General features: G+C 42.7%; 5 protein-coding genes and 1 pseudogene across 7 annotated transcripts; 1 reads left to right on the plus strand and 5 right to left on the minus strand.

Annotated features, from left to right (window-relative positions):
* Window positions 1-864: 864 nt before the first annotated feature.
* Window positions 865-30,762, minus strand: LOC132898815 (uncharacterized). The gene is made up of 5 exons (XM_060940480.1): window positions 30,692-30,762; window positions 22,430-22,777; window positions 19,402-19,545; window positions 3,358-3,395; window positions 865-3,222 (listed from the first exon to the last, which is right to left on the minus strand). The coding sequence occupies exons 1-5, from the start codon at window positions 30,753-30,755 to the stop codon at window positions 2,902-2,904; spliced, it is 915 nt and encodes a 304-aa protein (XP_060796463.1). The 5' UTR covers window positions 30,756-30,762; the 3' UTR covers window positions 865-2,901.
* Window positions 30,763-33,046: 2,284 nt separating this feature from the next.
* On the plus strand, window positions 33,047-103,366 carry dynlt2b (dynein light chain Tctex-type 2B). Of its 3 annotated transcripts, none has more exons than XM_060941141.1 (5): window positions 33,047-33,128; window positions 59,901-60,034; window positions 60,353-60,422; window positions 97,176-97,239; window positions 103,327-103,366. In XM_060941141.1, exons 1-5 carry the CDS (start codon window positions 33,070-33,072, stop codon window positions 103,327-103,329), a joined length of 330 nt encoding a protein of 109 aa, XP_060797124.1. In that variant the 5' UTR covers window positions 33,047-33,069; the 3' UTR covers window positions 103,330-103,366. The 3 variants fall into 3 exon arrangements, with proteins under 3 accessions (XP_060797124.1, XP_060797123.1, XP_060797122.1); XM_060941140.1 differs by lacking the exon at window positions 103,327-103,366 and adding an exon at window positions 97,325-98,166; XM_060941139.1 differs by lacking the exon at window positions 103,327-103,366 and having other exon boundaries at window positions 97,176-98,167.
* Window positions 101,215-102,134, minus strand: nmur1a (neuromedin U receptor 1a). The gene is given in 2 exon segments (XM_060941891.1): window positions 101,215-101,342; window positions 101,345-102,134. Coding segments are annotated over 2 exon segments (918 nt in total).
* A 45,702-nt stretch (window positions 103,367-149,068) lies between the features above and the next one.
* LOC132898996 (hydroxylysine kinase-like) lies at window positions 149,069-153,951 on the minus strand. The gene is made up of 4 exons (XM_060940655.1): window positions 153,648-153,951; window positions 150,222-150,364; window positions 149,733-149,913; window positions 149,069-149,532 (listed from the first exon to the last, which is right to left on the minus strand). The coding sequence occupies exons 1-4, from the start codon at window positions 153,949-153,951 to the stop codon at window positions 149,069-149,071; spliced, it is 1,092 nt and encodes a 363-aa protein (XP_060796638.1).
* Window positions 153,952-179,737: 25,786 nt separating this feature from the next.
* Window positions 179,738-184,888, minus strand: LOC132898997 (hydroxylysine kinase-like). Its single transcript, XM_060940656.1, has 4 exons — window positions 184,585-184,888; window positions 180,889-181,031; window positions 180,403-180,583; window positions 179,738-180,201 (listed from the first exon to the last, which is right to left on the minus strand). The coding sequence occupies exons 1-4, from the start codon at window positions 184,886-184,888 to the stop codon at window positions 179,738-179,740; spliced, it is 1,092 nt and encodes a 363-aa protein (XP_060796639.1).
* Window positions 184,889-210,033: 25,145 nt separating this feature from the next.
* On the minus strand, window positions 210,034-213,474 carry LOC132898998 (hydroxylysine kinase-like; annotated as a pseudogene).
* Between the last annotated feature and the right edge of the window lie 53,867 nt (window positions 213,475-267,341).

The following is a 267,341-nucleotide window of genomic DNA, read 5'->3' on the forward strand; positions in this document are numbered from 1 at the left end:
TATAGAGTAGTTACAGTTCATTGCAAAATGTCAGTAAAACAGGTTAGTTCCTGTTTTCACTTATCATGGATATAGTCGTTCTCTCACTAGCCTCTATTTTTCTCTTTCTCTTAAAGTTAACAAAAACAAACAAATAAAAAACGCAGCTTGTCATACTGTAGAAAAACTGCAAACCATAAACTCTTCTGTCCTGAAGATCTTAACATTACACAGCTTTACCTCTGACTGTTACAAAATGCTGCAGAGTTCTTCAATTAATGTTAAATAAATCTATGCTTACAGAAAACTCCACCATAGCAACATTTCAATAATAATAATAATAATAATCTCATTCATTCATTCATCTCATTATCTCTAGCCGCTTTATCCTTCTACAGGGTCGCAGGCAAGCTGGAGCCTATCCCAGCTGACTATGGGCGAAAGGCGGGGTACACCCTGGACAAGTCGCCAGGTCATCACAGGGCTGACACATAGACACAGACAACCATTCACACTCACATTTACACAATAATAATAATAATAATAATCAATTTATGTGAAAAGTCCAAAGTACAAGTCCCTGTGAATGAGCTGTTACTATAGAAATGAGACCATGTTAGAATGAACTCAATGTAAACCTTCTCTCACACTGAACAGGGCTGGGTTTCCCAAAAGTCTCTTAATGCTAAGAGCATCTTAACTAGGAGAGAGAGTGTTCATTGTGCTGCTTGCTCTATCATTTAACGATGATCTTTGTGCTGCGGTGCTTTTGGGAAACTCAGGCCAGATCAATAACACTGGGTGTGTGATAAAACACAACATTACACTGATGGTATAGAAAATATTTCACTATAGTGTTTATTATATGTTTTATATATCGAGAGGATATTACACAGCCTTGTAAAGATATGAATATAAAACCAGATTTAACATGTAACACAAAGTCAGAATGTAGAGAAACTTTCTCATTGTTTTGAGGTTTATTTTGAGAAAGATTTAATGATTACAGATTTAATCTCCCTCTACACTGACAGATCATCACAATCTGTCGCAGATATATAACAATTTATTTACTGCGATGTCATTATACTAGTGTATCACAATACTAACAATATCACTCATACACTCACCGGACCCTTGATTAGGAACACCCATACACCTGCTGTTTTACGCAGTGATCTAATCAGCCGATCCCTTGACAGCAGCACAGTGCATAAAATCATGCAGATACAAATCAAGAGCTTCAGTTAATGTTCACTTCAAACATCAGAATGGGAAAAATTGTGATCTCAAAGTGTGACTTTCACTGCGGCATGGGTGTTGGTGCCAGATGGACTGGTTTGAGTATTTCAGAAACTGCTGATCTCCTGGGGTTTTCACACACAAAAGTCTCTAGAGTTTACACAGAATGGTGTGAAAAACTAAACAAAAAACATTTTTGAGCGACAGTTCTGTGGGTGGAAACAAACGCCTTGTTGATAAGGGAGGTCAGAGGAAAACGGCCAGATTGGTTTGAGCTGCCAGGAAGGATACTCATAGCAACTCATAGTAACTCTTTACAACTGTGGTGAGCAGAAAAGCATCTCAGCAAGCAACAGCAGAAGACTACATTGAATTCTACTCCTGCCAGCCAAGAACAGGAATCTTAGTATCAAGAACAGGTTCCTATTAAAGTGGCTGCTGAGCGTATATCATAATTTTATGTCATTATATGTACAGGTACAGAAGAACACTGATGATATAAAGATTTTAGATTACTGTTGCATTTCATCACACTGATTATATACATAAAATGATATCTTTTATATGTATAGTACAGGGTGTCTGAAAAGTCAGGAACCAATGAAAGTAAAACGATGTATACTTAAATTTGTATTTTTTATTTACAATAAATTCTGTACATGTTTACTTTTACACTCGACTCTTTTTCCCAGCTGCTGTTCATGTTTTTATGGATTTTGCTGAACGTATTTGGATCAACATATTTGCTCAACGTATTCCCATTGGTTGCTGACTTTTCGGACACCTTGTAGATTTACTACATTTGAAAAATGTATTACAGTAGCAATGTCCTTGTGTGTGTGTGTTTTGGAGATTTTACACCATGGTGTATGTGGTTGTCACCAAAGTAACATCAGCATATTGCACTGCAACACACACACACACACACACACACACACACACACACACACACACACACACACACACACACACACACACACACACACAGAGTTGTCTCTTTTGCAAGATTGTTGCATATGCTGTATTTAAACAGTCACGTTTCTCCCAATTGCACACAAACTTCCTCTGTGCATTTTCACACCAAACATCTCTTTGTGTTTCAGTACTATTTATAACGTGCCCTTGTCTACTTCCCTTAACAACTCAAAAGTGTATAACATCTCCATCCCTCAAGTGCAGCAAAGTATTCTGGCTTATACATCACTGCAATAAGACTCTGTGTTTTATGTCTAATAAAGGGTATTCAAAAAGTTAGGAGCCAATGAGAGTTAAACTACAAATACTTAATTTTACATTTATTATTTACAATGTATGCCCTACATGTTCACCCTTACGCTCTATACATTTTCTCAGCTGCTGTATCATGTTTTTGCAGATTTTGAATGGAAGTGGATGAGGGGAAGTAGATGAGAGCACATCACCACTACAGAAATAAGGGCGTGATTGTTTTCCCTTGCAGGATGATATGTAATGAAACTGTAATAACTGAAGAGTTAAATACAGAGCACCTTGTAGAACCATTTTTGTTGTGAAAGTCAGTATGAGGCATGAGCATTAAGTGTGCTGCATTTCAGAGTCCTGAAATATCCTTTGCATAAAATTTGTACATTTTCTGCAAACTAATAACAAAAAAGTAAATGCATAGAATGGATTTAACAGCCAAAAATATGTTTGCATGAATCACACTTGGGCCTTTTGCACTTGACAAGCTGTGATTAGGTGTGGGTTTTTTTTTTCAGGACATTTCTGATGTTTAGGTTTTGGTGTTTGTGGCTTCTCAGGCACTTTGTCAGTTTCTCTGTTCTCATGTTGCAGTGTTATAGTTTTTACATTGTTTTGTTGGGCCGTTGATTTACTCTCATTGTCTTGTGCTGATGTTTTTTTTGGCGGAAACATGATGGGGGAATACTCCACTCGCTCCTCTGTGCCCCTCACTTTCTCTCCGGCTCGGTTTGGAAAGTCCAGAACACAGTAATCAACACAGGTAATATCAGGTATCACCTGTACACACACACACACACACACACACACACACACACACACACACACACACACACACACACAGTAAATGAGTGCTGTACAATGATTAATGTGAGTATGATGAGTATGATGAGTGGTGGATCTTTGCTCTTTTACCTGTGGTCCTGATGTGGAGTTCACAGTTGGAGTTTTGTCTGTAAGTAAATTTCATATTTCAATATTTTAACTCTCACACTTTCATAAATTTAGACTTATTTCTACAAAGCAAAATGCTGTCTCATTTACACCATCTCTGTTTCCTGTGTGTGTGAATGCAACCACAACCATGTTACCACGGCAACAAGTTTCAGTAAGCGTGGTATAGTTTCCTCTCATCATTTATTCATCTTTTTTCTGTTATTAGTGTCCTCACACATTCTACAGTATTCCATAACACATTTCACACCATGTTCAACTGTATTTACTATATTAATTCATAGCACATCCTACACGATGTTCTATAGCACACGTTTCGATATATTCTATAACGTGTTTGAGATTATATTCCATAGCACATTGTACACTAAATTTTACAACATGCTTGGCACTTTATTCCATAATACATCCTACACTATATTCCATAACACATTCTACATGAAATTTTAGAACATGCTTGACACGTTATTCCATGACACATCCTACACAATGTTCTGTAGTACACTCTTCAATATATTCTATAACATGTTTGACACTGTATTCCATAACACGTTCTATACTACAGTGGTGCTTGAAAGTTTGTGAACGCTTTAGAATTTTCTACATTTCTGCATAAATATGACCTAAAACATCATCAGATTTTCACACAAGTCCTAAAAGTAGATAAAGAGAACCCAGTTAAACAAATGAGACAAAAATATTATACTTGGTCATTTATTTATTGAGGAAAATGATCCAATATTACATATCTGTGAGTGGCAAAAGTATGTGAACCTTTGCTTTCAGTATCTGGTATGACCCCCTTGTGCAGCAATAACTGCAACTAAACGTTTCCGGTAAATGTTGATCAGTCTTGCACACCAGCTTGGAGGAATTTTAACCCATTCCTCCATACAGAACAGCTTCAACTCTGGGATGTTCGTGGGTTTCCTCACATGAGCTGCTCGCTTCAGGTCCTTCCACAACATTTCGATTGGATTAAGGTCAGGACTTTGACTTGGCCATTCCAAAACATTAACTTTATTCTTCTTTAACCATTCTTTGGTAGAATGACTTGTGTGCTTAGGGTCGTTGTCTTGCTGCATGACCCACCTTCTCTTGAGATTCAGTTCATGGACAGATGTCCTGACATTTTCCTTTAGAATTTGCTGGTATAATTCAGAATTCATTGTTCCATCAATGATGGCAAGCCGTCCTGGCCCAGATGCAGCAAAACAGGCCCAAACCATGATACTACCACCACCATGTTTCACAGATGGGATAAGGTTCTAATGCTGGAATGCAGTGTTTTCCTTTCTCCAAAAAATAACACTTCTCATTTAAACCAAAAAGTTCTATTTTGGTCTCATCCGTCCACAAAACATTTTTCCAATAGCCTTCTGGCTTGTCCACGTGATCTTTAGCAAACTGCAGACGAGCAGCAATGTTCTTTTTGGAGAGCAGTGGCTTTCTCCTTGTAATCCTGCCATGCACACCGTTGCTGTTCAGTGTTCTCCTGATGGTGGACTCATGAACATTAACATTAGCCAATGTGAGAGAGGCCTTCAGTTGCTTAGAAGTTACCCTGGGGTCCTTTGTGACCTCAACGACTATTACACGCCTTGCTCTTGGAGTGATCTTTGTTGGTTGACCACTCCTGGAGAGGGTAACAATGGTCTTGAATTTCCTCCATTTGTACACAATCTGTCTGACTGTGGATTGGTGGAGTCCAAACTCTTTCGAGATGGTTTTGTAACCTTTTCCAGCCTGATGAGCATCAACAACGCTTTTTCTGAGGTCCTCAGAAATCTCGTTTGTTCGTGCCATGATACACTTCCACAAGCATGTGTTGTGAAGATCAGACTTTGATAGATCCCTGTTCTTTAAATAAAACAGGGTGCCCACTCACACCTGATTGTCATCCCATTGATTGAAAACACCTGACTCTAATTTCACCTTCAAATTAACTGTTAATCCTTTTAGGACTTGTGTGAAAATCTGATGATGTTTTAGGTCATATTTATGCAGAAATATAGAAAATTCTAAAGGGTTCACAAACTTTCAAGTACCACTGTAAATTCTACAACGCACTCTTCGCTATATTCTGTAACAGGTTCTACGCTACATTCCATAGAACATTCTCCACGCCAAATTCATTTCTAAAATTTGGATGGAGGGCTTTGGGCCAAAAATAAATGCTGATGTTCTGTGAAATTACAATGCATTAAAATCTATTATATTTTATAGAAAATTAACATTCGAAATGTAAAATAAAATTTCAAAATAATAAAAGCAGTACTCTTTAATCCACTTAACAGTAATTGTATTAATTTGTAGAGATGATTGTCAAAAAATTGAACACCCATATGCTTCTTTTTGGGACCATAAACATATTTTAAAAGAAAGGACACCTTTCTGACAGAAAGTGCATACAACTCAAGATGCTTTAGAAAATTAAGCTGAAAACAGCTGTACTGTCCACGTTTGTAATCAAGAGTGGAAATTTGATTTCAGCTTAAAAAACTGACAAAAATTTAAAGTTAGATATCATAGTGACAACACTGAATTTAAAAAAAAAATCAATATTGGATATTATATTTAGGGCTGCAACAAAGCGTACTGCTGAGAGTTAAGTGTAACTAGCGGTTAATTGCCTTCTCATTTCCATCCTTGCAGCTATACTGAGAATGTTTCATTTTGTCGTGATGACAGATTTTATATTTGTTCAAAATGACACTGTCTGCAAATGAGACAAACTGCTGTTGAATTTATTTTTGAAAAACAAATAGTTGTCTTGCCAATTTTCATTTAATTTTGCCTGGCTGACTCAGCAAGTGACATAATATACATGCACAGCACATGGGTGTTTCTTTAAAAAGAATAATATTAAAATACCCTCTATACTTTAGATGAGCAATACTTTATGATTATCACTCCCTTCTGTTGTTGTGTAAAAATGTATTGAAACAAAATATTGAAAATGTAAAATGGAAGAGAGAGAGAGAGAGAGAGAGAGAGAGAGAGAATACCGTAATGCTTCATAGAAAAGATGTATGTGATTTAATATGGAAGCTTTTCAGGACTGTGCTGTACATTGCTATAAAACTGATTATATACTTTTTAGCTACACAAAAATTGATGTTTTATAGTCAGTACAGTTAGGAATTTCCAACACTTTCAAAATAAAAGGAGAATATGCATGAAATTGTTAAATACCATGGCAGGCCAATTTGGCCTGCGGGCCCCAAATTGGTTGGTCCTGTTCAACACTATATTCCATACACATTCTACACAATGCTGTATAACACACTGTACCCTATAATCTGTATCACATTCTACATTATATTCTGTTATGTTAAATTCTACATTGTGTATTTAGATTATGTCAGAATGCAGGCACTCACGGATGTACGGTAAGTGCAGGGGAGAGCGGGGATGCAAACAGGAAGCATAGTCAAATCAGTAAGCAAACTCGTAGTCAGAAAGCATGCAGGGGTCGGTCGATCGGCAAACAGAATAGTAGAGAGCAGACTAAAGAGTTAAACGGTTAAACATAGCAAAGGTTCAGGAAACTAGATGCAGACAGACAGACAGGAAAGGCTCAGTATGACTGGGTAAACACAGAACAATACTTCGCACTGAAGGTATGTGAGGGAGAGGTTTAAGTAGCACTGCTGATTAACAGTTAACGACAGTCAGCTGAACTTAATAAGAGGGAGACAGGGGTGCTGTGAACTTTGGATGTTATAGTCTTGGGAAGCCATGTTTGTAGTTTGGTTAGAGTTTCAACTCACAACAACAATACTGACAGTATTTAGCTGCAGTGTATATTTGTATAGTTCTCTTGTTCTAACAAGAAAAAATTATAATATGACATGGGTGGCTGTTGACAAAAGTTTATACTATTTCAACAGCCACACACACCTTACATCAATAACTGTAGTAACTATCCATCCATCCATTATCTGTAGCTGCTTATCCTGTACAGGGTCACAGGCAAGCTGAAGCCTATCCCAGCTGACTATTGGTGACTATTGGTGCAAGAATCAACTGCAAGGATTATCAGCCTTCCAAACACAGCAAAGTCTGCTCCAATCATTTTATAAGTGGTAAGTTGTTTAAATAAACAATCAATTGTGTTTAAGTTTGTTTTTGGAAACCAAAACATCGTGTAAACAATCTCTGGAGAATGCCTAACTGGAACCACTGAGTGTAAGTTTACATTGTAATGTACACTTAATATCGCTCATTTGTCACGTTTCTATTTGACACTTGTCACTTCACTCATGCAAGGGTCTCATCTCATCTCATTATCTCTAGCCGCTTTATCCTTCTACAGGGTCGCAGGCAAGCTGGAGCCTATCCCAGCTGACTACGGGTGAGAGGCGGGGTATACCCTGGACAAGTCGCCAGGTCATCGCAGGGCTGACACAGAGGCGACCATTCGCACCTACGGTCAATTTAGAGCCACCAATTAGCCTAACCTGCATGTCTTTGGACTGTGGGGGAAACCGGAGTACCCGGAGGAAACCGATGCAGACATGGGGAGAACATGAAAACTCCACACAGAAAGGCCATCGCCAGCCGCTGGGCTCGAACCCAGGACCTTCTTGCTGTGAGGCGACAGTGCTAACCACTACACCACCGTGCCACCCTGTAGTAACTATTGTTTGCAAATTCTTTTTCTATTATATATAATTGTGCTAAGCCTTTTAGTACATTTTCTTTCTCATATTATATACTGTGTGTGAATAAAGTTGAACTGAATTGGAATTGGATTCTGGAACACATTCTACACCATCTTCTGTAACACATTCTACAGTATGTTCTATAATACACTCTACATTATATTCTGTAACACATCCTCCAAAATGTTCTACAGTATAATACATTCTACACTCTTCTGTAACACATTCCACAGTATGTTTTATAGTACACCCTACACTATATTACATGACACATTCTACACTATATTCTTTAACACATTTAATACAATGTTCTATAACACACTTTACACTATATTCTGTACACATTCTACACTATTTTCTACAACACACTATTACATTCCATGACATATCCTACACTATGTTCTAAAACACGCTCTACACTATATTCTGTAACACATTGTGCGATATATTCCACACATTATATAGGTCAACCAAGAAAAACAACAGAGCTGTGAAGAAAACCCCCAAAACAACCATGACATCAACAACAATCTCTAGGGATGAAGGTGTCACAGTCCACCATTTGAAGATAAATTGCAGAGCAGAAATAAAGAGGCCAGACTGCAAAACAAACTACTCATAAGCAGTAAGAATCTCAAACCCAGATTGGTATTTACAGAAAGAAATGATGAAAAAAGAGGAGATGAGCCACAAAATTTCTGGGACCAATATTAACCCTGGCCAAAGTGATGGAAAGGCCAAAGTATCAAGAAAGAAAGGATAGGCTCCTGATCCAAAACATACAAGCTCATTGGTAAAGTATGGTGGCGGTCGTGTCATGGTTTGGGCTTGCATGGCTGCTTCTGGAACAGGCTCACTAGGCTTTATTACCTCACCCGGGATGGAGTCCACCGGGGTGAGGTATTGTTTTCAGTCGGGTTTCTTTGTTTTTTTGTTAATGATATTACGGAAAAACAGCTGGATCAATCTTCATGAAACTTTCAGGATAGATGGGCATTGGTCTCAAATAGAACCTCAAACATTTTGGGGGTCATCCAGTCAAGGTCACCAAAAAGGTCAAACTCGTTTTTGTTGTGTCTGCTGCCTCATATAGAGGCGCTAGCCACTATGTCATCGTGATGCTAGAATGTACGAGCGTAACAATCACACACTGCGCATGCGCATACATGCGTTCCAATTAAAATGGCCGGTGAGTGTATACAATTCAGTTCACCATTCAAAATAAATGGACTAGACTAAAGAAATCGCTTTCAGACATGTTTATGCTTATTACAGAGGGAAAGTGTGTTCCACTGAGCTTTAGCGCTGGGCCTTTTCCGGGAATTAAGAATTTCGGTCCTGGTGACAGCGTGTGTATGTCAGCCTCGGTTTGGAGGTTTCAGTTTCGGAAACTAAGAGGTAAGAGTAGAATAATATAAATTATTTTTTTTCGCGGTCCGGTTTCCATCAAATCGCGCGCTCTGATTGGCTCACAAGCGGTCCGAAATCCTACGATCCGGACCCTGGTTATGGATCTTTGGCAACTCGCTTGTTCACAACAACAACAAACGTAGTAGCAATTTTTTGTCAACATTTTTGTCGCCTAGATCAGGGAAGTGATCTAGATCAAGTTTTCTTTTTGGAAAATTCTGAGCTAACGTAGCTTGTCAAACAGGTTTTTGATGAGCTTGTAGCAGGTTTGTTCTAAATATGGTTTCCCTTTCAGGCGCTCTCATTTTCTGTTAGAATTTGGTAAAGAAAAAATTAAATATATTATTTACCAGCTTCAGGTCGGTCTGTATCGTAAAATACCGTGACCTCGGCCCAGAGGCCTCAGTCAGTATTTTCAAGACCTCGGTCATGGTATTTCACGATATGGACCTCCCAGCTGGTAAATAATATATGTACAGACACTTGGTATATTTTACTTCTTTGATTTTAAAAAATTGTTCATTTTTGGATTACGCTTCATTTTTGTGGCTACTGCCTCATAGAGTAAACACACACACACACACACACACACACACACACACACACACACACGTGCGTATATATGCTATATTTACTGTATGGACATAATAAGCAGTAGCTACATGTACCCATAGGGTACCTATTTTTTGTGTGATATCTTCCTTCATATTCATCATAAGTCATACTTGCCAACTTTTCAAAATTCTCATGGGGGAGAAAAGTGCGTGAATGACATTTTCAATTGGACGAGGGTATGATGCGCGGTTGAATTGATAAAAACAGTGGATCCCAATTAATTGCAAACCATTTGAAATTTATACAATTAAAGAGTTTTTGAATTGTTGATATTGTTCTATCAATTACTATAGGTTATGGGATTTATGTATCAGGCATGAGAGAGCTCAGAGTGAAAAATCTGAAATAATACTCGTCTTGAATTTTAATATAATAACAATGAAAGGGAAGTCTGCTTAAATCAGATTTTTAGCTGAAAAATCTCATGCCTGAATATTGTATACATACAGAGACCCACAGAAAATAACACAAAGGTCATTCCGTGTGAAATCATCAGATTTTCCAAAATCTTCCCGGGTCACCGACTCGGATTCTCATGATTTTTTTTTTTTACAAGTACCCACATATGTCTGATGAACACATGCTAAATATTTCTGCTTAATTCCAAGTAGTTTTTTTAGATATAATTTTTTAATAAGGGTACCCACAATCCTATTTTACACTCGCGAATGCATTTTGAGCTTTTTTTTTTTCATTTTTAAAAGGCATTATCTCAGCTAAAAATGCAGATATAAAGCTCAAATTTGGAATACACCCTATTTGGGCACCCCAGATACAGCAGTAAATTTCAAAAATGGGATACAGAGCTAATTTTTCAGTCTGTAGCCTCACAAAAATGGCAGTTTGTCCATTCTCGCAAAAAATTACAAAATTTCAAAGAGCTGTACTAAAGAAGGGATTCAATGGATAATCTTCATATTGTAGAATACACATATCTGAGGTACTAGTTATACTGTATGTGTGTAAAACATTGTGGTCATAACTTGAAGGGTTTTGAATTATTGACTTGAAAATCGAACATGATTGTAGAATGTCAAAAATAGGCCTCCAGTCTCTTTATGATTTGACCATGTGGGCAAGTGCTCAGCCACTTCATAATTTTTTTGTGGAGAGCATATTGATATACCAACTTTATGTCAAAATTTTTTTATCTAGCTCAAATGCCTTCATAGTGAAAAAAATTTGCAATGTAGGGTACCGTAACATGGCGCGAACCAATTTTGAACCTGTATTTGCATATTCAGAAAGCAATATATCAGCTCTGAATGGAAGCATAAAGCTCAAATTTGGTATTTACAATATTTGGCACCTCAAAATAATGGATCAACTTTGAAAGACAGATTACTGAGCTTATTTTTTCTTTCATGGCATCATAAATTTAGCAATTCAGTCATCATCGCAATATTCAATTGATATTATAGAAACAATATGCCTGGTAAAAAGGGTTTTTATTCTACAATTAGTATAAAATAAACATTAATAACCATCATCAGATTTACTTTGTATAATTACAAAAAACAGCAGAAATACAAAGTTTTTAACAGTACTTGACAATACTTAAAATTCTTCAGCTTCAAATCCATATCCAAAGCACTGATCAATATATATATAGTTCTATACCTATAGATAGTTTTCACATGACGTCACAGAGTCGGGGATTCCCTAGTGGCAGCCATCTTGCGGGTCAAGCTTACTGTATGGGTCACTGAGCACACATTGTAACGCATGAGTACAAAGTCTTCAAAATAACCCAAGCAGGCTATTTAAAGCTAGCAATGGTGCACACCTGTTGTATTCACGGCTGTCATAATAGGTCAGATGATGACGTCAAGCGGAGCTTTTATGGAATTCCCACTGTACGGGAGCACGAAGGCGAGCAAACAAAGAAACTCAGCATACAAAGGAGAAATCTATGGCTTGCAAGAATCAACTGCAAGGATTATCAGCCTTCCAAACACAGCAAAGTCTGCTCCAATCATTTTATAAGTGGTAAGTTGTTTAAATAAACAATCAATTGTGTTTAAGTTTGTTTTTGGAAACCAAAACATTGTGTAAACAATCTCTGGAGAATGCCTAACTGGAACCACTGAGTGTAAGTTTACATTGTAATGTACACTTAATATCGCTCGTTTGTCACGTTTCTATTTGACACTTGTCACTTCACTCATGCAAGGGTCTCATCTCATCTCATTATCTCTAGCCGCTTTATCCTTCTACAGGGTCGCAGGCAAGCTGGAGCCTATCCCAGCTGACTACGGGTGAAAGGCGGGGTACACCCTGGACAAGTCGCCAGGTCATCACAGGGCTGACACATAGACACAGACAATCATTCACACTCACACCTACGGTCAATTTAGAGTCACCAGTTAACCTAACCTGCATGTCTTTGGACCGGAGCACCCGGAGGAAACCCACGCGGACACGGGGAGAACGTGCAAACTCCACACAGAAAGGCCCTCGCCGGCCCCGGGGCTCGAACACAGGACCTTCTTGCTGTGAGGCGACAGGGCTAACCACTACACCACCGTGCCGCCCTCATGCAAGGGTCATTTTTGAAAAACATTTTAGGTCTATTCTGTATGCAGGGATGCAAACAGCATGCCTTTTGGCGGATGCCACCTTTTTCACGGCTGAATCGCGCAGATCCGATTTTTTTTTTTTAGGGGGGGCGTTGGAGTGTCTGATTATAATTTCAAAGTAAATTCTGTATTAAAATGACTAAATAAGCAAATCCGTTACAATCCATGAAACATAGGAAGTATAAGGATGAGAAAAAAAACAGTGAATCGGAAAGCTGCGCACATTTGCGCAGCTTCGCGCAAATGTGCGCAGCTTTCCGATGCAAAGTAATATTGCACAGTATTCATAATAGTAGTAAGACAGTTTCAGTAAATAAAATACATGAGTGTGCCAAGTGATTGATAATTAAAAAATAGGTTCAGATCAGAAAATTCCAGTGTTTACATACCTTGGCTGTAATTAGGACACGACTGTCACTTGTTTTTATATGGTGGACTTCACGGACCCAGCCACAGACAAAATAATTGTATGATTCCAGCGACTTGTATGCTTTGAGGTCGTCAAGTGTGTAAGCACTTTTACTATTCACGAAATAGTTCACAATATCAGGGTACGATATGGATGGCAGCCCTGCACAGTCACTTGAAAATGCATCTTTGTCCACTTCGTAGGGGTCAATTCCCCCAATCAAGGCCAGTTTGGCTGCATACCGTTGTCGTGAGATGTCGTCCAATGTATCCATATACTTCCATTTGCTTGATTTTGCCGACATTGATCTTTATTTTAGAAAACTGACCATATAACTTTATAAATTCGTCCGAGATAACGTAGCCGGTAATGGCGATGGTCCTTTGTTTGCCCCACAATATGGCGGCTGGAGGGCGTTCCCCGGAATGCCGTGACGTCAGTGAAAACTATCTATATATGTATTATATATACATGTACATGTACTGTATATCATGTGTCTAATGGGAAGATTTTTCCAAGAATTTCACAGTAGTTTTCAACTTTTGAATTTCAGGAAAATATATTTAACTTTTTTTAAGTCTGTTTCAGCAAGCTTGTATCGCCTGCCACTAGCGTCAGCTACGGGGCACATAATATGCTGGAATGGCACCCAGCACTCGTCCTTTTGGTTTTCTGGAGGCCAAGAAAATTTGTTTCCTCTGTGTTCTTTCATAAAGTTAACATAAACATCCTGTTCATCATCATTCCTTTGCATGATGTTTCCTATATACCGACTATTATCATAAATACAAGCAATGTATCTTCCAGGTTGGTAAAGATTAACATCAACAGGCAGAGTGGCAGGCTGATCTTGTGTCTGCTGGCTGGTTGACTGTTCAATTTCTGACCCTATGTAAACTGAAGTGTACATATCATCTCCAGATACTCTCCTCATTTCCATTTTATTAGCAGATTGGGGTATGAAGGAGTGATGTGATCGAGTACCTGCCACCTTCTTTGTCAAGCTGAAGCACTCATCAAGTGAAAAAGATGAAGCATTGTACTGAATATTCTGAGTTGTGACAAAGAAAAAAATGTGTTTTGTCCACATTGCTGGCTGCCCAGTTGTACATTCCCTCAGCTGTAAGAATTCCAGCATATTATGTGCCCCGTAGAAGCACCACTGATAGCTGACGCTAGTGGCAGGCGATACAAGCTTGCTGAAACAGACTTAAAAAAAGTTAAAGATATTTTCCTGAAATTCAAAAGTTGAAAACTACTGTGAAATTCTTGGAAAAATCTTCCCATTAGACACATGATATACATGTATATATAATACATATATAGGTATAGAACTATATATATATTGATCAGTGCTTTGGATATGGATTTGAAGCTGAAGAATTTTAAGTACTGTCAAATACTGTTAAAAACTTTGCATTTCTGCTGTTTTTTGTAATTATACAAAGTAAATCTGATGATGGTTATTAATGTTTATTTTATGCTAATTGTAGAATAAAAACCCTTTCTTTTTACCAGGCATATTGTTTCTATAATATCAATTGAATATTGCGATGATGACTGAATTGCTAAATTTATGATGCCATGAAAGAAAAAATAAGCTCAGTAATCTGTCTTTCAAAGTTGATCCATTATTTTGGGGTGCCAAATATTGTAAATACCAAATTTGAGCTTTATGCTTCCATTCAGAGCTGATATATTATTTTCTGAATATGCAAATACAGGTTCAAAATTGGTGCGCGCCATGTTATGGTACCCTACTTTGCAAATTTTTTTCACTATGAAGGCATTTGGGCTAGATAAAAAAGTCTTGACATAAAGTTGGTATATCAATATGCTCTCCACAAAAAAATTATGAAGTGGCTGAGCACTTGCCCACATGGTCAAATCATAAAGAGACTGGAGGCCTATTTTTGACATTCTACGATCATGGTCGATTTTCAAGAGTCAATAATTCAAAAACCCTTCAAGTTATGACCACAATGTTTTACACACATATAACTAGTACCCCAGATATGTGTATTCTACAATATGAAGATTATCCATTGAATCCCTTCTTTAGTACAGCTCTTTGAAATTTTGTAATTTTTTGTGAGAATGGACAAACTGCCATTTTTGTGATGCTACAGAATGAAAAATTAGCTCTGTATCCCATTTTTTAAATTTACTGCTGTATCTGGGGTGCCCAAATAGGGTGTATTCCAAATTTGAGCTTTATATCTGCATTTTTAGCTGAGATAATGCCTTTTAAAAATGAAAAATAAAAAAGCTCAAAATGCGTTCGTGAGTGAAAAATAGGATTGTGGGTACCCTTATTAAAAAATTTATATCTAAAAAACTACTTGGAATTAAGCAGAAATATTCTGCATGTGTTCATCAGACATATGTAGGTACTTGCAAAAAAAAACATGAGAATCCGAGTCGGTAACCTGGGAGGCACCTGATGATTTCACACGGAATGACCCACAAGTGATGCTTTAGAAGAATGTTTATCATTTCTTAAAATAGTCACAGTGAATGAAAGTTTTATTGGATTGCATCAAATGTGTTTTCCTTCTGTAAGCTCATGTAAAAATACAGAGAGCTTAATAAGATTTGACCAAAGTAGTAACAACTCAATTAAATAAATACTGCACTGTCTTAGTACTACTAAAATGCATCTCTCTCACTAAACACTTTCCAACAGAATTTTTAAAAGGCACTAGAAATACTATCAAAATCCTATCGGAATGCATCAAAGGAATTTGCTCATTTGCAAATTCAAACAAAATTGAAAAATGGCACTATAAATACTACCATACTATCAAAATATACTCCACAAAGAAATTCACTCGAATGCAAAATTTTAGTCCTACCAAAATACACTCACTAATAATCTTTCACTTAAAACCTCAAAACTCTATCAAAATCAATCACTTTCCAGATAATTCACTTGTAAACTTTCACTTAAAACTTTCAAACATAAATTTAAAATAGCACTAAGATGCTACCACACTATTCAAATACACTCACCAAACAAATTCTGTGTCATGCAAAATTTCACTAAACACTTTAGAAGTTGTACAGTTTGTTTCTGAAATAGAATGGAAGACTAGTTTAATTTCACACTCAAATGTCCATTATATTCTGATTTAAGGTATCTTTATCTTAAAATGTGTAACTGGCTGACCAAACATTTGCTTATCCATGGAAATTCATTCTCCCATGCAACCTGGTATTTGCATTCATATTTTTGCCGTTTGGTATTGGGTTTAATGGCCATGATGAATGACTGCTTGTAAACAATGTCGGACAGCCTGGGTGAATCCATAGGGGTGAATCCTACATTACGGAAGTGACTGTCGTTCTGTTCGTTGATTGGTTAAAAACGTCAGTTGACGTCAGCAGTTTCTCATACGATTCTGATTGGACAGAATATGTTAAGGGTGGCGAGATGTGGTGAGTTAGGATCCAATAGCAGAACACAAATCAGAAAATCCAAAGAATTAAAAAAAAAAGATTTAATTAAAGTCTAAAAAAAAATAATCAACAAACAAAAATAATCCAAACAACAATGAGGTAGACAAAGTGCTAATATGAAAAAAAACCATGAAAAATAGTTCAGACAACAACCATAGTGCAAAAAACAAGAAAAAAATATAACAAAACGTGAGTACAAAAAACTGTGGCTAAGACCAGGCAAACCAGAGAGCAAAAATCAGGAAGCAAAAAATGGCACAGAGACGACATGAGAAGCAGACAAGACATTCTGGCAAAGTCCCCTTCTGAGAATCATAGACATATAAACATAGACGCCGCCTTCTGCGTAGAATCATACGTCATCCTCGCCGCCATATTGGATGTGGCAAAGTGGAGATTCTTCAACCGTCTCTGGCATAGACATATAAACATAGACGCCGCATTCTGCGTAGAATCATACGTCATCCTCGCCGCCATATTGGATGTGGCAAAGTGGAGATTCTTCAACCGTCTCTGGTATAGCGTCTAGACAGTAGCCGAGAATAAAGATGCCTCATTCATGTGCTGCGTTTAACTGTACCAACAGGTTTACCGTCCAAACGAGATCACATGGGATTACTGTACCTTTCACAGGTGAGACTGGAAAAATACTTTTCATTGTATTTGGTCATTATAACGTAATTTTACGAACAGATTTTTCTGACTTTGTGGCTAATATGAAGTCTCGCGCATAATAGCCGCTCGGTAAAACCTGTCTCCAAACAACAAAGTATTTCCTTCGTAACTACGCTGATTGTTGTTAGTTGCTTAGCTAACTTTTCACATACAATGTAGGTTTCCCAAAAATAAAGACATGAAAAAGCAGTGGGAGACAGCTGTCCGACGGGAAGGGTTTTCTGCTACTCCGTCATCCATGCTCTACAGTGAACACTTCAGAACGGAGGATTTTGACAGAACAGGTCAGACAGTCAGGATCAGAGAGGGAGCTGTTCCTTCAGTCTTTAGTTTCCCAGCTCATCTCCACCGGGTAGGTGTATAGTTATAAGCAGTGAGAATTAGATAATACAGTGCCACATTATGATGAACGTTTTTGAACGTATGATGAATGTTTTTAACCTTTCTGAATGTGAAGCAATCACATGGAGCAATCCCATTGTAATATGGTTTAATTGAATTTTTTCCATATAGCACTGTATATTGCAAAAATTGTTTTTGGAGACATTTTATAGCCTATCTGCACGGCATTTAATGAAAGTGATGCGGAGACAGCACGGCATGGCTTCAGCAGCATAAGCACAGCACATTATTCTACACGATCCCCGCTGAGCTCCAAAACATGCCTTGATGTGTAGATATCGTTAGTAGCCTACGATAGTAGCAGCGGAATAAAAAAACAAAAAAACAACAACAAAAAAACAAGTTTCCGATAGCTTGATTCCGGTAGGCCTGCTGCATGTTGAGGAAATTTAGATCACACCTCCCACGGAATATTGACGGGTATTTCGCACACTATTTATAACCATCACGTTAAAAGTTATATATGTTGTTTTGATGCCTGTTTGTTTCCCAAATATATACGTGTGTGTCTTAATGGGTGAATAAAAGGCATCGAGTTAAATATTATTGTAGAAAGGGGCTTTATGAAGTTCAGTCCATTTACTTGCATTGGTTTACGGGGAAGATTTGCCACATCCAATATGGCGGACACTCTGACGTATCCCAGCAACGGGGCCACCAGCTCAATGCCACGTCTATGTTTATATGCTGAGAACGGCCTGTGACCAGGAAGTGAATGCCGGCAAGATGGAAGTCCTGTCCCGGATCAGGATTGCACTGAACTGGGAGATAGTAAATCTCCGGAGTGGAAGTCCGGGGCGGATCATGACAAAATCGGGAGTATTTTTTAACTTGGCGGTAGGGATTTCCCCAAAACCGGGAGATTATCCAGTTTGAGACAGAGGCTAAAATCGGGAGGGTTGGCAAGTATGCATAAGTGCTACCAGGGCGAGGTTTGTTTTGCCTGGCAACACTTGTTGATGATGTAACTTATGATGGTAGCAGCAAAATGAACGCAGAAGTCTGCAAAAACACTCTGCCAATTTACAGAGAAATGCCTTCAACCTACTTTGGAGGAACTTCATCATGTAACACCATAATGACCCAAAATACACTTCCAACACAACAAAGGACTTCATGAGGGGGAAAAAGCATAAGGTTTTAACTCATCTATATGTAAATATCTAGAAATGAAAGCAGAAATTCTGATCAACTGTCAGAAATTTGATCTCAAACCCAAATGTCTTCAGGGTATAGTAAAAACAAACAAACAAAAAATTGGCCTTGCTGTTTCAATACTTTTAGAGGGGACTGTATATTCCATGATGTACACTACATTCTGCAACACATGCTACACTGTATTTTATAACACACTCTACCCTATGCTGGTTAAAGTAGTAAATGACTAAGTACTGGCCTCAGGGGTGTGAGTTCTTACTTGTGTGGCTTGATCTCAATGTGGCTTTTGGTATAGGAGTTAACACAAAGGCTCTTTCCTGGCTCAGATGTTATTTGACTGATCATTATCAGATCATTATCAGACTTCTCTACGAATCCAAATGTAAAGTTTGTGTTCCACGAGGTTCTAGTCCAAATGTTCTTTTCTCTATATATGGTACCTATATTAAAATTATTTGTAAAAATTTAACTATCAGTGCTATGCTGATTATACACAGCAATGTTTCAGCAAAGTTCATGACATAAAGATCAAGTTAATTCCATTTCAGTTCCAGGCTAGAACACACACACACACACACACACACAAAAAAAATGTGGGTGAATACTTATTCACCGTGATGCAGTTCTGTACCTGTTTTCCTCCTGTAGTTCCAGTAAAATGAGCCAAGCAGAACAATCATCATCAGCGCAATAACAACCAGCACTGAAACAAGCAGCAGTATGCTGGGCTTTTGTTTTGGTTGAACCGGGACAGATGTCTGATTGAGTGAGGCAACTGTAACAGAAAATAAACACTATCAACAGCATATTCAGCTTCATATCTGTCTGACTGTCTGTCTCTGTGTGTCCCCGTCTGTGTATGTGTGTGTATATATATATATATATATATATATATATATATATATATATATATTAGTGCTGTCAAGCGATTAAAATATTTAATCGCGATTAATGTAGCGACTGTCATAGTTAACTCGCGATTAATCGCAATTTAATTGCACATTTTTGTCACATGAAAAACCATTGTAATTCTCTTATCAGCATAAAAAAGTGAATGGGCTTGCTCACCGTTCGAACTACGGGGGTACTCGGGGGATCCGAGATCCCCTGAAACAGACATGAGATCCCTTGAAAACATGATTTGGGAAATGGTGGGGGGTCTCTAAAATATTGGCAAAATGATGTTTATTGACATAGCAATCATGTGTAACGGGAAGCATTTGCATATCCGAAGTGTTGTGTTTACATCAAAGATAAAATAAACCGATATGACAACGACTGCTGCTGCCAGGTTGGGGGCACAAACTAGTAGAAAGGAAGTGTGCCAACAGTGGAGATCCGCGCGATGGAGATCCGCGGTGGAGCGCGCGCTTGTCTCAGAGCGCGCGATGGAGATCCGCGCTCTGAGACAAGCGCAAGTACACACACACACACACACACACCCAAGGGAAAAAAAGGGACCCCCCGAAAATATTGGCATAGTTCAAACACTGGTTGTACCAATGTTTTTTTTTTTTTTATTGCAGAGCATAACACGTCTTGTCACAGCCACTGCAAAGTTGGGCTGGAGCCACCGTTGGGAAAACGAAACCTAAGCCGAGCACAGCGCCCTGCCCGCGCTGGTTCTTTGGGGGGAGGGCAGAGGACTCTGGCTGTGCGGGGCGTGGCATTACAGTCTAGCTGCTATCGTTTTTCTAAGCAAAGTCTCTGTTCCAAGTTCCTGGCAGTTTCAAAAGCTTATGAAAAACCTACATCATGTCACAGAGCGTTAATCTCGCAATAAAAAAATTATCGCCATTAAAATTGAGTCAAGTTAACGCGATAATAAGGCGACATTTTTGACAGCACTAATATATATATATATATATATATATATATATATATATATATATACATACATACACACACACATAATTATGTGTGTATTATATATAAATAACAGTTATTCCACGAAATTGAGTCATACATGAGCTGAAGCCATGTACGACAAGATTGAGTGGAATAACTGTTTTATTCTATCCACATTCACTGGATTTTGAGAAACAGAGCATTTTTATTCTTTGCAAATTTGATAAATAAAAATTTTACACAAAATGTCTGACAAAATCATTTCCGCTTAGAATGTAAATAAACCAGTGAAATGACAGGAGCAATCTGTGAAAAATGCTACAATAATAATTCTTGAAAAATAAAAAAAAGACATGTTCTAACCATCAAATACTTTTATTCCATATTTTGTTGCTTTTTTTAAAATATATTTTTGGGGGTTTTCTTCTTCTTTAAGGTTTTTTGGCGGGTGGCAAACCAACTTAAAGGTGCATTACTGCCACCAACTGGGCTGGAGTGTGGAACAGGAGCTATTAGGGAAAAAACAAACAAAAAACAATATTCTTTGAGCTATTTCTGTTTCTTTTAAATACTTAATAATTTTTGGGGTTTTGTTTTGAGAAGAATTTTTATTTCATCCTCCACTGGTTCAGTAACATGCTCCGCCATTTTGTTTTTCCCTAGTCACGGTATATGAACTGATATCCTCGTAGTAGAGTAGCCAATCAGAGCATGCGATTGCTCATATCCAGTGAATGTGGATAGAATATATTTATCAGTTATTCCATGAAATCGAGTCGTACATGCACCTCATTGGCTATAAACCAAGCACGAGAAGATTGAGTGGAATAACTGTTTTGTTCTATCCACATTCACTGGATTTTGAGAAACAGAGCATTTTTATTTTTTGTAAATGCTGTAAATAAAAATTGTATACAAAACGTCAGATAAAATCATTTCCGCTGAGAATGTAAACAAACCGACGAAATGACAGCAGCAATTTGTGAAAAATGCTATAATAATAATTCTTGAAAAATAAAAAAGATATGTTCTTACCATCAAATAATTTCATTCCATATTTTGTTGCTCTTTTGTTTTTTTTCTTCTTCTACTTTAGGGCTTTTTGGCGGTTGGCAAACCAACTTAAAGGTGCATTACCACCACTGACTTGGCTGGAATATGGAACAGGAGATTTGGTGGTGGTGGTGGGGGGACTATATTCTTTGAGCTATTTCTGTTTCTTTTAAATACTTGATGACAATATTTGGGGTTTTGTTTTTGAGTAGAGTTTTTATTTCGTCCTCGGTTGGTTCAGCAACATGTTCTGCCATTTTGTTTTTCTCTACTCATGGTATATGAGCTGATATCCTCGTAGTATAGTAGCCAATTAGAGCACGTGATTGCTCATATCCAGTGAATGTGGATAGAATATATATATATATATATATATATATATTAGATTAGATTAGATAAAACTTTATTGATCCCTTTGGGAGGGTTCCCTCAGGGAAATATATATTTATCACACAGACAGAAAGACACATACATATCGTGGTAAGCTTTCTGACATTGTAACTCTGGATAACCTTTGTTTCCTCATGTGCATCAGTGGAAGACCTTGGTGTGATTATTGACTCTGGTCTCTCATTTGAAGCTTATGTAAATAAATAAAATTACAAGGGTAGACTTTCTTTTATCTCAAAACATGATGCAGAAAAACTAGTTCATGCTTTTGTGTTGGTGACAGAGTGCTGGTAAACTTGGTTAGTGAGTGCTTGGATGTTATTGCTTTCTGCCAGCTTTCTGTCTCTGGACAAGTACTGTGTGTGTACCTGTGGTGTATGCTGTTGTGTACACAGCAGCGTGGACAGTCAAGTTCACTGTGTTGGTTTCGTCAATCCTGTCTTTATTAAGCACAGCAAGGTAATACTTTCCACTGTGTACGAGAGGTGTGAAGGTCAGAGTGATACTCTTTTGGGACACGTTGTCGATGCAGACAGTAGACAGTGTGGAGTTTTCTGATGAAATGCATCTGTTGGATATGTTGAGAGTGCGAATCTTGTGTCCGTCTCGGTACATGTTCAACGGCTTGTTTTTTTCAATTGGGTTCTTCAGCATGAATGTTACTGTGACATTCTGTCCTGCTATTCCATTCACATAGTGAACATCATCACAGCCAACTACAAACAAACAAATCAACAGATTTAATAACCACAGCTATGAGCATATGAAAGCACATTTACATCCAAACGTTAAATTGTGCATTAATTTAATAAAAAATACAAGTATCTATCAAAGCAGTTATGATATTTTATTGTTTCACTAACTTGGTCTCATGATGGCCAGTTATAAATTGTGCAAGCCATCTTTGAGTGTAAACTCTCACTCATGGCTATCATCACACTTGCTATACGCTCACGAAACAACACACTCATAATCACAGACTCACTATAATCTCTCTCTCTCTCTCTCTCTCTCTCTCTCACACACTCACACACACACACACACTATAATCATAAAGTAATAATTAGTCCAAGCCATCGCTGAGGCTGAAATCTCACTTGTGATTACAGCGGGTGTTACACTACAGTTTTCTTCCCGATTTTTTTTTTTGGTCACAAAAATCACACAAATCACACATCAAATTTGGATATGTGTTGAGATCAGATCACAGAACACGTCTCACAATATAATCACACATATTAAAATTACACAATCACTATAATCACACTATTTAATGATATATATATATATATATATATATATATATATATATATATATCAGAGTATATGTATATATCAATAAATAATTCCTCTTTGGCTTGCCACATGTGCACACACACACACACACACATATATACATACCAGTGGCGGCTGGTAGTCTTTCAAACAGGGGAGGCTGGTTGGTTATGATATTTCCAGATTTTAAAAGAAAAAACAAATTTTGCTCATACTCTTGCCTCTGAGCTGGCTGATTGTTGGCAGGGTCACAAACTGTGAAATAACAGGTTCTTTTGGCCCATTAGCCTACTGTCCAATATACATGATGGTGGTGTTGGGGGGAGGGGTATATTTTAACATTTTATATTTTAAAATTGTGGCATGTTGTTTAAAAATTGATCATTATTGAAAGCAGCTCTTTGTCAGGAACCTCAGCAGTAGAGCTGGGTGCCACACATTTCATTCAATGACACTTTCCCTATATTTTACTTATTTTGACTGAGAAATGTTTTATTGACAATTTTGATAACCCTTCACTTTTAATCCAGGTCTGTAGTGTGAAATGTTCTCGGCTGTGTTTTTGTTTAAAAATGTTTTCCAAATTGTAGCTGTGTTTAATTCATATCCAGAAAAATATATATTCCAATATAATATACTCAGCATAAACATTTTAAATAGATTCTATATTTTTGGTCCATCCATGACTTATTACTAAAGTAGCCTATTTACTGTTGTTGATGTGGGTCACTTGCTGTTAGCCAATTCACTTTCTTGTACCAGGAGAGCTGAAAGGAACGAGTATTATTCCCTACCTTTTTCACCAAGTCAATTTGAGGCGTTGCTCTACCCTGCTCTTTAATTTTAATTTTTTCCTCGAAAGGAAGACTGGCAAATGGCTTCGCCAAAATTAAATCAGCAATGCTTGGCATCCGTGCGCAGCTTTCTTGCTAGCTGACTAGCCCCCTCAAGTTCAAGTTCAGTCACTCAAATAAACGAAATTTCTGGAACTAAGATAGCAAACTTGACAACACTATATTTACACTTTATTTACAATGAAAATATATACAAACTAAAAAAGCTGGTAGAAACCGTATGTAATGAATGAAATCGAAATGTAAGCTGATCTCTTACAATACACCACACCACTAGCGAATCCGCATGGGACTGAACTGAAATTCACCGCTGCCTGTTTAGAGTTGAAACGAGCTGTCAATCAAAGAAAATATCCAGCCGCTTTCACCAATCACCAGTCTCCTCGCGGAAACTGCCATGTCCCTCCCATGGAGGCTCGGAGTCCGTGGGCGAGCATTTTCGCAGTATTTGTCCAATAACCGACTTGCATTTTGATATTGAAAAGCGCAGAGCTCCCAAATGCCATTGAAGTCCACTGAGGCTGGGAGTCCGTGAGACTCCGTGGGCGGGCATTTTCACAGTATTTGTCCAATAACCGTCTTGCATTTTGAGATTGAAAAGCGCAGAGCTCCCAAATGCCATTGAAGTCCACTGAGGCTGCGCTGCATCGCGCTGTCACGAGGGGGAAAAACTCACGCACACATTAAAGTTATAAGGGAATGATTTCGCACTGTAGTTGGGTTGAGCACATATATTTATATGATTCTGGATCTGAAATAGCAATGTTATAAGGTCGGCTATAACATAAGCCTAGCGCAATTCATCCTACACAATGTTCGTCATTTTTAGAGGAGGCTGAACCTCCCTCGTTGTCTTAGAGCAATCACCCGTGATACATACTAGTGCATCTCAAAAAATTAGAATATTGTGAAAAAGTTCAATATTTTCCATCAGTTATTTAAGAAAGTGAAAATGTTATATATAGACTCATTACACATAAACTAAAATGTTTCAAGCATTTTTCTATTTTAATTTTAATCAGTATGGCATACAGTACAAAAACATTAAAAAAACCCATCTCAAAATATTAGAATATTTCATTTCGAGTTTGAGTAAAACAGTATGAACACAGTGTATCTCTCGGTCTAGTTCAGTACACACAATCACAATCATGGGGAAGACTGCTGACTTGACTGTTGTCCAGAAGATGATCACTGATGGCCTCCACAAGGAGGATAAGCCACAAAAGGTCATTGCTGAAAAGGGTGGCTGGAAAAAGCACACAAGCAACAGGGATGGCCGCAGTCTTGAGAGGATTGTCAAGAAAAGTTGATTCAAGAACTTGGGAGAGCTTCACAAGGAGTGGACTGAGGCTGGTGTCAGTGTATCAAGACCCATCACGAACAGACATCTTCAAGAAAGGGGATACAACTTTCGCATTCCTAATATCAAGCTACTCCTGAGCCAGAGACAATGTCAGAAGTGTCTTTTCTGGGCTAAGGAGAGAAAGAAATGGACTGTTGCTCAGTGGTCCAAAGTCCTCTTTTCAGATGAAAGTACATTTTGCATTTCATTTGGAAATCACGGTTCTAGAGTCTGGAGGAAGAGTGGAGAGGCACAGAATCCAAGGTGTTTGAAGCCCAGTGCGAAGTTTCCACAGTCTGTGATGATTTGGGGTGCCATGTCATCTGCTGGTGTTGGTCCACTGTATTTCATCAAGTCCAAAGTCAACACAGCCATCTACCAGGAGATTTTAGAGCACTTCATGCTTCCATCTGCTGACGAGATTTTTGGAGATGCTGATTTCCTTTTCCAGCAGGACTTAGCACCTACCCACAGTGCCAAAACTACTACCAAATGGTTTGCTGACCATGATATTACTGTGTTTGATTGGCCAGCCAACTTGCCTGACCTGAACCCCATAGAGAATTTATGGGGTATTGTCAAGAGGAAGATGAGAAACACCCGACCCAAAAATACAGATACGCTGAAGGCCACTATCAAAGCAATCTGGGCTTCAATAACACCTCAGCAGTGCCACAGACTGATCACCTCCATGCCACACCGCACTGATACAGTAATTCATGGTAAAGGAGCCCCAACCAAGTATTGAGTGTATAAATGAATATACTTTTCAGAAGTTGGACATTTCTGTATTGTAAATCCTTTTTTTGGTTGATCTTAGGGAATATTCTAATAATTTGAGATACTGGATTTCTGATTTTCATGAGCTATAAGCCATAATCATCAAAATTAAAACAAAAAAGGCTTTAAATATTTCACTTTACATGTAATGAATATAGAATATATGAAAGTTTACCTTTTTGAATTAAATTATGAAAAAAAGTAACTTTTTCATGGTATTCTAATTTTTTGAGATGCACTAGTATATACAGTGGTGCTTGAAAGTTTGTGAACCCTCTAGAATTTTCTATATTTCTGCATAAATATGACCTAAACATTCAGCAGATTGTCACACAAGTCCTAAAAGTAGATAAAGAGAACCCAGTTAAACAAATGAGACAAAAATATTATACTCGTTCAATTATTTATTGAGGAAAATGATCCAATATTACATATCTGTGAGTGACAAAAGTATGTGAACCTCTAGGATTTGCAGTTAATTTGAAGGTGAAATTAGAGTCAGGTGTTTTCAATCAATGGGATGACAATCAGGTGTGAGTGGGCACCCTGTTTTATTTAAAGAACAGGGATCTATCAAAGTCTGATCTTCACAACACATGTTTGTGGAAGTGTATCGTGGCACGAACAAAGGAGATTTCTGAGGACCTCAGAAAACGCGTTGTTGATGCTCATCAGGCTGGAAAAAGTTACAAAACCATCTCTAAAGAGTTTGGACTCCACCAATCAACAGTCAGACAGATTGTGTACAAATGGAGGAAATTCAAGACCATTGTTACCCTCCCTAGGAGTGGTTGACCAACAAAGATCACTCCAAGAGCAAGGCGTGTAATAGTCAGTGAGGTCACAAAGGACCCCAGGGTAACTTCTAAGCAACTGAAGGCCTCTCTCACATTGGCTAATGTTAATGTTCATGAGTCCACCATCAGGAGAACACTGAACAACAATGGTGTGCATGGCAGGGTTTCAAGGAGAAAGCCACTGCTCTCCAAAAAGAACATTGCTGCTCGTCTGCAGTCTGCTAAAGATCACGTGGACAAGCCAGAAGGCTATTGGAAAAATGTTTTGTGGACGGATGAGACCAAAATAGAACTTTTTGGTTTAAATGAGAAGCGTTCTGTTTGGAGAAAGGAAAACACTGCATTCCAGCATAAGAACCTTATCCCATCTGTGAAACATGGTGGTCAGAGTATCATGGTTTGGGCCTGTTTTGCTGCATCTGGGCCAGGACGGCTTGCCATCATTGATGGAACAATGAATTCTGAATTATACCAGCAAATTCTAAAGGAAAATGTCAGGACATCTGGCCATGAACTGAATCTCAAGAGAAGGTGGGTCATGCAGCAAGACAACGACCCTAAGCACACAAGTCATTCTACCAAAGAATGGTTAAAGAAGAATAAAGTTAATGTTCTGGAATGGCCAAGTCAAAGTCCTGACCTTAATCCAATCGAAATGTTGTGGAAGGACCTGAAGCAAGCAGTTCATGTGAAGAAACCCACCAACATCCCAGAGTTGAAGCTGTTCTGTACGGAGGAATGGGCTAACATTCCTCCAAGCCGGTGTGCAGGACTGATCAACAGTTACAGGAAACGTTTAGTTGCAGTTATTCCTGCACAAGGGGGTCATACCAGATACTGAAAGCGAAGGTTCACATATTTTTGCCACTCACAGATATGCAATATTGGATCATTTTCCTCAATAAATAAATGACCGAGTATAATATTTTTGTCTCATTTGTTTAACTGGGTTCTCTTTATCTACTTTTAGGACTTGTGTGAAAATCTGATGATGTTTTAGATCATATTTATGCAGAAATATAGAAAATTCTAAAGGGTTCACAAACTTTCAAGCACCACTGTATATTTCAAAATCCAATTACACAATCCAATTGTTTAAGCTTAAAATAACTTTAACCTTACACAATAACATTAAGGGGATGAAATCACTTTAAGCTTACACAATTGGATTGTGTGGGACCGATGTACGCATTAAAATTAAGTAAATTCAATGACTTTTTTTTTTCAGTGCATGCTTCTGTATTGGAAATCACAAAATGGGCTCAGGAATATTTCCAGAGAACATTATCTGTGAACACAATTCACCGTGCCATCCGCCATTGCCAGCTAAAACTCTATAGTTCAAAGAAGAAGCCGTATCTAAACATGATCCAGAAGCGCAGACGTCTTCTCTGGGCCAAGGCTCATTTAAAATGGACTGTGGCAAAGTGGAAAACTGTTCTGTGGTCAGACAAATCAAAATTTGAAGTTCTTTATGGAAATCAGGGACGCCGTGTCATTCGGACTAAAGAGGAGAAGGACGACCCAAGTTGTTATCAGCGCTCAGTTCAGAAGCCTGCGTCTCTGATGGTATGGGGTTGCATTAGTGCGTGTGGCATGGGCAGCTTACACATCTGGAAAGACACCATCAATGCTGAAAGGTATATCCAGGTTATAGAGCAACATATGCTCCCATCCAGATGACGTCTCTTTCAGGGAAGACCTTGCATTTTCCAACATGACAATGCCAAACCCACGGTGGTGTAGTGGTTAGCGCTGTCGCCTCACAGCAAGAAGGTCCGGGTTCGAGCCCCGTGGCCGACGAGGGCCTTTCTGTGCGGAGTTTGCATGTTCTCCCCGTGTCCGCGTGGGTTTCCTCCGGGTGCTCCGGTTTCCCCCACAGTCCAAAGACATGCAGGTTAGGTTAACTGGTGACTCTAAATTGACCGTAGGTGTGAATGTGAGTGTGAATGGTTGTCTGTGTCTATGTGTCAGCCCTGTGATGACCTGGCGACTTGTCCAGGGTGTACCCCGCCTTTCGCCCGTAGTCAGCTGGGATAGGCTCCAGCTTGCCTGCGACCCTGTAGAACAGGATAAAGCGGCTAGAGATAATGAGATGAGATGAGATGAGATGAGATGAGATGAGATGAGATGTGATGAGACAATGCCAAACCACATACTGCATCAGTTACAGCATCATGGCTGCGTAGAAGAAGGGTCCGGGTACTGAACTGGCCAGCCTGCAGTCCAGATCTTTCACCCATAGAAAACATTTGGCGCATCATAAAACGGAAGACACGACAAAAAAGACCTAAGACAGTTGAGCAACTAGAATCCTACGTTAGACAAGAATGGGTTAACATTCCTATCCCTAAACTTGAGCAACTTGTCTCCTCAGTTCCCAGACGTTTACAGACTGTTGTAAAGAGAAAAGGGGATGTCTCACAGTGGTAAACATGGCCTTGTCCCAACTTTTTTGAGATGTGTTGTTGTCATGAAATTTAAAATCACCTAATTTTTCTCTTTAAATGATACATTTTCTCAGTTTAAACATTTGATATGTCATCTATGTTCTATTCTGAATAAAATATGGAATTTTGAAACTTCCACATCATTGCATTCCGTTTTTATTTACAATTTGTACTTTGTCCCAACTTTTTTGGAATCGGGGTTGTACAAAGTGTTATTAAAATGAAAGGTGATGTAATACAATGGTAATAATGCCTCTGTCCCAACTTTTTTTGGGTGTCTTGCAGGCATCAAATTCTAACTTAGAATATCCTAAATGCTAGTATATATTAGTATATCTCTGTTTGTACCTCCTTCCTGTCCCTATTCACTTTATCACTGTTTAAAATGTTTATAGTGTTGACAATATTTGTACTGCACTGCCATTTGAATTCCCCTCAAGCCTACTGTTTACAGCCCACTGTACTACCACATCACACTCTTAGGCTGTATTCCTTTTGTATATTTACAATATTTTTGATAGATTTATTCTTATTTTATTTCATTTATAATGTTGAATTACTTTTAATGTACTTTCTAACTGTCTGTGCTGCTGTAAAATGTGAATTTCCCTCTAGGATAAATAAGATGATCTATCTATCTATCTATCTATCTATCTATCTATCTATCTATCTATCTATCTATCTATCTATCTATCTATCTATCTATCTATCTATCTATCTATCATCAACTGTAGTTTAGAATTCTAATAATGTGTGTGTGTGTGTGTGTGTGTGTGTGTGTGTGTGTGTGTGTGTGTGTGAGAGAGAGAGAGAGAGAGAGGTATGATACAGTATAGAGAGATAAAATGAAGTTATATCACATGAATAAAAAGCTAAATGTTGTGTTAGTGACGATACAGCACACTATGGCACTTTCATAAGTTTCCATGATCAAAAGGAAAGTACAACACACACACACACACACACACACACACACACACACACACACACACACACACACACACACAAAACTACAACTACACAATATTCAAGTTCACAGTTGGGTGTTTAATTGTACTAAAGCAGTCAGAGTGAATCCACACACAAAGTTAAACAGGTGATAATGAGTGAATGACAGAAACACACTCACCTTGTTGAACACAGTAGAGGTAGAAAAGCAAGAAAACTAGACACTTCTTCAGCAGCTGGAACATGGTGCTGAGACGAGACACGGAATGAGAGAGGCGGCGTACGTCTGCTGCCTTTTCCTGTGTGCTGTTTACATGCTCTCTCTCTCTCTCTCTCTCTCTCTCTCTCACACACACACACACACACACACACAGTTATTTGAAGTGCTCTTTTTCTGCACTTTTTCTACATGAAACATTTTCATCACAAACTAAACCTTCTGAAAGTTTCACTGCTTTATAGAGAGCTTTTGTTCATTTTCAAATGATAATGTTTAAGATATTGTTATGTTACAGAGTTTAATGTGGCTCTGTCTTTATATCTAACTGTGATCTCTGAGCTATGATATTTTTTGTGTGAAAGCCATGATTCTGATCTGATTTTAGCAAGTACCAAGTTATTTGTGCGCTTGAAATGTTTAAAGAAATCTGCCGAAGACACTTGGATTGTAGCACAGTAATTGGGTTTTTCAGCACATTTACACTGAAATATACAATATTTTGGCATAGGCTCCAGCTTGCCCACGATCCTGCACAGGATAAGTGGTTACAGATAATGGATGGATGGATGGATGGATGGATGGATGGATGGATGGATGGATGGCTATACAATATGTCATTTTTCTACATTTGTAAATCTGCGAAAACATTCAGAGACAAAAACTCACAAAGAAATATTTAGATTTTAGGAACTTCTTACAACGCAAGTAGATTCTGCTTCACCCAATTGACAAAAAACAAACATATAACCCCCCCCCCCCCCAAACATAATTGAATAGAATATGTGTAAGAACATGAACCAGTGTGCTATTTATTAATGCAATTCGACAATAGAATCTAATGACATTAAACCTAGTTTTAAAAGTGTGATAAATTTCCACATCACAGAACATAATTAAACTGAAACTTTTTCATATGGCCTAAGTACGTCTGATTATTGAGTGACTCATAGAGAAAAGGTGTTTTGCCACTTATTTCATTCCTGAAACACACACACTCACTCACACATACACACGCAAGCACACGCACACACAGAGAGAGAAAGAGAGAGAGAGAGAGAGAGAGAGAGAGAGAGAGAGATTTTTCCACTGGTGTTTATTCTCTTAATGATCTTTATTCTCTTAATAATCTCTTATTCTCTCACATTAGTGGCCTTCAACTTTCTAAAATAGCAAGATAGAAAATTTCTCTTTTACAATTCTGTGTGTGTGTGTGTGTGTGTGTGAGAGAGAGAGCACGCAGGGGTTCTTGTGGTTTTACTGTAATGTAGGGGGCTCCTGTTTCTATTGTGCTCACCACAAGACCACCAGAATCTCTCTTTCTCACACACACACAGATTATTTTCCACTGGTGTTTATTTTCTTAATTATCTTAAATCTCTTAATAATCTCTTATTCTCTCACATTAGTGGCCTTCAACTTTCTAAAATAGCAAGATCATTTTTCTATCTTTTACAATTCTCTCTCTCTCTCTCTCTCTCTCTCTCTCTCTGTGTGTGTGTGTGTGTGTGTGTCTGAGTGAGTGGGAGAGAGAGAGCAGGTGTTCTTGTGATTTCACTGTAATGTGTGTGTGTGTGTGTGTGGGGGGGGGGGGGGGGGGGGGGGGGGGGCTCCTGTTTCTATTGTGCTCACCACAAGACCACCAGTCTCTCTCTGTGTGTGTGTGTGTGTGTGAGAGAGATTCTGGTGGTCTTGTGGTAAGCACAATAGAAACAGCAGCTCCCTACATTACAGTAAAACCACAAGAACCCCTGCTGTGTGTGTGTGAGGAGAATTTTCCTTTTTAACTGCTTCAAGAATTCTCTTACATCAGCAGGCAGAGAGTTATACAGTTTATATAAAATTAATTTCACACGTCTCAATAAATCTAACCTAAATCACTGTCACTTTTGCGTTATTAATTATTTTAATTAATTCGGTACAATTCTAAATTAAGCATTCTGTCATAACGACTCCATTTTAATATCTGACAGTACTTTTGCCCTAATAATTCACAGAGACACTGTCTACATAAATCAATAATTGGATAAATGAAAAATACACAAATAAATAAATACACCCACTAACAAATAAACGCATAGTCTACAATAGCACATGCAAAATACATACAGTATAAAATAATACTAAGATTGATTACTTAATGACTGCATAATTTAGAAATATAAAAGATCAATTATATTGTATTTTATAAAATCTCGATAACTCGAATAACTTTTAAAGTGATAAATATAACTGTAATGAACGAAGGTAAGGAATTCACTTCCGCTTCGGCCAGGACCCCGGAAGTGAAAGTCTTGCAGTTGCTATAGTAACGGCAGTGTGTACGTGTTCCAGATGTAAAAATGATGGACGTCGAGCAGGGTACCAACACTTTTCTCATCAGACCGAGTTATGAACACAGGTAAGACACAGACATTATTATTGTTATTTATTTCTAGCTGCATTTAATGAAGAAATTCTTCAGCTCTGAAGAGAACACGGAACTGTTACTGTATATTTCACCGTCTTCTTCGTGGAGTCTTTAATTAGCATTTGATAACTACTTTTAGCTTAGAGGCTAAACTGGAATAATCTAATGCTAACGGTAATAAGTGCGATCGGGGCGGGGGCGCAGAGCACATTTATTTATTGATTGATTTTATTAAATCATTGTGTTTAATTATTTTGTGACGTAAGTTGCAGAAGCACAAGCACGTGACGTCACAAAATAATTCAAGAGAATGATTTTATGAAGCACTTGACGTCCTTGACGACGGTTGTCAAGGAGGGTAAAACGGGTCTATTTCGGAACCGGTATTGCCAGATACTGCTGACGTTTTCCAGCCGAAAATATGTTCAAAACCCGCCAAAATGCACTTAAAACAGCCCAAAATGTAAAATGTACTTGATCCCTATCTTGTAAAGTAAAAAGATGCAACTAAAGAGCAGTATACTATTTGTAAATCGAACAACAATGCAAACAACTTCTAAATGGCAACATGAGACCGTCAGTGCTGGAGGTGAAAAATCTGCTGTCTGGTACTCGGCTCCATGTGGTTGAATCAGATTATAACTTTGCAATCATCTTCCGTGTTCTGAATCCTACATGCACCAGTAGGTGACGCACACGCATAATATATGTAGGCTATGTTAGTCTACGATGCATATCTAACATCTGCATTGCTGAGGTTATTTATTTTTTATTTGTCTTTTATTTATCTTTTTATTTATCCTGTTTGTTTTATTAATTTTATATGCCTAGTTATTCTGCTTAATTTATTTTTGTCTACATCCATGTATTTTCTTCATCTGTTATCCTGATTTTTGTGGATTTATTAGATTGTACCTGTTTTATATACTTCAATTAAAAAAAAAGTTAGGCTATGATGCATGGCTGAATGTAACATGAGAAGAGAAAATGGAGAATGGATTGGGTCATTCTTATTTACTTATTTAGTTTGAGTTCAGTTTCTGCACTACATTACACACATTCATATTAGTCTTACAGTTACATCGACATTTTTTTGTTTAAATAATACTTAATGAGATTAATGTTTATTGTTAATGATTAATTTAGGCCAATGCTCGATTTTGGTTGTTTAAAATACCTAAGGGGTACTGGGTAAACTAGGTCTATGACTTGCCTCAGTTGACCAAAGATAGCTGTTTTTCCTGATTTCCTTCGCATATTCAAGAACATCATTCGACTTAGTTTAATATGGATTAGTTTGGATGTAGACTAGTGGATGTAGATAGTACATTGAATGTGCTGCATCAAAGTCCTTCTAAGGCTATATAAGTGTCTCTGGCTGCATTCTTACACAGAACATTGGTGCAAAATATTTATAAACATCTGATAAAAACCTGCCGAACTAACGTCAAACCTGCCCAATTTTTGTCAACCAGCCCAAGCCATTTTTTGCCTGCAAAGCAGAATTCAAAACTGCTCAATTGGGCAGGAAACCGCCCAATCTGGCAACACTGTTCGGGAAAACAACTCCTACTCGTTCATGAGATGAGATAAGATAAACTTTATTCATCCTTCGGTGGGGAAATGTACATGTTCCAGCAGCTCACAGATAGAAAAGAGTCAGAGATAGACAGTAACAAAAATAGAGTGCAATAAACGTATATAAAAAAACAATAGGAAAAAAAATGTATATACTATCTATGTAAAAAGAAAAAAGTAAAAACAGGGGCCATGTATATAATGTACACAACAAAACAGGGCTCAACATTAAACACTGCCCGATTGCCCAGGGCAAGTGAAACATGCATTCGGGCAAGTGGGATATGTCCCTGACATGCCCAACCAGGCAAGTTGGAATGAGCATATATTACAAACTAGCACCACAAAAATTAGGCTTTTTCATCTTTTATTTCAGTTCCTAAAAGTGTCCCTTACTACGTATCTGTCATTCTGTCTTGGCTGTTTTCTTAGTCTTGGTTTCATTTACTGCTTTGCAAGTTATTTTATATACCTCCACTGTTGTAGTATGGTATGCGTACTGTTTATAGACCCCTTGTGCATGACGTCACGCATCACGTGATAATTACAGCTAGGGTCAGACAGACACCGTCTTTCATGCAAGCAAGGCTTAATCTGTCTTCAATATGGTTAATTTATGCGCTGTTTTTGCTTGTTCAAACAGAGAAATAGATAAAAGGCATTACCGTCTCCCTGCTATCAAGAAAAATGTTAACAAATAGAAGCAAATGCTTCAAGAACAACGAGGAAATGAGTGGTTAAAGAATATGAAAAGAGGAGCTCAGCCTGAAAACTCCAGAGAAATTCATGATTGTATTTAAAATGTATTTTACAAAAACAGAAATTCGGAAGTGAGGATGGAAGAGTTTGCTTAAGAATCTCGTTTTATTTTTTTTCTGCTCGCATTCGAGTTAGCGCCTTCATGAAAGTGTTTGATTGTTTTAAAGGTGAAGCCGCTTCCTTATTTGACACAGAAAACCCAGATTAGTTTCAAACAACTCGGGCATAAAAAACTCAACAAGGAGTGACATGCGTGATAAATCCTGAAAGAACAGAACAGATTAAGAGCAGAGAGAGCTGGAGCTCTGTTTCTGTTATCAGAGGAACACCGTCCTTTGCAAAATATTTACATATATATCTTTTTTTTTTGTTATATCATCCACCTCTAGGTTTATTTAAAAAACAAACAAAAAAAAGTGCTGTGTCTAGACTAACTGCACTCATTCAGTTACAGGTTGCCAGGTCTGTATAAAACACCCACAACCAACATACTAAACAATAATTTTAAATTCAACTATTATTCTGTCTGTCATGATGCAGCACAATTTTTTTTAAAACCTAGAGGTGAATGATATAATAAAAAAAACGATGGGGGTGTCGTGGCTCAGGTGGATAAGGCGTCACACCATAAATCCGGGGACCTGGGTTTGATTCCGACCCGAGGTCATTTCCCGATCCCTCCCTGTCCCTCTCCTGCTCATTTCCTGTCTCTACACTGTCCTATCCAATAAAGGTGAAAAAAGCCCAAAAAATATCTTAAAAAAACCCCCGATATATAAATATTCTCAAACACAGTACTGTTCAAAAGTCTTGGCACCCTATTGTTTTCTTCATACAAACTTTGTTATAGATTTCTATTTTATGAGTTCTGCATTATCGAGTAATGAACCTACAGCTGCATGCATGTGAAATGGAAATAAATCGACTAAGGCAGGAAAAACTATTTTGGATAAAATTGTTATTGTCCATTACAAGTAAACAGTAACCAATAACCAAACTTAATAATAAACTTAATTGATAACCAAACTTCAACTCAGTGTGTGATCTTCATTTTATGTTGCAATTCACAACTATTCTATGGTTTCCCTTAAAAAAAAAGTACTTGCAAAATAGGGGGCAAGTGGAAATTTACCCCCACTTGTCCTCCAGGGCAATTGGGTTTAAAAGTTAATGTCAAGCCCTGTAAAATAAGAATGGAACTTAAGTAAGAGTAGTACTTCACCTAAAGTAGCAATATTGCACTAATAAAATACTGGCAACTGAAATAGAAATATTGCACCAGGGAGTGAATGTTATTGCAGAGCATAACATAAATAATGAGGATGGAATGTGTGTATAAAGTAACCAGTAAAATGACCAACCCCCCCCCCCCCCCCCCCCCCCCCCACAGGCTATGAACATAATTGTACACAACAATTATGAGAGTGAGACATGAATAAGAAAATACTTGCAAATGAAAAGGATATTGTACCAAATAGTAATACTGTTGCACAGCACAAGTAGGTGATGGCAATGAGATGTAAATAAAGTGACAAAGTGACAAAAAGGTGATGGTGACATAGAGAAACAGTGCTACATTATATGAGACTGTCACTGAAAAGTCTGGCCACAGTTGGGATGAAAGACCTGCAGTAGCATTCCTTCTTGCACCGTGGGTGCAGCAGTCTGCTACTGAAGGAGCTGCTCAGAGCGCCTACAGTCTTGTGTAGGGGTGAGAGGTGTTGTCCATGATTGACATTAGCTTATCTAACATACTCCTCTCACATGCAGTTATCTAATCAGCCAATCATGTGGCAGCATAAAATTATGCAGGTACAGCCAGCATTTTTCAGTAATGTTCACATCAACCATCAGAATGGGGGAAAATATGATCTCAGTGATTTTGATCATGGCATGGTTACTGGTACCAGACAGACTGGTTTGAGTATTTCTATAACTACTGATCTCCTTGGATTTTCACACACAACAGTCTCTAGAATTTACTCTCAAAAATGGTGCAATAAAGAAAAAACAAAAACATCCAGTGAAGGGCAGTTCTCTGGATAGAAACACCTTGTGAATTTAGAGATGTGATGGGAGAATGGCTAGATTGATTTGAAGTGACAGAAAGGTTACAGTAACTCAGATAACCACTCTGTATAATTGTGGTGAGCAGAAAAGCATCTCAGAATGCACAATATGATGAATTTCGAGGCTTAATGTGCTACAACAGCAGAAGACCCCATTGGCGTCCATTTCTGTCAGCCAAGAACAGAAAGCTGAGGCTGCGGTGGGAACAGGCTCACCAAAACTAGACTGTTGAAGACTGGAAAAACATAGCCTGGTCTGATGAATCTTGATTTCTGCTGAAGCACACGGATGGTAGGGTCAGAATTTGGTGCCAACAACATGAATCCATGGACCTAACCTGCCCAGTCCAGGCTGGTGGAGGTAGTGTAATGATGTGGGGAAGGTTTTCTTGGCATACTTTGGGACCATTAATATGTTAAGATTATGTGAAGAAGAAGCCTTTATTTGTCACATGTACACTTACGCACAGTGAAATTACTCCTTTGCATTTAACACATGCATGCACACACAAGTGAGTAGTGAGTACACACACACATACCCAGAGCTGCAGTGGGCAGCTATGCTACAGCACCCAGGGAGCAGTTGAGGGTTAGGTGCCTTGCTCAAGGCAAAAGGGTGGGGAAAGTGCTGTTCATTCACTCAACTCCCCTCACGTTTTTCCTGCCGGTCCCGGGAATCAAACCAGTGACCCTTTGGCCCAAAGACTGCTTCTCCTTCAGGCCGTGGATGCCCCCATTAACACCAATGAATACCACTCAATGTTAGCTAGAATACCACAGCCTATTTGAGTATTGTTGTTGAACATGTGCATCTCTTCGTGGCTACAATTTAACAATTTATCTTTTAATAGCTACTTCAAGTGTGAAAATGCACCATCATAGTCATCGTTCGTTTAACCTCTTGTCAAACGGGGATGCTCTTGAGCCATTTGGCTGTATCGGTGTCAAGTTTTATTAGGCTTTCCAGGCCGTTTGGGGGTCGCAAGGTTGGGCAGGCATGGATTAGGTGCTGCAATGTCTGTGGCAAAGCACATTCGCAGGTATCGTTATCGCATGCACCAATGGATTAAAGAAATGCACGAGTCCTGCAACAGCCAGTGCATATACGATTCAGTTGCGCCCAGGCCTTACGATCCAGCTGATGGCCACTGGGCTTGGCGGTGGGAGTCTTGATGAACATGTGGAGTCTTGTGTCGAGAGTACTCCACTCCTCTTGCCACCTGTTCTCCACCCAGGATGCCAACAGTGGTAGATGTTCTTGAAGCTTTGCAGCTCTAGTAGCAAAGTGTTGTCTCTGGATGCATTGCGGGGCTGCTGTAGGGTCAGGTAGGGGTACCAGGCTGCCCCCCTCTTTAGCCTTCTCGGCCAGTTTAAGCACCTGGTAGTCGCGTCGAATGGAGGGAGGAGGGATGTCAGACACCACAGGTAGCATGACCGTGGGGGTGGACTTTAGCATTCCTGAAATCAGCCTCATTGCACCATTAAGGACTGTATTAACAGCCTTGGTGTGCATACTGTGCGACCAGACAGCGGCAGCATATTCTGCTATAGAATAAACCAGGGCCAGGGTTGAAGTGCATAGGGTAGTGAACTTGGCACCCCACTCGGCTCCGACAAGCTTTCTGATGATGTTGACCCATTTTGAAGCCTTCTCCACTGTACTCTTCAGGTGAGGGCTGAAGGTCAGACTGCGATCCAGGGAGACTCCAAGGTAAACCAGCACAGGGTCAAACCTAAGCTTCTTACCATCCAGCTTTATCTTTAGCTCCATCTTTGCCAATTGATTGGCCAAATGGTATATATGGAGCATACCGTTTTTGTGTCACTTAATTTGAGGTGCCAGAGAGCAAGGTCTCTACAAAGTGAAGTAAGCTCAGCTTCCAGGGTAGATTGTATCTCTTCATAGGTTTGGGCCGAGTAGCCAATAGTGCTGTCATCTGCGTACAGGTACTTGCTTGATATAGTAGATGGATAATCTGCTATATAGATGTTGAAGAGTTTAGGGACCAGGACAGACCCCTGAGGTAGGCCATTGCGGAGCTTCCGTTTCCTACTACATTTGCCGCTTGAGGTTATGTAGAAGGTGTGGTTTTGAAGCATAATCATGATGAATCTCATAAGCTTCATGTCGGGAATGAGTTGGAGCAGCTTCAAGTACAAGCCGCTCCGGGGGTCTTCTGCAGGCTTCCTGGATTTCAGGATGGCAACCACTTTGGACTGACGCCAGAGAGCTGGGATAGTTGGAGTCTTCAGATAGTTGGTAAGGAATCGGTATAGCCAACCGAGAGCATACATTCCCAAATGAAAGAGGAACTCAGTGTGTACTAGGTCAACACCAGGGGCTTTTCCGCTCCTCAGGCATAGCATAGCATCCATTAGTTGTTCCAATGTAATGGGGCCTGAGAGCGCACTTGAGGCAGGGAGGTGGAAAGTGGAATCTTTAATTTGTGCATTAACCTTATGAGTGTGGGCCTTAGTTTCTTCGCTTTTAGACTTCCATTTGCTGTTATCAACAAGAACTGATGCGATGGAATTGGCAGTAACCAGACAAAATTTTGGTTTACTGCTATGGCCAGAGAGGCGGTTTATTAAAGTCCAAGCTTAGCGGGTTGAGTGGGTGAAGTCAATAGAGCTCACAGTTTCCTCCCATCTGGCGCGTCTCTTCTCGCCAAGAATCTGCATTAGAAGGTCACATTTTACAGGTTTCTCATCGGGGCTGGCCGCGTTGTACTCTTTCGGTGCTGACTCACATTCTTCATCCCAGTAGGGGATATACTGCTTCCGGTGACCTCTAGGAATGGAGGCCTTAGCGGCTGACGAGAGCATGTTGGTAAAGGCACTGTAGGTCTCGTAGGATTTCCCTGTAGGGTCTGGGAGGTCTTTCATCAGTGAGTCGGTGAGGTCCGTGAATTTTGACCAGTTAGCTTTGCAGAAGTTCCACCGTTTTTTGTTTTTTTTTTGTGATCAATTTTTTATTGACATCAATTATGGCATTCAGCACATACATATCTTTGTAGTGCATTTGCATTTACAAGATCCTCAAGGACAGGTAGAGTATTGATGTCTTTTTGTATTATCTTTCTCCTTAATCACATACATATAAAACAGGATATGAACAAAACAAGGTTTCCCCACTCCCCTCCCCACCACCCTCCCCCCACCCCGCGGTCTGCTGGAAAAAAAACCCCACACATATAAGATAAACCTAAACCCAAATAAAACAAAATAAAGTAAACCACACCTTGTCTAATCATCCTCTACAGAAGTATTATCTGGTTCCTTTTCAATAGAGTTCATCATATTAGAGATCTTTTCAGCCGCATCTTTCCATAGGTTAATAGTTCTCCGTTTTGCCTTGTTTATCCTTGCTGTAGAAAGTTCAAGTAGGACAATATCCAAGAAATAAGCCATCCATTTCTGCATGGACAGTGAATGTGAAGGCAACCATCTCTGCACTATCATTTTCTTGGCCGCTGTTGACCCAGCGAGCCAAATTTTCTCTGTTTTTCAAACAGTTGAAGTTTAGAATCATCATTCAATAACCAGACAATGGGGTCAACAGGGATTGGGCAGTCTATTAAGTCACCAATAGTTGCTGCTATTTTGTGCCAAAATTCCTGTACTTCTTCACATTCCCAAACCATGTGTATGAAGGTCCCAGTTTGCTCTGGTTTACAGAAAGTGCAGTAAGGATTTGGAATGGCCTTTGTAATGTATCTTTTCTGAGGAGTCCAGTATGTCCTATGACAAATGTTAAAGTGAATATGTTGGTGATTTGGGTTTTTAGAGCAATGAAAAATGTTATCCCACACTGCTTCCCAGTCAACCATATCGTTTGCGATATTCAAATCTCGTTCCCATATTTGAATTATTGGAAGTTTCCCTGTAGTTGCCTCCATCAATTTTTTATAAACCATAGACGCCACTCTCCTCACAGGGAAGTCAAAAAAACATTTCCGAATGGGATGTATATCAAGTGTGGTTCCCCACGATATATCCTGACTTTTCAGAGCTGATCGTAGGCATAAGTACATGTAAAAGGATGTTTTAGGAATATCAAAGTTGGTTTTGAGTTCTTCAAAGCTTAATAAACCTTTTTCATTGAAAATATGGTTCAATGTGTACACACCCCTCTCACTCCATTGTTTGCATGTAAAGGGTTTATTGCCGGACAGTAAGTGTGAATTGTGCCACAAAGGGGTATGCTTATGCCATTTATTTGTATAGCCTAAAAGCCCCTCTGCATGTCTAAGATTGGATATTGTGTTTGTGATGATAGGGCCATAGCTTAAGGAACATTTTCTCAGGCTGACACCTGCAAAGTGTCCTCTATTCGTACAGGGTAAATAAGTTGTTGTTCTATATCTTTCCATGGGGTAGTAGCTAAGGGGTCCATCCAAATTTTAAGTGCATGTAGCTGAAAGGCCCGATAATATATTTTAAAATTGGGAAGTGCTAATCCTCCATTATTTGTGGTGTGTTGCAAAGTTAGAAATTTTAGTCTGGGTTGTTTATTGTTCCAGATGTATCGTCTGATTAGTGAGTCAAGTCTCTTCCAATATTTTACCGGTGGTGCTAGAGGGATCATTGCACTCAAAAAATTTACCCGGGGCAGAATATTCATTTTAACCACCGCTACCCTGGATCTGAATGATGCTGGTAGTTCAGCCCAATTTTTCAGATCTCTCTGCACATTGGTTAACACAGTCTCATAGTTGTCTTGGACAATTTGCTTCATCGATGTATGTATAGTGACACCCAGGTAAGTGATTTTGCTTTGAATTGGTATTTGATGACTAACTGGCCTACTAACTGGTTTATTGTTTAGTTTCAACATATTAGATTTCTCCCAATTGATTTTGTAACCAGAGATTGACCCAAACATACTAAAAATATGAAGAATTTTGGGTATGGAATCTTCGAGGTCGGATATATACAGAAGGATGTCGTCAGCAAATAAGGATATTGAGTTGTCACATGATTTGAGTGGATAATTACAGATTTTGTTTTGCCTTATAGTTTGGGCCAGTGGTTCCAGAGAAAGTGCAAATAGGAGGGGTGAGAGTGGGCATCCCTGTCGGGAGCCACGTTCGATAGGGAAAGGCAGTGAGTGTAGACCATTGGTTGAAACAATAGCCGCTGGGTTTGCGTATAAGGTGTGCACCATGTCAATGAATTTTGATCCCAGACCAAGTTTCTCCAATACTTGCCACAAATAGTTCCACGACAAACGGTCGAATGCTTTCTCCGCATCTAGCGATAAAATTGCTGAAGGAGTTGTGAGGTTTTTGGCTTCATGGATTATGTGTACCAGTCTGCGTATATTGTCTGCTGCATGGTGTTTGGGTATAAAGCCAGTTTGGTCGGGATGAACTAACTTTTCAATGACACGTTCCAAGCGCAGTGCCAACACCTTGGAAAACAGCTTAATATCAGTCCCCAGTAGGCTTATAGGTCTGTAATTGACACAATGTTTCGGATCTTTGCCTTTTTTGGGTATGACAGATATTAGTGCAGTATTTGTTTGCTGGAGAAAAGTGCCTCTCTCCATAGCTGATGTTAAAGCTTGTAGAATTGTAGGTCCGATTATATCAAAGTACTGCAATAATAGTTCTGATGGGATTCCATCTAAACCTGGGGTTTTGCCCTTTTTAACACCCTTCAAGGCAGTTTTAAGTTTCTCTAGTGAGATTGGTTGGCCCAGTTCTTCTGCCTCATCTGGACTTAGACAAGGAAGCTCCAAATTTTTAAGAAATTCTTGGCATTGTGCTGTGTTGGGATTGGTTGGGCACCTGTACAATTCTGAATAGAAGGACTTGAAGGTGGTGTTAATATCCTGATAATTTGTTGAAATGCCATTCTCTGTGAATATGCTATTAATTGTGGCTCTGGACTCATTTTGTTTTAGCTTAAGAGCAAGTAGTTTACTTGGTTTACAGCCATTGGAATAATAGTTTTGTCTCACCCTATGCATTAAAAACTCAGCTCTTCTTCTCAGTAAATCATTTAATTCTGCTCGGTTTGTTACAAGAAGATTATGCATTGTTCTAGAGAATTTGTTTTTGAGTTTGTGCTCCAATGATTGACACTGTTCCTCCAATTCTTTAATCCTCTCCTGTCTTTTCTTCTTTAAATGAGCTGCAAAGGAGGATGTAAAATCCCTAATAAACCCCTTTGTGGCTTGCCATACATATGCTGGGTCAGTAGTTGAATCTGTATTAATTGCTACAAATTCTGTCATTTTGGCTCTAAATTCTGTGTCAAATTCTGAATTCTGAAGAAGGGACGTGTTAAATTGCCATCTTCTAGATTTTCCCCCTGAAGTCTCACAGTGAAATGTTGATATTATTGGATTGTGATCAGATAAAATGGCTGGTTCCATAACTATAGACGGAAACATTGGTCTCAGTTCACTAGAGCACAGCATGTAATCAATGCGGGAATGAGTTAGGTGACGAGTGGAGAAGAACGTGTAGTCTCTGCTAGTTGGGTTATGGAGTCTCCAGATGTCTGTTAAGTGCAGACTTTCCAATGTTGTTTTAAACATCTCTGACACCTGTTGTTGAGCTTTTGTGTAGCTAACACCTGATCTGTCTTGTTTTAAGTCCAGCACTGCATTCATATCTCCCCCAACAATTAAAGAATATTCACTAACTGAGAGCACAAGCAATTCATTAGTTAACCTTGGAAAAAAAGTTTCATCAAACATGGCTGGTGCATACACAGAGACAAAAAGCTATTTTCCTATCCCCTATGGTGGTGCAGATATAGGATATTCTTCCAGTCGTATCTTTATTGCACTTATCTATGGTGAGACCGCATTTCCGTGATATCAGTATAATGGAGCCCTTGGTTTTAGTATTGTCGCTAGATGAAGCCACCACTTTGTAATGTTTATTTTGTAGGCGATTCACATCTTTCTGGCGCAGATGTGTTTCTTGTATAAGCGCTATGTCTATGCGCTTTCTTTTTAGAAAATCCAAAAATTTGTGTCGTTTGATTGGGCCATTGAGACCTCTAATATTAACCGATATAACAGAAAGTTCAGCCATTTTCCAAATGTTGCTGTAGATTGAAATGTTCTCTACCTGACTTATCTACTAAAAAGATTCTCTTGCCAGACTGTATAACTGTAAAAATAAGCAAGGTGTGATAAAAACATAAAATACAAAATCCCCCTTTCCCCCCGAGACCGCAAAACCCCTCACACAAGTATAAGATACATGGCCACATCAAACGCAGTTTGCGCCAATCCCAGCCCGCCCCTCCCTCCACCATGTAACAGGGAAAAAAAAAAATACAGGTCTTGTGGTTTCCAAATGTTAAACAAGCAGTTAGGTAACAATCTCGGCTATTTACATTTCAAAAGCAGACCTACTACTAATAATAGTGACAGTCACTACGTTTACATGCACATAGAGAGAATCGAATTTCTGCTGTTGCTCGACTGAAATCGAAGTTCAAAATGCCATGTATACACCTTAATTCGGCTGAAATTGAACCGAACTTGATTTCTCGGAATCGAGCTACACGACCTAGTTTATGCGATTTCTGCCGAGCTACTTTGTGCATGTATACCCTATCGAGCTAGTTGTCGAGCTACTTCCGGAAGTGACGAGTGACGAGACCACAAGCGGGAAACACAACAGCCTCGGTCGGCATGACAACGAATCATGACAACAGCATGAATCTTTTCTTTTTGTGGCATTGTTTGCACTGTTAAAATTTAGCTCACTTACTGTATCACCAAATACATCTGTACAGCTGTTGCATAGCTGTGAATTGTGTACATAAACAAGTCATTGTATTTGTGTGTGTGTGTATATATATGTCCAACATCTGAAGAATGTCAATAAAAACAAAACAATTGAACTTTTTGTGTGTTTATTAAGACATAAGTTAAATTGTAAGCAAAAAAATATTTTTTTTTTGTAAGCAAAAAATGGACTTTAGAAAAATATTATTGTGCAAAATAAGTTGTCTTACAAAACAGTGGTCTGCGCCGGACAGTTTGTAGCCATAGTCCGTTAGAGCAAGCCGAACAGCTTGAACACGGAACCTAGTGTTGCCAGATTGGGGGTTTTAAGTGCATTTTAGCGGATTTGAACATGTTTTGGGCTGGAAAACGTCAGCAGTATCTGGCAACACTATAGCTCTTCTTCATGACGACAACCGGAAGTGTACCAACACGATGGGGCATGTAGCGCCACCTGTGGCTCGGGTGCACAATGCACCTTGCACAATAGCCCGATTTCACTTGTGCATGTAGGATTGGATTTCTCTGGCACCCCTGCTGGGACCCTTTGCTCGATTACCAACAGCAGCTCGATTTGGACGTGCATGTAAACTTAGTGAGTGTTAAACCCTCTATGAGGAGTAACTGAAGTGAAAAAAAAAAGGCTGGTGGCAGAACATAGCCTATTGAGGTATTTCACCTGACGTCACAGGGTCACGTGACGCCCCGGTGTCCGCCATTTTGGACGGCAAGCTAGCTAATGTCAACAACAGTAGCTGGTATGTTACTGTAGCAAATGTTTACATTCAGTCATTTGGATGACTGTTAAAACCTTTCAGTCTCAAGTTTTTCCTTTACTGGATTTACTAGTTTACTGAGCCAGCCGGCCCCGGAGTGCCAGCCAGCCGGCCCCGGAGCGCCAGCCAGCCGGCCCCGGAGCGCCAGCCAGCCGGCCCCGGAGCGCCAGCCAGCCGGCCCCGGAGCGCTAGCCAGCCGGCCCCGGAGCGCTAGCTAGCCAGCCAGCCGGCTCCAGAGCGCTAGCTAGCCAGCCAGCCGGCCCCGGAGCGCTAGCCAGCCGGCTCCGGAGCGCTAGCCAGCCGGACCCGGAGCGCTAGCTAGCCAGCCAGCCAGCCCGCCCCGGAGCGCTAGCCGGCCCCGGAGCGCTAGCCAGCCAGCCGGCTCCGGAGCGCTAGCTAGCCAGCCAGCCAGCCCCGGAGCGCTAGCCAGCTGGCCCCGGAGCGCTAGCTAGCCCCGGAGCGCTAGCTAGCCAGCCAGCCAGCCCGCCCCGGAGCGCTAGCCAGCCAGCCAGCCCGCCCCGAAGCGCGCTCAGTAAATTAGTAAATACAGTAAAGGAAAAACTTATAACGGGCCATGTCTCAACAGACTAAGAAGTTATTTCAATGACATTTAATAACATTTTGTTTATCCTGAGGACCGAAAGTAAATGAAAATGTGAACAAATCTTAGCTGTCAGTGAACAATCCTGGTGGAAGCAGGTAAACGTCGTTCTCCAAGCCTGCTAACCTCAATTTTTGCAAATACCTCTCCCTCTGCTCGCCCTGTAAATGCCCTACGTCGCTGGATAGTGAAGGTGTTTTCTGCATCTCGCTCCTTTTTCTTTTATGTTTTTCGTTTGTCGCCTTCCTCGCATTCAAACTGATTCGAGCCGTGCCGTCCAAAATGGCAGCGTCACATGACTTGGTCACGTGAGTGAAATACCTCAATTGATCGCCATTTGCTTGCGATTGTGTCCATTCAGCTCGGAATGTTATTACTGCGTCTGTACTTACATAATCCTCTCGAGTCACTTCAGAGCAATTCCAGCGTTATGGACGTGACACTTGAACTCAAAATGGCAACAAATGACCCAGTGCATGTTTTATTGTCTCCCAGTATTTAAACAGGTGTTGCATATTTTAAGGCTGTACCATACTGGAGAAGTGATAGAACAAGAACAATTCCCATAGTACATCTAGGGCATGCCAGAAAACGCCAATAAAAGATGCGTTATGGACGTGACAGAAAAAGTATCACTTTTCTTGGGTGACTGTACATTTTTATCAAACTCTGTGAAATTGTAAACCTAATGTCGAAATGGAGATATCCATTTGATAGAGGGGTCCAAGGTGAATATTAAAAAATCTTTGTTTAAAATATTTTGTATTTCATGCAGAGTTTCGGAAGGAAAAGTCAGCGTTATGGATGTGACAAAATTCCGTTATGGATGTGACGCGTCTGAAATAGACATGGCATATGTTTAGAAAATCAGCAATTTAACCACCATAACCCTTTGAAAAACTCTCTAAATATCAGCTAAAACTATCAAAGTTCTTAAATAATATTTAGGATGGCTATTGTTTTGCTGTTTTGTGGATTTTAGTATACATTTCTGTGGCTTGTGGCAATAATATAGGATTGTTCATGATCAAAGTTGATTTTAGCTTGGGGTTTACATTATAAGAAAGAAAGACTGACAGTGACACATTAGGTTGGTTACAAATTGGTTCAACTTATTCACATCTGTAAAATACAGGCCTAGGTGATATCTCTGGGAGTGGTTTTGATGTATTACATGTTGCTTTATTTTTGCATGGTGAGGTTGACATTTACATGGAATTGCCCTTCACCAAAAAAGTTCAGTTCTCATTCCACACTCGGTGAGCCTGGTCGAGATGGTTCTGAACCCGACTCTTGTTGCAGTATCTCTGATGCGGTCAATTCTTCCTCTGGGTGTCCACTCACACTACTCAGTTGATGATCCGGGCGAAGTTGTTCCTGTGTGTCTGTGTCGCTTACGTTGTTAACCTCCTCGCCCAAGTCTTCACAGAAGTCATCAGCTTCTTTGGCCATGTCGAATAATAGCTGTTTTCCTCTGTGGGTCACTTTTAATGTAGCAGGATAGATGAGGAAGTTTGAGATCCCTTTCACATGCAGCTTATTTTGTGCCTCTACAAACTGTTGGCGTCTCTGCATGGTGTACGCACTGTAGTCTGCTTTAAAGCGAAGCGTTGCTGTTGTAGTGTCCTTAATTGGCCCGGTTTTCTGTGTCTGTCTTGCCCCATTGAGGATTGCTTGGCGATCTTGGTATCTCAGGTATTTGAAAATCATGGTGCGAGACCCCGAACTTTTCCCTTTCCCTTTCGCATAAATTCGGTGTGCCCTCTCCAGTTCGATGACGGGTCTGTTCTGTAGAGTGGGTATCCACACGGGTAGCTGTCGTTGCAGGAATCCGATGGGATCATTTGCCTCGCGACCCTCCCGGAGCCCAGTGATGCGAGTATTGTTGCGGCGAGACCGGTCTTCCAGCTCAGCTAGCTTCTGTTCGAGTTCTTTCTGGTCGCTAACACAGGTTTTGACCGTTTTGATAATCTCCCGACTTTTCCTCATGGTATCATCCACTTGTTGCTTAAGATCCTGCACGGAGGAGCCCTGTCTCTCGAGTTCAGTTCTGATATGTTGCAGGGAGGTATTAATTTCTTGTAATGTTCCCTTCACTGCGTTTTGGACAACAGATTCAAGCATACTCTGCTGTTGCTGCAGGACTTGAGCAATGATGTCCTCCATGTTTAGCTCCGCATTGTCGTTAGCTGTGTTAGCTGATCTTTGTTTCTCTGCTGCTAGCTTAGAGGATAAAGATGCCGCTTTTTTCGCTGACCGCTGCATTTTACTGGTTGTGTTGGTAGTTAAAAACAATTTCACCCGCTGATATAACAAAAAGACCTGATAATTAAGCAAATAAGTGGAGGTTTGTGAGGAGCTCTAGTCTTCAGCGTCCATCGTGGTTGCTGGTCACGTGACCCCCTCACCGTTTTTTTTTTGAGGCTATTAATCTTTAGGCCGACCTTGGAGCTGATAATAATAGGGCAATGACCAGATCGCGGGAACTTATTGAGAACAGACAGGTCTGGGTTAGTCCAGGTCCTGTGTTGTCCTGAAAAGAATGACTTGTTGTCTTTGGTATTATATAGTAGGTGGAGATCCCAACAATCAGCCCATTGCTCAATTGTTTCATCATTCTGGTTGGTATCAGGGTAGCCCCACATGGTGCTCCTACTGTTAAAATCACCGCAAGCGATGGTAGTTGAACCTCCAAGGGGTAAGCATTGGAGGGTTATTGTGCATGGTGGGGGTTTGTAGATGTTTATTATAGATACGTCACCTAGGATGGTGACAATCCATTCAGTTTCACTGCCCTCTGGTGACTGCTGAATGGAATTAACTTGGATGCCTTCACAGACATATGTGGCAATACCATGTTGTTTACTGGGCACAAATGCTGCGGTGTTGTAACCTTTGATAAAAAGCTTGTCCTCGTTGTCGGCATGAGTCTCTTGTAGGAGGAGCACATTTGCATTGTTTTCATCCATGAGGTGGCAGATGAGATCTCTTTTGACTCTTGTAAGACCTTCCACATTGAGCTGGAAGATACAGGTCTCAGAACTTAACATCTCGTTTACTTCATCTTGACAGAGATTGGTTTGCTGAGATTGGCCGCACTAAGGCTACGTTTACATTACGTCGAATCAGCGGATCATCAGATTAACGTTCTTAAAACGATTCGCGTTTACACTAAAACCGTTAGCCGTGCACACAGCAACACCAATACGCGGATACGCTCGGCTCCGCAGGCATCCTGCGCTCCAAATCACTCCGCCCTGAACAGCGAGTGCCCTCTGGAGGGTGTGCACTCCGGCCCTGCGCAGCTCACAGAGCGCGCGAGTGAAGTGAACAAGCCACGATTCGGGACTGAGCCGCTGTGTGTGAGATCCCAGCGCATATCACTTATTACTTGCAAGTGGAAGGATGGCAAGCCTAAAGACAATCATAACTACACAATGGGCAGTATTTGCATCAGTATTTGCAGTATTTTCATACTTTTATACTCTTTAATGAAAGGTGATACAAGGCGGAAGTCTGCGCCGTTTTTCAGCAGTCGCGTCACATGACCAACGCCAGCGAATCAGGAAGGTGGATGTCACAGTGACGTTGTCCAATGAGACGCCAGCTAGAGCTCAGCACAGCGTATTCGCGTATTCTCAATGTTTACACAGCACCGGAGCTGATACGATCTAGATTGAATACGTGGACGCTGGCGGATTCCCGTTTCCCCGCTTTTTCAGGGGGGTTAATGTAAACGGACAGTGCATCCGCGAAGAAAACGAGACAGATACGGTCTAGTGTAAACGTAGCCTAAGTGCGTTACTGGGGATCACCACGTAGAGGTTCTCAGCTTGATCCCCTTGCTTGATCAGCTTGAATGTGGAAGTGGAGGAGTTTTACTATGAGCTGAGTTGCTTCAGGTCAGGTAATAGGACTGTTGGAGAAACTAGGGTTTGCGTAAACTGGAAAATAATTTTCGGATTCTGCATTTGGTGGAGGAGAGAAAAGTTTTGAATTCTCGACAAGTTGGGAAATGAGTTCCGTTTTGTAGATTTGCATGTGATGTGAGCTGCACTTCTCTCAAGCTGACACATTACACAAACATCACTGGCTCATAGTCAAGGAAGGGTGTGGAGTATGTGGGCCAGTTGTTGTAACTGGCTCTGTCTGTACTCCTCAGCTGTGGAGGAAAGCAGCAGTCTCAGAGCGAGTCACATGCCTCTATCATGACCAGAAGGATCTGCAAAACCTGGATTCTACAGCGACAGCCACCGTGGAAGAAAACCTTTGTAAGATCTGTATGGACTCGCCAATCAACTGTGTGCTTCTGGAATGTGGATGCATGGTCACATGCACAAAGTGCAGAAAGCGCATGAGCGAATGCCCCATCTGCAGACAGTATGTGGTCCAAGCAGTGCATGTTTTCTGATCCTGAACCAGCACATCTTTGGTTGGAGGATTAAAAACTCTTCCTCGTCTTTATTCCCATCTGTATATTAATACTTCGCCCATGAAAGAGCCATCATCACCCTGCTGCTTCCTCTGACTTACCAGCAGCTGTTGAACTATGAATAAAGGAAAAAAATGATACACTAGCAATAATTTTTTCCCTCCTTGTGTTTAGTTATCAAGCGGGTTTGTGTTCAAGTTCTACAGTGCGTGGCTTGAAACTACTGCACTTATTCCAGTGCTGCAATTCTTAGATTTGGGATGTAGTGTTGCAAATAATTTAACGCACCATGTCGCAAAGCAAAAGTAATCTCAAACTGGTTTCATGAACAAGACAATGATTTCACTGTTCTTCAGTGGCCTTCCCAGTCACCAGATAATCAAAAACAATACCTTTGTGATGTGGTAGAACGGGAGAGTCACAGCAGCAAAGTGCACCTGAAAAATCTGCAGGAACTGTGTGATGAAATCATGTCAACATGGAGCAGAAACTCAAAGGAATGTTTCCAAAATCTTGTGGAATCCATGCTATGAAGAATTGGGACTTTTTTGAGAGCAAAGAGAGGTCCAACCCAGTATTAGTATAGTCTTCCTAATAAATTGTTCTTTTGTCTTATTAACTTAAAGAGAAACAGTCAACAACATTTAATGCAACTATAAACAGATAAAAATGAAGACATCATTCCTTAATAAATCAAAATTGGAGCTGTTGGCAAATTGCTATGGAAGAGGAATAAAACATTTGGGAATGTGTTGTTAGAGGAATATAATCAAATTCAGGGTGGTAACACTCACTCCGGGTGGCACGCTGGTGTAGTGGTTAGCACTGTCACCTCACAGCAAGAAGGTTCTGGGTTTGAACCCAGCGGCCAATGAGGGCTTTTCTGTGTGGAGTTTGTATGTTGTCTGTGTGGGTTTGCTCTGGTTTCCCCCACAGTCCAAAGACATGCAGGTTAGGTTAATTGGTGGCTGTAATTAAAATCAGTCTAAAGTGAGTGTGAATGTTTGTGTATCTATGTGTGTGTCAGCCCTGCGATGAGCTGGTGACTTCTCCAGGGTGTACCCTGCCTCTTGCCCATGGTCAGCTGGGATAGGCTCCAGCTTGCCCAGTGACCCCGCATGGGATAAGCGGTTACAGATAAAACAATCACTCCATTTCATCATATTATTCTCCTGTAACAGCATGCCCCTTAGCGTTTTACAGTATTCTTTACATAACATTAATTCTCAATATTTTATAACAAACTCAAAATGTAAAAAATGTACTGGTTTTTGTACACACTATAGTTTTGTTTGTTTTTTCCTCCTTTTCAGAATTAAATAATTACTTTTGTCGAGTTTAATTAAAACTGATTGGTGATTGGGTTGCGCATGCACATTCTGTGCACTTCCTGGTTCCCAAGTTGTTTGCGACAAGTCTTTTTTCCGCGAGTGTTGGCGTTAATCACTAATCTTTTTTTATTTTTTCTACAAACAATTTTCCAGTATCCTCTTCATTTTTTTAATTGTACTTTCACTTTCCTTTTTGTACTTTCCACTTTCGCGTTCCTTTTTCTGTTTTTTTTCTCTCTTTTTTTCGGAAGAACACCAAGACTGGAAGCTTTCTTTTTTTCTCCTCCTACGTAAAGACCATAAGCAGAGGCCATCCACATCGGATCTGCTTTAATATCAACAGATCTTCGATTAAGGTACGTGAATCCTTTCATCATGGCACACCTTCAGCCTGTTCAGTGTGCACGTTTAGTCATTCTTCCTCCGTCACTAGCAATAGCTTTACTTGTGATAAGTGCAGATTAGTTAGCTCTCTGACAGAGAAGATTACAGTGTTAGAAGCACATATCCAGGCTTTAGAGAAGGCCAGTGAGAATGAGAACAGTGTAGTTTCTGTAGGGGAAAGTCTGGATGCCCTAGGTGGAGTTAGTAATCCCCCAACTCCGGCATTAGAGCCCTTACAGTGGGGCGAATGGGTGATTACTCGGCGGCATAAGTGTAGAGCCAAAGCTACCGTTGAGGCTCGCCCACAGGAGCACCACTCCTCTCCGCTTCATGTGTCGAGCAGGTTTGCTCTCCTTAGTGATGCACCTGCTGAGAAACCTGAAAGAGCTCTGGTTATAGGGGACTCTATCATATGGCATGTGAAATTAGCTCAGCCTTTAGGGGCACCGGCAGCTTTAGTCAGGTGTATACTGGGAGCCAGAGTGCCGGACATAGCGGGTAATCTTAGGTTCTTAGGCAAGCGCAGGTTCTCAAAGATAGTTATCCTTGCAGGAGCTAATGATATACGCCTTCGTCAGTCTGAGGTTACTAAGAGTAACTTTGTAGAGGTGTTTAAATTAGCGAAGGCGATGTCCGATGCTGTAGTATGCTCTGGCCCCATCCCAATGCAGCGTGGCGAGGTAGCTTACAGCAGGTTATGGTCGCTGAACTGCTGGTTGTCCAGGTGGTGCTCTGAAAACAGTGTCGGCTTTATAGATAATTTGGCTAATTTTGAGGGCACTCCTGGCCTGTTAGGGCGGGACGGTATTCATCCCACTCGGGAAGGCGCTGCTCTCATTTCCTGCAGCATAGGTCATAGTCTCAGAACAAGCCTAGTTAATTTCTGATAATCCAGAGCCAAGGCCAGGGAGCAGACGAACAGGCTAAACCGACTGTCTGCTAGCTGCACAGAGTCGTCACTCAGGATCCATTACATCGAGACTGTGTCTGTTCCCCGAGCTAAACAAAAAAGTAGAAATACTCAGAGAGTTTGTTCCGGTAACCTAATCAATATAAAATTAGGTCATACTGACTGTACAGCTGCTGCCAGCACCTTTGATCTAAAGGTGGGGCTATTAAATATTAGATATCTTACATCTAAAGCGCTAATGGTTAATGAACTTATTACTGATCAGGAGTTTAATGTACTTTTGTTTAACTGAAACATGGATTAAGCCAAATGAATATACAGCATTAAATGAAGCTAGTCCTCCTGGATAGTTATATACACCAGCCTTGTCTAACTGGCAGAGGAGGAGGCGTCGCGGTTATTTATAATGATTATCTAGGTGTATCACAAAAACCTGGTAAAATTTAATACATTTGAAGTTCTTCGTTCTCATATAATGTATGTAGCCTTGAAAAATAGGTCTACCCAGTTAATTCCGTTACTTATTATTTACAGGCCCCTGGGGCCATATTCTGAGTTTCTTTCTGAATTTGCAGATTTTATCTCAGATCTGGTTATTTCCTTAGACAAAGCTTTAGTTGTCGGAGATTTTAATATTCATTTCGATAACCCAGAAGACCCTTTGAAAATAGCGTTTGTGTCCGTTTTAGATTCAGTAGGGATTAATCAGAGTGTCATAGGACTGACCCATGATGGTGGTCACACCCTCGATCTAATACTAACATTCGGGTTAAATGTAGAAAATATAGTCATACTTCTACAGTCTGAAGTTATGTCAGATCATTATCTCATCTCATTCAAAATATGTCTGAGTAATAATATATGCACCTCACCATTAGGGCTGGGCGATAAAATGATAACGATACGTATCGCGATAGACACATACTTGATATCAATAGAAAATGCGTTCGATAGAACGTTTCGATAGAATGTTGTTTTTTTTTTTTTTCAAGAAACAAGCGTTAGCCAGAGCCCTCTCTGGTTTAGGTCCGCTTTCAATCAACTGTTGTTGCGAAGCAAGCTTGGTTGCATGAGCAAAGGCACTCGTCCTCTGGTGCCTAGCAATGCATAGGGAGTGACACGCTGATAGCCAATCATGTAACAGTATCGCGTTTGGTTGCGCCATCTCGTTGTCTCGTGGTCGTGTTTATTTTTTTTTCCAGAAACAGCGTGGCCAAGAAAAGAAAGATGAGTGCCGGAACGAGCGAGGAAATTGTGGATAAAGTCAGTAAGGTCAGATGTTACAGATGTAAAGTCTTAAGTCTACCTCAGTTTTACTTTAATTTCTTCTATGTTTACAAAACACTTTTTATTTTATTAAACCTTCAATGAAAATATACTTGAATAGTTTAAGAATAGTCTAAGTCTACCTAAGTTTCACTCAATTTCTTTTATGTTTATAAAGCACTGCATATTTTTTTTAAATGTTTTTAAATGTTATTCACCAGAGGGTGAACTTTTTTTGCACTAAACTTGCAGTAAAAAATTAAAAATATGACAGTCCTTCTCACATAGCAGGTTTTGCTATGTTTACATTTAACACTTTGCTCATGTTTTTATAACACTTGAGTTTTTTAAGCACTTTATTATTGATAATTGCTCAGTTTTTGTTGTGATCGTAACATTGAACATGCGTGTTGACATTCCTTGCTTATTGGCTGTCAGAGGAAGTTTAAGTTTAAAATAAATGTTTGAATTTAGTATTGTTCCCTCCTGGTCCTTATTTTAAATAGGTCATAAAATGTTTCAATAATTATCGATATCGACCAATATGAAACACGTATATCGTGATACAGATTTCAGCCATATCGCCCAGCCCTACTCACCATGCTACTGTATTAAACGTACATTCATGTTAACTACTGCACAGAGCTTTATAAATGATCTCCCAGAGTTATCAACTTTGATTGGGTCACTGTCAGCCCCTGCAGAACTTGATCAGGCAACTGAATGCTTAGAGTCAATGTTCTGCCATACTTTAGATAATGTAGCTCCTCTTAAAAGGAAAATGGTCAGAGACAAAAAATTAGCACCCTGGTATAATGATGACACTCGCACTTTAAAACAGACCACTCGAAAATTGGAACATAAATGGCATCAAACAAAATTGGTAGCGTTCAAATTAGCGTGGAAGGAGAGCTTCCTGAAGTATAGAAAAGCTCTTAGTGCTGCTAGATCAACATATCTCTCCTCCCTAATAGAAGATCTCATCTCATCTCATTATCTCTAGCCGCTTTATCCTTCTACAGGGTCGCAGGCAAGCTGGAGCCTATCCCAGCTGACTATGGGCGAAAGGCGGGGTACACCCTGGACAAGTCGCCAGGTCATCACAGGGCTGACACATAGACACACAACCATTCACACTCACATTCACACCTACGGTCAATTTAGAGTCACCAGTTAACCTAACCTGCATGTCTTTGGACTGTGGGGGAAACCGGAGCACCCGGAGGAAACCCACACGGACACGGGGAGAACATGCAAACTCCACACAGAAAGGCCCTCGCCGGCCCCGGGGCTCGAACCCAGGACCTTCTTGCTGTGAGGCGACAGCGCTAACCACTACACCACCGTGCCGCCCCTAATAGAAGATAACAAAAATAATCCTAGATTCCTATTTAGTACTGTCACAAAATTAGCCAGGAATAAGTCCACTATAGACACATGCACACCTGTAGTGTGTAGTAGCAATGACTTCACAAATTTTTTTAATGATAAAATTGAGAATATCCGACAAAAAATTCAAACTATTAATTCAAGGTCAGACAATGTAAGTGACCCTTGTAGTTAACTATATAACTGTATCAGATCAGCAATTAGAATGTTTTACTCCCCTTAGAGAAATTGAATTACTTTCATTAATCTCCGCATCAAAAGCCTCAACTTGTGTACTAGATCCCTTACCTACACGTCTATTCAAACAGATAATACCTGAAGTAATTGAACCGCTTCTAAAAATTAATAAGTTCTTCTCTTAGGATTGGCTATGTACCCAAATCCTTTAAACTAGCAGTTATCAAACCCCTGATTAAAAAACCTGACCTCGACCCCTGTCAGCTGTCCAATTATCGGCCAATATCAAACCTCCCCTTTATCTCCAAGATCCTTGAAAAAGCTGTGGCACAGCAATTATACTCATATTTACATAGGATAAAATCTATGAAATGTATCAGTCAGGATTTAGACCTCATCATAGCACAGAGACAGCTCTGGTTAAAGTAGTAAACAACCTACTGTTGGTGTCTGATCAGGGCTGTGTTTTGCTGCTTGTGTTGCTTGACCTTAGTGCAGCATTTGATACCATTGATCATTCCATTCTTCTGGATAGACTAGAAAATGTTGTGTGAGTTAAGGGAACGGCCCTCTCCTGGCTCAGGTCTTATTTAACTGATCGCTATCAGTATATTGATGTAAATGGTGATTTTTCTAGACATACTGAGGTAAAGTTTGGTGTTCCACAAGGTTCTGTCTTGGGTCCGCTGCTTTTTTCTTTATATGTTACCTCTGGGTGATATTATTCGTAAACATTGTATTAGTTTCCACTGTTATGCTGATGACACACAGTTGTATGTTTCTGCAAAACCTGATGAGAGACACCAACTTAATAGAATTGAGGAATGTGTGAAGGACATTAGACACTGGATACTTATTAACTTCCTTCTACTTAACTCTGACAAGACTGAAGTACTTGTACTAGGACCACATGCAGCTAGAAGTAAGTTTTCTGATTACACAGTAACTCTTGATGGCCTTTCTGTTTCTTCACATGCAGCAGTAAAAGACCTCGGAGTGATTATTGACCCCAGTCTTTCATTCGAAACTCACATTGATAACATTAATATTGCTAAGATAAGAAATTTAATGTCACCACATGACGCGGAAAAACTAGTTCATGCTTTTGTTACCTCCAGGTTGGATTACTGTAATGCCTTACTGTCTGGATGTTCCAGTAAGTGCATAAACAAGCTCCAGTTAGTTTAAAATGCAGCAGCAAGAGTCCTAGAACTAGAAAATATGACCACATCACCCCTGTCTTATCCACACTGCATTGGCTCCCAATCAAATTCGTATTGATTATAAAATACAGGTAGTCGTTGACTTATGACTGCGTTTGGTTATGACTGACCGGTCGTAAACCGATCTGGTCGTAAGTCGGCCTGTGTTAAATGAATGTAAGTATATTGTGATGTGTAATGATATTGTAATCATCTTAAATTCTTATTTTATCAACATTTTCTTATTTCATTACCTTGGCTCATTATTTGGTTAAAAGTCAAACGCTGCATACTACACTGCATACAGTACAATTCGTTTAATATGTGCAAAACAAAAAATATGAAATACAGGTGTGAAAAATAGAAAACATTTTAGTTTGAAACATACCAAAATACAAATGTAAAACATAGCAAAATACAAAACTTAGTGACCGCTGGCATCACTGGTGTTTTGCTGTGGGTTGTCTACATCATCATCAGCTGTTGCAGCGCTCGGGCTGGCGGGAGCATTTGTTCATTCCATAAACCAGGAGCTGGGGCGGAAACTGTATGACGGAATGCGCGAGGGAGTGCGAGAGAGACTGCGCATGTGCCTGGAGCTGGGGCGGAAACTATATGACTGAGTGCGTGAGGGAGCGTGAGAGAGAGACTGTGCATGTGCCTGGAGCTGGGGTGGAAACTGTTGTACGTGGCGAGAGGCGCTGCCGGGAGCTGGGGCGGAAACTGTCGTACGCTCAGCTGGGAAACACTTGCCAGTCATAACCAGACGGTCGTAAAGTCGATCGGTCGTAAGTCGCATAGGTCATAAGTCGACGACTACCTGTACTACTATTGACCTTTAAAGCACTGAATGGTTTCACACCACAGTACCTGAGTGAACTTCTGCTCCTCTATGACCCACCACACCTACTTAGATCAAAAGGTGCAGGCTATCTGCTGGTACCTCATATAGTGAAGGCTACATCAGGGAGCAGAGCCTTTTCTTACAAAGCCCCACAGTTATGGAACAGCCTTCCAAGTAATGTTCGGGAATCAGACACAGTCTCAGCATTTAAGTCTAGGCTGAAAACATATCTGTTTAGTCAAGCTTTTTGTTAATGGTGTTTATGAGGTAAAGGTGTAGATCTTGAGGGTCTTCAAACATAGAGTATTTTGGTAAACTGGGATGTATGGATGCTGTCAGTCCCCCACTTGCTTGCTCACTCGAGTTTGTTGACGGTGTAGTGGCTGGCTGCTTTATGTCCTGGGGCTCCCTCACGCCTGTGTTACCTTCTGGCTCTCCCCTTTTAGTTATGCTGTCATAGTTTTGCCGGAGTCCCTGCTTGTACTCAGTGCAATATGTATACTGTTCCTACTTATTCAGGTGACATTGGGCATACCTAACAACCTGTGTTTCTCTCTCTTCTCCCCTCCCAATCTGTCCCTCTGAGTTACATGTCGGTCCTGGGATCAAGATGCTGACCTCTTCGGCTCCTCGGACCTGCCTGATCCATCATGGTGCCCTGTGTCTGGTTGGAGTCTCATCGCATCGCTCCTGTGGAGAATGGCCCCATGTGGACAGCTGAAAGTCACACTTGGAAGACACTCTGGACACTTACAGTAATGCTTTTATGGCTGAGGACTACAGTTGACTTACTAACTTTAGGACTGCAGTTGTCATGAACTCAAGTTTCCATCAATGAAGAGTTTATAACATCAACGAAACTGACTTCATTTTAAAACTGTTAATGTTATAGTCATGTTGTCTGTTGTTGCCCAAATGAGGATGGGTTCCCTTTTGAGTCTGGTTCCTCTCGAGGTTTCTTCCTCGTTGTCTGAGGGAGTTTTTCCTTGCCACTGTCGCCACAGGCTTGCTCATTGGGGATAGATTAGGGATAAAATTAGCTCATATTTTAAGTCATTCAAATTCTGTAAAGCTGCTTTGCGACAATGTTTATTGTTAAAAGCGCTATACAAATAAACTTGACTATAATTGAATCGATCAAGGCTGAGGTTAAGTTTGTTATTGTGGCACAGATCACCGAAAGTATCATGATGTGACATTTCAATCACAGTGTTGTGTAATGTAATGTGTGTGTGTGTGTGTGTGTGTGTGTGTGTTTTTGTTTGTTTGTTTGTTTGTTTGTTTTGCAGGTTCAGGGTACCAGTGGTGAAGGAGTGTATTAAAGAGATCCTCAAAGAGCAATTATCAGGAGCCAAGTATGATCCCGAGGAAACTCCGTCACTCACACGAACACTCGCTGAAGCCATTAAAAACCGTGTTAAAGGTCAGAACACTAAAATTATCACTAACACCATGACTCTCCACAGTTCTCACTTTAACACTCACAGCAACCTACATGCCTAAATTTATAAGTAATAATTTTGAAATAATTAAAAATTATAATTTATAAGTTCTTCTTTGACCAGGTTTCACTTTATACACACACCATTACAAATAATAGGCTGATGTTTTAAGTAATTAATTTTTCTTATGTTATTTTTAAACATGCATTAAAGCATTTAATTACACTGAACAGAAATGCTGGCATCACACAGTTACATTTTTACGCATTTTATTTGTGTGTGTGTGTGTGTGTATACAGGCCTGGATTTGGAGAGATACAAATTGGTGGTGCAGGTGTTGATTGCAGAACAGAGGGGACAGGGAGTGAAGTAAAAACAATAAGCGCGCACACACACACACACACACACACAGACATGCACACTGCATTAAAGGTCTGTTAGGTAAAGTTTGTCAAAATTTTTCAAGATTAGTTCTGTCAGGGTAAATAAGTGGAGTTGAATTAAGCAATATCCTACTCACAATCGTGTGGTTATGCAAAGATCACACACATCCGGTTGATCCGTGAGAACCGTGGCTGGGGCTATTGTGGCCAGGGCTACTGTGGCCATTCCGGCAGATTTTGGAGGTGAGCTGTTGCATAAATTTGGGTGGAGCAAATATGTAAATGAAGCCATAGTAGCCATGATGGTAGTGATGGAAGACACGGTAAAACCAATGGCAGCAGTGACGTATGGCCTTACGGCAATGACGACAGCGTGTATGGTTTTCACAGCTGCAGTATGGCACAGCTACGGCAAGACAAAATAAGCCATGCCCCTTTGGCAAACTTCCCACTTTCTGCAGAACGTTGTTCCGTGAACAACTTGAGCTCAATGGTTGCAATGGAATGCTACAGTAACCCTCGGTAGCCCACGTAAGCCTCACTTACACCTCAAAGTGTTAAGTTGGGTGGAGGTATGTTGAAGTTAGAATCCACAAGCAGAACACAGACAGTAATCCAATAAATTATATGATTTAATTCAGGGAAGAAAGGGTGTGGCAAAAAGGTAAACAAACAGGACAAAAAACAAATGGCAAAAATAGTCCGGACAAAATGAGACAAACAACTTGACAAAAACGAGACAGGCAAAGACAAAAACACTGGTGCAAAAGCAACATGAACAAGAAAAGACCCTTAGTGCAAGAAACACCATGAACCAGAAGAATGCTAGTGCAAAAACCATGAACCAGAAGAATGCTAGTGCAAAAACCATGAACAAGAAAAAGTCACTAGAGAGAATAACCATGAACAGCAAGAGAGGCACAGAAAAGAAGCAAACAAGACGTTCTGGTAAAGTCTGAGTCTGAGAACAGCTTATTTATACACAGCAGTGAAAACCAGGAAGTGAATATGGGTGAAAAGGGATTCCCCTCCCGGATCCGGATTGGTGCTGGCATGAGAGATCCATAATCTCTGGAGTGGATGTCCGGGGTGGAGCATGCCCCCCCCAATGAGCGCCTCCAGGCGCTTGGGGTGTTGCCAGTGGAAGTCAGAGATGAGGGTTGGATCCAAGATGAACCTGGCAGGGACCCAACTTTTCTCCTCGGGACCGTAACCTTCCCAGCAAAGAACTAGAGACCAGATGTTTAAGCAGTGGAACGTGGGGTGGATGTGTCGCATGGTGAGTGGTAGTGCCAGTCTGATGGAACATGGGTTGATTACCTTTTTGATGAGGAAGGGTCCTAGGTACCTGGGAGCCAGCTTGCGGGAGACGGTTCTGAGTGGCAGATGACGTGTGGAGAGCATGACTCGTTGCCCCACCCGGTAAGTGGGCACCTTAGAGCGGCGTTTGTCGGCCTGCCTCTTGGATGCTAGGGCGGAGCGAATGAGTTTTCTCCAGGCCAATGCCCATGTCCTCCTGCAGCGGCGTATGAAGATCTGGGCAGAGGGTATGCAGGCCTCCTCCTCTTGGTTGGGGAAGAGTGGTGGTTGGTAACCTAGGGAGCACTGGAAGGGTGAGAGACCTGTGGCAGATGAAGGAAGAGTGTTATGAACATACTCGATCCAGGGTAGGTACTTAGTCCAAGAACTGGCATGCCTGGATGCCATGCACCTGAGTGCAACCTCCAAAGCCTGGTTCACCCGTTCTGCCTGGCCGTTGGTCTGTGCGTGGAAGCCTGAGGAGAGACTACAGGTGGCCCCAATGAATTTGCAGAAAACCCTCCAGAATTGCGCAGTGAACTGAAGACCCCGGTCAGAAACGATGTCAGTGGGCAGTCCATATAGACGGAAAATGTGCTGGATGAGTAGTTCAGCGGTTTCTTTGGCTGAGGGGAACTTGGGCAGAGGGATGAAATGAACGGTCTTGGAGAAATGGTCAATGACAGTGAGAATGCATGTGTTGCCACCTGAGTTGGGGAGTCCTGTGACAAAGTCCAGGGTGACGTGAGACCAAGGTCGATGTGGAGTCGGGAGGGGTCTTAGCAAGCCGGCAGGGGGTCGATTGGCTGTCTTGTTCTGGGAGCATGTGTCGCAGACTGCCACAAACTCCTGGACGTCCTCCTTGATGGATAGCCACCAAAAGCGCTGCTGGATGAGGGCCAGGGTTCGGGTGGCTCCCGGATGACAGGCCAGCTTGGAGCCATGACCCCACTGCAGCACCTGAGTATGCACAGGACCGGGAACAAACAAATGGTTAGGAGGAATGTTTGTTGGGGTTACCTTCACTGGGGTCCTGCTCCAGGGCCTTCTGCATGAGTGTTTCAACCTCTAGAATGGTGGCTCCCACCAGGCAGCGTGGAGGAAGGATGGTCTCGGGCAGCTTGGACTCCTCTTGATGGGAGGAGAACATCCTGGACGGGGCGTTGGGTTTGCCGTTCTTGGAGCCTGGGCGGTAGGAAAGCGTGAAGTTGAACTGGGAGAAGAAGAGAGACCAATGGGCTTGACGGGAATTAAGGCGTTTGGCAGACTTGAGGTACTCCAGATTCTTATAGTCGGTCCAGACTAGGAAGGGGAACTCCGACCCCTCAAGCCAGTGCCTCCACTACTCCAGGGCTAGTTTAACAGCCAGTAGTTCTCAGTCGCCAATGTTGTAATTCCATTCGGCTGGGGATAGCCGGCGGGAGAAGGAGCACGGGTGGACCTTGTCGTCACTGGCCCTCTGGGAAAGTATAGCTCCGGCCCCTGACTCGGAAGCGTTGACCTCGACAATAAACTGCTTGGTTGGATTGGGTATGGTGAGAATGGGTGCTGTGGTAAACCTGTGCTTGAGCGTGGAAAAGGTTTTCTCTGCTTCCTCCCCCCACTTGAATTGGGTCTTGGTTGAGGTCAGGGCTGAGAGAGGTCCGGCCACCGTGCTGAAGTTGCGAATGAAGCGCCTGTAGAAGTTGGCGAATCCTAGGAAGCGCTGGAGCTCTCGTCTCGAAGATGGGGTGGGCCAATCGGCAACTGCCTTGAGCTTGAGGCGGTCCATCTGGATCCTTGCCAGGGAAATGATGAATCCCAGAAATGAGACAGAGCTCTAGTGAAATTCACTCTTTTCTGCCTTGACCAACAACTTGTTCTCTAGCAGGCACTGGAGGACCTGCCGGATGTGACCCTGATGTTCCTCCAGGGAGCAGGGGAAGATCAGGATGTCATCCAGGTACACGAAAACGAAGATGTTTAGGAAGTCCCTTAAGACATTGTTAACAAGTTCCTGGAAGACTGCAGGTGCGTTGGTCAGGCCGAAAGGGACCACAAGGTACTCGTAGTGACCAATGGTGGCATTAAAGGCTGTCTTCCACTTGTCCCCCTCCCTGATCCTGATGAGATGGTATGCATTGCGTAGATCTAGCTTGGTGAATACCTTGACTCCCTGGAGTAATTCAAAGGCCGTGGTCATGAGTGGTAGTGGGTAGTGGTTCTTGACCGTGATGGCATTGAGACCCCGATAGTCAATGCAGGGGTGGAGTGACTTGTCCTTCTTTTCGACAAAGAAGAACCCCGCCCCTGCTGGGGAGGAGGAAGGTCAGATGATCCCAGCTGCTAGCGACTCAGTGATGTACTTTTCCATGGCTTGTCTTTTGGTGGGAGAAAGAGAGTAGAGGCGTCCCTTGGGTGGTGCTGTCCCGGGCAGGAGGCCAATACCACAGTCGTAGTGAGGAGGGAGGGACACTGCTCGGGTCTTACTGAAAACTAGCTTAAGGTCCAGATATTCCGGAGACACAAGAGAGGTCGGGAAACTCGCTGGCTGAGGGCTGTGGTGGTTTGGTGGGAGGCAGAGCAGAGTTCAGACAGGAGGCCAGGCAGGAAGGACTCCAGCCTAGGATGGTGTTATTAGTCCAGTTAAGGTGGGGATTGTGCTGCATTAACCATGGTAATCCTAGGACGATGGGTACATGGGGGTTGTTCATGACGTGAAGCTGGATGGTTTCTGAGTGGTTACCGGAAATCCTTAGGATGAGCGGGGCAGTAAGGTGGGTGATGCTGGTCAAGCCGGTGCCATTGAGTGTCAGGACAGTGAGAGGGACGTCAAGAGCAAGTAGCGGGATTCCCAGACTCTTGGCAGTGGCAGAGCAGATCAGGTTCCTGTCCGCCCCGAGTCGACGAGGGCCTGGAGGTGGTGATGCTGGTTGTCACAGATAATGATGACAGGAAGTAACGGGTGATTAGCGGGGGACTGGTTCCGAGCGTTGCCCACCAAGGCCCCTTGATTCACTGGTGGGCTCGTCCTTTTAGCGGGCAGGCTCGGCAGATGTGTCCCAGATGAATGCAGTAGAAGCAGGCCCCCGTGCTCCGTCTGCGATGTTGTTCCTCCGCTGACACCCGCACCTGGTCTACCTGCATGGGTTCGTCGGACGTGGCAGGAGGTGGAGAGGAGGTGAGTCTGGGGCAGTTCTTCTCTTTTCTCCGTTGCTGGATCCGAGCATCGATGCGTTTGGCGAGGTCCATGAAGCTGGAGAGGTCTGACGGCAGTTCCCGCGATACCAATTCGTCCTTGATGGTGTCGGACAAGCCGTGCAAGAATGCCCAGATCAACACATTCTCGTTCCAACCGCACGAAGCTGCCAACGTCCAGAACTCGATGGCATAACCCGAGGTAGACTGGGACCCTTGCCGCAGCTCTATGAGCTCTCTGGCCGCCTCCCGGCCGGACAGAGAACGGTCAAAAATTTGCCTCATCTCCTCGGAGAAATCCTTGAAACTGGAACAAAAGGGTGCATTGGCATCCCAGACTGCTGTTCCCCACTCTCTGGCCTTGCCAGTGAGGAGCGCTATTGTATATGCTACCCGGGAGCGTTCTGTGGGGAAGGTCAGAGGTTGCAGCTCTAGGATCAACGAACATTGAGACAAAAACAATCTGCAAATACCTGGTTCTCCACCGTAGGACTGAGGCGCTGGAAGTCTCGGTTCGTGGAGAAAGGCGGTGGCAGGAGCTGAAGTAGGAGACAGCTGAGCAGGGGTAGGCACGGCTTGACAGTGCTGCATCTGCGTGGTGAGAAGGTTGAGTGCGTTGGACAGGGTGGTGAGGTTCTGGGTAATTTGTTGTAGGTCTTGTTGGTGGGTCCCGAGGAGAGTCCCTTGCTGCTGGATGGCCGTTCTCAGATGGGCGAGTTCCGCTGGATCCATGTTGGCCAGAACGTACTATTAAGTTGGGTGGTGGTATGGTGAAGTTAAGATCCACAAGCAGAACACAGACAGTAATCCAATAAATAATGTGATTTAATTCAGGGAAAAAAGGGTGTGGCAAAAAGGTAAACAAACAGGACAAAAAACAAATGGCAAAAATAGTCCGGACAAAATGAGACAAACAACTCGACAAAAACATGAGACAGGCAAAGACAAAAACGCTGGTGCAAAAAAAAAACATGAACAAGAAAAGACCCTTAGTGCAAGAAACCATGAATCAGAAATAACCCTTAGTGCAGTAAACACCATGAACCAGAAGAATGCTAGTGCAAAAACCATGAACAAGAAAAAGTCACTTGAGAGAATAACCATGAACAGCAAGAGAGGCACAGAAACAGCTAAAGAAGCAAACGAGACATTCTGGCAAAGTCTGAGTCTGAGAACAACTTATTTATACACAGCAGTGAAAACCAGGAAGTGAATACGGGTGAAAAGGGATTCCTGTCCCAGAGCCGGATCGGTACTGGCATGAGAGATCCGTAATCTCCGGAGTGGATGTCCGGGGTGGAGCATGACACAAAGATGCTCACAAATGCCTTCACGGTTGTGATGGATGAAGTCATCCTTCTTTTTAGCTCTAGCAGCAGGGGTGGAGCTAAAGGGGGTGGGCGGGGCCATTGCCCCTGGGCCTTGGGCCCTCCCCCTAGCCGTACAGGGCCCCACCCTTTGACATGTGCCTTACACAATTTCATTGCACCCGCCGCCTGCTGCACCTGCTGCCTGCTGCTGCCTGCTGCTGCTTTCCACCAGCACTGGGCTGGCATCTGTTGCAGCCTGCTCCTGCATTTGGGCTGACGTCTGCTACAGCTTCCTTCTGCTGTAGCCTCCACCTGTCGCAGTCTTCCATCTGCTGTGCCCTCCACCTGTGCTGGGATGGCGGCTGCTGTGGCCTAGTCCTGCATTGGACTGACACTTGCAGCATCATTCCATCAATCACTGGGCTGAAGTCTGCTGCAGCCTCTACCAATACTGGCCTCAGCTGCCTCCAACTTCACTGGGAAAATCAGTTTGCCCTGTGTTTAAAAAAAAAATATTTTTTTTTTCTTACTTGTCCTCTCCATCTTTATGATCCTCAATGGTGAGGATGTCCAAATACAAGTAAGAGATTATGCTACCTGTTTACATCTCCCTCTTGTATACCTAAGGTATTGGGATCTTCTCCCAGTTGATTTCAACTTACAGGGAACAAGGTATGCATTCTCATTTGTATACAAGGCTAGTAGCCTACTTCACCTTCACTGTCTGTTGGGGTTCACCCAGAAAGAGACCCTGGATTCCTTCGTGAATGCCTTTCCCTCGGGCCCGAGGTGGACGAATCAACAGCTCAAACAGACAAGGGAACACGTGAGAGTTGTTCACATGCCAGTTTATTCGCTCAGTCACTTCGTCCAAATGAAAACATTTTTGGAAGCATCTTATAGTGTTTCTGTGTTTATGTTTTGTCTTCATGTGTGTGTGTGTGTGTGTAATGGGTGTGTGTCTATGTGTAAGTGTGTAATGATCTTGAATCAATCATAATATAAGAACATATTTGCTGACAGTAAGGTACAGATAGATATCAGAGTTTTGGCTTATAATCCATATTATGTCTGATTTTTCGTGGAATAGTTTGGAATGTTAAACATAGATAATGTCTTGCCTACGAAGAAGGTCAAAAAACACTAGTTTGCACAGAAAGGATCTTACTAATTGACAGGAATAATTCTTAACACATGAATGTGTGTTAAGTCAGTAAATCACATCTTGATTCCATCATCATAAGTAAAATAACAAATAACAGTATGTCTTTCATAATGCTAAAACAAGGAATGTTATAAGAGAATAAACATAAAAAAATAAGAACAACTTAACCACAAGAACAATGAGAATATGTCTGAAAGAGAGAGAACAATTAAACAACTAACAGGATTAAACTCATAACTAAATTAGGTTAATGCTTTTAAACTAAAAATCCTTAGAATCATAAGATCTTAATTATAATTATAATGTCATTATGGAACTAATCTAGAACTATAAAACTAACATTAATCACAGAATGCATTCGTTAATTACGGGACCTATAAAACTAACATTAATCACTACCATAGTATATTTCAATATATTTCAGTATATTTCATAGCTTTTATGAAGCTATGACCTAAGGTTCAACTGAATGAATTAACATGATCATGAACTTTAATTCTACCATTTCAGAGTGTGTATGGGTCGATCTGACACTAAAACAGACCTTCAGACACTTCTCTGTTCAAAATACGCATTCATAAACAAAATGTTCCCAAACAATGTCCAGCCGGACCTAAGGTCATTTCAAACTAAATTTTGACACAGAATAAGCTAAGAATTACTATTTCACTAAACTTACATATACCTACATATATCCTGATTTAACCTACTGATTCTGATTCATATTCTGATCATAATCTACATATAATAAAATTTGACCCAACAATCCCCCCCTTTAATACTAATCACAGTATTAACTTTAGATTTTAATTAGATTTTAATTAGATTAGTGTTACACCCTAGCAGGACGATAATATACATTATTCTCTCTATGCAGAGGTTTGCGGGTAAGACTGTTTATCATCTTATGCATTCTGTCCATCAAGCATCTCAAAATGCAAGGTCCCAGGAAAATAAACAAAAGAAAAATCACCACTACAGGGATGCACATAGAAAAAATAGCAGACCAACTAGACCAATTACCAAACAGCCCAGAAAACCACACCCACCCTGCCGTATCCCCATGTTCATCATGTTCTAGTTGTTGAGCAGTCTGTCTCATTTGATGTATGGCTGCACCTATTTCACCATCCGGGTTATCATTAGTAGGAATAAAAGTGCAGCAGCTGTCGCCGATCATAGCACAAACACCCCCCTTTTCTGCTAACAAAATATCAAGGGCCATACGATTTTGAGTAGTCATTAGACGCAGGGCGGTTAATTCAGTCCTAATACCATCGACAGCTTTAATGGTTTCATTAACAAAGCTGGCTAAGCGATAATGTGTTAATTCTACATTCTTCCATAGATCAGCTACACCAAAATGAGGAAACATTGATGTCCAAAACCTGTGCCACCTAGTAGTAAGATGATGTTCCAGGGGTGGAAAATTATGAATGACATCTCGTTTTGGGCGATGAGCAGAGAAAGGATGGATAGCAGTGATAGCGTTTTTGAGTTGTATGGGAGCGCAAATGCCTGACCACTTGGTGGGAAACGAAACAAGGAGATTACTATTACCGCAGTACCAGTACCAGTTTAATGCCAATTTAACACCAGGATAATTATTAGGGTGTGGTGGAACACAATCAGGATGAGCCCTACATGTATTCTTGATATATCCGATACTGTTGAGTGTACAATCAGTTAGCGGAGGGTTACATCGACATGAATTCGGGATCCAGCGAGGACATGGAGAGGTGACGGAGTTCTGATCATATATCTGCTTACATTGAGACTTAGGAATGTGTCCTAAATAAATGTTACTTTTTTGAGAGTAATTCATTCTGAAACAATGAGGGAAAGTGAAATTAGAAGGCATATCTACTTTTAGAGTAGTGAGAATAGAATCTTGTAATATAATGTCGGGGGTATTTGTGCCATGTACTGAAGAAGTCTGGTTTAACTTTGCTACCACAGAAGGGTGAGGAGAGTAATTACAGAAAGGGCCCCAAAATTTAGAAGGTTGGCCTTTTGGCCCCCAAGCATAATATAAAGCTACAGAGCATAACGGCAAAGGTGAGCGTGTAATAATAGTAGAGGATGGCATCAAATGACATACATAACAACTTTCATTTGTGTGAGCCCGTGCAGTCCAGTTAGCGAATTGCCAGAAGATGTTGTCTCGAGGTCCAGCTCCAGCGGGTAACCCTGCTCCGAGCAATAGGAGAATAGTCACGAAGGCTCGGGCGGGTAACCCTGCCCCGAGCAGAGATGAAGCAGCCACGAAGGCTCGGGCGGGTAACCCTGCCCCGAGCAAGGAAGTGATCCTGAAGGCTCGGGCGGGTAGCCCTGCCCCGAGCAGTGATGTCACGATACCCGCGATGTGGACCATCATGGTGGTAGTGAGGTGGTTCAGTTCCACGGTTCCAAACGGTTCACGGTTCAGATTCCAGACTGGGCGCGAGATCTCTTCCCCCTTTTTGTTCACAACGTCTCACAGGCAGTAACGGATTCTCAGTCAGCCGGGCTGCACAACTCAGTCAGCGTTTGCACACAGGTCAATTCTATAGCACAGAGAAAGGGAGAAAGAGAGAGAGAGAGAGAGAGAGAGAGAGACTGGATAGGGACACAAAAAGCGTTAATAGCAACTGATTATTGTAACACAACTTTGTTATGGAGCCTTCTTCAGTCGGGTGGCATGGATCCACTGTGGAAAAAGGTCAGTTAAGACAGCAGTACGAGTAATGGCGACTATTTCTGCAGGCTCACTATATCTAGGTTTTCCCAATTGTCCAAATCGTTTAAAAAATTGCACCAGCACCTTGTCTCCCACTTGGAAGGGGTGTGTGTTTGCTGATGGTGGAAATGATATTGTACTATTGACCTTAGTACAAATTTCATGCAATTTATCGATAAGGGCTGCAGAATACTCATCCATATGTGTTTTCAAATCAGAGGTACCCAGAGCCGGAGTCCCTTTTCTCCAGGGGACAGGGAACGGTCGCCCAAAAATGATCTCGTAGGGGGAATAGCCGCCGAGACTAGGCTTCGATGTCATGCGAATTTCAGCCAGTGTGGCTGGCAATAGGTCTACCCAATTTTTGGAACCTGTGGTCTGCATAGCCTTAGTTAGTTTGTCTTTCAATGTTCGATTAGTATGCTCTACGATACCAGAAGATTGAGGATGGTATGGAATGTGAAAGCGCCAGTTTAGTGAAAGATACTTACACAGATCTTGTGTGACCTTTGAGGCGAAAGGGGTACCTTTGTCTGAGTCTATGGCATCTGGAACCCCATAACGAGGTATTATTTCTTTTGCCAGCGTACGAGTCACTACCTTTGCATTCTCTCTAGAACACGGAAAGGCTTCTACCCATTTAGAGAATTTGTCCACAATCACCAGGAGATATTTAAACGGCCCACAGGGAGGCATGTGTGTGAAGTCGATTTGCCATTCTAGGAATGGAGATGTCGGTATGGGTAAACACTCGTGTTTCACGACTGCTTTGGAGTGATTGTTCTGTGCGCAGATGAGGCATCTCTCGAGAATTGAATCCACCAAACTGTTTAGATTGGCTATACAGAAAAGTTTGTTCATGTCCCCCGTTACCCCCCTTCGTGCACGGTGTGTCACGCCATGAAATTCACGCACGAGGAAGGGAAGGCAATGTGATGGAAGACAAAGGCGGCCATCTTGGCTGTACCATAGGCCATCAGAGGCGACATAAGCATCTTGTAGCTGCCAAAAGGCAGAATCATTTGGAGAAGCTGAAGCCTGTAAAGAGATAAGGTCTAAATCTGGGATCAGACTACTAGCAAGACAAGATGTATTACATGATGAAGGGTCTAGACCAGGAGACATGACACCAGAAGCAGCAGCAAGTTTTGCCGTTCGATCAGCAAGAGAATTACCCATTTGTTCAGGGGTGTTTCCTGAGGCATGCGCTTTAGTCTTAACTATGGCGAGTGACCTAGGGAGATGACAAGAATCAATAAGGTTTTGTACTAAGGTTGAGTGTGAAATGGGCTTCCCGTCTGCGGCGTGGAAGCCCCGAGACTGCCAAATCTTCCCAAAATCATGAGCCACCCCAAAGGCATAACGAGAGTCTGTGTAGATTGTGACGTCCTTGCCCTGAGACAAAATACAAGCACGCATTAGTGCATACAATTCGGCTGCCTGAGCGGAAGAGAACGGGAGAGCATAGGCCTCGTGTACAATGTCAGGCAGGGAACACACAGAATAGCCACAGAGGAAAACACCATCTGAAGGTTTAGAACAAGAGCCATCAACAAAGATTACTTCCCCCGTCTCCAGAGAGCTGGAGGAAAGATCAGGCCTGATACTGGTAGTATGCAAGATTTCAGATAGACAATCATGATCGGTGTCCTCTAAGGTGTCGCCCTGAGAGTTAAGAAGGCGTGCGAGAGCGTGACCTACAGTATTAGAGGATGTGGCACGAATTTCGAGATTATCAGTAAAAAAGAGAATGGTTTCATATCTGGAGCGTCACTGCGCAGTCATATGCTGAGTCTGTAAATTTTGCAATACCTGTTTAACTTGATGTGACGAGTGCAAGATCAGTGGGTGAGACAAAACCAATTTCTCTGCATCTGAAACCATCATAGCACAGGCGGCGACAGCTCTTAGACACGCAGACAAGCCTTGAGCAACAGTGTCTAATGTTTTAGATAAGAACGCACACGGACGAATCCCCCCTCCATGCTCCTGAGCCAAAACACCAGACGCCATACCTTGCTGTTCACAGGCGTAGAGATGAAAGGGCTTTGAGTAGTCAGGTAAACCTAGAGCTGGAGCGGAGCAGAGAGCGCTTTTGAGGGAGTGATAAGCGTTAATCATAGTTTCAGTCCAGGTCAAAGGATGTCGCTGTGGGTCTTGATGAGAGATTGCAGAACGGAGAATCTTGTCATATGAGGAGCAGTCAGGGATCCATTGTCTACAATAATTGATAAGACCCAGAAAAGACATGAGGGCATGCTTAGTGGCAGGGCGTTTCGTGTCTAGAATCGCCTGCACCCGATCAGCTGACAGCTTACGACAACCTTGTGAAAGTTCAAAGCCCAGATACTTAACAGTGTCCATGCAGAACTGGAGCTTGGTTCTGGAAACCTTGAAACCCTTTTTCGCCAGATGTTGGAGCAGGCGCAATGATGCGTCTTGGCAGATTTCCGGTGACTCAGCGGATATCAGAAGATCATCGGCGTAGGTCAGGATCACAGAGCCCTGGGGGAGGGAGAGGTCACAAAGTGCGTTACGAATTACAGCTGAAAACACAGCTGGAGAATCAATAAAACCTTGTGGTAGGCGTGTCCAAGTATACTGCTTCCGTCTGTGCGTGAACGCAAACAAAGGCTGTGTGTTTTCTCCAACTGGAACGCTGAAAAAAGCAGAGCAGAGATCAATGACGGAGAAACAGCAATGATCAGCAGGGACTTGTGATATTACAGAGGAAACGTCAGGTACAATGGGTGCTACAGGAACAATCAGTTCATTAATCTTACGCAAGTCCTGCGTAAAACGCCAGGTACCGTCCGGCTTGGGCACGGGGTTGACAGGTGTATTGTACGGGCTAGTACACTCTCTCACCACGCCTTGTTCAAGGAGAGACTGTAAGATGACATCAATCCCTTTGACTTTATCCTCAGAGAGAGGATACTGGTTAACATAAACAGGGAGCAGATGTTTCAGCTTAGCTTCATAAGGAACACAATGAACTAGGCCTACCTCATCCTTCTGTTCAGCCCAAAGAGAGGAGGGAATTTCAGCCAAAACCGTAGAAGGGTCAGCAGAGGGAATAACAGGGTTTACAGAAGTCATGCAAACAGCAGAGATATTTGGTACAGTCACATGTGAAGAAAGATAAGATAAAGCAGGAGGCAGCGAGTCAGGAGTGCAAATAGTCATCTTGGATCCCTGAAACGAAATGGATAAATGTAACAGGCTCATTAGATCCCGTCCCATTAAGTTAAAAGGACACTGTGACATCAACACAAAAGAGTGATGTTTACGAAGTGCTGGGTCAGCGGGACAGGTTACCAGTAACGGAGGAGTGCAAGGGGAAGAAAAAGGGACCCCATCAATTCCCACAGAGCGAACGGTTTTGTTAGACATCGGACCCTCGTATGACTTTCCCACCGAGGACATTGTAGCACCAGTGTCAATTAAGAAAGGGAGCACCTTTCCATTCACAGCTAATTCTACAACAGGCAAATCACTAGCTAGATAAGAGTCGAAAGAACAATGTATCATCATGGGGTCACAGCTCTGTAGGCAGCTCTATGCTCGATATGGGCCTACGCTTGCCGTAGGCGAAGCAAGAGGAGGAGGGGGAGGAGAAGGAAGAGACACACCACGCTGAAGATTAGAAGAAGAAGAAGCAGCTCTTTGCCGTGCCCTGTCTTCATCTGCTCGTTTCTTTCTACACTCGCGCTTCCAATGTCCTTCTTTACCACAATAATAGCACAATCTATCACCAGGGAATCCCTTATTCCCCGCCCTGCCTTGTGGATCACCCCAATTCTGTTGTGAGTAACCACTAGCAACGGAAAGACAGGCCACCTGCTTAGTATCCAAAAGATCATCTCCCTCCAAAACTCTAATCTTCTCCCCTAGAGCTCTCACTATCATATTACTCCGGTCACTCAAATGATGTTTCAAAACCTTCTGTACATCAGGACGACAATTATTCAGAAATGTCGAAATAAAGAGAGGATTGCTTTGCTGCTGGTTCAGTGGCATATTTCCCAAACAAGTCCACGTCTCGCTAAAGCGTGTCAAAAACTTGGAAGTGAGTTCAGCCTTCTCCTGTTTACAATTAGTAACCTGTGAAAGATCACGGCTAGCCTGTCTTCGTGAGAGCAGATAACGCGTCAATTGGTCCTTTAATTCTGTCATAGCTCTATCAGTCTCTTTCCAGTAAAACTTCATTACTTGTTTGGTCGTGGTCTGACCGTTTTCTTCCACCTTCATCTCAGTTACTTCATATTCATCATTCTCGGGCTTTAAGCAAGGTACGGCGGCTAGCAATCATGCATGAAAATCCCTCACCTTTCGGCGAAATTCGCCGTTTTGAAACCAAAACGGGTGACCTACGTGAATCGTGTAGATCCGATGAGAAAAAAAAATGGGGGGGGGGTTGATATTGACCCAAAGGGCAAGGAGGTCGCTTCGCACTCATAGACAGTTCGTGGCGGTTTGCGCCTCTCCTCCTGCTTTGATATTGACGCCATAGCAACGAGTACATCTCGCTGCGAAGGGCAAGCGGCAACATTTCGCGCCTCTTCTCCTGCTGGCCAGAGCGTGCACACATCAGTCAGAGTGCAGACCAGACCGCTGGAAGCTGGATTGAGTCATCGGACTGAATTTCCTACTTTTTTCCAAACTTTCCTGATTTGCCATCAAAACAAACAAAACTTCCGGCTTGATCACGTCAGCATTCGAAAGAGGGCGCGCGCGTCTTTTGACAATCCCTGTGTCCGAAATTGCTCGCTACTCACTATAGACCCCTTTCACTGACGTCACCTGAAACCGGAAGTAAACAGACCCTGCGCCATTTTGGAAGACCAACAAACTCGTGATTAGGGGGAAATAACGGCAGTGATATGTGAACCCACAAGAATAAAGTGGAGTGGCAAACGACTTAAACAAACAAATCTGAGCTGTTTTATTTATGATTTATTGGCCCAACAGTAGACTTGAAAGAAACCTCTGTGAGACTTGGCAAAAAACTGTGGATATAATGGATAAGTCTGTGCATGATCTGCGGACACTTTGAGGTAAGCAAACGCAAGAAATTCAGATTTAAAACATGCTAAATTGGCCCCAAGTTGATAACTGTATGAGGAGGAAGCCTCCCAGACTTCTACAATTTAATAATAATAATAATAATAATAATAATAATAATAATAATAATAATTTAGGATGGTTTGGGGCTTGCTCTCCCTCCTATTATATAAATAAAGCATAGTTGTTGTGTAGGCATATATCATAAATACATATGTATAATTTGGATAAATTAACCTAAATTATGGATACCTTAATAGTAACAAAAAGTATTAATTTTTCAACTGAAAATATATATTATTAAAAGATAAATAATCAACAAGATTACCTTGGCCATAACTATGTGTAGGTTATTCTTAAAAACAGCTGTAATATCACGAAACAAGCCACTAACAACATAATTGTAAGCCTGTAGCCCTTTGTAGGCTTTCAAGTCATCAGCAGTGTAGGCACTGGGTGTAAACAACTAATAGTTTACAATGTCTGGGTAGCAAACAGATGGCAGAATTGGTGTCAGGTCCTCCTTATGTTTCCATTCTCCCTTGCCACGAGTCTTAAGGCCAATTTATGCTGACAGCCCAGTCCTCGCAGACGGTGTCGCAGATAGCGTCTGCGTAGCCCCCCCACCTTCGCAGACGCTCTGCGCGCACCTCCCAAAAATTGTGACCACCGCAGAAGCCTTGCAGACAGCGTCGCAGACAAGAGGGCTCTGATTGGTCCACTCTACATCCGCTGTACATGCACTTCCGCTTCCCTACTTTCCCGGTTTGTTTTGTTTTCACAACCGGCATTTTTAAAAACACGAGCGAAGATGGAGCAGCACGAAGAGCGGTTGATTGAGGAAGTACGTACATCTATATGACTCCAGTTCTAGTCATTATAAAAAAAAAAAGTTCTAGTCATTATAAGTAACCGGAGGATAAACACTCCACTAACCACACCCACCAACTACTCCTAGCGACTTCGCGCCCCCTTGCGTTGTGCCGGTGAATAACATCGCGCACGCCTATTACTCCCCGCTCAACAATAAATTACAACTGTCTGCGAAAAGCTATCTGCGAAAGCCTTGTCGCAAGAGCATGCAGAGGCCTTTATCATATGGGTCAAACCCATCAATCACAGCCAGTTTCTCCACATACTGTGCCCTTTCTGCAGCTGGTAATGTACTCACATAACCAGAATTATCATCCATCGTGTCACTTTACTCTCGCTCGTACTTTGTTTTATATTGTGAGTGCATGTACTTGGTCTTCCAATATGGCGCCTAACAAAATCTCGCGGCGCGGTGACGTCATGCGGTAGCCCTCTATAGAGGGATTTCACTGTCGTCACCCGAAACCGGAAGTAAACAGACCCTGCGCCATTTTGGAAGACCAACAAACTCGTGATTAGGGGGAAATAACGGCAGCGGTATGTGAACCCACGAGAATAAAGTGGAGTGGCAAACGACTTAAACAAATCTGAGCTGTTTTATTTATGATTTATTGGCCCAACAGTAGACTTGAAAGAAACCTCTGTGACACTTGGCAAAAAACTGTGGATATAATGGATAAGTCTGTGCACGATCTGCGGACACTTTGAGGTAAGCAAACGCAAGAATTCAGATTTAAAACATGCTAAATTGGCCCCAAGTTGATAACTGTATGAGGAGCAAGCCTCCCAGACTTCTACAATTTAATAATAATAATAATAATAATAATTTAGGATGGTTTGGGGCTTGCTCTCCCTCCTATTATATAAATAAAGCATAGTTGTTGTGTAGGCATATATCATAAATACATATGTATAATTTGGATAAATTAATCTAAATTATGGATACCTTAATAGTAACAAAAAGTATTATTTTTTCAATTGAAAAGATATATTATTAAAAGATAAATATCAACAAGATTACCTTGGCCATAACTATGTGTAGGTTATTCTTAATAACAGCTGTAATATCACGAACCAAGCCACTAACAACATAATTGTAAGCCTGTAGCCCTTTGTAGGCTTTCAAGTCATCAGCAGTGTAGGCACTGGGTGTAAACAACTAATAGTTTACAATGTCTGGGTAGCAAACAGATGGCAGAATTGGTGTCAGGTCCTCCTTATGTTTCCATTCTCCCTTGCCGCGGGTCTTATCATATGGGTCAAACCCATCAATCACAGCCAGTTTCTCCACATACCGTGCCCTTTCTGCAGCTGGTAATGTACTCACATAACCAGAATTATCATCCATCGTGTCACTTTACTCTCGCTTGTACTTTGTTTTATATTGTGAGTGCATGTACTTGGTCTTCCAATATGGCGCCTAACAAAATCTCGCAGCGCGGTGACGTCATGCGGTAGCCCTCTATAGGGCACTGTATAGTGGAGACGCCATTTTGTAGTGCTGTCCGTGCTGAAATAAATCAAATTAAAAGTCTCAAATTTGATTTAATAAAAGACAACAGCAAAGAAGAAAGTATTCAGCCTTGATTTAAAAAGAACTGAAAGCTGCAGGTACTGCCATATCTTGGCAGGCTGAGTGGTATGCTGGGGCACCTCTTGCCAGCAGACCAGGATATCCAGAGGGAACTTGTGCGGTTCAGTGTTGACCTGACCATCCCCAGCTTCAAGGAGGGAGAGTGCATCGTGGAGTGGTGGGGTCATGTCTTCGACAAACCAGACAAGTACCCCTCCCTGGGTGCACTGGTTAAGTGTTGCCTCTCCATCTTTCATGGACCTAGAGTCGAGTCCTCATTTAGTCTGATGAATGATGTAATTGATCAAAGGAGTGGCAACATGAATGTGGAAACATTTTAATGCAATACAGACGGTCAAGTACACGCTGATGTCCAGGGGGAAGACAGCTATGCAGCTCTTTAGAAGGGAGGACGTGAAGTTTGGGGAAGTGGACAGAACATTGTGCAAGAACATTAACTCTGCAGCAGCCACATACAAACACCAGCAGAGGGTGAACAAGGAGGAAAAGCAGCAGAGCAAGTATGGCTCTCAAGCAACTTGCAGTGCTCAGCAGGCCAAGAAACCGACTGCTGAAGGAGAGAAGCATTTAATGCATGTGGCAACTCGGCGAAAGCGGGCCATGGAGACACTGGTGGTCCAGGCAAATACCGGTAAAAGGAAAAAATGATCACTATTCCTTGTGTGTTCCACTTTCTTCGTTCTATTATTCGCATTTTTTTCCAGGGCATAATTTCACTATAACTACATGTATTTGTACTGTATGTCCTTGTGCAAATGTCAATACAGTATACTTAGTAAGGAGGCTATAATATTTATTCTGGGGGAGGACCCCCCAAACAAAATAAAACAACACCAGAGGCCACGTCACCACTCGCGCACCCTTCTCACCTTTTTCACCCCTGACCCGTTTTCATGCCTGAGCAATGCATTTTCATCATATCTATCACTGAGAACAGCATGCATGATAAAACGATAATCTGCACCAACCATTTGTTTGTGCCTGCACATTCTTACGAGCATGTCTACAAAGTTGATTGGGTTGTTTATCGAAGGCAACAACTTGATAATATCTTTTAATTCTGATGCCGAAGGCAGATTGATCTTAAATCCTCTTCCTCTTCGCGCCCACACACAAGCTGTGTTTATTTCATCGTCAGAATCCGTATTAGATTCGTTCGTCTCGTTTCTTCTGCTCATTACAGTTTTTCTTCTAGCGCCTGTGTTATGAAATACGCTAGGAACGTTATCAGCGGGACATGAAGGGTTCGCCGGTGTATCTACAGGAATGTTTCTTACTTCCTCGGATATCAGTGGGGGAGCAGAGGCTATGGATCTAAATAAAGCAGGTTTCACCTCTGCATTGCGCTTAGGATGTGGTATTGAATTCTTCTGTTCTTTCGTCTCTTTAATTCCATGAAAATTATCCCAAATTGGCTTCATTTTAATCCACTCTAAATAACCTTTGGTCATGTAATCATAATCCCATTCTGGGTTGCCAAATCCTTCATATATCTGTTTATATGCCGAAACGAGATACTCTGGTCTAAAAGTCCCTGCACGAGGATAAATTAACCGAGACTGAAATTGTTTCCCGGACCAATCGGCTAAAAGGTCCAACCAAGGAGCAGTATCGAGTCCCAAATCACATCGATTCATCCAATCCCGTGGAGTGTCTTCAGAATCGGGTCTGAGTACCTCTTTACTACAACTACACCCCATGGCTGCACGAAGGAATCAAAGATTAAAAGCGCGCTCTTCTCGTGACAGCTCTCCCCCGTGGAGTGTCTTCACGAGGCTCACCGTCCCGTAAACAAATTACGAGGTTTACCAGTCCAATCCCGTGGCTCTACCAGCCCCGTCTCGTCCCGTAAACAAGAGTCTAAAAGGTCTAATCTAATCTCTACGAGGTTCCTTACGTCCCGTGCCTCTACATGAGGTTTACCAACCTGAATTATGGGTCTCTTTTTTTTTTAAATTACTACCAACCAGGCGGTCAACCAATCAATAACCAATCAAATTATAAATTAAAATTAAAATAATTTACTCACCTGGTTGGCAGTATCCCACTTCTGACACCAAATTGTTGGGGTTCACCCAGAAAGAGACCCTGGATTCCTTCGTGAATGCCTTTCCCTCGGGCCCGAGGTGGACGAATCAACAGCTCAAACAGACAAGGGAACACGTGAGAGTTGTTCACATGCCAGTTTATTCGCTCAGTCACTTCGTCCAAATGAAAACATTTTTGGAAGCGTCTTATAGTGTTTCTGTGTTTATGTTTTGTCTTCATGTGTGTGTGTGTGTGTGTGTGTAATGGGTGTGTGTCTATGTGTAAGTGTGTAATGATCTTGAATCAATCATAATATAAAAACATATTTGCTGACAGTAAGGTACAGATAGATATCAGAGTTTTGGCTTATAATCCATATTATGTCTGATTTTTCGTGGAATAGTTTGGAATGTTAAACATAGATAATGTCTTGCCTACGAAGAAGGTCAAAAAACACTAGTTTGCACAGAAAGGATCTTACTAATTGACAGGAATAATTCTTAACACATGAATGTGTGTTAAGTCAGTAAATCACATCTTGATTCCATCATCATAAGTAAAATAACAAATAACAGTATGTCTTTCATAATGCTAAAACAAGGAATGTTATAAGAGAATAAACATAAAAAAATAAGAACAACTTAACCACAAGAACAATGAGAATATGTCTGAAAGAGAGAGAACAATTAAACAACTAACAGGATTAAACTCAACTAAATTAGGTTAATGCTTTTAAACTAAAAATCCTTAGAATCATAAGATCTTAATTATAATTATAATGTCATTATGGAACTAATCTAGAACTATAAAACTAACATTAATCACAGAATGCATTCGTTAATTACGGGACCTATAAAACTAACATTAATCACTACCATAGTATATTTCAATATATTTCAGTATATTTCATAGCTTTTATGAAGCTATGACCTAAGGTTCAACTGAATGAATTAACATGATCATGAACTTTAATTCTACCATTTCAGAGTGTGTATGGGTCGATCTGACACTAAAACAGACCTTCAGACACTTCTCTGTTCAAAATACACATTCATAAACAAAATGTTCCCAAGCAATGTCCAGCCGGACCTAAGGTCATTTCAAACTAAATTTTGACACAGAATAAGCTAAGAATTACTATTTCACTAAACTTACATATACCTACATATATCCTGATTTAACCTACTGATTCTGATTCATATTCTGATCATAATCTACATATAATAAAATTTGACCCAACACTGTCTGTCCATTTTAAATGACTGGTTTGTTGTGTCTGGGAACTCCTCTGCATTTTCAGTGTCATCCTTTTCTAAATCTGACAGGCTACACTCCAAGTCAGGTAAATCCAGACTCTTAATCATTATTTTGTTACTTGTATCTGGTAATGTCAAGCCCAATCCAGGCCCTGATGCTTATAAGCTATGTCATACACCTGAAGAGTTTAAGTCTAGAGCTGGTCTTGGTATTATTCATCTTAACGTGCGGAGTTTAATGTCCAAACTGGATATGGTTAAAGTATGGGTCAAGTCTACTGATGCTGACATTGTTGTTTTATCTGAGACTTGGTTGACAAACTCAACTCTTGATAAAGATATTGGTATTGAAGGGTATCATGTGTATCGCTCCGATCGCCCCAAAAAGGGTGGAGGTGTTGCTATTTATATTAAATGCAAGTTTAATACTAGCATAGTGCTCTCAAAGTCTGTGAGTAAACAATTTGAGTTTCTGGCGCTGAACTTGGAATTGTCCAAAAATCACTATATCAGAGTGATTGGATATTATAGACCTTCTGCAACAAGTGAAGCTACAGCTACATTATCCAATTTACTAGGCCAAGTTATCTGCAATGAGACTGTTATTGTTGGTGATTTGAACTGGGACTGGTTGACGCTTGCATCAGATACTTTTAAAGAGCAGTGTGTTACACTAAATCTAACACAATTAATTAACACTCCTATGAGGCCAAATCCTAAATATCCTGAGAAATCATCACTCATTGATATAATCTTGACCAATGCCCCTTGTTAATACTCTACAATAGGTGTTTTTGCAAATGATGTGAGTGATCACTGTGTGATTGCTGCTGTTAGGGATGCTAAGGTACCTAAGTTGAAACCTCGTTTTGTTGAGAGGCGAAATATAAAAATGTTTGTTGAACAGGGTTTTTTGCATGATCTATTCTTTGTTGATTGGAATAGAGTTGCCTTGATAGATGATGTAGAAGTAGCCTTGTCCTTTTTTCAGAACAATTTTCTGAGCATTCTTAATAGACACGCACCTATTCATAAATTTAGAATTAAAGGGCGGGATAATCCTTGGTTTACCTCAGAGATCTCTAACTTACTTCATGAGAGAAATGTGGCGTGGGCTAAAGCTAGGAAATTTAAATGCTAAAGAAGACTGGCTTCATTTTAGACAGCTGAGAAATAGATTTACCTCACAATTTAGAAAAGCAAAAGCTGAATTTTATCTTTCTGAGACAGCTAGGAATCTAAATGACCCCAAGAAATTTTGGCAAACCATTAAGTCACTATCTACATCTACTAAACCAACAGGTCTTCCTTTGTCCTTGGTCATGAATGGTGTGACTAGTTCTGACAAATTAGAAATGTTAAACTGTTTTAATGAACACTTTATATCCTCTGGATTCTTGTTTGATTCTGTTACCCCTGTAACCCTCGTGGGGTTGGAGACTGAAACAGATATTTTTACTACCGTTGACAATAGTTTCTGTTTTAGCCCCTTTTCTATTTCTAGTGTTCACAAAGCCCTGAGAGAATTAAATCCTCGAAAACCTGCTGGTCCAGATCATTTGGAACCTTTCTTCTTGAAATTAGCAGCGGATATTATAGCTGAACCTGTTACACATATTTTTAATCTTTCACTGGTCACTAACATAATTCCCAAGGTATGGAAATCTGCCTATGTCTTACCACTTTTAAAAGGAGGTGACCCAGCCATGCCCAATAACTATAGACCCATATCTAAACTTTCAGCCTTGGCTAAAGTATATGAATCATTAATCAGTGAGCAAGTGAAAGAGTACCTAGTCACTCAGTCAGTATTATCTAGGCATCAGTCTGGTTTTAGGAAAAATCATAGCACTACAACTGCAGATATTAAAGTGGTAAATGATATAGTCAAAGCACTTGATGATAAGAAACATTGTGTGTCTCTTTTCATTGATCTCTCTAAGGCATTTGATACAGTCGACCATAACATGCTAGTTAAGAGGCTTGTTAGTATACGAATGTCTCAGCATTCTGTGGGCTGGTTTGTGAACTACCTGACTGATAGAACTCAGGCTACCCAAGCTGAAGGCTTGACGTCACAATTTTTATCAGTCTGCAAACACAGGGTTCAGTGCTAGGACCACTGCTATTTACTATATATATAAATTGTGTGGGGGAAAATGTTCAGAATGCAACTTTTCATTTTTATGCAGATGATAGTCATCTACTGTTGTGCGGCTACTGTGAGGAAGGCCTTTGAGTATCTGCAAACTGCTTTTGATAGAGTGCAAGCACAGTTACATCAACTAAAGCTGGTTCTTAATGCTGATAAGACCAAATTAATGGTTTTCTCAAACTCAAGAAGGAAAGAGTCCGACCTTATTATTTCTACTACTCAGGGTCACTTAATTGAAGCAGTTACATCATACAAATATCTTGGATTTTTAATTGATGAATACCTTTCTTTTAAGTCTCACATACAGAACCTAGTTAAGAAGCTAAAACTAAAACTAGGGCTTTATTATAGGAATAAGTCCTGTTTTACTGCATGTGCCAGAAGAAGGCTAGTTGATACAACGTTTTTACCCATCATCGATTATGGTGATCTGCTCTATATGAATGCCCCAACTCAGTCTCTCCATATGTTAGATGTGGTGTATCATGGTGCCTTAAGATTCATTACAAACTCCAGACCTCTCACTCATCGCTGCACACTTTATTCCAGTGTAAACTTGCCCTCACTGTCAACTCGCAGGCTCTCTCACCTTTATATCTTTTTGTACAAGGCCTTAATTGGCAGACTCCCGTGTTACATTTCTGAGCTTCTTTCTTTTAAACAGAGCTCACGTTGTTTGAGGTCTCATGATTTTATTTTATTGAATGTACCTCAAGCCCGGACAGAGTTGTTCAAAAAAGCATTTATATTTGCTGCACCCACCGCTTGGAATGATCTGCAAAAAGATCTGAAATTACAGCGTTTCATTCCCTTGCATGATTTCATAGGTTATGTAAAAGCCTTAGAGCACAAGTCCACTCATAATTGCACATGTTTTAATTAGATGTTTTAGGTGATGCCTTTTAATGTTTGTAATGTTCTTTATTTGTTTTATGTCTTTTGTGTTTTTTTTTTTAGGGTTTGATTGTTTTATGTTTTTATGTTTTTTTATGAAACTATTTGTACTGCCATCTTGGCCAGGTCTCTCTTGGAAAAGAGATTTATATCTCAAGAGATTAACCTGGTAAAATAAAGGTTAAATAAATAAATAAAAAATAAATAAAATTGGAAATTCCTTGAAACCTTCAAGTTTTCACATGATTACAGACTAGTTGACCTATATATCTCTCATTTTTGCTACACATTCTTATCATAGTTAAAAAAATAAAATAAAATAAACCCCTGAGAAATCAGGATAGTTGAGGCTTTTCTTGGATTTGAGATAACTGTGAACGCATCCGCTTCTGAACTGGAGGGCCAAATTATTAGCTGCATTGAAGGGAATAGCTTAGATCTCTCCAGATGCCGTGGACAGGGTTATGACCGCGCAGCGAACATGAGCGAAATTTATTCTGGTGTTCAAGCGAGAATAGCGGAGCGGGAGCCCCTTGCTTTGTACGTGCACTGTGCGGCTCATTGTCTGAATTTGGTACTGAATGATTCTGTCAAAACTATCCCAGAGATTAGACAGTTTTATGATGTGGTTGCCACCAGTGTTAAGAGATGGGCATTACTTGGCGACTTATTGAGCCCAGAGAGTAGGGACATAACCTTGAAACGCCTCTGCCCAACCTTGAAACGCCTCTGCCCAACCCACTGGTCCTCCCGCTACGATGCGCTTGTTGCGTTAAAGTACAGATATGGAGACGTCATTAAAGCTCTCACTTACAAGCGAGAAAACGAATGAACGAGATGAGGCAGATGCACTTAAAAAAGCCATTACTAAATTTCAGGTCATATTTTTAATCAGCCTTCAGACAAAGATTTTGGAGTGCACTAATGCCATCTCAAAGTTACTGCAGGAGAAGACCATTGATCTCCTCAAAGCGTCTGCATTATTGCAGAATGCTGTGCGAACTCTACAGGAGTACAGGGAGCAGTTTGATGAGGTAAAGGCTTCCACTCTGGCATTGGCTGTGAAATGGGGCAGTCAAAAGCAATTTGTAGCCACCAGGTTGAAAAAAGTGAAGCGCCACTTTGATCGCCTTAGCGAAGACAGTCGGCTTTCCGATGCAGAACATTATTTTCGGGTGAATGTGTTCTATGCATGCCTTGATGTAATCATTCAGCAGCTGTCACAAAGGTTTGTCAGTTTAAATCGGACTGCTCATTTGTTTGAGGCTATTCATCCAAATACGCTCCAGCATGCCAAGGACCTATACGAAGTGGCCCGTCGACTGTGTGATCACTATAGTCGGGATATTGACTCCATCTTTCCTGGTCAACTAGTGTCATTTAGGGCTTGTTTCAAGGAGCAGATAGCGAGACACACATCTGTGCTTAGCCTGGCCAGGTTGCTGGTAGTAGATCATCTAGCAGTAACTTCTACATTTAGTGAGGTGTGCACGGCCTTCTTGCTTTTTCTCACTCTCCCCGTCTCAGTTGCGACAGCAGAGTGCTCTTTCTCCAAATTAAAAGTGATAAAAACTAGTGCTGTCAAAAATGTCGCATTATTAACGCGTTAACTTGACTCAATTTTAACGCCGATAATTTTTTTATCGCGAGATTAACGCTCTGTGACATGATGTAGGTTTTTCATAAGCTTTTGAAACTGCCAGGAACTTGGAACAGAGACTTTGCTTAGAAAAACGATAGCAGCTAGACTGTAATGCCACGCCCCGCACAGCCAGAGTCCTCTGCCCTCCCCCGAAGAGCCACGGTGCTCGGCTTAGGTTTCGTTTTCCCATCGGCGGCTCCAGCCCGACTTTGCAGTGGCTGTGACAAGACGTGTTATGCTCTGCAATTAAAAAAAAAAACATTGGTACAACCAGTGTTCGAACTATGCTGATATTTTCGGGGGGTCCCTTTTTTCCCTTGGGGGGGGGGTGCTTGCGCTTGTCTCAGAGCGCGGATCTCCATCACACGCTCACTTCGGATATGCAAATGCTTCCCGTTACCAGTAATGGGAATAACGGCGTTAGAAATAAACGGCGTTACTAACGGCGTTACTTTTTTTAGTAACGAGTAATCTAACTAATTACTTTTTACATCGTTATAACGCTGTTCCCGTTACTTATAATAAAATACTATGCGTTACTTTATTAAAGCTGTTCTCATCTGGCACGCTGCTCGTTCAGCCTTTCTTTACTCTGCTTTCGTGTGGGGCGGGGAGACACGAGACAACGGCACAGTAAGCCAATCAGAGTAGATTTGGACAACATACGTAGGTAGGCCACGCCTACTGCACTACTGCGCGCTCTTTCAATCGGAAGACACAGCGATGGCGAGCGGTCAGCCCAACACTGCGCTTTCACATTGGAAATACAGCCATTACTTTTCATTACTTGAAATAAAAGGCAAGAGTGTTTACGTGCAATGCACATTATGTCGAGGAACAAAGCGTTTGTCCTCGTCAGTGGCCAGTACACGGAGTGCAGAATTATTAGGCAAGTTGTATTTTTGAGGATTAGTTTTATTATTGAACAACAACTATGTTCTCAATCAAACAAAAAGACTCATAAATATCAAAGCTGAATATGTATGGAAGTTAGAGTGGGGTGTTTTTAGTTTTGGCCATTTTAGGAGAATATGTATGTGTTCAGGTAACTTTCACTGTGCAGAATTATTAGGCAACTTAATAAAAACCAAATATGTAGCCATTTCACTTATTTATTTTCACCAGGTACACTGATATGACAACTCCAGATTTGCAAATAAACATATCTGACATTCAAACACAAAACAAAAACAAATCAGTGACCAATATAGCCACCCTTCTTCATGAGGACACTCAAAAGCCTTCCATCCATAGATTCTGTCAATTTCTTTATCTGTTCACGACCAACATTGTGTGCAGCAGCAACCACGGCCTCCCAGACACTGTTCAGAGAGGTGTACTGTTTTCCCTCTTTGTAGACCTCACGTTTTATAATGGACCACAGGTTCTCTATGGGGTTTAGGTCAGGTGAACAAGGGGGCCATGTCATTATTTTTTTCACCTTTCAGACCTTTACTGGCTAGCCACGCAGTGGAGTATTTGGACGCATGAGATGGAGCGTTATCCTGCATGAAAATCATGTTCTTCTTGAAAGATGCTGACTTTTTCCTATACCACTGCTTGAAGGTTTCTTCCAGGAACTGGCAGTAGGTCTGGGAGTTGAGTTTGAGTCCATCCTCAACTCGAAAAGGTCCAACAAGCTCGTCTTTGATGATACCAGCCCATAGCAGTACTCCACCTCCACCTTGCTGGCGTCCGAGTCGGAGTGGAGCTCTGTGCCCATTACTGATCCAGCCACAGGCCCATCCATCTGGCCCATCAAGAGTCACTCTCATCTCATCAGACCACAGCACCTTAGAAAAATCAGTCTTAAGATATTTCTTGGCCCAGTCTTGACGTTTTATCTTGTGTGCCTTACTCAGTGGTGGTTGTTTTTCAGCCTTCCTTACCTTGGCCATGTCCCTCAGTATTGCACACCTTGTACTCTTTGACACTCCAGGAATGTTGCAACTCTGGAATATGGCAGAACTGGATGCTAATGGCTGCTTGTTAGCTTCACGCTTGATTTTCCGCAGATCATGTGCAGTTATTTTGCGCCTTTTTTTCCCCACATGCTTCTTTCGACCCTGTTGACTATTTGCAATGAAACGCTTGATTGTTCGGTGATCACGTTTCAACATCTTCGCAATTTCAAGAGTGCTGCATCCGTCTGCAAGACATCTCACAATTTTATACTTTTCAAAGTCTGTCAGATCTCTCTTCTGACCCATTTTGCCAGAGGAAAAGAGGTTGCCTAATAATTATGCACACCTGATATAGGGTGTTGATGTCATTAGACCACACCCCCTCTCATTACACAGATGCACAGCACCTGATATACTTAATTGGTAGTAGGCTTTCAAGCCTAAACAGCTTGGAGTGGGACAACATGCATTAAAAGGATGTTGTGGTCAAAATACTCACTTGCCTAATAATTCTGCACTCAGTGTATTTAATTAGTAACATAATTTTAATAACTACAAAAATATATTACATTTGATAGATGTCTTATCTCACATTGTCCCACAAAAATATTAATATAGTGTAGATAACATTACTAATTGGTTCTGTTAAGTGTCCATTTCAGTCATTAAACACATTTAACATTCACTTTTATTATGATTACACTAATTGAATTTGATTTTTTTGAGGGGGAACAAAATGTAACGGAATAATTACTTTCCCTGGTAATTAGTTACTTTTATGACAAAGTAACTCCGTTACTAACTCAGTTACTTTTTGGGAAAAGTAACTAGTAACTATAACTAATTACTTTTTGAAAGTAACGTGCCCAACACTGCCCGTTACACACGATTGCTATGTCAATAAACATCATTTTGCCAATATTTTAAAGACCCCCCCAACATTTCCCAAATCATATTTTCAAGGGATCTCATGTCTGTTTCAGGGGATCTAACTAAGTTCGAACAGTGAGCAAGCCCATTCACTTTTTTATGCTGATAAGAGAATTACAATGGTTTTTCATGTGACAAAAATGTGCGATTAAATTGTGATTAATCGCGAGTTAACTATGACAGTCGCGACATTAATCACGATTAAATATTTTAATCACTTGACAGCACTAATAAAAACATTATCTCAGGAGTGCAATGGGTCAAGAGAGACTCTGTGGATTGGCCATTTTATCAATTGAGAATGAGTGAGCAAGAGCGCTTAACATCCCTCAAATAGTCGACGAATACCTTTTTAATGACGAACGCAGGTTTCCGTGTCGGCTTTGTAGTTGAAGACGTGCTTACACAATGAGGGTGTATCATTCATGATTGCTGGATTTTTTTGTTGTTGTTTAATGTCTATTTGGAACATAATAAAAAATGAATGGAAAATACAGGCTATGTAGGCCTATAAAAATAAATAAAATAATAATAATTAAAAAAAACTTTGAGCAAGTTCTGTTCTAATATAGCCTGATTATATGCCGCAGGCCTTCTGTTTGTTTGCAATTTCACCATGGCTAGGTCCAAAGGCTACGTTCATAAAAACTGCTTTTTATTAGCTATAGCTTGAGTAGGCCTATATGTCGCAAGCCTTCTAATTTGTTTGTTTGCAATTTCGACATGTGGAGGGGAGGGGGGTGGGGTGGCCCTGATTTGTGTTTTGCCCCAGGGCCTTGTGTGCAGTTGTTCTGCCACTGTTTAGCAGTACATAAGAACTAAAGTTGTGAGGTGGGGGAATGAGAAAATATTGTGCCATGTGCACCATATGATTAGTCCAAGGAATCATTCGAGGCAGTCATTTGGATTTGTCACTTTACCGGGTCATATCTAATTTCCATAAAGTTGAGAAAGTCTCATCAGAAATTGCAGCTCCATGTCGCACATGTACCGTACAAGAACGGTCCCCTGTTGCTTAATAGTGAGAACTTACTTTTATAGAGATATGTGTCCAGGAGTGACCTTGCAAATTATTCATTCTCATCATCTGTTAACAATTACTCCATGTTGGAAAAGCACTGTAAATGTTTATTCTGGTTCTGCTATCTTCCTTGTTAATGTTTTTCCAAGCACAGTGATCTTTTTTGCAAACAGGAGGGATAACTGGTTGTGCTGTGTGCTTGCTAATTTCAAACTGAGACAGGGCAGAGTGATCGGGTGTTGGAGCATGTCTGTAAATGACTGTGTGTTTAGATGGGCCTCCTGCCCATCTAAACACACAAAAAAGCTGCCCAGACCCTAAGGCAGTTTTCCCAACACATTTAACCACTTAATAAACACACTTGTCCTGAGGCACTGGCTTGAACAATTATTAATATGCCTCCGCCACCTTAAGGTGCAGGAGGCATTATGTTTTCGGGTTGCCCGTCTGTCCGTGTGTCCGTCCGTCCCGAAACCTTGTGAACACGATATCTCAAAGGCTAATGAAAGGAATTTCACCAAACTTTCACCATTTGTGCATTTGGGGACAAAGATAAACTGATTAGATTTTGAGATCAAAAGGTCTAAGGTCAAGGTCACTGTGAGTTCAAATGTCTGTCCGAAAACCTTGTGAACACTATCTCCAAGGCAAATGAAAAGAATTTCACCAAACTTTCACCATTTGCGCGCTTTGGGACAAACATGAACTGATTAGATTTTGAGGTTAAAAGGTCACAGGTCAAGATTACTGTGAGGTCAAATGTCCATCCCCAAATCACAACTTAATAAGGCGTGTAGTCTACCAGGCGGACGCATCCCCATCGACGCCATTGGCGTCGAGTTCTATCTAGTTTTTATCATGTTCTACATATTTATGTTACTTGGACAAGTTAGATTTTTTTTTAATTGACTATTGCATCTTTAATACACACAGTCTTGTAGTACCCTGTGGTGGCTGCAGTCTTTGGTGTAGTTAAGTAAATCTTTGTCACCACAAACAATGTTGTCATACAGAATTCAGGACGAGATCAGATGAGAAGAGAAAATATAATCCTTTTATTAATCCCATTATGTGTGTGTAGTGAGAATAGCGTGTGGGTGGAGCACAGAGGACGGCAGGACAGAGATCAAGGTTCTCAGAAGGCTTTATTGCCAAACTTTTCAGTCGAACAATATTTAAACCAACAGGCAGAGACACACACACACACTGTCGGCTCTGCCGGGGAAGAAGCTCCCTTCCGCTCTCCCTTTCCCTCCTTAAGTAGGGCGGTTTACTGGGGAGAACACACACAAAACACAGGTTAATTACACTCAGGTGAAGCGATTCTGCCACTTACCTTCCCCAACTCCGCCCTCCTGTCACAGACCGGCGCTTGACCACGCCCCGCTGCCACATACCCCCACCGCCCGACTCAGGCCGGGCGCCCGTCCGGCCCGCAGCCGACTCCCCCCCCCCCCCCCCCCTCGACGGGAGAGGAAGTCCGCCACGACCATCTGCGCCCCCGGCCTGTGGACCACCTTGAAGTTGAAAGGTTGGAGCGCCAGATACCAACAGGTGATCCGCGCGTTGGCATCCTTCATGCGGTGGAGCCACTGGAGGGGCGCGTGGTCCGAACAGAGGGTGAAAGAGCGCCCCAGCAGGTAGTAACGGAGGGCGAGGACCGCCCACTTGATGGCCAGGCACTCTTTCTCGATAGTGCTGTAGCGCCCCTCACGCACTGACAGCTTCCGGCTGATGTATAACACTGGGCGGTCCTCTCTCCCCACCTGCTGGGACAAAACGGCCCCCAGCCCTCTGTCCGACGCATCCGTCTGTAACAAAAAAGGGAGAGAGAATTCAGGGGAGTGCAAAAGTGGCCCCCCACACAGTGCAGCCTTTACCTCAGAGAAAGCCCGCTGGCACTGCTCCGTCCACTGGACCGGATCTGGCGCCCCCTTTTTAGTGAGGTCAGTCAGCGGGCTGTGACGTCCGAATAATTAGGTATAAACCTACGATAATAGCCAGCCAGCCCCAGGAACTGTCTCACCCCCTTTTTGGTCTTGGGCCTCGGGCAGGCCGCAATCGCTGCTGTCTTATTAATTTGGGGACGCACCTGCCCGTTACCCAAGTGGAAGCCCAGATACCGTACTTCCACCCGCCCAATCGCACACTTCTTTGGGTTGGCAGTGAGCCCCGCCCGCCTCAGTGACCTAAGGACGGCCCTCAGGTGTTGCAGGTGCCGCTGCCAGTCATTACTATAAATAATGATGTCGTCTAGGTAAGCGGCCGCGTAGGTGGCGTGGGGCCGGAGGACCCGGTCCATCAGCCGCTGAAACGTAGCGGGCACCCCAAACAGCCCAAACGGAAGTGTGACGAACTGGTGTAAGCCGAACGGTGTGGAAAAGGCCGTTTTCTCCCGGGATAATGGAGTCAAGGGGATCTGCCAATATCCCTTCGTCAAATCCAGTGTCGAGTAAAAGCGAGCCGTGCCTAGTCGATCGAGCAGCTCATCAATACGAGGCATTGGGTACGCGTCGAATTTAGACACCGCGTTGACTTTTCTATAGTCCACACAGAACCGGACCGAGCCGTCGGCCTTAGGAACTAAGACCACCGGGCTGCTCCAGTCACTGTGGGACTCCTCGACGATGCCCATTTCGAGCATGGCCTGAAGTTCTTCCCGAACTACCTTTTTTTGTGTTCGGGTAATCTATAAGGACGGCTGCGCACTACCACCCCCGGGGGCGTCTCTATGTGGTGTTCTATGAGGTTAGTGCGACCAGGCAGGGGTGAGAATACATCCGAAAACTCGGCCTGCAACTGGGCGACCTCCGTGAGTTGGGTCGGGGAGAGGTGGTCTCCACAGGGGACCAGAGAGGTACGAGATGCCAATGTCCCTTTTTGGACCTCCGGCCCCAGCTCCGCCTTCTCCGGAACTACCGACACCAACGCCACGGGGACCTCCTCTTTCCAGAGTTTTAACAGATTGAGGTGGTAGATCTGTAGCGCCCCCTCCCTGTCCGTTTGCCTAACCTCATAGTCGACGTCCCCGACTCGCCGTGTGACCTCAAAGGGTCTTTGCCACTTGGCGATTAATTTGGAGCCCGACGTGGGCAACAAGACGAGTACCTTATCTCCCGGAGTGAACTCTCTAAGGCGCGTGCCCTTGTTGTACAGGCGGGTTTGCCGTTCCTGGGCCTGCCGCAAATTCTCCTGAGTTAGGTGGGTGAGCGTGTGGAGTTTTGCGCGCAGATCCATAACGTACTGAATTTCGTTTTTGCTCTGTGAAGGTCCCTCCTCCCAATTTTCCCGCAGTACATCTAAGATGCCGCGCGGCTTACGCCCATATAATAATTCAAATGGGGAGAACCCCGTGGAGGCTTGGGGGACCTCTCGCACTGCAAACAGCAAGGGTTCGAGCCACTTATCCCAGTTACGTGCATCCTCACTTACGAATTTTTTGATAATATTCTTGAGGGTGCGATTGAACCGTTCAACTAAACCGTCCGTCTGTGGGTGATAAACGCTGGTGCGGATCGGCTTAATACCCAGTAGCCCATACAGTTCGCTCAGTGTTCGTGACATAAACGAGGTGCCCTGGTCAGTCAGAATCTCTTTCGGGATTCCAACCTGGGAGATGACGTGGAAGAGGGCCTCTGCAATACTGCGTGCTGAGATATTGCGAAGAGGCACCGCTTCCGGGTATCGCGTTGCATAGTCCACCAGAACCAATATAAAGCGGTACCCACGTGTTGACCGGTCTAATGGCCTGACGAGATCCATCCCAATTCTTTCGAACGGGGTCTCAATTAATGGTAGGGGGCGCAAGGGCGCTTTTGGAATGGCCGCTGGATTTACTAACTGGCATTCGCGGCACGCCGTACACCACTTACGGACGTCGCCGCGAATCCCCGGCCAATAGAATCGGGCCATTATCCGGGCGAGTGTCTTATCCTGCCCGAGGTGTCCAGCCATGGGATTAAAGTGAGCCGCCTGGAATACCAATTCCCGGCGGCTCTTTGGAATTAACAACTGGGTGACCCGCTCTTTCGTCTGAGTGTCCTGCGTCACTCGGTATAACCTATCCTTCAAAATAGAAAAATAGGGGAAGGGCGGGGTGGCGTTCAGCTGGAGCGTTTGACCATCGATTACTCTCACTTGGTCAAACGCGTGTCGCAGAGTCTCGTCTCGCGATTGTTCCAGTGGGAAATCCGCGAGGGATTCCCCAATAGAAAGAGGAGGGGCCGGGGGCTCCTCACTCTGTCGCGGAGATGACGTAGACGGCTCTGCGACCGCCGCTCCAGCCAAAGCAACACCGGGACCCTCCCCCATCAACCGGCAGGACCCACTCTTTACTAGGCGTGCCATCAAACCCCGAAATCCCGGCCAATCAGTCCCCAAGATCAAAGAGTGGGTAAGGCGAGGATTAACCGCCGCCTTCTCTATTGATTTTTCCCCTCGGAAATATATGTGGACCGACACCAACGGGTAGCTGTGAATATCCCCGTGCACACACAACACCTTCACCCCTTGTGCTCCCCCCAATGCCTCGTCTTGCACCAGGCTTTGGCGGATCGAGGTCTGATTGCAGCCTGAATCCACCAACGCCTGATATGTAGCCCCTTGTACACTTACCGGTATGCGATACGCTCCGGCCCGATCGAGGGCAGCCTCTGGCGCGTCAGGGATCCGCACCACTGCCCCCACCTCCATCGCTGCACACTGTTGCTGCAGGTGGCCCGGTTCCCCGCAGCGCCAGCAAACCGGCCCAGGCCTTCCCTCTGCAGCTGTGTTCTGAGGCTCACTCACCTGAGGGGGGGGAGAGACAGACACAGAAGGGAGAAACGGGAGGGCACCACGGGTGCGGCGGGCCGGCTGGGGTGGAGCCGGCCCCCGCCTCCGTGGTGGGGGAATGGGGCGAGGACGGGACACGGGAGGAGGGGGGAGAGAAAGAGAGAGAGGAGAGGAGAGAGAAGACGATGTCGGTGGTTGTCCTGCCGCCGGAACAGCCGCCAGATGATCCTCCGCCAGTCCCACGGCCTGATCCAGCGACGCCGGGCGGTGGCACTGGACCCACTCCGCGGTTCCGGCTGGTAAGCGGGCGATGAACTGTTCCAGCGCCACCTGGTCGATGATTCCCTCGGCGTCGCGATCTTCGGCCCTCAGCCACCGCCAGCAGGCGTCCCGGAGCTGCTGGCCGAACGCGAACGGGCTGCCGACTTCCTCCATCCGCAGTGCGCTGAAGCGCTGGCGCTGCTGCTCCGGCGTGCGCCCCACGCGCTGGAGGACAGCCCGGCGAAGGTCGGCGTAGGCCAGCTGGCGATCGGCGGGGAGCTGTAGTGCGGCCAGCTGCGCCTCTCCCGTCAGGAGGGGGAGGAGGCACGCCGCGCGCTGCTCCATCGGCCACCCCGAGGCTTTGGCGACCTGCTCGAACAATGTGATGAAAGCCTCGGGGTCGTCCTGCGGGCCCATCTTAGTTAAGGTGAGGGGAGACGGGCCCGCGGCCGGGGCGCTGGTGGACCCCGCCGACGCGAGGAGATGCCGGAACGCCTCTCGATCTTCCTGCTGAGCCAGCACCAGGGCTTCGAAGCGGCGCTCCTGCTCCTTCCGGAGCGTGACGAGTGCCTGGTGCTGGCTCTGCTGAGCCATGGCGAGGGCGTGGACCAAGTCCGCGAACGGGGAGGATTCCATGGGGCTGCAGGACTGATGCTCCACCTTTCCCGGGTTTCAGCACCACTGTAGCGAGAATAGCGTGTGGGTGGAGCACAGAGGACGGCAGGACAGAGATCAAGGTTCTCAGAAGGCTTTATTGCCGAACTTTTCAGTCGAACAATATTTAAACCAACAGGCAGAGACACACACACACACTGTCGGCTCTGCCGGGGAAGAAGCTCCCTTCCGCTCTCCCTTTCCCTCCTTAAGTAGGGTGGTTTACTGGGGAGAACACACACAAAACACAGGTTAATTACACTCAGGTGAAGCGATTCTGCCAGTTACCTTCCCCAACTCCGCCCTCCTGTCACAGACCGGCGCTTGACCACGCCCCCGCTGCCACAGTGTGGTATTTGCAGGGTTACAGCAGCAGAGAGTATAGTGTGATAGCAAGCAGCCTCAGTAAAAAGGAGTAAGAGATAATAATAATAATAATAATAATAAGTAAACTGCAATAAAACATCCTGACAACACATGAGTGAAAGTAAAGAAATAGCAAGATATTGCAAATAAATAAAACAAGCAATTCATAGTTTAGTAAACACAGGGGGGAATCATTAGGGCCTTCTAGGCCTTCAGAGAAGACCCAACATAACAGCATTTTAAATGTTATTTTTAATTTCTTTCATAACTTCATCATAATTATTTTCTTGTAATTCTAATTTGGCCTCATTTTCTATCAAATTTGCTTCAGAAATGAAAGTTTCAATGCCCTGAAAACATTAAAATAGAGTTATCCAGTGAGATTTATTTGTTTATTGTCTCTAGAGAAGAGTTTAGAGCTGCTCACTCATTGGTTAGGACTTCATTGCCGGGACAGAAGGCCATGGCAGTGTATGTTTATGTAGGAAGTAACAGATAAATTAACCAATCAGATTTTGATTTATAGTGGGAGGGACCAAAAATTTATCACCCTAGGCCTCCTTGAAGGCCAATGTGAGCTTAACTGTGAGTCAGCACCGTTAGCACAGCAGTGAAGTAACCTTCCAGCCGGTGTAGCGTTCATCAGTAGTTAGTGAATACTAATAAAGTGGCCAAGCTAGTGCTATCGAGAGCAAGTAGCACAGGCTAATGACCGAGAAACTAAGATTTCTGTCTCCAGACTCTTCTTCCACACACACTCATTACAGTATTTTTCACTCAGACTTAAAATCAGCATTGACAACTACAGTACATGTCAGCCCTGCGACGACCTGGTGACTTGTCCAGGGTGTACCCCGCCTCTCACCCATAGTCAGCTGGGATAGGCTCCAGCTTCCCTATGACCCTGTAGAACAGATAAGCAGCTACAGATAATGGATGGATGGACAACTACACACAACAGAGCTACCTGGCAACCTGCTGCTAATCCTTTGCAAAATCCTTTGCCCTGTTGCTTTTTTGGTGTGTCTGGCTAAGTTTTGGTTGAGCTGAAGTCCCAGCTCTAGTAGTAACAGTTCACCACTGAGTAAATAATATACAATGATATTGCAGATGAGTGAATTGTTGGTCTTGGTGTGTGGGATCCATCAGGAACAGTGTTATAAAGACTGACAGCAGCAGAAAAAAGGACCTGTGGACCTGCAGATAACTTTTGTCCTGGACCCAAAGTGCAAGACGTGCATGTGACATGCATAGTGCTGGCAGGACATAAATAAAGTGCAACAGGAATAAAACGCATGCAGGGAGAGGGTATACAGTCGGGATGAGTACATAGAGGGGAAGTAGAGCATAAATACACCGATCACGAAGAAGATTTAACATTACAATAAGACACTGAAATAACCATAAGGCCTATAGCTGTGACTACACTTACACTCCAGATTATGGATGCAATTTATGTCAGAAGCGGATACACCATGTTTTAGAGGTTTTACTTTCATGCAAAATTCATTAACATGATATATGTTCATTTAATTAATTTTAAATAACATGAACTTTGTATTTTCATTGTGTATGTTTTCCAATGATATTAAAATAATGTGTGTGTGTGTGTGTGTGTGTGTGTGTGTGTGTGTGTGTGTGTGTGTGTGTGCAGGATGATGTCTCGCTGTTTCTGGGATTCAGACACTGACCGCTGTGCTAAAGAAGTTTACATTAATGTAAGATACACATACAACACCTTGTTGTGTTTTATTCCTCACATATTTAACTGTGTGTGTGTGTGTGTGTGTGTGTGTTTAACAGGACAGTATAGTGTGTGTGGCTGCTGTATTTGGAGTTTATAATTATTGACACAGGAACAGAAAATCTGACCTAAACACACGCTCACCTTGATGGACTCCTACACCGTCGACATGTACAGTTATGCCACAATGGCTGAGGACTACAATCACCATGATAACTGTAGGACTGCTGTTGTCATGAACAGTTTTGCACTCGTCTCCATCAATGAACAGTTGATAACTTCAACAAAATAGACTTCATGCAAAAACTATACTGAATGTCCTGGTTACACAGTTGTACTTTGTAAGTCTATGGGACACAGTTATAGAAGCAAGTTATTGATAATCACACTATTTGTTATCACCCAGATGAGGATGGGTTCTTTTTTGAGTCTGGGTCCTCTCAATGTTCTTCCTCATATTGTTTGAGGGAGTTTTTCCTTGCTACCGTCGCCACAGGCTTGCTCATCAGGGATAGATACATTTGTTAGGGATAAAATTAGTTCATATGCTTAAAGCCTTTATTTTAAAGCTGCTTTGCGATAATGACTTGTTAAAAAGCGCTGTACATATAAACTTGACACCACTTTTCTCTCACACTTTTATTTATAAACTGTTTCTATCTTTTTGTGGAATAAATAAATAAACATCATTAGCATTTATTATTTATTTCCTTTCATCTTTTAATTAATAATTGGGTCATTCCATGCCAAATCAACAAATATCTGACAAATTTATGCTCGACCATCTCAGATTTCAATGAAATTTGGAGGGCTCGGAGATACTATTAAAAGAAGTTAATCCCCAAAATTTGAGCTTCCTATCTCCAACGGTTTCAGAGATACAGGCATTTGAATTTTTTTATTTTTTTGCATTTTGCTCAAAACATACATATTTCAAAGTGTAATATAATCTTTATTATGCAAGATAGAAACCTAAAATTTTGCACAGAGAGACTCAATGTCTTGTACTACAAGCTTCAACTTAGAATTTCAATGGTCATTGTATATTAGATGGTGATTTTAACAAGGAAATTAAAAAGACAAATTTGCATTTTTTGCATTTTTAATTCATTCTGGAAGCTTGCCTGTGGCAGTAATGCTTAAACTAAGAATGTTATTCAAATCTACACAGAAATATCTACCAACTTCAGTTTTACCAAGTCTCCACTATTCCTAGTTTGTCTGTAATAGGGTTTTAAAATTCGCCGATTTCTAAAACATGCCATTTTCAGTAGCAAGAAATCCAATGTGGGATAGCAGTTAGGAACTTGTAAATTTTTTTCAGTAATCCCCAAGACCCATATTTTGTATTTCCAAATTTTTGTTCTGTGTCTCTCAAGTATTTTTAAACTACAGGGGTTTAAAAAATCCATTTTCACCAAATTTGAATTTTTGATATATTTTCATATAACTGATATTTGAGGGTTAATAAATGCTTCAATAAGGCTCAAGTAGGTTAGGAGACATGTTTCTTCCTCAATTTTAAATAAAATTTCAATTAATGCTCAGTATTAATTATTTGTAAATTGATTTTAATCTAAGACTGTGTAACATTAGCAATCAATGACCAGCTATTTTGTACCAGTCAACAGCCAGCCTTATCAATATCAACACAGCACAATAGGTGACCTTTGATACCAGAACAGGTGGCTTATATCTTAGAGTCTGTAAACTGCATACTTGTTCAGATAACATTATATTGCTTGGATTATATTAAATGCATTGTAATACAGAGCACTGAGAAAATTTACCAATGTTATTAACTGAATGTGTTTCTTTGCAAGGATTGGATATTTTGAATAGTTGACTAGGGAATTTAATTGTAGTTGCTTTCAATTTGAGATCAGTATAAATGAGTTTGTTCTTAGACATCTAGAAATGGCTGAACTTCCTCCCTGTTCTATAGGAATTGGACTAAAGAAAGATTCTGACTGCCATAAACTAACATACAACAGAAATTGTAAGTTAAATACGCTCTCTCAGTATAGTTTGGAGCAAATTTCATTAATTAATAAAATTTCATTTTAGAACGTAAAGTTTCTTCTACTCGTTGCAGCTTTGCTTTGCCATATGCAGCTTTCTGTTTGTGGCTATACTTGGCAATTTTCAGTGGAGAGCAACCAATTGACACAAGGCTTTTGTCAAGTGATTCAGCTACCTCACCAGTGTATGTTGGATCCACATCTACACACATGCTCTCTTGTTCTGATTCTGTAGAACCTGCTGAATCTGCTTGGCTTAAATGTTCTTTCACTCTCTGTGAACATTTAGAACACAATTTTTGTCCAGGTTTAATATTTTTATTTATCAGTTTTGAAAGTGAATCTGTTGTTTCAGGAAGAATTGAACATAATTCTGTTTTAACTTTTTTCTTGTGCCTTTCTTATGGATCACAACAACTGGAGCCTATCTCAGCTGACTATGGGTAAGAGACGGGGTACACCCTGGACAAGTTACCAGGTCATCGCAGGGCTGACACATAGAGACCAACAACCATTCATACTCACATTCACACCTACGGTCAGTTTAGAGCCACCATACAGACACCTGCAGGTCTTTGGACTGTGGGGGAAACCGGAGCACCTGGTGGAAACCCACGCAGACACGGGGAGAACATGCAAACTCCACACAGAAAGGACCTCGTCAGCCGCTGGGCTCAAACCCAGGACCTTCTTGCTGTGAGGCAACAGTGCTAACCACTACACCACCGTGCCGTCCCTGCACCTTTATATCTGAGTAAAAATACAGTAGAACTGGATTATAAAATTATCAACAGTAAAATGTTTACTGATGTAACAGGTCATAGATTTTATAGTGTGTATACACACACACACACACACACACACACACACCTATTCAAGATGCAGGGGCAGAGCTAAAGGGGGGCAAGTGGGGCCATTGCCCCTGGGCCTTGGGCCCTCCCCCTAGCTGTACAGGGCCCCACCCTTTGACATTCAGGCCCTCCCGATAAATGTGCCTTACGCGATTTCATTGGAAATTCCTTGAAACCTACAAGTTTTCACATGATTACAGACTAGTTGACCTATATATCTCTCATTTTTGCTACACATTCTTATCATAGTTAAAAAAATAAAATAAACCCCTGAGAAATCAGGATAGTTGAGGCTTTTCTTGGATTCGAGATAACTAAACTTCTACATTTAGTGAGGTGTGAACAGCCTTCTTGCTTTTTCTCACTCTCCCTGTCTCAGTTGCGACAGCAGAGCACTCTTTCTCCAAATTTAAATTGATAAAAAATTATCTCAGGAGTGCAATGGGTCAAGAGAGACTCTGTGGATTGGCCATTTTATAGAATAAAATATAGAACTACAGGAGAGAGACACTACAGGGAAGTCCAACACACTACAAGAGAGTGAAATACACTATAGAAGAGTGAAATACACTACAGGAGAGTGAGACACTACAGGGAAATCTGACACACTACAGGAGTGTGAAATCCACTATAGAAAAGTGAAACACACTGCAGGAGAGTAAAATACAGTATTGAAGAATCAAACACACTACAGGAGACTGAAAAACACTGCAGGAGAGTGAGACACTACAGGGAAGTCCAACACACTGTAGGAAAGAGAAATACACTGTAGAAGAGTGAAACAGGCTACAGCAGAGTGGAATACACTATAGAGGAGTGAAGCACACTACAGGAGAGTGAAATACACAATAGAAGAGTGAAACACTACAGGAGAGTGAAACACACTACAGGAGAGTGAAATACACTACAGGGAAGTCTGACACATTGGAGAGTGACACACTATAGAAGAGTGACATACACTATAGAAGAGTGAAATACACTATAGAAGAGTGAAACACACTACAGGAGAGTGAAATACATTTCAGGACAGTGAGACACACTATAGGAGAGTGAGACACATTACAGGAGAGTGAGACACTACAAGAGAGTAAAAATGCTCAGAGTGTTTCTGTTTTCCTCACACAGCATCTTGGTGACCTGTTGTTTTCGTGTTCGTGGCTGTCGAGTACACACACTGCCGTTTCTGTAGCCATTTTTCTCACAGCTTTAGCCTGCAGCATCTCCCTCTTCAGCTGGATGCCAATGAGCAGGTAGAGTGTGCTGATGGTCAACATGGGCAGGATGAAGAAGATGAGTGTGCTGATATGTATAATCAGGTTCTAGATCCAGTGTGGTTTCACCAGTGTGCACATAGCTGAGCTCAACTCGTGCCCCTCTCCATGCCCACGGGGTTTTGGCAACATTACAATTCCATGCAGGCTCGCATTGGGCAGTGCACAAATCATGGATACAATCCAAACACAGATGATTACACGCTTGGCATGGGTGCATGTCACCATACATTTTGCCCTCAGTAGGTGCACGATGGCAATGTAGCACTCCACACTGAGCACTGTCACGTTCAACACGGAGGTGAAACACACCGTCTCAAACAGGAAGGTTCTGAAGTAGCGGCCACTCTTCCTGAGCAGGAAGGGGTAGTTACTCCACAGTTCATAGAGCTCCAGCGGCATGCCGAGAATGAGCACCAGCAGGTTGGACACGGCCAGACTGAACAGGTAGAAGTTGGTGGGTGTGTGCATGACTGGGTGGCGTGTGATCACAGCGCAGGTAAGCGTGTTCCCCACTGCTCCCATGCTGAAGATCAGCAGGTAAGTGATGCACACAGGCAGGAAGACGGGGGCACGCCGAGGACCCAGGTACTTCTCCAGTTAATCATCCAGGCTCAGGCAATAATCCTCCATCTCCATTTCACTCAGGTTTAATGAGAAGGTGGAGTTACACAGTAATTCCTGAGCACAGCTCAGCACCTCAGATGAGCAGTTTGGTTTGGACATGATCACCTGAAGTCAAGCAAAACACAGACACCAGAACATAATAAATATGATTAATAAGCAAAATTTTTAATGTGATCTGGTCTATAGATACGCTGTAGATGTGCATCATTAATTTAATGAGAAGTCTTCATTTCCCTATAGGCCACGTTCCAAACTGACAGACTGAAATTTTTTCAAAGGTGGCATCTGTATTTGGGATGGAGCCTGATTTTCTTGTGGACAAGTCTGAGTGGAGGCTTTTACACACACTTTCTCACTACTTCCTCACCTACTGAATACCCTGCTAATACCAGTGAACACACCAGATCATCCCACTGGACATCAGGCTGTATAAGGGTGTGTGGTGTTGTCACTGTAACCAATCATATGGCAGATAGAGTATTGACATGTTTCAAAATATTGAAACCAACATGCAGCATGGGAGCACTTTTTTGATGAAGCACTAGAATAAAGCGCTTCCCAGCTCCGTGAAATAAAAAAATAAAAATAAAAAAAAAGCTATGTGGGCACGAACCCTAACTCCACCCCTTTCTGCAGGAGGGGTCACTATGGCAACCTCATGTGAGTGTAATATTGCATCTTTTTTATATTTGTGTTTATTTACATGAGCAAGTTAAATGACCCATGAGTCAAGTCAAGTTTATTTGTATAGCGCTTTTAACAATAAACATTGTCGCAAAGCAGCTTTACAGAATTTGAACGACTTAAAATATGAGCTAATTTTATCCCTAATCTATCCCCAATGAGCAAGTGTGTGGCGACAGTGGCAAGGAAAAACTCCCTCAGACGACATGAGGAAGAAACCTCGAGAGAAACCAGACCCAAGTTAATCTCATCATGAGCAAGTTAATCTCATCATCATCATCACCATCAATGATAATTTTAGTCCTTACCATCATATATAGTTAAATTCTGCGATGTTTCCCAAGTGTTTGTTGGATAATAAGCCTCGACTATATGTGAGCAGATTGTTCAGCAGGAACACACTGTACTTCAGCAGAGAGAAATTGTATCCTTAAATGGATACAGTGAATGGAATAAAAGTAAAAACACAGATTTGATAAAAAGACACTGTGGCAGCGGGGGCGTGGTCAAGTGCCGGTCTGTGACAGGAGGGCGGAGTCAGGGAAAGTAAGTGGCAGAATCACTACACCTGATGTCAATTAACCTGTGTTTGTGTGTGTCTTCCCAGTGACCGCGCCCTACTTAAGGAGGGAGAGCGTAGAGCAGAGGAGCTCATTCCCGAACCAGACGCTGATTGTGTGTGTGTCTGTCGTATTGACTTTATGTTCGCTGAAAAGTGTGGCAATAAAAACCCGAGCTTTACCAACCTGATCTCTGTCCTGCCGTCCTCTGTGCTCCGCCCCTTGGTAGAACCGCTACAGTGGTGCCGAAACCCGGGACATCTGGAGCGCAGAAGCCTAACAGCCCCATGGAGTCCTCCCCGGTCGCCAAACTGGTCCACGCCCTCTCCACGGCCCAGCAAAGCCAGCACCAGGCGCTAGTCACCCTCCGAAAGGAGCAGGAACAGTGGTTCGAGGCCCTGGTGTTGGCCCAGCAAGAAGATCGTCAGGCATTCCGGCACCTCCTTGCGACAGCGGGATCCACCAACGCTCCCACCGCAGGCCCGTCCCCCCTCACCCTAACAAAGATGGGCCCGCAGGATGACCCCAAGGCATTCATCACGCTCTTTGAACAAGTCGCGGAGACCTCGGGGTGGCCGATGGAGCAGTGTGCGTTGCGCCTCCTCCCCCTGCTAACGGGAGAGGCGCAGGTGGCCGTGCTACAGCTCCCCACCAACGGCTGGCTGGCCTACGCGGACCTTCGCCAGGCCGTCCTCCAGCGTGTGGGGCGCACCCCTGAGCAGCAGCATCAGCGCTTCCACGCTTTGCGCTTGGAGGAAGTTGGCCGGCCGTTCACATTTGGCCAGCAACTCCGGGACGCCTGCTGGCGGTGGTTGAGGGCCGACAACCGCGACGCCGAGGGGATCATCGACCAGGTGGTACTGGAGCAATTCGTCGCACGCTTGCCAGCAGGAACCGCGGAGTGGGTCCAGTGCCATCGCCCGGCGTCGCTGGATCAAGCAATCGAGCTGGCGGAGGACCATATGGCAGCTGTCCCAGCGGCAGGACAGCAGACAGCCTCTTCTCTCCTCTCCTCTTCTCTCTCTCTCTCTCTCCCTCTCCTCTTGTGTCTCATCCTCGCCCCATTCCCCCACCACGGAGGCGGGGGCCAGTGCCACCTGTGCCGGCCCGCCGCACCCGCGGTGCCCTCCCGTTTCTCCCTTCTGTGTCTGTCTCTCCCCCCCCTCAGGTGAGTGAGCCCCAGAACACCGGTGCGGAGAGGAAGCCCGGGCCGGTTTGCTGGTGCTGCGGGGAGCCGGGCCACCTCCAACAACAGTGTTCGGTAATGGAGGTGGGCACGGTGGTTCAGATCCCCAATGCACCAGGAGCTGCCCTCGATCGGGCCGGAGCGTATCGCATACCGGTAAGTATTCAAGGGGATACATATCAGGCATTGGTGGATTCTGGTTGTAATCAGACCTCAATTCACCAAAGCCTGGTGCAAGACGAGGCATTGGGGGGAGCACAGGGGGTGAAGGTGTTGTGTGTGCACGGGGACGTTCACAGCTACCCTTTGGTGTCGGTCCATATTTTTTTCCGAGGGGAAAAATTTATAGTGAAGGCGGCGGTTAATCCTCGCCTTACCCACTCTATAATTTTGGGGACTGATTGGCCGGGATTTCGGGATTTAATGACACACTTAGTGAAGAGTGGGTCCTGCCATTTAACAGGGGGAGGTCCCGGTGTCATTTTGGTGGGAGCAGCTGTCACAGAGCCGTCTACGTCATCTCCGCGTCAGAGTGAGGAGCTGCCGGCCCCTCCTCTCTCTGTTGGGGAATCCCTCGCGGATTTCCCATTAGAGCAATCGTGAGACGAGACTCTGCGACATGCGTTTGACCAAGTGAGAGTAATCGATGGTCAAACGCTCCAGTCGAACGCCACCCCGTCCTTCCTCTACTTCGTGATTATGAAAGATAGATTATACCAAGTGATGCAGGACACTCAAACTAAAGAGCGAGTCACGCAGCTTTTAATTCCGAAGAGCCACTGGGAATTGGTATTCCAGGCGGCTCACTTTAATCCCATGGCTGGACACCTAGGGCAGGATAAGACACTAGCCCGAATAATGGCCCGATTCTATTGGCCGGGGATTTGCGGCGATGTCCGTAGGTGGTGTACGGCGTGCCACGAATGCCAGTTAGTAAATCCAGTGGCCATTCCAAAAGCGCCTTTGCGCCCTCTACCGTTAATCGAGACCCTGTTCGAAAGAATTGGGATGGATCTCGTCGGGCCATTAGATTGGTCAACACGAGGGTACCGCTTTATATTAGTTCTGGTGGACTATGCAACGCGATACCCGGAAGCCGTGTCTCTTCGCAATATCTCAGCACGCAGTATTGCGGAGGCACTCTTCCGCGTCATCTCCCGAGTTGGAATCCCGAAAGAGATTCTGACTGATCAAGGCACCTCGTTTATGTCACGAACACTGAACGAACTGTATGGGTTATTAGGTATTAAGCCGATCTGCACCAGCGTGTATCACCCACAAACGGACGGTTTAGTTGAACGGTTTAATCGCACCCTCAAGAACATAATTAAAAAATTCATAAGTGAGGACGCATGGAACTGGGATAAATGGTTCGAACCCTTGTTATTTGCAGTGCGAGAGGTCCCCCAAGCCTCCACAGGGTTCTCCCCATTTGAATTATTATATGGGCGTAAGCCGCGCGGCATTTTAGATGTCTCGTCTTCTTCCACTTTATCCGGGACCGGGTCGCGGAGGCAGCAGTCTAAGCATGGAAGCCCAAACTTCCCTTTCCCCAGACACCTCGGCCAGCTCCTCGGGAAGAACACCGAGGCATTCCCAGGCCAGCCGAGAGACATTGTCCCTCCAGCGTGTCCTGGGTCTTCCCCGGGGCCTCCTCCCGGGGGGACATGCCTTGAACACCTCCCCAGGGAGGCGTCCAGGAGGCATCCGAAAAAGATGCCCGAGCCACCTCAGCTGATTCCTCTCGATGTGGAGGAGCAGCGGCTCTACTCCGAGCTCCTCCCGAGTGACTGTGCTTCTCACCCTATCTCTAAGGGAGTGCCCAGCCACCCTGCGAAGGAAACTCATTTCGGCCGCTTGTATCCGCAATCTTGTTCTTTCGGTCATTACCCAAAGCTCATGACCATAGGTGAGAGTCGGAACGTAGATCGACCGGTAAATTGAGAGCTTTGCCTTTTGGCTCAGCTCCTTCTTCACCACGACGGACCGGTAAAGTGACCGCATCACTGTGGCGGCTGCACCGATCCGCCTGTCGATCTCACGCTCCATCCTTCCCTCACTCGTGAACAAGATCCCGAGATACTTAAACTCCTCCACTTGAGGCAGGACTTCTCCACCAACCTGGAGAGGGCAAGCCACCCTTTTCCGGTCGAGAACCATGGCCTCGGACTTGGAGGTGCTGATTCTCATCCCAGCCGCTTCACACTCGACTGCAAACTGCCCCAGTGCATGTTGAAGGTCCTGGTTTGAAGAAGCCAACAGGACAACATCATCCGCAAAAAGCAGAGATGAAATCCTGTGGTTCCCAAACAGGATTCCTTCTGGCCCCTGGCTGCGCCTAGAAATTCTGTCCATAAAAATTATGAACAGAACCGGTGACAAAGGGCAGCCCTGCCAGAGTCCAACATGCACTGGGAACAGGTCTGACTTACAGCCGGCAATGCGAACCAGACTCCTGCTCTGTTCGTACAGGGACCAGACAGCATTAGCAAAGAGCCCCGAACCCCATACTCCCGAAGCACCCCCCACATAATACCACAGGGGACATGGTCGAATGCCTTCTCCAGATCCACAAAGCACATGTGGACTGGTTGGGCAAACTCCCATGAACCCTTGAGCACCCTATGAAGGGTATAGAGCTGGTCCAGTGTTCTGCGACCAGGACGAAAACCGCATTGTTCCTCCTGGATCCGAGGTTCGACTATTGGTCGAATTCTCCTCTCCAGTACCCTGGAGTAAACCTTCCCTGGGAGGCTGAGAAGTGTGATTCCCCTATAATTGGAGCACACTCTCCGGTCCCCTTTCTTAAAAAGAGGGACCTCCACCCCAGTCTGCCACTCCAGAGGCATTGTCCCCGACCGCCATGCGATGTTGCAGAGGCGTGTCAACCAAGACAGCCCCACAACATCCAGAGACTTGAGATACTCAGGGTGGATCTCATCCACCCCCGGTGCCTTGCCACTGAGGAGCTTGCAAACCACCTCAGTGACTTCGGCTTGGGTAATGGATGAGTCCACCTCTGAGTCATCAGCCTCAGTCTCCTCAGTGGAAGATATGACGGTGGGATTGAGGAGATCCTCAAAGTATTCCTTCCACCACCCGACAATGTCCCCAGTTGAGGTCAACAGCTCCCCACCCGCACTGTAAACAGTGTTGGCAGAGTACTGCTTCCCCCTCCTGAGGCGCCGGATGGTTTAACAGAATTTCTTCGAGGCTGACCGATAGTCCTTCTCCATGGCCTCCCCGAACTCCTCCCAGTTCTGAGTTTTTGCCTCCACAACTGCCCAAGCTGCAGCACGCCTGGGCTGCCGATACCCGTCAGCTGCCTCAGGAGTCCTGGAGCTCAACATGGCCTGATAGGACTCCTTCTTCAACTTGATGGCATCCCTTACTTCTGGTGTCCACCACTGGGTTCGGGGATTGCCGTCACGACAGGCACTGGAGACCTTGCGGCCACAGCTCCGAACAGCTGCGTCCACAATGGAGGTAGAGAACATGGTCCACTCAGACTCAATGTCCCCCGCCTCCCTCGGAAGCTGGGAAAAGCTCTCCCGGAGGTGGGAGTTAAAGACCTCCCCAACAGAGTGCTCGGCCAGACGTTCCCAGCAGACCCTCCCCATACGTTTGGGCCTGCCAGGTCTGTCCAGCTTCCTCCTCCGCCAGCGGATCCAATTCACCACCAGGTGGTGATCAGTTGACAGCTCAGCCCCTCTCTTCACCCGAGTGTCCAAGACATAGGGCCGGAGATCAGATGAAATGACTACAAAGTCTATCATCGACCTCCGACCTAAGGTGTCCTGGTGCCACGTGCACTTATGGACACCCCTATGCTCGAACATGGTGTTCGTTATGGACAAACCGTGACTAGCACAGAAGTCCAATAACAAAACACCACTCGGGTTCAGATCGGGGAGGCCGTTCCTCCCAACCACGCCCCTCCAGGTGTCACTGTCGTCACCCACGTGAGCATTGAAGTCCCCCAGTAGCACAATGGAGTCCCCAGTCTGAGCACCCCTCAGTACCTCTCCCAGGGACTCCAAGAAGGCCGGATACTCTATACTGCTATTTGGCCCGTAGGCACAAGCATTTTAGGAGGCTGCGAGAAAATTGGGAGGAAGGACCTTCACCAAGTAAAAACGAAATTCAATACGTTATTGACCTGCGCACAAAACTCCACACACTCACGCACCTAACCTAGGAGAATTTGCAGCAGGCCCAAGAACGGCAAACCCGCCTGTACGACAAGGGTACGCGCCTTAGAGAGTTCACACCAGGAGATAAAGTACTCGTGCTATTGCCCACATCGAGCTCTAAATTAGTCACCAAGTGGCAAGGGCCCTTTGAGGTCACATGGCGAGTCGGGGACGTCGACTATGAGGTGAGGCGAACGGACAGGGGTGGGGCCCTACAGATTTACCACCTCAATCTACTCAAACTCTGGAATGAGGAGGTCCCCGTAGCATTGGTGTCGGTGGTTCCGGAGAAGGCGGAGCTGGGCCCGGAGGTTCAAAAAGGTACATTGACATCGCATACCTCTCCGGTCCCCTGTGGAGACCACCTCTCCCCGACCCAACTCGCAGAGGTTGCCCAGTTGCAGACCGAGTTTTCGGACGTGTTCTCGCCCCTGCCCGGCCGCACCAACCTCATAGAGCACCACATTGAGATGCCCCTGGGGGTGGTAGTGCGTAGCCGCCCTTACAGGCTACCCGAACACAAGAAAAAAGTGGTTCAAGAAGAACTTGAGGCCATGCTCGAAATGGGCATCATCGAGGAGTCCCACAGTGACTGGAGCAGCCCGGTGGTCTTGGTACCCAAGGCCAACGGGTCGGTCCGGTTCTGTGTGGACTATAGAAAAGTCAACGCGGTGTCTAAATTCGACGTGTAACCAATGCCTCGTGTTGATGAGTTGCTCGATCGACTAGGCACTGCTTGCTTTTATTCAACTCTGGATTTAACGAAGGGATATTGGCAGATCCCCTTGACTCCACTATCCTGAGAAAAAACGGCCTTTTTCACACCGTTCACCTTACACCAATTCGTCACACTTCCGTTTGGGCTGTTTGGGGTGCCTGCTACATTTCAGCGGCTGATGGACAGGCTCCTCCGCCCCCACACCACCTATGTGGCCGCCTACCTCGACGACATTATCATCTATAGTAATGACTGGCCGAGGCATCTCGAACATCTGAGGGCCGTCCTTAGGTCACTGAGGTGGGCGGGTCTCACAGCCAACCCGAAGAAGTGTGCGATTGGGTGGATGGAAGTACGGTATCTGGGCTTCCACTTGGGCAATGGGCAGGTGTGTCCCCAAATTAACAAGACCGCAGCAATTGCGGCCTGCCCGAGGCCCAAGACCAAAAAGGGGGTGATTCAGTTCCTGGGGCTGGCTGGCTATTATCATAGTTTATACCTAATTATTCGGACGTCACCAGCCCACTGACTGATCTCACTAAAAAGGGGGCACCAGATCCGGTCCAGTGGACGGAGCAATGCCAGCGGGCTTTTTCTGAGGTAAAGGCCTTTTTCTGTGTGGGGGGCCACTTTTACACTCCCCTGACTTTTCTCTCCCCTTTATGTTACAGACGGATGCGTCGGACAGAGGGCTGGGGGCTGTTTTGTCCCAGGAGGTGGAGGGGGAGGACTGCCCAGTCTTATACATCAGCAGGAAGCTGTCGATGCATGAGGGGCGCTACAGCACAATCGAAAAAGAGTGCTTGGCAATCAAGTGGGCAGTCCTCGTCCTCCGTTACTACCTGCTGGGGTGCCCTTTCACCCTCTGTTCGGACCACGCGCCCCTCCAGTGGCTCCACCGCATGAAGGATGCCAATGCGCGGATCACCTGTTGGTATCTGGCACTCCAACTCTGTAATTTCAAGGTGGTCCACAGGCTGGGGGCGCAGATGGTCGTGGCGGACTTCCTCTCCCATCAAGGGGGGGGGGGGGGAGTCGGCTGCAGGCCGGACGGCCGCCTGGCCTGAGTCGGGCGGTGGGAGTATGTGGCAGCGGGGGCGTGGTCAAGCGCTGGTCTGTGACAGGAGGGCGGAGTCAGGGAAGGTAAGTGGCAGAATCACTACACCTGATGTCAATTAACCTGTGTTTGTGTGTGTCTTCCCAGTGACCGCGCCCTACTTAAGGAGGGAGAGCGTAGAGCAGAGGAGCTCATCCCCGAACCAGACGCCGATTGTGTGTGTGTCTGTCGTATTGACTTTATGTTCACTGAAAAGTGTGGCAATAAAAACCCGAGCTTTACCAACCTGATCTCTGTCCTGCCGTCCTCTGTCCTCCGCCCCTTGGTAGAACCACTACAGACACATAAAGGAATTGAGTTCATCGAAACGCCAGTATATTTTAAAGACAAAGGATAAACAGACAGGAGCTCCAGCTCTATTCATTAAAGTATCTCAGTTATTGTTATACCGTATGTACATTTTTGCTAAATTTATTCTATTCGTTTGTATTGTGTCAGTCAGGAGAGATCAGTTCCTTTGAGTCTGTTTCCTTTCAGTGTGACAGTGGAAAGGGAAAACTGAGAAAGAAATCTTGAGAGGAAACTCAGAAGGGAAGCTAACCTCTTCTGGGTGACAGGTGAGCTTTTAAAAGCAGTAGAGCACACTGGGTGAGCTGTGCTCCTGAAGTCTACAGTGATGTTGACTTTTTTTTTTTTTCATCTGAGCAACAGAACAGAAGTACTGAAACATTATGGTACACTGTAAACCCTGATAAGTTGAGTTTACTCAAACAGTGTTTGGAAACTGGTTGCCTTGAAATTTATAGTACATTAAACTTCAGATGTCTTGTAAATGTAAATTGCTTTACCATGCAGCATGAACTAACCATTTTAAGTTTTTTGTACTTAAAAGCCTGATAAGTTGTATTTACTCAAACAGTGTTGGGAAACTGGTTGCCTTGAAATTTATAGTACATTAAACTGAAATATGTTTATTTGATTGAACTTAATATTTAAACTTTCCTAGAATTCATCTTTAGTGATTATACTTTACATTTTAACTTAACAAGAATTCGATTTACCTGTTAAAGCAATAAAACAAATGACAGTGTATAAAGTTTTTCCATTGCATTTGTATTTTATTAACAAGAAGTGCACAATAAACATTGAAACATGAAACATGTTTTTTCTTTAACCAGATATGTGCTAACATTAATACGTACCCCGATAGCAGAGGGTCGTTGAAACGACGTAGAGTTTTGGTCAGAATGGTCGGTTTCCGTTGTACGTCAGAAAATCAACGTTGAAACGGCGCCGTGAAACGTCGATTTCTCCGCCGTCTGAGAGGGTCGATTTATCACCGTTGAATCAACGTGGGTAAAGGTTGATCTGTCGACCGTCAGAGAAGGTTGAATATACGACGTTGAACCATCGTCACTTTTGCCGGCCAGTTTTCAACATTGGTAGGATGAGCAACTAATTTGGCCCGTAGCCAGGGGGGATCGGAGGGTTCGTTCGATCCCCCCCGCGACACCGCGCCCCGGACACACACGCCCCTCAAGAGCGATTACTGAAGATTTATTCATTTGTTCATGTCCGATGAATATACATTGATTCACATTTAAATTTACAATATCAAATCCAGACTAATCAAAAAAGAAAAGTAGACTAAGTGAGGACGAGTTAGAAAAACGGGTTCATTTCTCCTATGTTTATGTTTACACGTTTTGTTCAGACTGCTTTACACCCCAATCCAGTGGGTGGCGGTAATGCCCCCATTAGACCCCTTTCACTGACGTCACCCGAAACCGGAAGTAAACAAACCCTGCGCCACATTGGAAGACCAACAAACTCGTGATTTGGGGGAAATAAAGGCAGCGCGCGGTATGTGAACCCACGAGGCACTTGGTTCATCAAAAACCTACAATGGTAAACTTTTGTGCTGTGTTAGGGTTCTAACAAAGCTGATGGGAAAGGTGAAAAGAAGTCTTTCTACAGAATACCAGCTGTGATTGAGACAACAAGTAAACCAAGGAGCTTTCTGCCAGGAGACAGAGAGAGGATTTAGCTGCTTTATGCAGAGCGGATCTGAATACTTCTAGTCTATTTTGTTACTGGTAAGTCACTAGGCTAGAGTGTTGTAGAACATTTTTTTAAATGTTTACTGAATAAAAAACATCCTTAATTTTATCAAATATTCTCTACTCTTCATTTATTTCTTTTGTTTTAATTTTCCTCCCTCCATCCCTCTTTGGATTTTAAATATAGTTTTCCCCATGTCCAAATAATGAGGTAGGGTGGCATTTAGAAACCCATAGCCTACTGCTGACTTTCTTTATCAATGCTGCATCAAATTAATTTTGGTTATGTTTTTCTGTTTCCATGTACAGGTGTCTGCGCCGCAGGAGGAATAGGCCACAATTATAAATAAATCATAAAATGTTTCTAAGAACTTGTTCAAGTGTGTTCTGTTCCTTATAAATGTTAAAAGTTATGCCTCATTAGATAGCTTGACAAACATTAGGAGAGGTGCATTGTTGCATGCATTTTTATATCCTGTTGTACATTAAACAGGACGTAGCCTACGCACATTGATATAAATTAAGTTTCACTTTCATGGTTGAAGTATGCATGTGTGTGTTCATCCTAGGCAAGAGCCCCGATGCTTTATTGTTAGCTAGTTTAATTTAGCCTGTTTTGCTTAATTTGTAGCCTTACTGTTGTACATAAAACAGGAAGTAAAGTTGGATGAATCATCGCCGAAAATTCAACTATAAATCAACCGAAATACGTAGTTGAATAAAGGGTGAAAGGGGGTCTATTCTCTGTCGACCACCAGCCACTTTTCAACGTCGTTTCAACGGAAACTCGTATGAGCAAAGCGGTGTTGAATCAACGTCGGTGATCGACGGTGATTCGACGGCGTATAGGTCGAAGAACATGCCGATGATTCCACGTCGAATCAACGACCCTCTGCTATCTGGGTAGCCCCTTAACATTCCCCGTACTGCCAGCGGGACGCTGTATACTTACATTATCCGAAAAGTTTTCAAAAAAAAAAGTGTCTCATTCCAAATCCAGAGAGCTCTCCACAGTGACAAAAGCAACTTAGCCAACAGATGAAAATGACGTGAAATTGGTAAAATACCACCTGTAACTATCAAACTGTAAAACACGCGATTTCCACTGCTCTTAAAGTTAAAACAAACATTCCCACCGACAGTCAGGATCCAAAATACTAAGTTCAGAGAAGAAACGTTGGCTGAAGCTCACTCTGAATTTTACCAAACCTCACGTAACCGCTGCTGATCTGTGAAAGTTAAAATGGCGGCTTCACAACTCTGCGCAGATTAAAAAAGAGGCGTGGTCATGACTAAAACTTAGAATTTTAAGGCCATTCAACTTAAACTTATTAACACTTTTGACTATGTGTACAAATTAGTAGAATATACTTAATATTTTTTAGTAATGCAATCAAACTTTAATTTTTACGTACATTGTAATTAAAACATTTAATTAAATACAAAGTCCGGGCTTACAGTGCTAGGAAACACAATAACGGGCCAGATGTGTGAGGGTAAAAATATGCCAAATCCCAAGAATCCACCTTGTTTACATAAGATCAGATTAGGGAGGACTAGGCAGGAAGAAAACAGGAAGTATGAAGTATGGTGAACCAAGTAGTGAACAGGAAAGTTCTGTGACTTTTCTGAAGTGTGAAATCTGGTTTCTGGTCATGAAATGTTGATTCTTTTTCCAGACGTTTGTCAGAGTTCATGAACGAATTAAATAGCATACAATAATAATAATACAACCCCGATTCCAAAAAAGTTGGGACAAAGTACAAATTGTAAATAAAAACAGAATGCAATAATTTACAAATCTCAAAAACTGATATTGTATTCACAATAGAACATAGACAACATATCAAATGTCAAAAGTGAGACATTTTGAAATTTCATGCCAAATATTGGCTCATTTGAAATTTCATCACAGCAACACATCTCAAAAAAGTTGGGACAGGGGCAATAAGAGGCTGGAAAAGTTAAAGGTACAAAAAAGGAACAGCTGGAGGACCAAATTGCAACTCATTAGGTCAATTGGCAATAGGTCATTAACATGACTGGGTATAAAAAGAGCATCTTGGAGTGGCAGCAGCTCTCAGAAGTAAAGATGGGAAGAGGATCACCAATCCCCCTAATTCTGCGCCAACAAATAGTGGAGCAATATCAGAAAGGAGTTCGACAGTGTAAAATTGCAAAGAGTTTGAACATATCATCATCTACAGTGCATAATATCATCAAAAGATTCAGGGAATCTGGAAGAATCTCTGTGCATAAGGGTCAAGACCGGAAAACCATACTGGGTGCCCGTGATCTTCGGGCCCTTAGACGGCACTGCATTACATACAGGCATGCTTCTGTATTGGAAATCACAAAATGGGCTCAGGAATATTTCCAGAGAACATTATCTGTGAACACAATTCACCGTGCCATCCGCCGTTACCAGCTAAAACTCTATAGTTCAAAGAAGAAGCCGTATCTAAACATGATCCAGAAGCGCAGACGTCTTCTCTGGGCCAAGGCTCATTTAAAATGGACTGTGGCAAAGTGGAAAACTGTTCTGTGGTCAGACGAATCAAAATTTGAAGTTCTTTATGGAAATCAGGGACGCCGTGTCATTCGGACGAAAGAGGAGAAGGACGACCCAAGTTGTTATCAGCGCTCAGTTCAGAAGGCTACATCTCTGATGGTATGGGGTTGCATTAGTGCATGTGGTATGGGCAGCTTACACATCTGGAAAGACACCATCCATGCTGAAAGGTATATCCAGGTTCTAGAGCAACATATGCTCCCATCCAGATGACGTGTCTTTCAGGGAACACCTTGCATTTTCCAACATGACAATGCCAAACCACATACTGCATCAATTACAGCATCATGGCTGCGTAGAAGAAGGGTTCGGGTACTGAACTGGCCAGCCTGCAGTCCAGATCTTTCACCCATAGAAAACATTTGGCGCATCATAAAACGGAAGATACGACAAAAAAGACCTAAGACAGTTGAGCAACTAGAATCCTACATTAGACAAGAATGGGTTAACATTCCTATCCCTAAACTTGAGCAACTTGTCTCCTCAGTCCCCAGACGTTTACAGACTGTTGTAAAGAGAAAAGGGGATGTCTCACAGTGGTAAACATGGCCTTGTCCCAACTTTTTTGAGATGCGTTGTCATGAAATTTAAAATCACCTAATTTTTCTCTTTAAATGATACATTTTCTCAGTTTAAACATTTGATATATCATATATGTTCTATTCTGAATAAAATATGGAATTTTGAAACTTCCACATCATTGCATTCCGTTTTTATTTACAATTTGTACTTTGTCCCAACTTTTTTGGAATCGGGGTTCTCATCTCATCTCATCTCATCTCATTATCTCTAGCCGCTTTATCTTTCTACAGGGTCGCAGGCAAGCTGGAGCCTATCCCAGCTGACTACGGGCGAAAGGCGGGGTACACCCTGGACAAGTCGCCAGGTCATCACAGGGCTGACACATAGACACAGACAACCATTCACACTCACATTCACACCTACGGTCAATTTAGAGTCACCAGTTAACCTAACCTGCATGTCTTTGGACTGTGGGGGAAACCGGAGCACCCAGAGGAAACCCACACGGACACGGGGAGAACATGCAAACTCCACACAGAAAGGCCCTCGCCGGCCCTGGGGCTCGAACCCAGGACCTTCTTGCTGTGAGGCGACAGCGCTAACCACTACACCACCGTGCCGCGGAATCGGGGTTATAATAATAATAATAACAACAACAACATGGGGCGGCCTTGGGCTGAAGTGCCCTTGAGCAAGGTACCTGACCCCTGACTGCTCCCCGGGTGCTGTAGTATGGCTGCCCACTGCTCTGGGTGTGTGTGCGTGTGTTCACTGCTTCAGATGGGTTAAATGCAGAGGATGAATCTCACTGTGCTTGAAGAGTGCATGTGACAAATAAAGGTTTCTTCTTCTTCTTCTACTAATAATAATAATAATAATAATGCCTGTTGATTGATATGACAGTACCTACAGATAGAAATGTTTCTGCGAAAGAATTTGAAAAACTATCAAAGTATAAAGACCTATAGATTTAAATAGAAAGAATGTGGCACCTTAACACCACAATTGTACCAGAAGTTGTCAGAGTTTTAGGTCTGGTAAAGAAAGATACTGAGAAGTATCTTGAAAAAAATCTCAGAGAAGCCAAAGATACAAGAAATCCCCCCAAAAAAGATATAAGCGACAACTTTCTCACTGCCTCAGACCTCTGGTTGTGGCCTGGCAGTGGGATTGTAACAAGAGCTGATAAAAGGATTTGAAAAAAACAAACAAAAAAAACTAGACAGATACTGTGACTAAAGTCATAGTGATTTGCACTAGTTCTTACAAACTGGGACATCTGATCACCGTCCCCTATAGATCTGGAATGGTAAGAAATAGAGAATGAAGCTTAATGAGGAAAAAAGCCCGTTTTTCATGGATCATTCCGGTTTGGTGATCCAGATCAGCACCAAAAGTCAAAACAACTTAATTCAGCCCAGAGGTATTCTGCATGTAAAATTTGGTGATGACTGGTTGAAAACTGAGGGAGAAATAATGTCCTAAAAAATCTCATCTCATCTCATTATCTCTAGCCGCTTTATCCTTCTACAGGGTCGCAGGCAAGCTGGAGCCTATCCCAGCTGACTACGGGCGAAAGGCGGGGTACACCCTGGACAAGTCGCCAGGTCATCACAGGGCTGACACATAGACACAGACAACCATTCACACTCACATTCACACCTACGGTCAATTTAGAGTCACCAGTTAACCTAACCTGCATGTCTTTGGACTGTGGGGGAAACCGGAGCACCCGGAGGAAACCCACGCGGACACGGGGAGAACATGCAAACTCCACACAGAAAGGCCCTCGCCGGCCCCGGGGCTCGAACCCAGGACCTTCTTGCTGTGAGGCGACAGCGCTAACCACTACACCACCATGCCGCCATAATAATAATAATAATAATAATAATAATAATAATAATAATGAAGTTGAAAGATCCTGAGTGAGAGTAACAATTTGCACTACTGCTGCTAGTGCAAATTAATAATAATAATAATAATAATAATGAAGCAGAAAGATCCTGAGTGAGAGTAACAATTTGTGCTACTGCTGCTAGTGCAAATTAATAATAATAATAATAATAATAATAATAATAATAATAATATGGAGGAACACCAGCAAGACCAAATAAAGAATAAAGTTTCTTCACAGGCACCGAACTTTATATGAACATAGATTTGGTTCTGTTATGCAAAGAGTTTCATTTTTATTGGTTCCATACTGCGGAACCACAGTGTTACAGCCTGAATGAGTTTTCACAGTCTGCATTATAGAGCAGGAATAAATATTAAATTCATTACATTTTATGAGAATGCCAAAGAATTAAATTTAATGAGACCACTGTGGTTGAGTTAATTATCTCATTACTCATTGTTTTGCGTTTTCCCCCCCAGTTGTTACACACGTCTCATATCCTGTCACTGTGTCTATTTTCCATACCGTCTCTTTATCCTGTCGCTGTGTACCTTTTCTTTGTCCCAAGTCCCCCCCCCCCCCCCCATCTCAGACACTGTTATTTATTGACAATAAACTGCTTACCCCAAGCATACAGAAGTTTATGAACGGTTTTGGGATCAGTGAGGTTTTTTGAAAACATTAAGCAGGTTCACCGCGTGGGTTTCCTCCGGGTGGTCCGGTTTCCCCCACAGTCCAAAGACATGCAGGTTAGGTTAACTGGTGGCTCTAAATTGACCATAGGTGTGAATGTGAGTGTGAATGGTTGTCTGTGTCTATGTGTCAGCCCAGCGACGACCTGGCGACTTGTCCAGGGTGTACCCCGCCTTTCGCCCATAGTCAGCTGGGATAGGCTCCAGCTTGCCTGCGACCCTGTAGAACAGGATAAAGCGGCTAGAGATGATGAGATGAGATGAGATTAAGCAGGTTCAGATATCCTCAGAGTCAGGTTTAGAATACCGATCACGATCGTCTCCGGAGTAGCCTTATTTGTTTGTTCATTAGTTTAAATGTAATTTGATGAGGAATAGTGTACAAATAAAGAATGATATTCTGCAGAGACGTGAAGCACTTTATTCTACACTTTGCTGCTTTGCCTTGAGATTCAGAGTCTGTGTGCTGATTCTCTTAAAGCTTATTTAATCCTGAGTTTAATGACTTCTACATTCTGATAATTAATCCATGCACTGAATAAATTGTTTCTTACCTGAAGTTCTGGTAGACAAGAGAGCTAATTCTACAGTGTGGATGTTTTATATTTGACAATGCCTGAAACTGTGATTCGTATTTTTGTGAATATTATTATTACATTATTATCACATTAACACTAGAATAAAGAGATTAAACTGTCAAATTGAATCACGTACATGACCCCCCCCCCAAACCATACAGTCTATTTCTCAAGGTAAAAACAGAGGAAAATAGGAAGAAATAGGAAAAAGAAAATGCACAATCTAGGGCAGGTTATAACAGGTTTCACACTGACATCTCAGTTATCATTTCTCTAGCTCACAGAATTTTCAGATTGACATCAGTCCAGTGATAGTGCTGCTGATATTCAATCAGACACCCCTCTGATTTCCCCTGTATCACACAGTCATGGTTTTATTTTAATAAGGGGTTAGTGAGAAGAAGTTCAGCTGATAAGCCCACCCCACACATACATTTCCACACACAATGACATCTGAACATTGTCAATAATAGCGCTGAAAGTCAAAATTCAGAGTGGCATCCAAACATGGCTGCTCCGGACTACATCTCCCAAATGCCACAGCGCCCCGTCTTTCCTGAGTAATAATAATAATAATAATAATTTCCATTTATATAACGCCTTTATCACACCCAATGTTGCTTTACAATTGGGAGAAAAAAAAGAGTCCACCAAAAGAGGGTCAGGATGTAATTCCAATGGTGTAGCTACCACAGTCCTACCAGGCACAAGAAGATAAATCCCACACCGCCTGCACAGTCACCATGACGCCACTGGGCAACATCATTCAGAACACTGTGCCATGGCTCCACAAAGCGAGCACAGAAGTACCGCTGCACAGAGCGCTGGTATGTCCCAAACCACCTGCACAGCCACCACGACACCACCGGGCAATGTCGCTCGGAACGCCACACCAAGCATAGAAGCAGCACTGCACAGAGTGCTGGACAGCCCTGATGTTAAAGAGAGTAACAAGCTCACTGCAGTCCATAGCGAGGAGCACAGGCATCACCCATGGCACACCAAGGCCTGAAGGGAACCAACGCCCAAAACTGAGTCGGGAGCTACACCACAACCGGTGGACAAAACATTCAAACAAAGAACAAACATCAAACTATACAAACACAAAAAAGAAAAACAAAAGGGAAAAAAAGAAAAATGAAAAGCTCTGGTGAGAAGTGGCAGTCAAAACGTGCACAGCATACTCTCAACCAGAAATGGAAGCGCACCTGTTCCCCATCATTTACCTAATCACTGCTCTACTTAAGCCCTGAAAGCACTGACTTCAGTGCGAAGTATCGTTTTGTGTCCCTGTGCCTGATCATACTGATCCTTTTCATTATAGTGCCTGACTTCTAGTGTTTCTGAGTATTGTTTATGTTCACCCTGACCTCGACTTCTCACTTGTTCTTTGACATTCTGTCTGCACATTGACCGACCCTTGCCTGACCCTGACTACATATTCAGCCTTTCGATTTTGATTTGATTTGCAGTTTGCGACGTGCCCGCTCTCCCCTGTGCCTGCATCTGTAAGTGCCTGTACCCTGAATCCAAAATAAATAATAAACACTATTCAGAAAGGGGAATTAAGTATGTAATAAACAGCATGTGTTACAGTGAAATACTCAGTGAAGGAGTAAGGTGATGAAGCAGAATTACAGTAACCACACTGAAGATGATTATTTTCCTAGATCTCTGGTGTAAGAAGTTAGTTTGTGTTCTCACTTATCTTATAGCAGTTTTAAACTCATTCCCTCACCAGCCTCTCTTTTTCATGCTAGGCATGTTACAAAGAAACCATAAAGTGTAAACTCCTCTGTCCTGAAAATGTCATAAAACCTAATGTTAAAGCTTTACCTTGGGCTGTTATGAAGTGCTGACCCTGAACACTCCATCTGTTAATGCTAAATAAACACCTACAAGGAATAAACGTCACTACATCAACAATTTTTAAAAATCTGTTTATGTGGAGCGTACGCTGCAACACGTCCCTGTGAATAAGCTGTTACTATAGAAACAAAAATGTATTAGAACAAGCTCATTAATATAAACCTGTGATTTTAAATTGCAATAATGTCAGAGTTACTGTTCTAGAAAATGTATCAACACCAATCAGAATCCAGAAAGAGGTTTCAGAGATTCAGATCATTAGGATGTGATTGGTCTAAAGCTGTAGATAGTGGCATCAAAACTGAACAAGCACGGACATGACAGCTGCATCTGCCAGGAAACTAAAACTGGGTCATCAGTGGATCTTCCAGAAGGACAATGATCTGAAGCATACACCGCCTTCCAAAAGTATTCATCCCCCTTGGTGTTTGTCCTGTTTTGTCGCATACAAGCTGGAATTAAAATGGATTTTTGGAGGGTTAGCACCATTTGATTTACACAACATGCCTACCACTTTAAAGGTGCAAATTGTTGTTTTATTGTGACACAAACAATAATTAATATGAAGAAATAGAAATCTGGCGTGTAGGTATTCACCCTCTTTCATATGAAACCCCTAAATAAGAGCTGCTCCAACCAATTCACTTCATAAGTCACATAATTAGTTGATTAAGATCCACCTGTGTGCAATCAAAGTATCACATGATCTGTCACATGATGTCTGTATAAATCAACCTGTTCTGGAAGGACCCTGACTCTGCAACACGACTAAACAAGCAACATGAAAACCTAATCCTTTTTACTAATCTTTACAAAGGGTGCCAATAATTGTGGAGAGCACTGTATACATGTATTAACACTGATTTTTTTAAACACAATACTGCTGTTTGACTTTTATAAAGACAATTATTTAGTATTGTTAATGTGTTTATAGTTTCCTCTCATCATTGAAGGCTAAATTAGACAAATACATTACAATTACTTTAACACACACCAAAACCCTACCAAAAACTCTGCCTGTGTATAATTTGTTGAACGCCTGTATGCCATTTCTCTCCCACAAGCAAAATGCAGGGTCTAAAAGCAGAGGCTCCAACTTGGGAAACTGCAAAGAGGGAGATTCTCCCTCTCTGCGAATAGCTCGGAGGGAGACAAGTTTGAGCGCCGTATATATATATATATATATATATATATATATATATATATATATATATATATATATATATATATTGTGTGTGTATCTATAGTTGTGTATATACCGGTATATATGCAGTGGGGCAAAAAAGTATTTAGTCAGCCACCAATTGTGCAAGTTCTCCCACTTAAAAAGATGAGAGAGGCCTGTAATTTTCATCATAGGTACACTTCAACTATGAGAGACAGAATGGGGGGAAAGAATCCAGGAAATCACATTGTAGGATTTTTAACAAATTAATTGGTAAATTCCTCGGTAAAATAAGTATTTGGTCACCTACAAACAAGCAAGATTTCTGGCTCTCACAGACCTGTAACTTCTTCTTTAAGAGGCTCCTCTGTCCTCCACTCGTTACCTGTATTAATGGCACCTGTTTGAACTCGTTATCAGTATAAAAGACACCTGTCCACAACCTCAAAGAGTCACACTCCAAACTCCACTATGGCCAAGACCAAAGAGCTGTCAAAGGACACCAGAAACAAAATTGTAGACCTGCACCAGGCTGGGAAGACTGAATCTGCAACAAGTAAGCAGCTTGGTGTGAAGAAATCAACTGTGGGAGCAATTATTAGAAAATGGAAGACATACAAGACCACTGATAATCTCCCTCGATCTGGGGCTCCACGCAAGATCTCACCCCGTGGGGTCAAAATGATCACAAGAACGGTGAGCAAAAATCCCAGAACCACACGGGGGGACCTAGTGAATGACCTGCAGAGAGCTGGGACCAAAGTAACAAAGGCTACCATCAGTAACACACTATGCCGCCAGGGACTCAAATCCTGCAGTGCCAGACGTGTCCCCCTGCTTAAGCCAGTACATGTCCAGGCCCGTCTGAAATTTGCTAGAGAGCATTTGGATGATCCAGAAGAGGACTGGGAGAATGTCATATGGTCAGATGAAACCAAAATAGAACTCATCTCATCTCATTATCTCTAGCCGCTTTATCCTTCTACAGGGTCGCAGGCAAGCTGGAGCCTATCCCAGCTGACTATGGGCGAAAGGCGGGGTACACCCTGGACAAGTCGCCAGGTCATCACAGGGCTGACACATAGACACAGACAACCATTCACACTCACACCTACGGTCAATTTAGAGTCACCAGTTAGCCTAACCTGCATGTCTTTGGACTGTGGGGGAAACCGGAGCACCCGGAGGAAACCCACGCGGACACGGGGAGAACATGCAAACTCCGCACAGAAAGGCCCTCGCCGGCCCCGGGGCTCGAACCCAGGACCTTCTTGCTGTGAGGCGACAGCGCTAACCACTACACCACCGTGCCGCCCAAAATAGAACTTTTTGGTAAAAACTCAACTTGTCGTGTTTGGAGGTGTTAGGACTGGGACTATTTTGGCTTCTAGAGGCCACTGTTATTTCCTTTTCTGGCCATGGTTGTTTTGGGCCTCTAGAGGTCACCACTGTGTTCTGTGTTTTGTTTTTGTCTTATTGCCTGTTTCCTGCCCTGCCCTGTCCTTAATTAGTTTGTGTATTTATACCCCTGAGTTCAGTCCTCTTGTCACGGAGTCTTTGTGCTGTTATGTTTAGCTCCAGTAACCTCTGTTCCGACTTCCTCGCCCGTGTCTTTGTGGTTTTTGTACTTTGCTTTCTTTTGGACTTTTTGGACTTTGTGCTTACCATTTTGGATCCTCTGAGCGTTTGTATTTTTGCCTCTTCTTTTCTGTTTTTTTGGCTCTTTGTTTCTTTGAACTTTTGTTTTTTTCCTGGTTATCTTCTGAACGTTTGGATTATACTTTTGTTTTTGCCTTGGATTGTAAATAGTGTAAATATTGTAAATAAACCTTTTGATACTTTTTCTACTTCTGCCTCACGCCTTTGCATTTGAGTCATCCCCCTGGTGGCCTAGTGGGGGTTTGCTGGATTATCATACCAGCGAACCAGGTTCGAATCCCAGCAAAACCCTAACAGAAAGACTCCGTCATGACTGACTCAGCAGAGGCTTCTTCATCTGTCTACCCGGCCAACCTTCAGGGAATGATGGCTGCGTTAACACGCCTTGGATCCACCATGGACACTCATGGACAGACTCTCACAAACCAACATGAGACCCTTGCTCGCCATGAGGTACTGTTTCAGCAGATTGGGAGAACCCTGGCACAGCTGACTTCTCTGCCCCCATCTCCTCCGCCTGATTCTGCTCCTGCTCCAGTGCCTCCTGCCATGCTGCCTTCTTCACCTCATGAACCCAGCCTTCCTGCACCACAGAGGTATGATGGCAAGCACAGTGAGTGTCGAGAGTTCCTTACTCAGTGTCAACTCACCTTTGAGCTTCAGCCTACCACCTACACTACGGATCGCCGCAAGATTGCCTTTGTGATAACCTTGTTAGCTGGTAAGGCGCGAGCCTGGGCTACTGCTATCTGGCAGAGACAGGGACCTGAGTGCTCTGATTTCCAGCTGTTTACTGAGGAGATGCTGCATGTCTTCGATCAAGCAGACATCAGTAAAGACGCAGCCAGAAAGCTCATGTCCATCCGGCAAGGGGGAAGCGTCGCAGACTACGCCATCTTGTTCTGGATGCTCGCAGCAGTAAGTGGATGGAACGAGACTGCCCTGGTGTCAGCCTTCCACCATGGTCTGTCTGACCCCATCAAAGACGGTCTGGCTTCTATCGGATGCCCAAGTGACCTCGAAACACTGATCTTACAGTACATTCTACTCATCCGGACAACAGGATGAGAGAACGCCGCCAAGTACTGAGCCTCCCTGGCCTCCCTGCCTCTACCTGGAGCCCGTCTACCTTCTCCAGTGACTGTCCAGAACCCATGCAAGTGGGTCGTACTCGCCTCTCCACATCTGAGAGGGAGCGCAGAAGGAGGGACAAGTGCTGCATCTACTATGGCAAGCCTGGTCACTTCCGAGCATCATGTCCCGAACTCTCGGGAAAAGGACCGCCCCGTCCAGCCGAGGGAGGGTTGTGACGGGGCCTACCCTCTCTCCCGGACTCCCTGGCCAAGGAATCTACATCCCGGTCTCCATCTCCTGGGGTGAGTCCGTCCACTCTTGTCAAGCCTTGTTAGACTCAGGGGCGGCTGGAAACTTTATGGATATCCACTTCGCCCAAAGCATCAATGTCCTGACTGCGCCTCTTGAAGTCCCACTGTCTGTGTCTGCCCTCGATGGCCAAGCGTTAGGTGATGGAAGAGTCACCCAAGTTACTTCTCCAGTCTTCCTCCAGTCTCAAGGTCACAAGGAAGAAATATCCCTGCACCTGATTCCTTCACCTGAGTTCCCAGTTATTCTAGGTCTTCCTTGGCTTACCCGCCACAACCCTCGTATAGACTGGGTTACAAGCCAGGTTGTGGAATGGGGCCCTGCATGCCATGCCTCTTGTCTGCTCTCTAGCTCTCCTGTGTCTCCTGCCGAGCCCCCTGATCTCACCGAGTTATCTCAAATTCCCACAGAATACTGGGATCTCAAGGAGGTCTTCAGCAAGAGCAGGGCCACCGTTCTCCCTCCGCACCGCACCTACGACTGTGCCATCGACTTGCTCCCTGGGACGACTACTCCTCGGGGCCATCTGTTCTCCCTCTCTCAGCCAGAATGCAAGGCCATGGAGGAGTACATCAAGGAAGCCTTGGCCTCTGGGTTCATTTGACCCTCCACCTCACCCGCTGGTGCCGGCTTCTTCTTTGTCGGCAAGAAGGATGGGGGTTTCCGGCCATGTATTGATTATAGGGGCCTGAACAAGATCACCGTGCGCAACCGCTATCCCCTTCCGCAGATGTCCACAGCATTCTACCTGCTCCAAGGCGCCACCATCTTCACCAAGTTGGACTTACGGAACGCATACCACCTCGTCCGTATCCGACAGGGAGACGAGTGGAAGACTGCCTTTAACACCCCGTCAGGGCACTACGAGTACCAGGTGATGCCCTTCGGACTCACCAATGCACCAGCTGTTTTTCAGGCCCTTATCAACGATGTCTTGAGGGATATGATTAATCTATAGGTTTTTGTCTATCTCGACGACATTCTTATATTCTCCAAGACCTTACAGGAACACCGCCACTATGTCTGCCAAGTCCTCCAGAGACTCTTGCAGAATAATCTGTTTGCTAAAGCCCAGAAATGCGAGTTTCATGTCCCCGAGGTCTCCTTCCTGGGATTTATCATACGAACGGGGCAACTCCAAATGGACCCAGCCAAGACCCTGGCCGTCCGGGACTGGCCTACTCCCAAGTCCGTTAAGGAGGTTCACCGGTTCTTAGGATTCGCTAACTTCTACCGCAAGTTCATCAGGAACTTCAGTTCCGTAGCTGCACCTATGTCGGACCTCACCAAAAGGACTGGTGGCTCCTTTGTCTGGTCCCCTCAGGCGGAAGAGGCGTTTAATGACCTAAAACACCGCTTTTGCACGGCACCCATTCTGGTTCTCCCGGACACCTCCCAACCATTCATCGTGGAGGTGGACGCCTCGGACAGTGGTGTCGGCACGGTGCTCTCTCAATGCTCGGAAGGGAAGCTGCACCCCTGCGCTTACTTCTCCCACCGCCTGAGCCCTGCAGAGTCCCGCTATGATGTGGAGGATCAGGAACTGCTAGCAGTCAAACGAGCCCTTGAGGAGTGGAGGCACTGGCTGGAGGGAGCACAACATCCATTCCTGGTGTGGACGGACCATAAGAACCTGGAGTACCTCCAGCAAGCCAAGAGGCTGAATCCACAACAGGCTAGGCGGGCTTTGTTTTTCAGCCGTTTCAGCTTCACCCTATCATACCGCCCGGGCTCTAAGAACACCAAACCGGATGCGCTCTCCAGGCTGTTCTCGCCCAACAACAGGGAGAGTGAAGTTGGGCCTATCATCCCTATATCCCGGATTGTGGCTCCTGTCCGCTGGGGTATTGAGGAGACCGTTCGACAAGCTCAACGCCGGGACCCTGATCCTGGGACGGGGCCACCGGGCCTCCTGTACATCCCTCGTCAAGCCCGGGCCAAGGTTCTCCAGTGGGGTCACTATTCCCCTCTCACCGCCCACCTGGGAGCTCGGAGGACCCTGGACTTCCTGAAAAGACGCTTCTGGTGGCCTAACATGGAGAAGGAAGTGAGGTCATTCGTCCTGTCCTGTGAGGTCTGCACCAGAACCAAGAACCCGCGACAGCATCCCCAGGGTCTCCTGCATCCTCTGCCTATTCCCCAGCATCCCTGGTCCCACGTGGCGGTCGACTTCATCACGGGTCTCCCTGAGTCTCAAGGTAACACTGTCATATTGGTCATAGTGGACAGATTCTCCAAGGCCTGCTGCTTTATTCCACTGTGCAAACTCCCCTCTGCCCTTGACACTGCTAAATTGTTGTTCACTCATGTCTTCTGAGTTTTTGGTCTCCCTCAGGACATCGTCTCTGACCGGGGGCCCCAGTTCTCCTCCCGAGTATGGCACGGCTTCTGCAAGAGCATCGGGGCCACTACCAGCCTCTCCTCTGGGTTCCACCCCCAGTCCAATGGCCAGACAGAGAGGCTCAACCAGGACCTGGAAACCATCCTGTGAGGCTTGGCTATGGATAACCCGACATCGTGGAGCACCTGGCTGCCATGGGCAGAGTATGCCCACAACACCCTGCAGTCATCGGCCACCAAGCTGTCGCTGTTCCAGTGCCAATTCGGGTTCCAGCCACCTCTGTTCCCGGACCAGGAGGAGGACGCTGGGGTGCCCTCGGTCAACCATTACGTGAGATGGTGTCGCAAGACCTGGAGCAAGGTCAGGAGGACACTCATCCAGACCTCCAGTACCAACCAGACTCAGGCCAACCGCCATAGGAGACCTGCCCACACTTTCTGCTCTGGGCAGCGGGTTTGGCTGTCCACCAAGGACTTTCCGCTGTGGGTGGAGAACCGCAAGCTTGCTCCTCGCTACATTGGCCCCTTCAAGGTTGTACGCAGAGTTAACCCTGTCTCCTACCAGCTCCAGTTACCACGTATGCTAAGGATCAACCCCACATTCCATGTTTCCCTGTTGTGGCCCGTACTGACGTCCACGTATGCCCCTGCCCCTAGGAACCCCCCGCCCCCCCGCATTTTCCAGGGTCAGACTGTGTTCACCTCGCGCTGCCTGCTGGACTCCCGCCGGGTTCGCGGGGGCCTCCAATATCTTGTGGACTGGGAGGGCTATGGTCCTGAGGAGCGCTGCTGGGTCCCAGCTCGGGACATACTCGATAAAGAACTTTGTCGGGACTTCCATTCGGCCCATCCTGATCGTCCTGGGAACGTCAGGAGACGCTCCTGGGGGGGGGGGGGGGGGGGTCCTGTTAGGACTGGGACTATTTTGGCCTCTAGAGGCCACTGTTATTTCCTTTTCTGGCCATAGTTGTTTTGGGCCTCTAGAGGTCACCACTGTGTTCTGTGTTTTGTTTTTGTCTTATTGCCTGTTTCCTGCCCCGCCCTGTCCTTAATTAGTTTGTGTATTTATACCCCTGAGTTCAGTCCTCTTGTCACGGAGTCTTTGTGCTGTTATGTTTAGCTCCAGTAACCTCTGTTCCGACTTCCTCGCCCGTGTCTTTGTGGTTTTTGTACTTTGCTTTCTTTTGGACTTTTTGGACTTTGTGTTTACCATTTTGGATCCTCTGAGTGTTTGTATTTTTGCCTCTTCTTTTCTGTTTTTTTGGCTCTTTGTTTCTTTGAACTTTTGTTTTTTTCCTGGTTATCTTCTGAGCATTTGGATTATACTTTTGTTTTTGCCTTGGATTGTAAATAGTGTAAATATTGTAAATAAACCTTTTGATACTTTTTCTACTTCCGCCTCACGCCTTTGCATTTGAGTCATCCCCCTGGTGGCCTAGTGGGGGTTTGCTGGATTATCACACCAGTGAACCAGGTTCAAATCCCAGCAAAACCCTAACAGGAGGAGAAAGAATGCTGAGTTGCATCCAAAGAACACCATGCCTACTGTGAAGCATGGGGGTGGAAACATCATGCTTTGGGGCTGTTTTTCTGCAAAGGAACCAGGACAACTGATCCATGTAAAGGAAAGAATGAATGGGGCCATGTATCGTGAGATTTTGAGTGAAAACCTCCTTCCATCAGCAAGGGCATTGAAGATGAAATGTGGCTGGGTCTTTCAGCATGACAATGATCCCAAACACACCGCCCGGGCAACGAAGGAGTGGCTTCGTAAGAAGCATTTCAAGGTCCTGGAGTGGCCTAGCCAGTCTCCAGATCTTAACCCCATAGAAAATCTTTGGAGGGAGTTGAGAGTCCATGATGCCCAGCGACAGCCCCAAAACATCACTGCTCTAGAGGAGATCTGCATGGAGGAATGGGCCAAAATACCAGCAACAGTGTGTGAAAACCTTGTGAAGACTTACAGAAAATGTTTGACCTCTGTCATTGCCAACAAAGGGTATATAACAAAGTATTGAGATGAACTTTTGTTATTGACCAAATGCTTATTTTCCACCATAATTTGCAAATAAATTCTTTAAAAATCAGACAATGTGATTTTCTGGATTTTTTTTCTCATTTTGTCTCTTATAGTTGAGGTATACCTATGATGAAAATTACAGGCCTCTCTCATCTTTTTAAGTGGGAGAACTTGCACAATTGGTGACTAACCCAGATAGCAGACGGACGTTGAAACGGCGCCGATTCTTGGTCAGAATGGTCGGTTTCCGTCGTAAGTCAGAAAATCAACGCTGAAACGGCGCCGTGAAACGTCGATTTCTCCGCCGTCGGAGAAGGTCGATTTATCACTGTTGAATCACCGTGGGTAAAGGTTGATCTGTCGACCGTCAGAGAAGGTCGAATATACGATGTTGAACCATCGTCACTTTTGCCGGCCAGTTTTCAACATTGGTAGGATGCAACTAATTGTTCAGAATATAAATTGCCACTGTTTGTCTTATCCTGCTTACACATAGATACGAGTAAATGATATAAGTGATAATGATAAGTAAATGATAAAAAAAAGAACAAAAACCAGTTTACTTTCTTAACTCAGCAATGGATTTGACCTATCTTTGAAAGTTTTTTTGCAAATAACTTAACATTTCCAAGATGATCATAAATTAATTCTAATTTATAATTATAATTATAATTTATAATTTATAATTATAATTATTTAATTCATAATGTCCCATAATGCAGTGCGATTACCACTGCTGTTTACTGGATGACGTCATTTTCGTTATATACCTGGGTGCACGTGAAACTCCTACACCACTCGGTTGGATCGTGACTCTCTTGTGGATCGGCCTGCTGTTACACTTGGACCATTGAGAAAAACACTGGACCACGCTACATTTTCATTCATCCCTGGACATCTGGTACATACCATTATTTAGTCATTATTAATAAAGGGAATTTCGAATACAATTTCAAGCAGTTTAAGAAGTTATGATGAACTTCAGTCATATCACGCGTTGGAGAAATTTTCCTCAACTAGTATCCATTTGAAACAACAACAATGCAGATGCATTATTCAATCGAAAAACGAGTCGAAGTACTTGTCTTGTTGGAGTGAAAACAGCGTTGGAGTGAAAACAAAGCATTTCAATCGAGTATATAGGCCATGGTTATAACCGGTAGCTCTATACCCGGCTTGAGGGGGTTGGGCTTTGTAACGCTATGGGTCGCAGCCATTAGAACAGGACTCCAGACATTGTTAAAACATTGTTGGTATTAAAACAGAACTTTCTATAAAACAATTGTTTGAACTGTGTGTGTGTGCGCGCGCGCGCGCGTGTGTGTGTGTCCATTTGAAACAATAAACATGCAGATGCATTATTCAATCGAAAAACTAGTCGAAGTAGTTGTCTTGTTGGAGTGAAAACTTAGCATTGGTGTGAAAACTTAGCGTTTAAATCGAGCATGTAGGCCTAGGTCGCATGTCGTTTTGAGCTGACCTGCTCTTTTGTGTAGCCATGGGTCGCGCCTCGCGGCCATGAACCTTAAAGATTATTCAGCTACCAACGCTTCTGTAGTGACCACTTTGTTTGAGGTACCACGAACTAAATTGCTTATATTCCCTCAACTAATACAATAAACATGCAGATGCATTGTTTAGTCGAAAACTAGTCAAAGTAGTTGTCTTGATGGAGTGAAAACAAAGCATTTCAATCGAGTATATAGGCCGTGGTTATAACCGGTAGCTCTATACCCGGCTTGAGGGGGTTGGGCTTTGTAACGCTATGGGTCGCAGCCATTAGAACAGGACTCCAGACATTGTTAAAACATTGTTGGTATTAAAACAAAACTTTCTATAAAACAATTGTCTGAACTGTGTGTGTGCGCGCGCGCGTGCGTGTGTGTGTGTCCATTTGAAACAATAAACATGCAGATGCATTATTCAATCGAAAAACGAGTCGAAGTAGTTGTCTTGTTGGAGTGAAAACTTAGCATTGGTGTGAAAACTTAGCGTTTAAATCGAGCATGTAGGCCTAGGTCGCATGTCGTTTTGAGCTGACCTGCTCTTTTGTGTAGCCATGGGTCGCGCCTCGCGGCTATGAACTTTAAAGATTATCCAGCTACCAACGCTTCTGTAGTGACCACTTTGTTTGAGGTACCACAAACGAAATTGCTTATATTCCCTCAACTAATACAATAAACATGCAGATGCATTGTTTAGTCGAAAACTAGTCAAAGTAGTGGTCTTGATGGAGTGAAAACAAAGCATTTCAATCGAGTATATAGGCCGTGGTTATAACCGGTAGCTATACCCGGCTTGAGGGGGCTGGGCTTTGTAACACTGTAGGCCTATACTGCCCTACAAAGCCAAAAGACCTTAACTCATCAGACTCATTACAGGCTTCTGCCTTGGTTTTCCCTTTGCTTTTGGAAGTTATGGTAAAAACGACGTCTTATTGTTACCAGAAAAAAACAGAAATGACTCGAAATAATTCATCACATGATACAACTGATGTCCTCTGTTCCAAAAATGGCAATAACTCATGTTGACCTTAAGTGATATTAAGGTCTTTTGGCTTTGTAGGGCAGTATGGGTCGCAGCCATTAGAACATGACTCCAGACATTGTTAAAACATTGTTGGTATTAAAACAGAACTTTCTATAAAACAATTGTTTGAACTGTGTGTGTGTGTGTGTGTGTGTGTAAGGTTATTTCAAATGTAATGACGTAAATGTTGTTGTCATTGTTCCACCCATGTTTACCTCAATGGAACCTGAAGACCACTACCCCGTCATTCCCTCAAAAGGTACTGCAGACATTTATTTCTTTAGGGGAGAGAACATGGCTTCTTATTGGTCAAAAAGAAGACGTGTTGTGACAGCTACTGAAATGTCAGAAAGGCAGATTCTGTCCGATTTTGAGTCAGCTCTGGGTAATCCTGCTGCTCAAGTCTCTCCTTCAATTGCATCACCCAGGCCTGCATCATCAATGGGTTTAGATGAGGATGGTGGGGATTCTGTTGAGTTGGGAGGGTGCAGTGATGCAGAGTCTGACAGCAGTAGCATGTCTTCAGAGGGTGACAGTGACAGTCATATTGATGGTGACTCTTTTGAAGAGTCAGGGCTTCACCAAAAATTAAAACACTGGGCTGCATCATTCTCTGTGCCTTTGATTGCCATTACTGCTCTGTTGACCATTTTGAGAACAAGCCATCCTGAACTGCCCAAGGATGCTAGGACCTTATTGGGCACTAAGCCTGCAGTACCATTACAGACCATAGGTAATGGGGAATACTTCCATTTTGGCTTGGCAAAGGGAATTTTGTCCAAATTAAGCACCATCCATTTCATCTCATCTCATCTCATTATCTCTAGCCGCTTTATCCTTCTACAGGGTCGCAGGCAAGCTGGAGCCTATCCCAGCTGACTACGGGCGAAAGGCGGGGTACACCCTGGACAAGTCGCCAGGTCATCACAGGGCTGACACATAGACACAGACAACCATTCACACTCACATTCACACCTACGGTCAATTTAGAGTCACCAGTTAACCTAACCTGCATGTCTTTGGACTGTGGGGGAAACCGGAGCACCCGGAGGAAACCCACGCGGACACGGGGAGAACATGCAAACTCCACACAGAAAGGCCCTTGCCGGCCCCGGGGCTCGAACCCAGGACCTTCTTGCTGTGAGGCGACAGCGCTAACCACTACACCACCGTGCCGCCCCACCATCCATTTACCAGATGTTATTCAAACAATAAGAGTTCAATTTAACATCGATGGTCTCCCTATTTTCAAAAGCACCAGGCTTCAGTTTTGGCCTATTTTGGCACTGATTGATTGCGATTACACCAGAACACCGTTTTTAGTTGGCATCTTTTGTGGCCCTGGAAAACCCTCCAATGTGTTTGATTATCTGGCGCAGTTTGTTAAAGACCTCTCTGATCTGCTTTGCAATGGGGTAACATTTGGAGGTAGAAAGCTGAGGGTGGCCATTTCATCCTTCATTTGTGATGCTCCTGCTCGAGCATTTGTAAAACAAATTAAATGCCATAATGGGTACTCCGGATGCGATAAATGCCATCAGACTGGTATTTGGCAGAAAAAAATAACGTATCCTGAGACTGATGTTAGGCTAAGGTCAGACGAGGAGTTTGAAAATATGGTAGAGGAGGACCACCACATCAACAGAAGTCCTCTGACGGGTCTGGTGAAAATGGTGTCTGCCTTCCCAATAGATTATATGCATTTATGTTGCCTTGGCGTTATGAAAAAGTTGATACATTTTTGGATGAGGGGGAAAAACTCTACAAGGCAGCCTACAAGAGCCATTAAAGCCACCTCCGAAAAGTTAATACAGCTTCGTCCCTATACTCCAGCTGAATTTGCACGGAAACCCCGTGAACTCGCTGAAACTGATAGGTGGAAAGCGGCAGAGCTGCGCCAATTTATGATTTACAGTGGGCCATTAGTTCTGAGTGACATTCTTCCACAAGATCTCTATGAAAACTTCATGTTGTTTTCTGTGGCCATGTTTTTGCTACTCACACCAAACATTTCTGAAAGTATGGTTTGTTTTTCCAAAAAATTGTTAATGGCTTTTGTAAAGCATTTTGGAGAGGTGTATGGTAAAGACGAGATTGTGTTTAGCGTACATCAAACAATACATCTGACACATGAGTACCGCCAGTATGGTTCCCTAGACAACATCTCATCCTTTCCTTACGAGAATTATTTGGGTAAACTAAAAAAAATGCTATGCAAGCCATCTCAACCTTTACAACAGGTTGTCAAACGCCTTTCAGAGGAGCCAGTTTGTTTATTTCCACCACCACCTACACAACCACAGTTGTTACACCCACACCAGGAGGGCCCATTACCCCAACACTTAAGTTCTGGCCAGCAATTTAAAAAAGTGCATTTCAATGATTTCTGTTTTTCTTCAAAGCAGGGCAATGATTGCCTAGTGATTAAAAATGAAATCGTAATGGTGAAAAACATAATTAAACATGGTGACTCGAGTCATATTTCCACTATCCTTGCCCCTCCACAAGCATTGGCTGCTACAGAGTATTTGGCATAGACAGCTGCCTTAACGTTGACCGGCTTGAGGTTGTCCAGGGCAAATGTGTGTTGTTCCCAGATGGAGAGACCTTTGTGGCAATCCCTCTTCGTCACCATTCATAAACCTATATGGGAAGAAAAAAAAACACAAAAAAAACCACACACACACACACACACACACACACACAAAGAAACACGTCTTTACTTATGCATTAGAAGGAATCTGGACAGTTGGAGTACTCCAGCTGGATGGCAGGCACTAACTATCCTTTCCATGGAGTACTTTTTTATTTTTTTTATTATAGATGGCACAGATTTGGAAAGTTGTGGAGTGCAGCAGTTGTGTCGTCCAGCTGGGTGGTAGATGTTGACGGAGAAGTGGGATGCTACTGGCCACCCTTTGGCAGAAACAAAGCTGTGAAGGCCGCCATGAACTGCACCCCCCCGGGACAAGGATGGCGATTCCATCAAAAAATAAGGGTGCTGGCAACCTGTGGTGAGCTGCATAGCTACTTCATTAAACCAATGACAATGCTTCAATACTGCATTAAGCCAATTTCATTAAGACTGCCTTCCCTTTCAGGCACCTTTGCCAAAGCAAGATGTTACCTGACCCGATCGCTTGAGGAAGGCTGCCTTACAGCAGACCTGCAATCGGATGATGGTGAGATGGGGCCAAGGAAAAGACGGTAAAAGTGTTTTCTTTTTTAAATCACAACTTGCAGTTATAAGTTCAATTACGGTTTTGTTTGTGTTTTGAGCTGTGTCAGTAAGGTCCTGGGTTTGTTTTTAAGACCAAACAAAAGGTATTTGGAGGAGGACAGCGAGGAGGAGGCAGGACCAAGCCGTAGGGGGAGGAGGCCACCATCTATTGACGCCACTCAGCTGGACAGCGAGTGGCAATTCCCCTCCCTTAATGAAGGTGACTATCTGTACCACTTGTTGTTGTTGTTGTTGTTCTACTAAAGACCTAGAAGTTGTCTGAAATAATAATGCTTTCATTTCCGTCTTCAGACACCCAGCCAGGCCTGTTTCTTCACAGCCAGCCATTAACTCATGGTAACTATGCATTTCCTTTATTTATGCCAGAAATTAAAATACCAATGAGTAAGTGAAGATATGTTTTGATCAACTGACTGCTTACTATTTTTCAGATTCACCGTCGTCAGAAACCCTGCCAGGCCCTTTCCTTCACAGCCAGCCACTAACCCATGGTAACTATGCATTGCCTTGATTTATGCCATAAACGACTAAAAAAACAAAACAAAACAACAAACAAATATCTATGTAGATGCGTTTTGATCAACTGACTATACAATTTTTCAGATTCACCCCAGCCATGTCACCGCTTCCATGGTAAGTCAAAGAGGAAATCAATCAATCAACATGAAAATTGTGAATTTAGAACAGAAATTAAATTAAGGCGCACCTTGAAGTGAACTAAATTGTACTCTCTGATATTTCAGCCACACCTCTGCCATCGCAACAGGGGAACAATCAGTTGCTGCGTGGTGAGTCCACAACTGTAATCACTGGTCATAAATGACCAGCAATGTGAAATAAAAGTCCTAATGTTTGGTGTTACTTAACAGCTCTCCTTGGCCAGCTGAGGGAGGAAAACTGACTGCTTACTATTTTTCAGATTCACCGTCTTCAGAAACCCCGCCAGGCCCTTTCCTTCACAGCCAGCCACTAACCCATGATAACTATGCATTGCCTTTATTTATGCCAAAAACGACAAAAAAACAACAAAACGACAAACAAATATCTATGTAGATGCATTTTGATCAACTGACTATACAATTTTTCAGATTCACCCCAGCCACGTCACCGCTTCCATGGTAAGTCAAAGAGGAAATCAATCAATCAACATGAAAATTGTGAATTTAGAACAGAAATTAAATTAAGGCGCACCTTGAAGTGAACTAAATTGTACTCTCTGATATTTCAGCCACGCCTCTGCCATCGCAACAGGGGAACAATCAGTTGCTGCGTGGTGAGTCATCAACTGTAATCACTGTTCAAAAATGACCAGCAATATGAAATAAAAGTCCTAATGTTTGGTGTTACTTAACAGACATGGGCATCAGCACAGTCATCGCTCTCCTTGGCCAGCTGAGGGAGGAAAACAGGGAGCTGAAGGGGGAAGTAGGAAGGCTGGCGCAAGAGGTCAGGGCCCTAAGGAGAGAGATGGGGAGACAAGACACACCCCAGACATCGCCCCTAATCAAGCTCCCACTCTCCACCATGGAGGAGTTTTTGGCAGCAGAGGCCCTGGTGAAGGAAGATGCCAAACAAAAGCAGCTAATGGTACTTATTGAGTCTTACCTTTCCTTTCCAGTCATCTGCAACACCTGCAAAAAGAAACACAAATACTTAATATCATTGTGAATCAATGAAACAATGATAAACACTGAATACTTTCTCATTATTGTCTTCATGCTACATTTTATTCTATCAGGTGTCTACCTTAGCCCTTTGTGGAGGAACCGACGTAGGGGTCACAGTGAGGCAGATGCTGCGTAGCCTCCTGGTCAACAGCTTGGCCAGCCAATTTAACTGGGCTGGAAAGGGGGAAAAAACTGCGTTTAAGGACACCAAGATCCATGATGTCCTGTTTGGTAGGTTATGCATGTGCACAAAGCTGTAAAAGAGGGTAAAATAGTAAGCTGTCGCAAGTACTTGCACACTACTTCTAAACGTTCTTTGATAACTCCTTCACTAACTGTAACATTACGATTATAACGACAACAACAAACATATTGTGAAAGATGCAAAGGATTAAAAAGGATTAAGAAACTCACCAGGCGCCTTACTCAGAAAAAGCAGGTGTGCAGGCAAGTCCAGGGAGGCTGACTGAGTGACGAACGGTCCGGTAGTGGCATTTCTATTTCTGCTTTGTGTCAATGGGGAAATTAAAATGTTTTTTTTTTTAATCCCGTTTAAATTGTCACAAGATTCACATCTATGGTTTCTGATTTTTACATATATTTTCTGTACTAGTACCATTACTTGCCACCTACCACTAGAGTGTGACGTGCATAGTCTTAACAACTCAAACTTTAACAATTATCAGCATGCAAAGTCTCAATGTTGTTTTGTTCTTTTTCTTTCAGATGCTCTACAAAAGGGCGGCACGGTGGTGTAGTGGTTAGCGCTGTCGCCTCACAGCAAGAAGGTCCTGGGTTCGAGCCCCGGGGCCGGCGAGGGCCTTTCTGTGTGGAGTTTGCATGTTCTCCCCGTGTCCGCGTGGGTTTCCTCCGGGTGCTCCGGTTTCCCCCACAGTCCAAAGACATGCAGGTTAGGTTAACTGGTGACTCTAAATTGACCGTAGGTGTGAATGTGAGTGTGACTGGTTGTCTGTGTCTATGTGTCAGCCCTGTGATGACCTGGCGACTTGTCCAGGGTGTACCCCACCTTTCGGCCGTAGTCAGCTGGGATAGGCTCCAGCTTGCCTGCGACCCTGTAGAAGGATAAAGCGGCTAGAGATGGGAATGAGATGCTCTACAAAAGCAGCTGCCAGGGAGCACACACGCTACTTTTAGTGATGCAATCAAGAAGTGGCTTAAGTATGCGCCAGAGAGAGAGAGAGAGAGATGAGGAGACGTGAGGTAGGGTGGCATTTAGAAACCCATAGCCTACTGCTGACTTTCTTTATCAATGCTGCATCAAATTAATTTTGGTTATGTTTTTCTGTTTCCATGTACAGGTGTCTGCGCCGCAGGAGGAATATAGGCCACAATTATAAATTATAAATAAATCATAAAATGTTTCAAAGAACTTGTTCAAGTGTGTTCTGTTCCTTATAAATGTTAAAAGTTATGCCTCATTAGATAGCTTGACAAACATTAGGAGAGGTGCATTGTTGCATGCATTTTTATATCCTGTTGTACATAAAACAGGACGTAGCCTACGCACATTGATATAAATTAAGTTTCACTTTCATGGTTGAAGTATGCATGTGTGTGTTCATCCTAGGCAAGAGCCCCGATGCTTTATTGTTAGCTAGTTTAATTTAGCCTGTTTTGCTTAATTTGTAGCCTTCCTGTTGTACATAAAACAGGAAGTAAAGTTGGATGAATCATCGCCGAAAATTAAACTATAAATCAACCGAAATCCATAGTTGAATAGAGGGTGAAAGGGGGTCTATTCTCTGTCGGCCACCATCCACTTTTCAACGTTGTTTCAAGGCAAACTCGTATGAGCAAAGCGGTGTTGAATCAACGCCGGTGATCCACGATGATTCGACGGCGTATGGTCGAAGAACATGCTGATGATTCCCCGTCGAATCAACGCCCTTTTGCTATCTGGGTAACTAAATACTTTTTTGCCCCACTGTATTTGTTTGTATTTGTTGTGAGAGGTGACTCCTGAACCTTTTTTTTCACCTATATCTCATCTCATCTCATTATCTCTAGCCACTTTATCCTGTTCTACAGGGTCGGAGGCAAGCTGGAGCCTATCCCATCTGACTACAGGCGAAAGGCGGGGTACACCCTGGACAAGTCGCCAGGTCATCACAGGGCTGACACATAGACACAGACAACCATTCACACTCACATTCACACCCACGGTCAATTTAGAGTCACCAGTTAACCTAACCTGCATGTCTTTGGACTGTGGGGGAAACCGGAGCACCCGGAGGAAACCCACCCGGACACGGGGAGAACATGCAAACTCTGCACAGAAAGGCCCTCGCTGGCCACGGGGCTCGAACCCGGACCTTCTTGCTGTGAGGCGACAGCGCTAACCACTACACCACCGTGCCACCCCACCTTTTTTTTTCCGCCTATATATAAATACAAATTTTAGTGTGTATGTGAGCCAAATGTATGTTTGTTTGTCTTATCATATACAGCATGTTTTTGTTTTACCTGTTGAAAATTTAATAAACATATATTAAAAAAAAACAATGCACTTTTTATGGAGACGTTTTAATGTTATTCTTTATTTTTTATCCAGTTGAATATTTAGTGTACAAATGTATTTTCAGCTCTTAAAAATGACTGAGGTCTGGACCGCGGGGGCCTCATAGCTGGCTACAGCCATGATCAAGTTATATATTTTTTTAACTAATCATGTGTAGTAAGGGCGGGCAGGAGATTTTTATGTTGTCAGCGGGAGGTCGGGAGGATTTTCTAAATGTTCCCTAAAGCGGGAGATCTCCCATCCATGGTGGGAGAGTTGGAGCCTCTGTAAAAGAGAAGGTGGAAAAAGATGATAGCGGGTTATAGGCATAAGAGTAGAGGGAGAGTATGACTTAAAATGTCGCCTAAATTGATACCAAATTTTCAAGGAGGTACAGACAATTTGGTTATCTGTGTAATGAGAGGGAGATGTTGGGAGTGATAAGAAGAGAAGAGCAGGAAGAGAAGATGACACACAAGACCTCAACTCAAGTTTGTACCACAGGGTTTGAGGGTTATGTACCCAAAACAGAAATTTATGGATATTTGCTGCCCAGTAATAATACATAAAATTTGGCAATGAGAGTTCTCCACTGAGTGAGCACTGCTGTAAGAGGGACTTCCTAATCCAAGGAGTCTTTCCTCCCCATATGAAGAAAATGACAGCTTGATCAATAAATTTAAAATATGATTTTGGCAAAAATAAAGGGATGCATTGAAAAAGATATAGAAATTTTGGGAAAATGTTCATCTTAACTGCATTAATTTTACCAAGCATAGACAGGGGCAGATTACACCACCTCTGGAAAGCAGCCCTCAGTAGGGGGTAAAATTAGCATCTAATAAAGCAGACAGTAACAGCTACTCCCAAGTACTTGATGCTACAGTTATTCAGATGAAATGGTAGGTCAAACTGAGAAAGCAGGAGAGCCTTTGAGTTTATATAGGGAGACATTCACTCTTTTGTAGATTGAGCTTGTACCCAGAAAAAGAGCCAAAGTTTTGTAATAAAGACAGAATGTTAAGTAGTTGAGAAAGAGGATCAGTAACATACAAAAGCAAGTCATCTGCATACAATGCAAGCCTGTGTTCAATGCCCCTACGGCAGGGGTGGGCAACAGTTTTAGTCTGGGGGCCACATTCTCTTTGGCAAAGTAAGCGGAGGGCCACATTAAACGATTGCTAATAAAACATAGTTACACGATTAAATGGTACAAATTAATTTGATGCAAATTATATATTGGGATACTTTACAGTTGCCTCAACTTTGCCAGCCTAAAGGCCTGACACTTATTTTTGCTAGGCCTATCTGACATTGGCTACTCTCAGGTTACAATAACTGGATTTACATTCAAGGACTCATTTACTACACTATCATGCATCTTGTTCAACTGTCATTCATACCAACTGTAGCTCAATTAACAAAACTTTAAAAGTATGTGTACAGGTTACATCAACATACAGACAACAGGCAGACTGGCATGGAATTATCAAATTTAATTTAGGTTACCAGAGGGAGACCTTCATCACTGAATGACAAATACATGCTTATCCAGCTGATTTCTGTTATTATTCATTTAGTTTTGTCATTTGTTTTTGTCATTTCTTTCACATATTTTTATCTTTTTATGGAATGGAACACAAATGAAGTGCAGATCAACTTCATTACACTTAGCTTGACAGATGTAAAAGGGCAACATGGAATATGCTACATCTCAAAAATTTGGAACTTTGATTTAGCTGTCTCATCACCATCTACGTGGGACAAAAATGCCAACACACAACTGAACAATGATGAGAAAATAACATCCTCAATTCAGGTGAACTGATCTGTATAGATAGGCTACTTTAGAACACAGTATTACGGCCTATACAACTATGAGACGAAAAGCTTTTCATCAGTGTTATGTAACTTAATGTGAACAATTAAGGTGGTCCTATCTCTTTACCAGATCATTGAAGTCTGGTGTCATGTTGGATGTTGAGATGTGCAAAACGGACGACAGGTGTCCGTCGATTAGTCGTGATCTGTAGTGGGACTTGTTATAGTTCATCACAGAGAAAGTCTGTTCGCATACATACGTGGAGCCGAATAAAACTAGCATCCTTTGTGCATACTTCCGCATGTTAGAAAACTGGCCCTCGTTCAATGCACCGTAGAACTTGTCCAATGATGACGAAGTGAATTTGTCTTTGAGAATGGGATCGCATTGCAAGTCAGTTAACTCAAGCTGAGCCTCCAGAGGCACTTGGTCGCTGTCAAAGGTACAGGGGGAGGATACCAGCTCCATCTCTTTTTCAATCTTGCCTAAGTCAGAAAAACGCCTGTTGAATTCAGATCCTTGAGTGTAGTGGTGTATTTGACAGTGAGTCAAGATGGCACATCCTTCATTGTGGCGAGAATTGGGAAATGTGTAAAGGTCATGTTTGACATTTGTCAGGAAAACAGGGTCAGTTTTGCTCTGAATGCTCGCACGTAGGAATACAGTTTGTGCGCGAATACATCCGTCCCTTGCAGCTTCAGATTGAGGTCATTCAAATGGCCCATTAAATCCACAGCGAAGGCAAAGTCAAGCATCCAATCAGGATCTTTAAGTTCTGGAAAGTCACCAGCCTTCCCAACATTCTCGAGAAACAATCATATCTCACCTCTCAGGTCCCACACACCATTGTAGGTAACACAATCCATCTAAGAACTACAACACAGTCCCTTTAAGAAACTACAGGTCCCATCGGCCAGTTTCCGCGTTGATCTGCATCATGGCTGGGCGGGATCACCTACGTCACATCTTCCATGAAGGCATAAGTAACTGAGCAACACTTCCATCTTCCTCTTTTGGCTCCACGTGAACTCAGCACACGGACATAAGGAGGACCGCTTGCCCCGAGCACCCAAGATAAAGACGTCTTTTCTCCCGAGAAAAATGATTCAACACGGTTTTTGTTTACCCTTGGCCACGTTAGAACTACTTAACTCGTACTATCTCTCTCTTGGTTGCGCTACAGCCGATTTTGTTTGTCTATTATAGTAACGTTACGAACTGCCGCCCAAAACAGTTTAATTTAAAGTTAGGAGCGATCAGGTTCCTCCTAATTAAAGCGCTGTGCACTTTATTTGATCAGAGACTTTCTTTTCTTCACGAACTACGAAGCGTTCGGACCAAGAAATCATCTGCCTTCCACGGCAGCGATTCACGTGGTCCACAACGGTGAAACTCCAAAAAGTCTCGGAACATCTCTTCATAATCTTGCATAGAGGCAAGAGACTAAGTAAGACTGGCAAATTTTGGGCATAAAACTAGTCTTAGGAATTAGCTTTATGAAGCAGTGTGAATTTAAACTCAGGAACTGTTTAAGTGTGCACACTGATTTTGTGTTCCATAATTGTTCTATGTTCTCTCAGTCATTTGTTTAATAGATAAGGTTTTGCATGCTCTCTCCCTTTTCCTTTCTAACACTTTAATTTCATTATTACACATATTTTGACCTCATCAAGATTTCAGTGGATTTAGTAGTGTTATAAGCTAGTGGAGTTAGCTACCAAGGCTAATCTTTGTCTCCACACGTGGCCACAGGCCTCACAAACACATCTTAGCTAGCAACCAAAGCTAACTCTTTTGTTCTACTTAGAAACACGTGGTCACCTCCCCCACGTGGTGACCCCCACACCTCAGATAACACACACACACACACACACACACACACACACACACACACACACACACACACACACACACCTCAGATAAGATTCCAATCACTCTCACACATCACTCTCACACACACATACCATATCATATTTGTATATAATGATTCCAACTGCTATTATTCAATTTTTATCATTGTTATAATACATTCAATTATTCTGTTAAACTGTATCTGTGTTGCTTCCATATTCCTTGAAGTCATTCAATCTCAAAGAATTCCAAGGTGCATATGAGTTATGTAATACGGTAAGTGATCATAATAATTTGGAATATACCATAATTTAGCTGTTTGGTAATTTATTATTAAGCACCAAAATTAATGAGACTGATTTAATGATTTAATGAGACTGATTTAATGACATTGATCACTTAATTACCAATTGCACCTACACCATTTAAAGATTTAAACATGAGATGACATTTCAAACGTCTGACTCGTACAGTAAAAGGTTCTATGTTTAGGGCTTGAAACAGTTTGCCAGAGGGATGGTCCCATCTTGCATCACATATAATGGAAGCTGCACGTTTTTGTAGCATTAACATTGTGTTGTCGTGTTTTTGGAAATTATCTCCCCAAACTGTCACACAATAGTCCATGATTGGTTGAATTAGAGAGTCATAAAAGTTTTCCTCACCTTGAAATGTTAAAAAATGTTTTATTCTCCAGAGTAGTCCAATTAGTTTTCATATATTTTTAGAGATGTACTCCACGTGATTATTCCATGATAGAGTGTTGTCAATTTGAATTCCAAGTAACTTGGAAGAAGAAACGGGTTCCAGCGTCTGTCCACCAAAATTAACTTCAAGAGAAGCGTCAGAGTTGTAAATGTCGCGCAACTTTGAGGCACTGCAGACCACCATCACCTTAGTCTTCTCGCTGTTTAGGGCCATCTTGTTTTCTTTTGCCCATATGTCTATAGACACGAGTTCATTTTGGAGCGTGGTTCCAACTTCAGCAAGTGTTTTCCCGCAAGCTAACTGAGTTGTGTCGTCCGCATACATCATGGTGGAGCTGCTTTGTGTTTGCAGGGGCAGGTCATTCACGAAGATGATAAAAAGTGGCCCAAGGATAGACCCTTGGGGAACACCAGATGTGACAGAGAGAGAGTCAGAGAAGTGACCGCCGATGGACACTTATTGATTGCATCACTTCAGATAGGATTCAAACCAGTTAGCTGCAGAACTTGATAGACCATACATGCGCAGTTTCTTAAGCAGCATATCATGGTCTACCAAATCAAATGCCTTACGATAATCAATTAAAGTTAACCCATTAATTAGTCCGTTATCCATGTTCATTAGAAGAGTATCAATCAATTCTACCATCGCTGTCTCGCATGAGTGATATAGCCGGAAACCAGACTGCTGATGAATGATGAGGTGGTTGTTGTTAAGAAAAGCATACAATGTCACATGAGCATGGCGCTCCAGGATCTTTGATAGTACTGGCAATATACTTATTGGTCGATAGGTGTTGGCGTCCAAGTAATCTCCTGCCTTAAAAACAGGAGTAACTCGTGCTTATTTCCACAGAGTAGGAAAGATGGACTGTGAGATACTGAGATTAATTATTTTAGAAAGCGGTACAGCGATAGTTGATCCTGCATATTTGAGAAGCCTGGCACTGATTCCGTCAAGTCCCATTGCTTTAGTTGTCTGAATGCAAGCAAGATAACGACTCACTAAATCAGGCGTAACTTTTGGGATGGTAACGCTCTCCTCCGGCTTGAGTCTTTGACTGACAAATTCTTTTAAACGCTCAAAGCAGGTGGATGTTTCAGGTGCAGGCGATGTGGTCTTATATTTAGATGCAACACTGCAAAAAAAACTTGTTAAATGCATCCGCCACTTCATTTGGGTTTTGTGAAATAGTCTCTCCTATTTTTATCTTTAATATCGAGCATCAGAGCAAGAAATCCAGATTTTATTAACATTTTTTTCTGAGCAATTTTACTGCACTGAATTTGTTACTTTAATGATAAACATGATAATGATGATACTACTACTGTGCACTTTAGGATAAATTTTAAAATCCTGTTATTTGTTTTTAGATCTCTGAAAGGACTGGCTCCACTCTACATAGCAGATCTCTTACATCCGCACACATCCATGAGATCACTGAGGTCTTCTGACCAACTACTGTTAACCATCCCTCCCTCAAGATTAAAGAGTAGGGGGGATCGTGCCTTTGCAGTCATTGGTCCTAAACTGTGGAATGAACTCCCCTTCCATGTAAGGCTTGCCCCTTCAGTGCCTATTTACGGTACAAATCCCTCCTCAAAACACATTTTTTTCTCCCTAGCTTTTGACTCTGTATGAGTGTTGTTGTGTTGTTCTGTGTAGTGTGTATCCCTTTCTGTGTCCTTGATCTGCTTTTAATCCATATGTATGACTCTTAAGGGTTGTTTTACAATCAGGGTACGCAAGCTAAAAATCACATTTAGCACTTATTATCTTCAATATCAAAAGGCTTGACTAAATAAACTTGGTTGTTTATTGTAGCCCTGTGATAGCTCTATTTACCATGCAAAAAAAATTGGTGATAACATTATTTTTGGTGAATGTATGGCAATATATGTCATATTTAGCAAAATTACTCGTGTCATTTAGAAAAAGTGCTTTTTTGACCACAGGTAGCTCCAAAAGGGATGCACTTAAATCATTCTTTATACCATAAAACAAATATTTGGTTCCATATCACTGGAAACTTAGTTAAGTTTTAATGTTGAATGCCAGTAAGTTTTCAGACTATTTTGATCAAATTAGTATGTAATTGTGTCAAAAAAATGTCCTCTCCAAGACAGCTAATTTTTCAATATAAAATAACATCTAAAATGATTATTTTCATCCTAAAATGTGGTCAAGATATTGGGACATAAATATTAGAGACAACTAACACAAAGCTTACAGCCTTATATTTAAAAGCACTATGGAAGTAGTGGATTCTGAATTGTTAAAAAAAATGTTCTCTCCGAGAATCACTTCATTTGTTTCTCCCAGCCCCGCTTAAAGCTACACTTAATCTTCTTTATCTTATAGCAGATTACACAAAACTACCATACACATATGCCAAAAAATTACCTGAAATCTGTTCTTTAACTTGTCTTTCACTTAAAAACTGGTACAAGAACCAGTTTGAATCAGTTTGAATTTTGGAGCCCTGTGACACAAATTTTGTACCCTGATTGTAAAACAACCCTTAACCCTTAGTTGGACTGTTCAGCACTTTGGTCAACTGTTGTTGTTTTTAAAGGGCTTTATAATAAACCTGAACCTACTACTACTACTACGACTAATAATAATAATAATAATAATAATAATAATAATAATAATAATAATAATAATTCCCTCACATGACTGCACAAGATTCTGTAAAAAGGTTTCATGATGACTTTGTGTTTCTTTAATTATTACATGATTAAATAAATATATGTTATATTGCACTCGTCATTGGATTATTTGTAGACAATTTTTCTTCTAAAAGTAAAAGAACTCTTTAATTCATTAAACTGTTTTTTGGCTGTTAGAGAAAAGGGTGGAGCTGAATCAGTGTGTCATCAACAGTACTTAAAATACACATCTGATATCAGAGGAACAAAAACACTCCTGTGTTCCACACTCTCATCACAATCTCGACCTCTTTACTGCAGAACTGCAACAAACACTTACACACACTCACTGTCAAGACACCAGGAGTCGATTTCACACACTCAGCAATCAGAAACGCAAACACAATCTGCGCGCACACACACACACTTCTCTCTGTTCCTTCAGAGAACCAAGTTGGCAGGGTTTTTTTTTTTACTGTATGTTGTGAGTACTGTTTGTTGTAATGTCAAGTCGTTTAGTTTTATAGCGCTTTTAACAATAGACATTGTCGCAAAGCAGATTTACAGAATTTTAATGACTTTAAACATGAGCTAATTTTATCCCTAATCTATCCCCAATGAGCAAGCCTGTGGCAACAGTGGCAAGGAAAAACTCCCTCAGACAACATGAGGAAGAAACCTTGAGAGGAACCAGACTCAAAAGGGAACCCATCCTCATTTGGGTCTCATCTCATCTCATCTCATTATCAGCCACTTTATCCTGTTCTACAGGGTCGCAGGCAAGCTGGAGCCTATCCCAGCTGACTATGGGCGAAAGGCCTCATTTGGGTGATAACAATAATTTATATTTTTTATTATTTTTATTAAATATTTTGTTACATTATTGTTAATATAACAATACTTTTATATTATTGTTATAAAACAATAATATAACAATAATTTCCGAGACATGGCTGCATGGAAACACCCTAGATGCAGCTGTGGAACTACAGGGGCACAGCATCTACAGAGCAGACCGTACATCAGAGGCCGGGAATAATAAAGGAGGTGTGTATGTTTATGTGAGAGACGATTTTTGCACTGATGTCACTGTTATGGGGAGACATTGTTGTATGGACTTGGAGTTTCTGGCACTAAAATGAAGGCCATTCCACCTCAGCCGTGAGTACAGTACATTGTTTGTTTTTGCTGTGTACCCACGAGCTAATGCAAAGTTAGCCATGAGCAGGCTGCATGAGGCAATCAATAAACAACAAAACAGACTAGAAGACAGTTTCATCATCGTGGCGGGGGATTTTAATCACACAAACCTGAAGTCTGTGTTACCCAAATTCTACAAAAACATCCACATAGGGACATGGAATGGAAAAACACTGGATTGGGTTTACACCAATTTCAAAGGTGCCTACAAAGTCCGCCCAGCCCCCCCACCTTGGACAATCAGACCACTTGGCTCTTTGTATAATAATGTGCAATGACAAAGAATCTATCTATCTATCTATCTATCTATCTATCTATCTATCTATCTATCTATCTATCTATCTATCTATCTATCTATAACAGACAACGTGATAACATTTTTAACAGTTTTAACATGAAGTCTGTTTCGTTGATGTTAAAACTCTTCATTGATGGAAACTTGAGTGCAAAACTGTTCATGGCAACTGCAGTCCTAAAGTTAGCAAGGCAACTGTAGTCCTCAGTCATAAAAGCATTACTGTAAGTGTCCAGAGCGTCCTCCAAATATGACTTTCAACTGTCCGTATGGGGCCGTTCTCCACAGGAGTGATGTGTTGTGAGTCAGTGAAGTAGAATATTATTTTACAGAAATCAGTTTATTCAGTTACAGTGTTGTTTAGTTAAACAGTACACACATTGCAGCTCACACAGAACAGATTGTTTAATTTCATTTTATTCAGAAGAACAAAAACAGAAAAAACGAATCCCTGTTGTCATTTAAGCAGCACACAAACAGAACCAGACACACCCACACTGGCCCACACTTACCCACCTTGGCCCAAAAACATAGATTTTGATTTGTCTGTACTGAAGAAGGTTAAATTGATGACGGATGAGTGATCTAGAAATATCAGTCCTTTGCTGCATAAAAATTCTGCCTCATGGATCATTCTGGGAATGAAAATCACGGACAGACAAGCAGTTCAGAGATATTTCTCAGAACAAATGTGAGTATATATCCACATTCAAGAGTGTAGTGTAGCAATATGACTGGAAAATGAAGGAAGCAGAGTTGGCCAAGTGCGATAAGAAAGCTTCAACAGGTGATGGAAAATTAGAAGAAAAAGAAGAATGCCTTTGTGACTGCACAAAGGTACAACGAAATTTAGTTCATCATAGGAAAGCAAAGCCGCTGCATACTCGCACACTGCCACTCTTGGGCACTTCAACCCAACGCCATCCCATGTTAACCTAACTGCATATCTTTGAACTGTGGGGGAAACTGGAGCACCCAGAGGAAACCCATGCAGACACGGGGAGATGAATCTTACAGGAGATATTTTGGCCATACCCACTTGTCTGCCAGTGACTTACTATTTAGGGACCAAGGCTAATTCAAGTCTACATGCTAACTTCTTACCCTGGAGACTTGAAGTAGCCTTGGTCCCTCAATAGTAAGTCACTGGCAGACAAGTGGGTATTGCCAAAATATCTCCTGTAAGATTCATCTGCATCAGTGTTACTCAAATCCATCTTGCAAAATTAAACAGGAAATAAAAAGTCTGTGGAGTTATGACAAGCTGGTGCCATATGATCATGACTGCAACATTAGTGGTCATGATTAGCATCAAAGTTTATGCTTAGCAGTGAGGTTCAGATTTAACATCAGAGAAAGTGTTAGCAGTTGCGGTTACTCATGATGGGATTAGCACTTAGTGTTTAGGGTTTCCATTAACAGACAGCACTGAGATATTTTCAGGACCTTCAAACCACATTTTCTCCACTTCCTCTTTCCCTTTTTCCCACAGAAGTTGGAGGATTCTAACTCCTGTTTTTGCTGTGATCATCAGGTACTCTTTGTTTTCTGGCTGCTGGAGAACCATAGCACGTGCGTAAACCAGTGACTGCGAGAATCGACTCAGCACTAGGGTATACAAAGCATCTCTTTCATCAGTGTTCAGAGGAAAGACACTTTCAAACCCTGCGATCACTGGAGCCCCGACCCCTAGTGGATTTTTGCTCTCGATCATCATGTACATGATCATGATCGCCAGCTCGAACACGAAATAACCGCTGCTCATATCGCAGAAGTCCAGAATCCCACTGATCGTATAACCAGATGGTCCATCTGGCTCCACGAGGATGTTGTAATCATTCAGATCTCCATGATTTATACCTGCAACACCACATGACATCACTCATCAGGATGATTTCAGAACTTATTGCAAACTGAAGAATTATAAAAAAAGCAAGTTAAAATGTTATAGCCAGCTACTTATTATTTTGTTATGAAACAGGCTAAGTACCAGTTAGCATCCCCAGTGTCTCCAGTGCAAGTTACCCCTACATGCTAATGCATCCCAGCTCCTGACTTACACTTGCGGAAGGAGGGGAGTTTTGGTACCACTTGATTTTGGTACTGATCAAGGACTCCTCTAATGATGCGCTGCAACGGATCTCCATCCAACACATTGAGATGATTGTTTATCAGAGGAACATGGGACAAATTCCAGATGAAATTCTCCCTCTGAAGAACATCAAGGTTCTCATGCTCCATCTTCATTAAAAAAACAACAACATACGATTTAATATACTGTACTTTATTAAAGATATGAATATTTCCTAATTACACTATTTTAAAAATTCATTTTACTAATTATTTTCTACTATTTGTTTCTCTTTTCTGCTTTGTTTTTCATTTTTAAAAATCTTTATCATCTGTATTTTCTTCCATTCTTTTATATATTATTTTTATTAATAAGTTGCAGTATTATTCTGCTGTTTGTTTCAGATGTAATTAATCAAATTATCATGAATTTTTATACAAAACATAAATAAACCCAGTTGTTAAAGTGGACGTCTCACCTGGAATAAAATCTGGTCCAGCGTGGCAGCCATTTTCCCCATTTTATATAGTAGCTGTGGTGTGCAGGTGATTTTAGCCAATGGGGTTCCAGGCAGGTATGTCAACAAACGCACCAGATATTTCTGCAGGCCATATCCACAATCTAAGGATCAATCAGAGCAGAACATGTCTAACCATTATATCATCTATAGAAAAACAGGTCTTCCTTCAAAAACACCACTTGTATAATAACAGAGTAATGTTACAGTTTAATATAATAATATGTATAGTTCTGAATCCTGGTGATGCCAACGCCATCTGCGGCTGGGAGTCCAATAGAGCAAAAATTGACCATGCTCTCATGCTGTGTCCGAAATCACTCACTCGTTTACTACTCCCTACATAGGGAATTACTATATAGAGGACTATATAGTGAGCTCATTGACAAAATGAAAAAACACTTTCGGACACTACTCCGTCATGCCGTTATTTACGTCATTACCGTCGCACAATTAAAACGTGCCAGATCAGTCGGCTGATGGGTTTTCAAATAATAAATACATGCATATATATTATTCCGAGTGTATTTCCCACATTAATAACCACAAAGTACTTTGTGCTTGCTGCATTTTTCGAGGCTTTTAAATCAAGGCTGAATACTTTCTTCTTTGCCGCTGCCTTTTATTAAATCAAATTTGAGGCTTTTGATTAATTCCTCACTCTGCACTCTAACTTTTATTCTTGTATTTTATCTGGCTCATTCTATTTTAGATTATTTTCTATTCTCTTACTATTTTTAATTGTACTTGAATGTCCATTTATAATGTGTTTCTTCCTCCATCCATTCACCCCAACACACTTTATTTTCAGTGCGACCACAATCCATGATATTGCTTGGTTAGTGACCATCGGTTGTACACTACTTTTCATGATACGTTGTGGGATACTTTGAGTCCACTATATAGGGTGTAATAATTCTCACTATACATTCGAACAGCACTACAAAATGGCAAACTCACTATGTAGTCCACTATATAGTGAGTAGGGAGTGATTTCAGACACAGGGTCTGTGTCAGCAGGAAGTACCCTCCCCTATCAATCACAATGACACTAGCCAATCATGGGCATCTGTGAGCTCATGCATGTGGAAGGAGGCAGCTAGCGCTTAACTCTGAGTGTTACACTGCCCCATGACACAGCATGAGCAGCAACACTGAAAGATGCAGTTGGCTTCATATGTCTTGGAAGAAGACATACAGTATGAAGCCAACATGTACCAACATGTACCAACATGTGCACTCCCTTCCCAGTTGGTAAATGTTGGGGAGATCTGATTGGTGGGTGAAAAGTGGCCAAGATTAAATTTGCAAAGTAAAAAAATAATAATAATGATAGCGGACAGTCAAGATTCACTACAGTATTGTTAACTGATGAAGTACACTCCTGAAGAATGGTGCAGGTGACTCAAATGTGTAGGGGACTCAAATAAATATTTTTGTGGCTACTGCCTCACATGGAGGCTGTACTTCCGAGTTGTTACGGGAAGTTGTCGAAAACAGTATTGAGACCACTAAGCTCTAGCGCCGGGCCTTTTCCTGGAAATAAGAGTTTGTGTCATGGCGACAGCGTGTGTATGTCAGCCTCGGTTTGGAGGTTTCGGTTTCAAAAACTGTAAGAGGTAAGAGTAGAATAATATAAAGTACAGACACTTGGTATATTTTACTTCTGTAATTTTTAAATTGTTCATTTTTGTGGCTACTGCCCCATAGAGTAAATATATATGCTATATTTACTGTATGGATATGGGATCAGAAAACAATTTTATTTATAAGCAGTAGCCACATGTACCCATAAGGTATCTATTTTTAATCAGTGATGCACATCTGTGGATTGGGTTTTGGTGTAAGGTGTAACGTTTAGGGTTTAGCGTGTATGGTGTCATGTGCAAGAGACTCACTAGATAATAGTGTTAATTGTAAGTTCTATGTTGGAGGTTTTAAGAAACTGCATTTATTAGCTAATACCTCAATGAAGTAAAAAGGTCACACCCACCAATCAAAGCACTCTGAAGTGAACAGGGTATGCATACTTTTGTGAAGATTCCTGCTTTATGGGCAAGGCTACCTTCCTTACACCCTGTGTGATTTCAAACAGTCTGTCTGATGTCAGAGGGACTGACACACCTCCAGACCAATCAGCATATTGCTAGATTTCAGTTACGTGATGTTTCTTAGCGGCTTTACCAGAAGCGAAATAGCTGGTGGTCTAAACAGCTGCCGTAGTGCAAACAACTAGCGATAACTTATCAGAGTATGCTCGTAATCTAGAAGCCACCGCTCACTTTAGATATATTCAGAAGATTACTATGTGCAATGGAATAGAGCCCTACAGTCTGGGAAAGAAGGATTTGTCATACAATCTTGAAAATTACCCTTCAATCGAGTTCCCCGACATCTCAAATTATCTGGTGTTGCAGACGTCCTTCTACACAGCAAAACAGATGAAAGCGTGGAAGAGTATTGAGGCTTTAAACTTTTTTGTATATGGCTGGGTAAAGGACCTCGGTATCAAGTCGCTGCCGAATGAATCCTGTATTGTTTTTGCCCGTGTAAGTATGGTTTTTTTAAGCTTTTTGTTCACGTCTTTACAACGAAGTGCTGCAAGTTGAAATGTAAACAAACAGCAGTTTGCTTGATTCTCACTTGTGTTGGCTCTTATCTCTCAGGTAAATCATTCACAAAGATCATAAGAAACCCCTTTAAAGACCTGGATCTTAGTTAAACAAGATGGAGAAGTGATCACGGCGCATTGTAACTGTATGGCTGAGTAAGAATTTTGTTGCGACCTTCATGCATATGGACTTTGTGAGGAGTAAACAAAGAAATGGCTGGGGACTTCAACGCATCAAGGCTGAAAAAAGTACTGTAAAATAATGACACATAGCAAGAAAAGTACTTGGAAAACACTAAGGACATAGCTGAGAGGGAAATACAAACCTTTCATGAAGTGATCACTGCAAACTCGAGCATGCTTCGACTTGGCTCCCTTTGATTTCAGTGAGAGGTTCAAAAGCCACCTTTCTCGATGTCTTTTTGTGAAATCCTGTGTTCGTTCACCCTTTTTATTAGTTCACGGGGAACCCTGAAGAAACTTTTATCAGTTTCACAATTTGATCGATTCGAACAACCTAAAACAACGCAAGCGTAAGGCATTTTTCATGCAAGCAATGCACCTTCTCCATACAAACGCTTTGTCAACTGAGCTTTGGTGGACCACCAGCTAAAGTTTTGAATAACTAATTAGGCGGATGTGATGTCATGTGAAACCCAGCAATTGAGTTTGGGAACTGGAACAGGAAGTAGTGACCATATAAGGAAAGTAAAGGGAAGGAGAGTGTGATGGTTGAGCAGTGGCAGAATGAGAGTAAGGTGTGTATATGTCATTACCAATCTCCTCTAGAGCCATGAGCTCCCCTCTGACGGTGCGTAGAGCTGTCTGAGCTGGAAGTCCATTCTGCTTCAGGAAATTCATGCTGTGTGTCTGCACCTCAAGCAGCTTCACATTCACACTGTCGAAAGTATTCATGACCTTCAACACAAACTCTCCAGTGTCCACACACACCAAGTGGAAGTTCTGATCATCATAACTGGGCAGAGGGTGTATGGTGGATACAGTTAAACCAAAAAGATGTGCAGTGATTTCGGTCACCTGAGAATGGCTCAGGTTTGGCTTGGACTCTTTCGTTAACATCACTGTAGGAGGAACAACATAAGGAAAGATTAGTTTCTGACCATGAAACTATTCAGATGAAATTAAAACAAAAACAAACAAACAAAAAAAAAAATCCAGAGAAACCAAAACTGGGTCGTCATTGGATCTTACAGCAGGACAATGATCTGAAGCATGTCAAAATCAACACAAAAATGGTTCACTGAGCACAGAATCAAGCTTCTGCCATGGCCATCTCAGTCTCCTGACCTGAGCCCCATTGAAAATCTGTGGGCTGAGCTGAAGAGGAGAGTGCACAAGAAAAAGCTGAGAACCCTGGATGATCTGGAGAGATTGTGTAATGAGGAATATTCTCAGATGCCCTGCTCTACATCTCCAACCTTATAAAATGTTATAGGAGAAACTCAGTGCTGTTTTACTGGCAAACAGAGATTGTACAAAGTATTAAGTGCAGGGGTGCCAATAATAGTAGCACATGTTCTTGTTGAAAACAATTATTTCTTGATGAGGGATTTGTTTTTCTCTGAATACATTTATCTTCAATTAAAAGGTTGGATTTTTTTTTTCATTTTTTCAGTGGGAGATGAAGTGACTTCAACAAAAGGTGGATTTTTTCTAACCCTTTTTACTAATCTTTACAAGGGGTGCCAATAATTGTGTGGCACACTGTAGTTATTTTTTTCTACAAATTCATAGCCAATAAAAATACTGTATAACAGTCTGCATGACTTGGATTGGTTGACAGCTCCAGTTTGTGATATTTCTGGAACTGGAACCTTAGTGATTTGCCTTGTTGAATCCATAACACAGGGTCATTTTGGAAATCCCACTTAGATCCTAGTAGGGAGCAACGGGATGAGGACACACACAAACACGCACACATGCACGCACACACAAAGATGTCTCAAACAACACCACTGGTTATGAGATAAATTATAATCTCTATAAATATCTGCAATAGAAATTACTTGCATCATATTTCATTTTGATGATGATATTATTATTATTATTATTTATTATTATTATTATTATTATTATTATTATTATTATTAAATGTTGACAAGTCAAATAGACCCTGTAACTCTCTCGTTCATGTGTCATTAACATGAGTCTTGAGTAACTGGATCATAAATGGACAGCTGAGACACATACAGTGGTAACAATAAATCTAATATAGTAATTTTTACAGTTAAAGTGATTTATATAGGTAGTGGTCTGAGTGAATGACCTTGACGTCCGTAACGTCACAGCAGGAAGTCTATCGGCCTCATCGCCATTTCCACGATACTAAAACACAGAGCTGACTGCAACTCCAATCCTCCATTTTGAGTTAATTTATCGCCATGCCACTTAGATGTGTTGCTGGCCGGTGCAGCAACATGACAGAAGGTGGATTCACGTTGCATTCATGGTCCAAGAATGTTCAAACTGCAAAGATTTGGACACGTTTTGCAAGAAGTTCACGGGCACATTGGATGCCTACGAAGTAGTCTCTCCTCTGCTCTGCACATTTTACTGAAGACTTGTACGAGACCTCTGATCTGTTGAGGAGTGTTGGCTATAAGCCCGTATTGAAAGAGGGTGCAGTATCAACAATTAAATAAAACTACAAGAAAAGGAAAGTATTTCTTTCTTTCTTTCTTTCTTTCTTTCTTTCTTTCTTTCTTTCTTTCTTTTAAAAGGAAAGTGAGTTTACTTGCACCAGTTTTCCTGGAGCGAGCCGAGGGTTGTTGATAAAACCCAGGACGGAACAGGATGTGACATATCGCTTGGGCAGTGACCTCCCCATGGTTGTTGCTAAAACCGGTGACATCCTGTTCCGTCCTGGGTTTTAGTAATTGCCTGAGCTGAGCAGTAATGGCGGAGTACTCAGTAATGGACAGAATGGAGAAAGAGTGGAGCAGCCGTCTTATTTCTAAACTGGATATTGCTGCCATCTCACCCTTATGTGGAAGAAGTGAATGAACAGAGAACTGAATGAACAACTGAAAGTCAGATTGTTTCAAAACAATCGGCCACAAGGTTGGCCTTCAAGAAGCGAGAACACAGACGGGTAAGCTCCGACTCTCATTTGGATATAAAACAACAAAAACAGCACATTGTTTACCTGAATTTAGATTAATACATGTAAATTGTATTGTGTGTTTAAGTTACCAGTATAAGATTATTTAATTTCTCTTCAGAAGAAGAGAAGAAGCTTTATTGTCATTGTACAAGAATTCAATGAAATTCCGTTTGGCAGCACCTCTCTTATAGCAGCTGCATGTCACAGTCACAAGAAAATATATTAAACATAAATAGGAAAAACAGTAAAGTGCAGATAAAATGTAATATATAAATAGTCTGTATTAAAGTTGCAGTCTATATTTGAGGTGCAAGAGTTATTGTCCATTGACTGGGAGGTAGTAGTGTGTGTGTGTGTGTGTGCGCGCGTGTGTGTGCGTGGGGTGTGTGTGTCATGATTCCTGCAGCAGTCTCTTCACAGCCATGGGGAAGAAGCTGTTCTTCAGTCTGTTGGTGCGGACTCTCATGACTCTGAGTCTGCCAGAGGGGAGGTTGGAAAATAGAGAGTGTCCTGGGTGGATGTGGTCATCCTGGATCTTTGTGGCCTGTCGGAGGAGCCGGCTCGAGTAGACCTCCTCTAGGCGTAGGAGTGGGGAGCCGATGATCCACTGAGCAGTCTTGATGACCCGCTGCAGTTGTTTCTTCTTGGACACAGTGCAGCTGGCATACCACACCGTACATCCGTAGGTCAGGACACTCTCTATTGTACAGTGATAAAAGTTTTTCAGCAGAGGTGGAGGGAGTTTGTTCCTCCTCAGCGTTCTCAGGAAAATGAGACACTGCTGGGCCTTTTTAATAATGTGGGTGGTGTTCACAGTCCAGCCCAGGTCCTCTGAGATGTGCAGTCTGAGAAACTTGAAGTTTTTGGCCCGCTCCACTTCTTCCCCATTGATGCTCAGGCCTGAGTGTAGTGTGGTCCTTGTCTTCCAGAAGTCAATGATGAGTTCTTTTGTCTTCTTGGTGTTGAGGTTGAGGAGGTTGTCACTGCACCAGGCCGCCAGTGCTCGGACCTCCTCCCTGTATGGTGCCTCGTCATCATTGTTGATCAGTCCAACAATGGTTGTATTGTCTGCAAATTTAATGAGGGTGTTGGAGCCATGGGTGGCGACACAGTCGTGGGTGTACAGCATGTACAAGACTGGACTCAGAACACAGCCCTGAGGAACACCGGTATTGATGATGGTGGAGGATGTGGAGGTACCCATTCTGACATGCTGGGGTCTGTTAGTCAGGAAGTCCTTGATCCACAGACACAGGGAGGTTCCACGTTGCAGTGTCTGCAGTTTGGTGATCAGTCGGCTGGGGCTGATGGAGTTAAATGCCGAACTGAAGTCAACAAACAGCATCCTGATGTATGTTTTGGGACTTTCAATGTGGCTGAGAGCGGTGTGGAGGGCGATGGAGATGGCGTCATCTGTGGATCTGTTGGACCTGTAGACGAACTGATGTTGGTCAAAGCCAGGTGGAATATGGGCCTTGACATGCTGTAACACCAGCCTCTCCATACATTTCATAATCACCAGTGTCAGGGCCACAGGCCAGTAATCATTCAACCCTGTGATGGCAGAGGATTTGGGCATGGGGATTATGGTGGCAGTTTTCAGGCAGATGGGGACTGTGGGTTGCTGCAGCAAACAGTTAAAGATGTTAGTAAATACAGCAGCAAGCTGATGGGCACATTATTTCATCACCCTTCCTGGTACTCCATCTGGTCCTGGTGCTTTGCTGGTGTCGATGCCTCGCAGGACTCGCAGTACCTGCTGTTGTTGGATGGTGGGGGGCTGGTCATGCTCTGATGGTGTCAGCTGTGTGTCCTCTGCCTGTTTGCTGTCCTCTTCAAAGCGGGAGAAAAAGATGCTAAGTTGGTCTGGAAGAGAAATGTCAGTGGGGGAGGGGGTGTTGAGGCATTGTTTGTAGTCTGGAATGTTCTGGATGCCTTTCCACATGGAGAGGGGGTTGTTTTCCCTGAAATTGGCCTCTATCTGCTCTCTGTATTTTGTTTTAGCAGCCTTGATGCCTCTATTCAGGTCCACTCTAGCCTTCCTGTAGGCCTGTCTCCTGACCTCAGTGCTGAATCCCTGGCCTGGAGTAATGCTCTGATATTGGTGTTAAACCAGGGTTTCTGGTTGGGGAATATTTTCACCCGTTTCCTTGTTGTTACATTGTCCATGCAGAAACTGATGTACGACAGTACAGAGGAGGTGTGAAGCTCAATGTCTGATTCCTCAGAGAGCGCCCATATGGTGTCCTCAAAACAGTCCTGCAAGGATAGTGTGGCCAGCACTGCATGGACTTGTACTGTGGCTTAGACCTGCAGATGAGGGGCTTGTAAGCTGGTGTCAGGAACAGGGCAAGATGGTCTGAGTGTCCGAGGTGAGGGGAGGGGCAGGCTTTCTAGGCTCCAGAAATGTTGGTGCAGACCTGGTCTAGTGTTCTGCCCTTCCTTGTTTTAATGTCCACATTCTTATAGAATCTGGGGGGCACAGTCTTTAAATTGGTGTGAAGTCCCCAGCCACGATGAAGAAGCCCTCTGGGTGTTTGTTCTGCTGCCTGCTGATGCTATCATGTTTATTGTTAAAAGCGCTATACAAATAAACTTGACTTGACTTGACTATCATGCAGCCTACTCATAGCTACACTAGCATTAGCTCGCGGGTGGATATACACAGCAGCTACAAACACTTGATTGATTTCTCTGAGCAGATAAAAAGGTCTGTACTTTTACAGTAGAAACTCTAAGTCTGGACAGCAGTGTCTCTCAATAACGGCAGTGTCTGTGCACCAACTGTTGTTGATATAGATGCACACACCTCCTCCTCTCATCTTACCTGAGCCTGATGTGCAGTCCGCCCGGAAGATTGTACGACCTGCTAGGTCCACAGCTAGGTCCAGGATGTTTTCATGCAGCCAAGTCTCAGTTATCACCATGATGCAGCTGTCTATCCAATTGTTAACGTCCCATAGTTTAATCTCGTCCATCTTGTTGACCAGGGAGTGGACGTTGGCAAGAAAAATGCTCGGAACCACTGGTTTATGTGGAGTCTTGGTTAGCCTAGCTCTGATGCCGGCTCGTTTGCCCTGCTTCAAGCGTCTTTCGCAGCACTGCTGTTGCCTCCTCTCTGTCCGTTCTTGCTGGCGTATCCTCTCCAGGAACAAGTCGAACCCTTCTGGGGTCCAGCTGGTCCAGTGTTGTTTGAGGCTGATAAGTTCAGTTTGGGTATAAGTCCTTCTCAATGTGTAGCTGCTAACTAAAGAGGAGCACCAGGTCACTGAGTCTTCATGCGCCGCCATTTGGCTGGTTTTCACCAGAAAATGAATGTGATTGTGATTTCAGAAGGTGATAGTCTCAGTTCATCTGATTATTTAATGAGCCTTTTACATTTTATCAGTGAAAATGCCTGCATGTACATGTATGTTGCACAAGTTATAACACCTATCCTGTTTTAATGAGAGTCAACCCACAATCAATGAAGCCAAACCAGTTGAGCAAGTCAGTAATGGTATTTCTTACTTTCACCATAAATTTTTATTGATATGACTTTGGTCTATAGCTGTCAAAAGCCTCGGCCGGTTACTGCTGTGACATCACGTACTCAGGGCTGGCTGGTTCAGCGGGGCAGCTTGAATGGCAACTTTTTGGTCGATTTTAACTCTCAAAAATATATTTCTTTAAATTCCCATTTATGCAGCATACAAGAGTCAAGGATGGAGATACTATCCACTCAGTAATTTATTTAAAAATAAATGTTATGCGTATCTCCTTTAAGTATGTGAATACAGAATAATAATCAGTTACACATACAACATAACAGTTAATTATTGTGAATCTTATCAGTGGTGATATCTTTAAATTCCCCTTTCATGAGGTTTAACCGCAGACACTTGATTTGCTTGATTTCCATATCATTTCTGTTAAGTGTATTTATGCGCATTTTGTATATATTATATTTATTTACTTATCACCTTTCTTAGCTCTCAAGTTCTTGCTAGGTAAGACTTTTTTTTTGTCTTATTATTTTTGCACCTTAACTTTTTGCACCTTTGGGACCAGCACAAAAGAAATTTCGTTGTACCTTGACAATGACAACTAGAGACAATTCCCCTGTGGGAAATTGTGAGAGTGATGCATTGCGCATAGCAGTCGCTATTGCAGGAGCTGCACTGAACTGTGTGAATGTGTGACTTGCCATGAGGCTACAAACATGTGTCTCTCTGAGAGGGAGCAGCCCCTCCCTCCTGTGTGTGTGTGTGTGTGAGAGAGAAAGCGAGCAGCCCCTCCCCCATACACACACTGAGCGCAGAGACACAGTGTCACACAGAAAGTGAAGGATTTTCTCAGAGTGCTCCCTCCAAACAACGGGGATTTAGATGAAAACTGAAGGAGATATTCACAAAATTCTTTCACATTGAGCGCCACAAGGCTCTCCTGAACACATTGATGTATTTTTTTTCTGTAGTGTAAAAAATGAGGACAATAGAGCGAGTTAAAAACAAGTGACTTTTCTGATTTTGCAGTAAAAGCGCTGCCACGTTTATAATGGGAGTCTATGGGGCAGCACGCCTGTCCTCTCCTTACTTTCAGGCTTCTCATTCAAAAACTGCAAATCCTATCGTACAGGTAGACACATTGTGTGAATCAGGACAAGTGTGACTACAACTTTTGAGAAAATTATGTGTGTAGAGTGAAAATTGTGGCTGAAAACAGTTTAAATGAGAAAGTTTGAGCTTTTTTTTTAAGCTGCCTACACTCTAAATTCCTGAGCCCCACTGGTGTGTAACGCAATAGACACTCATTATAAAGTCTGATTTTCTCCCGAGTTGATCATGGTGTTTGAGCTGGGACTGATCCAAAAGTATAGAACTTAGCAAAAAAGTTGAATGCCAGATCCACACAGGAGAAGTTTGTCTACGTTGTAAAGTTTGAATCATGTCTGTAGGTGAAAGCATGCCAGAGCAGTGGATGTTTGAAAAACATTGAAAAAGTGTGTTGTTTTTCAATTAATTCCATAGAAATTAATGGGAGGTTTTGGGTGATTTTTTCGCGACTACGTCGCGAAAAAATCGGATTTTGATGAACAAAATAATAGCATAGCGAGCCCGATCGAGCCACACGTTTTGATATATTGTTTGTCTGTGTGCGATGTACGGTTATTGAGTTATTCGAAATCAAAATTTGTCAGGAGCCTAGGCTCTGCTTCACTAATAATAAGAAGAAACACACAGAAGAACAATAGTGATGCGTGCCTAGGCACTGCATCACTAACTAGACCGGACAATTCCCTGGGGGAAATTGTGAGAAGATGCAGTGCGCGAAGCAATTCGGTCACGCATGTTCGCTGGCCGTGAATGTGTGACCTGCTATGAAGCTACAATGCCATGATTTATGTGTGTGCTTGAGACAGCAGCCCCCCCCCTCTCTGCTCCCTTACTGGCCACAGTCGGCATGGCGACGGGCCTGAGCAGGAGCGTTAAGACACACAAGATTTTAACAGGTTTCTGCTGTTTTTTGCTCAGGACCAGGCCTCGAACAATGACAAATAACTCGACAAGGGAAGCAGCTATTCACAAAATTATTTCACAGTGAGTGCTAGAAGGGTCTCCTGAATAAACTGATGTAATTTTTTGTCTGTAGTGTTAAAAATGAGGACGCTAGAGCGAGGTAAAAATGAGTGACTTTTCTGTCACGTTTATAATGGGTGTCAATGAGGCCTCTCGGCTGCACTCTCCTCAGTTTGAGGCTTCTCAATCAAAAACTGTAAATCCTATCATTTAGGTAGACACATTGTGTGAATCAGGACAAGTTTTACGACTACTTTTGAGAAATTTATGTCTGTAGAGTGAAATTTGTGGCTGAAACCACAGTTTAAGCGAGAAAGTTTGAGCTATTTTTTCAAGCTCTCTACACTCTAAGTAAACGAGCTGCACTGGTGTGTAACGCAATAGACACCCATTCAAAAGCCGGATTTTCTACCGAAACCCACATGGCGTTTGAGCCGGGACTGATCCGAAAGTGTAGAACCTAGCAGAAAACTTGAATGCCAGATCCACAGAGGAGAAGTTTTCCTACGTTTTAGAGTTTGAATCACGTCTCTAGGTGAAAGCAAGCCAGAGCAGCGGATGTTTGAAAAACGTTGAAAAAGTGCTTTTTTAAAAAATTAATTCCATAGAAATGAATGGGTTTTTTTTCGATGATTTTAAAATCGTTTTCTGTAGAGAAAAGTAATAGCATAGCGAGTCCGATTGAGCCGCACGTTTTGATATATTGTTTGTCTGTGTGCGACATACGGTTATTGAGTTATTCGAAATCGAAATTTGCATAGGAATAATAAGAAGAAGAAACACGTAGAAGAACAATAGTTGCAGTGCTTTGCACTGCAACCTATGGGCTCCCCTAGGGGACCCCATAGGTTGCTGTGCTGCAGCACTGCATCCTAATAAACTACTTGAACTTGAATATATCAAACATACATACATATTTCTCTCTCACACACTCACACACATTTTTTTTCCAATGTAATTTTTATTTCCATAATATTTCGTGTTATATTTTGGTAATCAAAATGTAGCGTAAGAATTCTTTAAACAGTTTAAAAAATAGAGGGGAAAAGAGCAACAAGAAGAAGAACAACACCACCAATCACCACCACCACAAACAACAAGAACAACAAAACTGGCCAGTGGCTGTTTGGGGTCAAAAGAGTCAGCTCCAATTGATGTGAATAACTAAGAGTCAAAAGAGTGTTTATTAAGAGCTTTATAAAATGCTGTCACACTCACACGGTTGCAGTTATTATAATGGTATAACAGTAAAAAAGAAAATTACAAAATGCGCGTGACACGAAGGAAACTCGCGGGAGAGCGCGCAGTTCACGTTCAAATGACAAGACTTTTAAATAATTTCTTACCTCCGAATAAAAATAAGGTTTGTGAAAAGTTTAACTGCGATCTTGTAATATGTGCTGCAAACTCTCTCTTGCTCTGTGTGTGTGTGTGTGTGTGATGGGTGGATGAAGGGTTGTTGGTTGACAGCAATATGCAAATGAAGAGGGCTTGGTTGCCAGATCAGGAGATTTAACTCTCCAGAGTCTAGAGTACAAGGCCGCTCTGACAGCTTTTCCTTTCAACCATCGAAGTTTCTAGGGAAGGATTACAGTAGTGGTTTTCTGTTGCCTTCTATTGGATTATCAGAGGTGGCAGCAAGAAGTTTTGGATGGGGGATGGGGGTGATGTGGGGGTGATGAGTGGGGGAAATCAGTCCCCCACTTGTTTGCTCACTCGAGTTTGTTGACGGTGTAGTGGCTGGCTGCTTTATGTCCTGGGGCTCCCTCATGCCTGTGTTACCTTCTGGCATTCCCTTTTTAGTTACGCTGTCATAGTTAGTTTTGCCAGAGTCCCTGCTTGTACTCAGCGCAAAATGTACTGTTCCTACTTATTCAGGTGACACGGGGCATACCTAACAACCTGTGTTTTCTTTCTCTCTCTCCCCCCCCAAATCTGTCCCTCTGAGTTACATGTCAATCCTGAGATTGAGATGCTGACCTCTTCTGCTCCTCGGACCTGCCTGATCCATCCTGATGCCCTATGTCTGGTTGGAGTCTCATCGCATCGCTCCTGTGGAGGACAGCCCCATATGAACAGTTGAAAGTCATACTTGGAAGATACTCTGGACACTTAAGGCCTCTGCATGCTCTTGCGACAAGGCTTTCGCAGATAGCTTTTCGCAGACAGTTGTAATTTATCGTTGAGCGGGGAGTAATAGGCGTGCGCGATGTTATTCACCGGCACAACGCAAGGGGGCGCGAAGTCGCTAGGAGTAGTTGGTGGGTGTGGTTAGTGGAGTGTTTATCCTCCGGTTACTTGTAATGACTAGAACTTTTTTTTTTATAATGACTAGAACTGGAGTCGTATAGATGTACGTACTTCCTCAATCAACCGCTCTTCATGCTGCTCCATCTTCGCTCGTGTTTTGAAAAATGCCGGTCGTGAAAACAAAACAAACCGGGAAAGTAGGGAAGCGGAAGTGCGTGTACAGCGGATGTAGAGTGGACCAATCAGAGCCCTCTTGTCTGCGACGCTGTCTGCGAGGCTTCTGCGGTGGTCACAATTTTTGGGAGGTGCGTGCAGAGCGTCTGCGAAGGTGGGGGGGCTACGCAGACACTGTCTGCGACGCTATCTGCGAGGACTGGGTTGTCAGCGTAAATTGGCCTTTACAGTAATGCTTTTATGGCTGAGGACTACAGTTGACTTGCTAACTTTAGGACTGCAGTTGTCATGAACAGTTTTGCATTCAAGTTTCCATCAGTCAAGAGATATAACATCAACGAAACTGACTTCATGTTAAAACTGTTGTTATAGTCATGTTGTCTGTTGTTGCCCAAATGAGGATGGGTTCCCTTTTGAGTCTGGTTTCTCTTGAGGTTTTTTACTCATGTCGTCTGAGGGAGTTTTTCCTTGCAACCGTTGCCACAGGCTTGCTCATTGGGGATAGATTAGGGATAAAATTAGCTCATGTTTTAAGTCATTCAAATTCTGTAAAGCTGCTTTGCGACAATGTTTATTGTTAAAAGCACAATACAAATAATCTTGACTTGACTTGTCGCACACCAAAGGCGCGCCAAATCTAGGGGGGTCTGGGGGCATGCCCCCCGGGAAATTTTGGAATTTTTAACCCTCTGAAATGCTATTTCCTGCATTTTGAGAGGCAAATTTTGGTGGAGTAAAGCTAAGTTTAATGTCCTTATTAGAGTACATTTCGCCCATGTATTTTTTTCTATATGAAACAGAACCAATGATACTATAACACAATTACATCTACTTAATATCGTTGAGAGGCTAACACCCTCTTACCATGGGTTGCTGTCAACACATCATGATGAAACTTCACACAGTGCTAGTCAAATATTTCAATGATTAGGTCAAATAGCCTTGTAAAATTTTAATAAACACGTAATAATATCTAAAAACTGATCACATCTCTCGGCAATCCAATTTTGACCGAGGAATAAGCCAGTGAAAGTAATATTCCCGATCCTTCAAGGACCGCTGTCAGCTCCTGGGAAATCCAACTGACTGGTAATAACTGGTCGTGACTCCAGATCAGGTGCGAATGAATTTTTTTTCTGTTTGTTACATATTTTTCAAATCAAAACTGTGTGATATTGGTGTATTGAAGCATGTATGAATGACATATGGGGCTGTATCAGTAAATTGGAAAACCTACATTCCCTTAGTTTTCTCATGAATCTGCCCCCTGCCACACACGAGAAAGTTTGTCCTCAATGTCCTTGTTGAATTAAAGAGCTAATAGATTTATATACCTGCTCAGCAACATGGTATAAAGCAAGAGCATGAATAACTGTCTTTCCTTTAGTCTTCAGTGTGAGTAAACAGTCATTCATTTCTTGGTTTGCGAAATTTGACATGGGATGTTAAAAAAATTATACTGAAAACTTGCCTCATTATCATCAAGCAGCTTGGGTGCCTTTGTCAAGCCCAAAAGGTTTGCAATGGATATTTGTCTGAAACTCCTCTTCATATTCCACGAGAGTTTGACTCCCCACTCACATCCATATTGCAGTGTGCCTTGCCAGAAGGCAGTAGGTACCATTTTTATGGTGGTCTTTGATATGACCCAACCGCGAGGCGAACACGCTAACCACTAGGCTAACTCACGGTTACTAGAGGACTAGTGCCCCCCCCAGAGATCAGCGCCGCCTAATGCGTCATATGGTGCAAGAAGGACTTTCCTCTTCATACTGATTTTCAGTGGTCAGGGCAGCAAGCGAATTCATGTAGATCTAGAGCAGCATCAAGTTTTCGAGCACCCAAAACTGTTTGTATGCCTCGTGAACGCAGCGGGATTTAATAAGGTAATGAAGGGACGCAGTGGGATTTAATAAGGGAAAACAAAGGCGCGCAGCAGGCTGTTTATTCACACTACTTTCTCCTTTTCTTCCTTGTAAATAGTCAAAGGACTCCCATTGTATCTTGGGGGGCACAGCCCCCCAACATAATTTTAGGGGGTGATCACCACCACTGATTATAGAGGTTTTCTCCTCTCAACCATTCACACCTATGGACAATTTAGTCACCACTCTTCTCTTTGAACTATGAGGAAAACCAGAGCACCAGCAGGAAACCCACACAGACATGAGGAGAATGTACAAACTTTGCACAGAAAGGCCTCCGTAGGGTTCGAACCCAGAATCTTCATGCTGTGAGGCAACAGTGCTGGGGCGTAATTTTGGGTAGGGACGCTAGGGACGTGTCCCTACCAATATTCAGCCCCTACTGTGTAATCACGATCAATAAAACCGATGTCCTAACCTGAGCAATGATTATATGGCACACAAAGGGTTAAATGTATGACACTGCTAATAATCCCCCCTCTAACGTAGATATACATTCTCTGATTAGCTACCTGTTTCTCGCTAACTTACATGGTTGGCTATCCCAGCTGTCACTCCATCTGCTGTAAAAGCAGCACACTTCCCACAGCAGCCGTGACTACCCGCCCATCAACCCCCCATATCTCACATGTACACACCTGACCTACCCCACACACCCCCCCACTCTCCGTCAGCCTACAAATTGAGCTGGACTTCGATGTCCATGCATGCTTGCCCTACGTCTCGCATGTTGACTTGAGTATCATGGATGACGGCCCCCCTCCCAAGAAACGAGACATTCGTTCATTCATCTTCAAAGTCAAGAATGTAAGTGCAGGGTTTCCGTCGAGCTTTAAAAACTCAGCAAAATCCTTTTGATGTATGGAAACCCTTCATAAAAGTATTGCTGTGGCTCCTTAGGCAGGTTTAGCAACGTGACAAGACGCATCAGAGCTAGGCTACTGCATAGCTACAGAGAAAAGGAATGCTGGAGCAATGTAACTTGGTGTTAGATAATATCCTCGATGAATGACTGTTAAATTTATAGACCTAATGGTTTTACAGAATGTAAGTAGTCAGATGTAGGCTACTGCATGGCCATGCAGATGTGCGACTTGCATTTCAGAATCAACAGCGTGACAGCCACTGAGTCTGCTGCATTCACTGTTTTACAGAGACCTCTTTCTACTACTACTAGGCTAGGCTAGATACAACAAATCCATGGTCCTTTACTGCCACCTACAGACAAATATTGGTAACTGCAGCATGAACATAAAAGACGTCACAAGCACATCTGCAGTGAAAATCATAACACACGTTACGAACACAGAAACAGGCAACAAAAAGACATAATATGGAAAATGGAGGGGCAACAAAAAGACAAAATGGGGGGTACACTACAAATGCAATACTAATGTAATCATAATCATGCTATAATAGGCAATCACTAAATTATATATCCTGAGCTTATCCTGCATGAGTAAAGCTGAGAACTCTGAAGTTGCCTCCTTGACTTTTATTACATGACGTTACATTACATTTAGCTGACGCTTTTATCCAAAGCGACTTACTGTTACTATTTTGGTACAGTCCCTGGAGCAATGTTGGGTTAGGTGCCTTGCTCAAGGGCACTTCAGCCATGGATGGAGATGTAGGGAGAAGTAAGGGTGGGATTTGAACCTGCAACCAGCGCTCGAAACTAACGGTGTCCCGACATACCGGGGACCATAAAAAATGTCATCGGGACACAAAATTATCATATCTGGGACAATCCCGGGACAATGGAAAGCTCAGGCTGCACTCTGTGAATGAATGATTTGCCTTGAGGCGACAAGCCTGTGTCTCTCTGAGAGGGAGCAGCCCGTCCCTCCTGTGTGTGTGTGTGTGTGTGTATGTATGTGTGAGAGAGCAAGCAGCCCTTCCCCCACCCACGCGCTGTGCTGAGAGACACAGAAAGGGCAGTAATTGCTCAGAACGCTCCCTCCAAACAACGGGGATTTACACGAAAACGGAAGGATATATTCACAAAATTCTTTCACATTGAGTGCCATAAGGCTCTCCTGAACACGGTGATGTAATTTTTTTGTCTGTAGTGTAAAAACTGAGGTCACTAGAGCGAGTTAAAAACGAGTTTTTGCATGAGAAGGCTGAAAGTGAGGAAAGGACAGGCGCTCAGCCCCATAAACTGCCATTATAAACGTGGCTGCGCTGTGACTGCAAAATCAGAAAAGTCACTGTAAATAATGTAAATGATTTCTATGACTAAAGGTTACAATAAAAAACTTGCATTACATTGCTTTGTTTGCACTTATATGATATGACACTTTTATCCAAAGTGACTTTACAGTTTTTTTTACAGTGTTACAGTCCCTGTAGCAATGTTGGGGTAGGTGCCTTGCTCAAGGGCATTTCATCCATTGATGGTATGGCTGATGGATTTCAAAACATCTCTGAATGGGGCAATAGGTATATTACATAAAAATGGATAACGGTCATGGTGAAAATGATAAGTTGGCCTTATATATGCCAACAGATATTCAAGGTATAAGTAGATGAAATGAACATTAAAGGGGTCTTATTTTCAACTAAAGTGTACTGCAGATGTAGTGAGTTGAAACATTTTCTGAATGAGCTAGTTGGCCCCTTTAAATAAACAGGAATCTATTCATACAGTTAGATTGCCAAAGTTTAATAAACTGAAAATGCAATAACTAATTTTGAAGTAGATGATGTATAGGACATGTGTCATTTGTGTTTTGTGACTTATTGTAAAAATGATATAAAGGGTTCAAAATCGCATAGTTACAAATATAATAGTAACTTCATATGATAATATGCAATGCTATGGCTCTCTCCTTCCATCCTTGGAATCACTACATCACAAAAGAACAGTATGCAGAGCCCACAAAATTGTCTCAGACCCCACTCACCCTGCACACTATGCATTTCAGCTTCTGCCCTCTGGAAGGCGCTACAGGTCAATTGCCACCAAAACAACATGCTTTAAAAATAGTTTTATCCCAACTGCCATACAACTTTTGAACTCTTGCAGATAAACATTGATCATAGACTGAAAATTGTTTGATGTTGGAATTGTCTGTGTCTATCTGCATGTATGATATTCATGTTGTCTTAGGTTGTGTCCCTAGTCTTTGTTATATGTTGGAACCTGTACCATGCTGTACTGAAAACAAATTCCACCTGCTTGCAGTGTGGTCATTAAAGAATTATCTATCTATCTATCTATCTATCTATCTATCTATCTATCTATCTATCTATCTATCTATCTATCTATCTATCTATTAACCACTGGTTATTTCAAAGAGGAAAAAAATGGGGACACTATTGCTTCCATTCGGGACAATACAACACAGAATTCAGGACCACTGGGGGACACAAAGAAAAAAAGTTAATTTCGAGCCCTGCCTGCAACCCTGGGATCCAAAGACCAACTCCCTAACCATTAGGCCACGGCTGCCCTCATTAACCTATAAGATCTGCATGACATGAAATTATGATTGCTAATGGAAAAAAAAAAAAAAACACCTTTTGGAAGCTCTGCCTTGGATCACTTTTGTGTCCCCACCAATGTCAAAATCAAAGTTACTCCCTTGCAACAGTGATAGCTACTGCACCATCCTGCTCCCCTTGTGTTAATCATGACAAAACACATGCCCATGTGAACACACTCACATACTATGGAACACTGATTGGGCCATAACGTGTAGTTCGGTGTCCACGTTAACATGCCAAATCTGTATATTTTAAGATGACAGAAAACACATGGGAAAAATTTTTACCATCAGAAGGATGTGGTCAATTCTATAACATTAAAGTGCACAGGTCTGTCTCTCTCTGATACCTGTACTGACAACTAAGTGATAACATAAACTTTAACTTGAAAAAGGGCCACTCTGTTCATGCACTTAGAATAAGCAATGGGAGAAATTGATTTAAAACAACACTCAAATTAGCAGGATGTGTTCTTTGAGGTAAGGTTACAACTCATAAAACAAATTATTACCTATTCACTTCTTTTTTCTTTCCCTGCCTGGTCTGGGCTTTATCTCTTTCTTTTCATGTCTCTCTGATGAACCACATTAACACGTGAACCACATTAGTACTTGTAGTACAGTATATTTTCAGGATCTCCAATCACGCCCACAACCTCACCAGTTGGCTTCGTCCCTGATCCTGGGCTCCTGCGTTCCAGAGATAGTGTAGTGTGGATTGTGTTGTGTAGTGTAGAGTGTTATAGAACATACTGTAGAATGTGTTACAGAATATAGTGTAGAGGGTGTATGGAATATAGTGTAGAATGTGTTACCGAATACAGCGTAGAATGTGTATTAGGGCAGTGGGCACATCCTTGCCCACCATGCAATGGAGTAGTAAGGCATCTCCTTCCCTCCACTAGCCTGGGGTGGTGCCTTGAGCAAGCACTAGCAACCCCTCACTCCCTCTGGTCAGGGTTACGACCAAAGACTGGACTCAGCAGACTGCGCAGAGGAGATCACCACCTGGTGGTCCAACGGGCAGGAAAGTGGGCCCAGCAAAGCATTTGTGGATCGTGGCCAGGGCACAGTGCAACATGTAGAACACTGTTGTCCATCCACTGCATCCCGACCTAAAATTAGCATCTAATAAAGCAGACAGTAACAGCTACTCCCAAGTACTTGATGCTACAGTTATTCAGATGAAATGGTAGGTCAAACTGAGAAAGCAGGAGAGCCTTTGAGTTTATAGGGAGACATTCACTCTTTTGTAGATTGAGCTTGTACCCAGAAAAAGAGCCAAAGTTTTGTAATAAAGACAGAATGTTAGGTAGTTGAGAAAGAGGATCAGTAACGTACAAAAGCAAGTCATCTGCATACAATGCAAGCCTGTGTTCAATGCCCCTACGGCAGGGGTGGGCAACAGTTTTAGTCTGGGGGCCACATTCTCTTTGGCAAAGTAAGCGGAGGGCCACATTAGACGATTGCTAATAAAACATAATTACATGATTAAATGGTACAAATTAATTTGATGCAAATTATATATTGGGATACTTTACAGTTGCCTCAACTTTGCCAGCCTAAAGGCCTGACACTTATTTTTGCTAGGCCTATCTGACATTGGCTACTCTCAGGTTACAATAACTGGATTTACATTCAAGGACTCATTTACTATACTATCATGCATCTTGTTCAACTGTCATTCATACCAACTGTAGCTCAATTAACAAAACTTTAAAAGTATGTGTGCAGGTTACATCAACATACAGACAACAGGCAGACTGGCATGGAATTATCAAATTTAATTTAGGTTACCAGAGGGAGACCTTGATCACTGAATGACAAATACATGCTTATCCAGCTGATTTCTGTTATTATTCATTTAGTTTTTGTCATTTGTTTTTGTCATTTCTTTCACATATTTTTATCTTTTTATGGAATGGAACACAAATGAAGTGCAGATCAACTTCATTACACTTAGCTTGACAGATGTAAAAGGGCAACATGGAATATGCTACATCTCAAAAATTTGGAACTTTGATTTAGCTGTCTCATCACCATCTACGTGGGACAAAAATGCCAACATACAACTGAACAATGATGAGAAAATAACATCCTCAATTCAGGTGAACTGATCTGTATAGATAGGCTACTTTAGAACACAGTATTATGGCCTATACAACTATGAGATGAAAAGCTTTTCATCAGTGTTATGTAACTTAATGTGAACAATTAAGGTGGTCCGATCTCTTTACCAGATCATTGAAGTCTGGTGTCGTGTTGGATGTTGAAATGTGCAAAACAGACGACAGGTGTCCGTCGATTAGTCGTGATCTGTAGTGGGACTTGTTATAGTTCATCACAGAGAAAGTCTGTTCGCATACATACGTGGAGCCGAATAAAACTAGCATCCTTTGTGCATACTTCCGCATGTTAGAAAACTGGCCCTCGTTCAATGCACCGTAGAACTTGTCCAATGATGATGAAGTGAATTTGTCTTTGAGAGAGGGATCGCATTGCAAGTCAATTAACTCAAGCTGAGCCTCCGGAGGCACTTGGTCGCTGTCAAAGGTACAGGGGGAGGATACCAGCTCCATCTCTTTTTCAATCTTGCCGAAGTCAGAAAAACGCCTGTTGAATTCAGATCCTTGAGTGTAGTGGTGTATTTGACAGTGAGTAAGATGGCACATCCTTCATTGTGGCGAGAATTGGGAAATGTGTAAAGCTCTTGTTTGACATTTGTCGGGAAAACAGGGTCAGTTTTGCTCTGAATGCTCGCACATAGGAATACAGTTTGTGCACGAATACATCCTTCCCCTGCAGCTTCAGATTGAGGTCATTCAAATGGCCCATTAAATCCACAGCGAAGGCAAAGTCAAGCATCCAATCAGGATCTTTAAGTTCTGGAAAGTCACTAGCCTTCCCGACATTCTCGAGAAACAATCCTATCTCACCTCTCAGGTCCAACACACCATTGTAGTTAACACAGTCCGTCTAAGAACTACAACACAGTCCCTTTAAGAAACTACAGGTCCCATCGGCCAGTTTCCGCGTTGATCTGCGTCACGGCTGGGTGGGATCACCTACATCACATCCTCCATGAAGGCATAAGTAACTGAGCAACACTTCCATCTTCCTCTTTTGGCTCCGCGTGAATTCAGCACACGGACATAAGGAGGACCGCTCGCCCCGAGCACCCAAGATAAAGACGTCTTTTCTCCCGAGAAAAACGATTCAACATGGTTTTTGTTTACCCTTGGCCACGGTAGAACTACTTAAATCGTGCTCTCTCTCTCTTGGTTGAGCTACAGCCGGTTTTGTTTGTCTATTATAGTAACGTTACGAACTGCCGCCCAAAACAGTTTAATTTAAAGTTAGGAGCGATCAGGTTCCTCCTAATTAAAGCGCTGTGCACATTATTTGATCAGAGACTTTCTTTTCTTCACGAACTACCAAGCGTTCGGACCAAGAAATCCTCTGCCTTCCACAGAAGCGACTCATGTGGTCCACAACGGTGAAACTCCAAAAGTCTCAGAACATCTCTTCATAATCTTGCATAGAGGCAAGATACTAAGTAAGACTGGCAAATTTTGGGCATAAAACTAGTCTTAGGAATTAGCTTTATGAAGCAGTGTGAATTTAAACTCAGGAAGTGTTTAAGTGTGCACACTGATTTTGTGTTCCATAATTGTTCTATGTTCTCTCAGTCGTTTGTTTAATAGATAAGGTTTTGCATGCTCTCTCCCTTTTCCTTTCTAACACTTTAATTTCATTATTACACATATTTTGACCTCATCAAGATTTCAGTGGATTTAGTAGTGTTATAAGCTAGTGGAGTTAGCTACCAAGGCTAATCTTTGTCTCCACACGTGGCCACAGGCCTCACAAACACACCTTAACTAGCATTCCTTTGTCTTAGCTAGCAACACAAGGCTAATCTTTGTCTCCATGCATGGCCACAGGCCTCACAAACACATCTTAGCTAGCAACCAAAGCTAACTCTTTTGTTCTACTTAGAAACACGTGGTCACCTCCCCCACGTGGTGACCCCCACACCTCAGATAACACACACACACACACACACACACACACACACACACACACACACACACACACACACACACACACACATACCTCAGATAAGATTCCAATCACTCTCACACATCACTCTCACACACACATATACCATATCATATTTGTATATAATGATTCCAACTGCTATTATTCAATTTTTATCATTTTTATAATAAATTCAATTATTCTGTTAAACTGTGTCTGTGTTGCTTCCATATTCCTTGAAGTCATTCAATCTCAAAGAATTCCAAGGTGCATATGAGTTATGTTATACGGTAAGTGATCATAATACTTTGGAATATACCATAATTTAGCTGTTTGGTAATTTATTATTAAGCACCAAAATTAATGGTATTATTTAATGAGATTGATTTAATGAGATTAATTAATGAGACTGATTTAATGATTTAATGAGACTGATTTAATGACACTGATCACTTAATTACCAATTGCACCTACACCATTTAAAGATTTAAACATGAGATGACATTTCAAACGTCTGACTCGTACAGTAAAAGGTTCTATGTTTAGGGCTTGAAAGAGTTTGCCAGAGGGATGGTCCCATCTTGCATCACATATAATGCAAGCTGCACGTTTTTGTAGCATTAACATTGCGTTGTCATGTTTTTGGAAATTATCTCCCCAAACTGTCCCACAATAGTCCATGATTGGTTGAATTAGAGAGTCATAAAAGTTTCCCTCACCTTGAAATGTTAAAAAATGTTTTATTCTCCAGAGTAGTCCAATTCGTTTTCGTATATTTTTAGAGATGTACTCCACGTGATTATTCCATGATAGAGTGTTGTCAATTTGAATTCCAAGTAACTTGGAAGAAGAAACGGGTTCCAGCGTCTGTCCACCAAAATTAACTTCAAGAGAAGCGTCAGAGTTGTAAATGTCGTGCAACTTTGAGGCACTGCAGACCACCATCACCTTAGTCTTCTCGCTGTTTAGGGCCATCTTGTTTTCTTTTGCCCATATGTCTATAGACACGAGTTCATTTTGGAGCGTGGTTCCAACTTCAGCAAGTGTTTTCCCGCAAGCTAACTGAGTTGTGTCGTCCGCATACATCATGGTGGAGCTGCTTTGTGTTTGCAGGGGCAGGTCATTCACAAAGATGATAAAAAGTGACCCAAGGATAGACCCTTGGGGAACACCAGATGTGATAGAGAGAGAGTCAGAGAAGTGACCGCCGATGGACACTTATTGATTGCATCCCTTCAGATAGGATTCAAACCAGTTAGCTGCAGAACTTGATAGACCATACATGTGCAGTTTCTTAAGCAGCATATCGTGGTCTACCAAATCAAATGCCTTACGATAATCAATTAAAGTTAACCCATTAATTAGTCCGTTATCCATGTTCATTAGAAGAGTATCAATCAATTCTATCATCGCTGTCTCGCATGAGTGATATAGCCGGAAACCAGACTGTTGATGAATGATGAGGTGGTTGTTGTTAAGAAAAGCATACAATGTCACATGAGCATGGCGCTCCAGGATCTTTGATAGTACTGGCAATATACTTATTGGTCGATAGTTGTTGGCGTCCAAGTAATCTCCTGCCTTAAAAACTGGAGTAACTCGTGCTTGTTTCCACAGAGTAGGAAAGATGGACTGTGAGATACTGAGATTAATTATTTTAGAAAGCGGTACAGCGATAGTTGATCCTGCATATTTGAGAAGCCTGGCACTGATTCCGTCAAGTCCCATTGCTTTAGTTGTCTGAATGCAAGCAAGATAACGACTCACTAAATCAGGCGTAACTTTTGGGATGGTAAAGCTCTCCTCCGGCTTGAGTCTTTGACTGACAAATTCTTTTAAACGCTCAAAGCAGGTGGATGTTTCAGGTGCAGGCGATGTGGTCTTATATTTAGATGCAACACTGCAAAAAAACTTGTTAAATGCATCCGCCACTTCAGTTGGGTTTTGTGAAATAGTCTCTCCTATTTTTATCTTTAATACCGAGCATCAGAGCAAGAAATCCAGATTTTATTAACATTTTTTTCTGAGCAACTTTACTGCACTGAATTTGTTACTTTAATGATAAACATGATAATGATGATACTGTGCGCACAGATACTGTGATACTGTGCGCTTTAGGATAAATTTTAAAATCCTGTTATTTGTTTTTAGATCTCTGAAAGGACTGGCTCCACTCTACATCGCAGATCTCTTACATCCGCACACATCCATGAGATCACTGAGGTCTTCTGACCAACTACTGTTAACCATCCCTCCCTCAAGATTAAAGAGTAGGGGGGATCGTGCCTTTGCAGTCATTGGTCCTAAACTGTGGAATGAACTCCCCTTCCATGTAAGGCTTGCCCCTTCAGTGCCTATTTACAAATCCCTCTTCAAAACACATTTTTTTCTCCCTGGCTTTTGACTCTGTATGAGTGTTGTTGTGTTGTTCTGTGTAGTGTGTATCCCTTTCTGTGTCCTTGATCTGCTTTTAGGCCATATGTATGACTCTTAAGGGATGTTTTACAATCAGGGTACGCAAGCTAAAAATCACATTTAACACTTATTATCTTCAAAATCAAAAGGCTTGACTAAATAAACTTGGTTGTTTATTGTAGCCCTGTGATAGCTCTATTTACCATGCAAAAAAAATTTGGTGATAAAGTTATTTTTGGTGAATGTATGGCAATGTATGTCATATTTAGCAAAATTACTCGTGTCATTTAGAAAAAGTGCTTTTTTGACCACAGGTAGCTCCAAAAGGATGCACTTAAATCATTCTTTATACCATAAAACAAATATTTGGTTCCATATCACTGGACACTTAGTTAAGTTTTAATGTTGAATGTCAGTAAGTTTTCAGACTATTTTGATCAAATTAGTATGTAATTGTGTCAAAAAAAATGTCCTCTCCAAGTCAGCTATTTTTTCAATATAAAATAACATATCTAAAATGATTATTTTCATCCTAAAATGTGGTCAAGATATTGGGACATAAATATTAGAGACAACTAACACAAAGCTTACAGCCTTATATTTAAAAGCACTATGGAAGTAGTGGATTCTGAATTGTCAAAAAAAAATGTTCTCTCCAAGAATCACTTCATTTGTTTCTCCCAGCCCCGCTTAAAGCTACACTTAATCTTCTTTATCTTATAGCAGATTACACAAAACTACCTTACACATATGTCAAAAAATTACCTGAAATCTGTTCTTTAACTTGTCCTTCACTTAAAAAACTGGTACAAGAACCAGTTTGAATCAATTTGAATTTTGGACCCCTGTGACACAAACTTTGTACCCTGATTGTAAAACAACCCTTAACACTTAGTTGGACTGTTCAGCACTTTGGTCAACTGTTGTTGTTGTTTTTAAAGGGCTTTATAATAAACCTGAACCTACTACTACTACTACGACTAATAATAATAATAATAATAATAATAATAATAATAATAATTCCCTCACATGACTGCACAAGATTCTGTAAAAAGGTTTCATGATGACTTTGTGTTTCTTTAATTATTACATGATTAAATAAATATGTTATATTGCACTCGTCATTGGATTATTTGTAGACAATTTTTCTTCTAAAAGTAAAAGAACTCTTTAATTCATTAAACTGTTTTTTTGGCTGTTAGAGAAAAGGGTGGAGCTGAATCAGTGTGTCATCAACAGTACTTAAAATACACATCTGATATCAGAGGAACAAAAACATTCCTGTGTTCCACACTCTCATCACAATCTCGACCTCTTTACTGCAGAACTGCAACAAACACTTACACACACTCACTGTCAAGACACCAGGAGTCGATTTCACACACTCAGCAATCAGAAACGCAAACACAATCTGCGCGCGCACACACACGCACACACTTCTCTCTGTTCCTTCAGAGAACCAAGTTGGCAGGTTTTTTTTTTTACTGTATGTTGTGAGTACTGTTTGTTGTAACGTCAAGTCGTTTAGTTTTATAGCGCTTTTAACAATAGACATTGTCGCAAAGCAGATTTACAGAATTTTAATGACTTTAAACATGAGCTAATTTTATCCCTAATCTATCCCCAATGAGCAAGCCTGTGGCAACAGTGGCAAGGAAAAACTCCCTCAGACAACATGAGGAAGAAACCTTGAGAGGAACCAGACTCAAAAGGGAACCCATCCTCATTTGGGTCTCATCTCATCTCATCTCATCTCATCTCATCTCATCTCATCTCATCTCATCTCATCTCATCTCATCTCATCTCATTATCAGCCACTTTATCCTGTTCTACAGGGTCGCAGGCAAGCTGGAGCCTATCCCAGCTGACTATGGGCGAAAGGCCTCATTTGGGTGATAACAATAATTTATATTTTTTATTATTTTTATTAAATATTTTGTTACATTATTGTTAATATAACAATACTTTTATATTATTGTTATAAAACAATAATATAACAATAATTTCCAAGACATGGCTGCATGGAAACACCCTAGATGCAGCTGTGGAACTACAGGGGCACAGCATTTACAGAGCAGACCGTACATCAGAAGCCGGGAATAATAAAGGAGGTGTGTATGTTTATGTGAGAGACGATTTTTGCACTGTCACTGTTATGGAGAGACATTGTTGTATGGACTTGGAGTTTCTGGCACTAAAATGAAGGCCATTCCACCTCAGCCGTGAGTACAGTACATTGTTTGTTTTTGCTGTGTACCCACGAGCTAATGCAAAGTTAGCCATGAGCAGGCTGCATGAGGCGATCAATAAACAACAAAACAGACTACAAGCCAGTTTCATCATCGTGGCGGGGGATTTTAATCACACAAACCTGAAGTCTGTGTTACCCAAATTCTACAAAAACATCCACATAGGGACATGGAATGGAAAAACACTGGATTAGGTTTACACCAATTTCAAAGGTGCCTACAAACTCCGCCCAGCCCCCCCACCTTGGACAATCAGACCACTTGGCTCTCTGTATAATAATGTGCAATGACAAAGAATCTATCTATAACAGACAACGTGATAACATTTTTAACAGTTTTAACATGAAGTCTGTTTTGTTGATGTTAAAACTCTTCATTGATGGAAACTTGAGTGCAAAACTGTTCATGGCAACTGCAGTCCTAAAGTTAGCAAGGCAACTGTAGTCCTCAGTCATAAAAGCATTACTGTAAGTGTCCAGAGCGTCCTCCAAATATGACTTTCAACTGTCCGTATGGGGCCGTTCTCCACAGGAGTGATGTGTGTTGTGAGTCAGTGAAGTAGAATATTATTTTACAGAAATCAGTTTATTCAGTTACAGTGTTGTTTAATTAAACAGTACACACATTGCAGCTCACACAGAACAGATTGTTTAATTTTATTTTATTCAGAAGAACAAAAACAGAAAAAACGAATCCCTGTTGTCATTTAAGCAGCACACAAACAGAACCAAACACCCACATTGGCCCACACTTACCCACCTTGGCTCAAAAACATAGATTTTGATTTGTCTGTACTGAAGAAGGTTAAATTGATGATGGATGAGTGATCTAGAAATATCAGTCTTTTGCTGCATAAAAATTCTGCCTCATGGATCATTCTGGGAATGAAAATCACGGACAGCCAAGCAGTTCAGAGATATTTCTCAGAACAAATGTGAGTATATATCCACATTCAAGAGTGTAGTGTAGCAATATGACTGGAAAATGAAGGAAGCAGAGTTGGCCAAGTGCGATAAGAAAGCTTCAACAGGTGATGGAAAATTAGAAGAATAAGAAGAATGCCTTTGTCACTGCACAAAGGTAAAACGAAATTTAGTTCATCATAGGAAAGCAAAGCCGCTGCATACTCGCACGCTGCCACTCTTGGGCACTTCAACCCAAGGCCATCCCATGTTAACCTAACTGCATATCTTTGAACTGTGGGGGAAACTGGAGCACCCAGAGGAAACCCATGCAGACACGGGGAGATGAATCTTACAGGAGATATTTTGGCCATACCCACTTGTCTGCCAGTGACTTACTATTGAGGGACCAAGGCTAATTCAAGTCTACATGCTAACTTCTTACCCTGGAGACTTGAAGTAGCCTTGGTCCCTCAATAGTAAGTCACTGGCAGACAAGTGGGTATTGCCAAAATATTTCCTGTAAGATTCATCTGCATCAGTGTTACTCAAATCCATCTTGCAAAATTAAACAGGAAATAAAAAGTCTGTGGAGTTATGACAAGCTGGTGCCATATGATCATGACTGCAACATTAGTGGTCATGATTAGCATCAAAGTTTATGCTTAGCAGTGAGGTTCAGATTTAACATCAGAGAAAGTGTTAGCAGTTGCGGTTACTCATGCTGGGATTAGCACTTAGTGTTTAGGGTTTCCATTAACAGACAGCACTGAGATATTTTCAGGATCTTCAAACCACATTTTCTCCACTTCCTCTTTCCCTTTTTCCCACAGAAGCTGGAGGATTCTAACTCCTGTTTTTGACATGATCATCAGGTACTCTTTGTTTTCTGGCTGCTGGAGAACGATAGCACGTGCGTAAACCAGTGACTGCGAGAATCGACTCAGCACTAGCGTATACAAAGCATCTCTTTCATCAGTGTTCAGAGGAAAGACACTTTCAAACCCTGCGATCACTGGAGCCCCGACCCCTAGTGGATTTTTGCTCTCGAGCATCATGTACATGATCATGATCGCCAGCTCGAACACGAAATAACCGCTGCTCATATCGCAGAAGTCCAGAATCCCACTGATCGTATAACCAGATGGTCCATCTGGCTCCACGAGGATGTTGTAATCATTCAGATCTCCATGATTTATACCTGCAACACCACATGACATCACTCATCAGGATGATTTCAGAACTTATTGCAAACTGAAGAATTATAAAAAAAAGCAAGTTAAAATGTTATAGCCAGCTACTTATTATTTTGTTATGAAACAGGCTAAGTACCAGTTAGCATCCCCAGTGTCTCCAGTGCAAGTTACCCCTACATGCTAATGCATCCCAGCTCCTGACTTACACTTGCGGAAGGAGGGGAGTTTTGGTACCACTTGATTTTGGTACTGATCAAGGACTCCTCTAATGATGCGCTGCAACGGATCTCCATCCAACACACTGAGATGATTGTTTATCAGAGGAACATGGGACAAATTCCAGATGAAATTCTCCCTCTGAAGAACATCAAGGTTCTCATGCTCCATCTTCATGAAAAAAACAACATACGATGTAATATACTGTACTTTATTAAAGATATGAATGTTTCCTAATTACACTATTTTAAAAATTCATTTTACTAATTATTTTCTACTATTTGTTTCTCTTTTCTGCTTTGTTTTTCATTTTTAAAAATCTTTATCATCTGTATTTTCTTCCATTCTTTTATATATTATTTTTATTAATAAGTTGCAATATTATTCTGCTGTTTGTTTCAGATGTAATTAATCAAATTATCATGAATTTTTATACAAAACATAAACAAACCCAGTTGTTAAAGTGGACGTCTCACCTGGAATAAAATCTGGTCCAGCGTGGCAGCCATTTTCCCCATTTTATATAGTAGCTGTGGTGTGCAGGTGATTTTAGCCAATGGGGTTCCAGGCAGGTATGTCAACAAACGCACCAGATATTTCTGCAGGCCATATCCACAATCTAAGGATCAATCAGAGCAGAACATGTCTAACCATTATATCATCTATAGAAAAACAGGTCTTCCTTCAAAAACACCACTTGTATAATAACAGAGTAATGTTACAGTTTAATATAATAATATGTATAGTTCTGAATCCTGGTGATGCCAAAGCCATCTGCGGCTGGGAGTCCAATAGAGCAAAAATTGACCATGCTGTGTCCGAAATCACTCACTCGTTTACTACTCCCTACATAGGGAATTACTATATAGAGGACTATATAGTGAGCTCATTGACAAAATGAAAAAACACTTTCGGACACTACTCCGTCATGCCGTTATTTACATCATTACCGTCGCACAATTAAAACGTGCCAGATCAGTCGGCTGATGGGTTTTCAAATAATAAATACATGCATATATATTATTCCGAGTGTATTTCCCACATTAATAACCACAAAGTACTTTGTGCTTGCTGCATTTTTCGAGGCTTTTAAATCAAGGCTGAATACTTTCTTCTTTGCCGCTGCCTTTTATTAAATCAAATTTGAGGCTTTTGATTAATTCCTCACTCTGCACTCTAACTTTTATTCTTGTATTTTATCTGGCTCATTCTATTTTAGATTATTTTCTATTCTCTTACTATTTTTAATTGTACTTGAATGTCCATTTATAATGTGTTTCTTCCTCCATCCATTCACCCCAACACACTTTATTTTCAGTGCGACCACAATGCATGATATTGCTTGGTTAGTGACCATTGGTTGTACACTACTTTTCATGATACGTTGTGGGATACTTTGAGTCCACTATATAGGGTGTAATAATTCTCACTATACATTCGGACAGCACTACAAAATGGCAAACTCACTATGTAGTCCAATATATAGTGAGTAGGGAGTGATTTCAGACACAGGGTCTGTGTCAGCAGGAAGTACCCTCCCCTATCAATCACAATGACACTAGCCAATCATGAGCATCTGTGAGCTCATGCATGTGGAAGGAGGCAGCTAGCGCTTAACTCTGAGTGTTACACTGCCCCATGACACAGCATGAGCAGCAACACTGAAAGATGCAGTTGGCTTCATATGTCTTGGAAGAAGACATACAGTATGAAGCCAACATGTACCAACATGTACCAACATGTGCACTCCCTTCCCAGTTGGTAAATATTGGGGAGATCTGATTGGTGGGTGAAAAGTGGCCAAGATTAAATTTGCAAAGTAAAAAAAAAAAATAATAACAATAATAGCGGACAGTCAAGATTCACTACAGTATTGTTAACTGATAAAGTACACTCCTGAAGAATGGTGCAGGGGACTCAAATGTGTATGGGACTCAAATAAATATTTTTGTGGCTACTGCCTCACATGGAGGCTGTAGCCACAATGTCATCGTGTTGTAAGAATGTAAGAATGAGTGTAACAGTCGCGCATGGCACATGCACATACACGTGTTCTGATTAAAATGGCCAGTGAGTGTATACAATTCGGTTCACCATTTGAAATAAATGGATGAAAGAAATCGCTTTCAGACATGTTTATGCTCATCACAGAGGGAAAGCGCATTCCTATTTTAAAATATACTCCAGGTTGTCCCCCTTTCCTCGCCTTCTTCAGCCAGTGGTCCCATGTGTGATGTAGATATGACGTACTTCCGAATTGTTACGGGAAGTTGTCGAAAACAGTATTGAGAACACTGAGCTCTAGCGCCGGTCCTTTTCCTGGAAATAAGAGTTTGTGTCATGGCGACAGCGTGTGTATGTCAGCCTCGGTTTGGAGGTTTCGGTTTCAAAAACTGTAAGAGGTAAGAGTAGAATAATATAAAGTACAGACACTTGGTATATTTTACTTCTGTAATTTTTAAATTGTTCATTTTTGTGGCTACTGCCCCATAGAGTAAATATATATGCTATATTTACTGTATGGATATGGGATCAGAAAACAATTTTATTTATAAGCAGTAGCCACATGTACCCATAAGGTATCTATTTTTAATCAGTGATGCACATCTGTGGATTGGGTTTTGGTGTAAGGTGTAACGTTTAGGGTTTAGCGTGTATGGTGTCATGTGCAAGAGGCTCACTAGATAATAGTGTTAATTGTAAGTTCTATGTTGGAGGTTTTAAGAAACTGCATTTATTAGCTAATACCTCAATGAAGTAAAAAGGTCACACCCACCAATCAAAGCACTCTGAAGTGAACAGGGTATGCATACTTTTGTGAAGATTCCTGCTTTATGGGCAAGGCTACCTTCCTTACACCCTGTGTGATTTCAAACAGTCTGTCTGATGTCAGAGGGACTGACACACCTCCAGACCAATCAGCATATTGCTGGGTTTCAGTCACGTGACGTTTCTTAGCAGCTTTACCAGAAGCGAAATAGCTGGTGGTCTAAACAGCTGCCGTAGTGCAAACAACTAGCGATAACTTGTCAGAGTATGCTCATAATCTAGAAGCCACCGCTCACTTTAGATATATTCAGAAGATTACTATGTGCAATGGAATAGAGCCCTACAGTCTGGGAAAGAAGGATTTGTCATACAATCTTGAAAATTACCCTTCAATCGAGTTCCCCGACATCTCAAATTATCTGGTGTTGCAGACGTCCTTCTACACCGCAAAACAGATGAAAGCGTGGAAGAGTATTGAGGCTTTAAACTTTTTTGTATATGGCTGGGTAAAGGACCTCGGTATCAAGTCGCTGCCGAATGAATCCTGTATTGTTTTTGCCCGTGTAAGTATGGTTTTTTTAAGCTTTTTGTTCACCTCTTTACAACGAAGTGCTGCAAGTTGAAATGTAAACAAACAGCAGTTTGCTTGATTCTCACTTGTGTTGGCTCTTATCTCTCAGGTAAATCATTCACAAAGATCATAAGAAACCCCTTTGAAGACCTGGATCTTAGTTAAACAAGATGGAGAAGTGATCACGGCGCATTGTAACTGTATGGCTGAGTAAGAATTTTGTTGCGACCTTCATGCATATGGACTTTGTGAGGAGTAAACAAAGAAATGGCTGGGGACTTCAACGCATCAAGGCTGAAAAAAGTACTGTAAAATAATGACACATAGCAAGAAAAGTACTTGGAAAACACTAAGGACATAGCTGAGAGGGAAATACAAACCTTTCATGAAGTGATCACTGCAAACTCGAGCATGCTTCGACTTGGCTCCCTTTGATTTCAGTGAGAGGTTCAAAAGCCACCTTTCTCGATGTCTTTTTGTGAAATCCTGTGTTCGTTCACCCTTTTTTTATTAGTTCACGGGGAACCCTGAAGAAACTTTTATCAGTTTCACAATTTGATCGATTCGAACAACCTAAAACAACGCAAGCGTAAGGCATTTTTCATGCAAGCAATGCACCTTCTCCATACAAACGCTTTGTCAACTGAGCTTTGGTAGACCACCAGCTAAAGTTTTGAATAACTAATTAGGCGGATGTGATGTCATGTGAAACCCAGCAATTGAGTTTGGGAACTGGAACAGGAAGTAGTGACCATATAAGGAAAGTAAAGGGAAGGAGAGTGTGATGGTTGAGCAAGGGCAGAATGAGAGTAAGGTGTGTATATGTCATTACCAATCTCCTCTAGAGCCATGAGCTCCCCTCTGACGGTGCGTAGAGCTGTCTGAGCTGGAAGTCCATTCTGCTTCAGGAAATTCATGCTGTGTGTCTGCACCTCAAGCAGCTTCACATTCACACTGTCGAAAGTATTCATGACCTTCAACACAAACTCTCCAGTGTCCACACACACCAAGTGGAAGTTCTGATCATCATAGCTGGGCAGAGGGTGTATGGTGGATACAGTTAAACCAAAAAGATGTGCAGTGATTTCGGTCACCTGAGAATGGCTCAGGTTTGGCTTGGACTCTTTCGTTAACATCACTGTAGGAGGAACAACATAAGGAAAGATTAGTTTCTGACCATGAAACTATTCAGATGAAATTAAAACAAAAACAAACAAAACAAAAAAAAATCCAGAGAAACCAAAACTGGGTCGTCATTGGATCTTACAGCAGGACAATGATCTGAAGCATGTCAAAATCAACACAAAAATGGTTCACTGAGCACAGAATCAAGCTTCTGCCATGGCCATCTCAGTCTCCTGACCTGAGCCTCATTGAAAATCTGTGGGCTGAGCTGAAGAGGAGAGTGCACAAGAAAAAGCTGAGAACCCTGGATGATCTGGAGAGATTGTGTAATGAGGAATATTCTCAGATGCCCTGCTCTACATCTCCAACCTTATAAAATGTTATAGGAGAAACTCAGTGCTGTTTTACTGGCAAACAGAGATTGTACAAAGTATTAAGTGCAGGGGTGCCAATAATAGTAGCACATGTTCTTGTTGAAAACAATTATTTCTTGATGAGGGATTTGTTTTTCTCTGAATACATTTATCTTCAATTAAAAGGTTGGATTTTTTTTCATTTTTTCAGTGGGAGATGAAGTGACTTCAACAAAAGGTGGATTTTTTCTAACCCTTTTTACTAATCTTTACAAGGAGTGCCAATAATTGTGTGGCACACTGTAGTTATTTTTTTCTACAAATTCATAGCCAATAAAAATACTGTATAACAGTCTGCATGACTTGGATTGGTTGACAGCTCCAGTTTGTGATATTTCTGGAACTGGAACCTTAGTGATTTGCCTTGTTGAATCCATAACACAGGGTCATTTTGGAAATCCCACTTAGATCCTAGTAGGGAGCAATGGGATGAGGACACACACACACACATGCACGCACACACAAAGATGTCTCAAACAACACCACTGGTTATGAGATAAATTATAATCTCTATAAATATCTGCAATAGAAATTACTTGCATCATATTTCATTTTGATGATGATATTATTATTATTATTATTATTACATGTTGACAAGTCAAATAGACCCTGTAACTCTCTCGTTCATGTGTCATTAACATGAGTCTTGAGTAACTGGATCACAAATGGACAGCTGAGACACATACAGTGGTAACAATAACAATACAGTGGTAACAATCACAGCAGGAAGTCTATCGGCCTCATCGCCATTTCCACGATACTAAAACACAGAGCTGACTGCAACTCCAATCCTCCATTTTGAGCTAATTTATCGCCATGCCACTTAGATGTGTTGCTGGCCGGTGCAGCAACATGACAGAAGGTGGATTTACGTTGCATTCATGGTCCAAGAATGTTCAAACTGCAAAGATTTGGACACGTTTTGCAAGAAGTTCACGGGCACATTGGATGCCTACGAAGTAGTCTCTCCTCTGCTCTGCACATTTTACTGAAGACTTGTACGAGACCTCTGATCTGTTGAGGAGCGTTGGCTATAAGCCCGTATTGAAAGAGGGTGCAGTATCAACAATTAAATAAAACTACAAGAAAAGGAAAGTATTTCTTTCTTTCTTTATTTATTTATTTTAAAAGGAAAGTGAGTTTAGTTGCACCAGTTTTCCTGGAGCGAGCCGAGGGTTGTTGATAAAACCCAGGACGGAACAGGATGTGACATATCGCTTGGGCAGTGACCTCCCCATGGTTGTTGCTAAAACCGGTGACATCCTGTTCCATCCTGGGTTTTAGTAATTGCCTGAGCCGAGCAGTAATGGCGGAGTACTCAGTAATGGACAGAATGGAGAAAGAGTGGAGCAGCCGTCTTATTTCTAAACTGGATATTGCTGCCATCTCACCCTTATGTGGAAGAAGTGAATGAACAGAGAACTGAACGAACAACTGAAAGTCAGATTGTTTCAAAACAATCGGCCACAAGGTTGGCCTTCAAGAAGCGAGAACACAGACGGGTAAGCTCCGACTCTCATTTGGATATAAAACAACAAAAACAGCACATTGTTTACCTGAATTTAGATTAATACATGTAAATTGTATTGTGTGTTTAAGTTACCAGTATAAGATTATTTAATTTCTCTTCAGAAGAAGAGAAGAAGCTTTATTGTCATTGTACAAGAATACAATGAAATTCCGTTTGGCAGCACCTCTCTTATAGCAGCTGCATGTCACAGTCACAAGAAAATATATTAAACATAAATAGGAAAAACAGTAAAGTGCAGATAAAATGTAATATATAAATAGTCTGTATTAAAGTTGCAGTCTATATTTGAGGTGCAAGAGTTATTGTCCATTGACTGGGAGGTAGTAGTGTGTGTGTGTGTGTGTGTGTGTGCGCGCGCGCGTGTGTGCGTGCGCGTGGGGTGTGTGTGTCATGATTCCTGCAGCAGTCTCTTCACAGCCATGAGGAAGAAGCTGTTCTTCAGTCTGTTGGTGCGGACTCTCATGACTCTGAGTCTGCCAGAGGGGAGGTTGGAAAATAGAGAGTGTCCTGGGTGGATGTGGTCATCCTGGATCTTTGTGGCCTGTCGGAGGAGCCGGCTCGAGTAGACCTCCTCTAGGCGTAGGAGTGGGGAGCTGATGATCCACTGAGCAGTCTTGATGACCCGCTGCAGTTGTTTCTTCTTGGACACAGTGCAGCTGGCATACCACACCGTACATCCGTAGGTCAGGACACTCTCTATTGTACAGTGATAAAAGTTTTTCAGCAGAGGTGGAGGGAGTTTGTTCCTCCTCAGCGTTCTCAGGAAAATGAGACACTGCTGGGCCTTTTTAATAATGTGGGTGGTGTTCACAGTCCAGCCCAGGTCCTCTGAGATGTGCAGTCTGAGAAACTTGAAGTTTTTGACCCGCTCCACTTCTTCCCCATTGATGCTCAGGCCTGAGTGTAGTGTGGTCCTTGTCTTCCAGAAGTCAATGATGAGTTCTTTTGTCTTCTTGGTGTTGAGGTTGAGGTGGTTGTCACTGCACCAGGCCACCAGTGCTCGGACCTCCTCCCTGTATGGTGCCTCGTCATCATTGTTGAACAGTCCAACAATGGTTGTATTGTCTGCAAATTTAATGAGGGTGTTGGAGCCATGGGTAGCGACACAGTCGTGGGTGTACAGCATGTACAAGACTGGACTCAGAACACAGCCCTGAGGAACACCGGTATTGATGATGGTAGAGGATGTGGAGGTACCCATTCTGACATGCTGGGGTCTGTTAGTCAGGAAGTCCTTGATCCACAGACACAGGGAGGTTCCACGTTGCAGTGTCTGCAGTTTGGTGATCAGTCGGCTGGGGCTAATGGAGTTAAATGCCGAACTGAAGTCAACAAACAGCATCCTGATGTATGTTTTGGGACTTTCAATGTGGCTGAGAGCGGTGTGGAGGGCGATGGAGATGGCGTCATCTGTGGATCTGTTGGACCTGTAGACGAACTGATGTTGGTCAAAGCCAGGTGGAATATGGGCCTTGACATGCTGTAACACCAGTCTCTCCATACATTTCATAATCACCAGTGTCAGGGCCACAGGGCGGTAATCATTCAACCCTGTGATGGCAGAGGATTTGGGCATGGGGATTATGGTGGCAGTTTTCAGGCAGGTGGGGACTGTGGGTTGCTGCAGCAAACAGTTAAAGATGTTAGTAAATACAGCAGCAAGCTGATGGGCACATTATTTCATCACCCTTCCTGGTACTCCATCTGGTCCTGGTGCTTTGCTGGTGTCAATGCCTCGCAGGACTCGCAGTACCTGATGTTGTTGGATGGTGGGGGGCTGGTCATGCTCTGATGGTGTCAGCTGTGTGTCCTCTGCCTGTTTGCTGTACTCTTCAAAGCGGGAGAAAAAGATGCTAAGTTGGTCTGGAAGAGAAATGTCAGTGGGGGAGGGGGTGTTGTGGCATTGTTTGTAGTCTGGAATGTTCTGGATGCCTTTCCACATGGAGAGGGGGTTGTTTTCCCTGAAATTGGCCTCTATCTGCTCTCTGTATTTTGTTTTAGCAGCCTTGATGCCTCTAGTCAGGTCCACTCTAGCCTTCCTGTAGGCCTGTCTCCTGACCTCAGTGCTGAATCCCTGGCCTGGAGTAATGCTCTGATATTGGTGTTAAACCAGGGTTTCTGGTTGGGGAATATTTTCACCCGTTTCCTTGTTGTTACATTGTCCATGCAGAAACTGATGTACGACAGTACAGAGGAGGTGTGAAGCTCAATGTCTGATTCCTCAGAGAGCGCCCATATGGTGTCCTCAAAACAGTCCTGCAAGGATAGTGTGGCCTCCTCAGTCCAGCACTGCATGGACTTGTACTGTGGCTTAGACCTGCAGATGAGGGGCTTGTAAGCTGGTGTCAGGAACAGGGCAAGATGGTCTGAGTGTCCGAGGTGAGGGGAGGGGCAGGCTTTCTAGGCTCCAGAAATGTTGGTGCAGACCTGGTCTAGTGTTCTGCCCTTCCTTGTTATAATGTCCACATTCTTATAGAATCTGGGGAGCACAGTCTTGAAATTGGTGTGAAGTCCCCAGCCACGATGAAGAAGCCCTCTGGGTGTTTGTTCTGCTGCCTGCTGATGCTATCATGTTTATTGTTAAAAGCGCTATACAAATAAACTTGACTTGACTTGACTATCATGCAGCCTACTCATAGCTACACTAGCATTAGCTCGCGGGTGGATATACACAGCAGCTACAAACACTTGAGTGATTTCTCTGGGCAGATAAAAAGGTCTGTACTTTTACAGTAGAAACTCTAAGTCTGGACAGCAGTGTCTCTCAATAACGGCAGTGTCTGTGCTCCAACTGTTGTTGATATAGATGCACACACCTCCTCCTCTCATCTTACCCGAGCCTGATGTGCAGTCCGCCCGGAAGATTGTATGACCTGCTAGCTCCACAGCTAGGTCCAGGATGTTTTCATGCAGCCAAGTCTCAGTTATCACCATGATGCAGCTGTCTATCCCATTGTTAACGTCCCGTAGTTTAATCTCGTCCATCTTGTTGACCAGGGAGCGGACGTTGGCAAGAAAAATGCTCGGAACCGCTGGTTTACGTGGAGTCTTGGTTAGCCTAGCTCTGATGCCGGCTCGTTTGCCCTGCTTCAAGCGTCTTTCGCAGCACTGCTGTTGCCTCCTCTCTGTCCGTTCTTGCCGGCGTATCCTCTCCAGGAACGAGTCGAACCCTTCTGGGGTCCAGCTGGTCCAGTGTTGTTTGAGGCTGATAAGTTCAGTTTGGGTATAAGTCCTTCTCAATGTGTAGCTGCTAACTAAAGAGGAGCACCAGGTCATTGAGTCTTCATGCGCTGCCATTTGGCTGGTTTTCACTAGAAAATGAATGTGATTGTGATTTCAGAAGGTGATAGTCTCAGTTAATCTGATTATTTAATTAGCCTTTTACATTTTATCAGTGAAAATGCATGCATGTACATGTATGTTGCACAAGTTATAACACCTATCCTGTTTTAATGAGAGTCAACCCACAATCAATGAAGCCAAACCAGTTGAGCAAGTCAGTAATGGTATTTCTTACTTTCACCATAAATTTTTATTGATATGACTTTGGTCTATAGCTGTCAAAAGCCTCGGCCGGTTACTGCTGTGACATCACGTACTCAGGGCTGGCTGGTTCAGCGGAGCAGCTTGAATGGCAACTTTTTGGTCGATTTTAACTCTCAAAAATATATTTCTTTAAATTCCCATTTATGCAGCATACAAGAGTCAAGGATGGAGATACTATCCACTCAGTAATTTATTTAAAAATAAATGTTCTGCGTATCTCCTTTAAGTATGTGAATACAGAATAATAATCAGTTACACATACAACATAACAGTTAATTATTGTGAATCTTATCAGTGGTGATATCTTTAAATTCCCCTTTCATGAGGTTTAACCGCAGACACTTGATTTGCTTGATTTCCATATCATTTCTGTTAAGTGTATTTATGCGCATTTTGTATATATTATATTTATTTACTTATCACCTTTCTTAGCTCTCAAGTTCTTGCTAGGTAAGACTTTTTTTTTGTCTTATTATTTTTGCACCTTAACTTTTTGCACCTTTGGGACCAGCACAAAAGAAATTTCGTTGTACCTTGACAATGACAACTAGAGACAATTCCCCTGTGGGAAATTGTGAGAGTGATGCAGTGCGCATAGCAGTCGCTATTGCAGGAGCTGCACTGAACTGTGTGAATGTGTGACTTGCCATGAGGCGACAAACATGTGTCTCTCTGAGAGGGAGCAGCCCCTCCCTCCTGTGTGTGTGTGTGTGTGTGAGAGAGAGCGAGCAGCCCCTCCCCCATACGCGCGCTGAGCGCAGAGACACAGTGTCACACAGAAAGTGAAGGATTTTCTCAGAGTGCTCCCTCCAAACAATGGGGATTTACACGAAAACGGAAGGAGATATTCACAAAATTCTTTCACATTGAGCGCCACAAGGCTCTCCTGAACACATTGATGTATTTTTTTCTGTAGTGTAAAAAATGAGGACAATAGAGCGAGTTAAAAACAAGTGACTTTTCTGATTTTGCAGTAAAAGCGCTGCCACGTTTATAATGGGAGTCTGTGGGGCAGCACGCCTGTCCTCTCCTTACTTTCAGGCTTCTCATTCAAAAACTGCAAATCCTATCGTACAGGTAGACACATTGTGTGAATCAGGACAAGTGTGACTACAACTTTTGAGAAAATTATGTGTGTAGAGTGAAAATTGTGGCTGAAAACAGTTTAAATGAGAAAGTTTGAGCTTTTTTTTTAAGCTGCCTACACTCTAAATTCCTGAGCCCCACTGGTGTGTAACGCAATAGACACTCATTATAAAGTCTGATTTTCTCCAGAGTTGATCATGGTGTTTGAGCTGGGACTGATCCAAAAGTATAGAACTTAGCAAAAAAGTTGAATGCCAGATCCACACAGGAGAAGTTTGTCTACATTGTAAAGTTTGAATCATGTCTGTAGGTGAAAGCATGCCAGAGCAGTGGATGTTTGAAAAACATTGAAAAAGTGTGTTGTTTTTCAATTAATTCCATAGAAATTAATGGGAGGTTTTGGGTGATTTTGATGAACAAAATAATAGCATAGCGAGTCCGATCGAGCCACACGTTTTGATATATTGTTTGTCTGTGTGCGATGTATGGTTATTGAGTTATTCGAAATCGAAATTTGTAGGGAGCCTAGGCTCTGCTTCACTAATAATAATAAGAAACACACAGAAGAACAATAGTGATGCGTGCCTAGGCACTGCATCACTAATAAACTACTTGAACTTGAATATATCAAACATACATACATATTTCTCTCTCACACACTCACACACATTTTTTTTCCAATGTAATTTTTATTTCCATAATATTTCGTGTTATATTTTGGTAATCAAAATGTAGCGTAAGAATTCTTTAAACAGTTTAAAAAATAGAGGGGAAAAGAGCAACAAGAAGAAGAACAACACCGCCAATCACCACCACCACAAACAACAAGAACAACAAAACTGGCCAGTGGCTGTTTGGGGTCAAAAGAGTCAGCTCCAATTGATGTGAATAACTAAGAGTCAAAAGAGTGTTTATTAAGAGCTTTATAAAATGCTGTGACACTCACACGGTTGCAGTTATTATAATGGTATAACAGTAAAAAAGAAAATTACAAAATGCGCGTGACACGAAGGAAACTCGCGGGAGAGCGCGCAGTTCACGTTCAAATGACAAGACTTTTAAATAATTTCTTACCTCCGAATAAAAATAAGGTTTGTGAAAAGTTTAACTGCGATCTTGTAATATGTGCTGCAAACTCTCTCTTGCTCTGTGTGTGTGTGTGTGTGATGGGTGGATGAAGGGTTGTTGGTTGACAGCAATATGCAAATGAAGAGGGCTTGGTTGCCAGATCAGGAGATTTAACTCACCAGAGTCTAGAGTACAAGGCCGCTCTGACAGCTTTTCCTTTCAACCATCGAAGTTTCTAGGGAAGGATTACAGTAGTGGTTTTCTGTTGCCTTCTATTGGATTATCAGAGGTGGCAGCAAGAAGTTTTGGATGGGGGATGGGGGTGATGTGGGGGTGATGAGTGGGGGAAATCAGTCCCCCACTTGCTTGCTCACTCGAGTTTGTTGACGGTGTAGTGGCTGGCTGCTTTATGTCCTGGGGCTCCCTCATGCCTGTGTTACCTTCTGGCATTCCCTTTTTAGTTACGCTGTCATAGTTAGTTTTGCCAGAGTCCCTGCTTGTACTCAGCGCAAAATGTACTGTTCCTACTTATTCAGGTGACACGGGGCATACCTAACAACCTGTGTTTTCTTTCTCTCTCTCCCCCCCCAAATCTGTCCCTCTGAGTTACATGTCAATCCTGAGATTGAGATGCTGACCTCTTCTGCTCCTCGGACCTGCCTGATCCATCCTGATGCCCTATGTCTGGTTGGAGTCTCATCGCATCGCTCCTGTGGAGGACAGCCCCATATGAACAGTTGAAAGTCATACTTGGAAGATACTCTGGACACTTAAGGCCTCTGCATGCTCTTGCGACAAGGCTTTCGCAGATAGCTTTTCGCAGACAGTTGTAATTTATCGTTGAGCGGGGAGTAATAGGCGTGCGCGATGTTATTCACCGGCACAACGCAAGGGGGCGCGAAGTCGCTAGGAGTAGTTGGTGGGTGTGGTTAGTGGAGTGTTTATCCTCCGGTTACTTGTAATGACTAGAACTTTTTTTTTTATAATGACTAGAACTGGAGTCGTATAGATGTACGTACTTCCTCAATCAACCGCTCTTCATGCTGCTCCATCTTCGCTCGTGTTTTTAAAAATGCCGGTCGTGAAAACAAAACAAACCGGGAAAGTAGGGAAGCGGAAGTGCGTGTACAGCGGATGTAGAGTGGACCAATCAGAGCCCTCTTGTCTGCGACGCTGTCTGCGAGGCTTCTGCGGTGGTCACAATTTTTGGGAGGTGCGTGCAGAGCGTCTGCGAAGGTGGGGGGGCTACGCAGACACTGTCTGCGACGCTATCTGCGAGGACTGGGTTGTCAGCGTAAATTGGCCTTTACAGTAATGCTTTTATGGCTGAGGACTACAGTTGACTTGCTAACTTTAGGACTGCAGTTGTCATGAACAGTTTTGCATTCAAGTTTCCATCAGTCAAGAGATATAACATCAACGAAACTGACTTCATGTTAAAACTGTTGTTATAGTCATGTTGTCTGTTGTTGCCCAAATGAGTATGGGTTCCCTTTTGAGTCTGGTTTCTCTTGAGGTTTTTTACTCATGTCGTCTGAGGGAGTTTTTCCTTGCAACCATTGCCACAGGCTTGCTCATTGGGGATAGATTAGGGATAAAATTAGCTCATGTTTTAAGTCATTCAAATTCTGTAAAGCTGCTTTGCGACAATGTTTATTGTTAAAAGCACAATACAAATAATCTTGACTTGACTTGTCGCACACCAAAGGCGCGCCAAATCTAGGGGGGTCTGGGGGCATGCCCCCCGGGAAATTTTGGAATTTTTAACCCTCTGAAATGCTATTTCCTGCATTTTGAGAGGCAAATTTTGGTGGAGTAAAGCTAAGTTTAATGTCCTTATTAGAGTACATTTCGCCCATGTATTTTTTTCTATATGAAACAGAACCAATGATACTATAACACAATTACATCTACTTAATATCGTTGAGAGGCTAACACCCTCTTACCATGGGTTGCTGTCAACACATCATGATGAAACTTCACACAGTGCTAGTCAAATATTTCAATGATTAGGTCAAATAGCCTTGTAAAATTTTAATAAACACGTAATAATATCTAAAAACTGATCACATCTCTCGGCAATCCAATTTTGACCGAGGAATAAGCCAGTGAAAGTAATATTCCCGATCCTTCAAGGACCGCTGTCAGCTCCTGGGAAATCCAACTGACTGGTAATAACTGGTCGTGACTCCAGATCAGGTGCGAATGAATTTTTTTTCTGTTTGTTACATATTTTTCAAATCAAAACTGTGTGATATTGGTGTATTGAAGCATGTATGAATGACATATGGGGCTGTATCAGTAAATTGGAAAACCTACATTCCCTTAGTTTTCTCATGAATCTGCCCCCTGCCACACACGAGAAAGTTTGTCCTCAATGTCCTTGTTGAATTAAAGAGCTAATAGATTTATATACCTGCTCAGCAACATGGTATAAAGCAAGAGCATGAATAACTGTCTTTCCTTTAGTCTTCAGTGCGAGTAAACAGTCATTCATTTCTTGGTTTGCGAAATTTGACATGGGATGTTAAAAAAATTATACTGAAAACTTGCCTCATTATCATCAAGCAGCTTGGGTGCCTTTGTCAAGCCCAAAAGGTTTGCAATGGATATTTGTCTGAAACTCCTCTTCATATTCCACGAGAGTTTGACTCCCCACTCACATCCATATTGCAGTGTGCCTTGCCAGAAGGCAGTAGGTACCATTTTTATGGTGGTCTTTGATATGACCCAACCGCGAGGCGAACACGCTAACCACTAGGCTAACTCACGGTTACTAGAGGACTAGTGCCCCCCCCAGAGATCAGCGCCGCCTAATGCGTCATATGGTGCAAGAAGGACTTTCCTCTTCATACTGATTTTCAGTGGTCAGGGCAGCAAGCGAATTCATGTAGATCTAGAGCAGCATCAAGTTTTCGAGCACCCAAAACTGTTTGTATGCCTCGTGAACGCAGCGGGATTTAATAAGGTAATGAAGGGACGCAGTGGGATTTAATAAGGGAAAACAAAGGCGCGCAGCAGGCTGTTTATTCACACTACTTTCTCCTTTTCTTCCTTGTAAATAGTCAAAGGACTCCCATTGTATCTTGGGGGGCACAGCCCCCCAACATAATTTTAGGGGGTGATCACCACCACTGATTATAGAGGTTTTCTCCTCTCAACCATTCACACCTATGGACAATTTAGTCACCACTCTTCTCTTTGAACTATGAGGAAAACCAGAGCACCAGCAGGAAACCCACACAGACATGAGGAGAATGTACAAACTTTGCACAGAAAGGCCTCCGTAGGGTTCGAACCCAGAATCTTCATGCTGTGAGGCAACAGTGCTGGGGCGTAATTTTGGGTAGGGACGCTAGGGACGTGTCCCTACCAATATTCAGCCCCTACTGTGTAATCACGATCAATAAAACCGATGTCCTAACCTGAGCAATGATTATATGGCACACAAAGGGTTAAATGTATGACACTGCTAATAATCCCCCCCTCTAACGTAGATATACATTCTCTGATTAGCTACCTGTTTCTCGCTAACTTACATGGTTGGCTATCCCAGCTGTCACTCCATCTGCTGTAAAAGCAGCACACTTCCCACAGCAGCCGTGACTACCCGCCCATCAACCCCCCATATCTCACATGTACACACCTGACCTACCCCACACCCCCCCCCACTCTCCGTCAGCCTACAAATTGAGCTGGACTTCGATGTCCATGCATGCTTGCCCTACGTCTCGCATGCTGACTTGAGTATCATGGATGACGGCCCCCCTCCCAAGAAACGAGACATTCGTTCATTCGTCTTCAAAGTCAAGAATGTAAGTGCAGGGTTTCCGTCGAGCTTTAAAAACTCAGCAAAATCCTTTTGATGTATGGAAACCCTTCATAAAAGTATTGCTGTGGCTCCTTAGGCAGGTTTAGCAACGTGACAAGACGCATCAGAGCTAGGCTACTGCATAGCTACAGAGAAAAGGAATGCTGGAGCAATGTAACTTGGTGTTAGATAATATCCTCGATGAATGACTGTTAAATTTATAGACCTAATGGTTTTACAGAATGTAAGTAGTCAGATGTAGGCTACTGCATGGCCATGCAGATGTGCGACTTGCATTTCAGAATCAACAGCGTGACAGCCACTGAGTCTGCTGCATTCACCGTTTTACAGAGACCTCTTTCTACTACTACTAGGCTAGGCTAGATACAACAAATCCATGGTCCTTTACTGCCACCTACAGACAAATATTGGTAACTGCAGCATGAACATAAAAGAAGTCACAAGCACATCTGCAGTGAAAATCATAACACACGTTACGAACACAGAAACAGGCAACAAAAAGACATAATATGGAAAATGGAGGGGCAACAAAAAGACAAAATGGGGGGTACACTACAAATGCAATACTAATGTAATCATAATCATGCGATAATAGGCAATCACTAAATTATATATCCTGAGCTTATCCTGCATGAGTAAAGCTGAGAACTCTGAAGTTGCCTCCTTGACTTTTATTACATGATGTTACATTACATTTAGCTGACGCTTTTATCCAAAGCGACTTACTGTTACTATTTTGGTACAGTCCCTGGAGCAATGTTGGGTTAGGTGCCTTGCTCAAGGGCACTTCAGCCATGGATGGAGATGTAGGGAAAAGTAAGGGTGGGATTTGAACCTGCAACCAGCGCTCGAAACTAACGGTGTCCCGACGTCCCGGGGACCATAAAAAATGTCATCGGGACACAAAATTAAAATATCTGGGACAATCCCGGGACAATGGAAAGCTCAGGCTGCACTCTGTGAATGAATGATTTGCCTTGAGACGACAAGCCTGTGTCTCTCTGAGAGGGAGCAGCCCGTCCCTCCTGTGTGTGTGTGTGTGTGTGTATGTATGTGTGTGAAAGAGCAAGCAGCCCTTCCCCCACCCACGCGCTGTGCTGAGAGACACAGAAAGGGCAGTAATTGCTCAGAACGCTCCCTCCAAACAACGGGGATTTACACGAAAACGGAAGGATATATTCACAAAATTCTTTCACATTGAGTGCCATAAGGCTCTCCTGAACACGGTGATGTAATTTTTTTGTCTGTAGTGTAAAAATTGAGGTCACTAGAGCGAGTTAAAAACGAGTTTTTGCATGAGAAGGCTGAAAGTGAGGAGAGGACAGGCGCTCAGCCCCATAAACTGCCATTATAAACGTGGCTGCGCTGTGACTGCAAAATCAGAAAAGTCACTGTAAATAATGTAAATGATTTCTATGACTAAAGGTTATAATAAAAAACTTGCATTACATTGCTTTGTTTGCACTTATATGATATGACACTTTTATCCAAAGTGACTTGACAGTTTTTTTTTTACAGTGTTACAGTCCCTGTAGCAATGTTGGGGTAGGTGCCTTGCTCAAGGGCATTTCATCCATTGATGGTATGGCTGATGGCTTTCAAAACAACTCTGAATGGGGCAATAGGTATATTACATAAAAATGGATAACGGTCATGGTGAAAATGATAAGTTGGCCTTATATATGCCAACAGATATTCAAGGTATAAGTAGATGAAATGAACATAAAAGGGGTCTTATTTTCAACTAAAGTGTACTGCAGATGTAGTGAGTTGAAACATTTTCTGAATGAGCTAGTTGGCCCCTTTAAATAAACGGGTATCTATTCATACAGTGAGATCGCCAAAGTTTAATAAACTGAAAATGCAATAACTAATTTTGAAGTAGATGATGTATAGGACATGTGTCACTTGTGTTTTGTGACTTATTGTAAAAATGATATAAAGGGTTCAAAATTGCATAGTTACAAATATAATAGTAACTTCATATGATAATATGCAATGCTATGGCTCTCCCCTTCCATCCTTGGAATCACTACATCACAAAAGAACAGTATGCAGAGCCCACAAAATTGTCTCAGACCCCACTCACCCTGGACACTATGCATTTCAGCTTCTGCCCTCTGGAAGGGGCTACAGGTCAATTGCCACCAAAACAACATGCTTTAAAAATAGTTTTATCCCTATTGCCATACAACTTTTGAACTCTTGCAGATAAACATTGATCATGGACTGAAAATTGTTTGATGTTGGAATTGTCTGTGTCTATCTGTATGTATGATATTCATGTTGTCTTAGGTTGTGTCCCTAGTTTTTGTTATATGTTGGAACCTGTACCATGCTGTACTGAAAACAAATTCCACCTGCTTGCAGTGTGGTCATTAAAGAATTATCTATCTATCTATCTATCTATCTATCTATCTATCTATCTATCTATCTATCTATCTATCTAATATTAACCACTGGTTATTTCAGAGAGGAAAAAAATGGGGACACTATTGCTTCCATTCGGGACAATACAACACAGAATTCGGGACCACTGGGGGACACAAAGAAAAAAAGTTAATTTCGAGCCCTGCCTGCAACCCTGGGATCCAAAGACCAACTCCCTAACCATTAGGCCACGGCTGCCCTCATTAACCTATAAGATCTGCATGACATGAAATTATGATTGCTAATGGAAAAAAAAAAACACCTTTTGGAAGCTCTGCCTTGGATCACTTTTGTGTCCCCACCAATGTCAAAATCAAAGTTACTCCCTTGCAACAGTGATAGCTACTGCACCATCCTGCTCCCCTTGTGTTAATCATGACAAAACACATGCCCATGTGGACACACTCACATACTATGGAACACTGATTGGGCCATAACGTGTAGTTCGGTGTCCACGTTAACATGCCAAATCTGTATATTTTAAGATGACAGAAAAGACATGGTAAAAATTTTTACCATCAGAAGGATGTGCGGGGGCACGGTGGTGTAGTGGTTAGCGCTGTCGCCTCACAGCAAGAATGTCCGGGTTCGAGCCCCGTGGCCGGAGAGGGCCTTTCTGTGTGGAGTTTGCATGTTCTCCCCGTGTCCGCGTGGGTTTCCTCCGGGTGCTCCGGTTTCCCCCACAGTCCAAAGACATGCAGGTTAGGTTAACTGGTGGCTCTAAATTGACCGTAGGTGTGAATGTGAGTGTGAATGGTTGTCTGTGTCTGTGTCAGCCCTGTGATGACCTGGCGACTTGTCCAGGGTGTACCCCGCCTTTCGCCCGTAGTCAGCTGGGATAGGCTCCAGCTTGCCTGCGACCCTGTAGAACAGAATAAAGTGGCTAGAGATAATGAAATGAGATGAGATGAGATGAGAAGGATGTGCTCAATTCTATAACAAAGTGCACAGGTCTGTCTCTCTCTGATACCTGTACTGACAACTAAGTGATAACATAAACTTTAACTTGAAAAAGGGCCACTCTGTTCATGCACTTAGAATAAGCAATGGGAGAAATTGATTTAAAACAACACTCAAATTAGCAGGATGTGTTCTTTGAGGTAAGGTTACAACTCATAAAACAAATTATTACCTATTCACTTCTTTTTTCTTTCCCTGCCTGGTCTGGGCTTTATCTCTTTCTTTTCATGTCTCTCTGATGAACCACATTAACACGTGATCCACATTAGTACTTGTAGTACAGTATATTTTCAGGATCTCCAATCACGCCCACAACCTCACCAGTTGGCTTCGTCCCTGATCCTGGGCTCCTGCGTTCCAGAGATAGTGTAGTGTGGATTGTGTTGTGTAGTGTAGAGTGTTATAGAACATACTGTAGAATGTGTTACAGAATATAGTGTAGAGGGTGTATGGAATATAGTGTAGAATGTGTTACCGAATACAGCGTAGAATGTGTATTAGGGCAGTGGGCACATCCTTGCCCACCATGCAATGGAGTAGTAAGGCATCTCCTTCCCTCCACTAGCCTGGGGTGGTGCCTTGAGCAAGCACTAGCAACCCCTCACTCCCTCTGGTCAGGGTTACGACCAAAGACTGGACTCAGCAGACTGCGCAGAGGAGATCACCACCTGGTGGTCCAACGGGCAGGAAAGTGGGCCCAGCAAAGCATTTGTGGATCGTGGCCAGGGCACAGTGCAACATGTAGAACACTGTTGTCCATCCACTGCATCCCGACCTAAAATTAGCATCTAATAAAGCAGACAGTAACAGCTACTCCCAAGTACTTGATGCTACAGTTATTCAGATGAAATGGTAGGTCAAACTGAGAAAGCAGGAGAGCCTTTGAGTTTATAGGGAGACATTCACTCTTTTGTAGATTGAGCTTGTACCCAGAAAAAGAGCCAAAGTTTTGTAATAAAGACAGAATGTTAGGTAGTTGAGAAAGAGGATCAGTAACGTACAAAAGCAAGTCATCTGCATACAATGCAAGCCTGTGTTCAATGCCCCTACGGCAGGGGTGGGCAACAGTTTTAGTCTGGGGGCCACATTCTCTTTGGCAAAGTAAGCGGAGGGCCACATTAGACGATTGCTAATAAAACATAGTTACATGATTAAATGGTACAAATTAATTTGATGCAAATTATATATTGGGATACTTTACAGTTGCCTCAACTTTGCCAGCCTAAAGGCCTGACACTTATTTTTGCTAGGCCTATCTGACATTGGCTACTCTCAGGTTACAATAACTGGATTTACATTCAAGGACTCATTTACTACACTATCATGCATCTTGTTCAACTGTCATTCATACCAACTGTAGCTCAATTAACAAAACTTTAAAAGTATGTGTGCAGGTTACATCAACATACAGACAACAGGCAGACTGGCATGGAATTATCAAATTTAATTTAGGTTACCAGAGGGAGACCTTCATCACTGAATGACAAATACATGCTTATCCAGCTGATTTCTGTTATTATTCATTTAGTTTTTGTCATTTGTTTTTGTCATTTCTTTCACATATTTTTATCTTTTTATGGAATGGAACACAAATGAAGTGCAGATCAACTTCATTACACTTAGCTTGACAGATGTAAAAGGGCAACATGGAATATGCTACATCTCAAAAATTTGGAACTTTGATTTAGCTGTCTCATCACCATCTACGTGGGACAAAAATGCCAACATACAACTGAACAATGATGAGAAAATAACATCCTCAATTCAGGTGAACTGATCTGTATAGATAGGCTACTTTAGAACACAGTATTATGGCCTATACAACTATGAGATGAAAAGCTTTTCATCAGTGTTATGTAACTTAATGTGAACAATTAAGGTGGTCCGATCTCTTTACCAGATCATTGAAGTCTGGTGTCGTGTTGGATGTTGAAATGTGCAAAACGGACGACAGGTGTCCGTCGATTAGTCGTGATCTGTAGTGGGACTTGTTATAGTTCATCACAGAGAAAGTCTGTTCGCATACATACGTGGAGCCGAATAAAACTAGCATCCTTTGTGCATACTTCCGCATGTTAGAAAACTGGCCCTCGTTCAATGCACCGTAGAACTTGTCCAATGATGATGAAGTGAATTTGTCTTTGAGAGAGGGATCGCATTGCAAGTCAATTAACTCAAGCTGAGCCTCCGGAGGCACTTGGTCGCTGTCAAAGGTACAGGGGGAGGATACCAGCTCCATCTCTTTTTCAATCTTGCCGAAGTCAGAAAAACGCCTGTTGAATTCAGATCCTTGAGTGTAGTGGTGTATTTGACAGTGAGTAAGATGGCACATCCTTCATTGTGGCGAGAATTGGGAAATGTGTAAAGCTCTTGTTTGACATTTGTCGGGAAAACAGGGTCAGTTTTGCTCTGAATGCTCGCACGTAGGAATACAGTTTGTGCACGAATACATCCTTCCCCTGCAGCTTCAGATTGAGGTCATTCAAATGGCCCATTAAATCCACAGCGAAGGCAAAGTCAAGCATCCAATCAGGATCTTTAAGTTCTGGAAAGTCACTAGCCTTCCCGACATTCTCGAGAAACAATCCTATCTCACCTCTCAGGTCCAACACACCATTGTAGTTAACACAGTCCGTCTAAGAACTACAACACAGTCCCTTTAAGAAACTACAGGTCCCATCGGCCAGTTTCCGCGTTGATCTGCGTCACGGCTGGGTGGGATCACCTACATCACATCCTCCATGAAGGCATAAGTAACTGAGCAACACTTCCATCTTCCTCTTTTGGCTCCGCGTGAATTCAGCACACGGACATAAGGAGGACCGCTCGCCCCGAGCACCCAAGATAAAGACGTCTTTTCTCCCGAGAAAAACGATTCAACATGGTTTTTGTTTACCCTTGGCCACGGTAGAACTACTTAAATCGTGCTCTCTCTCTCTTGGTTGAGCTACAGCCGGTTTTGTTTGTCTATTATAGTAACGTTACGAACTGCCGCCCAAAACAGTTTAATTTAAAGTTAGGAGCGATCAGGTTCCTCCTAATTAAAGCGCTGTGCACATTATTTGATCAGAGACTTTCTTTTCTTCACGAACTACCAAGCGTTCGGACCAAGAAATCCTCTGCCTTCCACAGAAGCGACTCATGTGGTCCACAACGGTGAAACTCCAAAAGTCTCAGAACATCTCTTCATAATCTTGCATAGAGGCAAGATACTAAGTAAGACTGGCAAATTTTGGGCATAAAACTAGTCTTAGGAATTAGCTTTATGAAGCAGTGTGAATTTAAACTCAGGAAGTGTTTAAGTGTGCACACTGATTTTGTGTTCCATAATTGTTCTATGTTCTCTCAGTCGTTTGTTTAATAGATAAGGTTTTGCATGCTCTCTCCCTTTTCCTTTCTAACACTTTAATTTCATTATTACACATATTTTGACCTCATCAAGATTTCAGTGGATTTAGTAGTGTTATAAGCTAGTGGAGTTAGCTACCAAGGCTAATCTTTGTCTCCACACGTGGCCACAGGCCTCACAAACACACCTTAACTAGCATTCCTTTGTCTTAGCTAGCAACACAAGGCTAATCTTTGTCTCCATGCATGGCCACAGGCCTCACAAACACATCTTAGCTAGCAACCAAAGCTAACTCTTTTGTTCTACTTAGAAACACGTGGTCACCTCCCCCACGTGGTGACCCCCACACCTCAGATAACACACACACACACACACACACACACACACACACACACACACACATACCTCAGATAAGATTCCAATCACTCTCACACATCACTCTCACACACACATATACCATATCATATTTGTATATAATGATTCCAACTGCTATTATTCAATTTTTATCATTTTTATAATAAATTCAATTATTCTGTTAAACTGTGTCTGTGTTGCTTCCATATTCCTTGAAGTCATTCAATCTCAAAGAATTCCAAGGTGCATATGAGTTATGTTATACGGTAAGTGATCATAATACTTTGGAATATACCATAATTTAGCTGTTTGGTAATTTATTATTAAGCACCAAAATTAATGGTATTATTTAATGAGATTGATTTAATGAGATTAATTAATGAGACTGATTTAATGATTTAATGAGACTGATTTAATGACACTGATCACTTAATTACCAATTGCACCTACACCATTTAAAGATTTAAACATGAGATGACATTTCAAACGTCTGACTCGTACAGTAAAAGGTTCTATGTTTAGGGCTTGAAAGAGTTTGCCAGAGGGATGGTCCCATCTTGCATCACATATAATGCAAGCTGCACGTTTTTGTAGCATTAACATTGCGTTGTCATGTTTTTGGAAATTATCTCCCCAAACTGTCCCACAATAGTCCATGATTGGTTGAATTAGAGAGTCATAAAAGTTTCCCTCACCTTGAAATGTTAAAAAATGTTTTATTCTCCAGAGTAGTCCAATTCGTTTTCGTATATTTTTAGAGATGTACTCCACGTGATTATTCCATGATAGAGTGTTGTCAATTTGAATTCCAAGTAACTTGGAAGAAGAAACGGGTTCCAGCGTCTGTCCACCAAAATTAACTTCAAGAGAAGCGTCAGAGTTGTAAATGTCGTGCAACTTTGAGGCACTGCAGACCACCATCACCTTAGTCTTCTCGCTGTTTAGGGCCATCTTGTTTTCTTTTGCCCATATGTCTATAGACACGAGTTCATTTTGGAGCGTGGTTCCAACTTCAGCAAGTGTTTTCCCGCAAGCTAACTGAGTTGTGTCGTCCGCATACATCATGGTGGAGCTGCTTTGTGTTTGCAGGGGCAGGTCATTCACAAAGATGATAAAAAGTGACCCAAGGATAGACCCTTGGGGAACACCAGATGTGATAGAGAGAGAGTCAGAGAAGTGACCGCCGATGGACACTTATTGATTGCATCCCTTCAGATAGGATTCAAACCAGTTAGCTGCAGAACTTGATAGACCATACATGTGCAGTTTCTTAAGCAGCATATCGTGGTCTACCAAATCAAATGCCTTACGATAATCAATTAAAGTTAACCCATTAATTAGTCCGTTATCCATGTTCATTAGAAGAGTATCAATCAATTCTATCATCGCTGTCTCGCATGAGTGATATAGCCGGAAACCAGACTGTTGATGAATGATGAGGTGGTTGTTGTTAAGAAAAGCATACAATGTCACATGAGCATGGCGCTCCAGGATCTTTGATAGTACTGGCAATATACTTATTGGTCGATAGTTGTTGGCGTCCAAGTAATCTCCTGCCTTAAAAACTGGAGTAACTCGTGCTTGTTTCCACAGAGTAGGAAAGATGGACTGTGAGATACTGAGATTAATTATTTTAGAAAGCGGTACAGCGATAGTTGATCCTGCATATTTGAGAAGCCTGGCACTGATTCCGTCAAGTCCCATTGCTTTAGTTGTCTGAATGCAAGCAAGATAACGACTCACTAAATCAGGCGTAACTTTTGGGATGGTAAAGCTCTCCTCCGGCTTGAGTCTTTGACTGACAAATTCTTTTAAACGCTCAAAGCAGGTGGATGTTTCAGGTGCAGGCGATGTGGTCTTATATTTAGATGCAACACTGCAAAAAAACTTGTTAAATGCATCCGCCACTTCAGTTGGGTTTTGTGAAATAGTCTCTCCTATTTTTATCTTTAATACCGAGCATCAGAGCAAGAAATCCAGATTTTATTAACATTTTTTTCTGAGCAACTTTACTGCACTGAATTTGTTACTTTAATGATAAACATGATAATGATGATACTGTGCGCACAGATACTGTGATACTGTGCGCTTTAGGATAAATTTTAAAATCCTGTTATTTGTTTTTAGATCTCTGAAAGGACTGGCTCCACTTTACATCGCAGATCTCTTACATCCGCACACATCCATGAGATCACTGAGGTCTTCTGACCAACTACTGTTAACCATCCCTCCCTCAAGATTAAAGAGTAGGGGGGATCGTGCCTTTGCAGTCATTGGTCCTAAACTGTGGAATGAACTCCCCTTCCATGTAAGGCTTGCCCCTTCAGTGCCTATTTACAAATCCCTCTTCAAAACACATTTTTTTCTCCCTGGCTTTTGACTCTGTATGAGTGTTGTTGTGTTGTTCTGTGTAGTGTGTATCCCTTTCTGTGTCCTTGATCTGCTTTTAGGCCATATGTATGACTCTTAAGGGATGTTTTACAATCAGGGTACGCAAGCTAAAAATCACATTTAACACTTATTATCTTCAAAATCAAAAGGCTTGACTAAATAAACTTGGTTGTTTATTGTAGCCCTGTGATAGCTCTATTTACCATGCAAAAAAAATTTGGTGATAAAGTTATTTTTGGTGAATGTATGGCAATGTATGTCATATTTAGCAAAATTACTCGTGTCATTTAGAAAAAGTGCTTTTTTGACCACAGGTAGCTCCAAAAGGATGCACTTAAATCATTCTTTATACCATAAAACAAATATTTGGTTCCATATCACTGGACACTTAGTTAAGTTTTAATGTTGAATGTCAGTAAGTTTTCAGACTATTTTGATCAAATTAGTATGTAATTGTGTCAAAAAAAATGTCCTCTCCAAGTCAGCTATTTTTTCAATATAAAATAACATATCTAAAATGATTATTTTCATCCTAAAATGTGGTCAAGATATTGGGACATAAATATTAGAGACAACTAACACAAAGCTTACAGCCTTATATTTAAAAGCACTATGGAAGTAGTGGATTCTGAATTGTCAAAAAAAAATGTTCTCTCCAAGAATCACTTCATTTGTTTCTCCCAGCCCCGCTTAAAGCTACACTTAATCTTCTTTATCTTATAGCAGATTACACAAAACTACCTTACACATATGTCAAAAAATTACCTGAAATCTGTTCTTTAACTTGTCCTTCACTTAAAAAACTGGTACAAGAACCAGTTTGAATCAATTTGAATTTTGGACCCCTGTGACACAAACTTTGTACCCTGATTGTAAAACAACCCTTAACACTTAGTTGGACTGTTCAGCACTTTGGTCAACTGTTGTTGTTGTTTTTAAAGGGCTTTATAATAAACCTGAACCTACTACTACTACTACGACTAATAATAATAATAATAATAATAATAATAATAATAATAATTCCCTCACATGACTGCACAAGATTCTGTAAAAAGGTTTCATGATGACTTTGTGTTTCTTTAATTATTACATGATTAAATAAATATGTTATATTGCACTCGTCATTGGATTATTTGTAGACAATTTTTCTTCTAAAAGTAAAAGAACTCTTTAATTCATTAAACTGTTTTTTGGCTGTTAGAGAAAAGGGTGGAGCTGAATCAGTGTGTCATCAACAGTACTTAAAATACACATCTGATATCAGAGGAACAAAAACATTCCTGTGTTCCACACTCTCATCACAATCTCGACCTCTTTACTGCAGAACTGCAACAAACACTTACACACACTCACTGTCAAGACACCAGGAGTCGATTTCACACACTCAGCAATCAGAAACGCAAACACAATCTGCGCGCGCACACACACACACACACTTCTCTCTGTTCCTTCAGAGAACCAAGTTGGCAGGTTTTTTTTTTTACTGTATGTTGTGAGTACTGTTTGTTGTAACGTCAAGTCGTTTATTTTTATAGCGCTTTTAACAATAGACATTGTCGCAAAGCAGATTTACAGAATTTTAATGACTTTAAACATGAGCTAATTTTATCCCTAATCTATCCCCAATGAGCAAGCCTGTGGCAACAGTGGCAAGGAAAAACTCCCTCAGACAACATGAGGAAGAAACCTTGAGAGGAACCAGACTCAAAAGGGAACCCATCCTCATTTGGGTCTCATCTCATCTCATCTCATCTCATTATCAGCCACTTTATCCTGTTCTACAGGGTCGCAGGCAAGCTGGAGCCTATCCCAGCTGACTATGGGCGAAAGGCCTCATTTGGGTGATAATAATTTATATTTTTTATTATTTTTATTACATATTTTGTTACATTATTGTTAATATAACAATACTTTTATATTATTGCTATAAAACAATAATATAACAATAATTTCCGAGACATGGCTGCATGGAAATATCCTAGATGCAGCTGTGGAACTACAGGGGCACAGCATCTACAGAGCAGACCGTACATCAGAGGCCGGGAAGAATAAAGGAGGTGTGTATGTTTATGTGAGAGATGATTTTTGCACTGTCACTGTTATGGAGAGACATTGTTGTATGGACTTGGAGTTTCTGGCACTAAAATGAAGGCCATTCCACCTCAGCCATGAGTACAGTACACTGTTTGTTTTTGCTGTGTACCCACGAGCTAATGCAAAGTTAGCCATGAGCAGGCTGCATGAGGCGATCAATAAACAACAAAACAGACTACAAGACAGTTTCATCATCATGGCAGGGGATTTTAATCACACAAACCTGAAGTTTGTGTTACCCAAATTCTACAAAAACATCCACATAGGGACATGGAATGGAAAAACACTGGAATAGGTTTACACCAATTTCAAAGGTGCCTACAAACTCCGCCCAGCCCCCCCCACCTTGGACAATCAGACCACTTGGCTCTCTGCATAAAGAATCTATCTATAACAGACAATGTGATAACATTTTTAACAGTTTTAACATGAAGTCTGTTTCGTTGATGTTAAAACTCTTCATTGATGGAAACTTGAGTGCAAAACTGTTCATGGCAACTGCAGTCCTAAAGTTAGCAAGGCAACTGTAGTCCTCAGTCATAAAAGCATTACTGTAAGTGTCCAGAGCGTCCTCCAAATATGACTTTCAACTGTCCGTATGGGGCCGTTCTCCACAGGAGTGATGTGTGTTGTGAGTCAGTGAAGTAGAATATTATTTTACAGAAATCAGTTTATTCAGTTACAGTGTTGTTCAATTAAACAGTACACACATTGCAGGTCACACAGAACAGATTGTTTAATTTTATTTTATTCAGAAGAACAAAAACAGAAAAAACGAATCCCTGTTGTCATTTAAGCAGCACACAAACAGAACCAAACACCCACACTGGCCCACACTTACCCACCTTGGCTCAAAAACATAGATTTTGATTTGTCTGTACTGAAGAAGGTTAAATTGATGATGGATGAGTGATCTAGAAATATCAGTCTTTTGCTGCATAAAAATTCTGCCTCATGGATCATTCTGGGAATGAAAATCACGGACAGCCAAGCAGTTCAGAGATATTTCTCAGAACAAATGTGAGTATATATCCACATTCAAGAGTGTAGTCTAGCAATATGACTGGAAAATGAAGGAAGCAGAGTTGGCCAAGTGCGATAAGAAAGCTACAACAGGTGATGGAAAATTATAAGAATAAGAAGAATGCCGACGGCACGGTGGTGTAGTGGTTAGCGCTGTCGCCTCACAGCAAGAAGGTCCTGGGTTTGAGCCCCGGGGCCGGCGAGGGCCTTTCTGTGCGGAGTTTGCATGTTCTCCCCGTGTCCGCGTGGGTTTCCTCCGGGTGCTCCGGTTTCCCCCACAGTCCAAAGACATGCAGGTTAGGTTAACTGGTGACTCTGAATTGACCGTAGGTGTGAGTGTGAATGGTTGTCTGTGTCTATGTGTCAGCCCTGTGATGACCTGGCGACTTGTCCAGGGTGTACCCCGCCTTTCGCCTATAGTCAGCTGGGATAGGCTCCAGCTTGCCTGCGACCCTGTAGAAGGATAAAGCGGCTAGAGATAATGAGATGAGAAGAAGAATGCCTTTGTCACTGCACAAAGGTACAACGAAATTTAGTTCATCATAGGAAAGCAAAGCCGCTGCATACTCGCACGCTGCCACTCTTGGGCACTTCAACCCAAGGCCATCCCATGTTAACCTAACTGCATATCTTTGAACTGTGGGGGAAACTGGAGCACCCAGAGGAAACCCATGCAGACACGGGGAGATGAATCTTACAGGAGATATTTTGGCCATACCCACTTGTCTGCCAGTGACTTACTATTGAGGGACCAAGGCTAATTCAAGTCTACATGCTAACTTCTTACCCTGGAGACTTGAAGTAGCTTTGGTCCCTCAATAGTAAGTCACTGGCAGACAAGTGGGTATTGCCAAAATATCTCCTGTAAGATTCATCTGCATCAGTGTTACTCAAATCCATCTTGCAAAATTAAACAGGAAATAAAAAGTCTGTGGAGTTATGACAAGCTGGTGCCATATGATCATGACTGCAACATTAGTGGTCATGATTAGCATCAAAGTTTATGCTTAGCAGTGAGGTTCAGATTTAACATCAGAGAAAGTGTTAGCAGTTGCGGTTACTCATGCTGGGATTAGCACTTAGTGTTTAGGGTTTCCATTAACAGACAGCACTGAGATATTTTCAGGACCTTCAAACCACATTTTCTCCACTTCCTCTTTCCCTTTTTCCCACAGAAGCTGGAGGATTCTAACTCCTGTTTTTGACATGATCATCAGGTACTCTTTGTTTTCTGGCTGCTGGAGAACCATAGCACGTGCGTAAACCAGTGACTGCGAGAATCAACTCAGCACTAGCGTATACAAAGCATCTCTTTCATCAGTGTTCAGAGGAAAGACACTTTCAAACCCTGCGATCACTGGAGCCCCGACCCCTAGTGGATTTTTGCTCTCGATCATCATGTACATGATCATGATCGCCAGCTCGAACACGAAATAACCGCTGCTCATATCGCAGAAGTCCAGAATCCCACTGATCGTATAACCAGATGGTCCATCTGGCTCCACGAGGATGTTGTAATCATTCAGATCTCCATGATTTATACCTGCAACACCACATGACATCACTCATCAGGATGATTTCAGAACTTATTGCAAACTGAAGAATTATAAAAAAAAAAGCAAGTTAAAATGTTATAGCCAGCTACTTATTATTTTGTTATGAAACAGGCTAAGTACCAGTTAGCATCCCCAGTGTCTCCAGTGCAAGTTACCCCTACATGCTAATGCATCCCAGCTCCTGACTTACACTTGCGGAAGGAGGGGAGTTTTGGTACCACTTGATTTTGGTACTGATCAAGGACTCCTCTAATGATGTGCTGCAACTGATCTCCATCCAACACATTGAGATGATTGTTTATCAGAGGAACATGGGACAAATTCCAGATGAAATTCTCCCTCTGAAGAACATCAAGGTTCTCATGCTCCATCTTCATGAAAAAACAACATACGATTTAATATACTGTACTTTATTAAAGATATGAATATTTCCTAATTACACTATTTTAAAAATTCATTTTACTAATTATTTTCTACTATTTGTTTCTCTTTTTTGCTTTGTTTTTCATTTTTAAAAATCTTTATCATCTGTATTTTCTTCAATTCTTTTATTTATTATTTTTATTAATAAGTTGCAGTATTATTCTGCTGTTTGTTTCAGATGTAATTAATCAAATTATAATGAATTTTTATGCAAAACATAAATAAACCCAGTTGTTAAAGTGGACGTCTCACCTGGAATAAAATCTGGTCCAGCGTGGCAGCCATTTTCCCCATTTTATATAGTAGCTGTGGTGTGCAGGTGATTTTAGCCAATGGGGTTCCAGGCAGGTATGTCAACAAACGCACCAGATATTTCTGCAGGCCATATCCACAATCTAAGGATCAATCAGAGCAGAACATGTCTAACCATTATATCATCTATAGAAAAAAATCGTATGTCCGGTTGTGACCTAGGCTTAACCAAACCACAACACTCTCTGTTACATGCAAAAATAACCACACAGCCTTAGATTAATAAACTTACCCCATCAGAAAGAGAAACGTCGCCTTGCACACACCAATGCCTCCGATGGAATGTAATCCTAGAACGGTCCATGTATCATCCGATCATTCAAGTATTCCATTCAATCTGGAAAACGAGGTTGCGGGTTTTTTTGCTAGAAATGGTTATCTCCGATGTAAATACCGTGTGTCTGTTTGCTTCACGGTGTTTCAGCTCCTCTGTGCTCTGTTTAGTAACTCATTCCATAGTGAAATTACATGCCTGTATGCAGTTAAGTAGCCATGCGCTCAGCCCGTATCCATACAGCTGATTCGCAAAAAAAAACCCAAAAGACTTAAATCATCATGTGAATGGCCCATATGGTAATTTACCCACACCCCCCAGCAGGCTACAGTCCTGACAAAAACGAGACAATTTGCAACAAAAAATGTATGCTTTTCCAACAAAACAATCTATTATCTGAAATACTGATTGCATTCTTCAAGATCTCAACTTGCACATGATGGAAAAAAACAAAAATCACAAATTTCGAAAAAAAATGCTTCTTTTGCGATCTCGGATTCGTTTCAGCCGACATGTGTCCCTGGATTCAGTGAGGGGTCACATATAGGTAGTGGTCTGAGTGAATGACCTTGACGTCCATAACGTCACAGCAGGAAGTCTATCGGTCTCCTCACCATTTCCACGATACTAAAACACAGAGCTGACTGCAACCCCGAGCCTCCATTTTGAGCTAATTTATCACCATGCCATGTAGATGTGTTGCTGGCCAGTGCAGCAACATGACAGAAGGTGGATTTACGTTGCATTCATGGTCCAAGAATGTTCAAACTGCAAAGATTTGGACACATTTTGCAAGAAGTTCACGGGCACATTGGACACCTATGAAGTAGTCTCTCCTCTGCACATTTTACTGAAGACTTGTACGAGACCTCTGATCTGTTGAGGAGCGTTGGCTATAACCCCGTATTGAAAGAGGGTGCAGTATCAACAATTAAATAAAACTACAAGAAAAGGAAAGTATTTATTTATTTTAAAAGGAAAGTGAGTTTAATTGCACCAGTTTTCCTGGAGTGAGCCGAGGGTTGTTGATAAAACCCAGGATGGAACAGGATGTGACATATCGCTTGGGCAGCGACCTCCCCATGGTTGTTGCTTAAGCCGGTGACATCCTGTTCCGTTCCGGGTTTTAGTAATTGCCTGAGCCGAGCAGTAATGGCGGAGTACTCAGTAATGGACAGAATGGAGAAAGAGTGGAGCAGCCGTCTTATTTCTAAACTGGATATTGCTGCCATCTCACCCTTACGTGGAAGAAGTGAATGAACAGAGAACTGAACGAACAACTGAAAGTCAGATTGTTTCTTCAAGAAGCGAGAACACAGACGGGTAAGCTCCGACTCTCATTTGGATATAAAACAACAAAAACAGCACATTGTTTACCTGAATTTAGATTAATACATGTAAATTGTATTGTGTGTTTAAGTTACCGGTATAAGATTATTTAATTTGCTTCAGAAGAAGAGAAGAAGCAGCTTTATTGTCATTGTACAAGAATACAATGAAAATCTGTTTGGCAGCACCTCTCTTATAGCAGCTGCATGTCACAGTCACAAGAAAATATATTAAACATAAATAGTAAAAACAGTAAAGTGCAGATAAAATGTAATATATAAATAGTCTGTATTAAAGTTGCAGTCTATATTTGAGGTGCAAGAGTTATTGTCCATTGACTGGGAGGTAGTAGTGCGTGCGTGTGTGTGTCATGATTCCTGCAGCAGTCTCTTCACAGCCATGGGGAAAACTGTTTTTCAGTCTGTTGGTGTGGACACATGACTGAGTCTGCCAGAGGGGAGGTTGGAAAATAGAGAGTGTCCTGGGTGGATGTGGTCATCCTGGATCTTTGTGGCCTGTCGGAGGAGCCGGCGTAGGAGTGGGGAGCCGATGATCCACTGAGCAGTCTTGATGACCTGCTGCAGTTGCTTCTTCTTGGACACAGTGCAGCTGGCATACCACACCATACATCCGTAGGTCAGGACACTCTATTGTACAGTGATAAAAGTTTTTCAGCAGAGGTGGAGGGAGTGTGTTCCTCCTCAGCGTTCTCAGGAAAAAGAGACGACACTGCTGGGTCTTTTTAATAATGTGGGTGGTGTTCACAGTCCAGCCCAGGTCCTCTGAGATGTGCAGTCTGAGAAACTTGAAGTTTCTGACCTGCTCAACTTCTTCCCCATTGATGCTCAGGCCTGAGTATAGTGTGGTCCTTGTCTTCTGGAAGTCAATGAGGAGTTCTTTTGTCTTCTTGGTGTTGAGGTTGAGGTGGTTGTCACTGCACCAGGCCGCCAGTGCTCAGACCTCCTCCCTGTATGGTGCCTCATCATCATTGTTGATCAGTCCAACAATGGTTGTATTGTCTGCAAATTTAATGAGGGTGTTGGAGCCATGGGTGGCGACACAGTCATGGGTGTACAGTGTGCACAAGACTGGACTCAGAACACAGCCCTGAGGAACACCGGTATTGAGGATGATGGTGGAGGATGTGGAGGTACCCATCCCGACATGCTGGGATCTGTTAGTCAGGAAGTCCTTGATCCACAGACAGAGGGAGGTTCCAAGTTGCAGTGTCTGCAGTTTGGTGATCAGTCGGCTGGGGCTGATGGAGTTAAATGCCGAACTGAAGTCAACAAACAGCATCCTGATGTATGTTTTGGGACTTTCAATGTGGCTGAGAGCGGTGTGGAGGGCGATGGAGATGGCATCATCTGTGGATCTGTTGGACCTGTAGACGAACTGATGTTGGTCAAAGCCAGGTGGAATATGGGCCTTGACATGCTGTAACACCAGTCTCTCCATACATTTCATAATCACCAGTGTCAGGGCCACAGGCCGGTAATCATTCAACCCTGTGATGGCAGAGGATTTGGGCATGGGGATTATGGTGGCAGTTTTCAGGCAGGTGGGGACTGTGGGTTGCTGCAGCAAACAGTTAAAGATGTTAGTAAATACAGCAGCAAGCTGATGGGCACATGATTTCATCACCCTCCCTGGTACCCCATCTGGTCCTGGTGCTTTGCTGGTGTCGATGCCTTGCAGAACTCGCAGTACCTGGTGTTGTTGGATGGTGGGGGGCTGGTCATGCTCTGATGGTGTCAGCTGTGTGTCCTCTGCCTGTTTGCTGTCCTCTTCAAAGCGGGAGAAAAAGATGTTAAGTTGGTCTGGAAGAGAAATGTCAGTGGGGGAGGGGGTGGTGTGGCATTGTTTGTAGTCTGGAATGTTCTGGATGCCTTTCCACATGGAGTGGGGGTTGTTTTCCCTGAAATTGGCCTCTATCTGCTCTCTGTATTTTGTTTTAGCAGCCTTGATGCCTCTATTCAGGTCCACTCTAGCCTTCCTGTAGGCCTGTCTCCTAACCTCAGTGCTGAATCCCTGGCCTGGAGTAATGCTCTGATATTGGTGTTAAACCAGGGTTTCTGGTTGGGGAATATTTTCACCCGTTTCCTTGTTGTTACATTGTCCATGCAGAAACTGATGTACGGCAGTACAGAGGTGTGAAGCTCAATGTCTGATTCCTCAGAGAGCGCCCATATGGTGTCCTCAAAACACTCCTGCAAGGATAGTGTGGCCTCCTCAGTCCAGCACTGCATGGACTTGTACTGTGGCTTAGACCTGCAGATGAGGGGCTTGTAAGCTGGTGTCAGGAACAGGGCAAGATGGTCTGAGTGTCCGAGGTGAGGGGAGGGGCAGGCTTTCTAGGCTCCAGAAATGTTGGTGTAGACCTGGTCTAGTGTTCTGCCCTTCCTTGTTTTAATGTCCACATTCTTATAGAATCTGGGGAGCACAGTCTTTAAATTGGTGTGGTTGAAGGGTTATGCATGTATGCATAAAGGGTTAAATGTATGACACTGCTAATAATCCCCCCTCTAACGTAGATATACATTCTCTGATTAGCTTCCTGTTTCTCGCTAACTTACATGGGTGGCTATCCCAGCTGTCACTCCATCTGCTGTAAAAGCAGCACACTTCCCACAGCAGCCGTGACTACCCGCCCATCAACCCCCCGTATCTCACACGTACACACCTGACCTACCCCACGCACCCCCCACTCTCCGTCAGCCTACAAATTGAGCTGGACTTCGATGTCCATGCATGCTTGCCCTACGACTCATATGCTGACTTGAGTATCATGGATGACGGCCCCCCTCCCAAGAAACGAGACATTCGTTCATTCGTCTTCAAAGTCAAGAATGTAAGTGCAGGGTTTCCGTTGAGCTTGAAAAACTCAATAAAATCCTTTTGATGTATGGAAACCCTTCATAAAAGTATTGCTGTGGCTCTTTAGGCAGGTTTAGCAACGTGACAGGACGGATCAGAGCTAGGCTACTGCATAGCTACAGAGAAAAGGAATGCTGGAGCAATGTAACTTGGTGTTAGATAATATCCTCGATGAATGAGTTAAATTTATAGACCTAATGGTTTTACAGAATGTAAGTAGTCAGATGTAGGCTACTGCATGGCCATGCAGATGTACGACTTGCATTTCAGAATCAACAGCGTGACAGCCGCTGAGTCTGCCGCGGAGTCTGCTGAGTTCACCGTTTTACAGAGACCTCTTTCTACTACTACTAGGCTAGGCTAGATACAACAAATCCATGGTCCTTTACTGCCACCTACAGACGAATATTGGTAACTGCAGCATGAACATGAAGTCACAAGCACATCTGCAGTGAAAATCATAACACACGTTACGAACACAGAAACGGGTAATTAAAAAGACATAATATGGAAAATGGAGGGGCAACAAAAAGACAAAAAAATGGGGGGTACACTACAAATGCAATACTAATGTAATCATAATCATGATATAATAGGCAATCACTAAATTATATATCCTGAGCTTATCCTGCATGAGTAAAGCTGAGAACTCTGAAGTTGCCTCCTTGACTTTCATTATGTTTAGCTGACACTTTTATCCAAAGCGACTTATTGTTACTATTTTGGTACAGGGTTACAGTCCCTGGAGCAATGTTGAGTTAGGTGCCTTGCTCAAGGGCACTTCAGTCATGGATGGAGATGTAGGGAGAAGTAAGGGTGGGATTTGAACCTGCAACCCTGGGTTCGAAAAACCAACTCCCTAACCATTAGGCCACGGCTGCCCTTGTTAACCTATAAGATCTGCATGACATGAAATTATGATTGCTAATGGAAAAAAAAAAAGCACCTTTCGGAAGCTCTGCCTTGGATCACTTTTGTGTCCCCACCAATGTCAAAATCAAAGTTACTCCCTTGGAACAGTGATAGCTACTGCACCATCCTGCTCCCCTTGTGTTAATCATGACAAAACACATGCCCATGTGGACACTCACATACTATGGAACACTGATTGGGCCATAACGTGTAGTTCGGTGTCCACGTTAACATGCCAAATCTGTACATTTTAAGATGACAGAAAACACATGGGATAAATTTTTACCATCAGAAGGATGTGCTCAATTCTATAACATTAAAGTGCACAGGTCTGTCTCTCTCTGATACCTGTACTGACAACTAAGTGATAACATTAACTTGAAAAAGGGCCACTCTGTTCATGCACTTAGAATAAGCAATGGGAGAAATTGATTTAAAACAACACTCAAATTAGCAGGATGTGTTCTTTGAGGTAAGGTTACAACTAATAAAACAAATTATTACCTATTCACTTCTTTTTTCTTTCCCTGCCTGGTCTGGGCTTTATCTCTTTCTTTTCCTGTCTCTCTGATGAACCACATTAACACGTGAACCACATTAGTACTTGTAGTACAGTATATTTTCAGGATCTCCAATCACACCCACAATCTCACCAGTTGGCTTCGTCCCTGATCCTGAGCTCCAGCGTTCCAGAGATAGTGTAGTGTGGATTGTGTTGTGTAGTGTAGAGTGTTATAGAACATACTGTAGAATGTGTTACAGAATATAGTTTAGAGGGTGTATGGAATATACTGTAGAATGTGTTACAGAATACAGCATAGAATATGTATTAGGGCAGTGGGCACATCCTTGACCACCATGCAATGGAGTAGTAAGGCATCTCCTTCCCTCCACTAGCCTGGGGTGGTGCCTTGAGCAAGCACTAGCAACCCCTCACTCCCTCTGGTCAGGGTTACGACCAAAGACTGGACTCAGCAGACTGCGCAGAGGAGATCACCACCTGGTGGTCCAACGGGCAGGAAAGTGGATCCAGCAAAGCATTTGTGGATTATCGTCAGGGCACAGTGCAACATGTAGAACACTGTTGGCCATCCACTGCATCCCAACCTAGCCCCAGCCATCTTGATTCTGTCTTGCCTCTAGACCCAGTTAGGTTGGGGTGAGAGAGTGAGGCTGACGACTGCGCAACTCCCCCTCACTCTAATCCCAGTCATGCACAAGTCATGACTTCAAATTCAAGTCCTGTGGCAATGGGCAAGTGGCGAAGCAGCAGGTGCAGAAACACTGGAAGCTGTAGTCACAAACCTGCACACAGGTGGCCCAGGGCATAAAGTAGGGTTGCTCTCTGTTGGAATGAAGCAGCAGTGGAGTTCGGCAGCCCCCTGGGTGTCTGAGCAACCCTGTTTAGGATTCGCTCTGCTTACCTCCATGGAGGAAGGGACTAGAAAAGGTGCCTTAAAAATAGCCTTCTTCACCTCACCCTGGTCAGCACACTATGGGTGGTGGGGATCCCATTGAGTGGTCGAAATACAACAAATATCAAAATAAATAAGACAGTGAAGGTAGTCAACATTGGCAAGTGGAACGTGCACACTACTGTGAATAACATCAAAGCAGACAGACCAGAGTCACCAGGGAACTAGCTCGCTACAATTTGGACAGAACTGCTCTCAGCGAAACATGTCTAGCGGACAAGGGCTGGCTCATGGAATGTAGTGGTCATTATACCTTCTTCTGGAGTGGTTGCAGCTGCACCGAATGGTGAGAGGCAGGTCCTGGATTTGCTGTAAAATCCCACCTTGCCCAGAAACTTACCAAACTCCTGGAAGGCATCAATGATCGCCTGATGACACTGCAACTCCCACTTGGAAGCAAAAAGAATGCATTGTTGATTAGTGCTTATGCTCCCACAATAGATGAAACGCATCGCCAAGGCCCAGAAGAAACAAGCTGTGCGGAAGGCTTGAACTATCGCCACCTCCACTACTGCACCTACCCACGCGTTTTGACATGTGGGCGTACCTTCAAAGCCTGGATTGGGCTTTTCTTCAACCCCGAAGGATGAGCATCATCAGTAACCACAAAGATAAATGAAAACAAATGGAGTCCCAATTTACGATACAAATTATGAAAATGAAGGGAACTTTTGATTTGCAATACAGCACTAGATAATAAGTAAACTCACCAAGCAGGTGCTTACTATCAATTGTTATTTCCTGATAGATTTAACAAGTGAACTGTTACAGTCTGTCTGTACTAACTGTAACATAGAAGGGAGGCGCATGCAAAAACGGCTCAAACGATAGGGGTATATTTATTAAACGTAAACAAGGGCTCAAAAATGGGGAAGAATAAAAACGGGAGAAACACAAAGCGGGCACAACGATGACTTGAATGGGGTGGTACGGGTGTTCCCAATGGTGGCTGTGTCTTGGGAAGGCCTACAGTTGCTGCATAATCCTTGTATGTGCGCCCCCACAGGCCTGGACGTGTGGTCCTTTTATAGGTGCGGCAGGCCTGACATACAGTGGTGCTTGAAAGTTTGTGAACCTTTTAGAATTTTCTATATTTCTGCATAAATCTAACCTAAAACATCATGAGATTTTCACACAAGTCCTAAAAGTAGATAAAGAGAACCCAGTTAAACAAATGAGACAAAAATATTATACTTGGCCATTTATTTATTGAGGAAAATGATCCAATATTACATATATGTGAGTGGCAAAAGTATGTGAACCTTTGCTTTCAGTATCTGGTGTGACCCCCTTGTACAGCAATAACTGCAACTAAACGTTTCCGGTAACTGTTGATCAGTCCTGCACACCGGCTTGGAGGAATTTTAGCCCATTCCTCCATACAGAACAGCTTCAACTCTGGGATGTTGGTGGGTTTCCTCACATGAACTGCTCGCTTCAGGTCCTTCCACAACATTTTGATTGGATTAAGGTCAGGACTTTGACTTGGCCATTCCAAAACTTTAACTTTATTCTTCTTTGGTAGAACGACTTGTGTGCTTAGGGTCATTGTCTTGCTGCATGAGCCATCTCCTCTTGAGATTCAGTTCATGGACAGAGGTCCTGACATTTTTCTTTCAGAATTCGCTGGTATAGGGGCATCCTGGCTCAGGTGGCTAAGGTGCCATACCATAAATCCAGGGACCTGGGTTTGATTCTGACCCGAGGTCATTTCCCGATCCCTCTCTGTCTCTCGCTCCTGTCCTGTCCTGTCTCTACACTGTCCTATTCAATAAAAGGTGAAAAAAAGCCCCCCAAAAAAAATCATCTTAAAAAAAGAATTTGCTGGTATAATTCAGAATTCATCATTCCATCAATGATGGCAAGCTGTCCTGGCCCAGATGCAGCAAAACAGGCCCAAACCATGATACTACCACCACCATGTTTCACAGATGGGATAAGGTTCTTATGCTGGAATGTAGTGTTTTCCTTTCTCCAAACATAATGCTTCTCATTTAAACCAAAAAGTTCTATTTAGGTCTCATCCATCCACAAAACATTTTTCCAATAGCCTTCTGGCTTGTCCATGTGATCTTTAGCAAACTGCAGACGAGCAGCAATGTTCTTTTTGGAGAGCAGTGGCTTTCTCCTTGCAACCCTGCCATGCACACCACTGTTGTTCAGTGTTCTCCTGATGGTGGACTCATGAACATTAACACTGGCTAATGTGAGAGAGGCCTTCAGTTGCTTAGAAGTTAACCTGGGGTCCTTTGTGACTTCACCGACTATTACACGCCTTGCTCGTGGAATGATCTTTGTTGGTTGACCACTCCTGGGGAGGGTAACAATGGTCTTGAATTTCCTCCATTTGTACACAATCTGTCTGACTGTGGATTGGTGGAGTCCAAACTCTTTAGAGATGGTTTTGTAACCTTTTCCAGCCTAATGAGCATCAACAACTTTTCTGAGGTCCTCAGAAAGCTCCTTTGTTCGTGCCATGATACACTTCCACAAACATGTGTTGTGAAGATCAGACTTTGATAGATCCCTGTTCCTTAAATAAAACAGGGTGCCCACTCACACCTGATTGTCATCCCATTGATTGAAAACACCTGACTCTAATTTCACTTTCAAATTAACTGCTAATCCTAGAGGTTCACATACTTTTGCCACTCACATATGCAATATTGGATCATTTTCCTCAATAAATAAATGACCAAGTATAATATTTTCATCCCATTTTTTTAACTGGGTTCTCTTTCTCTGCTTTTAGGACTTGTGTGAAAATATGATGTTGTTTTAGGTCATTTATGCAGAAATATAGAAAATTCTAAAGGGTTCACAAACTTTCAAGCACCACTGTAGGCATGTCTCACCTGTAATTAACAAGGGAGAAAAACAACAACAACAACAACAACAACAACAACAATGCACCCACCAGGGGACGCCAAAATAATTTTAAAGATGTGGGAAGGCCACCAAAGCTGGGGGACGTAACAGAACAAACTCAGCCTTTTACTACATGCATAACTACTTACATTTACTAAGAAATAAGACCTTATGTTTCCCTTGTTGTTCCCAGCATCCATGATGCTAATCCAGATTGCAGAAATCAAAGGAAATATTGCAGGAGTTTAGTCATCAGAGGTCAGTCATCAGAAGAAAATAATTAATTGTTTAATGCTACTGTTCCAAGCTATACAGCATTAATGAGATTTTGCAAATAACGGGACTTAAATTATGGAACCGGATTACAACCACGGACACGGCTCTTAGTGTAACTTGACAGAAAGCAATGGCTGTAAGTGCTTGACAATGTTTATATGTTATGCACTTTATATCAATGTGTTCTGAGCACATATTTGTAAGTTTAGTAACTACTTTAGTACATTTAAGTCAAAGATGACATAGCTAAAAGAAAGTCACTAGCTACATGTCTGACTTGTGTTTATATTGTTTGTAGCAACATATTCAACTGTTTAGTAACAATGTTCAGTACATTAAGAATGACATTTGCATGTCTTTTCTAGTTTCACTCCAATTCAATGCAGTCCATCCTGAGTTGTAAGTTGTGAAAGAAGTAATAAAAGGAGCAAGCACGCTCACTTCCTGGCTCTTTGAAAAGGAGTTTGGCTGGCTGTTTATTCTATGTTAACATGAGGAGTACGACACAGAGAGAACAGTACAGTGAAAAGCCATATTTTTAGAAGGATTCATCTGCCACAGTCATGGAAGTCTAGACCAGAGAAAAGAGTGAGGACACACCATCAGTATCCAGGGATAACACCATCAACAAAGCAAGAAGATCCTACATGTAACTGCACATACCACTGTGATATCTTTCCTGTCAAACCAAGAGACAACCAGCAGAGTGAGTACCTACCACTGTCAGAGCACCATACACAGCTGACATAGTACCCCAGCTCAAAGCCTAACGCTACGTTCAAACTGCAAGGCTTAATGCTCAATTCCGATTTTTTTGTGAAATCCGATTTTTTTGTGAGGTCGTTCACATTAACAAATATATGCGACTTGTATGTGATCCTCAGTATGAACGAAAAGCGACCTAAAAGTGTTCCGCATGCGCATTGCAGGATACGACGACGTCACACGCAGTGAGCATGGCCAGTGTTTACGGAAGTAAAACCGCCCGGTTGCGGTATGACCCATCCAATCTAGCTTGAATAGCTGTATCCCCCCAAATGGAAATCAGCTCCCTAACCTCTGCGTCCTTCCATTGAGAAGATTCAGAACCTTCACAGCCCGAAGCGTCCCTCGCATTGATGTCATGCGCAGGGGCGCAGATACGTTTTTTGAACTGGGGGGGGACAAAAAACTGGGGGGGACAAAGCTGCCAGCAAACCAACCCCAACCCCGATATGCCTGTCAAACTTGTTGTGGGTTACCATAGCAACCAAGCTCGAGCTCGCAACCTGTGCAGTCTGCGCAGCTCAACCAACCGAATATCAGTCTTTGTTTTATGTGAGTTGTTGCAACTATGTATACACTGCTGTGCACCTCAATAAACCGAATGGTAATTAGTCTTTTGATTTTTCCGTGAGGTTTGCCTTATGCAAAGAAAGACAGCATAGACGTTTTTTCCTCCCTATAAGTGGGGGGGGGACTGAACGAGGTGAATTTAAATCTGGGTGGGATGAGCCCCACCCTCTATCTGCGCCCGTGATTATGCGCCATGTTGTTGTAACTTTTTTTGAGAGATCCGCCGCCTACTTCAGTGCAGAATAGTGACGTTTGTGGCTTGTTGATGACGTGTAAGTCGGATGAATGCGACCTGGCGGTTCAGACTGAAGTCGCATATGAAAAGAGCGGATAGGAATCAGAATTAGGACCACATATCCAAACGGCCTGGGTCGGATTTGAAAAAATCGGATCTGTGTCGTTCATATTGTCAATAAAAGATCGGATACAGGTCACATATGGGCGAAAAGATCGGATTTGAGTCACTTCAGCCTGCAGTGTGAACGTAGCCTTAGTCATCCTTCAAAACCTATGAGGAACCAGACTGTTTCACATCCAGGCATGGAAGTTATTCAGATTACTCTCCCAGGAACAACACACAAGAATCCCCTAGCACACCAGCTGCTAGCATGATAGACTTTGCCAAGTACCTTGCCCATAGAGAACTGGTGACTAAGGAGCTCACCAAATTTGATGATCAGCCTGAGAGTTTTAGGGCTTGGCAGTACTCTTTTTTTTTTTTTTAATGCCCTGCAGGGCTTAGAGCTAACAGCTAGTGAGGAGTTGCACCTGCTGGTAAAATGGCTAGGAAAGGAGTCATCTGAACATGTTAAAAGAATGAGAGCTGTTCACGTCACCAACCCTCTAAATGCACTTCGGTTGTCCTGGGCAAGACTCAAAGAGTGTTATGCTACACCAGAAGCAATAGAGAATGCCTTATTCAAACGGTTGGACAGTTTTCCTCGTCTCACTCAAAAAGACAAGCTCAAGCTAAGAGAACTGAGTGACCTCCTCATGGAACTGCTCTCAGCTAAAGAAGATGGGTACCTACCTGGGCTCAGCTACCTAGATACACCTCGAGAAATCAACCCTATTGTTGAAAAGCTGCCACTGAACCTACAAGAAAGATGGATCTCTGTTGGCTCACATTACAAAGAACAGCATCAAGTTTGCTTTCCTCCTTTCTCCTTTTTCGCTGACTTCGTGACTTACTGAACAGCAAAATAACTCTCCCCCAGAGGTAACTTCAAGGTGTACTGAGGTCTGCAGAGATGGTCTCCCAGCACGATCTTGTGCAAGGATTTGCTTAGTGAAGGTTTTCCCCCAAGGACAGCGAGAACAGTCAATCAAAATTTACTCCATCCTTGATGATCAGAGCAATCGCTCACTGGCAAAATCTGAGTTTTTCCAGCTCTTCGACATCCAGAGCAGCTTAGCACCCTACCTCATGAGAACCTGTGCTGGTACCACTGAAATGACTGGAAGGAAAGCAGTTGATTTCCAGATAGAAGCTATGAGCAGCGAAGTGTGTTTGGACTTACCTCCACTCATTGAATGCAACGAGATCATGAGCAACAGATCAGAAATCCCCTCACTAGAGGTCGCACTTTCCCATGCTCACTTGAGATCGGTGGCACCTCATATCCCAGAGATTGATCCCAAAGCACAGATATTGATCTTACTGGGGCAAGACCTCATACGTGTTCACAAGGTGAGACAACAGATTAATGGGCCTCATGATGCTCCTTTCGCTCAACGCTTAGATCTGGGATGGGTGATCGTGGGCGAGGTCTGCATCGACGGTGCCCACAAACCTACTGTATCTGTATTTAAGACCAATGTCATGCAGAACGGACATCCATCTCTTCTGACACCATGCCAGAATCACATCTGCATTAAAGAGAAAGCAGGCTACGGCGGGGAGCAAAGCGGCCGCACTCCCATCTATGCTTCCAGATGTCCTGTTGCTGATGTGCCTGCCAAAGACGAACTTGGACAAGATGTGTTTGTGAGAACAGAGAATGACAACAAATCTGCCCCATCATTTAAGAATGAGACTTTTCTGGATATCATGAAAGCAGAGTTTCACAGAGATGAAGAAAACAGCTGGATAGCCCCCCTACCATTCAGATCACCTAGACCACACCTTCCAAACAACCATATTCAAGCCCTCTCTCGCTTCCACTCCTTGCAGCGCACACTAAACAAAAACCCTGAAATGAAAGAACAGTTTGTTGCCTTTATGGAAAAGCTGTTTGCCAATGGACATGCTGAAGAAGCTCCTCTTCTTCATGAAAACGAAGAGTGTTGGTACTTACCTATTTTTGGAGGGTACCACCCCCAAAAGTCAGGTCAAATACGAGTTGTTTTTGACTCGAGTGCACAGGAGGATGGGATCTCTCTCAGTGTTTTGCTTTCAGGTCCTGACCTAAATAACTCCCTGGTGTGCTGCTTAGGTTCAGAAAGGAGGTGGTAGCGCTAACGGCTGACATTCAACAAATGTTCTATGGGTTTTTGGTGAAAGGGGACCACAGAAACTACCTGAGATTTCTTTGGCACAAGGATAATGACCGAATGAAAGAGGTAGTAGAGTTCCGGATGCGAGTGCATGCATTCGGGAACAGCCCTTTGCCTGCAGTGGCTATATATGGCCTCCGAAGAGCTGCTCAAGAAGGTGAGCAGAAGTATGGATCCGACTCATGTCACTTTGTCATCAGACACTTATGTTGATGGGCTCATCTCCCTTCCGACTGAGGCTGAAGCGATCGACCTGCTCAAGCGCACACAAGCTTCACTGGTGGAATTCAATCTGAAACTACATAAAATAGCCTCCAACAGTGTCACAGTGATGCAAGCCTTCATATCAGAAGATCTGGCTGCTGGCCTTAAAGATTTAGGCCTTGATAAGGAAGCTCTGCCTGCACAAAGAAGTCTTGGTTTGTGCTGGAACAGACTCTGACACCTTCACATTTAAAGTAGCAGTGAGCGACAAACCATTCACTCGATGTGGAGTGCTGTCAACCATAAACAGTCTCTTCGACTCACTGGGCTTGGTGGCACCGGTGACTATCCGAGGAGGAGTGCTACTCAGAGAACTTTCAGCTGATGTTCATGACTGGGATACTGAACTTCCAGCAGATCACTTTACCAAGTGGGACACATGGGAAAAAAAATCACTACAGGACTTGAGCAGCCTCCATCTCCCATGTGCCTACATACGCCAGTCCCTCTCCAATGCCACATCCACCGAGTTGTGCCTGTTCTCTGATGCATCAAACTGGGCCATAGGAGCAGTAGCCTACCTAAGGGTCGTCTCAACAGATGGGCAGTGCAGAGTTGGTTTTGTGCTTGGAAAAGCAAAGCTAGCCCCTCAACCAGAGCCCACTATTCCCCACCTTGAATTGTGTGGAGCTGTGCTGGCGGTTGAAATGGTTGAACTTATCCTTGACGAACTTGACCATAAGCCACATGCTGTGAAGTTTTATTGTGACAACAAAGTTGTCCTTGGATATACAGTTAGGTCCATATATATTTGGACACTGACACAAATTTTGTTATATAACTATAACTTGAATATGTTTCAGTAAACAGGTAACTGTTTACTGAAACATATTCAAGTTATAGTTATATAATGGACATGGACATAAAGTCCAGACTTTCAGCTTTCCTTTGAGGGTATCCACATTAAAATTGAATGAAGGATTGAGGAGTTTCAGCTCCTTAACCTGTGCCACCCTGTTTTTAAAGGGACCAAAAGTAATTAGGCAATTGACTCAAAGGCTATTTCATGGGCAGGTGTGGGCAATTCCTTCGTTATGTCATTCTCAATTAAGCAGATAAAAGGCCTGGAGTTGATTTGAGGTGTGGTGCTTGCATTTGGAAGATTTTGCTGTGAAGAAAACATGCGGTCAAAGGAGCTCTCCATGCAGGTGAAACAAGCCATCCTTAAGCTGCGAAAACAGAAAAAAACCATCCGAGAAATTGCTACAATATTAGGCATGGCAAAATCTACAGTTTGGTACATCCTGAGAAAGAAAGAAAGCACTGGTGAACTCATCAATGCAAAAAGACCTGGATGCCCACAGAAGACAACAGTGGTGGATGATCGCAGAATAATTTCCCTGGTGAAGAGAAACCCCTTCACAACAGCCAACCAAGTGAACAACACTCTCCAGGAGGTAGGCCTATCAATATCCAAATCTACCATAAAGAGAAGACTGCATGAAAGTAAATACAGAGGGTTCACTGCACAGTGCAAGCCACTCATAAGCCTCATGAATAAAAAGGCTAGATTGGACTTTGCTAAAAAACATCTAAAAAAGCCAGCACAGTTCTGCAAGAACATTCTTTGGACAGATGAAACCAAGATCAACCTCTACCAGAATGATAGCAAGAAAAAAGTATGGTGAAGGCGTGGTACAGCTCATGATCCAAAGCATACCACATCATCTGTAAAACACGGCGGAGGCAGTGTGATGGCTTGGGCATGCATGGCTGCCAGTGGCACTGGGTCACTAGTGTTTATTGATGATGTGACACAGGACAGAAGCAGCCGGATGAATTCTGAGGTATTCAGAGACATACTGTGTGCTCAAATCCAGCCAAATGCAGCCAAACTGATTGGTTGGTGTTTCATAATACAGATGGACAATGACCTAAAACATAAAGCCAAAGCAACCCAGGAGTTTATTAAAGCAAAGAAGTGGAATATTCTTGAATGGCCAAGTCAGTCACCTGATCTCAACCCAATTGAGCATGTATTTCACTTGTTAAAGACTAAACTTCAGACAGAAAGGCCCACAAACAAACAACAACTGAAAACGGTGCAGTAAAGGCCTGGCAGAGCATTAAAAAGGACGAAACACAGTGTCTGGTGATGTCCATGAGTTCAAGACTTCAGGCAGTCATTGCCAACAAAGGGTTTTCAACCAAGTATTAGAAATGAACATTTTATTTGCAATTATTTAATTTGTCCAATTACTTTTGAGCCCCTGAAATGAAGGGATTGTGTTTAAAAAATGCTTTAGTTCCTCACATTTTTATGCAAACATTTTGTTCAACCCACTGAATTAAAGCTGAAAGTCTGAACTTCAACTGCATCTGAATTGGTTTGTTCACAATTCATTGTGGTAATGTACAGAACCAAAATTAGAAAAATGTTGTCTCTGTCCAAATATTTATGGACCTAACTGTATCTATGACTCCAAGAGGTTCTTTCTTTATGTGCACAACCGTGTTCATCATATACGGGTGACAACTTCATCTCAACAGTGGCACTACGTGCCGACGGATCAGAATCCTGCCGATCTGGCCACCTGATCTGTGCCTGCAGCATGGCTCACTGACACTATGTGATTCACAGGACCAGAGTTCTTTCACAAACCACTCCAGCCTGAAACACCTGAAACCTTTGAGCTAGTGGATCCTGCATCAGACGCAGAAGTGAGACCACACCTGATGACTCTTGCTACGCACATAAGTGCCAGTAAACTTACATCAGAACGGTTCCCGCGCTACTCCACTTGGAAGTTTCTGCTGAGAGCGGTGTCTTTCTTGATCCACCAGATCCATTCATTCAGGCCAAACCAGACAGATACATATAAAGGATGGCACATATGTCACAAGCTCCACACGCCAGAGGAGTTGGAAGCAGCAAAACTTGTCATACTCAAGTCTGTTCAAAGGGATGCATATCCAGAAGAGTATGCTGCACTACAAGAGAACAGACCCATCTCAAGATCAAGTGCAATTCTGAATCTTGATCCCTTCATGCACGACGGTCTCATGCAGACTGGAGGACGCTTGAGACATGCATCAGTTGAGCCTGAGGTTAAGAATCCATTCCTTCTCCCGAAACAAAGTCATGTCACAAGATTGCTGGTGAATCACTACCATGCGAAGGTGGAACACCAAGGGCGTCAGTTCACAGAGGGAGCAGTCAGGGCTGCCGGCCTGTGGATTGTTTCTGGCAAGAGGCTGATAGGTTCAGTTCTTCAAAACTGTGTCACATGCCGCAAGCTGAAGGGAAGGTTTGAGACCCAAAAGATGGCTGACCTCCCACCAGAACATCTGAGCTCATCCCCAGCATTCACTTATGTAGGGTTAGATGTTTTTGGACCTTGGAATGTGATCATCCGCTGCACAAGAGGTGGAGCAGCTCAGAATAAGCAGTGGGCCATTCTTTTCACCTGCATGAGTACCAGGGCTGTGCATCTAGAGGTGATAGAGTCTTTGGACACAGCCAGTTGTATCAATGCCCTGTGAAGGTTCATTGCTCTTAGAGGACCAGCAAAGCAGCGGAGATCCAACCGAGGGACAAACTTTGTTGGAGCCAGCACCGAACTGAGCATGATGCAAAAGGATGTGAACCAACCCAGCATTCAGAAGTTTCTCCATGACAACGGTTGTACATGGGAGTTCAACCCTCCATATGTACCTCACATGGGAGGTGTTTGGGAGCGCATGATTGGTGTAACTCGGAGAATAGTCGACTCAATGTTACTGCGAACCAGACATACCCACCTGACACATGAAGCCCTCTGTACCCTCATGGCAGAAGTGTCTGCAATCATTAATGCCAGACTGCTAGTGCCTGTCTCCTCCGATCCCTCTTCACCAACGCTGCTGACTCCTGCAATGCTTCTAACCCAAAAACCAGGTGTACCTGCTCCAGCTGGCTGTTTCAATGGAAAGGATCTTTTCAAGGGTCAGTGGAAAAAGGTTCAGGCATTGGCGAATGAGTTCTGGTCCAGATGGAGAAATGAAATGAAATGGCCTTCAGCCAAGGCACAAGTGGCACACAGGACGTCAGGACCTGCAAGTTGGAGACATTGTGCTACTTAAACAGAACCAAGCACAGCGCAACGAGTGGCCAATGGGTGTAGTTACGGTACCTCCACCCTCCCAAGCAGAGATGGAAGGGTCCGAAAGATTGAGGTCAGAATAACACTGCAGGGCAAACTAAAGACATTCCTACTGTAAGACCCATCTCTGAAGTCATCTTGCTCTTGCCAAAAGACAATCAAGGACCAAGTATGGACAGTTGAGTCTGAGTGGCATTAATAATTCCAGACGGGGAGTGTTCTGCCCTGCATGTTGTTTTCATGTTAAAAGTGCCAATTTGACTGTTAAAGAATCTTAAGTTGTTATTTGTACAATCGCACGCGTTTATTTTGAAGGCCGTATGGCCACAGGAAGTTGTATTACAGGAAATAGGAAGTTGGTCGATTGTTGTGATCGATATATGGCTGCATTCATATGGGTTTTCTCAGTCAATTCAGAGCAATTTCGTGTCTGAATCCCTCAGAAAGCAATGGCTGTAAGTGCTTGACAATGTTTATATGTTATGCACTTTATATCAATGTGTTTTGAGCGCATATTTCTAAAGTTTAGTAACTACTTTAGTACATTTACAGTGGTGCTTGAAAGTTTGTGGACCCTTTAGAATTTTCTGTATTTCTACATAAATATGACCTAAAACATCATCAGATTTTCACACAAGTCCTAAAAGTAGATAAAGAGAACCCAGTTAAACAAATGAGGCAAAAAATATTCTACTTGGTCATTTATTTATTGAGGAAAATGATCCAATATTACATATCTGTGAGTGGCAAAAGTATGTGAACCTTTGCTTTCAGTACCCGGTGTGACCCCCTTGTGCAGCAATAACTGCAACTAAATGTTTCCGGTAACTGTTGATCAGTCCTGCACACCGGCTTGGAGGAATTTTAGCCCATTCTTCCAGGGGTCCCCAACCTTTTCAGCACTAGGGACCGGTTTGGTTCAGCATTGTTTTGCTGCGGCCCGGTGTGTGTGTGTGTGTGTGTGGGGGGGGGGGGGGGGGGGGGGGGCGGCGTGGTCTCACGCGCGAGCTGGGGGGGCGGGGTGTCTACGTTTAGCAGACACTGGGAGAATGCATTTAGCTGACGCTTTTACAAATTAGAATAATTGATTATTTGAATTGGAGGACAATTTTGGTGATCGTTTTGGTTCCATATCTGGTGTTGTGCATGCGTTAAAAGTAGCGAACTTCAGCTATGAACAGTAAGGAAAACTGAATCAGGAACATAAACTTGAACGACAAAATTGAACTAGGAACATGAAAACAACATGCACAACACAATAGGAATAGGTGCTGAAACAAATTAAAGGCCTAATTTTATTATGGCATAAGCCGATTAAATTTTAATGTGAGCCCTGTGCTTGTTTCCCTGCAGCTAGAATGTCCCATCTGGGGGTGATGTTGGACAGTGACACTCTTAATGTATTTGAAATATCCAATCGGTTTCTCAGTTTTGTTTTGGTCACTGTCATTGCGGAAAACCCGGCCTCGCAAAGATAAGTAGTTGGGAAGGGCAGCAACGTTTTGAGCGCTTTTACGGCTATTTCCGGATATTCCCGTTTGGCGTTTACCCAGAACGCAGGCAGAGAGTTTGTTTGGTCAAATTTAGTCTTAAGACCACCGTCATTTGCCAGCTCGATCAGCTGCGCTTCCTCCTGAACGGACAGGTGGTCAGGAATTCTTGCAAATGGATTGCGGATCCATTCATTCTTATCACGCGGATCTCGGGAGGCTGGGAAGTAGCGGTCAAATTCTTTCGACAGTCCAACGAGATGGTCACGAACCAACTGTGATAGAGCTGGCGCTGGCTCCGTTTCCCCCAATAGCCCCACTAATAAATGAAACATGTCAAATACACCCTTGTCTACGCGACGCCCCCACTGATCCAGCTTTGCTTTAAATGCAGCGACTTTGTCTGCTACTTTAAAGACAGTCATCATTCTCCCCTGAAGTGTCAGGTTGAGCTCATTAAGCAAAGCAAAAATGTCACAGAGGTAGGCGAGTTTTGACACCCAGTGTTCATCACTGAAATGCGCAGCCAGATCAGACTGTTTTCCTGCCAGAAATGCCTGCAGAGGCTCTCTCAACTCGAACACTCTGGCCAGTGACTTCCCCCTCGACAGCCACCTGACCTCTGCGTGCAAGAGAAGGCGTTTGTGCTCTGCATTCATTTCTTCGCAGAGCTGCTCAAACAACCGGGTGTTGAGTGCGTGTGCTTTGATGAAGTTGACCATTTTAACGACATCGTTCAATACAGCATTCAACTCCGGTGACAATTTACGGCTGGCCAGCATTTCTCTGTGAATGACACAGTGTGTGTGTGTTCGCAGTCAGGTGCAACCTCGCTCAGCCTCGCAGTGAAACCAGACAGCCGCCCAGTCATCACCGCAGCCCCATCAGTACATACACCGATGCAGAAGGACCAGTCTAATTTCCCTGATACGTAACCATCCAACGCCCGAAACAACTCTGCACCTGTGGTGTTTGTTGGAAGGGAGAGCACACACAATAGATCCTCCTCAACATCCTCCTCAAAAATGTACCGCACGAAAACGAGAAGTATTGCCCTGTTTTCCACATCAGTGGACTCGTCTACCTGAATTGCAAACCACGGCAACCCTTTTAGCCTCTGCAACAACTGCGCCTCAATATCCTCCGCTATATCATTAATGCGCCTCTGCACAGTACTGGCAGAAAGAGATACCGAGCCTATCTTTTTGGCTGCTGCCTCCCCAAGCACTTCGTCGCACATGTCTTGGGCAGAAGGCAGAATTAGCTCTTCTCCAATAGTGAATGGTTTCTTTGACTTAGCTATTTGACACGCCACTCTGTACGAGGCTCTTAGCAAAGCCATGTTCACAGAAGTAGTTGTCTTTAGCATGAGTTTTTGTGAATCTTGCTCTTGCTTTTTGCGCTCAAAGAATTCAAGAGGTTTATTTTTAAGTGTGGGGTGTTTAGTTTCAAGGTGTCGAATGAGCTTTGATGGCTTCATAGACTGATTCGACAGCTTGTCCCCGCACACCACACACAACGGATTAGGAGCATGCGAGTCACCGGTCTGTGTAAAGCCGAATTTTAGGTAGGAATCATCATATCTCCTATTGAAAGATCCCTTCTTTTTCTTTGGGTTGCTTCCGGGATCATTATTGTTATCGATGCTGGACCTCTTTTCACCCTTACCCAAACCAAAGAAACTTTCTAAGGACGTTTGCTGCTTCTTGCTCATTGTAGCTAATATACACTGTCACTGACCGTGAGAACTGAGCTGATCTGAGGCAGCGCTGTGGGAAAATAGCCTACGTGTTGAGGGCGGGTCAGACAGTCATCATGATTGAAAAAAATAAAATGTGCTATCGGCCTCCGAATGCAATAGGCTATGCAGCGTCCACGCATACTTATCTAACGTGAAATGAACCCATGTTTTATTTACACCTCTCTCTCTCTCTCTCTCTCTCTCTCTCTCTCTCTCTCTCTTTTATATATAAAAAATCCCCCCCTTTTTTTGGCATTTTCCCCCAATGTCACGACCCGGTTCGGAATGTCTCGCGGACCGGTACCGGTCCGCGGACCGGTGGTTGCGGACCGCTGCCATAGAGAATAGCTTCAACTCTGGGATGTTGGTGGGTTTCCTCACATGAACTGCTCGCTTCCGGTCCTTGCACAACATTTCGAATTGAATTAAGATCAGGACTTTGACTTGGCCATTCCATAACATTATTCTTCTTTACCCATTCTTTGGTAGAACGACTTGTGTGCTTTGGGTCATTGTCTCTCAGAGGTGGAAAAACTGGATTGACAAAGTAAAAGTCCTGCTTAGGTTTTCCTTCTGCCTGTGCTCTCAACACAGGTGATTTCACCAATTAGCTCATCAACCTGGCTTAGGGGATGTGGTAATTAGGATCAGCTGGTTCATTGAATTGGCTGGAGCAAAAATGTGGCAGGGTTTTTACTTTCTGCACCCGGGTTTTTCCACCTCTGTTGTCTCTTGAGATTCAGTTCATGGACAGCTGTCCTGATATTTTCCTTTGGAATTCTCTGGTATAATTCAGAATTCATTATTCCATCAATGATGGCAAGCCGTCCTGGCCCAGATGCAGCAAAACAGGCCCAAACCATGATACTACCACCACCACCGTATTTCACAGATGGTATAAGGTTCTTATGCTGGAAAGCAGGGTTTTCCTTTCTCCAAACATAACGCATCTCATTTAAACCAAAAAGTTCTATTTTGGCCTCATCTATCCACAAAACATTTTTCCAATAGCCTTCTGGCTTGTCCACGTAATCTTTAGCAAACTGCAGACGAGCAGCAATGTTCTTTTTGGAGAGCAGTGGCTTTCTTCTTGCAACCCTGCCATGCACACCATTGTTGTTCAGTGTTCTCCTGATGGTGGACTCATGAACATTAGCCAATGTAAGAGAGGCCTTCAGTTGCTTAGAAGTTACCCTGGGGCACTGGCGGCTCATTAATAGGGGCGATTTGGGCGACGCACTCCCAAACAGGGAGATGGTTTTTTTATCTACTCCTACTACCACGGCAACAGTAATGTCATCATCCAATCAGGCTAAGGTCGCGTCTGGTGTAGCCACACCCTTTTGGTGTGATTTCTGTCAGGTTCAGATTTGCCCCAAAATCTCCCATTGACAGTAATGGTACGTATGTTTTTTTTTTTCGAAAAATCATGCTCCCAATGCATTTTCTATTAGGTTTTATGTGCTAGCACAAGCAGCGTGCTTTTGTCATATGCCTGTTGCGTGGGAAATGTGTGAACATTCTATGACGATGGCGAGTGTTGAGTGCAACAATACGATAGCGTCTCTGAAAGAAGTTCCCTTTAGTCGTCGTACCAATGAGGAGAAAATGGCAATCAAACAGCTAGGACCTCCTAGACCAAATTTAAACATCAAGCAAGTGTCTACAAAGGGGCAGAAGACCTACTCAAGAGGTTTTAACAAGAACTGGTACCACCAGAAAACTTGGCTAGCTGGCTGTGATGTAGTCAATGCTCTTTTTTGCTACCCTTGCGTTCTCTTCCACCCTGGAAGTAGCACAGCAGACGGTACAGTGATATCTGATATTTGAATTTACTAGGCAAAAGTTGTTTTTTTTTTTTTTTGTGTGTGTGTGTGTGTGTTACCAATGGCAGTTGTTTTACCAATGGCAGTTTAACATTGCCATGTTTTTGTTTTGCCAATGGCAGTTTAACATTGCCATGCTTGGAATATTTCAGTAGCCTCAAGATGGTGATCTTTCGCAGTCTTGTTATTGTTGTTGGTCTTAACAACTCCGCCCCCCCCCCCCCCCCCCCCCCCCCCCCCCCCCCCCCGCTGACGTAAGCGGTTCTTTCCTCTGGCCCAACAGAGAGTTGGTGCTAGCCTGGAACCATTTTTTCTGGCCCCAGAGCCAGTTCTTTGTCAGTGGAAACAGAAAACCCGGTTCCAAACTAAGCACTGGCCCCGAACCAGCCCTGGAACTGCTTTGGTGGAAAAGGGGCATAATAGTGAAAACTGGTGTTCCTCAAGGATCAATCTTGGGACCAATTTTATTTTCTCTTTATATAAATAATCTTGGTATGGGTTTAGGTCCAGCAAAAGTACACCTTTACGAAGATGACACAATTCTTATTACTTTGGGGTGAGTTCCCTTCGACTGGTGTGGGAGTATGAGAGGACTTCCAGAAAACTGGCAGACATCTTAGCCAGAGAGGATCGTTCATTTTTGTCAACCTGGAACGACCATCACTGAACAGAGGTGGGTGTCTGTGACATCTATCGGCCACCTGCAATGCAGCCATCAGCATTCCGATTCGGATTCTATGATGATCCATGAGAGGATGAATACTTGATACTCCCTATTAGACAGACAGAACTGAGGATGCCTTTCGGATGAGAGGCGAAACGTCTTCAAGACTTTTCAAGCAAGTCCAGTTGCTCTCTTCTACCAACCACAGATTACTATGTACCTGGATGACTGAGTATCTTCACAGATATTTTTTGTAGTTGTATTTCTTGGTTCTCTGGTGTGTGTTATCTTGCCGTCTGAGGCCGCAGTGCATCAATACATTTCCACAAAACAATGTATTTTACAGTTATTTATGATGTTACAACAGGGCTAACATCTGCCTACGAAGACAGCCAAAAGCACATAGCCTACTTACCGCAATGCGTTTCCTCAAATTCGACGGTGAGTTTTTATAAGCTGAAACGTCCACTGGTTTGGGGAGACACATGTGACACCGCATAACAACTTATTTTTTGTTGTCTGTGAAGATTCTCAGTCATCCAGGTCTTTTACCACCCACACTTATTTTTTGTTGTTTGGAGAGTGAACATGGTTTGTATGTGTGACCAGGGGTGTGCCTCTTCAGCTTGATGAGAAACGCTGGCCGCTGTCTCTGCCATTTTTCTTCTGCTTCCGTGCTCTTTTCCACCTGGACTGCTCTTGCCGCAGGAATTTTGTGTGCGGGCACGCACGGCACCTTGGCTCTGTTTGATTGGCGAAACGGAGTTAAACCATAGCTCAGTCCTCCCAGGATTCCACGGGCCTTTTTGTGATTGTTGTGGGCTAAAATGTCTGATGATGCGGGGGGTTTTTCCCAAAAAATTGCGATGAAAGTTGCAGTGTTTTTTAGGTTTTTGTTGTGATTACATTGCAGGAGGAAGTGAAAGGTGCGAGGAATTGTTGTGACTTTCTCTTTCAAATTGAGTGATATGTTAAATATTAGTTATTACTGAAAAAACTATTGATTAAAAAAAAACAGACACTGAGAAGTGGTCCTATAAACAACTTTATCAATATAAAAGATTACCAGGACTACAAAAATGCAGAAAAATAGGCTTTACTTATCCAAATGCACCTGTTGGTTCAAAAGTTAAAGTGCATAGAACCTCACAGCACAACATGAAGTTACCTTAAAATATAATATAAATGCCTCAGCTTTCATCTCATCTCATCTCATTATCTCTAGCCGCTTTATCCTTCTACAGGGTCGCAGGCAAGCTGGAGCCTATCCCAGCTGACTACGGGCGAAAGGCGGGGTACACCCTGGACAAGTCGCCAGGTCATCACAGGGCTGACACATAGACACAGACAACCATTCACACTCACATTCACACCTACGGTCAATTTAGAGTCACCAGTTAACCTAACCTGCATGTCTTTGGACTGTGGGGGAAACCGGAGCACCCGGAGGAAACCCACGCGGACACGGGGAGAACATGCAAACTCCGCACAGAAAGGCCCTCGCCGGCCCCGGGGCTCGAACCCAGGACCTTCTTGCTGTGAGGCGAAAGCGCTAACCACTACACCACCGTGCCGCCCCCTCAGGTTTCATGTAAGAAAAAAAAAATTAATACTAGTACTGTGTGCAGGCAGTCTCTCCTGAAGACTAAATTAAACAATAATTATAAACTAATAAAATAAATGGCTCAGGCTTCATAGAAGAAAAAAAACAATTTGAACAGAATCTCACAGTACGATGCTGAAGCTGCCTAAACAATGGAAAATAAAATACCATTTTGGCAAAAATGTTGGCATCCATTAATTTCTTGTATTAAGTAAAAAAAAATAATGTAAAGTGCACACAGTCCTTCACTGTAAACATAACACACTTTCAGTAACAGAATTTAAGCCTATATAAACACTGACTCGCACATCAAGGCGGAAGGTATCAAATCATTAGTTTTCTTTTGTTTCAGACATGTAAAAGTTTTTTCCTTTACCTGACATGTTTCGACGGTGTAATTCCTGTCTTCATCAGAGGATCACCTGGCTGTTGGTGTGTGACGTGCCTTTATAATCAGCTGATGTTACGGAGGTGTGACCTCCCTGTCAATATTGACAGGTCGGTCACACCTCCCGCTGTCAGCGTTGCCCCCTCAGGACGGTGCTCCAGGTGTGGGAGAGCATGTATGCCCCCTCATCCCTGTTTATTGTTCTTGGGCTACGCTTTCTGATTTCTATTGACTCCTTAATCCAACGGTGGTATCTGTTGTTCTCTTGTTGTATGATTTGAGCATTATCCCAGTCCATTATATGATTTTCCCTTCTGCAGTGGTCTGTTATTGCTGACTTGAGGTTCTCTTGCATGGCTTTATCTTTTATTGCTCTTGTTTGTCTCTGTTCTGTTTCTTTTTCACATTCCTTTTTATGTTCTTTTTTTCGTGTACCATGCCAGTCATGCAACAAAACCTACATTGGGGAGACAGGAAGGAGCTTTAGTACACGAGAAAAAAAAAAAAGAACATACAGTGGTGCTTGAAAGTTTGTGAACCCTTTAGAATTTTCTATATTTCTGCATAAATATGACCTAAAACATCATCAGATTTTCACACAAGTCCTAAAAGTAGATAAAGAGAACCCAGTTAAACAAATGAGACAAAAATATTATACTTGGTCATTTATTTATTGAGGAAAATGATCCAATATTACATATCTGTGAGTGGCAAAAGTATGTGAACCTTTGCTTTCAGTATCTGGTGTGACCCCCTTGTGCAGCAATAACTGCAACTAAACGTTTCCGGTAACTGTTGATCAGTCCTGCACACCGGCTTGGAGGAATTTTAGCCCGTTCCTCCGTACAGAACAGCTTCAACTCTGGGATGTTCGTGGATTTCCTCACATGAACTGCTCGCTTCAGGTCCTTCCACAACATTTCCATTGGATTAAGGTCAGGACTTTGACTTGGCCATTCCAAAACATTAACTTTATTCTTCTTTAACCATTCTTTGGTAGAACGACTTGTGTGCTTAGGGTCGTTGTCTTGCTGCATGACCCACCTTCTCTTGAGATTCAGTTCATGGACAGATGTCCTGACATTTTCCTTTAGAATTCGCTGATATAATTCAGAATTCATTGCTCCATCAATGATGGCAAGCCGTCCTGGCTCAGATGCAGCAAAACAGGCCCAAACCATGATACTACCACCCAGGGCCGTTGACAGCTTTGGCTGGGCCCGGGACAAAATAATCTGAGTGGGCCCCCCCCCCAAATAATCTGAGTGCCCCCCCCCACACACACACATGCGCGCGCACGCACATCGCCACACAGCAACCACCCACACCCAACCCCTCTTTTCACAGTCTCCATTCACTCCAACCCTTAAATAACAGGTATTCCAAGCCCATTATAACAGTCAACCATTTTATTTCAACATTTCAACATATTTTACAGTTTGAACATTTCCTTAGTCTGCAACTATTCAGGTGCGAAATGCAATGCGCCGGACTTTTGCTGTGGCAAAGTCGTCAATAAGGTCATTGAAGTCCAGCTTCTTTGCAAGTTCGCGCATAGACAGCCCATTGAGCCTCTCCTGTGACATGTTTGAGCGCAGGTACTTGATAAACCAAAATGATTGTTTACGGGATGGAACTGGGCCTCAATGAGAACGGAGTTATGGCGTTCCCAAAATCTGAACATAGAAGCATCACCACTAGTCACACACGGACTGGCCATTGGGAGTAGCGGGAGTTTTCCTGGTGGGCCGGTGGTTCAGCGTGGGCCGGCGGAGAAAAAAAAACAAAAAAAAAACAGTTGCACGCTGGCCTTTCAATGTTAACAGTTTCTTTAAGAAACTGTTAACATTGCTTATCATATTAAAGGCCAGCGCGCAACTCTTTTTTTTTTTTTTTTCTCCGCCGGCCCACACTGAACCACCGGCCCACCGGGAAAACTCCCGCTACTCCCGATGGCCAGTCCGTGTGTGCCACTAGTGATGTGTACAGTGAGTTTTTCAGTGTATTCTTTTGTCTTGTTTTTCATAAACGTCCTTTCCGTACTTGATTTAGAATGTTACAAAAAAAAAATTGACACCCTCCCAACCACGTAACATTAGCCTATCTGAACTGGGGGCTGACACGTTTATTACGGATAAACCAAAAGGATTACAACGTTCCCTGGATATAGAACTGGACCGAGAAGATTTCAAAATCTTAACGTGTAAGCAACAACAATAAAACAGAGGTTGTTTTATTCATTTAGGGCTTATTAGGCTACTTTCATTAATTGCGCTTTTCATACAGGCCTATCATTTTTCACTTGAGCAAGGGAATTGTTTGAAGAGTATCCAGTCTAAGCGAAAGTTTAATGTTTTGCAACAGACTAACCTCAAAACACCCCATTTATAGCCCATTCGTTACATTAAACTCTATCTAGCTGGCAATTTCACATGCCGTCGTATCTACACGGGATGATTTCCAACAAAATAAGGTTTAATTAACAAGAGGCAGCGTTCCACGGGCTTTCAGCTAACCGGAGTCCAGCTCAGCGCAGCTCAGCAAGCGTGCCTAAAACATTTGGATATGATTGCAGGCCAATGTGCTATTCTTTGCTTCATTGAGATATATGCAACACAGTGTTATTAAACCGATATGTTTATGAAATAATTCAATGCCCTGTGCATTTCAGTGTTCACTCAGTGTACCCTGCTATCCCCTACTTTATAATTATGAATGGCGCGTCGCGCGTGCTGGGGTTACATTACGGGGCTGGAAAAAAGTTATATCTGTGTCTTACCTGGCTCAGCTGCCCCACTGCCTTCACCACCTGCTGCATCATTTGAATCTTTTCTAAAATATCTATGCAGTGAGCCCCTGAGGCTCTTGGCTTCTTCATCTCTTTTTCTCTTTTCTTTTCTTTGCTCCTGACTTGTGCATGTTGGCAAACGGGCTCGCACGCTTATTGTCGAAGCGTTATGATGGAATAGTGCCGTGTTATTTGGCGCCTTAATCAAAGACCAAACCATTTCTGCATTAGGGGTGGTAGGTGGGTTCTTGAATCTATTTTCGAAGACAATAAAGGCAAAAGAACCAGAAATCATTCATTGAATGCAAATATAGCACATTTTTCTCCCCCAAATCAACACATTTTGAAATGAAACAGAATGATTAATGGCATCTTCATGAGGGACCAGTTCTGGGCCCCCCCTCATGCCTGGGCCCAGGACAAAATACCCGGTTGTCCCCCCCTGTCGACGGCCCTGCTACCACCACCATGTTTCACAGATGGGATAAGGTTTTTATGCTGGAATGCAGTGTTTTTCCTTCTCCAAACATAACGCTTCTCATTTAAACCAAAAAGTTTTATGTTGGTCTCATCCGCCCACAAAACATTTTTCCAATAGCCTTCTGGCTTGTCCACGTGATCTTTAGCAAACTGCAGACGAGCAGCAATGTTCTTTTTGGAGAGCAGTGGCTTTCTCCTTGCAACCCTGCCATGCACACCATTGATGTTCAGTGTTCTCCTGATGGTGGACTCATGAACATTAACGTTAGTCAATGTGAGAGAGGCCTTCAGTGGCTTAGAAGTTACCCTGAGGTCCTTTGTGACCTCGCAGACTATTACACGCCTTGCTCTTGGCGTGATCTTTGTTGGTCAACCAGTCCTGGGGAGGGTAACAATGGTCTTGAATTTCCTCCATTCGTACACAATCTGTCTGGCTGTGGATTGGTGGAGTCCAAACTCTTTAGAGATGGTTTTGTAACCTTTTCCAGCCTGATGAGCATCAACAACGCTTTTTCTGAGATCCTCAGAAATCTCCTTTGCTCCTGCCATGATACACTTCCACAAACATGTGTTGTGAAGATCAGACTTTGATAGATCCCTGTTCTTTAAATAAAACAGGGTGCCCACTCACACCTGATTGTCATCCCATTGATTGAAAACACCTGACTCTAATTTCACCTTCAAATGAACTGCTAATCCTAAAGGTTCACATACTTTTGCCACTCACAGATATGCAATATTGGATCATTTTCCTCAATAAATAAATGACCAAGTATAATATTTTTGTCTCATTTGTTTAACTGGGTTCTCTTGATGTACTTTTAGGACTTGTGTGAAAATCTGATGTTTTAGGTCATATTTATGCAGAAATATAGAAAATTCTAAAGGGTTCACAAACTTTCAGGCACCACTGTAAAAAGGAATGTGAAAAAGAAACAGAACAGAGACAAACGAGCAATAAAAGATAAAGCCATGCAAGAGAACCTCAAATCAGCAATAACAGACCACTGCAGAAGGGAAAATCATATAATGGACTGGGATAATGCTCAAATCATACAACAAGAGAACAACAGATACCACCGTTGGATTAAGGAGTCAATAGAAATCAAAGCGTAGCTCAAGAACAATAAACAGGAATGAGGGGGCATACATGCTCTCCCACACCTGAAGCGCCATTGTTCTATAAAGTTATCCTACCTCTTGGATTTGTCCTACCAAGCCTACTGCGCATGCGCAGAACACATGACGTCATTGTATTTATAAACAAACGAAACGATGCCCCGTCATAACTTTGACTGCCAGAGGTGGGACAAAGTCACTAATGTGCAAGTCACAAGTAAGTCTCAAGTCCTACCACTCAAGTCCGAGTCAAGTCACAAGTCAAGGCACTTTTGACCAAGTCAAGTCCAAGTCCTACCCAAGCCAAGTCGAGTCCAAGTCTCATTTTTTTCCAAGTCCCTAACAAGTCACCATTTATTCTACAGGCAATCAACACATTTTTGTTCACAAATGTATTACCTCTCCACACTGCAGTGTATGTCCTCCTTTTCCAGTCACCTTGGATAAAAATGTCTGCTAAATGTAATGTAATGTCAATGATTCATAGAGTCAGCACAAGTAACTACAGTACACCCATTCTTTTCCATTTTAAAAATGTTTTAGAGCTTGTGCCCCAAGACAATCAAAGAATCTCAGAGGAGACAATGATTAGTTAGTTAACGTTAGTAAAGCATCCTAAATTTTCAGTGAGTTTAGTTTGAGTGAGTCAGTGTACATCTGAGGCTAAGGTTGTGAGAATGAGTGAAAGTATGACCATTTCCTTACATTTTTTATTGGAAAATTAGTAAGAAATTTAAACAAAACTAGTACTGGTACCGTGTAACAAAAATCATTTTCTTTTCATTTCATTCATGTCATTTTTCACATAAAAATGCTTTTCATGTGCATTTTAAGACATGAAACTCAAAGTCCAAGCTAACAGATGATCTGTGTACTTTTAGAATCAAAGAATGGTTTTCCTTCTGAAGTTACTGTCCCAACATACAACATGACATGCCTTTAACACAATACAACGTGACTTGAGTACGTTTGTGTGTGTGAGAGAGACCAACTAACTGACAAAAAATTCCAGAAATATCTGTTCTCCACTACTGAGAGAGGGATGTTGCATCCAATGACCAAATCTGTTAGTATTGCATTTGTGATGGCTTTTTGTTGTGGGTGGGTAGCATTGTACTGTGTATCTTTTGCAGTAAGGAATCCAGAAATGGACGGCTGCTCTGTCTCACTTGGGATGATCTTGTTCTTCAGATATTCTGCAAATCTAAACAAGAAAAAAAAATGTAAAATTAGTAGGCCTACTTGTTTTCTGTTTTTAATCATGTAGACATTAACATGTTTTTATCATTTTCAATATCAAAGTCTGAGTTCATTTAATCTGAACATATTTGTTTATACACAGTATAATGTTTAATACAAGCCAGCCAGGATGTTCCCTTAAGCAGTTTAGCTAGACCACAATGCATTCGCTAAAATACCGGTAGCCTCAGTAAACACAGAATGTTGTGACGATGTAGCCAGAATCAGAGTCCTCTAGGGCTCTGGCCAGAATGTGAGAATGAAGCCCTGGCAACATTCTAGAGAGCCGTATAATAAAGTAGAATAAACAGTTGTTGTGAATTTCAGAATGTTCAGCGGAATCCTCCAGATCCAAGTTGCGTGCTTTTGGCGAATTTGGTTTCTCGCCAGAGACTAATAAATGCACTGGTAAAGCCACGCTATGTAGAGGCATTGTGTGCCCTGTCGTTTGGGTAAGACTGTGGGATAATGCTTCGCGTCGGAGTAGGCTACACTCCAATCTGTCAGGATGTACTGTGCTATAAAACGTCAGCTGAGCTTACATTTTACATAGCCCAAATGGCCCATTATTCACATTGCCTACATGACACCAGAGAGAGGAAGAGAATAGAATTGAATGTCTCTGATGACACGTAATCCCAGCACTAATAACACACATCGCACAGCGTCCACGACTTGGTGCAGTACGTAGCAAACAGTTAAACGCCTGGTTTAACTTGCATTACTAGTCATCTCATCTCAGTGGTTTAAATGCCTTTCATTACAAGCACTGACTTTCCCATTGCAAAGAGCGAACTTCTGTTTTACATACTTAGTTTGCATCCTGGGTAACTGTTTATTTGATTCACGTTTATCCTTTGCTGTCCGGTTCTTATCATAAGTCTGTGTCGTTCTGACCAGAGCCTTTATAACAATCTTGTAAACGTTCTCTGCTCTGACCAAATCACCACCTTCTGGCTATGCCTTCCCAATGTGTGTTAACTGGTAGCCTAGCCCACATAATCTAACACTAGACTGAACACAAAAGCAATCCAATAAAAAAAATCTACTTCACTATTTTATATTCAGCAAAGCAAAACAAATCCTTGACAGCGTTAATACATTAACACATTCCACTTCTAGCCACCAACTAGCCTGTACAGATTCTTGCTAGCTGTAGCCTAGCTTTGTTACTTACTTTTCCTTATGCAGCCTCAGGTGACGAACAAAGTTTGATGTGGTTGACTGGCTGTCCGAAATTGTGGCTCCACATGTTCTGCACGTAGCAATGCGTTTGCCATCTGTATTGGAGTATTCTTTAAATCCAAAGGAAATTACGCGGGGAATCATGTTTTTATCCGTCCGTTCATCATTCTGCGTCATCAATGTTCAGCGTCCTCGTTGCCCATCACCGTTTGGTTTTTCATTTGAACCAGTTGAAGTGCTTGAGTGACACCTAGTGCTAGTGGATTGAGCTGCCGTAGCCTAGGACAAGGAGCTACACCGCATTCAAATAATGAGTGTACTTGGATTCAAAATCGAGGGGGGGAAAAAAGAAACCTGATACGCCAAGTCATTGCAAGCTAAAACTGTCAAGTCCAAGTCAAGTCTCGAGTCAACAGCGTGCAAGTCCGAGTCGAGTTGCAAGTCATTCCTCATCTAGGGATTTCAAGTCTCAAGTCATCAAAATGGTGACTCGAGTCTGACTCGAGTCCAAGTCACATGACTCGAGTCCACATGTCTGTTGACTGCACAGTGCCCACTGCGTGACAGAATTAGCAAGTTCTCATACAGACCTGTGGTTGGTAGAAGAGAGCAACTGGACTTGCTTGAAAAGTCTTGAAGACGTTTCGCCTCTCGTCCGAAAGGCATCCTCAGTTCTGTCTGTCTAATAGGGAGTATCAAGTATTTATCCTCTCATGGATCATAATAGAATCCGAATCAGAATGCTGATGGTTGCATTGAAGATGGCTGATAGATGTCATAGACACCCACCTCTGTTCAGTGATGGTCGTTCCAGGTTGACAAAAATGAACGATCCTCTCTGGCTAAGATGTCTGCCAGTTTTCTGGAAGTCCTCTCATACTCCCGCACTAGTCGAAGGGAACTCATCCCAAAGTGCGTAGAAACATACTACGCACTTTGGGATGAGTTCCCGCACTAGTCGAAGGGAACTCATCCCAAAGTGCGTAGAAACATATATAATAGTAATATGCCAAGCGGGGAGTATTCTGCCTTTTGAAAAGGATATTGGGTTATATGTAGTTTGGTCAGTTGGTCTGGTGGATGCTGCCACCTAGTGGACTTAATGTGCAATAGCACTATCGGATGCATGGGTTGGAGCGCGGAGGATGACTGAGAGGAGTAGAGGAAGTGGCGTAAGGGCGGTTGGTGGCAACTGGTCTGGGAATGGTCAGGTAGTGAGGAGGAAGATGAGGGAATGGATGATAGCGGGAGATTTGAAACTGACAATATAATTAATTTGGATGGCTCACGGAGCATAATAGGGAAGGCTAATAAACGGAAAAGTGGGAAAATGCATAACTATGGTGATGGAGAAAAGAAAGCAAGAGTAGACAGAATCGGAACAGACTACATAGTCTTTGTGAAACTGCTAAAGGAAGGAGCAAATTTTGACGATTGGAGTCCATTACTACTTACCATTGCCCTACAAAAGGAGTTTGGTGAGGTGAGTGCAAAGAAAATAAGAAGTGGTCTAATAGTGGTATGCAAGAATGAGGAACAGCAAAGACGTGCAGTTAAGGTGAATAAGTTAAATGGCCATAAAGTTCAGTGTTCGGTGGCGTATGACAAGCAGGTGAAAGGGGTAATCTCAGGCATCCCGTTAGCAGAATCAGTTGATGTTGTCAAACAAAATATCAGTAATGTCAAGGTAAAGGAAGCAAAGCGGCTGAAAACAAAAAGAGATGGAGTCTTAACTGATAGCTTGTCGATTGTGTTGACATTTGGTGAATCCCAACTTCCTAAAAGGGTCTTTATAGGCTACATGAGCTTTGAAGTGAAACCGTATATTCCACCCCCCCCCCACTTAGGTGTTTCAAATGTCAAAGGTTTGGACACGTTGCTGCGGTTTGTAAGGGAAAGAAAAGGTGCAGTAGGTGTAGTGGAGAGCACGACTATGGCCAGTGTGATAAGGACGCAAGGTTAAAGTGTTGTAATTGTGGGTGTACTGACTAAACCCTGTATAATAGTCACGTACTACTGGTGGCTGATAGATAATTAAGTTCTGACGTGCGCCTATGTACTTAATGATGGAAAAACGAAGATGTCGAGTCAAATGATAACGCGGGTTTATTTTCCATGGCAAGTTACCACAACGGCAAATAACTCATAATAAACAAAAGTAAATGAAAAAAAAAATACATAAACTGCTCACCAAACCATAGTCCCATTTACCCCCGTTAACAGCAGACAAGCACAGGTAGGCACAGTCGAAAACTGTTTGCTTCCCATCAGCCCCTGCCAACCATGTTTCACCATGGGTATTTAAATGCTTCCCCGTTTACCATACGTGAGAATCCCTCTAATGGCATGGAGGCAAATTACAACAAAACACAAAAATAATACAAAAGGAAAAAATGGCTCATACAGTGGGGGAGAACACAGCTCAGCATATAGAGGCTGCGAAGTGAGTAAAAGGATGCAGGAGGTGCAGAGAATTAAAGTCACCCGTGGTATTACATATATGCGGAAGCGGCAAAGTCTGTAAAAAGGGTGGTAGCAGTACCAGTGGAAGATGTTAAAATGGGAGGACAGTGCACAAAATGCGAGGCTATCAAAGAAGAGACGTTGATTGTCCCTAAAAAAGATTTTGTTTTGTTTATGGCCTATGTCATCAACTGCACAGCACAAACCGACAAGCGTACAAAGAAAATTCAATATATAGTCAAAGCAGCTAGTAAGTACCTCAACATTCACGATATACAGTGGGAGGCAGTCAGAGACGCTCTGAATCTGTCTGACGGATCACAATACTCTCAAGAATGTGGTGGTTCTGGTTAATGAGTTTTTTCATACTACAATGGAATGCAAGGAGTTTAATAAAGAATGGTCAGGAATTTAAGAAATATATTGACAACCTAAGTGAGAAACCCAGTATTATGTGTATACAAGAAACTTGGCTGATCCCAACACTGGATTTTAGTATTAAAGGGTATTCGTCAGTAAGGAGGGACAGAGACAGTGGTAGGGGTGGGGGAATCATAATATTTATAAAAACTGGTATCCAGTATAGAGAGGTTAAAAAAGGGAAGCAGCTGGAATACTCAATGATAGAGGTATGGTCAGGGAAAGAAAGTATTGAGATTATACATTTTTATAATCCATGTAGACAATTGCAATTAAACCATTTGGAAGAAATTTGGAAGGGCACAAAAGGGAGGGTAATATGGTGTGGTGATTTTAACGCACATAGTTCTTTGTGGGGAGACAAGAATGACGCCAATGGGGATGTGATATTAGAGTTCATTGATGGGGAGGGGCTGGTAAGTTTAAATGATGGTTCAGGTACCAGAATGAATATGGCTAGAGGAACAGAGTCTGCAATAGACCTAATGTTGGTTACAAAGTCATTAGCAGACAAGTGTGGATGGGAAGTAATGAAAAGTAATGCTGTAGGTAGCGACCACTTCCCAATAAAGGTAGAAATAGGAATAGAAGTCACATCTGAGGAAGAAGTTTATAACGAGAGATGGATTTTGGGGAAAGCTGACTGGGAAAAATTTAGAGAAAGCAGTGACGCTTTACTGTCTGTTGTGGATATAAATGGGGGCATTGAAGATGTATGTACAAATGTAAGTGCTAGTATATTCAGAGCAGCTACAGTAGCCATTCCTAAAACCAAACCTGTGTGCCTTGGTAGGATTGTCCCTTGGTGGAATAATGAATGTAGAATAGCAGTTAAAAACAGAAATAAGGCGTTTAGAGTATTGAAGAAAACCCACAACTTCCACAACTTAGTCATATTCAAGAAAGCTCAGGCTGTAGTGAGGAGAACCATCAAGCAGGCCAAGAAAGAGTGTTGGAGAAGGTTTTGTGATTCCATAGGTCGAGAAACACCAGTGGAAAAAGTATGGAATATGATAAAGAGAATTAAAGGGAAAGGGAAGCAATATGGATATCCTGGATTAATTGATGGTGATACTATAATAACTAGTAGCGTTGGAAAAGCTGAGATAATGGCAAAAACACTAAGTAAAGTTCATAGTTCTGAAAACCTCACTCAACAGGAAAGGACAGCAAGAGCTGAGACAGTTGAAAAATACCGGAAGGAATGTATGAGAGCAGATAAAAGTGCAGATATGATAGAAGGGGAGCTAAATGCACTATTTACAAGTACTGAACTGAATAACGCCCTTAGGAAATTAGGTAAATCTTCTCCTGGGGGGGATGGAATTTGTTATTCAATGCTGGAGAACCTTTCTGATAAGGGAAAGGAAGTCTTACTGGCTTTGTATAATAAAATATGGATACAGGGAGTTATCCCAAAAGCTTGGAAGGAATCCATTGTCATTCCTATTAAGAAGCCTGGAAAAGACCCGCAACTCCCAGGTAACTATAGACCGATAGCTCTAACCTCTCAGATGGGAAAAACAATGGAGAAAATGATAAATGACAGGATGATGTATGTAATCGAGTTTAAAGGCCTGATACGAAATTACCAGAGTGGATTTAGAAAGGGTCGAAGCACAATGGACTCATTGGTGGTCTTAGAAGATGTAATAAGAAGAGCGCAGGCAAACAAAGAGATTGTTGTAGCAGTTTTCTTTGATATAGAAAAGGCTTACGACATGATGTGGAAGGAGGGACTACTGATAAGGTTACATACCATGGGTTTTAGGGGAAGGGTGCTCAACTGGGTTAGGGATTTCCTAACGGATAGAACCATGATGGTGAAGGTAAATGGAGTGACTAGTCAGAAGTATATGACTGAAAATGGTATTCCACAGGGAAGCATTGTTAGCCCTATGGTGTTCTCTATTATGATTAATGGGATTTTTAATGAAGTTGAGAGTCAGGTGGGGGTAGCCTTATTTGCTGATGACGGGGCCCTTTGGAAAAGAGGGAGAAACACTGAGTTTGTGTATAAAAAGATTCAACAAGCTGTTACTGCAGTGGATAAATGGGCCATTCGATGGGGTTTTAGGATTTCAGTACAAAAAACTAAGATGATGGTCTTTTCCAGGAAAAAGGTTATGGAGGATGTAAAAGTCACAATATCAGGTCATGAACTGGAAAGAGTTGAATCATTTAAATACCTGGGCATATGGTTTGACCAAAGACTGACATGGGCATTGCATATTGAAAATATGATTGGTAGATGTAAAAGAGTCCTTAATGTGATGAGGTGCTTATGCGGAATAGAGTGGGGAGCAAGTAGACATGCTTTAAGGACCGTCTATATAGGATTAATAAGGTCTGTGTTGGATTATGGGTGTTTTATACGGTATATGGGTCGGCAGTTAAATCAATGCTGAATAAGCTAGATGTGGTTCAGAACCAAGCTTTAAGGTTGTGTTGTGGTGCTATGAAGACCACTCCAGTGGCCGCAATACAAGTTGAAATGGGAGAAATGCCCCTTAACCTCAGAAGAGAGCAGTTAGCATTGGTATACTGGGCGAATCTGAAAGGCCACAGTGATGATCACATGAGCCAGTCTGTTTTACTGCCTTGTCAAGAGCGGTTGAATGACCGAATAAGAAGTTTTGGTTGGACGATCAATGATAGAGTGAAAGATATGAGGATCACTGATGTGAAAGTAAGTCCCACAGTGTCATTGCCGGCTGTACCTCCATGGGTCATTGAAGAGGTGCCTACTGACTTTCAACTTTTAGAAGACAAGCAAAGTAAGGAAATGGATAAGCATAGGGTACAGTGGCATTTAAATGAAAAATATGGCGAAGAAACTAAAATATTTACAGATGCATCCAAGCACACAGATAGGACAGTAGGGGTAGCATATGTCATCCCAGAACTTAAAATTGAAGTTGGTAAGAGAGTTACTGATGATTTAGCAGTCTATACGGCTGAATTACTAGCTGTATGGCTAGCATTGCAATGGGTGGAGGTACATAGGCCTGGAAAGGTAGTAATTGCTTCAGACTCAAGTTCAGCATTGTTTAGTATTAAAACTTGGCAATCAACTACTAGGCAAGATATAGTGTTCAAAATAGCACAAGTCACCGACAAACTATTAAAAGATGGGGTTAAATTATCATTTGTATGGGTTGCTGCCCACTTAGGTGTGGTTGGCAATGAATTTGCTGACAAGTGTGCTAAGGAGGCGGCTGGTAATGATAATATAGATTTAGAGGTGGACTACAGCAAGTTTGAAATCAAAAGCATAGTAAAGCAGAGAATGAGAGAAAGATGGCAAACCCAATGGGATAGTGGGCAAACAGGAAGACACTTCCATAATATCCAGGGCATCATAGGACGGCCTAGATCTTCAAACAGGAGTAAGGGGGAGGAAGATATGCTCTCTAGAATGAGATTTGGACACACAAGACTTAACAGCACCTTAGCGATAATTAAAAAACATGCTGATGGAAATTGTGAGTTCTGTGGTAGCCCAGAGTCTGTAGAGCATGTGCTCTGTCATTGTCGCAAGTACCAGGAAGAAAGACAAATATTAATGGAACAGCTGGAAAGGGAAAAGTTGAGACTAGACCTGAAGGAAATTTTACGAAGAAGTCCAGGAGATATTTGCTTCAACTTTTTGTTTAGATTTCTCAAAAATACAGGCCTTATTCACAGAATTTAGTTCTTTTTCCTTTTTATTAATTCCCAATTTTATTTTAGTTTATTTCTTTATTTTCTTTATTTACTCCCATCCTTATAGGGATAGAATAGGCTTCTGAACCACACCCCAGTCCAGCAAGTGGTGGTAATGCTGCTTTTATGCTAAGCTGCCAACCGCCATAAAAACCAAAAAGAAGAAGAAGGATGCATGGGTTCCACTTCCTGTTAAATTGTTGAGTCTGACTCCACGACTTTATAACGCCACGCTGTCATGCATTGTTGTTTGTTTTACACACTTGAGCTCTGGACAATTTATGTCTGTAAGTAGCCTATGTATTTTGTGTTTGAACATAATGAGTTGAAATTATGGTAAAATCTGATATTTTAGTTTAGTTTTCTGGTAATTAATAAGATGTTTGTTTCCTAGTATTTTGATGCTAGTCGAACAAGGCTTGTAATGTCCGTGGAAACTAAAAGATGCAGTGTGTTATGTTTGAGTGCAAGTTTTAGTATGTGAAGTTTATGTATGCTTTTCTTGTTTTTTTTTTGTAGTTTTACAGTAAATGAAGAATGAATGAAAATAAAAAGATAAATACAAGAAATGTGAAAATCTCTTCAGTGTTAGCTAGCTGCCTACTGCTACAGGAGTTGGAAACGTGGTGGGAGGGCAGCATAGTAAAAAGACATCAGCGCAGCGGGCTCCAGTAAAAAGAAAACAACACAGCAGGCTCAAGTAAGAAGACTAGCGAGGACATGAGTCTACAATCAAGCAGACAAGAGCAAGAGGCAGTTGAACAAGATGCAGCTGTTCCAGAGCCATCTAGAATAGGAGACTCATTTGAAACACAGGATGCCTGGTCACAAAAATCCTATCAACCATCAAAGTGTTCCAGCAGCGGGTCAACGTCGACAGCCGCTGCCAGAGCACGCGCCAAATCGAAAGCTGTGCAGGCCAAGCTACATTTTGCCGAACTCGAAGCTAATGTGATGAGGCAGAAAGCTGAACTCGAAGCCAGTCTCCACATCCTCAGCTGCAAAAAGGATGCTGCTGCCGCCGAAGCTGAAGCAGCTGCCTATGAGGAGGAGATTGAAAGCGGGGAGAAGCGCTACAGACCGTATGTTCCAGAAAACCCTCTCAATGCAGCCGATCGAGCCGGTAACTATGTCCAGCAACATGCAACGCTGTTCATAGCACGGTGAACCCCCAACCAACACCCAGACACCAAAGTGCTGGACCAGCCGTTCGCCAGCGCCAAATGCTGAATGTCACAAATATTAAAGCACCAAGCAACAGTCCTCCACATAAGACATATCCTGACAACTCACCTCCACCCACCAACCCATACAGAGATACCACACATGAGCCGCAGCAAGCACAAGACCTCGCCAGGTACCTTATGCGTCGAGAGCTAGTGAGCTCGGGCCTCCTCAAGTTTGATGACCGCCCTGAACATTATTGGTTGTGGAAAGCATCTTTTGTGACTGTCACTCAAGATTTAAATGTGTCACCTAGAGAAGAGCTAGACTTGTTAGTCAAATGGCTTGGAGCCGACTCAGCAGAACAGGCGAAGAGAATTCGCTCAGTGCACGCCCTCAATCCTGCTGCTGGCCTCAGCATGGTGTGGCAACGCCTGGAAGACTGCTACGGCACACCAGAGGTCATCGAACATGCACTGCTTAAAAAGTTAGAAGATTTTCCTAAGCTAACAAATAAAGACAGCACCAAGCTCCGAGAACTGGGTGACATCCTGCTCGAACTGGAATGCGCCAAGGCAGATGGCTTTCTACCCGGCCTCGCCTTCTTGGATACAGCCCGCGGGGTAAACCCCATAGTGGAAAAGTTGCCCTATAGCCTTCAAGAGAAATGGATAACCAAAGGGTCCAGATTCAAAGAAGAACACGGTGTAGCTTTCCCTTCTTTCTCCATCTTCTCAGAGTTTGTCCGCCAACAGGCCAAAGTGAGAAATGACCCCAGCTTTGCCTTCGCTGCCTCCAGCGGTCACACACCGTTCAGACCTGACAAGGCCATAAAGCCCAGCCAGAAAGCTGCAGTGAGTGTGCATAAAACGGATGTTGCATCCACATCCAATGATGGTCACAACAGCTTTATGGAGAAGAAAACGAGTCAACCAGATCGTGAGTGTCCAATACATAGGAAGCCTCACCCACTCAAAAAGTGCAGGGCCTTTAGACAAAAGACTATTGAAGAACGTAGGGCCTATCTGAGAGACAACTGCATATGCTTCAAGTGTTGCGGGTCAACGCAGCACATTGCAAAAGACTGTAAAGAGCTCGTTAAATGTATTGAGTGCAGTAGTGAAAAACATATAGCAGCCCTCCATCCTGGTCCTCCTACGCCCCCAGAGAGTGTCAAACTGGATAAAGAGGAAAGTGGGGAGCTGAACGAAGACACACCAACAGCCGTGTCCAACTACTGCATCGAGGTTTGTGGTAATACAGACACCCCACGCTCATGCGCTAAGATTTGCCTGATCAAAGCCTTTCCTGCAGGGAAAAAAGAGAAAGCAATCAAGATGTATGCAGTACTCGACGAACAGAGTAACAAGTCACTCGCAAAGGCAGAGTTTTTTAACCTCTTTGGTGTCAAAGCTAGCCCAGCACCATACACGCTGAAAACCTGCTCGGGGACAATAGAAACCTCTGGCAGGCGAGCCAACAACTTCATGCTTGAATCCATGGATGGGAAACTACAGCTCCCTCTCCCCACACTGATTGAATGTGACTCAGTGCCTGATGATAGATCAGAAATTCTGTCGCCAGATGTTGCGTACAACCACCCTCACCTCCAGCCAGTTGCACACAAGATTCCTGCTGTGGACCCTGACGCACCCACCCTTCTACTCTTGGGAAGGGACATCCTGAGAGTTCATAAGGTGCGGGATCAAATCAATGGGCCACACAATGCTCCTTATGCACAACGGCTCAACCTGGGCTGGGTCATCGTGGGTGAGGTCTGCCTGGAGGCTGTCCACAAACCAGACAAAGTCAACGTGTACAAGGCAAACGTGCTACCAAATGGCCGTACGTCCTTTCTCCGTCCCTGTCCAAACAACATCCGGGTGAAGGAGGACTACAGTGGCAAGTCACACCATCATAAATGCCTCTCCTCCACCCATGGGGATGATGTTGACTGGTCTGCAAACACAGATAGGCTGGGACACTCCGTCTTTGAAAGCTCAAGAGACGACAACAAATCAGCGCTCTCAATGGATGATAAAGCATTCCTGACCATCATGGACAACAACGTCTATCAGGATGATGACCACAGCTGGGTAGCACCTCTGCCGTTCCGGTCACCACGACGACTCCTTCCCAGCAACCGGGAACAAGCAGTGAATCGTCTTGCCTCACTCCGGAAAACACTGGAGAGAAAGCCAGAAGTGAAAAGTCATTACATCGAGTTCATGCAGAGAATGGTGGACAACGACCAAGCTGAGCGTGCACCACCTCTGGAGCCAGGTAAAGAACACTGGTACCTGCCCACATTCGGTGTGTATCACCCGAAGAAACTGGGTCAGATAAGAGTAGTGTTTGACTCGAGTGCTGAATATCAAGGCACCAGCCTAAACGATGTGCTCCTCAGCGGGCCTGATCTGAATAACACACTGCTAGGAGTGCTGCTTATGGCCCTTTTCCACTACCCTTTTTCAGCTCACTTCAGCTCGCTTCAGCTCACTTCAGCCCGACACGGCTCGCGTTTTGACTATCTCAAAACAGCACGACTCAGCTCGCTTCAGCCCTGCTTAGCACCCAAAACTCGCACCGTTTTGGAGTGGGGCTGAAGCGAGCCAAACCGAGCTGAGTGAGGCTGGGGGCGTGAGCAGACACTCCCCTGTGCACTGATTGGTGAGGAGGAGTGTCCTCACATGCCCACACACGCCCCGCGAGCGCGCTGGGATCTGTAAACACCGTAAACCCGGAAGAAGGAGAATTACGAGAATTCTGAAGCCTTATGCGCCTCGCCTCATCTATACGCTCTTGCCAGTATCTGTTGGCGTTGTCGGTGACAACAAGCCACAGCACCAAGACCAGCAACACTAACGACTCCATGTCCTCCATGTTTATTGTTTACTATCCGGGTCGTGAGACTACTGCTTAAAAGATCACTGATGTCACTGTTTGCGCCGCTTAACGACATCACGTGACGTCCACCCACTTTCGCTAACTCCACCCAATGTGTTCACCCACTTCCAGCCAGCACGGTTCAGCGGGGTGGTAGTCGAAATGCAACTCCAACAGCCCTGCTCAGCTCGACTCAGCCCAACTCAGCACGGCACGGCTCAGCCCGACTCAGCCGCGTTTGTAGTGGAAAAGCGGCATTAGATTCAGAAAAGAGCCAGTCGCTGTTACAGCAGATGTGCAGCAAATGTTTTACTGCTTTGTGGTCAGAGGTGATCATAGAGACTACCTCCGTTACCTCTGGTACGAGGACAATGACTTAAACAAGAAAGTGGTGGAGTACAGGATGGAAGTCCATGTATTTGGAAATACACCGTCCCCAGCCATTGCCATATACTGCATGAGGCGAGCCACTGAGGGAGGTGAAGCTGAATACGGCTCCGATGCAAGACAGTTCGTAGAGCGTCAATTCTATGTCGATGATGGGCTGACCTCTGTCGCCACCCTTGAGCAAGCAATAGACCTCATTATGAGAACCAAACAAATGCTCGCAGAGTCTAATTTAAGGCTACATAAGGTGGCATCAAATAGCACACAGGTGATGGAAGCCTTACCTGAAGAAGACTGGGCCAAAGACCTGAAAGACTTGGAACTCGGAGTGGATCCTCTCCCTCTCCAGAGAAGCCTGGGCCTCTCCTGGAACCTAGAAACAGACAGCTTTACCTTCCTCATGTCTCGGGAAGAGAAGCCATACACACGAAGAGGTATCTTGTCCACAGTTAATAGTCTGTATGACCCTTTGGGGTTTGTCGCTCCTGTAATAATGCAAGGAAAAGCATTAGTGAGAGAACTGTCAGCAGAGCAAGGGTGGGACACTCCACTCGACCCAGACAAAGAGTCACAGTGGAACACATGGAGAGACTCACTAAAAGCCCTGGAAGACCTGTACATACAGAGGTGTTACATCCCTGTATCATTGGCCTCAACACAGAGGAGAGAGCTTTGCATTTTCTCTGATGCCTCTACAGTAGCCATTGGGGCAGTGGCCTACTTAAGAGCCATCAGCGCTGACAACAAACCACATGTGGGCTTCGTCATGGGAAAGTCCAAGCTGGCCCCTTGGCCTGCCCATACCGTCCCCCGTCTCGAACTCTGTGCGGCTGTACTAGCTGTCCAGCTGTATGAGCTGATCAGAGATGAGATGGACATCGATGTGAATGTTGTCAGGTTCTTCACAGACAGTAGAATTGTGCTTGGCTACATCCATAATTCATCAAGAAGATTCTGTGTGTATGTATCCAACAGGGTGACTCGTATCAGACAGTCTACCCATCCAGACCAGTGGTCCTACATCCCCACGGATCTGAATCCTGCAGACCATGCTACAAGGTTTATGCCTGCAGCAGAACTACAACAAAGAAGTTGGCTATCTGGTCCCAGTTTTCTCACATGTGAGCATATAGAGCAGACCCTGGAACCCGACGTCTTCACCCTGGTGGAGCCTGACGTAGATGCTGAGATTCGGCCTGAAGTTGTGGTCCTGGCTACCAGAGCCCTGGATGCTCGTTTGGGCTCACAACGGTTCGAAAGATTCTCTAATTGGAAAAGCCTCTGCAAAGCTACAGCCAGGCTAATCCATGTTGCAGCATCCTTCAAAGGAAGTTCAGCCAGCTTGGAGCACAAGAGGTGGGGCTTCTTCCGAGACACACTCACCACAACCGAGCTGTCATACGCAAAGAGTGTTATCATCTGTGCTGTTCAGCATGATGCCTTTGAAAATGAACTGAAATGCCTTGGAGAAGGCAAAGCACTACCCAAACAGAGTCCACTCAATAAACTCAATTCAGTGACCGATGAAAACGGCCTGCTGCGGGTCGGAGGTCGCATCTCATCCGCCTCGGACCTGTCGAGGGAAGAGAAACATCCTTTGATTATCCCACGCACTCACCACATCGCTACACTCCTGGTGTCTTCTGTCATTCACAAGTGTGTGACCTGCTGCAAGCTTCGTGGGCGTCTGCAAGAGCAGAAGATGGCAGACCTGCCTGTTGACAGGCTCACTCCAGAACCTCCTTTCACTCACATAGGCCTTGATGTCTTTGGGCCATGGGTCATTGTGACACGCAGAACAAGAGGAGGAAATGCAGACAGTAAGCGCTGGGCAGTGATTTTCACATGCATGTCAACCCGGGCTGTCCACTTTGAGCTCGTTGAGTCTATGATTTCAGACAGCTTCATCAACGCCCTGAGAAGATTTTTCGCCATCCGTGGTCCAGCCAGGCTTCTCCACTCTGACAGAGGGACTAACTTTGTTGGAGCCTGTAAAGAGCTGGGCATTGATATGGAAGGCCCAACAGTAACAGCTTACCTCCAAAGCAGGGGGTGCTCATGGCTTTTCAACCCGCCACATTCTTCACATATGGGGGGGGCTTGGGAAAGGCTCATTGGTGTCGCCAGGCGCATCCTGGATGCCATGCTGCTCCAGACAGGACACACTCGCCTGACACACGAGGTGTTGAGCACTCTTTTGGCCGAAGTCATGGCTATAATGAATGCGAGGCCCCTTGTGCCCGTGTCCTCTGACCCAGACGCACCCACAGTTCTTACTCCAGCGATGCTTCTGACTCAGAAGATAAGCGCAGTCTCCGCGCCTTCTGGCAACTTCCAGCTGGCAGAATTACATGGAAAGCAGTGGAAGCATGTCCAGTGCCTCGCGAACACCTTCTGGAAGAGATGGAGGAGAGACTACTTGTCCACGTTTCAGGGCCGACGCAAGTGGACCGACGAAAGGCCAAGTGTCAAGACCGGTGACGTCGTCCTGCTCAAGGATGGTCAAGCCCACAGGAACGAATGGCCTGTGGGAGTGATTGTCAACACTCTTCTCAGCGGGGACAAGAGGATCCGGAAGGTGGAAGTGAAGATTGTGAAAGATGGAACTGTGAAAGTACTTTTAAGACCTATCTCAGAGATCATCATTCTCCTTTCAGAAGAAAGCTAGAAGACCGTATCCTTTTGAAGTTTTGAGTGAAATTTGTGTTAAGGTTAAAGTTTATAGTGGCATAATAGTAATATGCCAAGCGGGGAGTATTCTGCCTTTTGAAAAGGATATTGGGTTATATGTAGTTTGGTCAGTTGGTCTGGTGGATGCTGCCACCTAGTGGACTGAATGTGCAATAGCACTATCGGATGCATGGGTTCCACTTCCTGTTAAATTGTTGAGTCTGACTCCACGACTTTATAACGCCATGCTGTCATGCATTGCTGTTTGTTTTACACACTTGAGCTCTGGACGATTTATGTCTGTAAGTAGCCTATCACGGGCGATTGCTCTAAGACAACGAGGGAGGCTCAGCTTCCTCTAAAAATGCCCTTATAACTTTAATGTGTGCGTGAGTTTCTCCCCCTCGTGACAGCACGATGCAGCGCAGCCTCAGTGGGCTTCAATGGCATTGGGAGCTCTGCGCTTTCAATCTCAAAATGCAAGATGATTATTGGACAAATACTGCGAAAATGCCCGCCTACGGACTCCCACGGACTCCCAGCCTCAGTGGACTTCAGTGGCATTTGGGAGCTCTGCGCTTTTCAATCTCAAAATGCAAGACGGTTATTGGACAAATACTGCGAAAACGCCCGCCCACGGACTCCGAGCCTCACATGGGAGGGACATGGCAGTTTCCGCGAGGAGACTGGTGATTGGTGAAAGCGGCCGGATATTTTCTTTGATTGACAGCTCGTTTCAACTATAGACAGGCAGCGGTACAGTGTTGCCAGATTGGGGGTTTCCCGCTCAATTGAGCGGTTTTAAGTGCATATTGGCGGTTTTTGAACATATTTTGGGCTGGATAATGTCAGCAGTATCTGGCAACATCAGTTCAGTCCCATGCGGATTCGCAAGTGCTGTATTGTAAGAGATCAGCTTACATTTCGATTTCATTCATTACATACGGTTTCTACCAGCTTTTTTAGTTTGTATATATTTTCCTTGTAAATAAAGTGTAAATATAGTGTTGTCAAGTTTGCTATCTTAGTTCCAGAAATTTCGTTTATTTGAGTGACTGAACTTGAACTTGAGGGGGCTAGTCAGCTAGCAAGAAAGCTGCGCACGGATGCCAAGCATTGCTGATTTAATTTTGGCGAAGCCATTTGCCAGTCTTCCTTTCGAGGAAAAAATTAAAATTAAAGAGCAGGGTAGACCAACGCCTCAAATTGACTTGGTGAAAAAGGTAGGGAATAATACTCGTTCCTTTCAGCTCTCCTGGTACAAGAAAGTGAATTGGCTAACAGCAAGTGACCCACATCAACAACAGTAAATAGGCTACTTTAGTAATATGTCATGGATGGACCAACAATATAGAATCTATTTAAAATGTTTATGCTGAGTATATTATATTGGAATATATATTTTTCTGGATATGAATTAAACACAGCTACAATTTGGAAAACATTTTTAAACAAAAACACAGCCGAGAACATTTCACACTACAGACCTGGATTAAAAGTGAAGGCCCAATATAAAACAAAGTACGAGCGAGAGTACACAATATAAAACAAAGTACGAGCGAGAGTAAAGTGACACGATGGATGATAATTCTGGTTATGTGAGTACATTACCAGCTGCAGAAAGGGCACGGTATGTGGAGAAACTGGCTGTGATTGATGGGTTTGACCCATATGATAAGACCCGCGGCAAGGGAGAATTGAAACATAAGGAGGACCTGACACCAATTCTGCCATCTGTTTGCTACCCAGACATTGTAAACTATTAGTTGTTTACACCCAGTGCCTACACTGCTGATGACTTGAAAGCCTACAAAGGGCTACAGGCTTACAATTATGTTGTTAGTGGCTTGGTTCGTGATATTACAGCTGTTATTAAGAATAACCTACACATAGTTATGGCCAAGGTAATCTTGTTGATATTTATCTTTTAATAATATATTTTTTCACTTGAAAAAATAATACTTTTTGTTACTATTAAGGTATCCATAATTTAGGTTAATTTATCCAAATTATACATATGTATTTATGATATATGCCTACACAACAACTCTGCTTTATTTATATAATAGGAGGGAGAGCAAGCCCCAAACCATCCTAAATTATTATTATTATTATTATTATTATTATTATTATTATTATTATTAAATTGTAGAAGTCTGGGAGGCTTGCTCCTCATACAGTTATCAACTTGGGGCCAATTTAGCATGTTTTAAATCTGAATTCTTGCGTTTGCTTACCTCAAAGTGTCCGCAGATCATGCACAGACTTATCCATTATATCCACAGTTTTTTGCCAAGTGTCACAGAGGTTTCTTTCAAGTCTACTGTTGGGCCAATAAATCATAAATAAAACAGCTCAGATTTGTTTGTTTAAGTCGTTTGCCACTCCACTTTATTCTTGTGGGTTCACATACCGCTGCCGTTATTTCCCCCTAATCACGAGTTTGTTGGTCTTCCAAAATGGCGCAGGGTCTGTTTACTTCCGGTTTCGGGTGACGACAGTGAAATCCCTCTATAGAGGGCTACTGCATGACGTCACCGTGCCGCGAGATTTTGTTAGGCGCCATATTGGAAGACCAAGTACATGCACTCACAATATAAAACAAAGTACGAGCGAGAGTAAAGTGACACGATGGATGATAATTCTGGTTATGTGAGTACATTACCAGCTGCAGAAAGGGCACGGTATGTGGAGAAACTGGCTGTGATTGATGGGTTTGACCCATATGATAAAGGCCTCTGCATGCTCTTGCGACAAGGCTTTCGCAGATAGCTTTTCGCAGACAGTTGTAATTTATTGTTGAGCGGGGAGTAATAGGCGTGTGCGATGTTATTCACCGGCACAACGCAAGGGGGCGCGAAGTCGCTAGGAGTAGTTGGTGGGTGTGGTTAGTGGAGTGTTTATCCTCCGGTTACTTATAATGACTAGAACTTTTTTTTTTTATAATGACTAGAACTGGAGTCATATAGATGTACGTACTTCCTCAATCAACTGCTCTTCGTGCTGCTCCATCTTCGCTCGTGTTTTTAAAAATGCCGGTCGTGAAAACAAAACAAACCGGGAAAGTAGGGAAGCGGAAGTGCATGTACAGCGGATGTAGAGTGGACCAATCAGAGCCCTCTTGTCTGCGACGCTGTCTGCAAGGCTTCTGCGGTGGTCACAATTTTTGGGAGGTGTGCGCAGAGTGTCTGCGAAGGTGGGGGGGCTACGCAGACGCTATCTGCGACACCATCTGCGAGGACTGGGTTGTCAGCATAAATTGGCCTTAAGACTCGCGGCAAGGGAGAATGGAAACATAAGGAGGACCTGACACCAATTCTGCCATCTGTTTGCTACCCAGACATTGTAAACTATTTGTTGTTTACACCCAGTGCCTACACTCAGTGTTCGAACTATGCCGATATTTTCAGGGGGTCCCTTTTTTTCCCTTGGGGGGGGGGGGTGCTTGCGCTTGTCTCAGAGCACGGATCTCCAAACACATGAGAAGCCTATCTTATGCACATATCACGCGGACTCCACACACGCATTGCATCTGAAGTCATAACTCATCAGGGGAAATCGTGTCCGCATTGGCATGTTCAAAAAACAACTTCGCGTCAACAATGATACCACACGCAAGAAAAAAAAACAGTCAGGCTACTCAACAACCAACCTGGCAGCAGCAGTCGTTGTCATATCGGTTTATTTTTATCTTTGATGTAAACATAACACTTCGGATATGCAAATGCTTCCCGTTACACACAATTGCTATGTCAATAAACATCATTTTGCCAATATTTTAGAGACCCCCCAACATTTCCCAAATCATGTTTTCAAGGGATCTCATGTCTGTTTCAGGGGATCTCGGATCCCCCGAGTACCCCCGTAGTTCGAACACTGCCTACACTGCTGATGACTTGAAAGCCTACAAAGGGCTACAGGCTTACAATTATGTTGTTAGTGGCTTGTTTCGTGATATTACAGCTGTTATTAAGAATAACCTACACATAGTTATGGCCAAGGTAATCTTGTTGATTATTTATCTTTTAATAATATATATTTTCAGTTGAAAAATTAATACTTTTTGTTACTATTAAGGTATCCATAATTTAGGTTAATTTATCCAAATTATACATATGTATTTATGATATATGCCTACACAACAACTATGCTTTATTTATATAATAGGAGGGAGAGCAAGCCCCAAACCATCCTAAATTATTATTATTATTATTAAATTGTAGAAGTCTGGGAGGCTTGCTCCTCATACAGTTATCAACTTGGGGCCAATTTAGCATGTTTTAAATCTGAATTTCTTACGTTTGCTTACCTCAAAGTGTCCGCAGATCATGCACAGACTTATCCATTATATCCACAGTTTTTTGCCAAGTCTCACACAGGTTTCTTTCAAGTCTACTGTTGGGCCAATAAATCATAAATAAAACAGCTCAGATTTGTTTGTTTAAGTCGTTTGCCACTCCACTTTATTCTCGTGGGTTCACATATCACTGCCGTTATTTCCCCCTAATCACGAGTTTGTTGGTCTTCCAAAATGGCGCAGGGTCTGTTTACTTCCGGTTTCGGGTGACGTCAGTGAAAGGGGTCTATAGTGAGTAGCGAGCAATTTCAGACACAGGGATTGTCAAAAGACGCGCGCGCCCTCTTTCGAATGCTGACGTAATCAATCCGGAAGTTTTGTTTGTTTTGATGGCAAATCAGGAAAGTTTGGAAAAAAGTAGGAAATTCAGTCCGATGACTCAATCCAGCTTCCAGCAGTCTGGTCTGCACTCTGACTGATGTGTGCACGCTCTGGCCAGCAGGAGAAGAGGCGCGAAATGATGCCGCTTGCCCTTCGCAGCGAGATGTACTCGTCGCTATGGCGTCAATATCAAAGCAGGAGGAGAGGCGCAAACCGGCACGAACTGTCTATGGGTGCGAAGCGACCTCCTTGCCCTTTGGGTCAATATCAAACACACACACACACACACCCAATTTTTTTTTCTCATCGGATCTACACGATTCACGTAGGTCACCCGTTTTGGTTTCAAAACGGCGAATTTCGCCGAAAGGTGAGGGATTTTCATGCATGTTGTCCTAAGGCCACAGTTATCCATAAGTATGCAGTGTTAGGCTTCTCACAGCATAGGAATTTCAGCATGTATTTTTTTTAAAACATAAAATGATTATTCATCATTAATATCATAAATACATCCTTTTTTTTATATAACAAACCAAACTGTTTGAATATCAATTGAAATTTGAGGAAGTTACGGTCATCTGAAAAGTACATATCGCTACCAACACAATGTAATGGGTAAGCCAGCTGTCTGAGGTAAGATGGCCGCCATGTGCGGACGTTCGACTTCGTTGACGGGCAACGGGGACGAGGCATCTAGTCTTCTATGTATATCTATGGGTCACACCGCCGTAACATCAGCTGATTATAAAGGCACGTCACACACCAACAGCCAGGTGATCCTCTGATGAAGACAGGAATTATACCGTCGAAACATGTCAGGTAAAGGAAAAAAATTTTTCCTTGTCTGAAACAAAAGAAAACTAATGATTTGATTTAATAAGAAGACATGAACGTAACATATCTAAGGCGGAAGGTAGTTTGTCGACGTCACCTCAAGACGATGCCAACGATTGGTCAAATTTGCAGGAAAGTTGCGGTGATTGGATATAATTGCAACACCGCCTTGAATTCGCGGGGATTGGTTGAATTTGCGTTGAAGTTGCAAATCGCAACATCGCGAAATCCTGGGCCCTGTACTACGAAGCGGGTTTTCTGGCTTACCAGGGTAACTTCGAGAGTAACTTGATCACATGCAGCGTAACTTCCTGATTAACCCATACTACGAAAGTTGGCTATGTTCAAACCGAGGTATGCTGCCATGGCAATTTACGCTGCATCTCAAACCTGCTCGTCTCAGGTTATGTTCTTGGTTAACCCGAGGTTTCCGATTAACCACACCCTTTTTAAACACCACCTCTCCACCGACATTTCCTCTAGAAACAATGCCAGCGTACCTGGATGACCCGTGTGATATCGGAGCGCAGATTAGAGATGGGATTTATGGCTCTTTGATGGGATCCGCATCTTTGTGATCCGTTCTTTGAAAAGAGCCGTTCAAAAGACTGGCTCATTTGGCTCTTTTTAAATATTTATTCAGTTTTAAGAAGACAGCATCTAAAGAAGCCAGATCCCTCTGCTTAGACAGTGACATCAATATTTCTGGACATACCTTTTATATAAAGCAACCTAGACTTACATTATTGTAACCCCTAAATGCTCATAAATAACCATTAAAAAACAATGAGGGCTTCAATGAATGTCCATGCAGAACGGCTTTTCTGTAAAAAAAAAAGAACCCACTCAAGAACATAGTTATCAAGAACGCAAGAATATTTTATAGAAAAACACTTGTTTTACAAAAATATTTAAGTCTGAGTTACAAAATAGATACAACTACAATAAATATAACAAGAACTAGTTATCACACAAGAACATTTTAATAGAAAAAACAAACTATTAATGCAAAAAATATATCAGAAAAATAGATACAACTAGACAAACAGATAAATAAATAAAATACACAAAAATAGAACAAACAAAATGACGATAGAATAAATTAAATGAACATCCGTGCAAAGTAGTTTTCCCACAATATTATCATTAATATCACACAACTGTTAGGACTGGGACTGTTTTGGCCTCTAGAGGCTGCTGTTATTTCCTTTTCTTGTCATGTTTGTTTTGGCCTCTAGAGGCCGCCACTGTTTCTGTGTTTTATGTTGTTTTCCATGTGTCTTGTGCCCTGCCTAGTCCTCATTAGTGTCACCTGTGTCCTATTTTAGTTTGTGTATTTATACCCCTGAGTTCAGTCCTCTTGTCACGGAGTCTTTGTGCTGTTATGTTTAGCTCCAGTTACCTCTGTTCCTATTTCCTCGCCTGTGTTCTTTGTATTTTTGCTTTCTTTTGGACTTTGTGGATTTTGTTTTTGACTTTGGGATCTTTTGAGCATTTGGATTTTTACCCCTTCTTTTCTGGTTATTGGCTTTTGTATTTACTTTGAACTTTTGGATTTTTTATTTTTTTCCCTTATATCTTCTGAGCGTTTTGGATTATACTTTTTGGATTTTTTGTGTGTAAATATTGTAAATAAACCTTTTGATACTTTTTCTACTTCCACCTCACGCCTCTGCATTTGAGTCATCCCCCTGGTAGCCTAGTGGGGGTTTGCTGGATTATCACACTAGCGAACCAGGTTTGAATCCCAGCAAAACCCTAACAACAACATTATAAACTATATACAAAACAATTTGAACTATTAGGCAAACAGATAAAACTTGAATAAATAAAAGGCAAATGCTGTTTAGCCTACTTCTTGTCCTTGGGCAAAAGCTTTTTCATCTGAAACACAGTACAGAAAAAGAACGACAGAAAGAACGGCTCCCCCAGCTCGAGACTCGAGAGTCACAACACTAGCGCAGATTGTGAGGGGCTCTCTCTGGAGGGCGAGGGTATTTAGAGACTGCCAGAATCTGCTGGCATACCCAGACGATGTTCTTCATGAATGATATAGATTCTCAGCTGAGGGAATTCATTACCTTTGCCAGCTGATCGAGGCAGATGTCTGCAATGTAACCCGCCGAAGCCAGGCCCTCACAATTGAGCAAATTATGTGCTTGTCATTGCGTTACTTTGCCAGTGGACAATATATGTATTCCATCGGTGATGCTGAAAACCTCAGTAAGAACACTGTATGTCGTATGATTCGCAAAGTGGTGCTTGCCCTAACCAAACTGATGAATGCATTTGTCGTGTTCCCTGGGCATTTAACCATACTTCAGATCAAAGAAGGGTTTTATGCAATCTCAGGTAATTACTAATATCAAATTGTGTCTGTTTGCCTACTCTCATAGAGACAATTGTGACTGACAATTGATATGACTAACAAAATATACAGGTTTCCCAAGAGTAATAGGAGCCATTGACTGCACTCACATCTGAATCAGTGCACCCCTGGGAGAGAGGGGGATTATGGGAATAGAAAATCCTTCCATAACATCAACGTACAGGTAAAAGGTCTACTTCATATAGGCCCACATTCAAATAGGTCATGTCCATACCTCAAATCAACCTGTCAGTACTGGTCCCATTTTGCGTTAGGTGATGTCAATTTTTCAGGCAGTAACACAAAATAAAGAAAAGCCAAAATCACCACTCATTCCTACTGTATTTATTTATTCAAGTTCTCCCGTTCCTGAAAAGAAAAGACAGAAAAGCCAAATGAATGGTTGCTTGCATGCGCACACACTTACCATTATGAATGATGTTTTTATATTTCATTTTCACCTGTTGCCAGGTGCGTTTGGCACTGCTGTTACCTCTGAAATGTTCACAGGACATACACCAACTTAGTCAAAGGGACTGAACAGTCAGTCATCCTAATTCATGTGACTCATGTGCACATATCAGCTTAAGTAGGCTACTCCATGAATTTACCATATCAAATTTTATTCAGGATTTTTCAGACATTAAACAAGCTATATATGACTGGGGCCACGTCAAAGGACCATTTTCTGTGACTTGTGATTGATCATGAAGCTTTCTCTCATCCTATACTTCTGTTCTGGAACATGTAGAAGGGAGAATGTACTTGCGCATTTACCCGATCGGCAATTCGTTGCCAACATGCTTGCCGCTCCTTATTGGCAGCCGCTGTGTTAGATTTTGCTCTTAATGTTGTTTTGAACTCCTCGTTGCTTTGCATTATGACAGCGCATTCTTCCTCCGTGAAGTACGGCGACCGTGCCATTGTGAACAGTGGTGATTTGCGCTGATAACCTCCCCTTTAACATGAACGCGCATTAACCCTGATTAGGTTAACACAGGTTCAACAAATCAACTTCATAACTGGCATCGTAGTACCGTTTAACCCCAAACAAGATAACCAGGTTTTGTCAACCCCGGTTTAGCGGGGGAACCCTGGGTTACTTCTGGGTAGGTTGGCCTCCGTTCGTAGTACAGGGCCCTGGAGGGTCTGATAGCTCCTCCCACTATGGCTCTGGCTGCTCCATTTGATCGGTGAGATGCGGTCATGTGACAGAGCCTCTGCTGGAAGTCTCTACAAAACATAAACAAACAGACCACGCATCACACGGATCAATAAAAATAAAATTAAAGTTTGCTTGTTCTCCCCATGCCTGGGTGAGGTTCCGCTGAGCACTCTGGTTTCTTCCCACTGTCCACATACATGTGGATTAGATCAACTGACTACTCTCAATTGCCCCCATGTCTGAATGTCAGTGTAAATAGACTGCACAAATGAAGATAGATGTCAAGTTGCACAAAAATTATGTGCAAAAAAAAATGTAATATGCTGTTATGGCCCTTTTCCATTACCCTTTTTCAGCTCACTTCAGCTCGCTTCAGCTCACTTCAGCCCGACATGGCTCGCGTTTCGACTACCAAAAAACAGCACGACTCAGCTCGCTTCAGCCCTGCTTAGCCCCTAAAACTCGCACCGTTTTGGAGTGGGGCTGAAGCGAGCCAAACCGAGCCGAGTGAGGCTGGGGGCGTGAGCAGACACTCCCCTGTGCACTGATTGGTGAGGAGGAGTGTCCTCACATGCCCACACACGCCCCGCAAGCACGCTGGGATCTGTAAACACCGCAAACCCGGAAGGAGAAGAATTACGAATT

The sequence above is a fragment of the Neoarius graeffei genome, chromosome 15, assembly GCF_027579695.1.
Source record: "Neoarius graeffei isolate fNeoGra1 chromosome 15, fNeoGra1.pri, whole genome shotgun sequence".
In the NCBI taxonomy this organism is placed as follows: domain Eukaryota; kingdom Metazoa; phylum Chordata; class Actinopteri; order Siluriformes; family Ariidae; genus Neoarius; species Neoarius graeffei.

Coding starts and splice junctions, on each gene's coding strand:
- LOC132898996 (XM_060940655.1), bottom strand. CDS start 153,951: ATGTTAACGAAAGAGTCCAAGCCAAACCTGAGCCATTCTCAGGTGACC. Junction 149,914..150,221: donor TGGACCAGATTTTATTCCAG/GTGAGACGTCCA, acceptor TTTTTAATGAAG/ATGGAGCATGAGAACCTTGA. Junction 149,533..149,732: donor ACTCCCCTCCTTCCGCAAGT/GTAAGTCAGGAG, acceptor GTGGTGTTGCAG/GTATAAATCATGGAGATCTG.
- LOC132898997 (XM_060940656.1), bottom strand. CDS start 184,888: ATGTTAACGAAAGAGTCCAAGCCAAACCTGAGCCATTCTCAGGTGACC. Junction 180,584..180,888: donor TGGACCAGATTTTATTCCAG/GTGAGACGTCCA, acceptor TTTTTCATGAAG/ATGGAGCATGAGAACCTTGA. Junction 180,202..180,402: donor ACTCCCCTCCTTCCGCAAGT/GTAAGTCAGGAG, acceptor GTGGTGTTGCAG/GTATAAATCATGGAGATCTG.
- LOC132898815 (XM_060940480.1), bottom strand. CDS start 30,755: ATGTTCCAGCTGCTGAAGAAGTGTCTAGTTTTCTTGCTTTTCTACCTC. Junction 22,778..30,691: donor CCTCTACTGTGTTCAACAAG/GTGAGTGTGTTT, acceptor GTTTGTTTGTAG/TTGGCTGTGATGATGTTCAC. Junction 3,396..19,401: donor GAACTACAGGAGGAAAACAG/GTACAGAACTGC, acceptor ATTTACTTACAG/ACAAAACTCCAACTGTGAAC.
- dynlt2b (XM_060941139.1), top strand. CDS start 33,070: ATGATGGACGTCGAGCAGGGTACCAACACTTTTCTCATCAGACCGAGT. Junction 33,129..59,900: donor AGACCGAGTTATGAACACAG/GTAAGACACAGA, acceptor TTTGTTTTGCAG/GTTCAGGGTACCAGTGGTGA. Junction 60,423..97,175: donor CAGAGGGGACAGGGAGTGAA/GTAAAAACAATA, acceptor GTGTGTGTGCAG/GATGATGTCTCGCTGTTTCT.